At 38.0% G+C, this 288358-nt stretch overlaps 4 protein-coding genes and 1 pseudogene across 5 annotated transcripts; 3 read left to right on the top strand and 2 right to left on the bottom strand.

Moving 5' to 3' along the window:
* Positions 1-30601: 30601 nt before the first annotated feature.
* Acad11 (acyl-CoA dehydrogenase family member 11) lies at positions 30602-112284 on the bottom strand. The gene is made up of 20 exons (XM_026383735.2): positions 111803-112284; positions 100575-100674; positions 99097-99222; positions 97940-98101; positions 94935-95099; positions 88670-88811; positions 88215-88336; positions 86449-86555; positions 84889-85015; positions 79046-79123; positions 78173-78311; positions 73777-73884; positions 72707-72805; positions 52148-52214; positions 51047-51132; positions 49200-49271; positions 48150-48304; positions 34058-34174; positions 33086-33195; positions 30602-31116 (listed from the first exon to the last, which is right to left on the bottom strand). The coding sequence occupies exons 1-20, from the start codon at positions 111949-111951 to the stop codon at positions 31002-31004; spliced, it is 2346 nt and encodes a 781-aa protein (XP_026239520.2). The 5' UTR covers positions 111952-112284; the 3' UTR covers positions 30602-31001.
* Positions 67825-71785, top strand: Ackr4 (atypical chemokine receptor 4). The gene is made up of 2 exons (XM_026383740.1): positions 67825-67868; positions 70285-71785. Exon 2 carries the CDS (start codon positions 70294-70296, stop codon positions 71344-71346), a length of 1053 nt encoding a protein of 350 aa, XP_026239525.1. The 5' UTR covers positions 67825-67868; positions 70285-70293; the 3' UTR covers positions 71347-71785.
* LOC113179258 (tRNA methyltransferase 10 homolog A pseudogene) lies at positions 107270-108249 on the top strand (annotated as a pseudogene).
* A 269-nt stretch (positions 112285-112553) lies between the features above and the next one.
* Positions 112554-124314, top strand: Uba5 (ubiquitin like modifier activating enzyme 5). 2 transcript variants are annotated; one of them, XM_026383736.2, is made up of 12 exons: positions 112554-112868; positions 115822-115867; positions 115977-116066; positions 117390-117499; positions 118222-118308; positions 119063-119147; positions 119725-119829; positions 120010-120137; positions 121637-121772; positions 122029-122104; positions 122245-122351; positions 123920-124314. In XM_026383736.2, the coding sequence occupies exons 1-12, from the start codon at positions 112708-112710 to the stop codon at positions 124001-124003; spliced, it is 1215 nt and encodes a 404-aa protein (XP_026239521.1). In that variant the 5' UTR covers positions 112554-112707; the 3' UTR covers positions 124004-124314. The 2 variants fall into 2 exon arrangements, with proteins under 2 accessions (XP_026239521.1, XP_026239522.1); XM_026383737.2 differs by lacking the exons at positions 112554-112868; positions 115822-115867 and having other exon boundaries at positions 115991-116061.
* A 1326-nt stretch (positions 124315-125640) lies between these two features.
* On the bottom strand, positions 125641-164533 carry Nphp3 (nephrocystin 3). The gene is made up of 27 exons (XM_026384032.2): positions 164133-164533; positions 162325-162450; positions 161643-161793; positions 159359-159511; positions 158257-158390; positions 156259-156419; positions 152066-152222; positions 151311-151385; positions 149322-149495; positions 146961-147064; positions 145659-145773; positions 144931-145074; positions 144356-144453; positions 142713-142815; positions 142067-142149; positions 140550-140688; positions 138589-138753; positions 137415-137509; positions 136686-136808; positions 135284-135473; positions 134873-135114; positions 133288-133363; positions 132452-132579; positions 130694-130934; positions 129581-129706; positions 128925-129040; positions 125641-128396 (listed from the first exon to the last, which is right to left on the bottom strand). Exons 1-27 carry the CDS (start codon positions 164523-164525, stop codon positions 128216-128218), a joined length of 3993 nt encoding a protein of 1330 aa, XP_026239817.1. The 5' UTR covers positions 164526-164533; the 3' UTR covers positions 125641-128215.
* Positions 164534-288358: the final 123825 nt, after the last annotated feature.

The raw sequence follows: 288358 nt of genomic DNA on the forward strand, positions 1-288358 counted from the left end.
AAACAGACAGCATCTCATTTTCCTCACAGGAATGGGCCAGGTGTTAGTACTTTAGTATATATGACATTAATTCTAATATTCTTTTTTTTTATTCTTTTTTTTAATTGTAATATTCTTAGAGGAGAGAAAATTAAGAGAGACAGTAGATATTTCATATAATAGATCTCAGCACATAGATCTTCTAATGTGACAATCTACAAAAAATATATAAACAAATATATACCAACAGTTTCTTTTAGTTTTCTTCTTCTTGGTGCTAGGGGTCAAACCCAGAGCCTTGCACTTGCCTGGCAAGCTAACACTTAGTGAAATGCCTAGTCCCAAATACTTCTTTAAAAATGAGGAATACTCTAGTCTCCAAGTTGCCTTGCAAAGCAGTGACCCAGTTTGTCCTAGTTGCTATGTAAGAACAGCTACAGTGGGGTGTGGCTGAATGGTTGAACACTTGCTTAGTTTGCTTGAGGCCGTGTTTGACCCCAGCACTGCAAAAGAAAAAACAAAAGGAACCCAGCTAGAATGCAAACTTCTTTTGCAAATTGTTAATTTAAAATTTTGCATCAGATTTATCATTTCCCAAATTTAAAATTATGGAGTAATATATTCCTGTAAGTATTTTAATATGTAACTGGATTTTAGTTTCTAGACAACACCTTGTCATAAAAAAATATATGCACAATAAGAGATGATTACAGTTAAATAGGGAGGTATTTAGGAGGAAATAAATCAACACAGCAATATTTTTCCCCTAAATACTAACAGAATATAAATAGCTTGAATATTTATAGTATTTACAGGTCCATTTAAATTAATCTACAAATATTGATATTTAAATGCCAATAAGAGTTAATCTGTGCTAGCATTTGCTGTAATGCCAAGTATTGTCTAACCGCATTTGATCCTAAGAGCAGACCTATGGGCTTGGTACTGATATAATTCCCATCTGTTAAACAACATGGGATTCAGAGAAGTAAGACAACTTCCAAAACCACACAGCTAATAACAGAGTAAGAAATTGAAACTACTTTTTCATGACACTAAAATCTTTTCTGAGCTACTATTAAGACAGCTGAAATCTCAAGTGGTATACGTCTGGAAAAACTGAGTTTCAATCTTTTGGGGTGGAAACTTTATCTGAAACTTAGGATTAAAGCAAACTGCTTCATGCTTGATATATAAAAGTGAAACAACAGGAACAGGGTAACAGGGAAGTAAATAGAGAACCCCGGGATAGGTGAATGAGTGGATGTGTCTAGAATGGTTGGCAGATAAGAATTCAGAGAGGGAACCCAATCTCAGACCCTAGGACAGGTCTGTTGGACAGTGTCTGAGTGCCTGACTGGGCATCAAATCCAGGCCTGATTGTGATTCAGGAGTGTGATCCAGATTTAAAAATAAACAATGGGTTGTGATCAGTTTGGTGTGTGTGTTGCAGGGGAGAGTGATCAGAAGTGGCAAATGTCACAAGTCATACTAGTAGCAGTCCACCTGAAGAGCAGTGCAGAGTAGGGATACTGGAAACAGGAAAAGGACTACTCTGGAACCTCATCTGTGAACCTGAGGATTTTCAACAGATGACCAGCTCACGATACCTTTCAGTTCAGAAATTTGGGGATACCTCTCATGATCCTTAAATTATTCATTATATGATGAAAATTAGTAACTACAAATAACTAAGCTTCATTAGAATTTTGGGAAGAGCACTGTGAAAAAATATTGCACATAAACTTAGTCTGGAATTTAAGTTGCCTACTTGACATTTTGGGAATCCGTGGTCTCTCATTCTTTTTCTTATTAGAGCATTATAATTAAACATAGTGTCACCCTGACAAAATCATATATGCATGGAATCTGACTCACTCCATTTCAGTTCCTGTTCTTCCCTTTTCACATGTTCCTCTGATCCTCTTCTTGCTCACCCATTATCTGTGCTCAGTTGGTACTTTACACACACACAAATGTGAAATTCCTGTGGTATATTCATATATGCATGTTCATGATTTCATTAAATTTATTCTGCATTTCCTCCCTTTTTCTATCCCTCCTGATCTCCTACTCCATGATCTTCCCTATATCTTTATATACATGACATCTTATATGTAGTACCATCTGATCTGTGGTTTCAGTTAACCAAAGTCAACTGTAGTCCAGAAATAATGGAAATTTGCATAAACAGTTCATCTATTTTAAGTTATATGCCATTCTGTGTCTCATGATGAAACGTCACACCCATCTGCTCGGTCCTGTCCTTTAGAATTCATCCCTTGTCCAACATATCCACATTGTATATACTACCCACCCACTAGCTTAGTAGCTATCTGGGTAAATCAAATGACCTGAAGCATCATTTGAATCACTGTGTTTGAGTTTATTTTCCTTAAGTATTTTTCTTAATGAGGACTCCAAAATGCAAGAGACGTGATGCTGGTGATTTGGATGTTAAGTGAAAAGATGAAAAGTACAGTCAGATATTTGAAAGACCACATTCACAGCTTTTATTACAATGTATTACTATATTTTTTCCATTTTATTGCTAGCTGTTGATCTTTTACTGTGCCTAATTTATAAACTATTATAGGTATGTATTTGTAGTATCTGGCACTACCAAGGTTTCAAGCATCTATTGGGGCTCTAGGAATAGATCCCTTGCAGAGGAGGCAAGGTTGAGTTGGTACTATATACATATTTTATGAGAGCCTTTTATTGGCCAGAGAGGGTGTGACCCAAGAATACAAAGACTTCTTTTGAGTTCATTTCCTTATCTGCGACATAAGGTTGGTGATTCTTTTTTTTTTTTTTTTGCAGTTGATCGGATGTATTTAAGACATCATTTGCTTCTATTCAAGCATCAGTGAATGAAATAACTGTTAACTGGACAAACTTTTTTTCTCTTTCTTTCTCCCCGTTCTTTTTTTTTCTTTCTTTTTCAAGGAAAGTTTCCCCCTTGGAGTAGTAGAAGGAAGGTAGATTAAGATCTGAATTTTAGTTCCCAGTCTTCCATCTCTGTGTGATGCTTTCTTAACTTCCCAAGCCTCAGTATTCTCATCCACAATGGAGAAAAGAAAAAAAAACCCTCCTATGTTGATTAGAATATTAAATAAGAGGTGCTATAGCCTTGGACAGACCCCTAATAAATGCAAGTATATTCCCAGTGCCCCTCAGCTGCACAGATGGAGTCTTTTGTTTCTTTCATTTTCCATCACAATAGCAACTTCTCAACAACAACAACAACAAAAATGAAGATAACATTTGGCACCCATCCCATTAAATTGCCAAAAATATTAGAACCTGAGATATATCTCTCTTGGTCAGAGCTGAGCTCGAGAGCCTCTTGCTTCTGATAGGCTAGAAGAGACCACTGCTGAGATTTATGTTGTTTCTTGAGACTTTTAAAGCCTTACTTCTCCTTCCTAGTCCCTTTTAAACCTACCATCCAATAGTAGCTCTAAACACTTCTCAAACCTATGTGTATTTTTAGTCTGGTACTAGTTTTTGGTTTTTTTTTTATTGGTTGTTCAAGTAGCAGAATACAACAGTTACTAGTATGGCATTATGTAAAAATGTGAATGTGTAACCGATGTGATTCTACAATCTGTATTTGGGGTAAAAAAGTTGGTGATTCTTAACTCATTCCTCAAAGGGTTGTGATGAGGACTAAATATGGCTATGGAAGGTCCTTGGAAATTGAGACAGAACAATTGTTAGACTAAGTTATCAATTATGAAAACAGTTTTATTTATTTTTTGGATTAGAGATAAAATAAATTTCAAGGACCTCTCTAGGTCTACATAAAGTTATTTTTTTTGGGGGGGTGTTATATTTAATTGGACACAATACCTTTATTTTTTATATGGTGCTGAGGATCGAATCCAGGACTTGCATGTGTTAGGTGAGCACTCCACCATTGAGCCTCAACCCCAGCCCTACATAAAGTGATTTGTAATTTAAAAAAAAAAAAAAAAAAAAACTGGGTTGGGACTGTAACTCAGCGGTGGAGCATGTGCAAGCACAGGCTCTGGTGCTCCCCAGCACCCCACCCCGAAAAATGACAAATCTTTTCAAGCAATGAAGTTGCTGTGTTACTAAAAATGTAATTCTGGCTCCAGATTCACGGCAGGTATAACCTTTATTCAGAAAACCATCTGTTTCCTACACTAAAACACCTTTTCCCTATAGGTGCTGTGTTATGGTTTGGGTGCGAGATAGCCCCCAAAAGCTCACGTGTGAGAAGTGCAAGAATATTTAGAGGAGAAATGATTAGGTTGTAAGAATCTTAACCCAATCAGTGAATTAATCCCCTGGTAGGGATTAACTGAGTGGTAACTGAAGGGGTAGGGTGTAGCTGGAGGAGGTGGGAATTGGGGTGTGGCTTTGGGTATATATTTGTATCTGACAAGTGGAGTCTCTCTCTGCTTCCTCATCATCATGTGAGCTGGATCCCTCTGCCTCACTCTTCCGCCATGATGTCCTTCCTCACCTTGAGACCTGAGGAATGGAGCCTGCCGTCTATGGATTGAGACCTTTGAAACCATGAGCCCCTAAATAAACTTTTCCTTCTAAAATCATTCTGGTCTTTTAGTCACAGCAGCGAAAAAGCTAACTAAAACATGCTGCCTATTTACCAGCAGATGAGTTTCAAGAGCCAAGACCCAGAGAATGACTTAGTTTCCAGAATGAGAAAGATGCCTGGCAATTGAGTCAAATGAGGAGTTCCCTTCAGAAACTAAAAGACTACTCACACCATTAAACCAATTTATCATCATAGAGAAGATGTTAAGAGTTTGGAGTTAGTTGATACAAAAAAGCTTGAGAATACATAAATCCTTGATTTCCAGCAGGGCTAATTGAACAACAGTGGCCAACTTACCTTTTTGTTATGAGATTAGGGCTGAAAACTTGTCCTCTATGGGCAGGCAGCAGAGGTGAATGGGTGAGGGGAGGGAGAGCTCATCATGCCTGTCAGCTCCTGCTTGGCACCGCAAGTGTCCTCCTGGGTTTGCCAAATGCTGTCATGTTCAAGAGAAGCAGAAGGTTTGGATTTCCCTGTAAAATCAGATTTCTAAATTTGAGCAGCCCATTCAAAGTCTTTCAAGTAGTGAGCCATACAAAATAAACTTGTGAATTAGACTTTGCCTATGGTTTTGCTAAGTTTAGGGGTAGGGGAACAAATCTGAAATTTGGTCCTCTGGAAATTTAGAATGCTATAAGGCATGTTACAAGGTGTTGGATGGATGCTTTTTTTTTTTTTTTTTAAGAGAGAATTTTTTTAATATTTTTTTTTTTTTAGTTTTCGGCAGACACAACATCTTTGTTTGTATGTGGTGCTGAGGATCGAACCCAGGCCACACAAATGCCAGGCGAGTGTGCTACCACTTGAGCCACATCCCCAGCCCCTGGATGGATGCTTTCTATCCAGTGAGTTGCAAAGTCAGTTATTAGCTGAACTCCCTTCACAATATGCAATAATTTCACAATCAGGCATGTTTATGCCACTTCTGTGAGGGGAGAGGGTACAGGACTCCAAGAAAGCTATCTGTCATGGACTGAATGCTGTCAACCTACCCACGTGCACAAAGATCATGTGAGCACATCTGGAAATGGCAGCTGCCCATCAGGCATTCGAGAAAAGGCATCCAAGTGAAAACGACCTTGCCAGTACATCCTCCTCAACTGTAAGAAATAAATCTCTTAGCAAGTCATCCAGTCTCTGGTATTTTGTTGTGGTGGCAAAGCTAATACTCTAGTGTTGACTGGAGGAGTGGGAGCAGAAGGGAAAAAGGAGGTTATTCAGAGATTAGGACAAAGGACTGGTCAAAACCAGAGCTACCTGGGCATTAGACTTGCTATCAGTTCAGCTCAAAGTATCTTCAGAAACTTTAATTGATACCTGTCCTCTTTTTTTTTTTTTTTTTTTTTTTTTTTTTTTGACAGTAGTGAGGATGGAACCAAGGGTCTTACACCTGCTACCACTGAGCTACATCCCTAGCCATGATAGCCTGTCCCAAAGCTAGGGAGGCAATCTCCCAAGGCTGGTCTACAGCACATTCCAAAACTTATAATTGTCACTGGGTAACAGCTAGGTAAGGCTGGCTCTTGGGAGTGTTCCCAGTTCCCTAGTTTATTTTAATGTATATGTTAAATTTGGGGTATCCAGGTTATATCAGAATCACTGCTGGACGTTCAAGATGTGGATTTTAAGTAATCCGTCTTTGTTCACAACAAAGTTGGTGGTTGGTGGATTTGGAGTGCCCAAAGTGTTATCTTGTATCACTCGGTCTAGCTAAATAAGGACAGGAGGAGTGAGTTGTCCTGGAACCAGTATGGGCTGCAGTTCTGGCCTTCACCACATGACCTTGGGCCTCTCTAATGGAGGTTATTAACGCCAGACTCATGGCCCTACCCAGAATGCAGTGAATCACTAAGAGCGTAGAACTGGGCTGGATGAGACTTTGTTGAGACAGAAAATTTGTTCTCTTTAGGATTCTGACCTGGATTATCAGTTTCTTCTACAAAATCCCTGGGTTGGTCTGGACAGAAAATATTTGACGTTAAGAATCTGATGAAACATACATTAAACCCTCCGCAAAATTACACACAAACAGATACTTAATTTTTTTTTTTAATTTCACTCGCACACCTGTTAAAAGCCCCAGACCTAATTCACTTCTCAGAATTATGATATCATTTCCCTCAAATAATTGGGCTTACCAGGAAACAGACTCTCAGTCTCCTTTATGATAGCAGGAACATCCCTGAATCTTCTGTTCCTCACTGCTTTCCGGTTGTTGGTTTTTACTGTTTGTTGTTTAATGTGTTAATTAGCATTTAAAACAAAGAACATCACATCTGTTCAGTCCACTAATTTAAAATTCAGGGAGAAAGGGTGGGCTAGGTCAAGTATGGGCTCCAGGACCCATGAATAGAGGAAGCAGAGAGGCCAGTTTAAAATTATAGTTTTGCCTTTAAGCTCACACACCAAAAAAGATGTTTACCCAGCCATTATAAGTCCTCCCCCTGCCACCCATAGGGAAATAGGGAAGTCACTTTATGAAAGGCCCAGAAATCTTACTGGAAAATTTCAGTAATGTATACAAATAAGAATTGTTTATCCTCATTTTTAACATTGAAAATGTACATGGTTTATATCACAGGGTTATGTAGTTATTGTGTGTAAGAGGAACATTAGCCTCATCCCCTGCCCCTGCCCAATGTCCTTGAGTAGAAAAAGGAACCCTGTGCCCCTAGTCTTTATTTCAGGAAAAAGTTTATGAAAATGTGGCTTGAGTCACTAAAGGAATGAGTCATTTTTCTTCAAAAAGAGAGGACATATGGAAGTAATTCTATAAATATTTGGGTTTGCATCAATTCAGGAAAGTTGCTTCAATTCGAACTTAAACTCAAACCCCAGTCTTCCTTTACATGCCTCAAGACATGGCTTGCATGTGTCTGTCAGGATCCCCCGCATTTCAAGGCAGGAAATGGAATGTACTTTCTGACCCTAAAACCTTTAAAGGGAGTTGGGATTCTCTAAGCAGCTCTAGAGTTGGGAGCATGAAACTTTTTCAGTTGATAACAGAGCTAGATGATACCACACCCTTCCTGTGTTAGGGACTTTCCTGAAGCAGTTTAGCATGATGGAAAGAAAGCTTTTGAAGTCAGATCTTGGTGGGAATGCTGATGGGTGTATTCCTCCAGGCAGGAGGGTAGAAGCCTGATGAAGGCTGAACAGGAAGGAAGAAAAAACAATTTGGAGAAAACAGACAGTGAAGGAAAAAAAGAACATTGAAAAAAAAAACCTATCATTAACACCTCAGAAAAAAACATTGTATCTGCAGAACAACAGGATGCCCCTTTGGAAAATTCTTTTGTTTGGAGAATTTAAAATCACAGCTTACTAAAATTTAAAAATAGAAGTGTCACATGAAAAACAATAGAATGAATTGGAAAAATAAGTGGAGGAAATCTCACTAAGAGATGACAAAATAGGTACAAATATGTTCGTCACAATGGTTCCCACTATTCTGATTAATTATTATGTACCAATACAAAGTTTTTTAAAGATGGCAAAATCAGACGCAAAGGTTAACCACAAACACAAAAGGTAAACAAGCTCAGTGCAGGAGGCCGATTGTCACTCCCCCCCAAAAAAATTAGATCAAAAAGGAGATACTAGGTTTGTAAAAGGGCAGGGAAGGATATGCAAAGTTCAAACGCTTTCCCAGAAAGGAGTGCCTGGCTTGGTGAATGACAGTAAACTGTACCAATGCATAGTCTTGTGAAATTGTACCAAATGGAAACAGATCCTATAAGTTTCCAGGGTGTAGCAGGAGAAGGGAAGAACATTTCTGAGAAATGAAAGAGTCTGATTAGCACAGAATTGCTCTACAACACTGAAAGTTAGAGGACAAGAGGACAAAACTTCAGTTCGGAATTCTATATCCAGCTAAAGTGCCAATTAAATGAGGGGACAGGATTAAGACATTTTTGTAACACAGAGGGTGTCAAATTTATTTCCTGCAAATGCTTTTATACGAAGCTCCAGAAAGATGTCATGCGTCAAATCAGGGTAACCAAGGAAAAAAGTTAAGAGCTCTCTAAATTATTGTGGAAAAAAAAAAAAAACCTTACACAGAGCAACAATCTGCTTCTGATTTAGGAGTGGGCTGTATAGACTGGGCAGACTCTGGAGAGAAAGTCTTGAAGAAAGTGATATTGAGGGGCTGGAGCTGGAGCTCAATGGCAGAGTGCTTCCTGGCACTTGAAGGCACTGGGTTCGGTCCTTAGCACCACATAAAAATAAACAAATAAAATAAAGGCAGCTGTCCATCAACAACTACAAAAGAAAATGAAATTGATAGGCAACCTGTGTGTTTGAATGTACTGAGAGAAAAACGTCTCGTTCACTTTTTCTATAACTTTTCTGAAGAAGTTTTTCAGGATAAAAAAGTTTGGAGGTGACCAACCTTATAATTAATTGTTCGCACAAATGGACTGGACTGGACACAAATTTCACGGATCATCTCAGCCTTTTATTCAGGAACAAAGTTTCCTGCAGGAATGGGGTGACGCCACTGGATCCACTTTCCTGGTTGAAAATGAACCATGGAACAAAGGAGGGCGTTCCGCTTCTGTAGATTATACTGAGAGAGGTGACTTAATTAATGAGCATGTCAGCTTGGGCACTCAGGAATTTGGGGTCTGTTTTACTAGGCAAAATGGAAGGGGTATCTGGGGTCACTGGACAATATCTGGAATTTATCTTACTGGACTGGATGGAGGGCCTGGGGTCAGTGGCTGGTGTCTGGGAAAGGATTTATTTAGGGAAGGATCAATGCTTTAGTCTCTTCCCAGAGACTGTCATTTCAGACTTTATGGCTATCTCCTCCCAGGAGCCTGTCCTGTCACTGAGAATGAATGTATTGGGAAAGGATCCATGCTGTCGATGTAGGGCTTCCTTTTTCACTCCATTTTTCTAGGCCCCACTATTTTGGGGTTTATCATTTTCCATGTCTAATAATAATTGTATGTATTAGAGGCAGGGAAGTAGGTAGCCATGCTTATCGATTAGCTTAATTGTTTTTGTTGTTGTTGTTCTTGTTATTTGAGGTGCTGGGTATTGAACCCAGGGCCTCATGCATGCCAGGAAAGTATTCTACCCCTGAGCTACACCTCCAGCTCAGCTTAAAATCAAAACATTAGCATGTGGGGAAGGCAGGAGGGACATCACTGATGTTTTTCCTCACTAACTTTGGTTGGTGATTTGACAGTTCAACAAACAAATAAAGATTTGATTAAAGATAAAAACTAAAATTTGAAATCATACCAGTTTGCCAGATATGGTGACACACACTTACTATCCTAAGCTAGTAGGGAGGCTGAGGCAGGAGGATGGCAGGAGAAACCCTGGAATTCAAAGTCAATCTGGACCCCATCTCAAAAGGAGGGGAGGGGTGGAACAATGAAACATTCAATGTGATTATATCTTATTATGGTTTTGATTTGTGTTTGTCTATCGATTAGTGAGATTGAGCATTTTTGCATATACTTGCTGGCCAAGTATATGCAAAAGTTCTTTAAATATTCTGGATATTATTTCCTTGTCAGATGAATATCTTCTTGAGAGAAAACACTTTATGATGTCTCTTAACTCTAGATTATTTCTTTTGTTGGGCTGAAGTCTCTTCATGTGATGTAACCTATTTGTCAATTTTATATCCAATTTCACTAGCCCATTATTGAAGAGACTATCCTTTCTCTTCTTTGTATTCTTGGCTCCTACGTCAAAAATCAGTTGGCTGCACACTCTTGTTATCCCAGCTATTTGGGAGACTAAAGAAAGAGGATCACAGTTTCAGGCCATTTTTAGCAACTTAGCAAGACCCTGTTTCAAAAATTGTTTGAATATTTTAAAGGGTTGAGGATATATTTCAGTGGTAGATAGCATATATAAGGGCCTGGGTTAAATTCTGAGTCACACACATGTTGGCTGTATTAACATGGATTAATTTCTGAGTTCTGTATTCTGTTATCTAACCGTCATTTTTTTTAGAGAGAGAGAGAGAGAATTTTTTTAATATTTACTTTTTAGTTTTCAGCGGACACAACATCTTTGTATGTGGTGCTGAGGATCGAACCCGGGCCGCACACATGCCAGGCGAGCGCTCTACCACTTGAGCCACATCCCCAGCCCCAAACTAAATGTCAATTTTTATGCCAGTATTCAGCTGTTCTGGTTACCACGGTTTGTAGTATGTTTTGAAGTCAGTTTTTGTGATGCCTTCAACTTTTTTTTTATTTTTATATCTCTTTGATCAGAATTGCTTTGGCTATTCTTGATCTTCTATGCATGGTTCCATATGACTTTTAGGATTTTATATTTCTGGGAAGAAAGCCATTTTTATTCCATAGATACCACATGGAATGTATAGATTGCTTTGGCTAATATGATCATTTTAATTCTATTAATTCTTTGGATCCATAAACCTAGCATTAACTTGCCAATATTTTTTGTGTGCCCTCTATAATTTCTTTCATCCGTGTTTTATAATTTTCTTTGTAGAGAATTTCACTTCTTTCATTAAATGTATTCCTAAATATTGTATCTTTTCATAAATGGAATTGCTTTCTTCATTTCTTTTTCACCAAGTTCATGATAAAACTGCTACTGATTTTTTTGTAGGTTGATTTTGTATTCTGTAACTTTACTAAATTCATTTTTCAGTTCTAAAAGCTTTTTTGGTGGATTATTTAGGTTTTTTGATGTTGTTTAAAATCATGATGTGGGGCTGGAATGGTGGCTCAGCGGTAGAGTACTTACAATATTCTCTTATAAATCATTGTACTTTTATGGTACCACGTGTAAAGTCTCCTTTTCCATCTCTAATTTATATAGGACTTCTTTCTTTTTCTTGTTAGACTAATTAAAGCTTTGTCAATTTTGCTTATCCTTTTGAAAGACCGACTTTGTTTTATTTATCTCTTGTGTTGTTGTTTTTATTTATTTGTTTCAGTTTTATTTATTTCTCCTCTGATCCTTATTTTTCCTTCCCTTCTACTCATTTTGGGTTTGGTTTATTCTTTTCTAAGTCCTTGAGATACTTGTTAGTTTGTTTAATTGAGATCTTTCTGTTTTTTTTTTAATCATACATTTTTTTGCTATAAACCTCCCTCTCAGTACTGTTTTTGTTTTTATCCCACAGATTTTGATATGTTGTTCTGTCATTTTTATTTATTTCTAGAAATTTTTTTATTTCTCTTATAATTTTTTCAATTACCAATCGGTCACTTAGGAACATGTTATTCTAGGTTCATGTACTTATATAATATTCATTCTTCTTGTTGATTTATAGTTTCATTCTATTGTGGTCTGAAATGATAGATGTATGGTATGATTTCAATTTTTTTAATGTATTGAGACTTAGTTTGTGGCCTAACATTTGATCTACCCTGAAGAATGTCCCATGTGCTCATTAAAAGACAGTATCCTTCTGCTGTTGGATGAAATATTTTGTAAAGGTCTGTTAGGTCTATTTGCTCTATACTATGGTTCATTCAGATGTGTTTTTGTTGATTTTCTGTTTGGATGATCTGTCCATTGAGGAAAGTGGGATGTTGATAATAACAACTATTATTGTTATGGAGTCTATCTCTCCCTTTAGATCTAACAGTATTTACTGTAGACATTTGGATGGCCCGTTGTTAGGTGCATATATCACAATTGTTTTGTGTTCTTACTGAATTGCTCCTTTTATCAATATATAAATAATCTTCTTTGTCTCTATTTACTGTCTTTTTTAAAATTTAATGTTTGCTTTATCATATATGAGTATCACTACTCTTGCCCATTTCTGGTTTTGATTTGTATGATATATCTTTTTCCAACTCTTCACTTTTAGTCTAGGTGTATTTTTATCAAGTTGAGTTTCTTATAGATAGCATGTTGTTGGGTCTTGATTTTTTATATCCATTCAGCCTGACTGTATTTTGATTTATGGATTCACTCCATTTACATTCATGGCTGTTATTTAAAAAAAAAAAATATTTATTTATTTTTTAGTTTTCGGCGGACTCAACATCTTTATTTGTATGGGATGCTGAGGATCGAACCTGGGCCGCACACATGCCAGGCGATTGTGCTACCGCTTGAGCCACATCCCCAGCCCTGTTATTTTTGGTATAAACTCCTCTTGTCATTTTTTTTAAATTGTAGTCTGCTTGTTTCCTATATTCTCTGTTCCTTTTCATCTCAGTGTTTATTCATGTAATCTGGTAGCTTTCTCTCATGTTAAGATCCGGTTCTTTTTCTAGTTGGTATATTTGTTCTCCTAGTTTTGTACATTTGTGCATTTTCACAATGGTGGCTGTCATTCTTTTGTTTCTAGTATAGGATTCCCTCAGGTATTTTTTTATAAGATTGGTCTAGTGGTGATGCTTTTCCTTGGTTTCTCATCTGAGGAAAAACTTTATTTCTCTTCACTTCCGAAGGATAGTTTTACTGAGTATAGTACTCTTGATTGGCACTTTCCCCTTGTCTTCTGGCTTGTAAGGTTTCTGCTGAGAAATCTGCTATAAATGTAACTCAAAAGCCTAGTCTCTGATTTCTTTGGCTTTGATTGATGCTGGTGCTGTCTATGAGTGCCTCAGTAGTCTAAATCACAATAGTCTGTGAAGGTAGCTATACAAATTTGCAGTGAATGTTGGTTTTTCAAACATGAATGTTGCCAGCCTTCACAGAGATGAGCCCTGATGGTAGTAGGGCTTGTGGCAGGAGCTGCTACAGTCACCATGGTGCAGGAAATCGAGAGGACTGTCCCCAGGTCCTGGGGCAAATACAGATGACACCAAGGAGTACAGCCCCAGTATCCATGGCTTCCAAGCCACAGAATGCAAAGGAGACTTTGCCCAGGATTCTCAGAATGAATGTGGGAGGTGACTGGGTCTATGGCACCAGTAGCCACAATTTTGCAGTCACAGGATAGGATGTGACTTTTCTCAGGCCCCATGGATGAGCACAGATAATGCTGAGGTCTGTTGCATTAGTAACCATCAACTCAAGGTATCGAGATACAAATGGGGACCTTTTTTAGGCCCCATGGGACAATTGCAGATAGTACTAGGGTTTGTAGTGCTGGTAGTTGCTTTGTTGGGGAAGTGGAACCCAGATGGTACTATCTCTAGGTCCCATGAGACAAATGCAAGCTATACTGGATTTTTTTGCACCAGAAACTATAGTCCCATGTTCGTGGGCTCTGGAGGAGAACTTTGCTACATCCCCTGGTGCTTATGAAACTGCACTTTTGAGATGAAACTCAATTCACTGATTCTGCTGGCTGCCGAGAAGTGTTACAGTTCTTAATAGTGGGCCATGCCCCTCTGCATTGCCGCAGACCCCAGCATCTCATCTTCAATTTCTTCTTCCAGGGTTCTTGTGAATTCAAAGAATGAAATCCATAAACCAGATGAGTGAGTACAAGAGTAGGATTTATTGAATGGAACTTTTTCAGTGCAAGAGGGGACCCAATTGCAGGTTTTCTCTGCCCAGAGGGTGCTAGTCTAGGGCTTAATATAGCACTTGGTTCACCATTACTGGTCCAAACTTATGCTAATTGGGATTTGGAAGCTCTTAGTCCAATTTTATGCTAATTAGGGCTTGAAAATGTACTAATGCTATTGGTCAATTCTTGAGTTCCAACTTTCATTCAAGTCTACCCCACTTCCATTTTCTCCTGGCGGGTCACAAACTGGGAGACTAAGGTTGATAAATGGGGCTGCAGCACTTCATGGATCAGACTTCTGAAGCCTCCTAACCGTGCCCAGGGCAGGCCACAGAAGGATGACAGGTCTGTGTGCCTTGGCTTTCCTGGGTGCTGGTTCTCTGTGCCTTCATGGTGGGCTTCACACCGCAGCGGGTGGTGCTTACTGCCTGCGCTCCAACCCAGGCTGTTGCTCCATGCTCTGCTATCACTACTGCTGCTGCTGCTTCGTGGCAGTAGGCGGCTGCTGGTGTGGCAGCCAGGGATCCATGTCACATGTAAAGGTAATTTTGGGTTTGTGAAGCTGGAACCCATGCTTCTGAAGACAAAGAACATAAAGAAAGCCCCCCTCCCCCAATTCTACAAGATGGAGTGTGGGTGGCACCAGGGCTTATGGCTTTGGTACTTATGATCCTGGAGCAGGAGGACACAGATGAGACCTCTTGGGCCCAAAGGACAAATTCCGTGATGATGCATGGTTAGTTAGTTAGTTAGTTAGTTTGTTTGTTTGCATTAGCAGCTACAGTTCCAAGGCCATGACTGGAAAGGAGACCTTCCCTGCTTCCTGTGGGGTGAGTGCAGATGGTGCTGGGTTTGGGGTGATGGTAGCCACTATCATGGAATTTGCATGGCAAAGATAGAAACTTCTCCAGGACCCATAGGATAGAAGTAGGTGGTGCCAGGCTCTTGGCAGCAGTAGTGGTAGTGCCAAGGCTGTGAGTTCAGGGGAAGACCTTCTTTAGTTCCCACGAATGAAGTGCAAGTGGTGCTGGGGGATTAGGTCCATCGAGTTCCTGGAAATGCAGGACATAAAACATAGCTGGTACTTTTCCCAACTCCTGATGGACAAGCGTGAGTGAATCTGGGGCTTTGCTCCAGGAGCTGCAGTCCCAAGGCCATGCACTGGGGAGAAGACCGTATCCCAATGTCGGTGGGACTTGAGCTTGTGCTCTCAGTGGTAAAGCATCTCTGTACTAAAGGGGTGGGGGTGGGAGAGACCTTCCTAGATGGACACCTGGATCTGTGAGCATGACTGGTCATGCTTGTCTCTTTGGTTAGAGGAACAAAACCTTCAGTGTATGCTTGTACCAGATCAACTTGAATAAAAACATAACTGACTCAAATTCCACCAGATTTGAATATCTGCCTGTTATGGAATGGATACGTGGTGTCCCTAGAAGCTCATATGTGAGACAATGCAAGAAACTTCAGAGGTGAAAAGATTAGATCATGAGAGTTGTAACCTGATCAGTGGATCAGTCTGCTGATGTGGATTAACTGGGTGTGACTTCCCTTAGAGGTCAGTCTCTAAGGGAAGTGCCTTTGGGGTATATATATTTTGTCCCTGATGAGCAGAGTTCTCTCTCTCTCTGCTTCCTGATTGCCAAGTCCTGAGCTGCTTTCTCCCACCACTCCCTTCCACCATGATTTTCTGCCTCACCTTGGACCCAGAGCTATGGAGTCAGCCATCTATAGACTGAATCTCTGAAAACATGAGCCAAAATAAGCATTTCCTCCTTTAAGTTGTTCTTCTTGGGTCTTTTGGTCACAGCAATGTAAAAGCTGACTGAAATAGTGCCCACAACTGTTTTATGGCTAGACTGCTTAATCAAGAAGAAATATTCTGAACTCTAGATATCAACTGATTGACACGGGACTTGATTTCTTAAAAAGCTTACCTGGGAACCTGTGCTTTTCCTCCGAGGAAAATCATATATGTTGTCAGAGAGCTCAACCCTGGATGTGTTACTCATCTTCTCTGAGAGACAAAGGGTGTACAGAATCTTGCTGACCTTTAATAAATCTGTGCCTTTCCTTGTTTTCGGTGTGTCCTGAATTTTTTTCAGTGGCATTAAGGGGCAATCTCTACTCTCAGCTTCCTTGGAGTCCCCCAGACCAGAGGGGGCAGCCCTCCAGCCTTTACTCTCAGGAGAATCAACACAGGATGCAGGAAAACAAGTTATCTGGAAGCTGCCCTCTATTTCAGAAAGGCCCTTAATTTCGGTCTGTTTGATTTTCTCTGCCATCATTCCAACAATGGTTGGCCTTTCGGTTTCTAGACTTTTCTAACCCTCCACTTTCACATGTATTGGCTCTACTTGGAACATTTCTCTCTACTCATATCCCTCGTTTCTTCAGGAGTGGAAGATTTCCTTGACTCCCTGATATTGTGGACTCTTCTTCTGGAGGCCCAGGGGGAGGAAAAGACCGTCAGCGTAGGCAATAAATAACTGGGTCCCATCCAGAAGATGGGGGCTGGTTGGAAAGGAAAGGAAATGAAATGCTGATATCTGCAGTGACCTTCCCCCTCCTCCTCCACCTGTTGCCAAGGTAACCTGCCTCCAGGGATCCATCCTCCCTGCTGGGAGTTATATGAGTTGTAAATTAGTGCCTCCTGGGCTGCTCCCTTCTTACCCTCTATCACTCCAGTTTGGGTCCACCTTTTGGTCACTTAGGCAGGGTAGGGGGAGGAGAGAGATAGGATAGGGGGAGGAGAGGCCATATGAACAAAGGAACTCTAGAAAGTATAAGAGGGACAGGGTACCCCCACTTTTTCAGACACCCAGCTCTGGGACCCCTTCTCTGTGGAGAAGTCTATCTCTGTTCTATCCTTTAAATAAATCTTGCTTTCTACGCTTGCCTCAGTGTTTCTGAGGTGTTCAGTCTTCACATCTGGGTAAACAGAACTGGGCCCTGATTGATTCTCATCTCAGGTGGTATCATTAATAGTGTTCTTGGTTTAACAGACCATCCCCTGTAGGAAGACTATAAGTTCTGGGCTGGGGATGTGGCTCAAGCGGTAGGGCGCTCGCCTGGCATGCGTGTGGCCCAGGTTCGATCCTCAGCATCACATACAAACAAAGATGTTGTGTCCGCTGAAAACTAAAAAATAAATATTAAAATTTTTTCTCTCTCTCTCTAAAAAAAAAAAAAAGAATATAAGTTCTCCTGGTTCACCTTTAGCTCTCCTGGAACTCAACTAAATATTTTGTGAATTAGTTAAACTGTGCTTGTATAAATCAGTTCTTTGTGGTTAAAAAAGACCTATACTCCAAATTCACACAATAGCAACTGAACTCTAACAGGAAACAGTAACCTTTATCAGTTGACATTAAGAGTCATGGGTTGGGTCTGCGGTAGGCCTGTGTGGGCTAGTTTTGAACAACACAAATTCCTGCCCAGGACAGTTGTCATGCCTGAGCTATGCCATTAACATAGACCAGACATATTTGTGTTTCTCCTCAATGTCAGAATTTATTGAATAGCAATAAACCCACAAGCTACATCACTTCCATTGGCTTTAATTCTTTGAAAACTCATGGTTTGCTTGGTATCAGGATCCTAGCAACCTCAGGTTCTTTTATTCCATTCGAACCTTGATTACTAATGTCTGTAACATTCAAGTCACACAACACATTTTACACAAGGATGCACAGGTTAGAGAACAGCTAAGAGAGGGTTCACAGTGGCCACAGAGTTTAAAAGAGACAGAACTGCAAGCAAAGATTTTGAGTTGATACAAATGCAAAGGAGTCACTGCTGGTGGCCAGATAAGCTACAACCTAGTGGGAAAATCCGAAGGCATGAAACTAGTTCAAGGTGTATAGTTTTTCAGGGAGGGCAGCTGTTCAAGGTGAGGTACAGAGCAGTTCAAGGCGAAGTGAGGGTCTGGATGGCAGGCAGTTTCAAAGTGGGCTGCATGCGGCAGAGAGATGGAGTTGAGCTGAATCCCCTGGGGACAAAGTCTAGTGCTGATCTCCTATTGGCCTCCTGGCCTCCTGGTCTGAGAAGATGATGGCATGATGGCACAATGACTCCATGTGTGCCCCCGCACCCCAGTCTTTCTCCTTTTATGTCTTTTAGGTGAAGAGTTACATCATATAGTGGTTTGTTGTGTTTGATCATCTCACCAGCCTGGTTTCTCTGATCTGGTTTGATATGCCCATGCCTCCATGGGCTTCTGAGTTAATTTGGTAAGTTCACAAGTGACCATTTTTTTTTTTATTAGCATGATTGATTTCTCAGTTTGAGCCTTATGATTGTGCTGTGCAGCTGGGGGTTATTCTTTCTGATGAGTTCTGTATGTCCAACATCTGGTGGTTATCTGTTTGCCCAGACAAGTTACCAGGTCATTCTGCTTTAGCACTTGCACTCAAAATAGAGCAACCCAGGGCAAACTGATGCTTATAAATGGAGTAACTCAGGGCCCGGCCCAGCCTGCTCTCCACACTGGTCTTCTCTGACTTTGAAATGTTTTCAATAATGCCAACTTCTCAGCCATTTGAGGCTGGGATTGGAGTTGTGAAATGTGCAGAAATGCCACCTGTTGTCTTTTTCTGCGTCTCACTTCCTGGATCTTCAGTTTAAATGGCTTGCATACTGTATTCAAGCTTCTACAGTGACACAGGATCTTTGAAGAGAAATTTGAACATGTTTTTGCTTTGTTTTCTAGGGAGAGCCCAAGTATTTTCCCAAGGTTATATGATTGTGGAAAATCCTGTCCTATCTAGTACGGATGGGTAGGGTTATTAGATTAAGGGAGTTGTCAACAGGATGAATTAACTCCTGAGGACAAGTCCAAGGACAATAGGGACTTGGTCATTCCTGTATCCCCCCCTAGCCCATCCCCCCAGGCCTCAGCAAGGGTTTATCAAAATGCCTAGGATCCAGGTCTTCCTTAGTGCACTAAAGTAAATCTCATGTGCTCTGAATTCCACTTAGTTTAGTGTTGTTTAGCTAGAAATAAGAAATTCATCTGTCGTGAGCCGGCAAAGATACCACTGAATAAAGGAAGGAAATATTTCAATCCCCTGGCATTCCTGCTTCACATCTGGCAAAATGCTTAAAGCCTCTGCAAATATTGTCTCTTCTCTTCTGAGAGCTGTCTCAAACTTGGACAGCAAAAGAAAAGTTTAAAAGAGAACAAAGAAAATCATTGCCTTAGCTCATGAAGATCACAATATATTGTGGATTTGCTGGTCAAGTTACTTACTCCTATGGAATTAGAATTCTTGCTGAAAAGTTTCAACTGTGTTACTTACTGTCAGTCAAGCTAGGGAACCTACCTGGATCCCAGGCTGGCTGGATCCAGTCATCTGTCCACAGAACAAATAAGCCAATGATATAAAAAGGAAAAATGAACTTAATACAGTTTGATCAAACTGGGGAGAAATAGCTACACTGTTTTTCTCCATAGGTCCAGTGCAAGTAGTTAAAATTTATAGAAATAAAAGTCAGGAAATAAACACATGTAGATCTAGCTAGGCTGTGCAAACCAGAGACTCTATCAGACAGTTTCAGCTTCCTTGAGCCTGCAGGTAGGTTTTCAGTTTCCATTCTCAGCTTGAGGAAGTTTGGGACTTTTAATTTCAAAGGGGCGACCTTTCAAATGAATTTAGAATTCAAACTCTAGCCTCAACCAAAGGAAGGTAGACTTCCCAGGAGGACAGATCCAGGTTGACCCAGCCTGAGAACTGAAGCCATGCCAAGCAGGAAGTTCGTGTAAAGGGAGCTTGTTCTCCTGCAGGGGGATTACCTTTATGGGATGGGTGGACCACCCTCCAGTCTTATTTCAAGTTTAAACCATTAATAACAGAACATTTTGTTAGCATCTCGGAGACCTAGAAAGGAGTTAGGGTGACCCAAACTGAAAGAAATGCAGCAAGGAAGGCTTTTGAGGATAATTTCCCCTGAAGCCAAAAACCTCATTAAAAGCTATTTTCCAGAAGGTGGATCTGGAGAGAATAATGATCACTCTTTTGACTTTTATTAAAATGTTTTCTCCATTTCCATGACAAGGTCATTATTAATTCCCACTGAGCCAGGAGGACTGTGGCTTGTAAGTCCAGTGGAATCTTAAGATACTGAGTTCATACACTTGAGTTTCTACGTGTTGGAGCCAACGTCTTGTTCCAGCCAGAAATCTTCATCACCAAGAACAAATACTAGTTTTCCTCCAACGATCCGGAGGAATGTCTATACCACAGGACCTTTGGTAAACAAGATGTGCTCAGTGATTCCTGTCCAGCCGAGTTTTGTTTTGTTTTCTTTAATATAGTAGATGGACTGTAGTTATTATTATTTTTTCCTCACCAGACAATATCATAAAAGATAAAATTTGCCAGGAATGGTGGCCTGTAATCCCAGTGGCTCAGGAGGCTGAGGCAGGAGGATCACAAGTTCAAAGCCAGCCTCAGCAAAAGCAACTCAGAGAGCTTATCTCTAAATAAAATAGAAAATAGGGCTGGGAGTGTGGTTTAGTGGTTCAGTGCCCCTGAGTTTAATCCCTGTTACCAAAAAAAGAAAAAGGATGAAATTCACTCTTTTTTCCTTAGTTACACTAGTGGACAATTTTTGTTATGTGGCACTAGATAATTTTACTTTATTTTCTAACTATAGTCCTTACTTATTTCTGCTCAAAAGTTTGTTATTTTTTCCTCCAACCAGTTTTGAATTTGGCTTGTTCTTGTTTTTTGAAGTCCTAGAGATGTATCTTTAAGATGTAGGTTTGGGTATGTTGTGTTGCCATTTTCATTTGTTTAAACACGTTTTTAACTTTCCTTCTGATTTCCTCAGGGACCCACTGTTCATTCAGAATTGTGTTTTTCAGACTTCCTGAATTGGTATTATTTCTAAAATTTCTTTTGCTGTTGACTGCTAGTTGTGTTTTATCATAATCAGAAAACATACAAGATATGATTTCAATTTTTTAAAATTTATTGGCCTAATGTATCTTTAAATTTTGCAGCTTATTATATGGTCTATTCTGGAAAGAGTTCCATGTGCTGATGAAAACATTCATCATCTGTTGGATGGAATGTTCTCTATACATCTGTTAAGTCCCTTTGGGCTATAGCATAATTTAACCCTTGTGTTTCTCTATTGATTTTTTTTTTTGTCTGTATAATCTGTTCCCTGATGAAGTAGGGTCTTGGAGTTATATAGTTACCTTCTTGTTCTTTTCTATTTTGCGGGGGGGTGGGGTACCTGGGATTGAACTCAGGGGCACTCGACCACTGAACCACATCTCCAGCCCTATTTCATATTTTATTTAGAGACGAGGCCTCACTGAGTTGCTTAGTGCCTTGCTTTTGCTGAGGTTGACTTTGAACTTTTGATCCACCCTTTGAGGGTGCAGCCTCCAACGCCCCTGGGATTATAGGCATGCACCACCACACCCAGCTCTCATCTTAGTGTTTATTTTAAAGTTCATTTTTCCAGATGTAAATCCTACTCACTCTAGGTTTTATCATTTTCCCTCCTTTTATTTTTAGTTTGTGTATGTATTTACTGGTGAAGTGAATTTCTTAGAGACAGCATGTTGTTGTTTTTTGTTTGGTTGGGGTTTTTTTATTATTTTTTAATTCATTCAGTCAGTCTGTATCTTTCAGGTGGAGAATTTAGTCTCTGCATCCGGGTTATCATTGATAGGTCAAGACTCATTCCTGTCATTTTGTTGAATTTCTTCTAGTTGTTTTGAATATTCTTTGTTCTTCCTCTCTTGTTCATGTTGGGGGTTGGATGGTTTACCACATTCATATTGGGTTGTTTTTGTCTTTTTGTGTATTTTCTAGTGGGATTTAGACTTCCATGATTTTTTTTTTCACTTCTGCATGTCTGACTTCCTTCAATGTCTCATGTATTTTCCCACTTGGGGCTTATCTTGGAAAGCCTTTATGTTTTCTTCATTTCTGAAGGATAACCTTGCTGGATGTGGAAACCTTGGTTGGTGATTATTTTCTTTCAGGATGTGCCATGACATTCCTTTTCTTCCTGACCTGTGGGGTTTCTACTGAGAAATCTGCTTAATCTAACTAGGATGCCTTTAAATGTGACATGGAACTTTTCTCTTGAAGATTTTAAAATTTTTTCTTTTGTATTACATTTTTGAGAATTTGACTATAATATCCTGTGGTAAATGTGTTTTTGGTTAAGTCTATTTGTGATCCTATTAGCTTTCTGTGCATGGATATCCCTATCTTTCTCAAGGTTAGGGAATTTTGCTGCTATTATTTATTCTGACGGGTTTTCTACATTCTTAACTTTTTTTGTCATTGCTTTTTGGTATTCTGAAAAAGTGACTGTTTGTTTAATCGATGGTGTCCCAAAGGTCTCGAATGTTCTCTTCATTCTTTCTTTCTTTCTTTCTTTTTTTTTTTTTTGGTCTGACTGTGATATTAAAAAATAAATAAATAAAAATAAATAAAAACCTAGGCTTTAAGGTCAGATTCTTGTCAAAGTCTTCAAATATATTTTTTAGTTTACTTATTAGACTTGTTATTTCCAAGATTTTTGTTTGGTTCTGTTTTAGATCTCTCTGTTGAATTTCTCACTCAAGTGCTACATCATCTTCCTGGTTTCAATGAACTGTTTATGTATTCTCTTGGATCTCACTGAACTTTTGAAAATAATCACCCTTTTCAATTCTTTTTTTTTTGGTGGGGGGGGGGTACTGAGGATTGAACCCAGGGGTGCTTAACCACTGAGCCACATCCTCAGCCTTTTTTTTTAAATATATATTTTATTTAGAGACAGAGTCTCAGAGTTGCTAAGTACCTCACTAAATTGCTGAGGCTGGCGTTGAACTCACAATCCTCCTGCCTCAGCCTCCCAAACTGCTGGGATTACAGGCCTGCACCACCATGCCTGGCCCTTTTCAATTCTTTATCAGGTATTCCAGCCATTTCAATTTCTTTGGTAACTGTTGCTAGAGAACTATTGTTTTCGTCTGAGGTGTCATTTTACCTTGTTGTTTTCATATTCCTTGTGCTCCTGCATTAAGATCAGGTATATCTGATTTATCAGATCAAGTAGATCAAGTATATCTATCACTTTTATGAGATGGCCTTCTTAGTAAGCAGTTTTGCCTACAGATGTGTCCTTGGGTGTTGGTTTGTTGTGCAATGTTGACTTTGATTGTATCTGGGCACCATAGTGTATTCTCCCTGTTGATAATTTGGCTTTGATTCTTGACTTTGCCCAGAGTGCACAACATTTTGAAGTCGTCAGAGAGACTCGCTGTGTGGTCTATTCAAGAATGGGTGCGCTATAGCAGTTCAGGCAGATAGGGTACAAATGGCAGTGTGTGTGAGGTGCTCACCGGGTGGCTACTCCTGTAATGGAGGTTCCTGGGGTAACGAGGGTGTCCACAGGCACTGTTGATGTTAGGAAGGGTCTCTGGCACTGGCTACCCCAGTGGTGGTGAGGGTCTGAAGCACTAGTCCTTGACTAGTCAGTGATATTGTCCAGATGCTACACAGAAGAGGCTAGAATCACAGTAACCGTTTGGTTTTGTGGCACTCCACCTAGTCCTGACAGCAGTGTGAGGTTAGGGGGGGGGGGCAGGACTGTGGCAGAAATGGGGTGGGTGGGTCAGCAGCAGGGACCTTGGTGTCTTGGTGTTCGTCTCTCTCCTGTTTCAGCAGCAGTGCCCACCTGAGAGTAAGACTTCTGCCAACGTGGGGCAAAGATCCTCCTGGGGTTCTCTTTGGCTGTATGCACCCATTGGCCGGAAGATGTCTGAAGCCATGGGATTACTGTCGGCCTCCTCATAATGTCCCTTTTGGGGTGCAGCTTTGGGAGCACCCTGTAGCCTCCCTGCCCAGTCAGCAACAAACTCCTAGGGTGGCACTGGAGGCAGAGGCTTCAGCACCTGTGTGGGCATTTGTCTTCAGTCGTTGCCGAGGTGTGAGTCTCCCAGCAGCTGGACACACCCTTGGTCTCAGAGGGCAAGGGCCTCTAGCCTCTAGTTCTCAAGGGCACCAACCTCCACTCTCCTTATTTTGCAACACCCATCCTCTACAGAGCAGGGCAGCTAGTGGACTTTGTCAGTGTCACTCTGCTGCACCAAGAAACTACCTTCTGAGCCAGTGCAGTGGAATGTCCGTAGAGTCCCAGAGTGGGAATGGGTAGGGGTTTCTGAGCCCTAGATGAGTTTGAATTCAGACCATAGCTCCCATCTCAAGATGGCTCCTGGCCATAGCACCCTGTGGGTTCACTAGGATATGACCTGAAACCCTTTTCCAAAGTAAGGCCACTGTGCTGATTTCAGCTTACCTATCTAAGTGGGCTACAAGCCTGTGAGGATATGAGCCTTTCTAGTAGCTAGGATTGCCAGCCTCTCACTGATAGTTTGCTGGGATTCTTTCACCCTGACCCCTGCAAAGATCCTCCTCCCCTGGCTGTGGAGCCAGGTTGGTAGATTCTGAGTATTTTGTTTTTCTGCCTATTCTGTTGTCCCAGGTCTCCAAATCTTCCAAGTGTCCATTCTTTGTCTCTTGCCAATTTCCTATGTTCTCCTATGATCACTCACCTCAAAACGCACCAATTAGCCTGTTGTTTTGGTTCTTTGTGGAGGAGCCAGTGAGTACTGGCCACCTCAATTCAGCCATCTTGGAGTCCCTTGTTTTCTCTGCTCTTCACCCATCTTGTCCTTTCCTAGAGTCTTAAATGACTCATGTGGCTTGCATTGTATTTCTATTCATAGTACTGGAAGAGCTGTTTTTTTTTTTTTTTTTTCTTGGACAACATGGGAAAGACCCATAAACCCAGTTTGGCCAACCACACATTCCTCAGAGTTGAGCAAGTCAGGCAAGGAAGGAAAGAACTGGTGGGCAAGGCCAGATGGAGGTCACCACTGTAGGATGGCTGTCCCATTAGCCTGCTCGGGCTGCTGTCTGGTCCAGCTGCAAAGACCTATGTTCCTGCCTGATCTGGGTGAGACCCTCCAGACTTCCTCAGTCTCCCCCCTCCCCTACTCCCAGTTCCACACAGGCGATTCCTTTGGCTCCCATAGGTCTTTTTCTGATGATTTCAGCCATGCACCTACCTGAAATGAAGATCAAGATTTGTCAGGAAGCAAGTCTCCACCCTCGGCCCCCATATCACTTTGAATCTTGTTATCACTGAAGTCACCATCACGAAAGCTGGGTCAGGAGCAACTGAGCTATATTGACCTCCCCGGGTGATTCTGATGATGAGCCAGGACAAAAACTCTGTTTTAGGACCCAGTACGCTTGCTAGTGTGCCCTACTGCCAGAAGTCTGTATGGCCAGTGAGTAAGCCTGAGGCTGTGTGACCACACATTAGATGTAGAGATTAATCAGCCATCCTGGACCCCGGTCCTCCTGCAGCTGGGTGCATGACTGTGTTCAAGAAATAGAGAGGAACTATTATGTATGTGGCAGGCATCGTTCCAGCTACTAGTGTTGTGATCAAAACAGACAAAATCCCCTTTCTGCTAAAGTATACGTTTTACTAGGAGAAGAGGGAATACTAAGCAAAAGAAAAATACATAGTATGTCACATGGTGGAGAATTTTGAGAAGACAACTAAAGTAGAGGAGGAGGGTTAGAGGTCTATGTGTGGGTGTTAAGAGGGTTTGAAATTTAGCTGGTGGATGGTCACAGAAGGAATCCCTAGAGAGTTACATTGGCAGGAAAGGAGTAAGCCTTAAAGATAGGGAAGGGGGTGCAGAGAGCTTTCTAGGTAAATAAACGCCTCTGCAAAGACCCCAAGGTAACAAATGTGAGAAATAAAAAAGCTGGTGGTCCATTTTTCAGAATATAGTATTTACCTTTCATTGGATCCAATTGTAGCCTTTGCCTTTTGCCCACCCTAATTCTAAAATTAGCCAATTGCATAGATTGTAACCCCAAACTTCTCCAATCAGAGGGAAGGGCAGCGCTGGGTTAGGGTAGAGGTTTAAGCAGGTGGGCTGCCTGCCCAGGTGCGCTTGCTAGTGTGCCCTTCTGCCAGAAGTAAAGGTTTGCTTTGCCCACCCACTTTTTTTAAATATTTATTTTTTAGTTGTAGTTGGACACAATGCCTTTATTTCACTTATTTATTTTTTTTATGTGGTGCTGATGATCGAACCCAGGATCCCGCACTTGCAAGAGGAGTGCTCTACCGCTGAGCCACAACCCCAGCCCCACTTTTTTTTTTCACTTACTTTCTTTTTAAATGTGGTGCTGAGGATCGTACTCAGTGCTTCACACATGCTAGGTGAGTGCTCTGCCACTGAGCCAGCATCACCCAGCCCTTGCCCACCCATGTTCAAGCAGGTGTTTGATTTCTTGTGGCACCTCCTTATTTCCAACAAGAAAAACACCTGGGATATTGGAGGACTAGCTGGACAGTCAGCTGGTGTGGAGTGTAAGGAAAAAGAGCAGCGGAGATTAAAGGCAGAGGGAGAAGGCTGGTGGAGGGAGGAGTGTCTGCAGTCTCCACTTTCACCATTTTTAAAACGTGAAAGAGAATCATCCAGGGTGAGTCATCAACCCAAGGGTGCAGGAGGCTGGGCAGCACTGCCTGCCTGTGTAGCTATTCTCCATTTGGCCAGTGCTTATTTAGGGCGTCCCCCGAGTGAGCACACACACACACACACACACACACACACACACACATACACACACGGTTGTGTGAGAAAGAGGTGCTGAAAAAAAGGAACAAATAAAAATATTATGGTAGGATCATAAATCCTAAATGCTTTTTGTCCACCCTGAATTAAGGGAGGACACTTCCCAGAATTCTGCTTATTAGGAAAATTGGAAAATTCTAACAATCACCAGAAGTGGTTCTGTTTCTCTTAGGTGTCCTGACTTCCCTCTGTGCCTAGAGCAGATCACAGCCCTCTGGCTGATTAGACATCAGGATAAAATATTTAATATTTTAAATATTAAATATTTTTAATATTTTTATATCAAATATTAATTAAATATAATATTTTAATATTTAATATTCAATGAGTATTGAACAATCCATATTCTCCTGGATTGTTAAATACTCATTGAACTTCTATTTTACCGGTAGACTTGTTCAAACTGCTGGGCACCCCCACTCTAGGCACTGATGCTCCTCCTTAGACTTAGTTTTCCTCCAGCGGCTGATCCATTCCAGGTCTGCTGCCCAACCTGTGTTCACATGCCAGGGATCAAGCTTTGGCTCTTTGGGGGTTTATAAATGGATGCTTTGCCTCTCACCATTGCTGTGTTACAAACCAGGGACCAGCAGAGCATGCATGATCACTCTTTCACACGTTCCTTCATTCTTTTTTTAAATGCTTCAGCCAGCTCTGTGAAGCAAACTTTTCTCTGCATATCTTCACCCCCCCAAAATGAGCATGAGTAAAGAGTGAAGATGTCAGGCACGGTTTCAGGGATCAAGGAGACATTAGTGCACAGAAAAGTGACGGAAGTGAAATTTGAAAGGGCCTTACGCTCTGGTGAGAAAAGAGACCATGAGTAGATAGATATGTGCAAGGTAGTGTGTGCTGTGAGAACAGAAAGGCAGGTAAGGAGGCGGAGAATGACAGCATGTGAAATATGATCAGAACAGTGGTCAAGAAAGGACACTCTGAGGTGGCTCTTGAGCAGGCGTCTGGAAACCTTCAGGAGGGGAGAGTCAGAACGAGGCTCCAGGCCTGGCTATGTTTGTGTGCTAGAACAGCAGCCAGGGGACCATGATGAAGTGGGCCATATTGGGGAGATCAAAGAGCTGTCAGGGGATAAGCTCAGATGGAACCAAAGCAAGGACTGTTAATTTATTCTGAGATAAAAGCTGCAGAAACACAAGAGGCTTGTTGCAGCTGGCAGTTCTGCTGTGAAAACAGACCAGAAGTCCAGTTGGGCCTACTGCTATAGTGCAGGCCAAAGACCAAAAAAAAAAAAAAAAAAAAAAAAGAAGAAGAAGAAGGCTGGAGAAATAGGATATTTTTTCATAGTAGACGTTTTCACAAATAATTTCTTTTGATAATATTCTTTAAGAATTCCGTAGGAAGTCTGAGTTAAAAAAAAAGTGTCTTTCCTCTGACTTTTTCAGAGACTGTTAAATCTTGATTCAAGAACAAGGAGAAAAGTGGGTTTTGGCAAGCCTTGTGCCACTTACTGGATTCCATTGGCATGCAGTATCATCCTCCACCCTTCTCCCTTTCAATCTGCATGTGTCATTGCTGGTGAGAGGTGAGTTTACAACTTCTCTGTTCAAAGATCTACCTGCCACTTTGGACTTGGCTGCTTGTCCCCCACTATCATTCTCTTCAACAATGTGTAAGCATCTTTGAAGTGTGGACCACAGCTGTATGGGAACAGCTGGGATGCTGGGGACCCACCCCCAGGAGGCCTTTATAGATAGCCACAGGTGGATGAGGAAACCACTTCCTCCATAGTTGTGCCTTCTCAAAGTTAAAAACTTCAAATATTGGGGATCCCTTGATGGCTACTCCCCTGCACAATCACCCTCACCCTTCGTGCATCCTAACTGTTTTGCAGAAGTAAAGACCATGACCTTTTTGTGTGGTGCCTCTTGTATCTTCCCTGCCTGGCAGTCTGGAGGCTCCTCCTCTCCTGCCACCAGCCACACGGGAAATCTTGGAGGGATCTTGATGGGGGAAGCCCTGACTGGGAAGCCCATTCTCCCTCCTCTCTTCCTGCAAAAACTTCTCATTTTAAAACCATGTGGTTCCTAACATGTGGCAAAGCCAGCACAACAGTCCCTAAGAGGACTGTTGCTCAGTGACTCCTGGCAACAGCCTGCAGAGACAGAGCCCTAGAAATGGACTGAGGCTCACAAGATTCTAGTCAGTACACTCTCCCCACAATGACCAGGGCAAAGGGACCCTTGTTCTCTTCATTTTTATAATTTGGAGACTTTTTTCCCCTTTCAAAAACAAAACAAAACATACTGTTCTTTTAAACATGATTTTATCTAAATAAATAAAGGTAGGGAAAGAGGTAAGTATTGATGACACAAAGTGATCTGCCTTAGATTGTGGTATGTACAAGACAGTCGGTAACTGAAACAAATAACTAATTTAGCCAGCTTTGTTTAAAGAGAGAAAATTACAAGATTACTAGACTTGGGCATAATCTTTAAAGCCAATTATTCAAAAAAATCCTGATTTCTTCTAAATTACAACTTTGCAAATTAGTAATAAGGTTACAGGATTTGCTCCACATCAAATAAGGAGACCGTATAAAGTAGTATTATGTTAACTAATTTCCAGATGTTCTATATGGCTTCAGTGATTCTCACAATAGGCCCTTGGTAGGTGAGGGTCCGCTAGGATTAAAAACTTCATCTCAAAATGGAGAAAGAAAATGAGCTCTGCAGAGGGTAAGAGGGCAGATGTTGCAGAGGACCTCACCACACACAGGGGACCCCAGCCCAGGGCTGGTCAAATTCCTGCACCTCCACACTCACCCAAGGAGAAATTTAAATCATGATGGAAAGCATCTAAGGACATCATTAAATTCATGGGATGTATATGTGTTCTGATAAAACAAACTTAAAAGGTTTTAGGGGAAAAACCTTTTATTTGAAAATTTAAAACTTGATCAGTTACTATTGCAATGATATTCACACAAAAATGTAATGAGAAACAGGTGAAATGATTTTTAATAATATATTTTATTGAACTCAATATTTCCAAGTTATTATTTTGATATGTAATCAATATAAAAAGGTATTGAGATGTTTTTCAAACTAAGTTTTCAAAATCTGATGTACATTTTACACTTACTCTGTTTTCTTATTTGGATGCCAAATTTTGATTCAAAATACTTTCTCTGTATTAATATTTCATTAAATTTACAGTTGAAAAAGTAGATTCACATAATCAAGTCATTCTAAGCACACTTAAAAGTTTTCCCCTAATAACTAAATTTATTTTTTTTTAATTAACAATTCAGTTCCTCAGTTTCTTTTTCCTTTTGGTACCAGGTATTGAACTCAGGGGCACTCAGCCACTGAGCCACATCCCCAGCCCTATTTTGTGTATTATTTAGAGACAGGGTCTCACTGAGTTGCTTGGGGCCTTACCATGGCTGAAGCTGGCTTTGAACTTGCAATCCTCCTGCCTCAGCCTCCTGAGCAGCTGGGATTGTAGGTGTGCACCACTGTGCCTGGGGGTTCCTCAGTTTCATTAGCTACATTTAGGGTGCTCAGAAGTCACACATGGCCGACAACTATACTGTGTGTGACAGCTGACGTAACTGCCACAAGGATGTCTGCACAGGCTGCATTACTTATATTATTACTTATATTAATTCCTAAAATTAATGGGCCACTCAGAGCAGACTGTCTTTAGCCTCTTAACAAAACAGAAGAACTTTCTTACAGCTCAATCTGTCCACTGTTCTCATTAACTTATAAGCAAGTAAAATGGTTCTTAGTTATATTTTCTCAAAATTTGCCGTGTTTTCTTGTAAACTATCAGCTGCATTCAGATGGAAGACAAGTGCTCCAGGCTATATTATGAAGAAGTTAGAATTGCATGGATTCTAAACAACCCATATAGCCATGTGCAAACTTTATGGCACGATTTCAAACTAACCCCTCTAAAAATAGTGTTTAAAAGAGATCCAACTATATGTTTTTAAAAGCAGGATGAAATATTATTGAAGTTATTTACTTATATTAATTCCTAAAATTCAAAACATCAAACCATTTTTATGCCACACAGGAAATGTTTTAGAAATAATTCTCCATTATTTTATGATCTCATTATAAGTTGCACTTAAAAGCAAATACTAAACCACTTAGTTACTAGACCTAAGAACAGCTACAGATTTTCCAACTTATATCTGTGTGACCCTTGAAATTATAAAACCCACTGATCAAAATAGAGGCTAAAATCTTTACCACAAGTGAAAACTAACCCTGTTCTCAATCTGTTACAAAAATGTGAGACTCAATCAAACATTGGAGCTGATTAAGGAATGCGTCTACCCTGGGGATAGAGTGGTGTTGCCTTCCTCACATCTTGGCTCTCAGCGCTTTAGCTTGGTCCTGTAGCTCCATCTTGGCAATTGCTGAGAGGTGCACTTCATCGGGTCCATCTGCTAGGCGCAGAGTTCGTGTTAACGCATACCTGATAAAAACAAAAGAGCAGAGATTTGTGGGAGGTGTCAAAGAGGAACATTATAATTTAATGAAATAATAATTCTAAACCAAGATTAATTCCAATACAGCAGGAATAAGAAAAGGAATGCAATTAAAATGAAGGGAGTAAGCCAAAGGACTTCCAAGATGCTATTTTAAAGTTCCTAACTTGGGAGGATTCAAGATGGCTAAATAGAGGTGGCAGTACTCACTCACTTCTCTACAGAGAACTCTAGCAACAGGTGAACAAGTGCATTTTGAGGCGAGTGATTTTGAGAGACCACTAGAGATTGGCAAAGAGAAAATGGAACCTTAGGAAATGTAGAGACCTGGGATAAAAGCGAAAAACCCCGTATCTACCATCCTGACTCTGCAGGGTCAGGGTGAAAGGAAGAATTCCAGCACACTCTATTAATGAGGACGCTGGCAATCCTAGCTACTAGAAAGGCTCATAACCTCACAGGCTTGAAGCCCACTTAGATAGGTAAGCTGAAATCTGCACAGTGGCCTTGCTTTGGAAAGGATTTCACATCGTCTCCTAGTGAACTCACACGGTGCTGTGGCCAGGAGCCATCTTGAGAAGGGAGCTGTGGTCTGAATTTGGACTGATCTAGGATTCAGAAACCTACACATGCCCACCCTGGGAGCCTACAGACGTTCCACTGCACTGGCTCAGAAGGTAGTTGCTTCATTAACCCCCAGCTTGGTGCAGCAGAGTGACAGTGACAAAGCCTGAGAGCTGCCCTGCTCTGCAGGGGACTGGTGTTGCAAAATGGGGAGAGTGGAGGTTGGTGCCCTTGAGAACTACAGGCTGGAGGCACTTGCCCTCTGAGTCCAAGGGTATGGCCAGCTGCTGGGAGGCTCACACCATTCCAGGACTTAAGGCAGATGCCCATGCAGTTTGCTGATGCCCTCTACCTGGGCCAGTTTCACCTGCTACTGATAGAGCAAGGAGGGAAAACTATAGTTCCTGCGACTGCCCTGACCACAGGGATGAGCTGAGGGGCCTTGGGCAAGAGTGGGTCCAGCCATTGCCTTGCCCTCACATGTGCACTGTAGATAAAGGACTTGTGAAAAAGTCATGGATCCAGCAGCCACCGTAAACCCAGGTGTGCATGGCAAAAAGGGACCAAGAGGAATTTTACCTGACTTCAGCCACCATTGCACCAAAATGGCAAAGAGGAACACTGTGGTTGGTTCCTGTTGCTACCCTGCCATCTGGCTATGCACTGCTGTCAGAACTGGATGTGAAGACCACAGAGAGGGTGCTGTAGTTCCTGCCACCTCCTTTCCCCATGCAGATTGTGGGCTTGAACCAGTGGGGTTAATCTCATTCTTGGTTTGCCACATGTTACCAGAACTTGGAAGAGCTAAGAGGTGTCTTAAGTAAGATACAGGTAGCAAATGGTATTACAGCATATGTTTTGTTCTTTCTTAAGGCTAAAAATCCATGGAAGGTGAGATCCTACTTCCAGTGCGATAGACCAGTTGCACTGTGGCCATGTGTGGGGACAGATAGTGGATGGAGAATGCTTCTTCTAGCCTCCTTGTAATGAGAATCTGGCTATTTCATGGCCACTGGCATTCTCTGCTGCAAGTGCAGCTGCTGGTTCCCTGTGTGGCTGGTGACTTGTCCCATACACATAGAGTTGGCTCTCGGCTGTTTCGCTCTCTCTGGTACTCCCCACCTTCGTATTTCTGGGTAGATCTCCATTCTATGTGTGTATGCCAGGAGTCCTTAGTGGGTCCTCTTGGTGTGAAATTTAACATGTCAGAATGAGCTGATGATTGTAACTATGAGTCAAATATTTCTTGGTGGTGAGGTCTATATTAAAAGTTACAGTATCACTTCATTAAGCCTTCAGTTATGCTTTAAAGTAAGTATCTTTATTTTCTTCCTAAACAATTAGTGTCAAGGTTTTGGTATATTTTTAATTAAATATTCTATATCCACTCACATGTTAGCCAGAGGGAAATCCTGAGAGACGCCTGCACCTCCACACACTTGGATGGCTCGGTCAATGATCCTGCAGACGACCCGTGGGGCAGCCACTTTGATCATTGCAATCTACAATAGCAAGATATGCAAGAATGCTTTTTTAGAACATACACACAGAGCCAGAATTTGATAAAATCTGTATTTTCCTCTGTGAATTGAAATAAGGAAAATTTCCCACAGCAAATCACCACTAAAACAACATCTTTGGTGAAAGCCAACAATGAGATTTGTTATAATGTAGTTAGTGGCCATATTTCAGTCAATGCAGACCTTCTGGAAAGAGCTGTCTCTTTCCAAGTCACGTTTTTTTCATTTATTTATAACTTGCCTCATTTCCAAAAGGATTTCAGGCAGCTCATAAATTATACTCATCATGTTTGGGGTCATAAAAAGAGTTCAAGGGTCATCACTCCACTACTCAGTTTTCTCTTAGTGATTTTATGGGCTTTTAGAAATAAATGACATGTCCTTATCCCATATAAGCCAGAAGGAAGGCAGTGGCAAGAGGTGCCTTTTGTGAAACATTACTATGTGGCAGAATTGTCCTGTGCATTCTATATGTATCATCTTGGTTATTCTCCTCAAGAACCCTGGGCCAAAGCAGAAAGATCAGTTACTTTGCCCATGGTCACAGGCTAGCAGAAAGTGGCATAGTGAGTACTATTAATTCCAGGTCTATATAAAGCCTAGAATTTCCCCATTCCTTGTTACTGCATGTCAAGAAAGCTGAAGATATTCTGCATCCCTCAAAATCATCCCTTAAAGCAGCCCTATGAAAACTAGCAAATAATAGATATTTATAATCTTTAAACCATAATTACTGAAGGCTTCCAATATTTTGAGAGCCACTGAAGTGTCTTAAAACCTGAAATGCACAACGGGTGGGAGAAAATGAAAAAGTCTCTGCAGTTAGTGGTCCAGGGAGCCTCACCTCCTTTCTGGCACCAGTGCTGCCCAGAGTATCTATGCTGTGGGCGGCTTTCAAGGTCAACAAGCGGATCTCCTCGATGGCAATTCGGCTCTCAGCAATCCAGTGAGCCACAACTTCCTGTAGGGGAGCAAAAGGAAGGAGAAGATAAGCTGGTATCTGAAGATCACATGTAACACAGCTTTATAGTTTGAAGAAAACAATTTCTAGGCCAATGATGTTTCTATATATTTCAAAATGAAAGAGTTCATTCGCTTGATATACACCACCTAGCCACTTACCTGTGGACTACTAGTTAAAATTGAAAAATTTAAAATAAACTTTATTGGTTCCGAAAAATCTTTTATTTTGGATATCTTTATGCTTAAGATGGCTGAACTGGGCAGTTTATTTCCAAACTACTCCTGAATGGCCCTCCTGAATGCAGATTACATGTTCTCATGGAAACCTGACTAGATATTTGGTGGTAGAGTTGGCCATGGTCAAAGTAGATAATTCCCAGCAAGGGGATAATTCAGCAGCACTCTTTTTTAAATTTCATAATTTTATTTTATTTATTTATTTTGTATTGTGGATTGTACCCAGGAGAACTTAGCCACTGAACCATATCACCAGATCTTTTTTGAATCTACCAGTTCTGCCTGTCCTCAAAACTCCCAAGCAATCTACAAAAAAATTTTCTAGAATTTATGTTATTTCAAGATCATAGGATACAAGATAGACATACATAAATCAACTGCATATATATAATATATATGTATGTATATGTGTGTATATTAAAAATATAGAGACACAAAAATTAAAAATACAACACCATTTTCAATTGCTCAAAAACCAAAATACTTATGTGTAAATAGAGTTAAGTACTGCTCTATATGTAAGTAAAGTTAGGCATAGTTGTGGCATACATTCTAGGAAATGTGTTCTTAGGTGATTTTTTAATTGTGTAAACATCATAGAGTGTACCTACAAAAACGAAAACAGCTATGACATCACTAGGTGATATGGGACCACCATGTATATGCAATCCATCATTTTTTTTTTTAAGAGAGTGAGAGAGGAGAGAGAGAGAGAGAGAATCTTTAATATTTATTTTTTAGTTCTCGGCAGACACAACATCTTTGTTGGTATGTGGTGCTGAGGATCGAACCTGGGCCGCACGCATGCCAGGCAAGCGCGCTACCGCTTGAGCCACATCCCCAGCCCCTGCAATCCATCATTGACTAAAACATTGTTCTGTGATGTGTGACTTTGTAAAAGGACGTGCATAGGATCTGTATGCTGAAAGCTACACAGAGATGATAAAAGAGACCAAAGAAAAGCTAAATAAATGGAGAGACACACCATGTTCATGGAATAAAAATACAACATAGTAAAGTATCTGATAAGCCCAGTCTAATTCCCTCTTAAGTCAGGAGCCATCTTGTCAAAAGTTATAAAAGATTCATTTCTGTTTTCTGTTTTCTGTAAAATATTAGGATTTCTATTTGGCCTGGCTGTATTTTGATGTTTTAAACTTGTTTGGAATGCCTGCCCATGCCTTGAACTCACCCATGCCTGGCTTTCCCTAACCAGATAACAACCCTCTCTGAAACCTTAGTGGCACCTCATAAATTCTGGCTTTCCCTGACCAGATAACAACCCTCTCTGAAACCCTAATGGTGCCTCACAAATTCTGATGTTGGGATCTAAATTTACTCCCTAAGTACTGAACCATTTAGACCATTAACCTACTACCTACCTGCCTTTGTATTATGCTTGTCAAAATCCTGTTATCTGAAGTTCTCAAGACACCTCCCTTTTTGCAACTTTCTGTGCTATAAAGCTGTACTCCTAGAGAGCTGGAGTACTGTCTTCTATCCCACGGATTTTGGGAGAGGGACAGTCCCAGCTAGTCAGAATTACAAGCTTGCTTTAATTTGATTTAAAATTGGAGTCAGTGGTATTTTCTTTGCATCGTGGTTTAACATATCAATTCTTTCTAAACTGAAGTATACATTTAACATAATTCTTATCAAAATCCCAGAAAGACTCTTTGTACAGATATGAAGACGATTATTCTAAAAATTACATGGAAAGGGAAATGAATGAGAACAGCTAAAACACTTTTGAAGACAAGTCAGTCACTAAATGACTTTTGAGAAGAGTCAGTCTAGTTTATTTCAAGAAAAGTTTTATTACTACAGTACGCAAGATTGTGTGGTGTTTGTTGGCAGAGAGACAAACATAGATAATTAGGATATAAGACAACCAAAAATAGGTCCACATAAATATGCCTGATAGATTTTTGAAAAAGGTACAAAAGCAATTCAGTAGAGGAAAGACATCCTTTACAACAAATTTTGCTGAAGCAATTGGACATCTATAGGGGAAACAACCAACCAACCACCACAACAAAAAACAAACCAAACCAAACAAAAATCAAACTTAAATCTTATATGTTATTAAAAAAATTAACTCATGGGGCTAGGGCTTTACTTCAGTGGCAGAATGCTTGCCTAGCATGTGTGAGGCACAGGGTTTGATCCTCAGCACCACATAAAAAAATACACAAATTTTAAAAAATCAATTCAAAATGTATTGTATATTCAAATTAAAAATTTTAAGGAAAAAAATCATAGGGGAAAATCTTTAGGACATAGAGTGAGACAAAGAGACAAAGAATTCTTAGAGTTGATACCAAAACCATGACCCACAAAAGCAAAAAATGACAAGTTAGGATTCATTAAAATTAAATTTGCTCTGTGAAAGACCTTGTTAAAGATGAAAAGAGGGGGAAATATTTGCCAATTACATATCTGACAAAGAAGATTTTCTGGAATATGTATAGAACTCTCAAAATGCAACCGTAAAAAAATAAACAATTAGAACATGGGCATAATACATGAACTTAAGAGGATATAAGATGGCAAATAAGCACAAAAAGGCTCATTTATGATTAGCTATTTGGGTGATGTAATTAAGGCCACTTGAGATAGCGCCATTAGTCTATCAGAATGACTGAAATTTAGTAAGTTTCACACCATAATATGCTGGTGGGAGTGAGGAAAAACTGGGTCATTTATGCACAGTGAGAATGAAAAACAGAAGATAGTCTGGCAGCTTCTTTAAAAATTAAACATGCTAGGCTGGGGGTGTAGCTCAGCAATAAAGTGCTTACCTAGCATTTGTGAGGCCCTAAGTTTGATCCCTAGTACCTCAAAAAACAATAGAAAATTAAGCATGCAACTGTACATGATCTGTTGTAAGTAGTTAAGCAAACTTGTCATACAACCATACAAGTAAATGCTACCACAAGAAAAGTGATACATGCAATCTAGATGAATCTCTAAAAGATAGTGCTTGAGTAAAGAAACCAATCACAAAGGTTTACATACTGTAAACCTTTCCTGAAACCATTCCTGAAATCACAGAAGTATGAAAATGAACACCTAGTTGGTTGCTAGGAGTTAATTGTAGGCCATGAAAGGGTGGTGTGAAGGACCTGGTAGGGATGGAAATGTTCTATAGCCTAACTTTATCCATAACAACATTGTAGTTCTGATACAAGATGTTACCATTGGGGGATGTAGGGGATCTCTCTGTATTATTTCTTATATCTGTATGTCTATTTATAATTACCTCACAACAAAAAGTTTTTAAAAATTGGTAATTGCTTCTCATTTATCTTAGTGAACATCTCTTGAGATTGTCCCCTTTTGTCAAGCCTCACCATAAACCCCGGGAGCAAATGTATATTTAGAATTCAGCTCAGAAGCTCAGGCAACATACTGAATGTTTCCTGTTAGCTGAAATCCATTCTTGTTTCCCAATTGTAAATATAGAATTGGTTTTTACATTGGAGAACAATGTTTGTTAAGAAAGTTAGACTAGCAGTGCTTTCACCCAAGCCACACTCACCTGCCAGAGCCATGGTTATGCACCATCATGTTTGCTTTGGGAAATTTCTTTAGCCATAGGATGTTTGGTTAGAGATTCTCTGGAGCACTTATGTTCAGAATGACAGCCACTAATCAAATGTGGCTAGTAAGCATTTAAAATATGCTCAGTCTGAATTGAAATGTAATGAAAGTGTAATAGAGATGCCCAATTGTAAAGATCAGTATTTTTGAATAATTTAAAATATCTCCTTAATAATATTTTTATATTGATTTCAAGTTGAAATGATCATGTATTGGGTATCTTGGGAAAAATAAAATATTTTTAAAAATTAATTTCATTTATTTGTTTTTACTGTTTAAAGATGTTGCTAAAGTACTAGGAGATTTAAAATTATATTTGTGCTGGTGGCATATGTCTGTAATAACAGCTTCCTCAGGAGCCGGAGGCAGAAAGACTTATAATTTTAAGGCCAGCCAGGGCATCTCTGTCTCAAAAAATAAAAAAGACTCAAGGAAATACCTTAATGGTAGAGTGCTCTGGGTTTACTCTCCCATACCACAAAAAATAAAATTTGTGGCTCATACTGTATTTCTATTGAATGGCACTATCTTAGAGGTTGAAACATATAATTCTGAATTCATGATTTTAAACAAGCTGCTGGCAGTCAACAGAATTTTTTTTTATGGTTGCAAAACCAAGTAATTGTAACTTCATGAACAGAATCAAAATGCACTTACATTTTTAGCTTCAGAATAAAAGAATGTGTTCTCACCTGGGTCATTACAGACCCTAGATTTGCTAAAAAGCATTAAATAAATAGAACTGAGTGCTCTAGGAAACTGACAAATTTATTTACTAAGACTGAATTTTGCTTTAGAGACTGGAATTGTTTGAAGAGAGCTGGAAGGAGTCTCCAAACAAATTGGGTGGTGGGTGGTGAGTAAGCTGGCCTGAATTTTTGTTTATGACATACATTTCTCTGTTTTTGCCTTAGCTAGATCATCTTATTTGTACCAGATGTGAGAAGTTTCCAATAAAGAAGCATATTTTTAAAAAGCAGAAACTTCTGTCTAGAGTAGCCAGGTACAGTGGCATATGCCTGTGATCCTAGCAACACTGGAAGCTGAGGTAGGAGGATCTCAAGTTCAAGATCAGTTTCAGCAATTTAGCAAGACCTTGTCTCAGAATAAAAAATGCAAATGGCTGGGGATGTAGCATAGGGGTAAAGTGCCCAAGGCACGTTTGAACAATGTATCAATTTTACTCTGTCCTCCCTTCACCCTGCTCAATGGATTGTGTGGCAAAAACTGAAAAGAGAAAAGGGGAAGAGGCCATAGTTGATGCTAGGAGCAACTCTTTCATCCCTAAATAGCAGCAGGAGGGCTGTATCCATGACCCCAAAACCTCCTCCAACAGTGCCCATCAATAGCTGAACACTTCCCCTGCTGTGTACTCTGTTCTCTGAGGTTCACCACAAACTATTCTCAGTTATGATATCATAAAGCGAGCTCTATTTTCTTCATGAGAACAGTGTTGCAACTAAGCCATGTGTATGCTGAATGAGCATAAAGACTACAAGATATTGATCTCAGTGACCATTGCTATTCTTTTTGTGGCTCTCTCCTTCCTGCCCCTCCCCCTCGTACTACTGATGTTATTAATATTAGCATTAGTAATACTGCCATTATTACTAATATTAAACATGTTATACTTCATGGAAAGCAAATACAGTCTAAGAATTTGGATAAAAAATATACTGCAAAAATTTAAAAAAGGATCACAAGTGTACTTTACAAGGGGATTGATGTCCTAAAATATACTTGTCCAGTAAACACAAATACAGTTCTATGAATACAAATTTTACCTAATATTAGCTTGTTAGTAATAGTACATGTTAAATATTTAATAATACTTTTTCTTGATTTCTTAAAAATTAGAAAGGTTTTTTGGGGGATGTTTTCATTATCCCACTTTCTGTAGAAAGTTTTTCAAGGGAGAGCCGCCGCCAGCTCCTGCAAGGTAGGCAGACCTGCGACCGACCGGGAGAACAGGCCTAGCAGCCCGCCGGCAATGGTAGACAGATCACCCCAATTGGAGGAGGGGCAGAGCCGCCTGCCGCCCGCACCTGCAAGGTAGGCAGACCTGCGACAGACCGGGAGAACAGGCCCAGAGGCCCACCTGTGTGGTAGACAGATCACCCCAATTGGAGGAAGGGCCCAGCCGCTGCCCGCAAGGTAGGCAGGCTGCGTGTCCCGGAGAAGGGGCCCAGCGGCCCGCCAGCCTAGTTGAAAGATCACCCCAATTGGAGAAGGGGCACAGCCGTTGCCTGCGCCTGCAAGGTAGGCAGACCTGCAACCTGGAGAACAGGCCCAGTGGCCCGCCAGCGTGGTAGACAGATCACCCCAATTGGAGGAGGAGCACAGCCGCCGCCCGCCCGCGCCTGCAAGGTAGGCAGACCTGTGACCTGGAGAACAGGCCCAGTGGTCACCCCCCCTCCCCTCCCCCAGCATGGTAGACAGATCACCCCTATTGGATGAGGGGCCCAGCCATCGCCTGCAAGGTAGGCAGGCTGTGCGTCCCGGAGAAGGGGCCCAACGGCCGCCGGTGTGGTAGACAGAGCACCCCAATCAGAGGAAGGGCCCAGCCGCCGCCCGCACCTGCACAGTAGGCAGACCTGCAACCTTGAGAATAGGCCCAGCGGCCCGCTGGCGTGGTAGACAGATCACCCCTATTGGAGGAGGGGCCCAGCGATCGCCTGCAAGGTAGGGAGGCTGCGTGTCCCGGAGAAGGGGCCCAGCGGCCGCCGTCGTGGTAGACAGAGCACCCCAATTGGAGGAGGGGCCCAGCCACCGCCTGCGCCTGCACAGGAGGCAGACCTGTGACCTGGAGAACAGGCCCTGCGACTTGCCTGAGTGGTAGACAGACCTCTCTAGTTGGAGGAGCCCAGCCTTCCGCCGGTGAGGTAGACAGACCACTCCAACTGGAGGAGGAGCCCTGCCGCCCACCCATGCGGTCACCTGACTGCGCTCTTGACAAACATAAGGTTTCCCCAACACCCCCACCTCATCAAACACCTTATGAGAAAAACTGATGGAACTCATCTTGGAAAATCCCACCAACCCTTAAAACCCACCAATCGGTTGACTGGCGTGGCTACCAGTGCAGTTCTGCAGCGGATCAGGCACCTGGTTTACATCTCAGAGAATAAGAGTAGAGAGGCCACAGGTGGAAGCTCAAGTCCTCTCACACTGACTACCACCACCATCCTGAACCCAGAGAATAAAGCTAGGAATAGACAACGCCACCAACTGGAAGAAATTAAAACAGAGTTCTGAGAGACATCTTTTTTTTTCTTTTTTTCTTTCTTTTTCTCTCTTCTCTCTCTCTTTTCAGCCATTCACCCAGTCTCCTCTACCCTTCCCCCTCGGGTCTTCGCAACCTCAACATATGTGAAACCAAAAATTGTACACGAAAAAGGTCTTTAACAACTGAATCACCAGAATAATATACTATAGAGGAATTGCATATGCCCCACCTCCCTTCCCCCTTTTTATTCCTTTTCTTTTTTCTCGTATTTTCTTTTTCCTGCTCTCTTTTTTCTCTCCCTTTCCTTGTTATCTGTTTTCCTCCCTCTTACTCCCTCTATCCCACTTTCAACCCCCTAAATTTTACTATTCATAAGTAGGGTAATCTTATAAATACAGATAGGAGTTTGAATCTATACATTCTTCCATAAATTACCCATCTATTGGTTAGAGCTCTCCAAAGTTACTAAGTTAGATTAACCCCTTACCCTCACTCCTTTCCCCATAAACATAACATCCTACACCTGAAATCCAGTTTTCTTCAAGCTACCAGAAATGGTATGCCTTTCATGAAACTAATGACTATATTTGTAAACGATAATCGAAACCAACATTTGTAGACATAGAGTCTATCTATAAATGTAATAATAAGGAAAACGTGTGCTTAGATGATGTACTATTGATATTGAGAACTGTTAACATTGTCTTTCTCCACAAAAGGGAGACTTTGCAACTATACAAGAGCAATATAAATACATAGGGGGAAAATTCAATAACACAACAGTTTCACCAAGCAGAAAGAAACTCGAGCAGTATGAAAAGACAAGGAAAGAAAGGACCACAAGCAATGCAGGTCAACTCAACTTTAGAAGAGGTAATATCTGCAGCAGATGGAATGTCAGATAAAGAATTCAGGATATACATGCTTCAGATGATCTGGAGTCTCAAGGAAGACATTAGACAGCAAAATCAGACAATGAAAGACCACTTGGACAATGAATTACATAAACAAATCCAAGAAGCAAAAGATCAACTATACAGGGAGATAGAGGTTATAAAATACAAACAAACTGAAAATCTAGAAATGCAGGAAGCAATAAACCAAATTAAAAACTCAAATGAGAATACTACCAGCAGAGTAGAACACTTAGAAGATACAACATCAGACAATGAAGACAAAGTATTTCAACTTGAAAAGAACATAGACAGCTCAGCGAGACTGTTAAGAAACCATGAGCAGAACATCCAAGAAATATGGGATAACATAAAGAGACCAAACGTAAGAGTCATTGGGATACAGGAAGGTATAGAGGTCCAAACCCAAGGAATGAGCAATCTGTTCAACGAAATAATACGAGAAAACTTCCCAGACATGAAGAATGAGACAGAATCCCAAATCCTAGAAGTCTACAGGACGCCAAATGTGCAAAATCATAAGAGATCCACACCTAGACACATTATAATGAAGATGCCCAACATACAGAATAAGGAGAGAATTTTAAAAGCTACAAGAGAAAGGAAGCAGATTACATTTAGGGGTAAACCAATCAGGATAACAGCTGATCTTTCAACACAGACTCTGAAAGCTAGAAGATCCTGGAACAACATATTTGAAACCCTGAAAGAAAATGGGTTCCAACCAAGAACTGTGTATCCAGCGAAATTAAGCTTTAGGATGGAAGATGAAATTAAAACCTTCCACAATAAACAAAAGTTAAAAGAATTTGCAGCTAGAAAACCATCTCTTCAAAACATCCTTGGCAAAACATTACAGGAAGAGGAAATGGAAAATAACAATGAAAACCAACAGTGGGAGGTAGTACAGTAAAGGGAAAAAATAACCAAAGAGGAAAAACAAACCATCTTAAGTAACATAAATAAACAAATATGGCTGGAAGAACAATGCATATCTCAATAATAACCCTAAATGTTAATGGCTTAAATTCACCAATTAAGAGACACAGGCTAGTAGAATGGATCAAAAAAAAAAAAAAGATCCAACAATATGCTGCCTACAGGAGATGCATTTGATAGGAAAAGACATACATAGACTGAAGGTGAAAGGTTGGGAAAAATAATATCACTCATATGGACTTCGGAAACAAGCAGGAGTGTCCATACTCATATAAAATAAAATAGATTTCAAGCCAAAGTTAATCAAAAGGGATAAAGAGGGACACTACATACTGCTCAAGGGAACCATACACCAACAAGACATAACAATCATAAATATATATGCCCCAAACAATGGTGCAGCTATGTTCATCAAACAAACTCTTCTCAAGTTCAAGAGTCTAACAGACCACCATACAATAATTATGGGAGACTTCAACACACCTCTCTCACCACTGGACAGATATTCCAAACAAAAGTTGAATAAAGAAACTATAGAACTCAATAATACAATTAATAACCTAGACTTAATTGACATATATAGAATATACCACCCAACATCAAGCAGTTACACTTTTTCTCAGCAGCACATGGATCCTTCTCAAAAATAGATCATATATTATGTCACAGGGCAACTCTTAGACATTATAAAGGAGTAGAGATAATACCATGCATCTTATCTGATCATAATGGAATGAAACTAGAAATCAACAATAAAAGAAGGAAGGAAAAATCATGCATCACTTGGAGAATGAACAATAGGTTACTGAATGATCAATGGGCTATAGAAGACATCAAGGAGGAAATTAAAAAAATTCTTAGAGATAAATGAAAACACAGACACAACATATCGGAATCTATGGGACACAATGAAAGCAGTTCTAAGAAGAAAATTCATTGCTTGGAGTTCATTCCTTAAAAAAAGAAAAAAACAACAAATAAATGATCTCATACTTCATCTCAAAATTCTAGAAAAAGAAGAGCAAAACAACAGCAAAAGAAATAGAAGGCAAGAAATAATTAAAATCAGAGCTGAAATCAATGAAATTGAAACAAAAGAAACAATTGAAAAAATTGACAAAACTAAAAGTTGGTTCTTTGAAAAAATAAATAAGATCAACAGACCATTAGCCATGCTAACGAAGAGAAGAAGAGAGAGAACTCAAATTACTAGCATACGGGATGAAAAAGGCAATATCACAACAGACACTTCAGAAATACAGAAGATAATCAGAAATTATTTTGAATCCTTATACTCCAATAAAATAGAAGCTAATGAATGCATCGATAAATTTCTTAAGTCATATGATCTGCCCAGATTGAGTCAGGAGGATATAGACAACCTAAACAGACCAATATCAATGGAGGAAATAGAAGAAGCCATCAAAAGACGACCAACTAAGAAAAGCCCAGGACCAGATGGGTATACAGCAGAGTTTTACAAAATCTTTAAAGAAGAACTAATACCAATACTTTTCAAGCTATTTCAGGAAATAGAAAAAGAGGGGGAACTTCCAAATTCATTCTACGAGGCCAACATCACCCTGATTCCTAAACCAGACAAAGATACTTCAAAGAAAGAAAACTACAGACCAATATCTCTAATGAACCTAGATGCAAAAATCCTCAATAAAATTCTGGCAAATCGGATTCAAAAACATATCAAAAAAATTGTGCACCATGATCAAGTAGGTTTCATCCCTGGGATGCAAGCCTGGTTCAATATACGGAAATCAATAAATGATATTCACCACATCAATAGACTTAAAGATAAGAAGCATATGATCATCTCGATAGATGCAGAAAAAGCATTCGACAAAGTACAGCATCCCTTTATGTTCAAAACTCTAGAAAAACTAGGGATAACAGGAACATACCTCAATATTGTAAAAGCTATCTATGCTAAGCCTCAGGCTAGCATCATTCTGAACGGAGAAAAATTGAAGGCATTCCCTCTAAAATCTGGAACAAGACAGGGATGCCCTCTCTCACCACTTCTGTTCAACATAGTTCTCGAAACACTGGCCAGAGCAATTAGACAGACAAAAGAAATTAAAGGCATAAAAATAGGAAAAGAAGAACTTAAATTATCACTATTTGCAGATGACATGATTCTATACCTAGCAGACCCAAAAGGGTCTACAAAGAAACTATTAGAGCTAATAAATGAATTCAGAAAAGTGGCAGGATATAAAATCAACATGCATAAATCAAAGGCATTCCTGTATATCAGCGACAAATCCTCTGAAATGGAAATGAGGACAACCACTCCATTCACAATATCCTCAAAAAAATAAAATAAAATACTTAGGAATCAACCTAACAAAAGAGGTGAAAGACTTATACAATGAAAACTACAGAACCCTAAAGACAGAAATAGAAGAAGATCTTAGAAGATGGAAAAATATACCCTGTTCATGGATAGGCAGAAGTAACATCATCAAAATGGCGATATTACCAAAAGTTCTCTATAGGTTTAATGCAATGCCAATCAAAATCCCAATGGCATTTCTTGTAGAAATAGATAAAGCAATCATGAAATTCATATGGAAAAATAAGAGACCCAGAATAGCAAAAACAACTCTAAGCAGGAAGTGTGAATCAGGCAGTATAGCGATACCAGACTTCAAACTATACTACAGAGCAATAGTAACAAAAACAGTATGGTACTGGTACCAAAACAGGCAGGTGGACCAATGGTACAGAACAGTGGACACAGAGACCAATCCACAAAATTACAACTATCTTATATTTGATAAAGGGGCTAAAAGCATGCAATGGAGGAAGGATAGCATCTTCAACAAATGGTACTGGGAAAACTGGAAATCCATATGCAACAAAATGAAACTGAATCCCTTTCTCTCGCTATGCACAAAAGTTAACTCAAAATGGATCAACAAGCTTGATATCAAATCAGAGAAACTGCGTCTGATAGAAGAAAAAGTTGGCTCCGATCTACATACTGTGGGGTTGGGCTCCAAATTCCTCAATAGGACACCCATAGTGCAAGAGTTAATAACTAGAATCAACAAATGGGACTTACTCAAACTAAAAAGTTTTTTCTCAGCAAGAGAAACAATAAGAGAGGTAAATAGGGAGCCTACATCCTGGGAACAAATCTTTACTCCTCACACTTCAGATAGAGCCCTAATATCCAGAGTATACAAAGAATTCAAAAAATTAAACAATAAGAAAACAAATAACCCAATCAACAAATGGGCCAAGGACCTGAACAGACACTTCTCAGAGGAGGACATACAATCAATCAAGAAGTACATGAAAAAATGCTCACCATCTCTAGCAGTCAGAGAAATGCAAATCAAAACCACCCTAAGATACCATCTCACTCCAGTAAGAATGGCAGCCATTATGAAGTCAAACAACAACAAGTGCTGGTGAGGATGTGGGGAAAAGGGTACACTTATACATTGCTGGTGGGACTGCAAATTGGTGCGGCCAATTTGGAAAGCAGTATGGAGATTTCTTGGAAAGCTGGGAATGGAACCACCATTTGACCCTGCTATTCCCCTTCTTGGTCTATTCCCTAAAGACCTAATAAGAGTATGCTACAGGGACACTGCTACATTGATGTTCATAGCAGCACAATTCACAATAGCTAGACTGTGGAACCAACCTAGATGCCCTTCAATAGATGAATGGATAAAAAAAATGTGGCATTTATACACAATGGAGTATTACTTTGCATTAAAAAATGACAAAATCTTGGAATTTGCAGGGAAATGGATGGCATTAGAGCAGATTATGCTAAGTGAAGCTAGCCAATCCCTAAAAAACAAATGCCAAATGTCTTCTTTGATATAAGGAGAGCAACTAAGAACAGAGTATGGAGGAAGAGCATGAGAAGAAGATTAACATTAAACAGGGACGAGAGGTGAGAGGGAAAGGGAGAGAGAAGGGAAACTGCATGGAAATGGAAGGAGACCCTCATGGTTATACAAAATTACATACAAGAGTGAGGGGAAAGTGGAAAAAAAAACAAGGGGGAGAAATGAATTACAGTATATGGGGTAGAGAGAGAAGATGGGAGGGGAGGGGAGGGGAGGGGGGATAGTAGAGGATAGGAAAGGCAGCAGAATACAACAGACACTAGTATGGCAATATGTAAAACAGTGGATGTGTAACCGATGTGATTCTGCAATCTGTATATGGGGTAAAAATGGGAGTTCATAATCCACTTGAATCAAAGTGTGAAATATGATATGTCAAGAACTATGTAATGTTTTGAACAACCAACAATAAATTTAAAAAAAAAGAAAGTTTTTCAAGGAAATCTGCAATGAGGCTTTCTATTCCCTCTCAATACTTTTTGCTGATTTTTATTATATTGCTCACATGTAACTATGTTTATAGTGGTTTGTAAATAAAAGACTCAATAGAATCTAATTTGCAGATGAAAATTCAAAATATCATGAATGGTCCACCCAATATTGGTCCCATTTTTGACATACTTTCTCCAGTGATAGGGAACTCACTTCCTCCTGGGAGTCCATTCACTATTCAATCTATCAGAATATTCTTTTTTTTGGGCTACATCCCCTGCCCTTGCATGCACAAGGCCCTGGTTCAATCCTCAGCACTACACACACATAAAATGAATGTTCCTCTTTTCACTAAGTTTTGGGCTGTTTTCCATCTTTATACTAATCTGTCCTGATTTCTTCCACAAAACCAAAGATCAAGGCAGGTCCCTCTTCCAGTACAACCTCTTCATATCCACAGAAAGCTCTAATGACCAGGTTCTCTAGAGGAGTCTGAGAAATTTGAAGCTATTGTCCACACTATGTGCTGAGGTGATGAAGCACTGAAGGAGCTCAACTTTCAAAAGATAAATATTTTTCATCAAACTATATTTAAATAAAGAATAAATATGCTTTATGGGAAAGAATCACCTTGTTCATATAAAGTAAATTTCTCTAGCCAAGGAATGTTGTTTTTGTTCATGATTAGTATAGTATACTGGGGTACCATAAATTCAGGGATGTAATCATCCTTACATGTTCATACAGTTTCTTCTTAAAGGCTTTCCTTTGTGCTGCCCGTTCACACATGATTTGCAAAGCACGTTCTGCTAAACCTATTGTTCTCATACAATGGTGGATTCTGCCAGGTCCAAGGCGGCCTTGGGAAATTTCGAATCCCCGCCCTTCGCCTACAAGTAAAAAAGGAAAACATGAAAATGTTCCTTTTGTTATTCACAGAAATTCTAGAAAAATGATGAGCTTCCCTCAATAAAAATTACCTCTGGTGGGGAAAAATAAAAAGGAATGTTCATTATGCATTTAAGGGAATTTTGAGATCTGTTTTTTTTTTTAAACCAACATCATTAAAGATTTCAATCAAACTTAAGCTCTGTCTCTTGAGCACTTACTATACATAAGGTAGTTTATTAGTGCTGCAGTAGTTACAAAAGTGGATGAGACAATTCCCTACCCCAGGAATTTAGAATCCAGAAGAACAGGTGAAGATAAGGGCTACAGAGAGGGCCAAAGAAAGGGAAAGGAGGGCGAGATTGTTATCATTGTTACCATAGTAACTTTAGAGCCTGGCAAGGGTTTGTTGAGTAGATGGGGTGAGAAATACAAAAATATTCCTGAAAGGAATAACACTTGAGATATTCTTTGAAGGCTGAGTAGGATTCCAATAAGCAAGAGTCTTTCCGGACATACAGCATACAAAATTGTTTATTCGTCTGTCGTATGTATAAGACGTGAATTCAGAAAATACTAAGGTCTTCTTAGAACAAGGAGAGACCCAGAGATCATGTCTTGGGAAAAAAGGGTGTTGCTTTAAATTGGATATTGAATGATTTTTGTATTTAGCTATGTTTTCAAATCATATGAAATACACAAACACATCTAACATTTAAATAAAACTTTATCATTCTACATAAGTCAAATCACAAAATGGAAAATTTATCTTTGATAAATGGAGTAAATAAGATAGAAAAACACCTAAATAAAGGATGACTGGATGTGTTCTACAGATTTAGGTATGAAAATATTAATATACAATACTGGAGAATAATCTTTCCAAACTTATCTCACCTAGTATTAAATTTGTAGCAGGAACTCGCACTTGGTGGAAATGGATCTCAAAATGTCCTCCGTGTAAGTTATCTGTAAAATAGAAGATAGAAGTTTAAAGAGAAAAATTTTTAAAAAGAAAAAGAGAAAAATGAGTTGACTAAGATAAAGTTATACATAATGAATCTGCTGAAGTATAATTACTCAAAAAAGTAGGGTTTAAAAGATCCATGTGTAATAGACATTCCTAAGTAAAATCATCCCTGAACCCCCAGCACCCAGCAGTTCAGAAAACTCATCATCTGTTCAAGTGAGAAGAGACTTTAGAAATCATTTGATCCAGAGGTTTCTCTGAGCTATGGAAAAAGAAGACTGGGTTCCATGGTGCTGGCAAGACTACATTATTATTATTTTAGTATTGTTTTTTCTTTTAATTTTTCTACATTAGGAATCCTGAAGAAAAGATCTGGTGTTTCAAAAATAGAAAATAAGTAATGTAATTCAAGATTCTATTTTGTCATTGTGGAAACCAATGCCTGAAGATACAAAGGGCCTGCTTGAGAGGACAGAGCAGGCTCAGCATTAGTGATGAAGCAGAGACCTGACCTTTGTTTAGGCATGTCACTCCTAATTTGCACTTGTTCCACTATGTGTTTGCTTCTTGAAAAGGCTGGCATTAGAGTCACTGAGATTGGCAACATAATCACTCCTCCTCCCCATCAAATTATAGAAATTATCTCTAGCTAACTCCACACCCTTTTCCTGTCAGAATAGATATTAAAAAAATCAACATTCTGTACACTGTTTCTTTTGGCCTTGGACACAGGGAATTGGAAAGATGCTAGTGAATATTTCACAGTAAAAATTCAAAAGCAGGCTCTGCAGTTGACTGTCTTTGTACCCAACCTGTATTAAAATTCATTTTTGGTGTCTTCATGCTGTTGCTCTGCAACCCACAACTCTGATGTGCAATTTGCTCCAGTGATCTTGTGTGCCCCATCTTGTACCTAGACTTCACTTGTGGGTAAATCCTATAGCTGCATCTACAGAAGGCTCTGATGTCAAACTTTTGTAAAACCAAGGCTTGTGTCTGCTATTCAAACATATTCGTCAGTCATCTTCAATAACAGAAAGTTAGACTCACCATAAAGCCTGAATTTCAACCAATTTTGCATGGCATTTATCCCCTGCTAACATGCCATATAACATATTTACTTATGTTTGTCATTATCGCCTGCTTCCTTCCACCAGTGTGCATGCTCCAGGGGGCAAGGATCTTAGTCTTTTGTGTTCCTTTGTGTATTATAAGCACTTAGAATGGTACTCAGCACTCAATAAGCACTTGCTCAGTGGATGATCTGAGCAGCATGGACACAATGAACATATGCCCAGGATGGGTGGCAGGAAACAAAAGCAGTCTTGCTTCTTAGAAGTTTGTCCCATGAGCAGAAGGCAAAGCTTTGCACTCAAAGTCAACACTCAACTCACTGCTTATTGACAGTTGTGGTAGGTTGATTGACTAAGAAAAGTAAACTTGGAGGCAAAAAAAAATTAATTTTGGTGTAGATTATCTCAATTTATCTGTTTGTCTGTATCTACTTCATTAATCCATTCTCATGAATGACAGAAAAAAGACTGGTGGTTTAGAGTTGCTTTTCCTTGAACACATTCTGCATTTTCCGAAGCAGTAAATGAAATGTGGCCAAATGTTGCACTGCCTCACCTGCTGCACCTGAATTCCATGTTGCCAGGGCCAAAGGCATTTCCAAGAATACCTGTCATATGTTAAGATGCTCTCTATTTTTGCCAGCGTCACTGCAGATTCAGGTCTGCATTAGCAAGCAGGGACATATGTACTGAGTACTTACCCGAGTACCCAAAAACTGACAAAGGCCTTATTATTTTTATTCCAGGTGTGTTGATAGGAACAAGAATCATGCTGTGCTGTTTGTGCCTAGTTAAAAGAAAAATAATGTTAGGAAAAGCTTGCTAAGAGGAGAAATGAAACAGACATTAGGCAGAGTTGAAACTGTCTTGTTATCACAATCACATAAGCAAGCAATAGTGATTGGAATGGGAACTGTGTAAAAGACACACCAGCACAGTCTGATGCACGCTATGATCTGGAACAACAACTACAAAAAAAGATTAGAAAATAGTGAAATTTGTTTGATTGAGGGTTGTTATGGTTTGGATCTTAAATGTTCCTCAAAATTCATGTATTAAAAGCTTGATCTCCAGATGATGGAGTTATGGGAGCTGATTGAAAATTTCAAAAGGGGGCCTAGTTGGAGGAAGTAGGTCATGGGGGTGTGCCCTTCAAAGATATATTGGGATTCTGGATGTTCCTCTCTTTCTCTTCTTCCTGCCTACCATGAGATGAATGGTTTTGCTCTATTATACATACGTACCACCATGATGTTCTGCCTCACTGCAGCCCAAAGTGTTGAGCCAATGACCTTGGACTGAAACCTTTGAAACTATGAGCTAAAATAAACCTTTCCTCCTTTAAGTTGATTTATCTCAGATATTTTGTTACAGCCATAGAAATCTAATTACTATATGGTTTTTTGTTGTTGTTCAACAATTGTAACTGGGAAACCAATATGAAAAATTAAACATTTCAAGACTACAGCCTTTGATTACAACATCTGATCACTTCAATAATACAGACAGTTCTGAAAAATTCTATCTCTAATCATCTGATCCTAACAGCTTTCATGACTAAGTAACACTCTTGAATGCCAGAAATTCCACAGTGAAGAATGTACAACAACACTCCCCAAAATATTTTTCAAATATGTCTTTTGGCAAAATACTTGTGAAATACAAACAATGACTTTTAATCTCATAAAATATTTTATATTATTATGATTTGTAAGTCCAGTGTTATAGTTTAAGTAAATTAAATGAATAGCAAGATTGACTTTTATTCCTATACATATTTTCAATCAATATTATTTTATTACCTGGACTGTGAAGTAGCTTTACTTCTTCCCAAAAGAATTACAATTTTACACCTGGGATTCCCAGCTCCTAAAACCAGGGAGGAAATGATCAGAACTCTTTATAAAAGAAAATTTCTTATTTGGCGTTTTATCCTAAAGGTTCTAATACTCCTAAAGTTTATTTCTGGCAAAAACAAAAGGGAGAAAATCTTTTATTCATTAAAATAATAATGTTTACACAACCCTGTTTGTCACCCAAAAGAAACAACTGAGCAAGTACTAGACCGGACTCCATCAATGAATGCTGCTGCACTAAAACTAACTGAGAGTCAAAAAAGCAAGCAACAGCTGCCACCCTTGAGGAAGCCCTCCTATTCCCACCACTTCAGACATAAGCATGCTACAAAGGCTGTGAAATGTCATGCCTGATATAACTGTATGTCATATATAATACAAATTTTATATCTAACATAATATTTTATATGTTCATTTATAAGAGACTCTGATCCAAACTTCAGAAAGCCTGGGTTCTCATTTATTAATTTGTTAAGGGTCAAAATTTGACAATGTAAAATTATTCCTATTTTAATACTTAATATTATTTTATCACATATTTTAGGGGGTTTGAGAATTCCCCACTGGTCTTGCAAAAACCATATTTCATGTTTACCAGTAAATCTAAGCACCTGGTTCCTCAGGGAAACTACTGAACTGGCCTTCCAGCTACCATGCCACACACACACACAAAAAAAAAAAAAAAAAAAAAAACCTGGATCCAGACTAAGTTAAACATGTCTATACAAAGTCTCAAACAAATTATCAGATTCTCTTTTCTAATTTTTTATAAAAAGAGGTTTCGACATATTTGAAATCATGGAATTATGTCAAACAATTGAATAACACAGTTTAATTTCAGGAAAGATGCAAGGGTAGCATATTATAGGTTAATAGACTTAAAGGCACTATCAACCAACTGCAATTTTTAGACTTTACAGGGATTCCCAACTGAAACAAATAAAATAAAAAGTATTAATGGCACTCATGAAACAATTAAAAATTTGAACACTTATTGGATATAATAGTATCAAGAAATTTAGGTTAGTAATAGTATTGTTATATTATAAAGGAGCTCTTATTTAAAATATTTGTGAAAGAAATGATGTGATATGTGGGATTTATTTCAAAATAATATGGGGAGAGGAATGAATGGGAGCAAGAATAAAGAAAGACTGGCCATGAGTTGAAATTATTGAATCTCAAAACTGTTCAGAGAATTCCTAGGGAATTTCAACGTGCAGTAGGGACATGAAGGAGAAACACGGGTGGTGTACTGAAATGTCTGGAAATGGCTCACGTACCAGCAGGAGCAGTAAGGAAGGTGGCACCCAGAGGAAAATGCTGCTTTGCCCCTGAAGATCGAGAAGAGGTTGGGAGGAGGACAGAGTGCAGCAAAACAGTACTAAGAGAAAGATAATGAGGCGAGAAACAGACACCAAGGCAAGCAGATGGAAAGAAAGAGTATAAACAGAAGAGTATGGTTAGAGTGAAGACCACTGCAGACTTTAGCATTTACAATAGTCATTTGAAACCTCCTGCAATTTAGTCTCTGGATCTGTGGAAGACAAAGATGAATCCAATTCACAACAATTGCTCATACAGAGTTTTCAGTTCAAGGGATGCTAAATAAACAGAGAAAATTACACAATGGAAGCAATGTAAAATTCCCTGAAGTTCAGAATGGTAACTGAACTGACGGCTTTCTGAAACAAAAAGAGATTTAAGAGAGTAGAAACGTGTTTGCCTCCCACTGTTCCCAAGATCCCATTGAAAGAAAAATACAAAAGTACAATGAAGACATAACTGACAGAAAAGGATGAGGAGTCTGTAAAAGCACACGATTGGAGGTGTTGGTGGCTGATGGATAAAGGATTTATTTCACTCAATGTCTGAGAAATAGGTGGAGGCAAGTGGAAAAATGAAATCTGCAGAGAAGTTAGTGTCTAGAAAATAATAATAAGAGGCTGAATATAGAGAAGTTCTTTCTGGCCTCAGAGTCAGAAAGTGTGACTCAGAAGTGAGGCTACAAAAGAATGATAATGAGGGATTCTTAAGAGAGAAACACAGAGCTGGTGCTTTCATAGGCAGGTATCTGACACTTAGACCGATGGGGAGAAGTATAAATCATGTTACAAGGAAGCTGAATGGAATGATTCTGATTCTGGGTGTTGAGCTCCAAAGCTGGCTTTCCATCAGCTAACCCTGATGGAATCAAGGCCCTACGCAGTAGTTCTTATAGAATTCTTACTCAGGAAAGATGCTCGGCTGGAAAAGAGTTCTCTGTTCGTAACAAATGAAACTTTAACCAATTACTTTTCCACTCCTTCTAAGTATTAATGGAAAATCAAGGATCTGTTGTATATGTAGAGAACCTGTAGCATTCAAGAGAATGACTGGCCAAAATAAGCTGGAAAACTGACCACAAAGGAATGAAATAAAACAAGAAACAGAGAAAACCTAAGGAGCAAACACAAAACAACAAAAATGAGCTAAACCAAACACAAAACTTCTGGTTAAAGTAACATGAGAGAGCCAAATGTTTTATAGCCATAAAACCAGAAAGACATGCTTCCTGAGAAGAATAACACAAAAAATGTTTAAAGATTAGCATATTATTGCTAAACATAAAGTTTCATAGAAGCATTAAAAAAATAAACAAGAAAATTTTCCATAAGTAGAAGAAAAAGCAAGAGACTGAAAATAAGAGAAAAAAGAGATAGCCAAAACATGAAGTACAGCATCAGGGTAAAAATGATGAATGAGAAAGCAAAAACTTTAAAGAGAAAGAACCTTCTGGGAGAAAATTTTCTAAAACTGAAAAAAATAAAGAGTTTTCAAATGGAAAAAGCCATTGATGGACAAGAATAATCTATCAGATATGTGCTAAGGACATTTCAAAACATAAATGATAAACTAAAAGGTTTCAAAAAGACTAAAACAAGTCACTTGGTATCAGACTTTTCATTAGCCACAAAGGATGCTAGATGAAAGTGAATAATTCAATTTAGAATTCTATACTTATCCAAACTATCAATTTTGATGAAGGCAGACTAAAAACACATTTACTCATGCAAGAGCTGAGAATTATTTTTCCCACAGAGTTAAGAACTAACTCAGGAAAAATGAGGGAGTAAATCAAGAAAAAAAGAAGCCCTAATATCCTAACAGTCCAGTAAAGTAATTCATGAAAACCCCAGGATTACTGCCCTAAACTATGTCTAAAGAATAGTCAGTCCAGGATGGAAAAGACTAACTTCTACAAAAGAGAGCTTCCAGAAAAGAAAGTTCAAAGAATTAATGTGGTTCAAACATAAAATGAAATGTAACATGTGAGGAATTTAAGTAATACACAAAATATAAGAAAAGCTAGTCTAATTGTCCTCAATGCTAGAATCACTCCCTAGACTGGCCAGGTAATTTATAATTATCAGTTATGGAAAGACACAAAACTCTAACACAATACTTGCATAGCCTTATAAGTTAAGCATTATGTATTGGTTTTTAAAGTTTAGAGTCATCCTGTGGTCAACCATGATTTGTTACAAGACAGAATATAAATATTAGTCATCTTAACACTGTAAAAGTAGAAGCTGTAGCTGATATACAAAAAGGAAGGAAGGGATAAAATGAAGAGAAAGGGGTAAAAGAATCATATCCTTATATTATAAAGTGGAGCATGAAGAGATTCTGTCAAATGAGAATGCAGAAAGAGATTTAAAGATTAAAATCTAAAAACAATTTAAATCCTAATAAATATCTACATTAGGAAAAGGAAGACAGTTACAATACAAATGACCTAAAACTGTCACTATTCAAATTGAAGTGCCGATTATAATGTTTAAAATGAATATATTAGGAGTGAGAAAAGAGCATTTTACCTAGAATTATAGTGGAAATGAGAAAACTAATATTAATGTTCTCCAGGGCAAAATATAGGTATGTGGAAGCACAGGAAATAGCATGCTCTTAGTCTCATTTGTTACCATTTCTAATTGGATAATAATAATTCTTTAAATATATTAAAGAAAAAAAATAGCCTACTATTTTTGCAATTTAATCAGTAGAACCCAATTAGGAGAAGGAGAGGCTTGCTGAGTGAACTACAACTTTTTCTATTCCTAATTTTCTTTTAATCTGAACATTTCACATACAGGTTAAAGAGGAGTAATTTTCTGCAAACGATGGGGTATTTCCCCACTTCTCTGTGATTAAACACAATTTCAGAAATCCTACGGGCATACTGTGCTTGATAAAACATTTAAATTGATCTAAAAAAATCCACTTAAAATAGATTTCACTTGGGCTGGGACTGGGGCTCAGTGGCAGTGCACTTGCCTGGCATGTGTGAGGCACTGGGTTTGATTCTCAGCACCACATATAAACAAATACAATAAAGGTTTATCAACAACTAAAAAAATATTTTAAAAAAAGAATTTCACTTGGGAAAGGGAGGGAAGGGCAAGAAGGCAGTGTGCCTTAAATGGGTGACTCTGCTCACTCCCAGGCTATTGACAGAATAAGGAGACACCTAAACTGATTTTAAGATTGATTGACAAGATTTGCTTTCCTTACAGGCATAGCCATCAGAATTGTTTGAACATGAAATCATATGTACATATATGTGATTTTTATCTATTACTAGAAAGGGAGAGGTCTTAATTTACTGAAAAAGGAAATATAAAAAATAAAATTAGTCAGGCTGAGGTTGTGGCTCAGAGGTAGAGTGCTCCGCCTAGCACGTGCAAGGCCCTGGGTTCAATCCTCAACACCACATAAAAATAAATGAAGATATTGTGTCCAACTACAACTAAAAAAACAAATAAACATTTAAAAATTAGTCAAAATATGTCACACTGTAATCAGATAACAAATGAGCTAGGCAAATTTGTCTTATTTTTTCATAAATAATGACTTATAGTATAGTTTTGTTCATAGTATACGTGAGAAAGAGGGAAAAAAATTCTACACTTCTGGCCATTTGTGATATAATCTTATTATTAAATCCAATAATTAGTAAATTAAATGAAGTAAAATACAAAATTATCATAATGAAAATGAATATTTTTTATTAAAAGAAATTTGCAAGCATTTTCATAAATACAAGTAAGAAGATTATAATAGTCAAATAGAAGACTTTGCTTCAAAAAGTGTGCAAGTAGGTGCACTGACATTAGACAACAAAGGCCCTTCATTCAGGTTAAACACACTTTATATTAATCAGTATTGTAGTTTGCATGTTGAATGTCCCTGAAAGGCCCATGTGTTATAAGCTTTGTCCCTTGGTGGCACTACTGAGTGGTGATAGACCCTTTAAGAGATAAGGCCGAGGAGAAGGTCCTTATTTCATTGGGAGTGTGTCCTCAAAGAGTCTGTGGTACCAAAGTCCCGTTTTCTTCCTCTTTTGCTCCCTGGCCGTGAGGTAAGCATTGGCTCCATCACACACTTCCCACCATTGCTATTAAGTTCCTGCACCAAGGACTTAAAAGCAATAGGTCCACCTGATCATGGACTGGAACTTCTAAAACCATGAGCAAAAAGAAATCTTTCCTCTTTGTAAGTTAATTATCTCAGGTATTTTGTTATAGTGATAGAAAACTAACCGACAGAGATAATAGGAAATAACAGTTTTAGAATTTCTAGAATTTGTTCTTCTTTATAATGGCAATCTGCCCCTCTCTTTCATTGTTGATTTTAGCTAAGACTCATTATCTAAAAATGCTCAGCTGGGGGAAATTTATTTTACCCATAATTGGCTCTAGTTGCGTAATAATATATAATTAAGCTTTAGTTAGAGAGGAAGAAATCTTTTATAGAGTGGCTTACTTTTAATTTAAATTTATATATAATTTAATATATATAAATTTAAATTTATATAAATAATATAATTATATATAATTACAAAGTTATATATAAATTTAATATATATAATTTTGCAAATATATATAATTTTTTTTTTAACTTGGGGCTGAATTTGAGGTTTTACTTGTAGGAACCCATGGCCAGTGGCTGAAAGGTTGAGTCCCACATACTGCACTGTCTCCTTGCTGGGCATACTTCTGAAAATCAGATTAGGACATGATGACATGACTTTGGGTTAATTTTCATTTGCGATCTTTTCTTTTTCTACTTTTCATCCTGGCAATCAAGGACTTTTTGGATAAATCTTTTAAGGTCTCATTAATTCTAGATAACCAGAAGCTGAAACACAGAAGTAAAATCTCTATAATTCTTTTGAACTCTTGTCCAAAGCCCTCTTTTTCTAATACTCAGAATATATAATTTCCTGATATTTCCTAATGTTATTATTGCCTTGTTCTTTCTATTTTGAAGAACTTGTTGTCACATCTTTGTATAAGCCCAACAGATTTCAAATAGTATGTAAAGTCTGAAGAAACTTAAAAAACAAGGCAAATGATTCTTTAATTGTTGGCTTGCTTAAACATGAAGAATGATTCAGATTCTAAAAAAGTAAACATCCAACCTGGTTCTCTTTTTTGCAAACATTAAGTAGAGGAAGTAAGGATGAATGCATGGTTTATAAAATTAAAAATATTTTTATTTAATTGTGTCAGAATATAAATATATCATCTCTTCTTAGCTACAAGCAGAATTTGGCAGGTGCAGCAACTGAAACATCCTTCTATTGAAGATAATTATTACTTTAGTTAACAAGCAGGATTCAAAAAGTCAGAAACAAAATATATTAGGGGAAATATGAATAATCCAGAGAACATTTCAACATATTTGCTGTTATAGGCCTTCATGAATGAAAACAGATGGCATAGATAAAATATTTTTGTTTTTAATCCAGACTTTCTGGTATTTCAAGACTGTTCAAGTGCCAGGATTAAGTCAAATTGAAAATTATATCTCCCTGATATTTACTGATGATTTTTTTTAACTTCTTAGGCGCTTAAAAATAATTTTCTAACAAAAGGAAAGACGAAAAGTGGAGGGGGAAAAAAACCATGAGTGTCATGTATAGTATGGTCTGAAATAATTACTAAATAATATAAAAATTACATAATATAAAATTAGTCATACACAGTCTCAGGGCTATTTCTTCTACCAACATTGAATTTCTGAGGTTAAAAAAATTGAATTAGGTCTAGGTCTAATAATAAAAATTCACTGTAAAATAAATAAACAAACATTTTTACAATAAAATCACTTGAAAGCAATCCCAAGGTTAAGGAAAAAACAATCTCATTTGTTGGGGAAATACCATTTGACATTCACTGAATCCATCTAAATATTAAGTATTCAATGTTACATGCTGCTGCTCTTACTGCTAAATTACAAATTATGGTTAGAGGAAAAAAATTCCCAAGAGAGTTGAAACTTTAAAAAATTTTAAATAGGGACTGGGGATGTGGTTCAAGCAGTAGTGCGCTTGCCTGGCATTTGTGCAGCCCGGGTTTGATCCTCAGCACCACATACAAACAAAGATGTTGTGTCCACCAAAAACTGAAAAATAAATATTAAAAAATTCCGTCTCTCTCTCTCTCTCTCTCTAAAAAAAATAATAAAAATAAAAATTTTAAATAATTTAAGCCATAAAAATTGGTAGAAAAAATCTAATATTTATATCTCTAGATGGGAAAGAAGTTTAAGCTTTAAAACTATAAATGAAAACAAAAGGAAAAGATCAATTGGTTTGCCTATATAAAACTGTTGTACATTAAAAAACAAGGAGATTCAAGATGGCAGACTAGAGAAGACGACATTCCTAGTTGCTCGGTGGCTCAGGATTCAAGCAGCAGGAATACTACTTCTCTGCAAGGTAGGTGAAAGAGGGGCTCAATTAGTGAAATCAATACTGGACAGTTAGAGTGTCTTAGATGTTAGGTAGGTGGAGGCGACTAGGTGGTGACTTAGTGGCAACTTAGAACAAAGCAGCCCGAGTCGGAAAAGAACATCAATCAGATGCCCGGTGGAAATGCCTGTCAATCAGCCAGATCTCCTGACTAAAGCCTGTCAATCAGCAGGACCCCCTGGTCAATCCTGGAGTTCAGCCAACTCCCCTGATCAACTTCAAGGGGGCAAGGGACCCTAGAAACACCTTTTCCTGTCCCAAGCCCTTCCCTTCCTGCTGTAAGCCCCATAAAAGTCCAGTCCGGTCGAGCTTCCACGAGGTTTCTCCTCAGACCCTTCCCCTGTCCTCTCTGTGGGTCTGATCGAGTTCCGCCCTGGAGTGATATCTCAATAAAGCCTCCCCCGCCTGATCTGACATTAGAGACTCAGAAATTTGGATACTTTGAACAAAGAAGAAAGACTGTGTTGGAGCCAAGCTGGTAGTGGCAGCTGTGGTAGCAGTACTGGTTCAGAACACAACAGACAGATTTTGTATGGAAAAACCTGAGATCAGAAAAGTGGGCTGCCCTTAGCCATCCAGAGGCTGCACTGGTGCTTGAAAAGTGCCTTGGGTTTCCCAACTGGAAACTGTGGAGAGTTGAGGTGGGAGTGGCCACACTGCAGCTACTGCTGTGGGAGCCAGAAGATCTGAGCAAACACAGCTACACTGTCCTGGAAAGCTCCTTCCATGTAGCCTAGGACATACTTAGAAGAACTGGAGTGAAACAGGCACAGAGTATTTTACCCAGGGGGGGTTCAAGTCGGAAAACCAAAGGAGAGCCTAACTCCTTCCTACTTTGAGTCTGGCGGCTCACCTGACCAGCTGAAGTGGGTTGTGAATCTGAACAGTGTGAACACACTTAAGAACTAAGCTGGGGAGCCTGGAAAAAGTGTGTTTATGGGCAGCAGAGGGGTGAAGGATTGGCTTCCCTGCTCCCCAAGTGGAATCCTTGGGAGGCTTCTAGATCTAGATTCTCAGCAGAGATCAGCAACTGCCAGACCCTAGGGGTGTATTGATCTAATCTTTCCAGAGCAGAAGCCACTCAGCAAAGGCCTAATTAGACCTAAGCCTCACCTGCTGGAACTCGACTCATAAAAGTCCAAAGCAGCCCAAACCTGGGAGTGCATCCATCTGAATCTATATAGACAAAACTCCAACTGACAGTACTTCCCATTCCATTCCTTCTCAGAGAAGCTGAGAATAATTTGAACCAGCTTCAGTTTTAGGCATTCCAACTGTCATCTTGGTGAGCAACACTAAAAAAGGAAAGGGTTAACAACCCTCAGCCTTTGATCTTGCTATCAGTACAAAGCCCAAGAAGAAATGGAAAGATAGTCACAAGATCCTGGGTTTGGTCCCTAGCACCGCATGAAAGAAAGAAATGTGGGTGATGACATCCTTTGGGCCTTGGCTGGGCTAAGAGTGCACAGCACATGAAGAACCCTGGATAAATAAAATTTAAAAAAAAAAAAGGAAAGAAAATCTAAACAGACCAATGGCTTGTAATGATATACAAGCAGTAGTAAAAAGCCTTTCAACAAAGAAAAGCCCAGGACCAGATGGATTTTCAGCTGAATTCTACCAAACCTTTAAAAAAGAACAAATGCCAATTCTCCTCAAATTATTCCATGAAGTAGAAAGGAATAGAACACTTCCATTCACTCTATGAAGCCAGTATCACACTCATATCAAAACCAGGACACATCAAGGAAAGAAAACTACAAACCAATATCCCTTATGAACGTAGATGAGAAAGAATACAGTATTAGTAAATTATATTCAAAAACATATGTAAAAGATTATATACCAGGATCAAGTTGGTTTTAGCCCAGAGATGCAAGGATGATTTAATATATAAAGATCAATAAATAAAATTTATCACATTAACAGAATTAAGGACAAAAATCACTCAGTAATCTCAACAGATGTACAGAAGGCCTTTGACAAAATTTAGCACCCATTCATGATAAAAACACTGAAGAAACTAGGGATAGAAGGAACCTCCCTCAACAACATAAAGGCTACATATGAAAAACCCAAAGCCAACCTCATAGCAAATGGGGAAAATCTGAAAGCATTTCCTTTAAAATCTGGCACAAGTCAAGGATGTCCATTCTTATCACTCCTATTTAATTCAGTGCTAGAAAGTCTAGCCAGGGCTATTAGGCAAGAAGGAAATAAAAGAGGTAAAAAAGGAAAGGAAGACAAATTATCACTGTTTGCAGATGATATAATTCTATATCTAGAAGATCCAAGAAAAAAAAAAAAACCTCTACCAAAAGACTGTTAGAGCTAATAATAAACACATTTGGAAAAGTAGAAGGTTATAAAATCAACATATAAAAATCAATAGTTTTCCTATATAACAAAAATTAATTTGCTGAAAAAGAAATCAGGAAAAATAATTCCATACACAATAGCCTCAAACAACAACAAAATACAACCTAGGAATAAATTTAACCAAGGAGGTGAAAGAGCTCTAAAATAAAAATGATTTGATCATTAAGGAAAGAAATTTGAAAGACCCCAGAAGATGGAAAGACCTCCCATGTTCCTGGAAAGGCAGAACTAATACTGTTAAAATGGCCATACTACCAAAAAGGAATATATAATCCCCATCAAAATACAAATGACATTCTTCACAGAACTAGAAAAAACATCTAGAATACATAAAGAGTTCAAAAACTTTTCAACAAATAAAATTAATAAATGGGCAAATGAATTAAACAGACACTTCTCAAAAGAAGAAATACAAATGGCCAACAAATACAAGAAAAAATGTTCAACATCATTAGCAATTAGGGAAGTGCAAATAAAAACTACATTGAGATTTTATCTCATACCAGTCAGAATGGCAGTCATCAAGAATACAAATAATTATAAATGCTGGAAAGGATTATACTGTGGGGAAACAGGAAGCTTTTCCACTGTTGGTGAGACTGTTAATTAGTACAATCACCCTAGAAATCAACATGGAGGCTCTTCAAAAGATGAGGCATGGAACCACCATATGACCCAACTATACCACTTCTCAGTATTTACCCCGAAGAATTAAAGTAATCTTACTGCAGTGATATATGCATATCCATCTTTATAGCAGCACAATTCATAATAATCAAACTATGGAACCAGCTTAGGTGTCTATCAATGGATGAATGGATAAAGAAAATGTAATATATGTACACATATATCAGCCATAAAGAAAAATGAAATTACGTCATTTGGAGGAATATGGATGGAACTAGAGACCATCATGTTTAGAAAAATAAGTCAAACTCAGAAGATTAAGGGTCATATGTTTTTTCTCATATGTAGAAGCTATAGAAGAAAAATGAAAACAAAGTTGGGGGTGGGTCTCCTAAAAATCAAAGGGAAATCAATAGAGGAACTGGATCAAGGAAGATGGAGAGGAAGAGAGGAAGTGCTAGAGAATTATATTGTTATATTGTTATATTGTGTGCATCATGAGTGTGTAACAATAAATTTCATGAGTATGTATAAGTATAATGCATCAATAAAAATGTGAAAAAATAAATTTACCTTTGGTTATAAAAAAATCAAAAAAGGAAAAATATTTCACATTTATGAAAAAATATTTATAATAGCTAATACTATGATATTATATCCTTGGAATATAAATAACAACTGAAAATCAGTGTACAGGTTAACAAAGAATAGATCTTCAAAAGGAGGAAATAAAATGTAAACAGATTATTAATTTATCATTAATTAAATAAATGCAGAAGAATGCACTAATGGAATACTATTTACCTATTAACTGGCAAAGTTAATATTCAACAGCTGTTTACTGTCCAGTGCTTCACACATGGCTGGTAAGGGAATGGTAAAGGGTACTGAATTTGTTGTGAGTTATTTAGAAAGCAGAAGGTAAAATATATTCTGTAGGCCATATTTTAGGGAAATTATTGTTGGGAGACCAAAGTAATAATTCCTATGAAGTACAATTTAGAAATATTCTTCAAAATTTTAGACTGAGTCAATCTTTAGCCCATCATTCCAACTTTTATGATTTATCCTGTAAGCATGTGAAGCAGCAGATTCAGATTATTCATTGCAGTGGTACTGTTAATATTTGCACTGAACTAGGCATTAGACAGTGCCCGCGAGTAGGAGACTGTTGAAATATACTGTGGTATGTCCACATAATGGAACTCTTCTAAGAATAATAAACAAACTTTCTTTGCACAAATATGAAAGAACTCCAGGATTATTATTCAGTGTAAATAGTATGAACACTACCTTGGTACAGGGGGAAAAGAGGATAATTATATGCATTTATTACATTCCTTAAAATTCCAGAGTGAGATTAGGTTTAAATTCTTTCCACACAATATCCACAAATATGCTCTCCACATCATTTAGATTAACAACACACTGGAAACAATCTAGAAGTCCTATAATAGGAAATGGTAAAGCAAATTATAATAATCTATACAATAAAATATTAAGTTACTGATTTGTCATTTATAGTTAATTTGCAATAACACATTTTGCTCAAGCAAAAAATGATGTAAGAAACTCATACAATATAAATTGAATATATAATAGGATACTACAGAGAAATCATAAGGCTATACTTAGTATATCTCCCAATATTAGTGATATTCTCAGTGATAATGTAGTATATTGTTTAGCCAAATGTCTATCACTGAGCAAAATAACACCACAAAAAAAGAGAGCCGAAATAGATGTAGGGAGACATTCTTCAGGGGCAAGGCAGGAGATCATTTTTATATTTCATTCATAGAAAATTGGAATCATAATGACTCAGTTCTTAGGGATATAATAAAACTGTAAGAAAGTTATAGGAAAAAATAACAATTAAGAAACATTAAGTAAGTTCTTTGAAAACCTATCTAAGGTGAATGATGCCTTTCCTTATCTTCTAAGCTACATGAGTACCTTTTACATTTTGTCAAATCTCTCTTCTTCCCACCAACTCTCCTAGTTCTCTCCAAAGAATAGGAAAATACAGGAAAAAGCCAGTGGGTTGGTTTTACTACAATCTACACAACTCACTATATGATACCAGAGTTGCAGCTCAATCCTGACATCCTTTATGCCCCTAGGATTGTGTTTGAGTTCACAAAAATGATGTGCAAATACAAAAGATGTAAAGATTAATAACATTATAACTAATTTACAAGATGGGAATGCAATTTACAAGAAAATGTGGTTGTCTTGGGTGGGGAAAACAAGGGAAAGGAAGAGATACTTTCAAATATCTATAAAATAGTATCAAGAGTTTCTAATAGCATAATGGAATATTAAAAAAAAATTTTGTAGTTGTAGATGGACAGAATGCCTTTGTTTGTTTATTTTTATGTGATGCTAAAGATCAAACCCAGTGCCTCACACATGCTAGGCAAGTGCTCTGTCACTGAGCTACAGCCTCAGCCCAGCATAATGGAATATTAAAAATGTGTTCAGATAGCATGATAAGTGGATAAAACTGAAGATGTGAAATCAAAATTTCAGCTCAAGTGTTAAACTTATACATTTGTGGAGGATACTATTTAAACATTGGTTGATTGATGTACGTATTTATTATTTGGTCAGTGCGTACCATAAGTAAGATACCAAGATAAATGTTGAGAATGCAGCAGGGCACAGAACACCTATAAAAGACATGAAATTTTAATAAGTACTAACAACAGAGTAAGATGGTACTACAGGCATAAGAGCAGCTATATCTGACCTAATCTGGAAGAGTCATGGAAGGCTTCTTGGATTATTTAATGTTGTGGTCAGACTGGAATCTGAATTCTAAATAGAAATTTGAGATCTAAAATGGAGCAGCAGGGAGCTCCTCTAGGCAGGAGCAACAGAATATGCAAAAACCCACAATTCCTGATTGCAAAATCTATAGCTGGGTTGAAGAGACTATATAATTGATACCCAAGGAGGCTGCGGTATTGATCAGTCATTATAGAAGTATAACATCAAGGACAAGTAAAATGGGATAATAATCAAAAGGAACAGTAGGACTGCTATTAACCCAAAATATTTATTGAACACCTATTATGTATCTAGAATATCTCGGTGAATAAAGCAAATAAGAGTTTCTGTTCTGATGAAGCTTATATTCTAACACAGGGTGAGGGATGGTAGGAAGCAAACAATATGAATGATATGGTTCACTAGAACATGATAAATGATATAGGAAGTAGACTGGGAGAAGGGGAAGGGTGTTTTGAGTAGAGTAGTCAGGGACTGCCTCAGTGAGTAGGTGGTGAGTGGACAAAGACTTGCAGGGGACGAGGAAGTGAGCATTGTAAATATTAAGATAAAGCACATTCCAAACTGACAGCAGAGCCAGCACAAAAGCCATGATGAGGACTTACCTGGTATGTTCTAATCAGCAGGGATACTGATGTGGCAGGCAAAGCGGTGAGTGGTAAGAAATGAGGTCAAAGAGGCAACGAGGGGTGGGAAAGGCAGACTTTTGGGATCTTGTAGGTTGCTGTAAGAATTTAGTGGAGGGTTGTTTGTTCATTTCCTCCAGCCAGGGTAAAAGAAGGGAAAGACCAGATAGTCTAGCCAAGGCATAGATAACATTAAGAGCAGTGTCCTTTAGAAGGCAGCAAGAGATTAGAAAATGACCAGTCACAGGAAGAAATGATGCTGCTCTTGGAAAAACTGCTAGAGCCCGCTCAGTGTGCCAATTATGCCCATCTCTTTAGTGACTTTGGTAGTTCGAAACTGACCAAGGTGGGATATTAACACCATGGAAAGTAGCAAATGCCACAAATCTAGGTAGTGAGCCAGTTTAGCTGCATGCAGATATTTCTTCAGGGTGATGCAAAAATAAGAGAAGTTGGCTATCCCCTGTGATGTATATTAAGGGAAGGTGAAGGAAGATGAAGGCAGGCCCCAATGAGCTGGTTTTGTGTGACTCAACAAGCAGGCTAGACTAAAGGCTTGAAGAAAAAAATGACTGGGGTCTAAAATAACTTCTGCAGGTGGTGACTGAGGCTGGCCTTGCATGAGAAAATAAATAAGGCAGCTGCCATGCAAATGTGAGAAGAGTTGAGTTGAAATAGACCAGAAAGGGCCACATCTGCATATACTTTTCTTCTTTCTTTAATTTTCATTTGTTTGAAAGTATGGAAAAATAAGCAGCCTCCTAAGACAGAAGGATTTTGAAGTTTTTTAGTCTTTGAAGGAAAATGTTACAAGCAGGCAGGACAGTTTAAAGTCTGGGGAAAGATGCACTTTGGGGCATGGAGAAAGAAAGAGTAAGGAGAAGCCAGGACTCTTATAGATTAAATAAAATGCTCAATGATGTGGCATAAAAGTACTAAATTCTACTGTAAGTGTATAATGATTACTCATTATTTAGTCTTTGATAATTTAGTCTTCAAAAAGATAATTTTTCTGGGTCAAAATCATTTTTGTTTTCTTTCTTAAACAAAATAACTTCAGAGAGTATTTCTCCAGATGCATCCAAAAGGAGAAGATTGCTGCTTCTGGTGAATCTCCTGCTTTAGCATTCAGTTGCTAAGCTGCAGGCACTTTCTTGTTCTCTTCAGCGAAGTGGAAACTTTAAGAGTCTGTAGTTTTGGAAACAAGATGGAATTCTTCCAAATTTGTATTCTGGGACATTTAAGAACTTGGATTTGACTTTATAGAATGGTTTTACATAAAAGACAAGACCAAGTCCTCATGAGTTTAAAATTTCAGGAAACTTTCGTAGATCCAAGATAAAGGCGGGGTGTAAAAACGAAAACAAAAGTAGCCAGAGTTAAAGAAACCCTGTGATTTTTATCCTCTGCACTGAAGACTGCTCCTCTTTGCTGGCTGAAACAGGTTGGTTCATTCTTTCTTTTCTCATTCTAACTTGGATATAATTTTTTTAAAGTCCAAGGTTTCTGTATTTTTACCTATGTAGAGGAAGGTTAGATAGATGCATAGCAGTTTAATATTTAAATGAACAAAAAGAACTACTTAAAACTGTATACTTTTAACCTTAAAATGAGAATATGAATATAGCAAAAATATTTTCAGTACCAGTAGTTCTATGTAAAACATTGATGATAAAATAGGTTTTGCTGTGCTATTTTCTTTTGCTTTCTTTTACAAGCACTGTTTTTTGTTCTTATAATAGTTACAAAACATTTAAAGACTTTCTATATGTCTGCCATAAGGATAATTTCTACAAATAACTTCTATTCCTATTGCTCACCTTTTTAATAAGATTAATCATTACTTTAAAATGCCCTGCCTGAATATCTTATATTATTTGGATATATTATTCTTTATCATCAGGCTTAAGAACTCTGTGATAAAAGAGAAGAACGAAGTTCATGTTATGTTAATAATTAATTCATTAAAAAAAGACCACAGTGGTCTTCCAGACTGGAACTTTTCAAATAATCTTAGTGATAAAAATAGTAGTTTTAAATTTTGGTTCTTGGTTTTTGCATAATGAAAACAATTCTTCCATGTGGTATCTTTCCCCAGGGGCCAGCTTCACTTTGCTCTACTCATTCAAAAAGGGTTAGCTAGTTTCAGATTGTTCTTTTGAAAATGTACCATGGTTGGCAAAATGCTTTGGAAATATGATCTTTATTATTGTTTCTATATAATTACTTGGGATTCTTCAAAGGATAAAAATAACCAAAAGAAGATAGGAAGCCTAAAGAAAAAGCAAAAGAATGCTAAGCACTATAATAAAAACATTGAAAGTATAAAATGCATTTTTAAAATTTGTGAATACTGTGTGAGCTTATCTTAGTACTATCAAGTATTATTAACTAACATAGTACAACAGCTTCATGTTGAAACAGGAGATTCCTGGCATATCCTCTATCCATTATAGAGTAACAGCTTTAACATGCCGGCAAAGCTTCAGTCTGACAAATACTCACTGAGCAGCTACAGTGTGTGCCAGGCACACTAACAAGGCTTCAATTACAATCACAAATCAAACAAGTCCAACTTTGGGAATCATAGAGCCTAAAGGGATAAGGCAGTCCAGGACATGTTTTCCTTGGGGTGGGATCAGTTCTTTGGGAGGTATGTCTTAGATCAGGAAAGTCTTCTGAGGCGGTAACATCTGATTTGATTGAGTAGGAACTGGCTCTTAAGGGAAGGGCGGGAAATAATGCTGGATAAAGGATTAGAATGAGCAATGATGCAGACGTGAGATGCAGCATGTTGCATGTTCACCAAATGCTGGCAAAGCAGCATATTCCTATTGAAGCATGAGGATGGAGCTGGGAGTGGCACCACATTACAGTGAGAGCTTATCACGCTAGGAAGCTTGGATGTGACTTTGAGGGAAAGCAATGTGTCCTTCAGGAAAGAAGATAGCAGGGAAGTGCAGACTGGCAATTTAGAAATATAGTACTCAAATAACAATCAGAAAAATGTTTTTGACAAGATGATGAGGAGGTATCCAGCAGGATCCCAGCTAGGATGATACTGTAGTAGGCCAGGTGAGAGTCACATTGCTCAGATCATGCAGGTGTGTGGAAAAGTGTGGACTAGATGGAAGAGACAGATTCAAGACAAAATTGGAAGATAAAACCAGAACATGTGGGCTGCTTGGAGATAAAGGATGAAGAGAGAAATCAAGGATTGTTGAGGCTTATAGCCTAAAGGATTAGGGGCTATAGGAGGGATGATAGTGCTAACAAATAATAGTATACCTTAAGCAAGTAGTGACTGGTTTGGGAGGGAAGTTGACTAAAGGAGTCTTGTTTTATAAAAGCCAACTATGAATCTTCAGCACAGATGCTGAGATAATTTATCTATCTTCAATTTATAAATGACATAAAAATGAGAAATGAATTTATTATTTCTTAAAATTTGTCATAGATATACATCACAAGATTGTTATATATGTAAAAATCATAACTTTTTTATTCTCTTATGTTGAAATCTGACTTAAATTTTCATGTTTTAAAAACTGTATTTATATAAAAGTCTTCAATTTTATTTTAAGATTTAATGATTAAGAACATTTCTGAAGGTATTGTTTTTCATCCCAGTGTCAATCCCAGTTCCTGCACACAGACCCATAAATTAAGGATGGGTAACTAATTTGGGGGATATACTCCAATGTGGCTCCCATTAAAGCTTTTTAAAGGGTGGCAGATTCACGCTCACATGTTATAGCAACAATCTATTCTCTAGGAAAGAATAGAATACATGCTGGTCAAAAGCTGTTTCCTTTTAAGCAATATTAAAATTAGTATCTTGTGTTCTTTTTGCCATCTAGATTGCAGTCATGGCTTTGGAGCAGAACCAGTCAACAGATTACTACTATGAGGAAAATGAGATGAATGGCACTTATGACTACAGCCAGTATGAAATGATCTGTGTAAAAGAGGAGGTCAGAAATTTTGCAAAAGTTTTCCTCCCTGCCTTTTTCGCAATAGCTTTCATCCTTGGACTTGCAGGCAATTCCATAGTTGTGGCAATTTATGCCTATTACAAGAAACAGAGAACCAAAACAGATGTATATATCCTGAATTTGGCTGTGGCAGATCTACTCCTCTTATTCACTCTGCCTTTTTGGGCAGTTAATGCAGTTCATGGGTGGATATTAGGGAAAATGATGTGTAAAGCAACATCAGCCTTATACACAGTAAACTTTGTCTCAGGAATGCAATTTCTGGCTTGTATCAGCATAGATAGATATTGGGCAGTAACTAAGGCTCCCAGCCAATCAGGAGTGGGAAAACCTTGCTGGATCATTTGTTTCTGTGTCTGGACAGCTGCCATCTTGCTGAGTATACCCAACCTGGTTTTTTGTACAGTAAATGACAACATGAGGTGCATTACCATCTTTCCCCACCACCTAGGAAAATACATGAAAGCATCAATTCAAATACTGGAAATCTGCATTGGATTTGTCATTCCCTTTCTTATTATGGGAGTATGTTACTCTCTAACAGCAAGGACTCTCATCAAGATGCCAAACATTAAAAAAGCCCGACCCCTCAAAGTTCTGCTCACAGTTGTCTTAGTTTTCATTGTAACTCAGCTGCCCTATAACATTGTCAAGTTATGCCAAGCCATCGACACCATCTTCTTTCTGATCACTGACTGTGACATGAGCAAACGCATGGATGTTGCCATCCAAATCACAGAGAGCATCGCACTCTTTCACAGCTGCCTCAACCCAATCCTATATGTTTTTATGGGAGCCTCTTTTAAAAATTATATTATGAAAGTTGCCAAGAAATATGGATCCTGGAGAAGACAGAGACAAAATGTAGAGGAGATTCCTTTTGATTCTGAGGGTCCTACAGAGCCAACCAGTTCTTTTACCATTTAAATGTAAAACTGTTCTACCTTTTGCTTGGATACATAAGAATGATGCTTTTCCTTTTGATAAAAAAAAAATTGCAGGGAATCTGAAATTCATATCTCAAACACTGTTGCTGCAACTTATAACAAAGAAGGAGTTGGGGTCATGGTGGAGGTAGAAGCCAAAAAGGAGACAATAAATACACAAAATATGAAAATTAAAATTGATGATATAGGAAATAGTAGTAATAGGCATAAATCAAAGCACTAACAAGAAGATCCTTGTGTGATGGAATGGTTTTTATATCTTGATTATACTATTGGTTACACAAATCTATAATGTTATATATTGAAAAAGATTTCTATATGCATTGTAACAATTTCAACTTCCTGATTTTGATTTTCTACTATAATTATTATTATTGGGTTCATCTATGGGTGAAGGCTACCCAAGATCACTCTGTACTATCTTTGTAACTTCTTGTAGATTTCTAATAATTTCAAAATACAAAAGGTTTAAAAAGAAAAACACACTATACTAGAAGTTTGGAAATCTAAAACTGATTAATAAAAAGGCTTATGTTTAAAAGGCATTTGTAATTATTTTTATTTATCTAAATTTTAACACAAGAACAATTTCCTCACATAACTTTAGTACCTAAATAATTGTGTTGCAAAACAATCTTTTTTGTCGTTGTTGTTTCTTAACTTATAAGTAATTTTATAAAATTCCAGCAAGAATAACAATTAATAACTGAAACAAACAAAAACAACCAAAATAACTCATAAGATTGTCTAGCCCTTTCATATACTCCTGGTAAATTCTTAAAAACACATGTTTTGCTTCCATAATGTCAACTTTCTTTAGTAATACCTGGTTATCCTAATAAATGTTGGTTTATTGTGTAGGTTTTAGAAGAATCCTCAAATTATAGTCATCTATCTTCCAATTTTTATAACTTTCTAAAGAATTCATTTGTTTATGTGAGTCTGAGAGTTGAGTAACTATATGCATAAAGTTTCTTTATAATGTATAGTTTCTCATTTTTCATTTAAACACTTGTATTTTTAAGCAATAAAAATATGTACCATAATAAATTTTTATTAGTATTATTGGTTTTTGTGCTAGGGATTGAGCCCAGGGCTTTGTGCATACTACACATGAGTTCTACCACCGAGCTATACTCCCATAATAAATTTTTTTAATAACATGCACAGATTATCTTTTATAAATTACTTTTTCTCTATCTACTATTTCTAAATTTGAAAATGCTTTCAAAGGCAGAACTTAAAGAATTTTGATCATGAAATTAGTATCTGTGAGTCATAGCATTATTATAACACAAAGGACCAATCTTTTGAGTGAAAAAATTATGCGGAACACTCACCACTGCTCCACCATTTCTTGCCATTAATTATATAGCTATCTCCATCTCGCTCGATGCTACAATCAATATTTGTGGCATCACTTGAAGCTACATCAGGCTCTGTAAACAAACAAACATTGGATTTACAGGCAGGCAGATATCATTAGTTTGCAAAAGAGGCTTAGATAAGGGAATGCAAACTCTGAAGAACAGAAGCATCCTTGTGTCTTTCATTTTCCATTCTTCCCCAATTCCACCCTGGTCCTCCCCTCTCCTATACATTGTAGGTACTTAATAAATATGCATTGGAAACCCTGAATGAATGAAGTATTCTATTTCTAAAGCTTGAGACTCAGATTTTTGAGAGAGGGACTGTACATATTCTGTAGCCCCCTGTTAGTGCATTGTAAACACTATATCATTCTGTGGGTGTTAAATAAATGCCTCTTACTCATTTAGGTGAAAATCAGTTTTGTTATTACAAATAGTTATAGAAAACAATAAAATCTGGCCTTTATTGAAAGTACTTAATTATAGACAACTGAAATTCAGTTTAACTCAATCATGAAACAATGTTTTGTCTTTTAAAGTTTTCTTAATTATTGTTTCCTATGTATAAACAGTATAAAAAGTATTTTTATTAACATTTTCCTAGTTTTAGTTTCTTGTATGATTATAATTTGAGTCATATGTCTATTTTTCTAGGTTTACAGGAGAATTGAGTACTTTGTATCAATATAAAATTATCACAAAGACAAATATTTCACACATAAGGACAAAAAAAATCTTAAATTAGAGAGCAATTTTAGAAATGAAAGTTAAAAGGTTATGAGACTAGATTTACTCTGTTACTAATGCTAAAGCAGGATGCCAAAAAATATCATCCAGTGTTCTCCCAAAGGTGAGGATAATTTTATTCTGCATATTAAAAACTGCAAAATTTAAAAGCAAGCTCAAAACAAACATATTCACATTTCTGGCCATTGGTAAATTTGACTGAAACACACAGCCACATTCCATGCTTCTTCAACTCACCCATAACAATTCCAGGATGACTGAGGACACAGGGGAGAGTGGAGATTTGCCTTTACCTGTCATACAGAAGGCAGAGGTAATGTCCCCTCGAAGAAGAGGCTCCAGCCACTGCTGCTTCTGTTCCTCACTTCCATAAAGGTGCAGTACCTCCATGTTCCCTGTGTCTACAAATAGGAATAAAAAGCATTTGTTTTATGTTTAAAATTTTACTAGTATGAAATTCACAACTTTATGTAGAAAATATAGGCATGCACCTTTTAAAAGCTAATATTTTCTTAAAAAAACATTTGGAAACACACAATAAGTACAATTTGCAATGATGGCATGCCACTGTTGTAAGTATGTGGCATTCAGTGCATATTTATTTAATTTCTTCTGAATCAGACTCTTGCCCAGTTCATCCCAGCAACACATGGCTCCAATAAAGTCTAAATCAAGTAAGACTGAAGAAAACAATTCACTGGAATAGATGGTGCCTGCTACAATTGCAAATCATGTATGCCCTGCAGGGAGTAAATGCAATGTTTCAAGAGAACAATTAACATTACATGTCTGACTGAGGTCCCATTTCTTAAGTCTTCATACTATTCTTCAAACATGCCCTGGGCTTTCTATCTTCCACATGTTTGCTTGGACAAGCTCTTTTCTCTGAAAGTCTATCAGTCATCCGTAAATAAATTTCTGCTTATGATCTCTTTTCTCTGCGAGAACCTCCAATTACCCATTCGAAACATCTCTTTCCTCTGAACTCATAGCAATTATTTTTATCTCTAACATCGCTCTACAGAAAAGTACTAAGTCTTCTCTCAAGCATGTGAAAGACAGAATCCCTGCCCTGGTTAAAAAGCAGCAGCAGATAACTTTCCCAACTCTTGTATGATAGTATTTGGTACATGATACACTGTGGTATCTCCCTCAGGCAAAAAAGCAATGCTTCATGTTTTCCATGAATAGAATGCTCTAAGACACCTTTATGGATTTTCACTCCGATCAGATTTCTAAACATACTATGTAAGACATCTCCCTTTTGTGCAAATTACTCAAGATTTTGAAGAACAATTTTTAAGTATCAAGTCTTAGAACAACTTTAAGGATAATTACTTCATTGCCTATGAAAACTAAGTTAAATCTAAGTTAAGTCCTTCTAGATATGTTTGTATTCTGTTCACATATTCTTCATGTAACCAAGACGCACAAAATTCCTAGTAGATTAATTGAAGCTTCACATTAAATGAGAGAGAAAATTAGTCTTGAGTTACATTAGATGAAACTCATTGTTTGCATTCTTTACTTGTTTTAAATTCAGTGTTACTTATTATAATTTAACTAAGATAAATATTGACTAAATATTCCAAAATTATCAGTTATTCTGAGAAGCTGGCAAAATTATCATTTATAAATTGGGAAAGTAAGCTCCATTATTTCTACAAAAAAATGTTTTCCCATTAAAAAATCATCCCAACAGCCCCCAAATCCAGCAGTAGATTTGGGATTAAAACTGCTATTATACAATATACAATATTGTATGATTTATTTAAGGGTAAATATACAAATTGGAAAAACACATGTTATAATCATGGTATCTGGGAAATGATTTAGGTAACTTGGATAGAAACTGATCTTTTGTAGTTAAGAAAGTTCATAACTTTAACAGCATCACTTACATTCCCTTCTTCATCTGCTTTGGAAATGCTCTAAAACACAATGTTCAAGGCTTTCATGAAGATATCTCTACCACAAAAGAAAACACCTAGTTTTCTTTTCTTTTTTTTTTTTATTGGTCGTTCATAACATTACATAGTTCTTAATACATCATATTACACGGTTTGATTCTACTTCCAGTTTTATATATCTTACTTGCTGAGTTGCTAATCATTCCTTGATCAAATAACATATATTTTCCTGCCCAATTTGAAAATTTCAACAGTTTTCTGATATCATTTAAATAATACAAGTGATAGACTTATGAAATTTTAATATGAGGAAAAATCCATGACCTAGATCTAGTAACAAGTGAGCTCGCAGGTCAAATGGAAAATAATGGGAGAGCTGCATCTGCAAGAATGTCTCCTAGAGACTTATTTGTCATATTATGGCCATTTGTGTATCATGGAATCAGTCTGATGAAATATGGCTAGCATGCCTTAAAAAATAAAACAGAATACATTAGATTAGATTTAGTGGGAAATATCTGAATGCACTACATGTAGTAATCGAAAGTACTGTTTTATGAAACTTTTGTTTCTTGTAACATGTAGGAATATTTATCCATCCTCCATCCATCTACCCATGCAAATGCTACATATTTGGTCACAATATAATGTATATTTCTTACCATGAATAGCAATAAAAACGTTTCAAGTTAGAAGATCACTAATTAATTTCCCTTTCTACAAACTCATGCTACCTATTGTAGTATATTGTAATAGCTTTATTCAATTGGTATAACTCTTCAGAAACTTTGCAGAAAGATTCCTTTTCATTTACAATGTATCATTATTAGATTACAATGCAGTAGAGTGATTTTTGGATCAGTATTTTGAAAAGGGAAATCATCTCAGGGCCAAGCTCTGTCATCATCAGACGTCTATGAACTGTCTTAGTAATGCCAAAAAAAAAAAAAAAAAAAAAAAAAAAAAGAGAGAGAGAGAGAGATAAAGTCTGGAATGAAGCCACTTTGCTAAATCCAGGATATGTTTTCTCCCAGAATTCAAATATAGTTGCATATATCTCTTTTTTTTTTTTGGCAGCTTAATACTGCTGTAACTCTTGGGGAAAGCCTTAGCCACAAGGCCATACAATGAGCATGAAACTTGTGTGGGGATACTATCATCCTATTACAAATCAAGTGAAAGTCCTTGACTAATAGCATCAGAATAACCAGAGTAACTGGGGACAGGAGAAGGGGGAGACGTTCCATTCCTACTTTAGATATACTAAATTAGAATCTGTAGAGATGGAGCTTGGGAATATGAATTTCCCCAAAGCTTCTTAAGCAGTTCTACAAATTCAGGTCTGAAAATACCTCCAACAGACTACATTCTAGGTTTACCTCTCCTTCCTTCATTTGATTTTTCACAAATATCCTCAGAGGCATCCTTGACTCCTCCATTAACAACCCATATCTAATCAGGAAATCCTCTTGGTTCCCTCTTCAAAATATCCTTAGAATCTTTCCACTCACCACTCCCTCCACAACTACCCTCGTCATCATCTCTCACCAGGATTACTGAAGTAGACTTCCTGCTTCCCACCTTCCCTCAGTTCTCACATAGCAGCCAAAGTGATTCTTCTAGATCTGAAGTTAATCTTATCATTGCTTTGCTCCAAATTCCCAAAAGTTCCTCTTCTTTCTGAAGGTATAACCCCTTACCTGCCCAATAAGGCCCAACACATGAGGCCCTTTCCTTTCTGAACCCTTCTCCTGCTATTCTTCCTCTATGTTAGAGTCTGTAAACAAGTCAGGATGGTGCCTGGCATTTTGCCAGGGGGAGTGTTTTATGAAGTAACGCCAGCGAACCATTAAGTGTGGAGATTCCTTATTGGTTGATTGCTGTATCTAGTTTATGTTAATTAAGATAAGCTGTGTGGAATGTATAAATACCGCTCCTGTCCTACAATAAAGGGCTCCTACTCCTGCTGTATCAATCTACACAAGTTGCTCGTCACCCCCGGTTATTTTGCTGCAGCCGGACCTCGGCACCTCTAGCCACATTGGCCTCCTTAGTTATATCTGGAATACACCAATAACACTTTTGCTTTTGGGTCTTTGAATTTTCTGTTCCTTCTGCTATGAAAACTTCCCTTCCCCACCAAGTATCAGTAGAGCTGATAAGTCACTCAATCACCTTCTACCTCTTTATTAAATGTCATTTTCTCATAATTGTAACCTACCCCTATCCTGCTATTTATTTTTGCTACAAAGTACTTTTCATCCTCAGATTTACTGCTTAATTTACTTATTTCTTATCATTATTATTTATTTTTGTTTCCCTCTATTAGAATTAGACCCTTAAAGGCAAGGTTCACTATTTTATTCCCTATCATAAAGACTTGTGGTTGGCACATAGTAGATAATCAATAATTGGCAAATGAATGGAGAGATAGGGAGGCTAACCAAAAGATTTGGAATTCTATTCAATCTCATGAGCCGTAGAAATACCAAATCTCCAATTAGGAAATCAGGATCCTCATATAACCAATCCCTTTTGTAGCTACTTTTCTTCACCAATTCCCTTACTGTAATGATGTTTAACAAAAGAGTAGTTCAATGAGAACCTCAAGACATCAAGTCCATTTTTATATTTAAATCAAAGCATATGAAAAATAAAAGTTATATAGAGAAATTTATAAATCAGTGACTATGTAGAAAAACTTTATCCATGAAGGGTAGAAATTTTAAATAATACTCAAAAGTATCCGAGAAAATTCTGTTTTGAATTAATTAGTAACCTGGTGCTTGGCAGTTAAAGACATCTGGAGCAAAAAAGCATTTTCCTGTTTCTTCAGCTATCAAGGCATAGTCCACCTGGCTCAGACCGCTCACAGCTGGCAAAAACAAGTTCCAGAGTCCCTGTGCTTTGGCCATTTCCTGTCAAGGTGAAGAAAAAGCCAAAGTGAACAGAATTCATTAGGACCTAAATGATCTTATTTTAAAAAGATATTGGTGTTTATGCTTTCTGAATTAAAAATATGAAGTTTTTTTTTATAAAACCAAGCAGTTATTAATTCCTTATAAATCAAGAGTTTCTTAACTATTCAAGAAATGTCTTTTCTTCCAGTTTTCCTTAGATTTGGCAAAACAAAAACAAAAACACTAAATTTGCTTACTTTAGAGCTTATTAAATCTCCCATACTTGAGCATAATTATGCCAAATACACTATTTTACGTGTTTGAATTTCTTACACATGTTGCGAGTAAGACTTGAAAATGAGAAAGGTGGATTAAGCCCAGGTGGGACAATGCCCTATTTTATTATTTTCCTTTCAGTTCTGGGGATTGAACCCAGAGTTTTACTCATGCTGAGCAAACTCTCTACAATGAAGCTACACCCTACACTCTAAGCTCCCAAGTGCCTGCTTTGACTTTGATCTTAGTTTAGTGATAGGTGATCATGAAGTTTTAATCTCATTTTTATTTGAATAGCTAAAATCACATACCATATATAGAACAATATATAGCCCAATTTATTGTTTATAGATTCTGCTTTTGAGCTTTCTTCTAAAAATTACTGATGATTATCTTCTAAGTACATAACAACAAAAACTAAGATCTCTAAAAACACTTGCATTTTCTAATATTAAAGATTCTCTCATTTTTCTTACCTTGAGTTTATCAATCACTAAAGGTTGTTTCCACTTCTCTATGGAATTTTCATTTTGAACATAGTATTCAAATACCTCCTTAAGGTAATAAAAAAAATTGGCTTAAGTTAACCAAAGTAGATAATGTTACAAGTGGATAATATCAAAAGTAAACATTTTTGAGTGAAGAAACTTTTTCAGCTTCTATTAAATCAGTAATATTTTTAAAACCAGAAACAGAATAACAAAAATTCTAAAGGTTTGCTGCTCACAAAATTATTCTGCCTCAATATTAGATAGTAAAAATCTAATAACCAAGATTTGAGTGTTTCATTTCCAGCAATATGCTAGATGGGCATAGAAATCCCTCAACTAAAAAGGTTAGGTAAAATATTAAAAACAATTTTGAAATACATTTAGTAATGCAAGGCTGTGCTGGAAGGAAAATAAGAAATCCCTTTGGGCCAAAAAAAAACAGGCCTGATTTTTAAGATGTGAGAGAGTTCTAGAGCCAAGTTTGTCTGGGCCAGAGAGGCTGATCTATGCTTGCTTAGGCCATGGGTGTTAATGGGCCACATAGGCAGGTGTCCAGACAAAAAGCAAGAGGGAGGATCTGAGATCACCTCTTTCTCCACCAAAGCCAGGGTTCTTGATGGATAAAACTTAAAAAAACAAACATTAAAGAATACATTAAAAAAACCACACAATACACACCCCTAGACTGGTGTGGTGGTACACATCTGTAATCTCAGCAACTTGGGAGGTAGAGACAGGAGGACTGCAAGTTTGAAGCCAACCTCAGCAATTTAGCAAGACCCTGTCTCAAGATAAAAAATAAATAAATAAAAAGGGGTACAGGTATAGCTCAGTGGTAGAGCACACATGGATTTAATCTTCAGTACTTAAAAAAAATAAAATCCCACCCCTCTGAGGTAGTCCATAGAAGTAGAGAATCATATGTGGGTCTTAGTTCTGAGTAGAATAGAAAAAAGAGATTCTTCTAACTTAGTCTGCCTTCAACCAAGTTTGGGATCTGAATTCAAGTCCTGTGTGGTTTTAGGGAGAAAACCTCAAACCAAAAAAAAAGTTTACAACATTCCTGGTGACAGTGTCCACGAGCACTTGGCAGAAACAAAAGTAAATCTTCTCTGAAAGAAAGGGCTTTAGAATAAAGGCCTTAAATAATTCCCTCAGATAAAATTACATTCCAAGGAACATGAGTATACCATGAAAAATTACTAATCACTCAAGCAAACAAGCCATCATAAACAAGAACTATCAAAAACAATAATTCAACAAAACAAGCTCATACTTCCCAAAGACTACAGATACAGATAGAGTAACAGTGAGGACATGATAAAAAATATTTGTATGCAATAGATTTCAAAAGCAAAAGCATTAAAATTCTGTCAAAGAACTATCAAAATCAACAAGGCAAATTTAAAAATAATGAATGCAACTCGAGAAAAACATAACCTCAATAATTAATCTTAAGAACTCTGTGGCAGAGCTGGGTGTGTGGTGCACATCCATAATCCAAGTGGCTCAGGAGGCTGAGGCAGGAGGATTGCAAGTTCAAAGTCAGATTTAGCAAGACCCTCAGCAACTTGGCAAGACCCTGACTCAAAAAAAAAAAAAAAAAAGTGTGGGGATGTGCTCAATGGTTAGGTACTCCTGGCTCCTGGGTTCAAACCCTGGTGCAAAAAAAACCCAAAAAACAAAAAACAAAAAAACAAAAAACAAACAAACAAAAAAAAACAAAAAAACCTTCCCCAAACATAAAACCTCTGTGGCAGGGATTCTCAAACTTTGGTGTTATCAGTATCACTTGGTGAACTTGGTGAAAAAACAGGGGCACAGGCCTTAACCTACTTCAATGAGCCTGGGCTTCTGTGTTCTTTAGAGGCCTCTAGGCAATTCTGACATACAACAAAATTAGAGAACTGCTATTATATGGATGAAAAATAGACTACATACAGCTTAAAAAAAATGGAAGAAAGATCTGAAGAAATTACTCAGGATGAAGAAGAGAAATTCAAGAGAAGAAAAATATGAGTGGTTAAGGGATATAATGGATTTAGAGAGAAGTTCTAATATTATTATTATTATTATTATTATTATTATTATTATTATTATTATTTTGGTACCGGGGATTAAACTCAGGGGCGCTCGACCATTCTGCCACATCCTCAGTTCTATTTTGTATTTTATTTAGAGGCAGGCTCTCATTGAGTTGCTTAGTGCCTCACTTTTGCTGAGGCTGGCTTTGAACTTGTGATCCTCCTGCCTCAGCCTCTTGAGCAGCTGGGATTATAGGCGTGCACAATTAAGTCCAGCTCTAACATAAGTTTTACTGGAGTCTTAGATGAAAAGAATGTTTCCATCTTTTTTGTAGTTCCCCAAACTGCAAAAAATTTGGAGAAATTTTTGGAAATTTGGAAAAATTATTCCAAGAAGTTTTCAGAACTGATAAGTCAATTCTCAAATTCAGAAAATAAAATGAAGATAAAGCATAGTAAAACTACAGAACATCAGAGAAAAAGAAAATCTCTTAAAGGGAAAAAGAGATTATTGATAATTAAAAAATTAAAATTGAAAGCTGATATCCATAGTAACACATGAAGCCAAAAATCAGTGGGAAAATATCTTCAATTGCTGAGTGAAAATAACTATCGACCTATAATTCTATATAAAAAATAAAACTACCTTTCAAGAATTAGGGCAAAATAAAGGTATTACCAATAAAAAAGTCATTACCCACTCAGTATCCCCCACCCCGCAAAAAATAGGGAAAGACAAACAAGAGTTTAGCAAGCAGATTCTCCCTAACAAACTTGATTCTAGAAGAAACACTTGAGTTGCAAGAAAGAATAATAAATCAATAAAGTAACACATATGTGAGTAAATCTAAATATAAACCTAGTAAAATAAAACAGTAATAACTTCTAGTGTATGCAACTAAAAGAAGTTAAAACATAACGAAAATATTGGACTACATAAGTATTCTGCAATGTACTGCTATTATTGTATCTCTGTACCTGTTTTTATTTTTTTCCACAGATAAAATTACATTCCAAGAAACATGAGCATACCATAAAAAATTACTAATCACTCAAGCAAACAAGCCACCATAAGCAAGAATTAGCAAAAACAATAATTCAACAAAACAAGCTCATACTTCCCAGGCTAGTAGAATTAACTGGGTTAAAGGCTATAAACATTGTCAAAACTCTTTACTTTATTATCAAATTATTTCTAAAATTGTTCAGACCAAAAGACACTCATATAAGCAATGTATTGAAATGTTCTTTTCATTGAAGGATGGCTACCTTGGAGTCCTGCTTTATTTGGTGATAACTTCAACAAGGCAAAGATCTGTCCTTTCAAAGGTACAAGGATAAATAGCTGTTGTCATTTCTGTCAGGAAATCAGTTAAATTGGAAGATTTCCTGTTTAAGGTTGTTTATTTTTTCTATTCCTCATGTTGCTATAGAAATAGTCAGTGCTATTGTGTTTGGTAATAAACATATTATAATTTCCTTATCTCTGACTACCTCTCTATAATACTAAAGTTCTAAGAAATTAAATCACAGCAATACTAAAGTTCTAAAGAATTAAATTATGCCAGTGTTTACTTGCATTATTTAATACTTTATATTCTAACATCATTTAGGGAACTGAAAAATCTATTTGTGATTCAGAATTAAATAAAATACCTCATTGTCAGGGGGTTGCCCTGAACAGGAGCTATGCACACATCTTTAAGTCCTGAGTAAAGAGGTATTGGACTGGTATTGCACCCTACAATGAAAGTGGACTTTACCTCAGCTTGGATAAGAAAGGTGCAGCTCTGGAAGTGGGTGTCACCTGATGGGGTTGAATTACACCCACTTGTTTGTTGTAATTCTACCCTTCTGCCCTTTTTTGGATAGAATGTTCCATGGATTAGTCCCCTCATTAATAAAACCCGGGTTCAAGGCGTGCTTCCTCTCTTTCTTGCCTGCTTTGCCTCCTTTTGTGGGAACTGGGTCAGAGGAGTCATAGAAACCAAAGAAAGGTATTTTTCTGTCTGGGTGTCTTTAAATAGTGCCAGCCTAGTTCTTCTGGAGTGACCATGACTTAGTTGTGTGTCACAACACCTCATTACCAAAAAAAAAAAGTCCGTCTCAGTTCTTAAAGTATGAAAAATAATTTAATAAGCCAGGTGCTACAGGTGCTGTAATATACCTCTGTTGCCCCAGCTACTTGAGAGGCTAAGACAAGAGGATAGCTTGACCTCAAAGTTTGAGGCCAGCATGACAATAAAGCAAGACTCCAGCTCAAAAGGAAAAAAAAAAAACAAACAAACTGTTGGTGAAAGACAAAAGCAAAAAATATATTTTGAGCCTGGTTAATATTCTCGAAATATCAACCTTAATTTGGTACTTCTTCATCTACTAACTGAGGAATATATTAGTTCAGAATCTTAAATCTTAGCATACAAATAATTTCACAGTATATGATTTTTACTTTAAACTTAAGTCTACTAGAAAGAATCAACAGTTCCATGGTTTATGTTTTACATGCTGTTTTTAGGATTCTTTATCAATTTTAAATGGGAAGAACTGACTTTTACTATTTTCACAGATAATGGATTATGTTCTCAGTTTATTCTATTCAAAGAATATCAAAAGTTCATTGCCATAGTTTTGTGAAGCTTATTTTTTCATATCATAAAAACTTGAAAACTATGTAAAAATATAAAGTCATTGAGAGTCTTAGTAGCTAAAGGTAATGCTAAAATGTTGCTGTTTTATGACACAAACTTAATTTATAAATGTGACTGTTTTAGGTTTTGTAAAACTCAGTTATATACTACTAGATAGATTTTATATAGGATTTCTCCCCTTCCATTTTGAAAAAGCTATTTATTTTTCTCCAATTTCAAATGTGTATGTCTTACCGTCAGGGATTGGCATCATTGAGAATCATTCTACCAAATAAAACATTTTTACAGATGTTAGTACAAGTTTTTAAAAGAAGAAAAAGTGCACATTGTCAGTTATGGCTACATTCCAGATTTCAAAGATTTGTAAAGACAAAATGACTGTGGGTTTCCTTGCCACATAAAACATGGAAAACCTTCTCCTTAAAGATACAGGCTAGGGGCTGGGGATGTGGCTCAAGTGGTAACGCGCTCGCCTGGCATGTGCGGGGCGCTGGGTTCGATCCTCAGCACCACATAAAAATAAAGATGTTGTATCCACCGAAAAATAAATACTAAAAAATTCTCTCTCTCTCTTCTCTCTCTCTCTCTCATTTTAAAAAAAGATACAGGCTGCCTTTTTAAAAAACTTATACAACATTTTATTTTATTGCAGATTCTTTGCAATATTTTAACTGCTGCATGACAATAATGCCAGTGGAGTATCACTGACTCTTCAGTGCTGCAGTGTCCACTGAATGCCTATTCACATTTATAAGTGAAAGAGACAACTCACAGACTGCATTTTAGGGTGAGCAGATAGGAATGAGGGAGGCTGACAGGCACACTAGAGTCTCTATTCAATCTCTACCCGCCCCAACTAAAAGCAACAAAAGCAAAACAGAAAACCAGTACATGGAGGGCCCTGCTTTATCCACTAATCCTCAGTAAAAACCTGACTTCTTTGAAGTCCCTGGGATTACAGACATGCACTCCCATACCCTGCTTCTCCCACTGTCATATTTTAGAAGCTTGGAATTTCTTAGGTTCTGTGTAAGACAGAGGAGGGGAATCTGAGTAAGAATTGACTGCAAATAAAATAACACCATGGTTCTCCTACAAGCAGAAATAACAAAAGTATTCAATAGCCTTTTAGCACATAACATTGTTTATAAAATACCTTTTCAGCAGGAAGAATGTGTTTTTTCATGAAATGCTTCACCTCCATAAGAACTTCCTGGCCTTTCTTAGTCTGTAGGAACAACTTTCCTGTAGTATCAACCTGTGGCAACACAGTACTAAAAGTTCTTGACCAGAAAAGAAAAAAAAAAAAGTTATCAATATGTTCAAAATCAAAATTATCTATTTCTGAAGAAGATAATGTAAAGTCTGCCTTCCAGCTCCCCTGAATATCCCTCAAAGAGAGTTGCCATATTTTAATTTTTGTTGTCTTTCGTATTATGGGGTAAATATAGAATCACCTTACCTTGAACATTAAACTTTAATGCTTAAAGCAGTATTTGGGAAAACATAAGCCTAGCATGACCTCAATCAATGCTAGTTTTGAATCTTTGTTGAAGCCATCTGTCAAAGTCACTAAAAATGAGGAAACTGAACACAAATTTAATACTTATACTAAAAGAAACACAAATATGACTTCAAGGTAATTCTAAAGAAGACCTTTAAAGGTAAACACAAAGAACAACAGTTGGTTATCATGTTGTTACAGATCACAAGTATCCATCTATATGATGAAATGTGGAAAACCAACTATTGTAATGCTATTCTGCAGGTACTTGTGGCTTAGGCAAAAATTTCCAGGGACAACATTATACACGTATTCAGTAACAGGAGTATAACTAGAACAGGGTGTTAGATGCCTCAAAAATCGTTCTAATGATAGAGACATGGATTTCAATACACTTATGAAGGGGAGTTGCACGGAAGATGGAAGGAGACCCTCATTGTTATACAGAATACATGTATGATGTTGTGAGGAGAAAAAGAAAAAAAAGTGTGTCATATTAGATTGGATAGAGAGAAGTGATGGGAGGGGGAGGGGGATAGGAAGAGCAGCAGAATAGAATAGACATTATGATTGCTGTATGTATATAGGGGACTGTATGACCAATGTGATTCTGCAATCTGTACAATCAGAAAAATGAGAAATTATACCCCAATTCATTCAAATGTATGAATTGCCAAGATCATTGTAATGTCATGTGTAGCTAATAAAAAAATACACTTATGAAGTGTATGAATAAAATACTGTGGGAGAAAGTAATAGTTCTATAGTAATAAATAAGCTTATATACTACATAATTTTAAAGAGTTATATTTAAAATATTAGAAGGAACTATTAGTCAAATATTAGAAGGAAACATTTGAGTTGTACCTATATCTTTAAAAGGTTATATATTTAAACTGATAAAAATATGGTAATTTTTTCTAATCATAAATATGGGAATTTTCTTTTCATTTTGGGTCAATTTATTTTTATGCATATAAGATATTTTACCAAAATACTATCATAACTAGCAACAGAAATCCTGGTACCATCAACAAAAATAATGCCTATCTCATTATGTTCATAACCTTCACATACCTAATTATTTCTTAGTGAATGAATAACCTTCACATACCTAATTATATATTTTCCTCCCTACTCTCTGTGAACTTATTCCAAACAGACCTAATTAAGGCTCTAATTTGAATTACTGAAGGACTCTGTTTTCCTTACCTTTTTGAGAGTTGTAATCCAGTTTCTGCCAGAGGTTGCACAATATTGGCAAACCGAAAGCTATCCTCAGATGAATTATTTCCCAAAAGATATCTACTATATACTCCCTATAAATAAATTAACATAGGGCAATTAAAATTTATTGAAAACTGTCCTTCAGCCATCCAATCAGTCTTTCCAAAGTTTCTCAGCTATGTGGGGAATTAAATTCAAAATACAAAGATGTAAATTAGTCTACCAATGCCATAAATTCACATGTAGGAGTAATAATTATACCCCACTAAATTAAAAGGTCATACTGGTATCATGTAGTTAAAACACTCTCATCCAGGGGAAATTGTAACTGATAATCAAAACAAACTTGAAAAGGATCCTAGCAATTACCAAAGACATCAAACCTGCAATTAACATCTCTAACAATCACTGCCTTCTCTTCACAGTGAGGGTAAATCTAAAGAAATCAAAATCTGTAAAGGCAAAGAGAAGGCAATGAGATGACCTCTAATATTTAATCTCATTTGTGGACCCTTAATTTAGTAATTTACTATTTACTATTACAGTAATTTACTATTACAGCTTCCTTTGAACTGTGTTAGTTGAATATTAATCAGTTTTTAAAAATAATTCTCCATTTCTGTACTTCCAATATAATAAACACCCCTTCCCATCCCTCTAAATACAAGTGATTGGATTTTATTACTATTTTCTTTATGTAATTCTTTATGCAATAAACAATGTAAAGATTTTCCTATCTTTCCAATTTTACATTTCCAGTTAGAATGGAATGTTTGTGATCACTTCTAAGGCTATTACTATGTAGTTTACAATGAATATTTTAATTTCAATTATAACTCATGTCAAATTTTTATTTGAAATGAAAATCATTTTAAATTTAAAGTCTATTTGGTATCTGATTTATAGAAACTGACAGATACTGAACACATTTCAAGAAATCCATTCATTCAACATCATCAGCTATTAGAATATAGGATGAGATGTAATATACTATTTCCTGGAGGAGATTTCAGTTGTTCATGGATAGCATAAATTCTGAGGACAAAGAAAATTAAATGTAATTTTCTTTATTCCTTCTTTTCTCATTAAAAAGTTTCTGAAATCTCTTATTTACTGTTCTTTTTCTAAATCCTACTTTTGATGAAGCATCTCAATTTCTTAAAACCCTTAAAATTCAAGGTAGCTGGAAACTGTATAAGAAAAAAGAAGGCATTTGTTTATATTAAAATTGGAGAAAACCTGAATTTATGCTCAATATCCTCTCAAAATTTATTACATTAAATATGACTGTTAGAAAATGCAAAATTTTAGTCATTTATTCACTCAAAAATGTAATAAGCAGCTACCATATATAAGGTACTGGGATTCTTCCCTTATCATCAGTTCTGGTTAGCTAATGACTTTTTAGTCTGAAGCAGGGAGCCTCAAAAGAGTGTAGCTTGTTTTCACATTGGATATTCAGGAAATGGCCAGTTTCTACCTGCTTTTTGCTGTCATTATGTCTTTCTCTCTCTCACCCTCCTTCTCCTACATTTATTATATAAAAAAGTGGCAAAACATTTTTCTACTCAAAATTTCCCTTACTAAAGGTCCTATTCTGTAGATTTACATTTTCTCCATAACTGATAGCTGATCTTTAAGAAAAGCAAAATAGTCTAAGGATTAAAAAATAACAAATCCTGAAGATCAAAAAATACTGTTAACAGTACATTAGTAAATAATGATTAAACATATTCAAAACAAATAATTACCTGTGCTATTCCAGCCAGTTTAAAATATGAAAATGCAAGAAAGAAATTCCAGTTAGGAAGAATAGGATTAATTCCCCTGTAGCGGCAATATATTGAAACCAGTTCTTCCATTGATGGTATTCCTGTACAAATAGTACACAATATAAACTTAAATAAAAAGAGAGGGTGAATATTTCAAAATGTTACAATATGATATATACATGTAAAATAATATAATAACCATTAATCCATACATCAAAACATGCTCTAAATATTGATTCTCAAAAGAACATTATATACAAAGGACTATATTTTATCATAAACTACTAACATGAAATACAATATAAAAATTGATAACTAAAATTAATGAGAAACATTTGGAAGAAACAAAAACTAAAATTACAATATAATTAGTTATGATAATAATAAAGATAATTCTATGTTAATAGCAACTTAGACAACATTATGTTTTGTACCTATGCTTTCTTGAATTTGAGAACTTTGATGCAGCATTGGAATGGTCCTTGGCCAAAAGTAGAACAGAGAAAGATAAGCTAAATCTGACAGAGGATGACCAGTGGTCGAAAGTTCCCAATCCAAAACTGCTATAACTCGAGTCTGTAATTTAAAAATTTAAAAAAGGTCTTTTAACGTATTAAAACTCAAAACAATGAAAATAAGAAAATAGATGAATATACTTAAAATCATGTTTTCCATCAAAAGCCAATATAGAGCCATAGTTTGCCAGTTTTTACCCCCAGTGGCACATCTATCCCATTTATGAAGTAATGAAATGAATTAGCCTTCATTAGGTAGAGCCAAGTCCTCTGGTTTCAGTACTGGCTTCAGTCCTTCTGCATTTTACTTTACTTATTTTACTAATAAGCAACACAAAAGCAAATGAAACTTCTCAACCAGGAGTAGTTGTGATAAAGAAGAAATTCCAATAGTTAATTGTATTTCAAGAATTCATGTATAATTAAGCATTTGCTCTGGTGATTAAATCTAGCTACATAACAAATCTTACACCAGTATGGCAATAATACTTTTTACAGAGGATCATTTCATGTTGTAGATATAAAACTACAATTTCTATAAAAGATGCTTTTTATGAATACAAAATCTATTATTATAAACAACATAATAAAAAGATCATTATGTAATTTGGAGCCTATAAAACAGAAAGTTTTTTTATTCTATTATGTAACATGTATGAAGGGAAAATGTCTTTTAAGAACACAGAACAATGTAAATACAAGGGGAAAAGCAACTTATAGATTATAATATGTGTAATATGATTCTATTTTTGTTTAAAGAAAAAAGTTACAATGAATACTCTAAGTTGAAATGATATGCACCAACTGATTGCAAGGGAATGAGGCAGGAGGGAAGAGGTACAGGGAGGCATAGCAATGTCTGGGCAATGTGAGCTACTAGGCTTCACGGCTCTGTATAACAGTGCATGCTTGCACCCTCTCACTTCTCAGTGGCTCTGGGGGAAACTGTGGGCTTTGCATCAGATCTATTTTCAAATCCTAGTTCTATCATTCACTAACTGGTCAAGTTAACCTTTCAGACCTCAGTTTTCTCTCAGCTATAAAATCTACCTCTTACATGAGGTTAGTATAAAGAGGCTCTAGATAAGGGCAGGTAGCATATCGGTTCTATTTCCCAGTTCCTAACAAAGTACATATGTACCTGGCACTCAGTAGGTGGGCTACATGTATTTATTCAATGAATAAGTACAGAGTCTGACATATGGCAGGCAATCAAAAATTTGTAGTTATTACTACAGGAAACATTGATTATTCCCTTCTCCATGACTACTAGATTTTATAATATTTTTTTATTGTTGTGATTATATTGTATTATAAGAGGATCATTTCATGTTACTATTCTATCTAGTAATTTATAAGTAATTTTAACTGTATTAAAATGATTTGGATTCCAGAGAGATTAACTAAAGCGATTTCCGCAGACCAAAAAGAAGATGACTTGGCTCAAATCCATAACAGCTGATATCCTTACATCTGCGACAGTGATTCTCCCACACCTGGACGCTAATGAATAATGAACACCATTAAGGCCTATTTCAAATGTAAGAAACCTTGGGGCTTACTTGTGGGAATACCTTCAGACTCATATGCAAGTTATAGGAGGAAGGATGGGATATCATAAGAAGAGTCAAGCCCAGGTGGTAACCAGGATGCCTTTTTCAATATCTATTTTATCATTGCCTTTTCCCACATCATGAAGTTTTATTTTATTTTTTGAGCTCATACGGACCTAGGTTAATGTTTTTCTGATCAGTTCTATTTTTAAACATTTCAATGGAGATTTCACCTGTGAAAAGCTACAAGGCCTTTACTATTATGTTATGTGTTGTATGTATTGTGTTATATGTGCACACTTCTGTTTTGTGTTGTATGAATGTATGTGCGTATGTCCATATATCATATATGAGGAGCGCTCATGAAAAAATGGATCCAAATTTTTTTATTCATGTGATTTAAATGGTTTAATTTAAATTGGGTAAACAGCTGTTGAGGATTGTTTTAATATGTGAACAAAAAAGGAGGTTAACAGATCTGTTTGTTTACTTTTACCTTTCCTTTTCATTATATTTAATAATTCTGTTCAGGATAATGTAAATTGTTTAGAAAATTGCTTTCTTTTAGTGCCTGCTGGAATGTTACATAATTATGTAAATTGTTTAGAAAATTGCTTTCTTTTAGTGCCTGCTAGAATGTTACATAATTTTTCTTAGCCATCATTGCCAGAATTCCTATCTTCATCCCAGTGCCGGTGAAGACAAAGATAAAACCAAACTACAGCTTCTGTGATAGCTATCACAACAAACTGTATAAACTGATGCATCAATGAATAATAACTCAGCAAGTGATGCTCAATCAAAGAGTCAATTTACTTTGGGAGGAAATGGACATATTAATAGATTCCTCTGCTTTCAACTGTTTTCAGAACTTGCCTGGACTATGTATCACTTGCATGTATTGTGAACTATCTGTTGGTGCAGCGAATTGTGGTAGTGCTGGGGTATCTTTACTCATGGTGTCATCGGTGGTACAATTTTTTCAAAAAGAGCCGTCATTTGGCTTGGTGCCATGGCATTTTGCATCCTCCTCCCTTCTGCTTGTGATGGTCTAAAATGTGGGGGGCAACAGAGGTGAGGCAAAGAACCTCACCCCCCCCCCATTGGCACCAAGGCCAAATTTGGGGGCCAACAGAGATGAGGCAAAGAACCTCACCCCCCCAATGGTGCAAATGCCTATCCACAAGTATGGCTGTACACTGGACCAGTAGCCAATGATGGGTAAGATCCAATTACAATGGTACCAACCTAAGACAGGAGGCTGACGCCTTGAGGTCAGCTCATCCGATGACAGGTAAGGACCATATGTAGTATTGGACAACGTAAGACAGGCACAGTCCCTAACCCACATGCTTGTTGTTTAAACAGAGAGCGGGAGATGTTGAGAGCCACAGTTTAGTCAGAATGATGCCTGGCATTTTGCTAGAGGGAATGGTTGAAAGGTGACCCTGCTCTGGGAATAGGGCGGCTCCGGGATTAGGGCGCCTGATACTTTGGAGTTCCCATTGAGTTCTCAGTGGGGGTTTAGTGAGAATTGTCAGGCGAGCCTGGTGGAGGGAGTGTGTTCCCGGGAAGTGTGTGTAGAGTGCCAGTGAGAGTTCGGGAATAAAGAGTTGCTGTTTGAACCTACAAGGCTTTGTGGCGGCTTGGTTATTTGGTGCCCAGCCAAACTGTGGCAAGTATGTAATAAGTTTCATTATCTCTGTACAATTTCACTACAAGCAAAACCTGCCACAGCCCAGCTGGCTGGGCAAAACAGCCGGGGGTGGGGGGAGTGACAAGCAACTTGTGAAGGTTGATACAGTGGGAGCCGCTTTATTGTAGAAGAGTAGAGGTATATATACCCTTAACTGATTATACACAGCTTGTTTCAATTAACATCATCCAGATACAGCAATCCTCATCATCTTAACAATTATACACAGCTTAACTCAGTTATCATGTAGCTATAGCAATTAGCCAATAAGGAATCTCTATCATCTTAATGGCTCGCTGGCATTACCTCATCTTAATAATTATACACAGCTTAACTTAATTAACATCATCTTAATGGCTCACTGGCATTACTTCTCAAACCACTCCTCCTAGCATACTGCTAGGAGCCATCTTGACCTGTTTGTGGCTCTCAGCAAAAACCAATTCTTTCAACATAGATTCATTCAGAATCATGTGAGCACCTGCTCTATAAATATAAAAAGACCTATAGGTATATTCATATTCTTTCTCTCTTTCTCTCTGACTCACTCTCTCTTCATCTATTATGTAGATTCCAGAGACAAAGATAAGAAAAAAATAAAGACATAATCCTTAACCTGAATAGAAAAAAAAGCTTTCTATCATATTTCTGTGTATATATATATATATATATATATATATATATATATATATATATATATATATATATAGGGGAGCACATGCATATCCATATCTGTCATGTAATCCAGAGGATGATTTTGCAATTTGTGATCTTATGGGGGAAAAAAGTCTAATTCTCTACTGTGAAAATTTTAAAAAGAAGGAGAAAGATAAACTATTAACTGAAATGACATTTTAAATTTTTAAAGCTCTTAGTGTTAGTCCATAGTGAGTATCTTTTCTTCTTCAATTATTCTCATAGTTTGTCTTGTGTGATGTGTAGGCACATAGGTATATATTGTTCTTTTGCTAATTCCTGGGTATCTTTTCTCTACATCTCTATTTTGAGCTCATTAGGAGCTACATTTCCTTTCCATCCCATGTTTCAGAGCACACAGTTAGTAATGAATAAATGCTAATTGACTTGGTTTCATGGATTACATCCATGAAGAGTTAGCTACAATAGTTATTGGAGGCAGAAGCTGTTTAAGTTTGACTTAACTAGTAATTCTGAGATTGCTGAGTATAAAGTAGAAGATATTTTCCTAACTACTAAAAAATTAAAAGGTGATGATATATATATATTAACAAATTAGAATTGCAGCTAAATAACTAAAATCTATGTCTTTATTGGTTGTTTCCTTTTAAGAAGAAATGACTCTCCCAGCAATTGGATACCTTGCTTATCTGAAAACAGATGATACCTGTTCAGCTACTTTAATCCCATAAAAGATGGATTTAAAATGTGAGATTAAATATAAAAGGGAAAAACAATTGGATATTTATAATGGTTTACCATTATGTTCAGCATATTAAAATTAATCTTTAAATATCTTAGTAAAGAACATATAATCTTTTGGGAGACCTAGGTTTGTATTTTTCCTTTCTTAAGTACAGAATAGAAAACAACTATAGTTACATAACATATTAAGGGCTCTATTAAGAGTAGTCAAAGATAAGCTCCAAGATATTAATGAATCAAGTAATATTGACCAAGACAAGGCAGATCCTGATGTTTTAACGAGTAAGATTTTGTAATTTTCCAGGTTATAAATTGGCACTATTTAATTTTCCTAATCTTAATATAGATAGCTTAGAATCTGGAATTCATCAATGCTATTAAACAAAAGTTTATGCACACACACTTGAAGCAGTCCCCTACTTATGATTGTTAGACTTAGAATTTTCAGTCTTTATGAAATGGTGCAATGACCATATGAATTTCGATCTTTTCCTGGGCTAGCAATGTGAAGGATAGTACCCTTTTATGGTTCTAGACAGTGGCAGTGAACCACAGCTCTCCATCAGCCATGCCATCATAAAGGTAAACAACCAATACTTCCGAGCATACTATGTAGGTAGGTCATGACATTCAGTAGGTTAGGCATGTTAAACACATATTCAATTTTTGATATTTTCAAATTACAATTAGTTTATCAGAATCTAATCCCATTATAAATTGAGAAGCATCTGTATATAATTATATGTACATAATTCTAATATCCGGACTAACTTTCCTATGAAAAATTTCCTGTTCTGCTGGTAAATATGCTCACATATCCTTATAAGGATACTTTGAATAATGAAAACTATGCAATGCAACTTATGTATTTTTTCCCTGTACTCTTTTTGTAAGGAAGGAATATAAAACCCAAAAGTGTAGCATATAAGTTTACAGCAGCTTTTCCTGTTCTAAAAAAAATTTAGCATTGTGAGAAAATTAATGGACCCAGAAAATAAGAAGCAGGATTCAGGGAACTGTAAATCTTTGATTTGTTTGTACCCTTTACAAAGAGTACACTGTGTACATTTACACAGGGCAAGGTTACATTAATCTCATACAATTCTCTGAGGCCTCAAAAGAGGCTTCTGGAATTCTGTCTTCTCTGAGCTTATAATAAACAAATTAAAAATTCTTAATAGCATAGGAAAAAAGAATCCAAAGAAATGTAATGAACCAGAAGAAAGAGCAAGAACATGGATGAGCCAAATATTTTAAATAATAAATGAAAAATGTCTTTGGAAACAGAGATCTACATATAAAAATTCCAAATCCTTTTTAAGTAGTAAATTAGATACCATTTAAGATTAGAACCAGCCTTAAAGGTAGGCATCTCTACCTGTGCTAGAAATAATTTTTTCAAGTTTTAAGTGTGTATACATCCTGAGTTGTAGGGAAGGAGGGGAAAGCAGGGCTCCATGGGGATGTCCAGGGGGCATCTACTTGCTTTTCAATTGAGACCTACTTTAATTATTATAAATATGGCTTACAATACCTCCTTAGGGTGGAAAATGATGTTATCTAGCTTGAAATCTCCATGAATCAAATTGCTCTCATTGTCATTATCTGGCAGGTTTTTCATTAGCCACTCAGACAGCTGTTTCATGGCAGGGATGTCCTGATGAGCTGCAGCTTGATACTGCGATGTCCAGGTTGAAACCTAAAGATATAAATATGAAAAATGATAGAGCTGAAAGTGGAATGGAAGGTTGAGCCATTCTAAAATTAAAACAAATTCATTTATCTCAAATTTTATTTTACTCTGAAAAACTTGAGATAATGCCTATAAATGAAAAATCACATAAGTTAAAACATTCATATCAGCCTCAAATTTTAAACACTTAGGTATCGCCTATCTTGCTTCATTTTACTTTCCTAGCATTTTGTCAAAGACAAAAAAAAAAGAAAGAAAAAAAAAAAACCTGGCCTTTCTGGGCTTGGTGGCTCATGCCTGTAATCACAGCGGCTTGAGAGGCTGAGGCAGGAGGATTGCAAGTTCAAAGCCAGCCTCAGCAAAAGTGAGGCACTACTCGACCCAGTGAGACCTTGTCTCTAAAAAAAATACAAAACATAGTTCTCCAACAAGTGGGACTATGTTAGGTATCTGCATTTATCTTGCCATTTCCAAGTATAAGGTCCTTGCTTAGTATCTGGAAGGCTCGTTGGTCGAGTGCCCCTGAGTTCAATCCTCAGTACCAAAAACAAACAAACAAACAAAAAAAAAAACTGGCCTACGCATCATAGGTGTGATATAGTCTTTATTCAGGAACAACTTTGTGGAAAAAAAAGAATGTACACAAACACACATACAAATAAATAGGCATAGACCATTTCTTAAAAGGGCACAAGAAATAAGTAGCCCCTGAAAAAGGAAATATGGAGGCTAGAAGAAAAAAGGAGATTTTGACTTTCAATTTTAATTGCCTTTCTTAAACTCCCAGAGTCTTCTAAATATACTTCAAGTACGAATAGTGCAAATACTTTCTATCATTCTTAGAATTAAAAACAAATCCACTTTTTCAGACTCCTCCAACAAGTGGGACTATATTATGTATCTGCATTTATCTTTCCATTTCCAAGTAGTCCTTGCTTAGCATCTGGAAGGCCATCTTAAGTGAAAGCCACCATTTTAAGGAAAAAGTTTTACTTTCACGCCCAAGGGCGTTTCTGAGAAAGACTCACCACTCCTTTACACTAACCAAACTCCTCTGATTCCTGAGCTTCCCCCATAAAAGTCCCCAGAACTCAAACCTGTTTGCCTCTCTCTCTCCTATAGAGAAGATACCTTTATTTGTCAGCTCTGACAAATAAATGTGTATCTCTGCCTGGTCTCCGTCTTTTATCTCTTACTTACCCATCTGTGGTTCCTTGCTTTCCCTTCACCAAGTGTATCTCTGCTCAATTTAATGCAATAGAACAGAGATCTTTATCTTTAGAGTTTTACTAATCCAGGTTTAAATTATGTTCATGCCGCTTACTTGTGTATACTTTGTCAGTGTAAGCCTTAGTTTCCTCATCTGCAAAATGGGAGTGAAAATACCTATGTCTTAGGGTTGTCACAAAGATAAGAAAGAGAAGGTCAATAGCTCATCTGGAACAGGACCTGACACAGACTAAGTACTCTCCAAAACCTAGTTCTCCCTCTCTTCAGCTTTCTCGCACCCAAATTGACATGTTTACAAAGGGAAACAGCCTGCTATATATCTGGTCTTGCTTTCCCTTGATTGAAAGGCTCACTATGTCCCCTATCACTCCAAATTTCGTCTTTCTTAAAAAACTTACTGCAAGATATCTTTCCCAGAAAGTTTTTCCCATCTAAGCAATCTCAGTGCTCTGAATGGCAGTGCTCTTGTGATAAGCACCAAACAATTTACTACTAGATTATACACTCTTTTATATAATTTTCTAGTTTCATGTATTTGAGATGTACAGGTTCATGTACAGTTCTCTCAAAAATGAAAAGTTTCTTTAGAAGAACCTATTTCTCTTGTTATTTTTCACAATACTCAGAAAGAATTAAACACACAGTAAAGCTTAACAAATGCCTGCTGGCACAACTTAGAAAGGGGAAACTTGTTTCCCAGTGTGGGGGTGCATACTTGATCCTGTAATGGGTAAACTAACCCAAGCCTGGATGCAAAATAAAACCAAGAACACTGTCCTGAGAATTAGTGCCTGGGAAAGGGAGAGTTCCCCCCTTTCTAGTCAGCTCCTCTTCTGGGAACTTGATTAGCACCCTGCTAGAATATAACTACTTTCCTTTGAAGTGTAAAAGTCCCTGTACCAGTGGAGGCACTGGGCCCAAGGCCTCATAAAAGGAGCCAGTTCTTTCCCTTATCATTCTCTGCTTTGTAAAAAGCTTAAAATCTTGTGCACAACTATGTATTGTTTGAACTAGAAAATTTATGACATTACATAGCCTATAAATGTTGTGACAAACTGGTAATGTATGCTGAGAATTTGGAGTTTGATCTCCTCTGGGCCTGCTGGTTTAAAATAAAGTTTGAGCCTTCCCACTCTTTTAGAGTGCCATTTGCCATTTCTTGCCTGATTCCCACAATAATCCCAGTGATTCAGGAGACAAGACAGAATGATTGCAAGTTCAAGGTCAGCCAGAGGAACTAAGCAAGACCTGTATTCAAATAAAAAATGTTAAAAAGTGGGCTGGGAATTATTAGCTCAGTGATAGAGTGCTTTTGTAGCCTGAGCAAAGTCTTGGGTATAATCCCCAGAGAGAAAAAGAGTAAGGGGGTAGGGGGTGGGGAGAGAGAGGCCGAGAGGGAGAGGGAGGGAGGAGGGACTAGGCAGAAAATATATTGGTAAGTTAAAAGAAGAATCTGAAAACAGTAGCCTAAAAATAAGTCAATCTAAAGAATTATGTAAAAATAACAAATAGCAAAGTTTCAGAAAACCATATAATGATTGTTTTTTATTTTAACAAATGAACAATATTTATTTCGAGGAACTTTAAAAAGTAGGTTTTTTATACTGACACATTACCTGTCTTTTGCAGTACCCAGCACCTGGACCATATCCCTCCAATTGCATTGTCTGTAAATTCAAAGAATGCAGTCGAGCCAGTGTCTCTATCATGGCCACATATATGGCTGAGCGTTCTGCTGGGCTAACTCCGGGAAGTGTGAAGTCACGAAAGATTCGGCCCTATGGATGTGATTATAATGGGTAATTTAAATGCTTGAAACCAAAATTAATACTTTGTAGAATATGTCAGAAATACATTCATTTGTGAAACATTTACTATTGTAATAGTGGTCCACTTCCAACTTATTTTTAAAATGGACATGTTTCTTTCTCTTCCTCTCGCCCACTTCCTAATCTCAGGGGAAACAGTATTACCTTTCTTCCCCCTTTCAGGAAGATTCATCTGTCCTAGAGTACACATCCATTTTAGGAATGAAGTAATCCAGAGTTGGGGGTGGCACCAGAAGATCTCAGAAATGACTATTAACAAGTGAATTACAACTCCAACAGAGAACACAGGGAAAGTAGCTTTGAATCACCTCCTTAAAAGACCCCTGTTCCTGCTGGTGGGCAGAATCACAGCTTCTGGAACAGGGGTCTCCTGTATTTTTCCTTTGCTAGCAAAGTAATAAACTTTCTTTTTTTTTTTTTTCTCAAAATCACATCCTTGTTATTGAATTGGCATCAGGGACAAGGACCGAGCTTTTGGCAACAATATAAGAGTATACATTCAGAGGGAAAATACGAAAATGTGCTAAGATGAACACAAAAGTCAAACTACTCCTAACTTGAATTTTACCAGAAACAAACTAAAAAATAATTTGAATTTATTTTATTAATGGTTTGATCTTTTCTTTGGGAAATGTGCTATCCCCCCATACCTAACAGGACAATTTGCCATTTATAGATAGCTCTTTTCTGACATCTAGAGGAAGACTTAAAAATAAGTCAATATTCTCTAATTATTAAATTAGTTCTTAGTCTATTTCATCTCTCTCTCATTGTATATGCTTAAATTAAAACAAAAATTTAAGCCTTTACAAAGCAAACTGATTAACTGATTAACAGTTGAATAAACTGTCATTTATAAATATCATAATATAATTTCATCTAATAAATCATATTTAACTTCAAAATTAAAAATAAGAACAAATGAAATAGGATTATTAACTTACCTGCACATGTTCCATCACATAAAATTCTGTTCCAATGACAGAAGTATCATTGCAGTACAGTAAAACTTTGGGAACAGGGAAGCCAACGGAAAACAAGGCTTTCTGGACTTTATATTCTCTATCAATCTAAATAGCATGATAGATTATTAAAAATTAGAAACATAGAAATTTAATAACTACTTGTAAGATAACCTTAAGGTAAGAAATCAATTATAAAACAGTGTCAACAAATAATACAGAGGATAACAGTAATAATTTACTTAACAGTAGTCTTCATATAATCATTATAATTATAAACTAAATCAGCTCTAAAAAATTGTAACTTAATTAGGATAAAAGGATGGGCACAGGGTCTAATCCTGGGTCTGTTATTGTGAAGGCAATAGTTTTTCACAGGTTATATCATAAAATATTCCTTTGTTCTCAGCAGTTCCCTGCTCACTGGCTTTCTCATTCTTTCATATCTCCCAAGAGAGCTTAGGCAAATGTCCCTTCTAGTGTACAACCATAGTCTTCTAGTGTGAAGGGACCAAGAAAGTTACAATCTGCAGTTTTTCATTACCCAGCTCACAGTGGTCTTTACCCAGTGAGCTAAGCCTGGAAAGCACCTATTAAACAAGATCATATTAACATCCTAAATATGCATAGTGTTTTCACTCTTCTCCAGTATTGTGATTTATGTCCTGGCTTATTTTCTAAATATCCATAGACAATATGTGTTTATGCAAAAAGGAAAACTTAGTTGTTTTTTAAAAAAATGATTGAACATAATATTTGTACATATTTCTGAGATACAATGTGATGACTCGATTCACATATACATTGAAATGATCAACTCAGGGTAATTAGAAAAACTTAGTTTTTAACAAAAATCTTTTATAATTCTCACTGCTAAGTCTTATATTTAGAGAATACATTAAAATTCTATTCAACTCTTCTTTTTTGTTTTTAGTTGTTGATGGACCTTTATTTAACTTATTTATTTATATGTGGTTCTAAGAATCAAACCCGCATGCTAGGTGCACTCTAATACTGAGCCACAACCCCAGCTCTCAAGTCTTTTTATCACCAAAAGATTAAAGCCTTGTAGCAAGTATACTAAAATAATTCAGCAAATAGTGTTATTAGATATAATATTTAAGTATATAACAAAAACAAAACATCTAAAAAATGAGCAATACTGAAAATATTCATGGGCTCATTATATTTCTTGCCAAGTATACAGGGAGGAACCAAATCCCACAAGATGATTGTTTATCAAGACGAATGGCCTGAGATAGTCTTATATTTCAATACCAAATTCTTTTCTAAAACAAAAAGGGACAAAATTCAAGTAAAATTTAATTAGAAATAAATTCATTTTTCTATTACTTATTAGCCAGAAGATAACTTTTAAAAAGCAATTTAGATTATTTTTGTGTGTATAAAAGGCATTTACTTGTCACCAAAAAATATACCATTACATTTATGTGCCATACCTTATGTGCTTTAGGAAGAAGTGAACCTGGTGGCTTTTTCCTGAGTACATATGCTTGAAAGCCCTTCTTGAGATGAAAGGTTGGATTAGACTGCCCTGATCTAGATAAAAGCAAAGAAAAGGTGAGTTACAGGATATGTTTTCCTTCTTCAAATCCTGTGGAAATGTCAGAAGAGACAGGGAATGAAAAGGAATCCACCTGAATGTTGGAAAGGCAACAGTAGTGCTATCAGCATTTCACAGTATGTAATATACTAGTAGCTGAGAATCTATGACCCACACTAGTAGAAGAGTGGACCTCACCACCTGACTACAAATCATGTTCTGTCAGAAGTAACCCATGGCAATGTATAGATCTAAGTAAATAAAGGCTGGGAGAAGAAATTTCAGGTAATCAGTCAGAAAAGCACTAAAGGATGCTGGAACAGCTGGGTTAGTACCCTTTATTTGCCCTTGGAGAGAGAACCCCATATGTCACCAAGGCTAGCAATTAAATTCAGCTCTCTACAAAAGGAGAGATAAGTGAGATCCCAGAGTGAGCAGCATCTGGGCCAGGAAAGTACAAAAGTGCCGCTGGTAGCTGGTAACTAATGGACACCAGTGCACTGGCTTTCCTCTCCAGGTGTACAGTAATTCTCACATTTACTAAGGATATACACTCCAATTAACAAAACTATCCAATCTACACCTTCATTTATAACATGAGCAGTTAAGCATCACCTAACTTTTGAAGAATTTAATAGTATAAAAGAGAGACCTTGAACCAAATAAGCAAAGGAATAAATCCCAGAGGCATTAGGTAATATGAGAAATGAGGAAAAAAATGTGAAATTTCTCCACCCTCCATCAGGAAAGAACAACAGTGAGCCCAGACTGAATGCAGCAGCAGCTCCATTTCCTATAAGCCAGAAACATTGTTCCCAGACTCATATTAAAGAGTAATGATCTTGGCACCATCTAATTCTATGATTACACTAGTGGCTGCTAATAGATGGGGGAGGAGGGAATTAGGAGGCATGAGGTTTCTTTCTGAGGTGACACAAAAATGTTCTAGATTAGTTAATGGTGATTGTGAATATACTGAATCATATACTTCAAAACTGTTAAAAACTGTGAACTTTATATTATATGAATTTTATCCCCAAAACATCAATTAGAAAACTGAAAACTTTTCTTCTGAGGAAATACTTACTGTGGTTCTAACAAAGGCAAAAAAAAAAATGCAGAAGCTCACTTGCACTGGAGGATTATCACTGACACTGTCAAGATAGCATGGGCTAAGTTTAACCACTGCAACCATCAGGCCTTCAGAGAATCTGGATCAGAGGTAGCCTCAATGTAAGAATGATCATCACTGAGCCAATGTTTAAGACATGGATAAGATATCTATGCTAAAAGAAACATGTTGATCTACAACCTATAAGCACTTTTGGCTTGTCCAATTTCTATTAACAAAAATGCAATCATTACATTTAGATGTGTAGCTAGAGACCTTACTGGGTTGGAGAAGATTTTTGACTAGATATCAAACTAGATTCAAAAGCTCAGAAATTACTGTAGGACTTCTTCAATAGAAGAGCTGGAAAAAAGAAAGAACCAACCCTATAAGTGTTAGTTATGTTTGCAGCTACCTAGGTGGCCATCTTGTCCCATTAAATCTTATCCCTTGTCCAGAAATAAATTTGAAGATATTCAGGATTTGCAGTTTCTCTGTGTTACTCCTTGTCCATTGGCATGGAAACCACTGTTGAACCATGATATTCTGACCAAATACAATACGGCTGTTCACACCAAGCAGCCTCAGACCTTCACCATCTACTCTCCGCAATCAATTGGTTTGTTCAGTTTTATGTGATTGAGCAATGATAAAGAATAAGAACCAACTTGGCAAACTTGAACTCTTAGGCATCCTCCTGTACCCTCTGAATTTCCATGGATTCCAGTAACTTGATACAGTTGCCAACAGCATCTGAGACATGTTTGCTGAAGATAAAAGATCAGGAAACATGAAGATAAAAAGATCACTGACATGGTGTTTGAGAATGGACAACATTAAGTATATATGGTCAATAAGCTTAAAAGTAAAAAATGTATGAATATGAGAAACAAAGAGTCAAAATATTCACCAAGAAGTTGCTCAGATCTTAGATATTTAATAGGCCCCAGTAGAAGATGAATTCAAACAGAAGTTTCTTGACAAGTGCAATGGAATTATCAAATGGCTGGACAAAAATCAGATTACTGAGTAGAAAGAATTTAACATCAGCAGAAAGATCTGGAGAAGGTCCCAAACCCCACCATGTCTCAGTGACCAGAGAGCAGGCACCATGCTAGGTGCTCTATGAGCAATTTCCCTGGGAATGGTTGCTTATTCTTCCAGAGGTGCTTCTTTTGGAACCATGATTGCAGATACAAATTAAGCCAACCAAATCACAATGAAGTTTGAACACAGTCTTGACATTTGAAGAACACTGATTTGTAAATAGTTATTTTGATGGCATTTAAAAATCATATTTAAGGTACTATGTAACATTTCCTTAGACATTTTGAATACCTGAATATACACCATGAAAAAAATTACAGTTGCATTTTATCCTTGTGGTAAATAAAAGGAAAGTGCAATTCATGTTGGAGAACAAAATATTTTTAAATTGGTATCATAAAAACAAAAAAGTAAACCCAGAGCACTTAGCTTTAGACTGCTACTCCCAGGCTCCAACAACCTACAGAAATAGTCACGGAGCACTATGAAAAACAGGACCCCTTAGGATTAAGAGATAAACATCTGGTTGGGGGAAATAAGAGCCAAGCTAGCTCTCTGTCTTATGGGATTAACAGTCATACCAGAAAATTAGGAATTTAAAAGTGCATCCATCTTCAAGGCTATGGGAGTGAGATAACACACCAGGAGATGGGAGGCTGAGGAGTTAGCTCAGCCTTCTGAGATTATGTGGTCAGCAGAAATGTCAAGAAACTGGAGCCAAAGCAAAATCACTGGAAACAGTTCACTGAAACAGTATAATAGTTGGCTTAATTCTGAAAATGCTGTCAGACTTTCCCAGATGATAAGGGGCAAACCAGGGTAAAGGACAAATGCATGCACATGTGGATATCAGTCACTAAAGTAACCCACAGGAAACTTTCAACTCATTAGCATAATAAAACAGAACCCTCAGGTGGAGACCTAAGGAGACATGATGTATGAAGAGGAGTATGGGTGCAACTAAAATCCCAACACTACATGTGATGACATCAAGAGATCAGGTTCCTGTCTACCATGTAGATGCCATAAATGCTGTACATATACCTTTGTCCTTTGCTTGAGCCAGCTTAACACTGTTGGTCAGTGCTGTCTCCCTTCTGTCTTGAGCAGAAGCCCCTAATAAAATCTTGCCTGTGCTTAAATTCTTCTGGGTCCAGTTTTCATTTCAACCAGTTCTGGATACAAGAACCTGAGTGTAGTAATACTACCCTATCCCATTTCTTAACATAGTGCCATGGCATTGAGACCACAATGGTGGTCTTCCTTCCTGTTTTTATTCTGCAGACTTCCCAAGGGACAGATTTTTTTTTCCATATCAGTCATCCCCTGGGTCTGGAGATGTAGTCTGTATCCTTCTTCATTATCACTCCAGACTCTTTGCTCTCTCCAGTTTCATGCCATGAGATTCCGCTCCCACATTGGGCACTAGGACTCTGAAAAGGGGCGGGTCTCCCTACTTCACCCCTTCTCAGCAGGAAGCAGCCAGACTTGGTATTGACACCCCAATTCATTATCCTCTTTCAGAGTCTGGAATGAAGAATATGGAAAACAACCCCCCTCAAGGAGAAAGGAGGAAGATGGGCTCTGGGCTCTGGACTTTCATCCTTTCCCAGCAACAAATGGGTTTTGAACTTTTGCAATTGTTTTCCTGATTTAGGCTTTTAACTTGCACAACTGTTCCCTCTGACTACCCAAATGATGCACTCTGCAAATGATTCAAACCTCACTTGTTATGATCCAAATCTCACTTAAACCCTATCAAAATCAGACCCCTAATGTAATCAATTGCCATTTTCTCTTCTGAAAATGTGACATTCTGCTGCTTAATAAAGAAAGTTTGCTGATCCATTGAGGTCTGTTCCTTGTTTCAGTTATTTTTGCTTTTACCATCTACCCTTCTTTATTTTATTGTAGCCAGCTACCAACTCCCAGATCACTCCCCTTCACTTCTGGAGGATTTTAGCTTGATTCACAATTACTCTCATAAATAATACTTGATCAATGATTTCAAAGTCCACACAGAAGAAGGATCTAATAACAACATGTAACGGACATGGTGTCAAGGAAAATATCAATGGAGGAGGAAAATTCAAGGGACTGACAGATTTTGAGTATTAGATTGGACATCTCTTGAAACACTGCATAATTCTACTTTGTAAGCATTTCTCTGATCTATTTTTCTACTCACTTTGACTAGTACCTCAATCCATTGATCCTACTTCTTTTCACTCACGTACCCCCACCAAATCCTTCCTTAACTAGCCTACATTTAATGGTAAATTACATAGCCATTACCTTGATGCACCTTCAATACACTTGCCCTTTTCTTACTTCATGGTATTTGCGTGTAAAAATTCCCATCCTAATTAAATCCAATTATCAATTATAGAATTGAAAGTAGCTAGAGAAAGAAACATATGGTCATAATTATTGATTTAGTCTAAGCTTGTGAGAAGCAGACCCTGAGTAAAAACATGTGTGACCAAATGACTTAAGGAAGGGCTTGATAAACTAATAAAGAATTGGGAGAAACTGGTCAGGGAAGGGAAGAAAGACAAGCTAGGGTATGCTCTAAGACAAAGTTCCTAAGAGGGTAGCTTCAGTCTTAATTCCTGGGAGTGTAGGCAGGTATTGGGGCAAGGGGAGAACTCTGCAGTGTCTAATAGCCTGAGAGCTGTCTTACCTTTGAAGCAAAGATGATGGAGATTTCAGACTCCTGAATCACTTGTGGTTAAGAGCCATCTTAGGCATTATAACATTCAGGACAAAGGAGGCTCAGATAGCAGAAGGACAGTTCTCCAAAAAAAGAGCCACAGCTGCTAGCTATTAAAAACCCAACAAAGCTGGTGTATACAGAAACAATAATAAAAAGAGTACCTGGGCAAAACAATAATGTCTACCAAAATAACTACTTGGTCCTTCAAATTCATCACCATGAACCTCAAGGTTACCCTAATTGGCAATCATTTTTCCTTAGCTCATTTATTCTCCTATGCTCTTGAATTTCATAATTTCCTCTTCCTCAAACCTCTAGCCCCTTCTCCTCCATCTTCACTCTCAGCTAATTACCTCTGTGCCTAATTCAGTGAGAAACAACAATTGGATCAGAATTTCCACAAATTTACTCTACTATACCTACTGCATACAATTATCCACACTCATATTATTGTCATCTCTCCAGAGTCTATAGAATAATGTTCACACATATGCCTAAGGATAACCCCACCTTTTATGAATTGGATTATTCTGGTTTTCATGGTCCTTGTTCCAGATATCCCTCTTGCACAATTACAAATCTCTGCCATCAGCACACAAACATGCTGTGTGTGTGTGTGTGTGTGTGTATGTGTTTTAAAAAGCCTTTTCTTAAACCTCACTTCTCCCTCCACTTAAAACATTTCTATTCCCCTTTGTGGAAATGCTCCCTGCTCCGGTTTTCTTTCTTTTGTTCTTTCTTAAACCCATTTCAATCAAACTTTCATTTCCGTATTTGCACTAGAACTACTTTTTCAAGGTCACTGATACAAACCATGATTCTCCTCTCCTCTCTGGCCTCCCCCTTCTGAGATTCCTTTGTAGGTTCCTCTTAATTCTCCAACTTCTTCATATTAGGGTGCTGTGGACTCAATTTCTAAACCTTAGCTTTATGACTCATTTTCTCTGTAATTCTTCAATCTCGTGGCTTAATCTTCTCTATGTCAATGACTCCCAAAATTATGTCTAATTCAGACCCAAACCCTGACCTCTAGACTCATATCCAGCTGCTATACATATTCACTTGAATGTCTAAAAGCCATCTTGAAACTTAACATTCCCAAACTGAGTTCCTAACAGTCCTCCTCTAATCCATTTTTTATTACAGTCACCTCTAATTCAGTTCATGATAACCCCATACTTATAGCTACCATGGTAAAATAGAATAATTCTGTCTCTATCTTTTTCTTTCCTATGCCATATCTAATCAGTAAATTCTTCAAGATATACCTTCACCATGACCACTCCACATATTCTACACTCCCATGCTAGTCCACGCCACTAATCTCTCTCTACTGTAACACTGTAATACAGCTGTCTTGTGTTCACCCTTGCCTCAGTCAACTCTCAACACAACAAACAGAAATTCTGTTAAAAAAAATAATCGGGGCTGGAGATGTGGCTTAAGCGGTAGCGTGCTTGCCTGGCATGCGTGCTTGCCTGGCATGCGTGCCGCCCGGGTTCGATCCTCAGCACCACATACAAACAAAGATATTGTGTCTGCCGAAAACTAAAAAAATAAATATTAAAAAGATTCTCTCTCTCTCTCCCCCTTAAAAAAAATAATCACGGAAGCTTCCAAAGGAGGACTTGCCAGCAGTATCAAGAACACACCAGAGGCTTTCTGAATAAACTACCACATTCTCCTTCTCCATCACCTCAGTTTAAAACACCAAATAATGTCATTTAAACTGTCACCAGCGTTTATTGAGACTTTTAATGTTGAAAAGAAGCAAAACTTAAGTGAAAATCAGGAAAGAGAGAAACCAAGATCAGATGAAGGGATTCAATCAGTATCTAAATGACAAAATGAAGAAGCTAATAATACAGAAACAATGGGAAGAACAATGAGAATTTCTCAAACAAAAGTGGAAAGAAACAAAACTCAATACAAAGAAATTAGAGAAACAGTGTCAACTGGCATCAAACTCACATGGAAATGACAGAAAACGTGTTGGAAGACATGCTGTTCATAGTATACTCCGCCTTATCATCAACTGTAGTTCAGAACTACAGTTCTGATTTGATGGCATGAAAGGACATTAAGAAACTTCATGAGCTATCCAACAATGCTATGCAGAAAACCAACGAGCACTGCATCCTGTGAAGTTTTACCTGACAAGCCATGAAGGCCAACTGAAAAAGAACATAGATGTAAATGACAAAGGACAGGACAACTGGAAGGATATTTACATCAACCAGAGCATTATAATGAACTCATAATAAAAAGAACCCAATTTTCAGATTCACCCAATATACTAAAGGAATTAGATGATCAAAGACATAGGTGATTGGAGCATTAGTGGATCACAACCATCATAAGGGATTCACATACAAACAAGCATCAGAATTTGGAAGTGATCAGGTATGGCTCCCCCTTCAAAATTTTGTGAAGAAAAGTTTTGGCAGTTAATCATGCATTTGAGATTATTCTGGGATACCTGGAAACAAGAAACTGGCAAGAAGCATTTTTCACTCTCTTACCCCAAAGGAAAGGAGCTTTTCCTGTAGACAAGCAGTCTGCCATGGTTGAAGGTGAATCAGACAGTGATTCCAGTGAAGGAAATATAGCAAGAATGAACCAGAGTCACCACATAAAGACAAACAGCAGGATAAGGTACATAGCACTGAATGTACAATGCAATCCGCACCACACTAGCATTACCCATAATAGGGAATAATACCACAAACACCAATGTTCTCACTACCTTGAGAAAATTATCACGTCTTTGAAGCCCTCTGTAAATCCTTCCTCTTTAGAATAACTACCATCCTGAATTTTATATTTACCCTTCTTTTGAAGTTTATTTAGTTAAACAATATATGCTAAATGTACTTTTATTTGTCCATGATTTTTATTCAGTGTGGTGTAAAGCTACAGCTGACTCATTTTCACTGCTGTATGGTATTCCATTATATCATTAAAGTACAATGTATCCATCTATTTTACTACCAATAAATTTCTTGGGTCCTGGATTTTTGCTATTACAAACTGTGTAGTGAATGGAGTATAATTTCTCATTCTTTTGGTTGTACATGATGTGGGATCTCACCGGTCATATAGTTTTATATATACATAGGGTAATAAAATCTGATTCATTCTTCTATCCTTCCTATCCTTATGCCCCCTCCCTTCCTTCACTCCCCTCTACCTAATCTAAAGCAACTCTATTTTTCCCTAGCCTCCCCATTTATTGTGAATTAGCCATTCACATATCAGAGAAAACGTTCAATCTTTGTTTTCTTGAGATTGGCTTATTTTGCTTAGTATGATATTTTCCAACTCCATCCATTTACTGCAATAATTTCATTCTTCTTTAAGTTTGAGTAATTTTCCATCATATGTGTGTGTATATATATATATATATATATATATATATATATATATATCACATTTTATTTACCTATTCATCTGTTGAAAGGTACCTAGGTTGGCTCCATAGTTCAGCTGTTGTGTGTTGAGCTGCTATAAACATTGATATGGCTGTATCACTGTAATATGCTGATTTTAAGTCTTTGGGGTACAAATGGAGAAGTGGTATAGCTGGGTCAAATGGTGGTTCCATTCCAAGTTTTCTGAGGAAGCTCCATACTGTTTTCCATAATGGTTACACCAATTTGTAATTCCCACCAGCATTGTATGGGTGTACCTTTTCCCTCATATTCTCGCTCCCCTATGTTTTTTTTTTTAAAGAATTTCTTCTCTAATTCAAAGGTTTAAAAGGTCATGTATTCTAAATATTTAGTTTTGTCTTTAACAACCAAGTACACTGTCCACTTGGAGTGTGTGAAGTAGAATAAGGAGTCTAGTTTTAACTTTTTCATATGGATAATAACTATAACTGTCCCAGTATAATTTCGTTAAAAAGTCTCCCTCCCCACTAGTTCTCAATGCCAGCACTGTCATATATCAAAGTTCTATAAATATTAAGTATTTTTGTAAAATATCAAATTCATTGGTCTGTTTATCCAGCTCCATTAATACCATGCTATCTTATTCAAATTTCTGTTTTGTTGTTCTTTAGAAGTTTTCTGTGATTATTGACCTTATGCTCTTGCACACAAAATTTAGGATCAATCTTTCAACTTAGAGAAAAAAATTAGAATTTTAAAAAAAGAAAAATTTACAATATTATATTTTTCTAATCATGTACAGACATCTCTTAATTTTAAAAATTCTTTTTACACATTAAAAAATCCTAATAAACATTTTCTTAACAAAGGTACTGCACAGTTTTACTAGATGAATATTAATACATTATATAACCCCAACATTAAAATTCATACATTAACACACACACTCAAGATTGAATCCTATGTGGTTTGCCACTTAGTTACAACCCTAGACATTTGTGTGTGTGTGTGTGTGTGTGTGTGTGTGTGTGTGTTGCTGAGGATTGAACCCATGGCAAGGCAAGCACTCCACCAATTGAGCTATATCCCCAACCCTCCCCATTCCTTTTTTATTTTTGAGATAAGGCCTAAATTATTGAGGCTGGCCTTAAACTTATAATCCTCCCGACTTAGCCTTCCAAATAGTAGGGGTTACAGGAGTGTGCCACAATGCCTGGCTGGTAATTTATATTTTTGATGCTCTTATTAATCATAGCTTTTTGAAAATTCCTTTTTAACTGTTGGTAAAGTACAGAAACACAATGCATTTGTTTACAGAACTTTCATAACTATTATCTGTGTAGATTATTACTTCTTTAATCCATTAATATTTCTAAATGTGTATTTGATAGCTTTTTTTTTCCGTTAAAGTTTTGGCACTTATTTTCTAAAAATGTGGGTTTTTTTCAAAAAAAGATACTTCAGAATTATTGAAGTTTCCATTGTGGCTTAATGTGTCTTTAACTGTATTAAAATTTTTCATGTGTTCATCTGGTATGGGATCCAGTTCCATTTGTATGTATAAAATCAAGTTCCAAAGTAATTTCTATACCACAACTAATTTTAGTTAATAAGTATGATTATGGTTTAACATTCAATTTAATTCAGAATTAGTAACTCTACAATCCTAGGTGAATATTATTATTCCTTTTTGTCAAAACAGGACTTGATGTTCAAAGGGCAATTGATTCAAATTCTTGTGACCAACAGTAATTGAACTTTGACCCACTTTAGTTTGTTTACATCATAAGTCTTCTAGGCCAGAGACTACAGCTATTCTTTATTCCACCTCTCCTTTATTTCCCAATGTCTCTTAAGACATGGGGTTTTAAAGTTTTTATACCCCAGACTCTCTCTGATTCATCTCCTTTATTTCCATTTTTACTGAAATCAATAATCAAAGAATATAAACACCAATGATAAAATGCCAGTGTTATTGCAAAGTTTACACCCTTTCACTCACATTACTTCATTTTATTACCAAGGCTAACTAGAACAGGCACAAAAGAAAACTTGTTCTCAAAGTTTACGTAATATATTTAAAATTCCCACGTAATAAGTGGCAGATCAAGTTTTTTTTTTTTGAAGTTAGGAGTCTTTCTATAGTGCCCTATTTATAAAAATACAATTTTATTTATTTTTTTTAGTGGTAGATGAACACAATACCTTTATTTTGTTTAGTTTTTTTAATGTGGTGCTGGGGATCAAACCCAATACCTCATGCATGCTAGGCTAGCACTCTACCACTGAGCCACAACCCCAGCCCTAAAAGTACAATTTTAAAATAAAGTTTTAAAAAGTTTAAAACGGTACTCTCTGGATCAGCTCTTCAAGTTTCATTTCCTGGGTTCAGAAACTGAGGCCCAAAGTGGAGCTATAACTTGCCAAGTGAAGACATTAGTAGCTGTTGTAGCCTCCAGGTGGTACCCCTAACTCTGCCCCCAAGAAATATGGCCAATTAAATGTAATTACACCGGCTTCTCAAAAAAAAAAAAAAAAAAAAAAAGTCTTATGGTTGTGGCACAAAGGCCAGAGAAAGTAACTAAATTTCTCACTGTACTTCCGGCCTCTACTACTTCAGTGAGTAAATCCTTGAGTCACATAATTTCAACCTTGAACAAAATTTCCAGTGGGCAATGTAATGGCAAATGTCATGATGCTTCCGGTACTGCCCTCGAATGGGGACCAGGCCGAATTGGAATTGTGGAACAGACAATAAGCAGTCCCTGCCTGCAGGATGCGTCACTGCAGAAAAAGAAATTGGAAGGGCCAAAGGAAAGAAAGCATAATGCACAGATCTGTTCCTGCTGCATCGATACCTGTACTGAGTAACGGTCAACGTAGCTCCGGGCTGTGCCCCGAAGCCAGGCAAATGACGGCTTAGGTAAGCATCCAAGGACTTGCAGTCTAACTGGTGCTGGGGCAGCACTTCTGCGGTCTCGGGCTCGTGGGCAGCATCCGTCCCCATGACTGTCGCCGAGCTGCAAGCCACAGACTAGACCCGGACAGGTTCTGGAGTGCCAAGGTTCCCCACAGGTTGCAGCAACTACACTTCAGAACTTGGGGGCGAGGCCGGGCGGGGCCTGGCTCTAGCCAATCATACACCTTAGGGCTCCATTAAGGCGTTACGCCGGCCCGCTGAATCTGGCTACTTGAGAAATACCGAAAGCACCCATGTGTGCTCAAATTTTTAAATTTCTGTCAGTGCCAGCGTTGGAGGGGCTCGGTTTTAAAGAAAGTAAAACCATAGTTATAGCTGCGAGCGAACAAAGATGTAGGAGTCGCTCCCAGACGACTTACTGCACCTGCCTGCGGAAGACCTCTAGGGTCCGGTTCAGAAAAGAGACCGTCAGGTCCTCGAGCCCAGAAATAAAAGATCCGGGTGTTTTCTCCTAGCCACTTAGTTAAAAGGCAACGTCGCCGTCCTCTTGCTCCAGGTACTTATAACCCCAGTCCTGTGGCAGCTTGTTATAGCAGATGTAGCGAAGAAAGAACTCAAAAGAGGCGAGTTTTTGCTGAGGGGAGCGATGAGAGCGACGCACCGGAAGCGGTACCTTGGAAGGTCTTCAGGAGCAGCGGAGACGTGTCGGTCTGGGAAGCGCCGGGGGCCCTTCGCTAGGTCTGTGGGCGTGGAAGGTGACGGCTAGTTTCCCAGCCGAGCAGCGTGGGGCGGCGGCGGCGGCGAAAGCCGGGGCTGGGAGGTTTGGCCGCGGGGGTCCCAGCCATGGCCGAGTCCGTGGAGCGGCTGCAGCAGCGGATACTGGAACTGGAGCGGGAACTTGCCCAGGAGAGAAGTCGGCGGGCCCTGGGTGACGGCGACGGAGCGGGCGGCCGGGCCCGCATTGAGAAGATGAGCTCAGAGGTGGTGGATTCCAATCCCTACAGGTGACTGCGTCGCGAGTCGGAGGGGGGCGAGGTCCCGGTCTCGGTGGGGTGAGAAGGGTGCCCCTTCCCGCTAGCTCGGCCTCCCGCCACCCTTTTCCTGGTCTGGGGTCCCGTTCCTAAATGCGCAAGGGCACTGTTTAGGGATGGTGGGAAGACGTTGTTTCTCGGTTTTAAAAACCCAAGCGAGCCTTCCATATGGTACTGCTCCTGCTCTCGCGGCGAACGTGCATTCAGCTTCCTGTAGCTCTTGCCTCTAATTACTCCTCCTCACCTCGCTTAGGATTAAGAACATTCAGAAGACATCAAACGTAAAGCCCGCCTAGCCTAAACTTGGAGATTCATAAAGGCCTTTCAATGTAATTTAGATGGAGAAGGGCGAAGGAGTTCCAAAGGTATCTCAGGCCTTTCTGCTTTACAAGACCTGCTGTTCCTCTCCTTTCCTCGGGAAGCTTGTCAGTTCAGTGCAGTGGTTAAGGGTAAGAACTATACAGCCGCGCTAATGGGTTTTACCCCCATTTTATAGATGAGAGAATCGAGGCTTAGAGGGCTCTCAAGTTGTTCAGTGTAAGGCCTGAACTGGGGCTGGGGCGGTAACCTCAGTGTATAGCACATTCCTGAAGCCCTGCCCCCCACCCAAAATAATAATGCCCAAAGCCTGAACTGGCATTAGGTTTCACTTAATCCAAAATTCACATGAAATTATCTCCCCTGTAAAAGTAAATAAGCCATTAAGTAGTGTGGCTAAAAACTGGGTCGTCTTAACGTGAAATAGAAAAGAGCTCTTTTTATTTTTTTTTTCCTTTAAAGAACATGAGTGTTTTGATGCTTTTTTTTTTTTAAAGGTTTTTGTTGTTTGTGACATTATAAAGCCTCAGTGGCAGTTTTAAGGTGCACTGTTTAACTGTATTGGTAAATATTAAGGGTTAATGTTCCAAAATCTTTAGAGATTGAATGAGCATGAACTGTTATCTCTAATCAGAATGAGTGCAAACTATTCCATTTGTCATATTGTATCTTTTTTTTTTGTGGTGCTGGGGATTGAAGCCAGGGTCTTGTGTATGTGAGGGAGGCCTGCAGTCTACCAACTGAGCTATATCCCCAGCCCTGGGTCATATATTTAAAGTCATTTTTCAGACATTATTTTTATGAAAGGCCCATTTAGTGTGGCCCAAATAATCAAAAATAAAACTTTCAGAACTCAAGTCTAAACATTTAGTACTCTGTATCACATGGATACCATTTGACTTTATTAAAATTGATACAGAGGAGATATCTATTGATATCCAGATTGTTTATTGAAATGAAATTATACATGAAAATTGATCAGTCTTAACTTTTTAAATTGTTCATTCAGCTCAAACATTTACTGAGTCCTCCCTTTTATCTCTAGCCATCTTTGGCATTATTTACATTTTTATGAGCAGTACACTATGGATGCAAAGTGGATATGGTCTTTTCCCTCCAGAATTTACTAGATGAGTGTGAGATACATGGAAAAGTAAATATGCAGATACAGTACAAGTTAAAAAATTATGAAAGGGATAGTACAGGGTAATTGGAAAATATAGGAAATGACTTTGAATATGTTCAACACCATTTTAATTATATCAAATGATACATAATAAATATAAAGTCCTTGACTCTCAAAGTTCTTTTGCTTTAGTTGGGAAACTAAATGGATGTGGAATAATGGTCATACAACACAAGTTGTATGAATTGCATGAATTGAATAAGCATGAACTGTTATCTCTAATCAGAATGAGTGCAAACTGTTCCATTTGTCATATTTCAGTATGTTTGAATTTTACAAATGAACACTTGGAAATTTTCCCTCCAAGATAAAATGCAAAGAAATGTGTCTTTTTTTTTTTTTTTTTTTTTTGTGGTGCTGGGGATTTAATCCAAGGCCTTGTGTATGTGAGGGAGGCGGGCACTCTACCAACTGAGCTCTATCCCCATATGGTATAGAATATGATTATAAGCACATGGAGAAACTGGAGAGGCAAGCAGAAGTGTTAATTAGAACACCTAGTTTCAAACCAAAGTTCAGAAACTCAGCTCTAAATATTGTTTGCCAGTTAGCTGACTGTAGGCAGTAAATTATTCTAATTTTTTTTTGGTCTTAATTATCCTGTTTTTTTTCCTGGTCTGGGGTCCAGCCCAGGGAGGTGCAATGCATTTTTTCTCTGAGGTTATTTGTAAAATTAAAGAGAGCATGAAGATAAAGATGGCAGACCACAGGAACTGACTTTCACTTCTGCCCACTCCCAGTAAACAAACAGTGAAAAAAATTTAAAAAAGGGTAATCCCACATTCAGAAAATAGAAGGTTTCCATTAATAATTGGGGGGAGAGGAGTGGGTTCCTATACTTGAAGATTATAGTGACACAATTTTGGAAACTTTGATGGATGAAGGATGACTGATTTAACAGATTCTAAGAAGTTGAATCTTAAACCTGCATCCCAACTTACACCACACAATTGCCCCAGGAGGCTCAGAAATGGGTACAGGTATTCCTAGAAAGTCTTTTGAAAAAAACAGAACCCAAGGACCCTTACTCCACTGGGGGTAGCTGAGCTAATGCCCCTTCCCACCAGGAGAAGAGATTGGAGATTTATTTATTGAAGAGAGTAAAATAGAGGATTTCTGCTAATAACTGGGCAGGTATTGATCTCAGCTGCACATTAGAACAGAGAAGTAGCTTTTAAATACATATATATTATTTCACAGGCTATACCAGGAGAAGGGTACATGAGTGTCTGTTTTTAAAGCTACTAAGTAATTTAGTTCCATCTGGGAAAAAAAAAAAAACAACTGAAAGATTCCTCTTATTTTAAAAGAGGAGTAATGATTGAATTTCAGTGTTTATTTTATGTAATGATGTATGCCTGTTTATATCACTGTTAACTAATCAATTGTAGCTCTAAAACATTTTCTTTTCTTTGTTTTAAGCCGCCTGATGGCCTTGAAACGAATGGGAATTGTAAGCGACTATGAGGTATGATAACCCTTTCCAAGTTTTTGAAGACAATTTCAGGAAATGAAAATAATTTCTGTGACAAATGAAGAACTAATAACCAGACCATATGTGATTTTGCATTTCACAGAAAATCCGTACCTTTGCTGTAGCAATAGTAGGTGTTGGTGGAGTTGGTAGTGTGACGGCTGAAATGTTGACAAGATGTGGCATTGGTAAGGTAAAAATATTTCTCTTTGCCTGTCTCATAGGGAACTCCTCATTTTTGGAGCAAATCAGGTACAAGTTAGGACTTTTTTTCTTACTACTAATGGTCTACTGATTTGTTGTGTATTTATTCAGATTGTTCTTTCCATCCAAAAGATTGAGATATATCCCTATCCAAACAAAAACTGATATTATTGATAATTAAGCAAGGACTGTTACAGAAACTTTTTTGTTTGGGGTACTACATAAACAATTTGAACTTAGGTGTTTTAGATATAGATATTTAGGAAAGGAGACTATTAAGTTGATAAAGTATGAGTGAAACACTGAAACATATATAAATTATTTTATTAAACACAATTTAAATGACAAATAGGCTCTCTATCCTGTGTATTTCTTACTCTTGAATTTGTACTAGAAAATATTCAGATTTTTTTAATCCATAGTTTAAAAATTTTTTAAAAAATATTTATTTGGATTATGTGTAGGAAAGAAAAGTAAACTTATACCAGAATTCAGTCCATCAGTCTTCGATTTATAAAACCAAGGTCTATGATGTTAGATACATAGTAATTGAATAGATAAGCTTTCCACAGTTATATAATTGTGAAAAACCTTTTAGTTTTTCATTTTGATAAGGCAAATATTTTCCCATATAGTTTACCAGTACTTTGTAATGTGTTGGTGTACCTCAAATTCTTAAAGCGGTTTCAGATTTGGTACTCATTCATCAATACAAAAACACCATCAAAATTTTGATATTTTTTAAGAGGTTTACAAAGGCAGGCCAAAAATTGCTTATAGCTGACTTTAAGTACATGTTTGGTGAAGATATTAGAGATCAGTGGGGGAGATCCATGGTTCACAAGTTTGTTATCAGAAGCACTTGAAAAGCTTATGAAAACACAGACTGCCAGACCCTGTATCAGTGGTTCTGATTCTGTTGGTATGAGGTACATTGTCATTTTAACACCTTCTCAGGTGATCCTAATGATGTTCAAGGGACAAACTAAACTTTGAGAATTGCTGGAGTCTTGCTAGTACTCTAAGTCTGGTCCTAAGTAGTAGCCTCAGCATCACCTGGGAGCTTGTTAGAAATGAAGATTTTCAGCCTTTGGGCAAATGCTCTAGTTGCCTCATCTTTAAGATGAGGATAATAGTACCTGTGTATTTAGCTCACATAAGTGTTCAGTGAATTCACATATGGCACCTAATGTCTTAGTTAACTAATGTCATCATCAGACTCTTAAAGCAATCAAATGTAGGTCCATTAGTTTGCTATTTGTTAATTTTGGTTTTTTGGAATGTTTTTCATTGAAATAAATTTTTATTTTAGTTACTCCTCTTTGACTATGACAAAGTAGAACTGGCCAATATGAACAGACTTTTCTTCCAGCCTCATCAAGCAGGACTGAGTAAAGTTCAAGCAGCAGAACATACTTTAAGGTAAATGGAATTACAGTTAAGGACTATATTCAGTGAAATCTTATTTTATAAATTTGGTATGAGTTAACCTAATACATAGTCCTAAATTTTTTTCTATACAAATGCAGATTTTTACTTACTCTTGGACTTGGGTTGACGAACTTTTTCTGTATGTGGATAGATGGTACATATTTTAGTCTTTGAGGTCCTTATGGTCTCTGCAACTGCTGAACTATAGAGTTGTAGTGTGATAATAGCCACAGATAACACAAAAGTGAATAGGCATATATGTGCTCCAATAAAACTTCATTTTTGGACTCTGGAATTTGAATTTCATCATTTTCATGTCATTAGATATTATTCCTTTGACTTTTTTCTCAAATGTTTAAAAATTGTTCTTAACTTGAAGGCTGTACAAAAACAGGTGGTACACCAGATTTGACCAATGGGCCATAGTGTGTGAACCCCTATACAAAATTGAATATGTGACAAATAAGCTATTTTGTTAGGCTGAGTGTAGCTACCAGAAGTAGTAAAGATGTAATTCCCCGCACATAGATTGATGCAGGTTGGGGTGAGAATTAAAAAAAAAAAAAAAAAAAAAAAAAAGAGGTGGAAGAGGACTTTTGATTTTCTCTGAATAGCTTGAATTCCAAATTCTCTAACTTACTCTTTAGCTCTTTCTGTGTTTTCTTAGTGTAGCTACTAATAGTCTTTATAATCATTCCCTTTTTTCCTCTTAGGAACATTAATCCTGATGTTCTTTTTGAAGTACATAACTATAATATAACCACAATGGAAAACTTTCAACATTTCATGGATAGAATAAGGTAACATTTTATTTATGAGTGTTTTGTAAAAAATACCCAGCCCAGTTAAGCAAGTTTTAGACAAATCCATTGATTAATTTAGAAACTTGGCAGATTAATATGTTTTTGTGTTTATTAAAATAGTAATTTTTATATATTAAACGGCAGGAGGATTGCAAGTTTGAGGCCAGCCTCAGCAATATAGTGTGACCCTAAGCAACTTAGCGAGACCCTGTCTCAAAATAAAAAATAAAATAAAATGTGGTGGGGATGTGGCTCCAGGTTTAAGTACTCCTGGGTTCAATCCCTGGTACCAAAAATAAACAAATAAATAAATAAATAAAATACTTTGATATTTACAATGATTTAGTAAAGGACCCTCAATTTAAATTTTGTGTTGTAGATTATACTTCTCTCTGAAATAGTTTTCTTCAGAGATTGTCAGAATACCTCCAAAATAATTAATTGTATTCAATTAGCTTTCATTACATTGATATTTTAGTGAAGCATGAACAAGATTTTAAAAGCTAATATGGAAACAGTTGTGAACAGATTTCATATTTCCTTCATCCTTTTACCACAATGGTATCATTGATTTTTATATTCAAATAGTTACTTAATGTTTCATATATACAGGATATTTAATATTAAATACTTATTGATGTTATACTCAAAAATATAATGAAAGAAGAAAACTGACTGAACAATAAAGTCTAATTAGAATATATTTTCTATTTTGATATTTTTTCAAATAAAATTTGTTTTCTTTGACTAGTAATGGTGGGTTAGAAGAAGGAAATCCTGTTGATCTAGTTCTTAGCTGTGTGGACAATTTTGAAGCTCGGATGGCAATAAATACAGTGAGTTTTTCTGTTACGTAAGATGTAATACTCATGGATTTAACTATATTCTTTTATGATCCCTAGTGTATGATTAGTATACCATCCCCATCTCAAAAATAATTGTGATTTTGAGCCCTTTTTTGTGCTTATTTGTAATGTTCTCTTGTCTACTTTTAAAATTTATAATAGTTGTGGGAAGTGTCTAGCTTTGTTGGCATGACAGACATTTCAAGCATCCCACTCATGCTTATCAGAAGCAAGGACTTTTAACTTTTCAATTAATATTTTAGATTTTTTATTTTTGAAATTGATATAAATTTTTATATTAACCTGGCAAGATACCTAATAAACTGTGGTTTCATTTCATAAATAGGTATTTACCAATTCTTTAATACTGATAGTTTATTCTTTAAATAAAAATGGTAATTGCCAAGGGATTCAATTATTTGCAGCTTCACTCCTTTTTTTCTTAAAAATTAATTTTTAGAAACCCTTGGTGATTCATTGAGTAAGCTATAACACTTCACAACAAGAATTTATAGTAAACTACTTGCTTTTTTGTTTTCTTCCTTGTTTTCACTTATTTCTATTTAAGGCTTGTAATGAACTTGGACAAACATGGATGGAATCTGGGGTCAGTGAAAATGCAGTTTCGGGGCATATACAGCTTATAATTCCCGGAGAATCTGCTTGTTTTGCGGTATGCATTATTTGTCTTAGATCTTTTTACATTGTTAGGCACTAGAGTCCTTAGGGGAATTGAAAACGTGTTATAATTCAAAGAAAAAACAAACTTGAATATAATGGAATGCTATTTGAAACATTCATATTTTTCCTTCTTTCTTTTAAAATTGTTTGCCTTTTTTCCTTTTTCATGCAGTGTGCACCACCACTTGTAGTTGCTGCAAATATTGATGAAAAGACTCTTAAACGAGAAGGCGTTTGTGCAGCCAGTCTTCCTACCACTATGGGAGTGGTGGCAGGGATCTTGGTACAAAATGTGTTAAAGTAAGTGAGGGCTAATTTTTTTGAATAGTTTTATATGCTTTTGATAAATATATTTTGTTAAGATTTCAAAATTGAAATTATCAGCCAAGTATTTAATTTTTTAAAATTTAGTTTTAAATGTTTTTATTTTATATATGTATATGTGTACTTTTAATCCATGTATATTTACATTAATTTGAATACATTAACATAACATTAATATGTGTGTGTATGAATGTCCATTTCTCTGATAAGCAAAAAATGCATATTTCATTTTAATTTTTATTCATTTGTTTAAAAAAGGGTTAGGCACATACGTTTCTGTGAGTTATCTTTTAATATCCTTTACCCTGTTTTTTGTTTTGTTGTATATTGAAAACATGCATTTGCAAATATTTTTCCTTTTGTTCCTTTTGTTTTATGCATGATTTTTCTCCTATACAGAAGATTTTAAAGGGAATCACATTTGATGGGCAGGGGAACACAAAAGAACTTTATGGGTTATTGGAAATATTCTGTATCTTGATCTGGTAGTATTTACATGAAGATATAAAATATTTTATTTACTATACATTCACAATTGTGTACTTCACAGTAAATTATATACAAATTTTAATTAATTATATTTAATACCATGTCTCAAGATTTTAAAAAACACTTCTCTCACATTTTGATATCTCTGAAATCAGTATGTGTCTTAAAGTTTAAAAACTGTATAAAGTGCCAGCATTTTTGCCGGGTTTCTGTTCTCGTGACTGAAAGGCTCAGGGGTCACTCCAGTTAAACTGGGCTAACTGGGCTGCACAAAATAACCACACAAGAGACACAAATACCTTTCTCTTTGGGGTTGCTGTGACAGTTCCTCTGACCTTAAGGGTCCGCAGAAAGAGAGAGAGAGGAGAAGCTATTCAAATGAGGCAAGGGGTCAGGTTTCAAGGGGCTGAGTCTATCTTCATGATGTCCACTGTCAGCAGGTTGACTGACACCTGGGTAGGCCACACTCAAGGGCACAGTAAGAGAAGGGGACACACACAGGCACTTCCCTGGAAGATTCTATCCAAAACCGGGCAAGGGGTTATATTACAAAGGAACAGGTGAGCATAGCTTCACCCATGGGGCTGTAGCAAGACACACCCATGCATGAGACACCGACCCTCGCACCCAAGAAGGGTGCCACATTTCTGTGACTGAGAGCCTCAGCACCCAGCCGGGGAGTGTAACTCAGTCACATGTAAGGTTGGCCTCCCACACATTTTATTTTTAGTAGAGGTTCAAAAATTAATAATGCATTCTTTAGGTGATGAAATGGAGTAATCTTTTCTTTCCTTCATTAATTCAGCAAATATTCAAGCATCTACTTACGAAGTAGGCTCTGTCAACAAGATAGAAAATTTCTGTTTCTGAGTTGCATATTGGAAAAATCATTACGAACTCCAAAATAATTTCTAAAAAATTCACTTACTTTCTTTTAGTACTTTTTAATGGGTTTTTCTTCCTTTAAGTCTATTTTTTTTTTCTAGGTTTCTATTAAATTTTGGTACTGTTAGTTTTTACCTTGGATACAATGCAATGCAAGATTTTTTTCCTACTATGTCCATGAAGCCAAATCCTCAATGCGATGATAAAAATTGCAGGAAGCAGCAGGAAGAATACAAGGTATATGTCAAATGTGTCAGAATGTCTGAGGGATCTTATTGCATAGAATAGTAACTTTAACAGTCAAACAAAAGGAACAGATTTGGATTCTGGAGTTTTATAGTTTTAATTTTATAATTTTAATTTATTCATCATATTTATTAAAAATAAAGATCCTTTTTTGTTTGTGATACCATAAAACTCTGTCTGAATTCTTGATTAATGCTTCAGAGAACTGATAATGATTGAAAACACTGGTATTATTTGATTTCTACAGAAAAAGGTAGCATTATTGCCCAAACCGGAGACTGTTCAAGAAGAGGAAGAGATAATACATGAGGATAATGAGTGGGGTAAGAATTCTTTTATAAATTGAAGACATACATCCAACAAAATCTTCTGTGATAGAGAATGCAAGGTTACACACATTTTGAATAATTATTGCTCATGAAGTTTCTTCAGAACTCTTACAGAATCTATTTTAATTCAACAGGTATTGAGCTGGTATCTGAGGTTTCAGAAGAGGAATTGAAAAATTCTTCAGGTCCAGTTCCTGACTTACCTGAAGGAATTACAGTGGCATATACAATTCCAAAAAAGGTACTTTTAAAATCTGATTTATCCATAAGTAAATATAAGATAAAATGTATATATATCTTCTTTTATCTTTATTCTAATTAGTAATGCCAATACAATAATTCCTGTTTTGGGTATTTTACACCATAGACATTAAGATGTGAGAAAGAAGTATTCAGTGTTAAAATGGAGTTGTGCACAGTCTATGTTAAACTTTGAAAACACTGACATAAAATGGTTCGTTCACTCATTAATAGGTCATGCATAATAGATTTTGATTAAATGAAAATATGATTTTTGTATATTCAGAGCTTTAGCCACAATACCATTTAAAAATACTTCAGTAGACAGTCTAAGTACATTTCTCTAAAGAAGACATTCAAATGGCCAATATAAATATGAAAAATTGCTCAACATCATTAAACATCAGGGTAATGCAAATCAAAACCACAATGAGGTTATCACCTTTATCAAAAAGATAACACATTCTCAAAAGGATTTGCAGAAAATGGAACCTTTACTATTGGTGGAGATATAAATTAGTAGATGCATATGGAAAATGGCATGAAGTTCCTCAAAAATTAAAAGTAGAACAATTTTAAAAATAGAATGTTTGTGGAACATCGGTTTAACTACTGGGTGTATATCTAAAGAAATGTAATCTTATGTTGAAGAGACATCTATACCTCTGTATTTATTGCAGCACTGTTGACAGCAGTTAAGAAATGAACTCCAGTTAAGTGTTTATTGACTGATTAATGGATAAAGAAAAGTAAGGCGTATATGTACTGTGGAACACTATTCAGTCTTAAAGGATATTTTTGTTATTTGTGACAACATGGATGGAACTAGGGGTCATTATGTTTAGTGAAATAAACCAGGCACAGAATGACAGCTATGTCACTCATGTAGAATCTTAAAAAATTAATCGTGTATATATTGAGAATTAAATTGTGCTTACCAGAGGCTGGGGGAAAAATAGGGGAAGTTGGTTAATAGCTACTGAGTTATTGTTAGAGAGTAGAAATAAGTTCTGGTATCCTGTTTCACAGTAGTATGACTTAGATAATGTACTGAACTCTGTATTTCAGAAAGCTAAAAGAAATGATTTTTTAAATGTTTTTACCACAAAGAAATGATAAGTGTTTGATAAGATAAGCGAACCCTGATTATATAGTATATACATGTATCAAAACATCACATGGTACTCCATAAATACATATAATTTTTAGGTCAATTAAAATATATGCTTGAGATATCAAGAATACGAAAATTACTGCCTCATAAATCAAATGCTGGTGGGGAAAGTAAAGAACTGTCCTAAAAATTGCAAGGCATGGGATGGAGCTATAACTCAGTGACAGAGCGCTTGCCTAGCATGTGTTAGGCACTGGGCTTGATCTTTAGCATCAGATAAAAATAAAAGCATTCTATCTAAACTATAAAAAAAAAAAGATTTTTTAAAATTACAAGCCATATTTATTAGAGTAAATTAATAAACTTGTTGAGCATGGTTAAAGCTTACTGATTCCTAAGCATAAAGAATTCAGTAAGGCTATTTTTTTCACTATATTTTCCTCATTTGTTGACAGCAAGACGACTGTGTACCTGAAGTAACAGTAGAAGATTCTGGAGAAAGCTTGGAAGACCTCATGGCCAAGATGAAGAATATATAGATTATGGACTGGCATATATTTTACTTTTTCTGTGTTTAAGCCTATTCTTTTGAAATTAAAAAAAATTCAAAACTGAAAAAACTTAGGGCAAGATTAACTAATGTATGTAATCTTCACTAAATTGTTATACTTTATTAAAATACTGTAGCTGTTGCTCTTTGCTCCCCTTTCCAACTAAATCTAATAGCTGTCCTAAAAGGTTTGCCTTCAGAGTACTATTGTAGCATATCCACCAAAATATCTTGGCCTTTTGAAGGTTGGGGAAGGATCAATCTGATTCTATAGTCTTTATTTCTTTCTAGTAATCCCTTGTAGTCTGTGAAAAGGACATAGACAATAAAGTAGTACAAACAAAAGGAGGACAGGTGCAGCATATTGATCAGAGCTGGCAAGTGTCTGTCACTGTGTTTGGTTCTACAAGAAAATTGCCCAGAATTACTGTCTTGACCAACAGTGATTTTTAAATACTTAACCCATAAAATGAAATTATCCTCTCCAGTGTTTTTGGATTTAATACAAGCTGCAATGTAATCATTGGAGAAGTTTAAAAGTTGTGAATTATATACTCAAAACAAGACAAAGGCAAGTAAATGGAACCTGTCTTCATGGGTAGGTAGATAAAGGTACTTTCAGGAAAGTCAAATTTTATTTTATTCTGCACTGACCATGGAAAAGAAATCATTGTTATCTGTGGCATATGTATCTTGAGTTTCTGCACCTTATTGGAAAACAAGGCATAAATTTAGACTGATATCCACATTATACCTACCAAATAGGCTACTTCCAAATATTTCATTTAAATTTGATACTTAAGGTAGTGAGATATTGACAAGGGTTGTCCTGGCCAGTAAATATGAAAGAAGAGTTTTAAATTACCTCCACAATGACTAATATATACTGCTTCCTTGGAGGAGGCTCATTTCCTGATTGTGACTACTAAATCGTAAATTGATATAAACTGGTTTTCTCTGGAGTTACATACAAATAGCAAAGTTTTAGCATTGGTTGGAGTAAATTCAAAATGGTTTGGAGACCAATAAACAACATGCAAGTGTAACCATTGCCAGTAGGCTGTTACTATGCTAATATCTTATTTTGATGATTGTTACTTTGAAGATATGAATGTCCAGGTTGAATCAGTTGTATCTACAGGGGGAAAATGTTAGTAAAAAGTTAAAAGTACATTCCCTACTTGTAAAATAAAGTTCTAAAAACTGATTTCAGAAATATATTCAGTATATTAGTTTTGCGATTCTGGAATTACACTGTGATTTTCATTATTATAGTAAAATGAGGAAATAGGAGGATAGTTTTTTAAAAAATATTTTTAGTTATAGATGGATACAGTATCTTATTTCATTTATTCATTTTTTTTAATGTGGTGCTGAGGATGGAACCTAGTGTCTCACATGTGCGAGGCAAGCGCTCTGCCACTGAGCCACAACCCCAGCCCCAGGAGGATGGTTTTTCTAGCCTTAAAACTTCCTTATGTTGCCTTGGTGAGTCTTTTACCATTAAAAAAAAAAAAAAAATAGTGCATTGAATTATAGCATAGCTCTTCTGGTTACTAAAGATGTTTTGGATTTTTAAAATGAAATGTGGTCTTTCTACAATAATTCTGCTTCAGAAACTGGTACATAAATTTGGTAAGGTCTTACTTATAAATTACTAAGTTTGATTTGATAAAATATTTAGATTTCACCATCTGAAGACCTTTATCTGGTCTTATACTGGTACAGCATCACGGCTGATGTCTTAACTACACCAAATTTTACTTATCTTATTTTAATTTGGGGGGGAGGGTTCTAATACCTTTCATAAACTATTGGATTATTTTATCAGAAAAAATATGGTAAACGGTATCTTTTGCAACTTGGAGTGAATGCTTTCTTGACAGTCTGTGTGCCATGAAAACTTGTGTAAGTAGGCAGCCAATTATGAGGAACTGATCATGACAGAATTTTGCATTAAATAAACCCGGAGTATTTGGTTAGACTTGAAGACACTAGAGATTCTAATTCGAAAGAGGGAAAAGAAGTAACAATACTACTGCCTTAGCAGACTCTAACAAATCACTCATTCATTTCTTTATTATCATCATTAATGGAAAGTTAATATATGGTCTGCTCAGATTTTTTTTATGTAGTAGAGAATGTATGTATTATGGTTTTCTTATAAATACTCCCTGGATACTTAGCCCATCCAATACAGAAAAGTCTGTACTTTTTAAGAATATATTTAAGGAAGCTTTGACTCCTCAGATCATGTTTTTTTTCTGTTTTGTTTTTCCTATTTCATTTTCATTGATGGATGAATTATGAATAGCAAAATTTGGTTCCTACCTATTCAGTTTTATGATTGAGTTGTTTGAAAGCTATCTTTTCTACTGTCAAAGTATAAATGTGAATATAATATTCCTATTGGAGAACCTCAAATACACATACACACACACAAGATCTCTGTTATAGCTGTGTTTATCTTAGACATTCTCATGAAAATATATGCTTGTTAGTAATACAATAAATAGATCAAAATAGTTTTTACATTTAAACTTAATTATTTTTTAAATACATAAAGTGATCATTCTCAGCCAAAATTATAATTTTTGCCATCAAGTCACTGTGAATAATAATAGACATTTTTAATATTTTTTGTATGTTTTTCAAGTTCAAATTTTGGAGAAGCAAAGAATAAACAAATATTAAGTTTTTTTTCAAGGTTTTTCCAGAATACTGGTCTCATTATTTCCTAAAGCAATTTTTTTAGGCATGTAACATAATACTTATAATGCATTACTTATATTACTAAATCAGATTTTAAGCTCCAGTAGCTAAATTCTAAAATTAATTTCTGACATTTGTGAATTCAATCATTTGTACCTTTCACAGCAAGGTGAATGATATGTTACAGTCATATTTTCTTTTCCCTCTTGTACCTCTCCCAAAAAGGGAAATAAGGATGCTTATTAAGATCCTGCCTAATTTATTTCAAATGACCACTCTAAGGCCTCAGAGTTTTACCGATGCTTCTCACACTTAAGTGCATATAAATTACCTGGGGATCAAGCTGAAATGCAGATTATGACTTAGAAGGCAGCAGAGTCTAAATATTTAATAGGATCCCAGCGTAAGCAGCAACGCCTTACAGAACATTAACCAAGACCCTTGTAGAGTCACTGAAGTTCTTCAAGTTAACCAAACTACTAAATATTGATTACATTCAAGTCTTTTTATTAGCAAATTTTCAATGTATTTCTTAAGTATACAAAATGTAGCTCTGTTATATAAACTAGAGTGGGAAAGTAAATTGTACTTTTATTTTAAACAGTGAAGTATGGTTTTTACATTTTTCCTTTACAACTAATATATATTAGAATCTCACAAATGTTAACATTGATGAAGATTTTACTGAGTATAAATACATAAGTGGTATAAATAACATCCGAATGTGGCAATATTTACAAAATCTATAAAAATATTTAATTTTTAGTATAAAAATGAATTTGAGTATGAGGTAAATGAGACAGGTTCAGCTGTTCAAGAAAGATGACAGAATGCTAGGTCCACTTTGGGGCAAGATCAAAGAATACTAAAGAATTCTAGCCTGTTATTACTGCACAGAGGACTCCAGACACTACAGATGTATATAACACAGTCATGAAAAATGCATAATGTGGAGAACACAGAAAGGAGGGTGATTGGCCTGTCAAGGTAAATGGCAGAATAAAAAAGAAAAACACAGCAATCAAGAATTCCTATGATTAATTTGAACGCAATTCAAACATTTCATAAACATGATCCCTTTATTGGTTTTCTTTGAGGTAGAAGATTAGGCCAGACCACTGCTGAGAAACAAGGAATGGCTGGAAAGGCTCAGGTGGCTCTTGAGAGACGAAAATAATCTTGGAGTTCTTGATTCCCCACCAGCTCTCCGTGAACAGAGACACATCTACTCACAATCCACTCCTCACGTAGTCTTAGAATGGGAATGTGTCTGTGCCCTTGGATCCCATACATTAGGAAAAGTAATTATTTTAATCAACTTAAACAGATAAAATTACGACTCAAAAATAGTCCAATTCCAGACAAATACCAGTTAAATCATAGAGTAGTAAAAATAAATTTTCTTACCAACATTTTAAAAAAATTTTAAATTCTAATGTTCCAAATGATAATTATTTTATCCTAAGGTATATAACTATAATTGCTGCTGTCACCTTTGTCCTTGAGGAAGAAAAACGTTAGGAGAATGAGTGGTTTTTAAGCTGAACGTGTCTCCACTTGATGAATGTCTTGAAGGAGCTTTCCCCCCCAAAAGTGATGTTTCTGCTTCTTTTATCTCCATGGCCCTTTTGTACAGTTCAGCAGCTTTTTCAAAATCTCCTTCTTCGTAGCTTTGAGAGAGAAAAAAAATGAGAACATAAGCTCCTAACAATTCTAAGTGACCTTGAGATACAGAACAAGCTGTGAACATTTGCTTCTTTCCCCCCTTTTTGCAGTGTTCATGACCAGTATTCTCTCTGTTCTGTGGACTATTTGCTTCCGTGTCTCATTCACACCATTAAGATCATATCCTAGTGCATTCAGTGAAAGTGCTCAAGGAAGTTCCTATATGCATCCTGAGATAACACAATGAGCAAGCAAAACTCAGTGTGCTTAACCGTGAATGGGCTCCAAGGATAGCAAATTGCTTGTTTTTTCCCCATTGCCAGTTAGTAGCAAAAGTAAACCATCCAATTTTCTATGATACACTCTCATTTTTGGATATGACTTTAGTTTCTCTTGGGATAGAACAGCAAAAAATCACCCCTCTTGTCTCCAAGAAAGAACATTCAGCAATAAATATTTTGTGGTGCTCTGTGATGAGTCAAAACTATTCTAAAAGAATGGGTATACCTGAGGAACGTGAAGAAGATTCTTACCTAAGCACAGCTAAGTTTTTTAATGTTTCTCCGACTCGAGGATGCATCCGACCCAGGCTATCTTCATAAATCTTTAACGCTCTTTCATATAATGGCAAAGCTTCAATGTGTTTTTTCTTATTAAAAAAAAAAAGTAACGTACACATAAACACACTGGGTTTCTGAAATTACTATTAATGCTTTTTACACTAAGTTGATCTACTTTGGTAAGCACTTTAAAATGAAATTTATCCTTCAAAAGATATGAGTAAAAAGATTAACTTATTAATATCATAAAAGGAGATGCAGTATAACAGAAAGTCATATATATAAGTTTTCAACCTGGTCTGGTAATCATTTGACCTTAACCTAACAATATAAATGCAAACTTGTTTCTTTATTACCTAGTGGGTAGATACTATAAGCTTAAAGATAATATTCTACAGACAACTGTAGGAATCTCCAGAATTTAAAAAATAAGCCTACACTCAACTTTACACTCAGGGTTTTACACTCCGAAGGGCACCATCTTACAACTCCAACTTCAATAATTTCTCAAGTATTAAAAATGGAAGCATTAAGTAGAAAATATGACCTTAAATTTTCATTAGTTCATGCTTATCTATATTTCAAACCTTGAAGACATTCATTAATAGAGTTGAAATGTAGGAACTTACCATTTGGCAATAAAGAACTGCTAAGTTCACCAAGGCCGTTGCTACGCTAGGGTGCTTTGGGCCAAAGGATTTCTGCCGAATTTCAACAGCCAACTCATACAAAGGTACGGCTTTGTCAAGTTTCCCCTAAAAAACAAAAGTATCATCTAACAAAAATATTAAGGCAATAATACTATCTGATCAGAACTTCCTCCTCAAATACAACTGTGTTTTAAACAGTAATCCTGAGGAAAAAAGTCTCAGAAGAATTTTTCTCTGATTTTAATGGTCAAGTTTGTAGATAAGTGAAAAATCTAATAGAATATGTAAGTAAAGTTATACTGAATATAAAACGATTGACAATTTGGAAAGCCCTTTAGGCTCCTTTATTATTATTCATTGTTTATAGTGAAAGAAAATATTCTAAGTAGACCTTCTTACTGAACTTATTTAGAAATGGTATCAGAATAAAAACTCACTTCTAACCAAATCACTTCCAGATTTTTCTAATTATTTCCTTCTACTGGAAAGTTGGGCAGATAGAGCAACAGTGTACCCTTATTACTAACCATCTATTCAGTGCCACCAGCACCAGCCAGGGTGCCACAAAGTCTTAAGTTTACATAACTCTACCTGTACTCATTAGAAGCAGACTTCTCTGGTGGTGTTTTGGAGAACAGATATAAAAATTTCAAACTTTGCTCCTATGGCAAAGAATGGCTATGGATGTAGGTAAAGTCAAGAAAGAGTGAAACAAAATGTTTATTTAGTCAACTATCAAGATATTTCCTGCATCCTGACAGCTGGGTGATTTGCTATGTTTATGGTGTTTTATACAACAAAGATAGTAATGGTGAGATGAGATTTTAGAACTTCTGAAATGTAATCTAAGCTTCATTTAGAATAATGAATGGATCTGTATTTGGAATATGTTTTCACAAAATCAAATCAGTACCTTAATTAAGTATGAAATAATATTTTTAAATGTATAAAACAGTTCTATAGATTAAAAATTATAATTAAAAAAACTCATATAAAATAGTCTATCCGCCAGAAGACAAAATGATTTGCTGATAGTTATTGTGGCTTCATTGGTGTATTATAAAACATGTAAGAATGGCAAGGATTACTTACTGTTTTCTTATACAAGATTGCAAGGTGCTTCACTGTATACGCCAAAGAAGGGTGATCGGGAGCCAAGGCTCGTTTCCGAATATCTAAAGCTCTTTCATAAAGCTCTTCTGCTTTTTCATACTGTTTCTTTTCATTGCACAGAGCTGCCAGATTATTCAGAGACTGGGCACAGTCTGGGTGATCTGGTCCTAGAACTCGCTCCCTCATTTCTAAGGAACGCTTCAGAAACTGGTCAGCGGTTCTAGGAACAAAATCCCAAAGTGGTTTAAACAGCTTATTCTCTGGAAGTCAGAGTCCTGAGTCCTAGTGAGGTGGAAAATTGGATCATTTTTTTTTTTAATTAGATCCAAGTTAAGGTGGAGGATTCATCTCAAAAATCCTTCCTCTCCACTCTTACTCCCCATCCCCTCCAGTCTTTTGCTTCCTGATAGTTTAAGTTCATAAAATATCTGGATGATTGCCCCATCACTTCTGCTGAAAGACAAACTCACAAATAACTTCCATAACAATTTCTTACATCTTTACAATTATTAGACCTACATCAAATAAAATATTTTGGCATTCATTCTTTCTTTTTGGAGATTATCCAAAATATTTGTTAATAGAAGAAACTTCTATGAGATGGGTTGAATATTTGTTGCATTTTTTGGGCATCCAAAGTTTTATTTATTTATTTATTTTTTATTGGTTGTTCACAACATTACAAAGCTCTTGACATATCATATTTCATACATTAGAATCAAGTGGGTTATGAACTCCCATTTTTACCCCAAATACAGATTGCAGAATCACCTTGGTTACACATCCACATTTTTACATACTGCCATATTAGTGACTGTTGTATTCTGCTACCTTTCCTATCCTCTACTATCCCCCCTCCCCTCCCAGCACTACAAGGGATACCGCCACATCGATGTTCATAGCAGCACAATTCACAATTGCTAGACTGTGGAATCAACCCAGATGCCCTTCAATAGATGAATGGATAAAAAAAATGTGGCATTTATACACCATGGAGTATAACGCACCACTAAAAAATGACAAAATCACGGAATTTGCAGGGAAATGGATGGCACTAGAGCAGAATATGCTAAGTGAAGCTAGCCAATCACTAAAAAACAAATACCAAATGTCTTCTTTGATATAATGAGAGCAACTAAGAACAGAGCAGGGAGGAACAGCAGGAAGAAAAGATTAACATTAAACAGAGACATGAGGTGGGAGGGAAAGGGAGAGAGAAGGGAAATTGCATGGAAATGGAGGGAGACCCTCATTGTTATACAAAATTACATATAAGAGGGGAATGGGATAACAAAGTTTTAAATTTGTTAGATGTCTGTATCATATAAAGAAGTAAAAAAAATCAACAAACTTTTTTTCAAAAATTATAAATATAAATGCCATTCAACTTTTTTATGTCCAAATAAACTAATGAATAAAACTAGCAGCTATCTACCTTCTTTGATTTGTTCTTCATTAGTTCCAAGTTTATTCTGTAAGTTCTGATGACAAATATTATACAAACTCACTTTTCATAAATATATAAAATGCACTAGGGAAACTACAGAATCTTTAGTTTGGAAGCAATGTGACACAGTAAAGAAAATTCAGTTTTAAGTGTGTATATGTTCATAACCTAATATCATAAATGAAATCTGCCATGGTTTTATCAATTTTGCCTAGCTTTGGACTTGACAGTCAAAACAGCTTTGAATCAAAGAGACAAAATATTTTTAATATTAATACCATGGTACTTACTCCAGGTTATTTTGAAGATAGTAGAGAACACCCAGTTCATTGAGGGTCCGGGCATTATCAGGTGTGTCCTTACCTAAGGTAAGCTCTTCTAACTGTAGGGCCCGTCTGCGTAGAAGGGCAAATCCATACTGGGACAAACACAAAAAATTAAGACACAATCACTAAGTGCCATCTTTGATTCTGAAACCACACACTGGGGTCCTAAAAAGTCCTTTCTCCTCCTTTTCTCATTAATCTATCTGGCAATTATTTTAAATAGCACACAGAAGTAGTCTAGTGGTTATTAAGAATACATGTATTTCCACAGGGCATCACGGTCTCAAATTCATTAAAAACTATTTTGTGAAAATTATTATGAGATATTTTGGGAAAGATTATCTTAAAATGCTCCAGAAAAGATCGGAAAACAGAGATAACCTGCAGATATTTACCAACCCCACTGTTAAACACTCGAATATCAAGTTCTTAAAAAGACACATATCGTTTTACAACAAACACACCGTATTTCGATTTTATTAGCAACTCAAAAAATAAATTTTTTTGTGTGCTCTAGGAGAATTCTTTTGCATCTGAATCTAACATAAGATGCTGATTAAATCTGTTTAATCTATCATGCAAAAGAATCAAAGTCTAGCCTTCATTTGAAGCTTCCACTTTAAAATTCTACTAAGCTATAATATTTAAATATAAATAAAAAATTAAAAAAAATATTAAGAGCTTTTCTGGAAATCCCATTAAAATCTAAAACTCTTAAAAAATGTGAGATTTATGCATTTATGATATTCAGAGATCTTTTCCTTTGGTTCAAAATTCAATGTAAAGAAATCTCTCATTACCAAGTTGCCTTTTCTCCTTGTAGCTTTCTGATGAATCTTAAAGGATTTTTTCCTAAAATGTTCAGCTTGTTCATATCTTAAAAAAGAAAAAAGTATGGTAAGTCCAAAGATGTATACTCCACGTATTCTATTTCAGTGAAATGAAAGCACTCCTTAGATAGCATGAGACTTTTTTGGGAGATTAAATATAATAACATTCTAGTGATAGTCATATGCAGTTCAAAATCTTTAATGAAACTTTCATTAGGTCTAAAAAGCAATATAAATCTAATCCTCAGAGTAGTTGATATTTTGTTGTTTTTAACTGATTTAACTCATTCTGAATGTCCAAAGGGCAACTTAACTAAATAAAAGGCTAAAATAACACCTTTCTTCTGCACAGGCTAATTTTTGGTTAAATATTAATAAAATTTCACGTAGATTTGGGTGAATATTACTTGTAGAAGTGAAAAGAAAAACTTCCAATATGTCTCACATATGATGGAGGAACCTAAGTAATTTCTTTTTCTTTCTTTTTTTTTTTTAAAGAGAGAGAGAGAGAGAGAGAGAGAGAGAGAGAGAGAGAGAGAGAGAGAGAGAGAGAGAGAGAGAGAATTTTAATATTTATTTTTTAGTTCTTGGCAGACACAACATCTTTGTTGGTATGTGGTACTGAGGATCGAACCCGGGCCGCACGCATGCCAGGTGAAGGTGAGTGCGCTACCGCTTGAGCCACATCCCCAGCCCCCTAAGTAATTTCTGATAGAGGAAGCAATGTCACTCTGGGTGCCTAATTGATATGACAGTTTTTGTTGTTGTTGTTCTGGGAATTGCACCCTGGGATGCCCTACCACTGAACTACATTCCAGCCCTTTTTATTAATTATTTAAATTTTGAGACAGGGTCTTGCTAATAAGCTGCTGAGGCTGGCCTTGAACTTGCCATCCTCCTGCCTTACCCTTTGGAGTTGCTGAAATAACAAGCTTGTGCCACTGCACCTGCTGGAAAGCTTTTAAAAATCTGTTTTGTTTTCCCAGTGCTGGGGATGGAATGATGGTCCTCACATAGCCTAGGCAAGCACTTTACCACTGAGCTCTACCCTAAGCCCTGAAACCTCTTTATCATATCAGGGATTGCAAACTTTTTCTATAAAGGTGATAGTGTTTTAGGCTTTGTGAGTCCCTGGTCTCTGTTGCAACTAAGGAATTCTGCCACTGAGGAATGAAAAACACAGAGATGATATGTAAATGAAAAATGTGGCTGCATTCCAATTCCAATAAACCTTATTCACAAAACTGGACTTGGGCTGTGGTCAACAGTTTCTGCCCCTGAGTTAGCAATACACTCAAAGAGCGTAAATCCAGGATTTGAACCCAAGATCATACTCCAAAGCCCATGCTTTATCTTTTATACATCTTCAATTAGAGATGAACCTGTAGTTCTAAGCTTCTCTGTCTACCCCATGATGTTCCAGACCAAGAAATATTATTTGACATGACGTACACATGACGTACACAGGGTAAGGAAATGTACACAGCAAAGTGGGCCATGTAAGTACATTAAAACACTGTAGTTCTCTTTATGACATCAGAGAACTAGATCTTACTTGTTTTGCTTCTGGTACAAAGTTGCAAGTGCCTCCAGTTCACGAGCAGTGTGAGGATGATCTGCACCATAAGCATTTTCTGAGATTTCCAAAGCCTGTTTATACAGTTGCTCTGCATTGCCAAACTTCTTCCATTGCACGTACACACTTGCCAGTTGGTGGAGGGACTGGGCTACTCTTGGGTGATCCGGATCTAAAGCTGTCTCTCGAATTTCCAGAGACCTCTGCAAAGGCACCACAGCCTGGGGAGAAAGGTGAGAGGCTCATGTTGGTGAGGGAAAGGCTGCCAGACAGAGCTGTCACCTGATTCAACAGTAAAGAGCTCAGCACCACAGGGAAAACTGCTTCACCTCCTCGGAAGGAGAGAGTGAACATGAAAGCTGCCCGTGTCTGACTTCCTGGGGAGGTTACCTGACTGAGAAGGCCAAGATCCTTGAGAAATCGCCCCAGGGTTTCATAGAGATCTGCGAGGCAAATCATGTTCTCCTCTCCTTCGCAGTTTTTCTCATATTGCTTCAACGAGTCAAAGTATTCTGTTGCCATTGCGCTCTTGTCTTTGCCAACAAACTGCCAGTAACTCAGCAACTCAGCAAAGTGTCCTCTGTTCCAACAAATAACAGGGATTTAATGAAAAAGCAACCTTAAAAGTCCCCTCTAGAGTGAAAATCCCAGAATTCATGCCACACTTCTGACAATTCACAAGCACAGTGTAGTGAGGTCAGATCTGTCTGCAGGTGTGTACTCTTGAGCAGGCTGGCTGACCTCTCAAGTCCCATTCTCTCACTACCTGCCCTGGCTGTTGCCCTAAGGACATGTCTGACACTCTATGGTGTTGGCTGTCATCATGAATTCATCATGGTTACTCACCAAGGGAAATTCATTTGGATTTCTTTTAGACATTGTATGTTATGCAGTCAACTGAATTCACTCCAAAAATTATCTTAAATGATGAAAATTGGAACAGAAGATACTAACAAAACCATTAAGCAAACTGCCACAGAGTATCCACTTTGTATTTCTGTCAAGCTACTGAGTAATAAATATAGTCTTATTCATTTGCAGATATTCAGAAGAATGGGAGAGCTGGAGAGCTAAGGAACGAATCTGATTTCAAGGGAACTAAGTGGGCATGCAGATCAACAAAGCAATTTAAGAGAGCTCACTCAGGAGCAAAACAAATTATGCTATTTTATGAAAATGTTTTACATTTCTAAGTGAAGTAAAAAAACCTTTGTGAGACTTATAAGTCAGAACTCTGGCTCATAAAAAGGTAGTTATGCCACTGACCAACTCAAACATATCAAAAGAAACAAGCAGGATACACTTATGAATAAATTCAACACAAGTTAGATGTGAGTTGGGGCCAGGTCTGGTTTGAAGACCACACCTTTGAGATACCTGAAGGGCCTGAGAAGGACACATCTTGAATGACTTCTCTGGGTGATGTAAATAATATTAAGAATAAGATACAAAATTGTCCCATGATCCTTCCAGATCTGATTTTCCAAAGCAGCCATACTAAAGTGTTTCCCTCCCAAAGAAAGCAGATCTCACAGCAATCTGCAAACTGTCTCAAATTTTCTCCCATGCTATTTGTTTTTCAGGTACCACTGAAACTGGACTGATTTTTATTGACTAATTTGTGGCGCTAGGGATGGAACCTAGAGCCTTGTGCATGCCAGGCAAGCACTGTGGCTCAGTGTGGCCTCCATAGACTGATTTTTAAGTTAAAAATGACTTTTTTTTTTCTTTGTTAAATGGAAGGACTGTTTAAATCTATCCTTCTGGGAGAGATGTTCTAGAAGCTTCTCACCTTTTGTAAAGGTTCTGAGATACAAAGAGGTTGAGGAGGCAACCATGCAGCTTCTGTTTACTTCCCTGCTGCTGCAAAAGCCAAGGGAGCTCATCTGCAATCCTCCAGGTCACTCTGTCCTGGCTGTCGGGAGAGAGGAGACAATGCTGGACAACAGCTTTCACAAGGAGAGTGCTTCAAAAGGCTTTGGGCAAATGTTCAAGGAAGAAAAATACATTAAACATCTATCTCTAAGTATGGCCTAATCCTGAGACTGATCAAATTCAGAAACTTCACCAACATAATTATGCAAACAAACATGAGGTATTCAAGACTATCCATCAAATTCTTCCTTGGACCTCTAGGGGGAAAGAGATAAAACTCATTGAAAGGCATTAAGAGAAGTCAAAACTCCGAGTCTATAAAACCCTTTATTCTAAAGGTATTTTCCTAAAACTGAACTATTTTTAAAAACCTTCAATAGACCCAAATATACACAGAGAGATACATACACATGTATTTTAAATAATGAATGTGAACAAAATTAAATAAAATGACCCTGCACTGATTTTACTTAAGTTGAAACCTTTAGCATGATATTAAAAGATCTCCTTTCAAGATCATCTTTTATTCTTTTTGCAATAACTACATTTTTATACTTGAAGTTATATGCTAAGAAAGAGAAATAAGGACACAAAGAAAGAGTGTGTTGCCAAAGTTACAAAACAACAATATGGACATTCATAATACCTTAGCTGTGAGGTGAAAAAGCTAATTAGCTTTTGCCTATATGAAGAAATGGTAGCAGGACCGTCCATGTACTCCAGTCTCACTGTTTCCCAAGCCTAGGCAGAAAATGCTGCATTTTAAGTTAAGTAACTATATATCTAATAATTAATTTGTAAGAGGAATATACTTTTGTCATTGTATAATAGAAATGGCATTAGAATATTTTTAAATTCAGCATATATTTATGTGACAAATTTAGAGTAAAAATTCCTGTACAACTATTTAAGAGCTCCAAACAATTTAGTTCAAACTTTTAGTTAATATATTAAAAATCCCAAAAAAGTGGAGTGAAAAGTTACTAGAAAGCGTTAAATTATATTCAAGGGATACATAATAAAGGACAAAGGCTCTGAAATTACAAACATTTCACATCTATAAATATAGTACACTCAGAAGAAAGACTTACTTCATTTGCATTTTCACACATATACAAATCAGGCGTGGCACTGCATATTGATAAGAATATGAATCCATAGTTCCTTAAGATTTCCTATGATGTGCTAGACATCAAATCTACCACCTCTCAAGGACCAAGGACCATCTAACTTCTCCTTTTAACCCTATGATAAAGTGGAAGTCTCCCAAGGGCTTAGGACTTGCCCAGAGTCAGACAGCCACTAAGCCTTGAAGAGCTGGGTTAGGAAGGGAGTCTGACTCCGAGCCCCAGCTCATGACACATAACCATACCAGCAACTCAATAAAATATAAAATTGAAAAAAAAAAACTTTTTTCATTTCCAGAAAGAAACCTCCTTTTTGTTTTGTGTTGATTTTTGGTCTTTTGTGACTTGTTTTCTTTCTTTCGAGTTTAAAAATTTTTATTTTTATCATGGTTAAAAACACTTAACATGAGATCTAGCCTCTAAATAAATTTTTAAGTGTACAATACAGTGTCATCAACTTTACGGACAATATTGTACAGGGAATCTCTAGAAATGAATGCATCTTGAGATATGACCCTTCAAAATAAGAGTTGCCTCATAATAGTAGATAATTTTTAACCTAAAGTCATTGCAAAAAATAATTTTATTTTATAACTGAAATATCAAACTAACCAGTATAATATAAAATAGAGCGGCATATTGACATTTATGAATAAAAAAGTCTTATTAAAACATGTTTGAAATAACACTTACTTGGAGATGTTGAAACCTGAGCAAGCCACAACCATATGTCAACAAACACATTTTGTGTAAACTGTGAATAAGGGAGGTCAAGACAGCCCAGGACATCTCAGGATAGAGTTCCATCAATTCTGATTCACTCACGCCATTGTGACTAACATTGACAAGGCAGAGAATCTAGATAGAAAAACAAACAATAATCACAAAGCTCCTTTATAAGTAACTAACAGTCATTACATTTTCTCTAATTCCTGTAAGCTTATTAACATTTCATCCATACTTACAAATGATTTAATAAATCAAGAAGCGGAGTTCTTACTATAAAATATGCTGCCCAAAAGGCATTAATTAAGGACAAGGTAGTATATAAATATAAAGATGTATAAAATCTGGCATCCAAAGATCATACATATGTAGAAAAAAGTTAGTGAAAATTGGAAGTGCATGAAATAGATGATTATTTTAATGACATTATTTTAATGACATTATTATTCTAATGACAGAATTCCAATTTGAGAAGACAGCAGGAAAAATAACCCTGCTCCTACAAATGCCTATGAACATCAGACTATATATATAATGGGAAACCAAATCAGAGGGACAGGTGCTGAGATACTGCCCTGGAGGAAGGGGAGAGAGAAGCAGTCCCAGTGACTTAGAGCTTGGGGGTCACACCACCCTGGGGTATGACAAGGAATGGGAACTAGAATGCCTATCAATTCTAGGACCTACTCTCTGTGTGAAAGGGTACAAGAGGAAAACATGAGACATGGAAAGAATACAAGGAAGCTCAGTGGTAAAATGAGAAGTCAAAAACCCCAGGAGCCACCAGGCTGGGAAATTTACACACAAAAAAAATGGATCCAGTTTTGAATTATAAGAGCTCAGCAAGGTGGTTAGATATAAAATAAATTTCCAAAAAATCAAAATTGAATGTATTAACAAACAGTAAGATACTATTTTAATTATAAAGTATTTATAAACAAATCTTAATAGATTTGTAGGATCTTTAGGCAGAGGAAGATAAAACATTGAAAGGCATTAAAGAAGATGACTAAATAATGGAGAATCATCTTTCCATGCAAGGGAAGACTTTTATAATCATGTTCCCCAGGGTAGTCTCTACATTCAATGCCATTCTAGTTAACATCCCAAAATGAGTTTCCATGGAGTCAATTCTAAAAATATATAACAGCAAATTAGCTAAGACGATTGTAAAGAAGAATAACAAAAAGGGGATTTACCCAACCAAGTATCAAAGCTTAAAGTTCTAATAATTAAGACAGTGCTGTACTGGCAAAGAATAGGCAAATATGGCCCAGAAGAGCCTAGAAACAGATTGACATTTATACATGAGCTTGATTTTTGTCAGGGAGTATTGCAAATCAGCAGAAAAGATGTATTAGTTAGCCATCCCTATGATTAAAGAATAATTCACACAATAAACAAAAATAAATCCACATGAGATAAGGATTTACACAAGAAGAACTATAAAACCTTTTGAAGGAAATTACACACACACACATGCTTTAATAACAGCAAAAGCACTTTAAAAAAAAAAGATACAAAAAGCCTAAATAAACCATAATGGAAACTGTTGGTAAATTTGATTTTATCAAAATAAAACTTTCAATGAATAACATCCTAAAGTTGAAAGACAAAAGACACTAATAGGAAAAAGGCATTTATTTAGAACTCCTACAGACCAATAAGAGAATGACAAAAATAATTAAAACATTGGTAAAGTACAGAAACTGGAAATTCATATAAGAAGGATAATAAATAAATGTGAAAAGATGAGAAACCCCAAAGATAATCGGGGAAATGGAAATTTTGGCAAGCCTGCATGGCTGCCAGCATTGTTGTATATGCTTGAAACATATGTAACTACAAATCAGAAAAGAATTATCTATTTCAGTTTGATTATAAACAAGACCAACTAGCCTTCTTTTTCCAAGCTGACCACACTCTACCTGTTTCATTAGCTCTTTGTCCGTGTCATCTGTCATGGACTCCTTGATGGAGCGCAGAACCAGCCTGTACAATGAAACAGTGTCCTGGCACTGGAGACACTCATGGAGGATCTTATCTACACCACCTGCTCTCCCAGCACTGTTGGAATAGAGAAGAGATTTTATTCCTTACAGACAGCCAACATCTGTGAAAAATCTAGGGTGAAGACAATGGGATCTCTATTTTTTTTGTACTATAACTGATAACAGGAACTGAATAAAATACAATACAGGAAAATGCTAATTTTATGAAGCTACTAGAATCACCAAGTTTGTTTTAGCATACCACTTAATTCAGTCCAGTAGACATAGGCTGAGACTCCCTACATTTCAAGAAATTTCTATGCGCTGTGCAACATAAAACTGAATAAGACATGGTTCTTATTGTCCAGAAGCTACCTACATACAAGATGCAGGGAAGGAAACAAAAGTACTGTTAGTAAGTTAGCCATGCAAATGAAATTTATGTAGATCCAGAATTTTTAAAACATCAGGCTAATAAACTGAGGAAAATCAGTAAAGAGAGGGGTTTGTTTTAAAATACCAATAATTCTTTTTCAAAAATGAAGATGTATGAAGGAAAGAAAAACATGATCCCTAGTTCCTGTTGAAGTATATTCTAATAAATACCATGAGATCTGTGTGAGAAGACTTATACTCTGAACTGCACTCGCTGTACTGCTGATGTTCATGGAAGCAGATTTCCAGCTGCACTTGAACCTTGGGAAGGACGGTGGAAATGTCATGCATGATTTAAAGCTTCAGAAGATTTTTTTTTCATTCAAATTTAGTGCTTAAGATGAGAATGTGGAATTAAGAGACAAGAGTACTAGATTCAATGTTTGAAAATAAGAGTTGTGCTAGAATTATGATATATTGTGATGAATGCCAAAAAAGTTATTTTTTAAAAAATATCTGGCTGAGGACAGATAAGGTAGAGGCTATCCTTAAGAAGAAACAAAAGTAGTAAAATGTTCTAATGGTTACCTACAAGCAGATTCCTAATGGGCACTAGAACAGAAAAACTACTGTATGACAACATGTTTATCAGGATTTGAGAACCAAGACAATAAAAATTCCTGCCTGCATACTGACCTCCTGATATTCCAGGAAACCTGAAACAATTCTTATACCTCAGACGTCTGCACCACTTTCCCAAAGCTAGGGGCCTCTGCAGGTGGCACAGAGCACTGATGGGTGGCTCTAAATGAGGGTGAAGAGGACCTTCTTTTTGCAACCCAGTGGGGAAAGGGTTAGGGTGATAAAAATTAGATAAATCTATCATCAAGTTCCCATAATTCACAGGCTATTCAATCTTCAGCAGTCAGCCACATTGTGTCACAGAGGGTTAGTGTCACCATTAGAATAAGCAGAAATCTGACCCAGGAAATTGTTTAAGGAGCAGCCATCAGTTCACAGGGTGAGGAAATGCTCTGCAGCAAACACAAAACACAGACTGGGACACGGCCACCACTTACCGCGCCATCATTTTGCCAAAAAGGGTGATGTAAAGGGCATTGCAAGTTGTAGCAGAACGACAATGTCGTTCCAGTTTCTTCTCCTGCACCAGTTTCCCCCAAAAAACAAAACAATAAGACAATAATCACTCTGGAATTCATCGGTCATCACTACTGAGCAGGTATCCCAGCAGAAATAGCACTTTTCTGCCATCTCCTTGGGGACATCACTGCAGGCAGCAGAGGAACTCTGGCCACGGTCAGGACGTAGCCAATGTGAAAACATGATTTTGCTTTTCAAATACTTGCTTAATATTATACAGTACTCCTTAAGACCAGAAACTTTTCATCACTTTTTCTCTGTCATTAAAGAATCAATGCATTTACCAAATAATTGCTAGATTTCAATTCTCTATAAAAATGAGCCCCAATATTGAATTTTTTTCTAAATTTTTCTTCTTAGTTATAGATGGACACAATACCTTTGTTTTATTTATTTATTTTTATGTGGTACTGAGGATCAAATCCAGGGCCTCACACTTGCTAGGCAAGCACTGTTCCACTGAGATACAAACCTCTCCCCATATTAAATTTTAAGTCTCATATAAGATATTTTATAGGAAGGCTGACACAGAATGAAAACAGTATCAAAATTAAAAATACATACCTGCTCTTTGCTCAGTTTAATGTCTACAGAGTGGCATTCTGCAATTATAATCGATTTTGCATCTTTTGGATTTAAAGGATCAAGATGAAGTGTAGGCCACAACCTTTGGTTTAAAGAAAAGTAAAATTCAAATCATTCAACAAGAACAGTAACCTTTGGTTTAAAGAAAAGTAAAATTCAAATCATTCAACAAGAACAGTAATCTACCCACAGTACAATTAAAAACCATGAAGGAAATTGATTTTTTTATTCTTCTTTTATAAAATAAGTGAAGTTAATCTCTGTTAATCACATCAAGGAAAACTATTACTTTGTTTTATTCTAACATGTATATCATTACAGCAATTAATCACCACAGAGTGCTATACATGGTATATATATTAGACAACTAAGTGGTAAAACATTTCTAGTTCTATGTTCTATGCCTTTGGTAAAACTAAGCAGAGGCATCAGTACTTTTGGGAGTAGGACAAGACACAGTCTTTTTCCACAAGTACTTATAAAGTGACTGGAATTTAAGTGCTACAATATTCACTTTCAATATGGTAGCAAAAATTGTTTTTTGGGTGTGAGAAAAATCTCATTGTTTTGTACAAAGCACAAATACATACACATATCTGCTTATATATAAAAACTGATAATATATGTGTAATACACAGTATTTTCTTAGGAAGCAGAGATTAGAAAAAAAATTTCTATGAGAATTCTTAGAGGGGGGGAAATAGGTTGAGAAACACTACTCCACACAATTCAATCTCTGTGTCATTTGTTTTTTAGGGCTGCTAAAGCCAGCTTGCTTTTCCAGATAACAGGAGTCTAGACTACTATTGCTGGTCTGCTCCCCAGTTTTTCCTTTCCCATAAATTAAACTGCCTTCTAGACATCATTACTTGGATCTACAAGTGGTAACTCACACTAGCTGTGTCCAACAACTGAATTCAATGCCTTTCCTCCATAAACTTGCCTGTACTTTGTGTTTTCTGTTTTAGTTCATAAAATCGCCATCAATTTTTTTTTTAAAGAGAGAGTGAGAGAGGAGAGAGAGAGAGAGAGAGAGAGAGAGAGAGAGAGAGAGAGAGAGAATTTTTAATATTTATTTTATTTAGTTCTCGGCGGACACAACATCTTTGTTGGTATGTGGTGCTGAGGATCGAACCCAGGCGAGCGAGCTACCGCTTGAGCCACATCCCCAGCCCCAAAATCGCCATCAATTGATGTGTGTGTGTGTGTGTGTGTGTGTGTGTGTGTGTGTAGTGCTGGGGATTAAACCCAGGTGTACCATAAAACTGAGCTTCATCCTCAGCCCTTTTTGATTTTTGAGACAGTCTCTCTAGATTGCTGAGGCTGGCCTTGAACACCTCCTGACTCAGCCTCTGGAGTCATTGGGATCATAATTGAACCACCAGGTTCAGCTGTTTAATTTCTTGAATAAGAAATTCAGAGTCACCAAGTTTTCTCCTTTCCCCTTACATCCCAAATCTCACCTCCCTCCAAACCCTATAAATAGGATCTTTGTCTTTTTCCTGAACTCATCCTGCCATTTACATAAAGATCATGAAAAACACAAATACATATCAAAAATCATTCCTTGTTTGCCCTTAAAACATTTCACTTAATCTGAAAAACGAAAGGTAGCATCATACCTCCATGCTGCAGGGCAAGTTTCCACGTTTACAGAAACTATGACTCTTACGTTCACTGGCAGTGGGTCTATCAGCCATTTCATGTGTTTCTCAACTTGCTTAAAAATACAAAAACAAGATTCAATCTATTAACCAAGAGATTTCCAACAATCCAATAACTCCCCCAATATAGTGAAATTCTCATTAAGTTTCTCTTATTATTATGGACAAAAGTCTTATATTTGGATGATTTAAGATTTTTTTAAAGAACAAGTGGCAGGATACTATTATTACTGATCTGAATTTTGGACACTTAAGGAAATGTCAAGGCCCTGAAAATATGGTAAAACAAACAGTTTTTGCTAATTATTTAAATTCAGTTGGTCCTTCCCAATAAGATAGTAGTGTCTATTGGCACTCATACTTTTATTTATTTATTTTTAAATTCAAGTGCTTTCTTCCTAGAAATGAAGCAGGAATAAAAGGAACAGCATACTTTTCATATCACAAACACAGAATTTAAACACTGACTCGGGCCATCACTGGTATTTTTGTCTTTAAGCTCATATCACTAGGTAACAAAGTGAAAACAGTACCTGAACTTGATCTATGGAATCAATAACGATGATGATGCTTCCCTGATGACGAGCGGAGAGTTTCTCTAGCCAACGTGGAAATTCTTCCAGGAGCTTAGCGGGATCCAAAGTTAGCGCTGACACAGACCAAGAGTGCTGCATCAACTACAGGACGAAGACAGGCACAAACGAGGTGTTCACACCGATCGCAGCTGGTGGAAATGCTCTTGTGCCGTGCCTACTTTTCATATCACAACTGAGTCACCAAGAGGACCTGATTAAATACTATTTTTAACCTTGGACAAAACCAAAACTGGCTCCAGGTTGACTATCCCTTATCAGAAGAACTTGGCATCAGAAGTGCTTCAGATTTCAGTTTTTTTCAGATTTTGGAACATTTACATATGCACAGTGACATTTACATATCTTAGGAATGGGACCCATGTCTAAAGACAAACGTGTTTCTTTTTTATATATACTTTCTACACACAGCCCAAAGGGGGCTCTGTACAAATTTTTAGTGCATCTGTTTTGTGACTGTGACCACTGGTCACATGAGGTCAGGTGTGGAATTTTCCACTGACGGTGTCATGTTGGTGCTCAAAAAGTGTCCAATTTTGGTGTTTCAGATTTCAGATTAGGAATGCTCAAATTGTAATGCTGAAAAGTTATTTATCATCATCTCCTTAGTCCTGATGATTTCTGAATCTAAATAATATTTTGAGAATTCCAAAGGTGGCATGCTATACCTTTAGCGTCAGGCGTTTAATAATCAAGGAGGACTCTGAACTGGTGGACATGGGCCTCCCCACAAAATGAGAAAGGATCAGCATGTTCGGGGAATTCTTCTGCTGCAATTGAATCCTGAAAGAAAAACAGGACTATTACAAAACTGACCAGAGACTCTGCTTCAACAAAAGAAGAATTCACAGCAAACTAGACATTAAATGCTGACTATCAGCAATCACATGATTAGTCACTTGTACATAAACACATAGCATTCTTGATTTTACTTCATTTTTACAAAATTTTAAATATACTTGAAAAAATTATTGATTCATTTTAGTCACAAATTGATATTTACATTAGAGGTTAAGGTATTAGTAAAGGAAGCATTAAAATAGTTTACTTTGAAGGTTAGTAAAGTAACAATTTTTAATTAAAATATGCTATTTGAGGAAAATTTATTAGGTACAAAAATACTATATTTCAAAGATACCTTTAAATAATAGAGCAATAAACAAGAATCAATCATATGCGAACTCTTCAATGTAAATAATTATGAATAAAAGAAAATATTCTTAATACTTGTTTAAAAATAATACAATGAAATTTAGAAGCTTATTAGTGTATATGAACCTTTGTCTATAATTTGAAGACTAAACTGCATTCACAGTAAAGGTTATTCTTAGTTTTGATGCTTTTTTAGAATTCATCTTGCTTTTAATAGTTTGTCTTCAAAAGACTGGATATTTATCCCAGGGGTACTTTACCACTGAGCTCCATTTCCAGCCCTTTTTTAAGAAATTTTGTGATGGGGTTTCACCTAGTTGTGCAGGGCCTTGCTAAGTTGCCAAAGCTGGTCTTGAACTTGAGATCCTCTTGCATTAGCTTCCTGAGCTGCTAGAATTACAGGCATGACCCACTGCACCTGGCTATAGACTTAGTCTTCACTCAAATACTTTCAAGTCCTATGGAACTTTTAAGATGAAGCCAATAACTGAGAAATAAAGATGTATCCCTCTTTAATTTACCTAGTTCCCCGCCATACTGACACACCTTACTCCTGTACTTCTTTATCTCTCACCCATGTAATTTGTGTTCACAATCACGAATGTTCACACTTCTTACTTGTTTTTCATTCTGTATTTTCTCTCTGACATCCAAATTCTCTACACTGCATAAAGCTATCAATTCACTCCTCTGTGCTTTGTTAGTGGTTAGTATCGGCCATGCGGCAAGGCAGACACGCAGTGCGTTCTGTTGAAGGACCTCTGTAATTCAAGTGATGAGGATAAGTAGGATTTAACTTTAGGGAGCAGAGATCATACCACTTTGATAAAAGAAGGGACTTTCCAGAACCTGGTCCTCCAGACACCAGAAGGGGTGGAATCGGGGCTGGTGCTGCCACCAGATCATTGAGGCGTTGGTAATACTAGAAACAATAATAAATTTAAATTGTGAGGAAGTGCATGCCTCTGAGAATTCCAGTCAACTTCTGATTATCAATGAAAATACTGGAACAAGCTGCATCAGAAAACTCCACTGTCAGTTGAGGCACCCTTAGTTTGCTACTTTAAGTGTATTTTATTCCCAAAATACACTTAAAGTAGCAAACTAAGAATGGGCCCCAATTTCTCCTCCCATAATGTTGCTGTTAATTGATGAGTGAAGGACACCACTTCAATCCATGTGGGTTTTGCAATTCAGATGCTTTGCAGAACACTGCAGGGAGGTCACTCTGTTATACTGGATCCCTGAACCACACAAGGTACCACAGAAGGCCTTGAAGGCCCGTCAGGCATGTTGGATCTCTTCATCATCAAAATCAACACCTGCTTTACAGGATAACTATCTCTTATCTTAAATAGTTGGTACCAGCAATGTCCTGGAGACCTTCTTAGTTTCCAGGGACTGGTTGAGAATAGCTCTAAACAAGAGCAGGTTTCTTCTGGGGCCTTTTGAGTCTCCTAATTTGGCCCAGGGAATCAGGTTAGCGTAGGATGCTACAGAGCTTTCTGAAATTGAGTTTCTCTCAGACACTCAAAACTGGTTCAGAGCTTAGAGGATGCACTCAGCAGACCAAATTATTACAGTACTTATCAAAGTTCTTGGGGAGTTTCCAAAGTTATCTTAGGGTTTGGATGTTCATTAAGTGGCCTAAATGATAGCTGATGACAATTTTTAAAAATCTGCAATAAGAGCACATGGCTTTAAGCTACAAAATTTCTCTAGGAACTACAAGAAAGGATTACTTGGAATAGCTTTACAATTAATTTTTCTTGCTTGTCTATCTAGATATAGAATACATTGAATCAAATAATTCTGCTAGTAATGATGCATCTGAAGGAAGAAAGGACTTCATAGATTTACTATCTCATAAATCCTAACCACTTGGCTAAGGTTCCACAGAAAGCTCAATTATAGAGCCATGGTTCTCAAGTTAAGATCCCTTGTTGTACAAGAAAAAACAAAGGATTTGGAGCCAGAAGACCCAGGTTCAAATCCCAGATCTGCAATCTACTCCCTGTGCACTCTTGGTCAAACCATAATCAGAACCTCAGTTTGTATATAATTAACAACAGAGGTACCTGTCTTATAAAATATTAATTTAACATTTGTCTTATGCCTGGTACTATGCTAAATGCTTTATGGGCATCATCTGGCTTAATACATTACAACAGCCCAATGAAGTAGATACTAGTAGTTATTCTCATTGTACAGACAAATCATGTCTAGTGTGGTCACGTGATTGACCAAATAGATTCCAGTTAGGAAATGATGGAATAGGACATAAATACAGATAGTAAAAATTTTAAGAAGATAATGCTAAGTGAAGATAGCCAATCCCCCTAAAACAAATGCCGAATGTTTTCTCTGATATAAGGAGGCTGATTCAGGCTGATTCATCCTGGGGTAGGGAGGGGGAGCATGGGAGGAATAGACGAACTCTAGATAGGGTAGAGGGGTGGGAGGGGAAGGGAGGGAACATGGGGTTAGAAATGATGGTGGAATGTGATGGACATTATTATCCAAAGTACATGTATAAAGACATGAATTGGTGTGAATATACTTTGTATACAACCAGAGATATGAAAAATTGTGCTCTATATGTGTAATAAGAATTGTAATGCATTCCTGTCATATATAAATAAAAAATAATAAAAATACTGATGTTAATGTTAGCTTCCATCATATTCTTTAACATATTATTCTTACATTAATTTTAAATATTAAGTATTTTTTTAACTTAGACACCTTTGTTTGTACACATCAAGTTCTATTAATTTTTTAGATATTTAGGATGCTGATTAGACCACTAAAGGACTGATCTACCTATTGCATGAACAACTGCACTCTGCTTTCTGAATGTTTGATACTCTCATTCCTTTAAATTGGAAGAATAGCCTTACTATTATAATCAAGTTTCCTAGCTATGCTACACCCAGCCCAGGTGAGTTGTAGATGGTGATACTATGAATTCATAAATTCTAATATATAACCAGAATTGCTTGGTGCTTATAAGTTTATCTGAATCTCACACATCTTTCAAATCTCAATATGGAGAATCACGCTATGACAGCAGACTACTAACCAATCACAGACCTTGATTATATTTAGATGAAATACAATTATAACACAGCCTTTTGGTGGTGACTAATCTTTGCTGGAACAATACTCCAAATGCTTACTTTCTCAAATCCTAACTCATGGGCTGAATTAGAAGCCTGCTGAAAGGTTTCCATTTGCTCTTGTTCATCGTGTATGTCCCACAGAACATCCCCAAAATCATCTTCTTCTGGAAGGGAATCATCACTTCCCAAATCCTTAGTCTCCAGGTCTGTGTTCTCAAAGCCTAGTATATCCTGAACACAAGGAACAAGCACACAGAAACAAAGGAGAAAATGAATGAGAGGCAAAGACCTTGCAGCAGGAGTGAGCACACAGGCCCCAAGTGGGCTTAAGCTACCGAGGAGGGATGTCCAAACCTATGGCTTTAATATAATACCTGCCAGCATAAAGTTATAACCATAAATGATAATTTAAAAATAAGGAAGACAAATAAAAATATTAAAATAACAAAAACAAAGATCTCTTCTACCTAAAAATAAAGCTAGAGGGGATATTGGACTCTGATGAAATTTGCTTTCTGAAAAATGCTACATGGGACCTGTGGTTATATCTGCTAGTGAACAATTTTTAAGGTTGTGCTATCATTTAAGAAATATGCCATAAACATTTAATTACTGCCAGCTGCAGTAGTGCACACCTGTAATTTCAGTGGCTTGGGAGGCTGAGGCAGGAGGATTGGGAGATCAAAGCCAGCCTCGGCAAAAGCGAGGTATAAAGCAACTCAGTGAGATCCTGTCTCTAAATAAAATACAATATAGGGCTGGGGATGTGGCTCAGTGGTTGAGTGTCCCTGAGTACCTCTCTCCCCCAAATTTAATTACCTAGTACCTCTCTCCCCCAAATTTAATTACCTAGATGGAGTTTTTTTATATCAAATATCTATGCTGTCATATCTTTATATTAGATCACTGAAAACATATTGTTCTTCAATCATTAAAGATAGTAAATATGGCCAGGTTCATTTTACTCAATTCATTTTTTTCATCTGTCCTAAAATTTGCAAGATTGTTGAAAATATAAAAATTTATAACGACAATCTTTATATTAGATAACATCACTCTTTCTCTGATAATAAATTTTCATATCTGTAAAGCAAATTAATTAGAAAAGGTATTCTAACCCCTTACTTCTCAAATAGACTCTCTAGTTCCCTGGAGGTGTCTAGAGGGATGGGTAACTACATACTAAACATGGTACATCTTCCTCTTGTGTTCATTTTACTTGAAGATGGGGCATCTTTTATTATATAATTATTGGTATTTTGTTAATAAGTAATTTTGACAATATTTTTAATATTAAAAATAAACTGGTATACTATCAAACAGACTATATAAGGTAAATATATTTTTAAGATAATACATGAAATTTCATAAAAACCTTAAGCTCCAGACACCTCTCTGGTCCATGTTCTCGGCTTCCTTAAGGGATACTTGAACCTCTCTCTGCTGATAGGGATAATGTGGTGGGAAAATTTGAGGACTTTTCTAATATGTAAAAATCCAAAGTGCACACAGAATCTAAGGAGCCTCTCTATTGAGTAAAATGCACATTTTACTTCAAACATCTATTTTATTTATTTATTTGGTACTGGGGATCTAACCAAAGGGTGCTTTACCACTGAGCTACATCCCCAGCCCTTTTATTTATTTATTTTTTAAATTTTGAGCCAGGGTCTCAGTAAGTTACTGAGGCTGACTTCGAACTTACAATCTTTCTATTTCAGCCTCCCAAATCTCTGGGATTACAGGTTTGTGCCACTGTGCCCATCTCAAATATCTACTTTTTAACTTGCACTTTTGTAATATGTTTTCTACTTAACAGGTATGAACTGTCAATCATCTGTGAGACCGATGAGTGGTAACAGCATCTATTTGGTCCTAAGTAATGCCATAATTACACTACAGGACGTACTCCCAACAAAACAACAGTGGTTTCCTTGGGGACTGTTCTCAGAAGAACAAACAGGTGGTTTTCTCTGGAAAACTCAACTTTATGGAAAACAGTCTTAAAATATTTTAGATGAAATCTTACAGGGGATGCATATTTACCTGTTTAATGATCTTTTCCACACAAATATAAGTTTTATATACTCCCTCTGCAGGATCTCCTGAGTGATCAATGAACTGGGAAAAAGAAAAAAATCCACAGTAACAACAAACGCAGCAACAGCAGGAAGAGGTGGTGGTGCTGTGTCAGGAAATATTCTAGGCCTTAACATATCTGTCCTCGCTTATCCTCAATAACATTATAAGGGAGAAACTATTATTACCCTCATTTTATAGATGAGGAAACTAAGGCATTTCTTTAAAAAAAAAAAAAAAAAACTTGCCCAAAGTCACACAAAGGATTTAGTGTGACCAGGGGTGTGATAAAACCCAAAGTACACAGGTTTCCCCCCCCTTATCACCTCTCTGGTCTAAGCCACTAGCACCTCTCACCTGGATGGTACCACAGCTCTCAGACTCTGCCCACTACACTCCAAACTGCTGTCTATTTTCCACGAAGTGGCCAAAGAGATTACTTGTCCAGGATCGCATCAGGCCCTGATATTCTTCTTTTTAAAATCTTCCAGTGGCTCCCCGTCTTATTCCAAGGGAACAAAACCAAGCTCTTAAAATGGTGTTCAGGACTCTTGAGGATCAACTGGGCCATCTCTCCTGCTCCCCATCCCCTCACTCTATTCTGGCCTTGCTGGCCTCCTCCCCCTCCTCAGACACTCCAGGCTCATGCCCACTCATGACCTTTAGTCTGGCTCTTCCCTCTGCCAAGCATTTTCTGAAAAAAGAAACCCTGTGACTTTTACCTTGGCTTTGTTGGCCTTGTTGAGGTTAGAAACTTGATCGATCAATCGCTGGACAGAGTCGGAACTGACTTTCCCATCCTCCAGACGGTGATAAACTAACCGTGGTTTTCCTTCAGGGTTTTTCAGAAAGGCTTCTTCACAGTCTTCCAATAAAAGGCTAGATGAGAAATTGGCATTTCTGGTGCTTCACTGCACGGTGGCAGCAAACAGTAAAACAACCTACTCCAGTGACAGGTGGCCAGAGAAGCTGCAGCCCAGTGAAGCTTCTAAAAGCTACTCTAAGTCCTTAATTCTCTGATGAAACTCTGTTATAGCTTGTTCTTAAAATACAATGTGTTCCTTAGCCAACAATTAGAGTCAGTATGATAGATTATGAATTAAATTGTAAAGCTTAAGCAACTTAATTTTTTAAACCTCACAAAATTCTCAAAGATTCTGTTACACATGGCTCAAAATAGTGGAACCAGACTCATGAGACTTTGCAAATACATGGAAAACAAAATTCCATTGTCTGATTTATATTTTCTAAGTTTAAACATTATCAGCCCTAAAGGCTCAAGACAATTTTTTTCTCCAGTCCTTTAGCCTTTTCTCATTTAATAAATGGCCTCAATATGTCCAATACCTACTATGAGAAAGACCTAGGGGTAGATGGGTGAGGTCAAATGAGTAGCAAAAACCTTGACTTTGGTAAAGTTGTTTTTTTTTTAAATAAACTTTGCTACAGGGAACCATAATTACATTGTTTACAAAAGTTACTAAAAAATTCTAGAACTAATAAAAAATTAGTGTTTTATACGCCACAGGAACATTGCAGCCAATTCCCCTTTCTAAAAGTTTTAAAGTTGTCTAGAGAGGCATATTGGTGTGTATGTGTGTGTGCATGTTGGACATGGGAGCTAGTAAAAAGATTCAGAATTTGCAAATGCAGAAACTAGTCTCAAAGATAAAACAGAAAAAAATAATACCCTATTAGATGTTTCTGGGCTAACCCAATGTACCAATCCACAGAAATTTTCATTGTTGAGATCATTCTGGCCATGTTTTACAGAAGTTTGGAATTTAAATGACCCATTTCTTTTTGTTTTGGGTTTAAAAAAAAATCTGTGGCCCAGATGAATGCCAAAGAGTGGGCCTTCTGTTCAGATGCATGTTTGTATTTGAAAAGCAGGCCCTACAAAATTGACACAGGGGTTTAGGTAAAATGCTATGGTCTCTGGGATTTGGTGGCATCTGGTGGAAGGGAAGTAGATGGTACAGATGAAAATAAACAGATCAAGAGTTAATAACTGCTGAAGTCAGAGAGTATGACAGGCCGGCTGACATGCTGATAACCTGCATTGCAGAATCTAGTCGGAAAGTGGGTTGTACAGACAGACTCAGAAGGGAGGAGCTGATAGAGGAGATGCCACTATGTGAGGCCACTGGAATTGGAAATGGGGAAGACAATGAAGAAAGCTCAATCACAAGAGTGGAGCTTCCACTTCACTAAATTCTGTAAGAAAACTCCACAGAGTTACTCCTTGTTACTAAGGACTGAATGAAACCAAGAGTAGGGCCTAAGAAGTCCTGAAAGGTGATTTGATTATCCTTTGGTAATTACCCTGAAGGCTCCCAAGAGGGAGCCCTTCTCCCTGGAGAGATGAATGATGCACTGAAGAAAACCAGGTGCAGTAGTCCCTCTGTGCCACCAGGACCAGAGGATGCCTCCAAAATGAAAAGCGGCCTTCTCTTCCACTTATGATCAAGAATTCTTCATTAGCTTAGCTGCCCAACAAGAGTTTTGCCACAATGACGGAGGACAAAGAATCAAGAGCAAAGAATATCCTAGACCTTTATCTAAAATATTCCTATTGGCCAGTCCCTCCTGGAGTCCCCATTTTTCAGTTCACATCCTTCATGTTAAAAGAGTTCTCCTATGATTCTGCCACAGAGGAAAGCAGGTCAAATTAATTAAAGAAGAAACACATGGATCAGCAGTGTCAGAAGTCTGACCATTTCCCTTCTCTGGAGAGGGACAATGGAAAGGCATGGCTCCTGTGTTCCACACTAGATAGACATTTTTTTTTTTTTATGATGACTGAATTTTGTGAGAAGCCACTGAACAGTATCTTTAAGTAACTCTGTGGGTACCATTTGGACACAAGGTATAATTATTGGTTAGAAAAGCATTTCTCCATCAAGATTCCAAGTGGTTCAGGAGTAGTATTTCTAGATTCACATTTTGGGAAGGAGGAAGGATCCATAGGGAGAGGTGAATGAGCAATATGAGAGAAATGAAGGCCCCAAGAGTCCCTGCTTGTGGTGTGAATCTCATCTTGACTGTCACACCTGGTGACATCCATGGAAGAAACCAATGATGAAATAAAATAATAAACAGAGTAAGAAAAAAAATCTAAGTAAAATAAAGGTGAAGCAGAGGCTAAGAAAAGACTAGGAAATTAAAAATTCTTGTTATTTAACAAGAATAACCTTTTAAAATGCAAATAAATGTAATTTTAGTTAAAGGAGATATATGAATCTGCCAATCAGAAATAATAAAATATGAAAGAAATGGGGGAACATTAAGAAGAGTTTAAGATTAGGAAGATAAAGATAAATGTTAAAAGTATCAAAATAATGTACAATATTCTATTAACAAATTCCTGTAGGTAAAGAAACAACAATATATACAAAGATATGAAATATTGTGCTCTATATGTGTAATAAGAATTGTAATGCATTCTGCTGTCATGTATTTAAAAAAATAAAATAAATTTTTAAAAAAGCTCTAAAAAAAGAAAAGAAAAATAAGATGGTTTCAAGGACTAAAGATAGGAATTAAAGAAAAATAATGTAAAACAAATGACATAGCACCAATAAAATAAAATATTACTCAATATTAAGTAAGGAAACATGATAAAACCTTAGTAAATTTAAAAATGGAAGAAAAGGAAAAAGAGTAGATAGTAATAAAACTCACTGAAGGCAATCAAGTGGAAGGACTCCTAACATACTCCAGGTGAAGGCTCACTGACCAGCCAGCTGCCACCTGCCTGGCCACTAGGCAGGCAGTCTTTTTTTTTTGGGGGGGGGTACTAGGGATTAAATCCAGAAGTGCTCAACCACTGAGCCACATCCCCAGCCCATTTTTTTTTAACTTTATATTTTGAGACAGGGACTGACTAAATTTCTTAGGGCCTTGTTAAGTTGCTGAGGCTGCCCTTGAACTTGTGATCCTCCTGCTTCAGACTCCCAAGTCATTGAGATTACAGGCATGTGCCACCACCCTTGACCCACTTAGCAGAGTCTTAGGATTAATGATGAGTTAGTTATACAGCAGGGAAACTCTTGTCAAACTTTAGGTCCCACATGCTTCTGTACATAGTAAAAAAATGTCAGTTTGTCCTCAGACAAAAAAAGAGAAATCCTTTGAAGGGTTAAATTCAATCAGACAACAAATCTAGAAATAAAAATTATTAATCTCTCTGTAAGCTTATTTGTCTTTTATCTACATATCTAATTGATGTTAAAAAATCTTTATTTACAGGCAAGATTCATTAGCATGCTTACATTCACATTATAAGGAGACTGCTCACTTTGCTGGGTTTATTCAAGTAATAAAGCTCCTCAATGCATTTCAATTATGATTCAACACATACACTATTGTTCAAGGTGTGTGTATCATATAAAACCCATAAACTTCTGAAATTGTATCCAAAGAAAGAAAGGTTAATAATAATTACCGAAATCATGGATCACCAACTTTTTCTGTAAAAGGCCATAAAGTCAATATTTCATGCTTTGTAGGACATAAATTTTCTGTTACAACTACTGAACTTTCCTGCTACAGTAGAAAAGCAGCCACAGAAAGTATATAGTGAAAAAAACATGGCTGTGTTCCAATAAAACTTTATTTTCAAGGGCAGGCACCCAGCTGAATTTGGCCACCAGGATATAACTTACTAAGTCCTGATTAAAATGATCTTTATATTAAAGATGTTGTTCATACAACCTATTAGAAAAGTCTAATAGTCTAAAAATTTTAATTCTTTATTTTAGGTAAGTGTGAAACAGTTTTGGAACTTATTACATTTCATATATTGTTTTTGATTTTAAAGAATGTAATTACAACCTATCTTTGAAGTTCATTTGCAATTTCAATCCTATATACAACTAATGCATATAGTAAATTACAGATTTTTCCATCTTACCTTGGTAAAGTTGAGTGGATGAATAAAATAACTAAGGAACTCTTCTCAATTTCCCATTTTCTTATAGTGAGGTATTGATTTTCAACGTCTATTGGAAAATAAACAGCATGGAAAAAATATCCCATTGTCTCGCACATTCTTTTAAGTTTAGGTGAATAGTCCTAAAAACAAATTATGATATATATATAAAAGCATAATGTATTTAACTTAAAATATAGTAAGAGTCATATGGCTTTAAATATTATGCTCTGTAACAGGTTATGGCAGGTATTTTCTATCACAAAATTCTAGGAGTAATAATGAATCACATTTAAAAACAAATCCTAAAGAGAAAAATCCAATTTATCCCTAAAACATAAATAATAATAGCTTAACCACCAAGCTATTCTCTAGCTTAGAAAATGATTTATTTCATGATCATAACAGGAGAAAGCATTAGGTTATTTTGCTTTGGTGCTTCTTTCTTTTTGTGATTATTATCGTGAACAATTTTGGTTTTATTGTTCTAAAGAATACAAAATATTGATCAACAGATCTATATAACACAAAGGCTCAAGCTTGATATATTAGAACACCAAAGCAAACAGAAATATGCTAGAAACATGTTGGTCTTTAATAAATTAGGTTACTAAGTAAAGATGATTATCATGAAAAAATCAGTAACACCCTCAGAAATGTCCTTGGGAATAACCTATATGCAATTTACTGAATGGAAACTCTGAGCTTTAAAATATTTTTACCAAAATTGAGTAATACTACCAAGGAAAGCTAAATGTATTTATTAACCAACAATCTGGAAGATGTAAATACTGTAGGTTTGGTCTCTGGATTTACTTAAAATTCACTTGGAATAGTGGCAGACAAAACTTTTTCTACAGAGTTATGATGGCAAACAGTTTTTAAAAAATAATTATAGCTTGACACCTTGGCATTTTAGCAGGCATCTTTGCAGCCTATTTGGTTCTTGTTACAATTTGCTCTGCCATTGAAATGTCCTTGTAGTGCAGCTAGAGATGGCATATATATGAATAAGTCTCGTCATGTACAATCAAACTTTATTTATAGACATTAAAATTTGGATTTCATATAACTTTCAAGTCATGAAATATTACTCTTCCTATGATTTTTTTAAAAGCAATTTAAAAATGTGAAAACCAATCTTAGCTCCGGATTATGTGAAAACAGGCAGAAGGCCAGATTTGGCCTACAGGGTACAGTTTGCAGATCCCTGTCTTAGAAAAACTCCAAGGGCTGCCTTGAAAAATTAAAAACGATGACAAGGATTAAATTTGTTACTATCTGCAAGAGATTCAAAAGATAGAGCTGGCAGATGTAACTAAAGTAGGTGTGATCTAGGTCTTAAACATTGTGGAGAATAGCAAGGATGGTGGAATGTGATGGACATCATTGTCCAAAGTACATGTATGAAGACATGAATTGGGTGTCAGTCTACTTTATATACAGAGATATAAAAAATTGTGGTATATATGTGTAATAAGAATTATAATGCAAAAAAGTACATGTATTGGCGTGAACACACTTTATTACAAAGATCTGAAAAATTGTGCTCTATATGTGTAATAAGAATTGTAATGCATTCTGCTGTCGTGTATTTAAAAAAATCAATTTAGTAAAAAAAAAAGAGAGAATACACAATAAAATGTAGAACAACATAAAGCTCCAACACCCTAAAATGGTATTCAAAACTAATTAGAGCTAATTATAACCCTCCTTTCCTGTCTTAGTTCCTTCCCTAAGAAAGTCACTCCCGGAAGGCTAAAAATCAAAACCCTTAATTCAACAGCTATCTTTCTTTGCATCTAATACAGAACAATGTTTTCTCTGCAGAAAAGTCCAAGAGGCTTCCTGTTCTTTAAGACATACTATCTAATATCCAGCAAGGCATATGTGGTTCAGAGGCAACAGTATCCTGAATAGGGTATAATATCAACGTGTGTTTTAAAGCAGTGTATACAGAATTTTTATAGATATCCTCACCTTCAGGAAAAGATCCATTTCAGGCTGGGTTTCTTCTGTGTACATGAGGTAACATCTGACAGTGTTACTCCATAGAGAATGTGAAAACAAGGGAGTCACCTGTAATAAACTAGCTACGGCGACATCCCAGTCATCTGAAAAGAGAATTTCCACAAGTTCAAGCAAAAATTACCAGAAGGCATAACAGGCACATAGAATGGAATCTGATCTCACAAGTTGAGACTGAGATGGCTTGTAGAATGACATAAAAGGCAATTAGTTCTCGAACTTCAAATTCCTTCCTGGGACTTGAAGCAATAAATGTCACTAGTGGTCTTCCCTGGTGTACGGGGATTCTAGTCAAATTTTCCAGAACTTCCTTACAGAGCTGTGTGATTACTCCACTATTTGAGGGAAGCCTGCACTCCCAGGATGACCTATCATTGGACTTTCTTATTCTCATTCTATTGAGTCATAAAGAACATTTAAGAATAATATAAAATGAAAAGAAATTTATGTTATTGAATTAGAATGAAAATTTTGAGACATATTTGGATAATTCAAAAAGCACAATTTAAATAAATGATTTTCATTTTGCAAATAGAGAAAAAAATTTTATAGTTTTAAGAAATAAAAAGAGTAGAGCTACTTACAAACCTTCTGAAGTCTGCTCTGATACTGAAATTGTAAACAGACCTTATAGACTTTTTGGACATTCAATTATATGAAAACAATAAGCACATTCTCCTAAGAATACTATATGACCTAGTAGGGCTTTGTGTATTTTGTTCCAGGCTCTAACCTTCTACATCACTTAAGAAACAGGGAAAGACTAAATCCTATTGTTTCTCAGTTAATAAGCATCAGACTCTTGCTCTTAAACAAATCACCTGAGCATTCAGACCAGAAGCATAGTAACTAGAAGCTGGTTAGCCTGGCTGGCTGCAGCATCATGTGATCCCAATATGAATTATGTAACTTCATCCCCCTGGTTAGGTACAGTGTCAATGGAAGGTACTCAGAACACAAATTTCATGCTCTGCTGGAGGCAGTGGTCTTAGCACAAGATTACAGAATATGAAATCAATTCCACTAGGCAAGAAATTGGCAAGCGGTGTGTTACCTCTGTTGACATTTGCAAAGGGTCCCTCCACATCTATGGAACTGTGGGCGAACTCCGGCCCTCTGAAGGACTGTTGAAGCTGGATCAAGCTCCCTATGGAGGGCTCACTGCCCAAGGCCCCACCACTCCAGTATTCACACTGGGTTCCAGCAGCTGTCATGGCAAGAGATCTTTAGGTTGTGCAGACCAAGTTACCTACTGTTCAAACACTCAGCACATACATTCAACAGGATTTGTAACTTTAAAAACTCTACAAAATCCATATACAATAAATATTCAAATGATTTGGAAAGTACTTTGCCATCAACTTTTGATACAGACCTAAGGTTATCATCTCAAATTCAAGGAGGAGATTAGAAAGGAAAGAAGAAATAAGAATACAATAAACAAAGGAATTTTAATAAAAGGGCAGTTAACTCCATACAAAATTCTATAAACCATTCTTAACTATGCATCATAGATATCAGCTAAAATGTAAAAGAAAGAACTTCAGAGGCAGGCTGCTACTTGTGCACTAATAACTAATCTTTGTGATTTTTTAGGACATAAATTCTAACCTCCAAGAACAACAGAATTAATGTCTGAATCAACAGTTACTTGTGAACATGTGGATGATTTTCTAATAAACTACATGGCCCAGAATATCTACCCTAACCCTAACTCTATATATTAAAAAAACAACAACAACAACAACAACAACAACAAAAAACCACCTAGGCTGGGTGTGGTGGCACACACCAAAATCCCAGTGACTCCTGAGTTTGAGGCAGGAGTATCTCAAGTTTGAAGCCAGCCTCAGCAATTTAGCAGGACCCTGTCTAAAAATAAAAAGGGCTGGGGATGTAGCTCAATGGTAGAGTGCCCCTGGGTTCAACCCCTAGAACCCTGCCCCCACAAAAAAGACCTAAAATAAATATTACATTGTTTTTGTTAACTTCACAAGACAATTATAAGAGTTTTGAAATGCTGTGCATTTGAACATGCTGATACTGAAACAATCACTCAGACTAATGTGACAGCAAAAAGCATTTTCTCAGTTGTTCTTAGACAGTTAGAATCACTTCATCTTTTTCTCAAAAGTTAATAATAAAAGTCCCAGGATGCTGGTCAGATTGGAATTATCAGCCTGGTGCAGTGGTGCAGGCCTGTAATCCTACTGGCTCCGGAGGCTGAGGCAGGAGTTCAAAGCCAGCCTCAGCTAAAGTGAGGCACTAAGCAACTCAGTGAGACCCTACCTCTAAATAAAATACAAAAAATAGAACTGAGGCTATGGCTCAGGTTGAGTGCCCCTGAGTTCAATCCCTGATAGTACCCCCTTCAAAAAAAATAAAAAGGAATTGTTGGTTCCTATATTTTACTCCAAAATGCACCAGTTTGTAAGACTATAATTTAATAGTCCTTTATAAGTGGGAGAGTAACTACATTTAAAATAAAATCTTTCCCTTTTTTCAATATTACTCAGAATTTATTAATATTTTCTTGGGACATGGTACACTCTTTCATTCTGTGATTTTAGGTCTTATTGCCAGAAAAATATATTTTATATGTTTAATTATAAAACAAAAACTTTTTAATAGCTTCCCATCTAGGGACATATAATGCAGGTATTCTAAATGATAATTGTGAAGAATACATCGTCATATGGGGAAATAATGTTTCAGAGAATACTAGTTCCAATAGCCCCTCTCCCCTTCTGCCTACATTTTCCAACCCTCCTAGGTGTAGTTCTGCCCAATGGGACTTGAGCAGAAGTGATGTGTGCATCATTCAGATTGTCTTCAAAAAAATAAGAATGTGTTCTCCCTTTCCTTCATCTCCTTGGCTAAAACACAGATGTGACGGAGGACATGCAGCAGCTATCTCAGACCAGATAGGAAACAGGTATGGGGTAGAGCTGGCAAAGCAGCGTGGCAGAAGGAACCTCAGCCCCTGACTTCATGTATTTCAAGAAAAGGAGAGAGACACAATGATGCAGGAAAAAGTTCAACTCTATTTGTAACAGTGATCTAAGCTAATATAGACAAATAAAAGGAATATAGCAGAATGCAAAGTTTGCTCTATAATACCACTACAGCTATGTTGAAAGCTCAACATATTATTATTTTTTTTAAAGAGAGAGAGAATTTTTTTTAATATTTATTTTTTAGTTTTCAGCAGATACAACATCTTTGTTTGTATGTGGTGCTGAGGATCGAACCAGAGCCGCACGCATGCCAGGCCAGTGCGCTACCGGTTGAGCCACATCCCCAGCCCTCAACATATTATTAACAGGAATTGAATTTACCAGTAATATCTGTACAGTTGTCATCTGAATCAGACTCCCCAGGATCAAATACTTGGATCCCCTGAGCCTGTAGCCTCTGAAGTTTGCTCTCCAGCTCTCGCTTGGCCCTCAATAAGTCCTGAATTTCATTTTCTTTGGTCTCTCTAAAAATCTTTAAAAAGGAGAATTTTAATTTTGAAATTGTTTTCATAATCCAAAGGTTGTACCATCAACTTTTAAGGGGAAAAAAAGGCTTTCATTCATAAAATCAATATTCACTTGGTCCCCCATCTCCTTTTTTAGGGTAAATGCCCCAGGAGCTTCCCATTTCACAACTGGAGCCCACTGAAATTCTGGAAGAATGGATGTGTGTGGTGTGGGCCTTTCATGTACCCTGAATGATGTTCAGCAAATCTGTCTTCCTGCCACTAAATACTGGTAATGTCTTCCTACACAAAACATCCCCCCAATTTTCCTTTCTCCAAAAAGAAATGCTTTCCTTTTTAAAAATCTCTACTACAATGTTCATTTTTATACCTTTTCTTTGTTACACCACGTCCAACTCAAAAATGAAAAAGTGCTCTACACTAGTTCTTATGAAAATTCTACATAATTTATTTATTCATTGCAATATTCTAGAAACTTTTAAAAATACATTGTTTTTATTCTGTGTCATTCTGAGGTAAAAATGTAGGGAATTTACCTTGAATTGCCGCTTAACTTTATCTCTGTCATGTTCAAATGTAGCTGCTCTCTCCATTGCTTGGTATTTTGCTTCTAAAGCACTTTCTTTTTCTCGAAGTATCTTCTGATAAGTTTTCTGGAGTGCCTGGAATAATTTACCTTGTTATTCCTTCTCAAAAATAATCTCTCTCCCAAATTTTACATTTGTGCCTTTACATTACATAGCTTAGGGTTTTAATAATTTACTATTTTTATCAGTTATCAAGAATTTCATGTTGCCATTTTATTAAAATACATAATTAACAAATGCAAATATGCCTGAACTATAATAAGACACTTCAACAATGGAAATTAATACTTTAAAAAATACTGCTCTGGCTCTTAACTTCCCTATGGCTCAGTTTTTCTATCTTTAAAAAGAAAATACACCTTGTAAGGCTTAACTTGAACGACAGTTAATTCTGGGAGTCTATGCACTCCTTGGCACTATATCTTAGTCATTATTATACCCTGAGCGCTTCATAGTGCCTAATATACTGCAGACTCCCAGTAAAAATGTCTGACTACTGACTAAAATAAATATGGAAGAGATTTTCATGCCTACATAGGTGAGAAAGGAACCAAATGGGACACAAGGAATCAGGATTGGTAACAGGAGTAATCTGGAACTGTGACATTTGTCAACCCTCTCCACACTCTGCCCTGTTTAGTTTGGCCTTCTTTTCTACCTGTCAACTCACAGTGATTTTCAACATGCAGTGTTCACTGGGCAGTGGCCTGGACACATGAAATCAGATATCTGAAATACACAAGTTCACTTTATGTACTCAAGTGCATTAAGTCCATCCAGTGGGAAACTGATAACAGACTAATGCCAAATATATCTTCGCAGATAACATGCTAACTCTATAACATATAATGGCTAGTGAAGGGGTGAAATAAGAAAACCCGATTTAGAATGCCCAGACTGGAAAAGGGGCTTCCTTATTTTATATAAATGAATCTGAGGTATTCATTTAATTCCTACTGTGATAAGCCCAGGAACTCTTGAGCTGCCTAGAAGTCTCAATCACAGTAGAGTAAATAAACAACACAATAACCTTCAGAGGAGTCCAAAAGAGATGGCATAATGTCTCAGAATTCTGCTCAGGCAATAATCTTTTGCTTTATATACTATCAATGAATTAAAATGTATCTGTTACAAAGGAGGCTGCAAAAACTGCTCCGAGCAAATTAATAATGATATGGACTAAGGGGCTCTAATTACATTCAGGTAAGATTTGCAACCACAGCAGTTGGATGGTGAAAACCAGGAGGCTTCCAGAATAATTCACATCAAGATCATTAAAACCCAGCAGCTCTGGAACTTCACAAATGGGCCATGAGCCCACCCTGGCGGTATGTAAAACTGGCGGCAGGGTAGCAGGACCAGGAGGAATGTGTAGTTTCTCCAACATATGCCACCAGTCTTGGTGTGCAGGCTTCAGAGCCTACTTCCTGGGGACTGGCATTTGAGGCTTCGGGGCACTCCCTAGCTAATTACTTTAAGGTGTCTGAATGAATGAACCACAAATCGAAACGGGGGAGCACAGCTGAAAAGAAATCAGTTTGGACTCACGAAATGAATGGCCCCTCAAAATGAGGGAAATTTTCTCTTCCACTTTTTATAGTATTTCATTTGGAGAGGGGACACGGTGGACAAGGGACGGGTCAGGCGTCCGGGGTGCAACCTAGCAGTGCCACCAATCTGCTGCACAGTATGGGCAGGTCGTTCTGGGTCTCAGTTTCCCCAGAGTCCCGGCCGCCTCGGGTGCGCGCCCGCGTTACCTGCAGCTCGGCCCGCAGCCGCTTGTTCTCGGTGTCCAGCTTGGCCTCGCGGCGGCCCATGGACAACAACTCCTGGTTCTTGCTGACCCGGAAGATCTCGTACTCTTTCTTGAGCCGCTCGTACTCGGCCGCTGAGTACTCCAGCTCCGGCACCGACGAGCCGGTGGACTTGAAGCTGGCGCCCAGTAGCCCGCCGCTGCCCGCCGCGCGGGGCAGTGACCCGGGCCCGGCCGCCGCCGCCACCCCCGCCCCCCGGCGGAACGAGTTGCGCAGCAGGCGGGCCTTGGGCTTCACCTCTACCGGGATCTCGCAGGCCTCGCCGCCGCCAGCCCCGTAAGTGTCCTCGATCACCTCTCCGCCCGCGGGGCTCACCAGGGACGAGGCTGTCCCCATGGCGCCAGGGTCCACCGCAAAGCGTCTGCTGGGTACCAGGAGGGGGCGGGACAGGAGGAGCGGGGCGGAGCGGGGCGGGGCAGTGGGGCGGGGCTGGACAGCGGGGCGGGGCTGGACAGCAGGGCGGGGCTTGTCAGCAGGGCGGGGCTTGTCAGCAGGGCGGGGCTGGACAGCAGGGCGGGGCGGGGCGGGACTGGAGGTGCAGGGCGGGGCGGGGCTGGACAGCAGGGCGGGGCGGGGCAGCGGGGCGGGGCAGCGGGGCGGGGCTGGACAGCAGGGCGGGGCGGGGCGGGACTGGAGGAGCAGGGCGGGGCGGGGCTGGACAGCGGGGCGGGGCGGGGCAGTGGGGCGGGGCTGGACAGCTGGGCGGGGCTGGACAGCAAGGCGGGGCTGAGCGGGACTGGAGGAGCGGGGCGGGGCGGGGCTGGACAGCGGGGCGGGGCATCCGCAAGGGCGGGGCAGAGGGGCGGGGTCAGCAGGAAACCAGGCTGTTCCGCAAGAGACGCGAGGGGCTAAGGCAGCAGGGCTTGGCAGCAGGATTGCGCCGAGAAGGGAAGGATTTTTCGGAGAGTGGTTGCAGGCGGTGGCGGGACAGGGAGAAGGACAGGGCGAGCAGCGGCGAACAGCTAGCTTCTTGGCTGCCAAATCTGACCAGTACTGTTACAGGGCCCAGCTGGACCGGCCAGCGGGACGTCGGGGCTGCTCTCTGATTCCTGTGCCCAAATTGAGGCTCCGTGGCAGGCAGACCGCACAGTGAGCACCGACCTGGATCTAGCTGCTTCACATCCGATGTTACTATTTCTGTCGCTGCTGTTGTCCCTCCTGACCATGGACTCCTTTCTGCAGGCATTTGGGAAATCTGAGAAATGGATTGAGCACCTATTATGTGCCTCTTGTGATGCCACCCCCCTACACCTTTTTTTTTTTAACTAGGGATTGAACCAGAGGTGCTTTACCACTGAGCCACATCACGATGTGTGTATCTTAGGATGCATGTAGATAGAATGTCCAGGAAGACACAGTACCAGCCAAGAAAGAACTTTTAGGTTTTAAAACCGGAGACCATTAGGGACAACCTTAGAGAAGGCCAGATTTTATAACTGTGGCAATAAGACATTGGGGACCATACATCAAAGGAACTGTGAGGCAACTCACCAATTAAAAATATAAAGAGTATCATAGTATTTGCAGGAAGGGTTGGATTTAAGGAAAGAGAGAGAGAGAGAGAGAGAGAGAGAGAGAGAGAGAGAAACTGCATTAGGTTGCTTAGAGAGAGGTTTGTTCCTATTTTCCTCGTTATTCTGTTTTGTGATTTTGACCCTCTTCCTGCTAAACTCTGCAGATTGGAATTTAGGATACAATGGAAAGGACCAGATGAGGGCAGGAAAGGTGGTATTTGTCACTTGTGAGCTGGATATTGTTGCTTTTTGGACTGGGTAATAAAGCTGGCTCTTTCTTTCTTAGGCAATTTTGTAAATTCTTCAAAATACCAGCCCCCCCTCTCCAGCCTGCCACCTCTCTCCCATTGCTTGAAGTCTTTAATTTTTTATTCTGTTGACCAGGGCTGATGTAATTTTATTCCAGCTATAAGGAATCCAGTAATACTTTAAGCATCCTCTCCATTAATGTCTGATCATTGGTCTTGGGTCCTCCTTGAAAAACTTTTAAGATAATCCATGCTGGTTCAACTATGGTACCCACCTGTGATCCACAGGTGTTGTGGGTCTGGTTTTCTGAAAAGCAGATCCTGAGATGGAGACAATTGTGCAAGAGTTTGTTAAGGTGTGCCCTTGGGATTAATGCTTGTGGAACGGAAAAGAAAGAAGCAAGATTGGTCAGAAGGAAAAGTCGAAGCTGTCCTGTGGTCTCAATGGGGACCTCAGCCAATCCTGTAGAAAGTTTTGAAACTGGGATGGCCATGCATAATTTAGTCCTAATTTGGGGGGGGGAGGTCTGGAACTTTATCTCCAATTAGGCCAGTCTCCACTCTCTGTAGCTGATGGACATTGACAGCTGAGAGCTGTCTGATGGCAGGACTTCCAGTGGCTAGAGGTCAAATCCTTCAGACATCACATCTACCCCAAAGTAAACAACAGCCTTTTCCTCAAAGGACTCTGGGAATGCTGGCCAATTCTAATTCCCAAAGGACTCTGGGAATGCTGACCAATTCTAATTCAATTCTCTCCTTCACTCCCTCCTTCAAAGTAGTTGGTCCTTTCTTTGGCCATTTAGATTTTCTTCAGGCCATTGTGTTCTTCAGAATTCAAGGAAAATATAGTAATTTCTTCAGGTAGTCTCCCGAGAGAAAGGGAAATTTTCCATAGATCCTAAGAACCTTCTACCTTTTCAAATCTTTTCTGATCTCTAACTTCCAATGTCTGTACCCTCAATGTGGATCAGGGATTTAAGGATCATCCTGTAGGTTTCTGACCAATTCCTTTAATTTTTTTTGCATCTTAGTACTGCATCTGCTTTGGAATGTGTCTCAGCTGAAGACTGAGACTCTTGCATAATAAAATAGGCTTCACCTGTTTCCCCTAACCAAAAGGGATAAACTGCACCAACTACCCACAGTTCGTGGGGTAAGTTTAGATTCTGCAGTATGGGACTGAGTGCTCTGAAGCAATCATCTCTTCTTTACTCACCTCTTATCAATCTAGTAACATCTCTCTATGCATGTTTCTTCACCTCTGTCAGGCTAATTTTTTATTTTTTCATACTACTGTGTTTGGTTTCTATTTCAGTTCTCTCTGCCAACCCTCCATTCTTTCTCTAAGAAAGTTTCCTTAATAATCAGACTCTTTGAAAGTTTATCACATCAACAATTGCAATTCAATAACCATTTCATACTCTGTGCTTAGCACTGTACTTGTTTCCTGACTCCGTTTTCCATTCATTGCATCTACCTTCTATGGATTTGGGGTTTGGGGTAGCTACTGTTATTGTTGTTATGCCATTTGTTGCTTTTGAGTATTTCTTGAGTACAAAATGTAGATCAAATGACTGATGTGTCTAAAGAGAGCAGTGTGGCCCCCGTTGTCAAACAAAAAAACAAAAAAGAAAAATGCATATGAACTGGTTGTCACAGATGTCTTTAATTTTTAAATGGCTTGGCAGACGCCCCAAAGCACAAATCTAGGTTTATCAAGAACCTGGAGATGTACCCCTATATAGTGATTACTGGTAGTCTTTCTTATCAGGTACCCTATGTATGATCCTGGATAACCACTTGTCAATGCTGAAGTGATCAAATCTGTGAGTGAGCTCAAAGGTTTTAGCCAACTGAAACTGCCAGCTAGTAAGCTCTTTAATAGGATGGTTGGTTTTCAGTGTGTTTTGTAATCCTGAAACATGACAGAGTTTAGTCTAATTTCCAATCTCATTATCTGTTTTTTTTTTCTTTATGTAAGGAGGTGAATTTAACCTACCTCCTTCACTTAGCTTTTTGAAAGGGTGACTTTGAACACAGAGATACAGTAAGGAATAAAATCTCTGGCAGGTGGTTTGTGACTGATTAAAAATGACTATAATTTTTTTTAACATTCCTCCAATTGAAAGGTGAAGTTTATGACTAGGACAGGCTACAATTTGTGGGACATGGTGCCAGATGAAAATGTAATGGCCCAAGTGTGGGACCCTGTGAGGTTGCATGTGGTGTTCTTCCTAGGGTTACCTGCCCACGAGACCAGTCTGTTTATGACTCCTTCTTGAATCTGAGCTTGTAGTGGATTTGACCATAGACTATGGCAAAAGTGATACTGTTTCTGAGGCCAGGTCCTGAAAGGACGGCAGTTTCATTTCTAGCACCTTGGAACATTGGGAGCCTTGAGCCACCACGTAAAGAAAACTATAATCCTGAGCCTGCAAGATTGGAAGGGTCATGTATGGGCATCCCCTAGTGACAGTCTCAGATGAGCCCAATCTTCCAGCCACACTTACTAAGACACATGAAAGAAAGCCATCTTGGACTCTTTAGACTGGCCCATTCACTAGCTGGATGATGAATGATTTTAGTATACACCACAGGGAACAGAATCATATAGCCAACCTCTACCTGAACATCTGATCCTCAACATCTTGAGATATCATAAAATTTCCATTGGTCTAAGCCACTGAACTTTGGAGTAATATTTTCTCATACCTGGAACAAGAAAAAAAAATTTCCTAAATTTAATCTGGGTAGCTTATAAAATTAATGAACAGTGCTGTTACCTTTTAAAAATGTAACTTGCAGGATAAGTATCACTTGTGTGTTTGGTCCTCAGGCTATGAATATCAAAATTATTTGGGACAATCCTTACAAATTGAGATACAATGAATTTTAATTTCTGAGACTGGAGCTTTCAAATTTGCTTTAAAGTGATATTTATGTATTTTAAGTTCTCAGAGCCACTGGGATTGCATCAAAATTGTGGCCAGGAATGATCTAATTCTTTGCTACTGAAAGTGTGGTCCACAAATGGCACGATTAAGCATCACCTTGGTGCTTGTTAGGTGTCAGATTCTCAGATGCCATACCAGACCTACTCAATTACAACTTGCAGATTAAAATGGTGCCCCCCATCCAGTGATTTGAATAGATATTAAAATTTGAGAGACACTGCTGGAGAATGATTCTTAACCTTGGTTGCACAATACAGTCACCTGGAGGACTTAAAAAAATGAAGACACCCACCTGGGCCTCACCCCAGATCATTTATATCAGAATCTCCAGGGGCTGGGGTCTGGCTATCATTTTTTTGGTTTTGTTTTTGTTTGTTTTAAAGCTCTGCAGAAATTTTTAATCAGTAATCAAGGCTGCAAACCAATGATCTCACCTCTGTCATCTGTCTTCTTACCAACACGTGTGCGGACGGTCCCCTTTGGTAAGTATCTGGGAGTGTTTTTTTTTTTTTTTTGTGCACCCAGATTCCTGTTTAACTTTTTTCATTTCATTATAGTTCACCTTAGGAAAGGTACGTGTGATTTTGACCTTATCAAGAGCATTGCATTTCAACTTTAGAAATAGAAATGGCATCACAAATGATCATCATTTCCACTGAAAATCAAGCACCTTGAAATAAATGATTTAATTGGAAAAGCTATATTGGGTAATAGTCTTCAAAGATAAAGGAGCTCAGCAGAGGGTGTGATTCTAGACCCCTTAAAACTTCTGACCTTCTTACAGGTCATTTAGTCTTTGTTACTTCTATGAATTGAACTTTCACTTCTAGAGTTCCTTACTACAAAGTCCATAAGTATGACTCTAATTTCAAGAGTCAATCAACAATAGAGCACTGTAGATTAGTGGATTAGGACAAATTAGTTTAAGCACCTGTGATTAATACTTCTACCAGTAGGTGTCAGTATAACTCAGGGAAATTTAATTTGACCAGTGATTTATATAAAATGATGGTAGAAATGAATTCAGCACAGGTGTTATTTTCATTAATGATTGTACACATTGTCTTAGTTCCCATCACAAATAATAACAAGACTCTAAAAATTAGTCATAACAGGCAAGAGTAGGGTTCTACAAACTTTCTCTAAGGAAATAAATATTTTAGTCATTGTAGCCCATATGGTCTCTGCCATAATTATTGAACTCTGCCATTATAGCACCAAGTCAGCCCTACATAATACACAATAACATGTCTGAATTCCAAAATACTTTATTTACAAAAATAGGTGGTGAGCCAGATTTGGATTGGGGGCATAGTTTGTTGACCCCTGAACTAGAAGGTTAGTCCTTAAACCTGGGCCATTTTCAGAATTACCTGTGAAGTCTGTTAAATATGTAGAATTTTATAACACACATCAAATCCACTGAATCAAGATATTTGTGAGTGGGGTTCATGAATCTGGATATTTTAAAATCCCCATCTGATTCTGAAGTGATTGCTAATTAAGAATCATTAGGTCAAAATAATGTTAACTGTGCCCTTTAGGGAACCATTAAAAAAGGTCTTCCTTGGCATATTTTCAGTATTTGAATAACTATTCATGGTGTAAAAAATACAAATGTAAGGCACAGGCTCAGATTATCTCTATAGATACTCTCAAAGTTTGTCAATGAAGGGCTCTTTCCTCTACAAATGTTTGTATTAAATCATGTTGTTGGGACTGTTTTGTATTGCAGCACAACCTACCCTATACTGACTGATAGAGGGGCATATTGAATTAGTTTGCTTAGGGAAGGGGAGAACATCAAAGAAAGTTGTAAAGGAGAAGTAAAAGGGAACAGGTACTCTTTTACAGTACCTTCCCCCAAAGCTCTCAAATCTTCAATAAATTTACAAACTCAGAAAAGCTTGCTGTGATTGGATATATATTTGCATAAATTGGAGAAGAAAAGCAGTTTAGTGTCCAGGTGGGTGGGAGGATAAAACAAAGATGTAGTGGGCCAAGAAGTGGAGTGAGAATATTTTTTAATTGGTTCTTTGTAGTTACACATAACAATAGAATTCATTTTGACATAATTATAAAAGCATAGAATATCATTAGCTCTTATTCAGTCCTCAGTAAGTACTTTCCCTTTCCCTCCCTCCTTCTTCTCCCTGTTTTTTCCCTCTACTGATCTTTCTTTCTTTATTCTTCTTCTTTTTTTTAATTAGTGTCTTGTGGGTGTACACAATGATGAGATTCACTGTGCTATATTCACATACATACATAAGAAAGTTAGGTCAGATTCATTCCACTGTCTTTCCCTATCCCATCTCCTCCTTTCCCTTCATTCCCCTTTGTCTACTCCACTGATCTTTCTTCTATCTTTTTTATTCCCCCTGCCTAATTTTGGGTTAGGTTTTGCATATCAGAGAAAACTTTTGACTTTTGACTTTTGGGGACTGGCTTATTTCACTTAGCATGACAGTCTTCAATTCTACTTATTGGCAAATGCCATAATTTCATCCTTTTTTAAAAAAAAGACGGAGTAATATTCCATTGTGTATATATACCACATTTTCTTCATCCATTCATCTGTTGAAGGGCACGTAGGCTGGCTGCACAGCCTGGCTTTTGTGAATTGAGCTGCTACAAACACTGATGTGGCTGTGTCACTGTAGTATGCTGATTTAAAATCCTTTGGATAGGATTGGCATTGGGATAGCTGGGTCATATGGTAGTTCCATTCTTGATTTTCTAAGGAATCTCCATACTGCTTTTTAGAGTGGTTGCACCAATTTGCAGTCCCACCAGCAATGTATGAGTGTACCTTTTCCCTACATCCTCACCAATATTTGTTGTTACTTGCATTCTCGATTATTGCCATTCTGACTGGAGTGAGATGAAATCTCAGTGTAGTTTTGATCTGCATTTCTCTAATTGCTAGAGATGTTGAGCATTTAAAAATATATTGCCTGACCATTTGTATTCCATCTTTTGAGAAGTGTCTGTTTAGTTCCTTTGCCCATTTGTTGATTGGGTTATTTATTTGTTTGTTTGATTTTTGGTGTTTTTTTTTTTTAGTTCTTTGAATATCCTGGATATTAATACCTTATCTGAGAAGCAGGTGGCAAAGATTTTCTCCCATTTTGTAGGTTCTCTCTTCATGCTCTTAATTGTTTCCTTTGCTGTGAAGAACCTTTTTAGTTTGATGCCATCCCATTTATTGCTTTCTGATTTTACTTCTTGCTCTTTAGGAGTCTTGTTAAGGAAGTCAGTTCCTGAGCTGACATGTTGGAGTGCTAGGCTTACATTTTATTCTATAAGTGCAGGGGTTCTGGTCTAACTTCTAGGTCTTTGATCCACTTTCAGTTGACTTTTGTGCAACTGCTCTCTACTACATATGGATTTCTAGTTTTCCCACCACTATTTGTTAAGAAGGCTATCTTTTCTCCAACATTTGTTTTGGCACCTTTGTCTAGTGTCAGATAACTCTATTTATGTGGGTTTGTCTTCTAAAGAGTATTTTAATTATGGAGTGTCCATGCCTCATGAAGTATGTTCCCTAAAGCTAGGATTGTCTTATGCTGTTTCACCTTGAGTTAAGTAAACGTGTAGACTAAGCTTTAAAAAGAGTTTTGTTAAGAATGTGACAGTAAATATATTCACCCATGGTTGCATTATAAAGCATACTGAATATATAGGATATTTGTTTGACAAATGAAGCAATTCTGTCTTTCTGGAGCAGAAGCAGCCCTCGGCTGTAAGAAACGATTTCTTCCTTGTTGAAGAGTTTTCCTTGGTTTCTCAAATTCAGGACTGTTATCTCACCTCCCTCCACCTCCACCCTGTGTTCAGCTATGAAGTTAAATATAAGTTTAATTTCTTCTGTGGAACCACCCATCTTGAATCTGGTAACCAGTACCCACTTCAGGGTTCCATGAGTGACGGTCATTCTTCTTATCTGCACTGAATGCCCATATGCCAGGAAGCAGGTGAGGAGCTGGACTTAACACAGTTCCTACACAGGATGATGAAGTTCTCTTTGCTACTGTAGAGAATCAGCTGACATCTGCAGTTGGGGGCGGGAGGAGCATACCTCCTCACAAGTCATGCATGGGCTAATGTGGTTGGATTTAACTTTAAAAACAGGACAGTTTCTCTTTTAGATCAGATTTATTCATGGCTACAAAATTTAATGATTCTTTTAACATTGATAGGACTTTTTAAAAGATAAGTTTTATCCCCAATTTATGAATGAGTTATGTTCCAGCAGTAGATTTAAGAAACTTTTATTTAGGATTTGAAGCATAGTTTCCCAAGCAACAAGATTAAACCAACTTTGGCTGTTGGTCCAAATTCACAAACGACTGAATACTATTTTATGGTAAGTGCTGAATAAAAACTACTGAAACACCCTTTTATTGTGTATTCTAGGGGGACATACTTCCAGCATATTAACTCAGATTATCCAGCAACACATCCATCCTTGGGTTATGAGATCTTAGCTGTCACCCTTGCCTGGGTCTGTGCCTGCTAGGCCCTGTGAAGAGTAAATCTATAGCCAAATCTACAGGTCAGAGGGGGCATATTCCATTGGTCTAGTACAGCAGGGTGGGGATCTAGAGGATCTAGAGGATCTAGAGGCATTAAGTTGTCATATAGTTTCCATTGCTTGGATTCTAGAAAAATCTTTGTAAGTTCTTTGACAACTTGAACTTTAGTTTCCTCATCTGAAAAGGGAGATAATAGTAGTTCACTTCATAGCAGTTGTGGACAACCAAGTCAGTAAACTGGAATTGATTGATTTGTTCCTTGGGGATTCAAAAGCACACTATTTCAGTTAGCTAAATTCTCTTCTTTAAGGAACCTAGCAGGTTGACTCCAAAGAAAACTTGTCAAACCTCAGAAGTCTGAAAGGTGGTTTGATTGACTATCCAGCAAGATGGCCCTCTCTCACCCTCTCTGTGACATAGAAATCTCTGGGATATCTGCATCCTTAAGTAGATGCCATTGTCCTAAAAATAGCGTCACTTCACCAGTTTTCTGGCTATTCCATTTTGAATCAGAGCCAAACCACTTCACAGAGATGGTAGATGATCTGTTAGATTCTAAGATCAGAGGCAAGAAATGCCAAACTTTTTTTTAAAATAAAAAATTAATTATTTAGCTGACAAATATTGTGTATCTTTATGGTGTACAACACGATGGTTTGATATATGTATGCATTGCACAATGGCTAAGTCAATATAATTAACACATATATTATTTCGTATACTCACATTTGTGTGTGTGTGTGTGTGTGTGTGTTGTATGAACACTTAAAAATCCTTGCAATTTTCTAGACTGTAATTCGTTGTTATTAACTATAGGTACCATGCTCTACAATACATCCCTTGGACTCATTCCTCCTGTTTAACTGAAATTTATGTTCTTTGACCAACATCTCTCCACTTCCCCCACATCCTTGCCTCTAGCCCTAATGACCACTGTTCTACTCTCTGCTTCTGTGACTTCTTTTTTTAGATCCCAATTTAAGTGATATGTTGTGTTTATTTTTCTGCATTTATCTTATTTCACTTAGCATAATGACCTCTAGTTTCATCCATGTTGTCACAAATGACAGAATTTCCCTCTTTTTAAAAACTGAGTAGTGTGTGTGTGTGCGCGCACGCATGTGTGTATATGTGTAAATATAAGTAGTATGTGTGTGTCGATATGTGTGTGTGTATATTATATACACACACATATCACAAAAAGGTGATACATATACACATTTGTATCTGTTCATCGTCGATGGACATTTTGATTCCATTTCATAGCTTTGGTGAAAAAATGCTGTAGATGTCTTAAGATACTGTATCTTATTTCCTTTGGCTGTATACCCTGTAGTGGCATTTCTGGATCATAGGATAGTTCTGTTTTTAATTTTTTGGAGGAACCTCCACACTGCTTTCCCACTGGCTGTACTAATTTACATCCCCATCAATTGTATGCTAGGATTCCCTTTTGTTCACATCCTTACCAATCCCTACCTTTCATCTCTTTAATAACAGCAGTCTAACAGGCGTGAAGTGGTATCTCATTGTGATTTTGACTGGCATTTTCCTGATGAATAGTGACATTGAACTCCCCCAGCCCCATACCTATTGGCTATTTATGTGTCTTCTCTTGAGAAATGTCTATTCAGGTAGGCTGCCCATTTTACAAATCACGTTCTTTGTTATCTTGCTATTGAGTTGTCTGAGTTTCTTATATATTTGGGACATTAACCTCTTTTCAGACACTCATTTGTAAATGTACCCCCTTCTATTAGGTTGTCACTTCACTCTATTGGTTTGTTTCTTTCTCTATTGCAGAAGCTTTGTAGTTTGATGTAATCCCATTTGTCTATTTTTGCTTTTATTGCCCGTGCTTTGGCCTCTACCACCCCAAATCATTACCCAGACCAGTGTTCAGGAGCTACCCCTCTATGTTTCCTTCTCGTAATTCTATAGTTTCAGGTTTTATATTTAAGCATTTAATCCATTTTGAGTTGATTTTTGTATATGGGATGAGATCAGATCCCGTTTTATTCTTTCTGCAGGTGGATACTCAGTTTTCCCAGCACCATTTATTCCCTATCTGTTCTGGGCATCTTTGTGAAAAGCCAGTTGGCTGTAAACTTGTGGATTTATTTCTGGTCTCTCCATTCTTTACCATTGGTCTCTGCTGCTGTTTTTATACAGTGCCATTCTGTCTCGATTACTATAGCTTCGTAACAGATTTTGAAATAGGTTAGTTTTGTCCTTTTTAAGATGACCGTAGCTATTCCGGGTCTTTTGGAGTCCTGTACAGATCTTAATATTGTTTTCTTTTATTTCTGTGAGAAATGTCATTGGAATTTTGATAGGGATTGCACTGTACGTATAGATAGCTTTGGGTAGTACAGATATTTTGACAATATCAATTCCTGTGAACAAAGGAGAGCTTTCCTTTTATTTGTGTCTTCTTCAGTTTATTTTTAGCAGCATCTGATTGTTTCCTACACATCAGTTTATTAGATGAGAACAGACTCACAAACCAAATTGAGTCAAAACAAAAGCCACAAAAATCCCACAACCTCGAAAGTGAAAGGAAGGGTTATTTTTCATGATGGAGGGGGGAAAAAAACACACTAGAGAACTACTGTAGTCTTGACAAAGCGTTAACTGGTAGCACAAAATAACAGGGTGTATCACATAGGGACTAGTTTTCTTAATCACTTTTTATTCCCTATAGTCAATGTTTTCTCCACTCCTGTGGGACTCAGGAGTCACCCCACAAACCACGTCCTCTGCTTTTCTTCCAGTGTTTCTGGGTTTCGAATGATTCTATCCTTAGCCCTGAGGTCTGTGCACAAGTAATATTTGAATTCATTGTCCCATCTTGAACCTCACCCCTCTGCCCATTTTATGTTGCCCTTTGTCCAATGCTACTGGACGTTCTTTTATAGCTCAAATTATACCTAGTGAAAGCCCTTCTTCGTATTTTCCCAGAGGAGGATAGCTGTAGTCTTTTTCCTTATACCCTTTACTCTCCGGGTAAGATAATGAAGTCATCCTGCGACTTGCCAATAGGGTCTCACCAGCGCCACCAAGCCAGCTTATGCAAATTACCCAATTCCCAGTCAGTAGAAAGTTTCCAGAGACTCAAATCCCCTGTCTCTGCCTCACCCTGTGTCTCACACAGGATAATTTTGATCCTTGACAGTTACCCAACATTTCCCTTTAGGGAAGTTTAAAAATATCACCTAGGTAGAAACTTCAGATTCATCTAAAAAATTTTCTCTTCTTGCTCTTTCTCCTATATATGCCATCTATCACTGAGGAAGGTTCACTCTTTCTTTGGGGGATTTTAAGTTTTTATGCCTCCGTTTGGAGCTGTCTCCACCACAGCTATATGGGATGAGATCAGATCCCATTTTATTCTTTCTGCAGGTGGATATTCAGTTTTCACTGAATACCACTGGTTTGACACAGTGGGAGGAAATAAGGAGACACACCAGGGTTTGTCTGCTATTTTTTTGAGTGTGACTTTTGACAAGTTTCTCGAACTTCTTTGCTTTCTCTGGATTTCTCCTGTCAGTCTTCTCCTCCTTAGCTGTAAAGTGGAGTTGACATTGTGCCCCATGGACCAGCTCTGAGAATTAAATGAGGTGGCACAGCAATGACTCCACTTTATCCAGCTGGATCCCCAAGGGCGACTCAGCCAGTGGTTGCTCCTTTCTGCCTCAATCCCCACCGGATCCCAGTTGCATCTGATAATGAAATCGGACTAATATCCTGATAGAGTGGAAGTGTCAGGGTTCTGACAGAAGTAGGTTCTGAGATGGGTGACTTGGTGCAGGCCTGTAATCCCAGCGGCTTGGGAGGCTGAGGCAGGAGGATCTCGAGTTCAAAGCCAGCCTCAGCAATGGCCAGGCCCTAAGCAACTCAGTGAGACCCTGTCTCTAAATAAAATATAAAATAGGGCTGGGGATGTGGCTCAGTGGTCGAGTGCTCCTGAATTCAATCCCTGGTACAAAAAAAAAAAAAAAAAGAAGGAGGAGGAGGAGGAGGAGGAAGAGGTTCTGATATTACATGCATCGGGAATAAAAACCAGCAAGCATGGTTCCACTGCCCTGCAGTTCACTTATAAGGAAACTTCAGCTGTGTTAAGCACCACCCAAAGCCTGTAAGTGGAGGAGAGAAGTGATTTCATGAATAGTCCAAGCACTTTGTGTGGCCAACATTCACCTAAGAGTCAAAGGTCTCCCTGAAGATGCCAGGCACTGTGTATTGCCTGCTGGCTTCTGATTAGAAAAGCCTGGACAGGGCGGAGCACTGGCAGGAGGGACAGTGGCAGCTGTGGCCTGCACCTGAGGGAGGGAACAGGCAAGTTATAAAAATTAGACAGGAAAATTAAATAATAATAATAATAATAATAATAATAATAGTTGTCCTGGAGAACATTCAAGACAGTGTAACAATCCATGTTCACCATACTGATTCCTTAGTTGTCAGCAAATGTAGAAATGATGCTGTCTGTAGTTGGTTTAAGTATATGGAGAACTATACTGGTCTTTAAAAATTTACATCCAAAAATGTTAATATGCTTTCTTTTCTTTTTTTTTTTTAAGAGAGAGAACTTTTAAAATATTTTATTTTTTAGTATTCAGTGGACACTACATCTTTATTTTATTTTCATGTGGTGCTAAGGATCAAACCCAGCGCCCTGCACTTGCCAGGCAAGTGTCCTACCGCCTGAGCCACATGCCCAGCCCTGTATGCTTTCTTAAAAAAAAAATAAGTGGCTCTTGATCAGAGAAATTTCGATGACCTTGAATTTCAATAGGTGAGGCATTTTGTGATTAGCTAGTTACTCCCACTCCTGACTGTGTGTGTGTGTTGTGTGTGTGTGTGTATGTACATACAGACAGCTAAACCTCTTTAAGACATTTTGCTGTAGTTATATTCAGGTACAAACCTGCCTTTGAACTTCCCATGGGCAATTTGGTTAATAAAGGTATCAAAATTCTTGATTCCAGTGTGGTTTTACAGAGTATTGGTAGGTTGAGGCCTGAGAGGATAAAACCACATCTATCAAATACAACTTCCCTGTGTAGGAACAAACATCTTTTGAATACATTAGATCCTTCTTCACCTGGAGACATAAAACTTCAGGCTTCCCATCATCTCCTAAAAAGTAATTTTGTCTTTTTCCCTCTGCTTTAAATTATCCTGAATGTTTCAGCTTCTTACAGCCAATTGGCTTGCCGAGCACTAGCTATGTTTTTGAAATTACTTTTCTTTCCTTAGAAATAATTTCCATATATTATTGAACTCTCTCACTGGGTAATTTTTCCTCTGTGACTTCATGAATTTAAATACAATAGTTACATGAGCTACGTAAGTTCCTTTTTATCAATACTTTTATCTTATAGCCAAACAGATGTTGGAGTTCTGCTTCCATTTAAAAGGAAGATAGAAAAAAAAAAGAAGTATCTGACATTCATTTAGATTAATCAAGAATTTAAAAATATTATTTCACCTCTCCATGTGAGCTTGTTACGCATTTACGTTTTAATCCTTCCATAGTTCCTCTAAGTCATTCCACCTGTGTGCTTGGTTTACTAACGTTTAGCATGAATTAAGACTTTTAGCACTTCTCAGATAATATAAGATATTTAAAACCAATCTTTGTTTACCCTACCTTCAACTTTTGTTACACATTTCAATAAATGTAAGGTCCTTGCTTAGCATCTGGATGGCCATCTTAAGCAACAGCTGTCATTTTAAGAAAAATTTCACTTTCCCACCCAAGGGCCTTTCTGAGAAAGGCTCACCACTCCCTCATACCAACCCCACCCTTAACTGCCTGCATGCTGACTAGCCCAGCTCTAATTCCTGAGCCTGCCCCGTAGAAGTCCCAAACCCCAAGCCTGTATTGCCTCTCTTCATCTATCATTCCTTGCTGGATTTCCCTGGTCCCATGGGGTCATTCTTATTTATCCGAAAATTTCCCTATAGCATTTTCTTTCAATAGAAGTAGACTTGCCCATTTAAAAAAATTGTCTGAATTAAAATATATATATATATATATATATATACACACACACATATGTGTGTGTGTGTGTGTGTGTGTGTGTGTGTGTGTATTCCTGAAAGGTATTTTTGCTGACTGTGGGATTCTGGTCTGGCAGTTTTTTCTTTCAACATTACAAAGTTGCCACGCCATTGATTCCATTGCTTTTATTGCTTCTGTTTAATAGTCAACTATCGGTCCCGTTGACCAGTGCTTGAAGATAATGTTGCACTTGGTCTTTTGGCTGCTGTTTGATTTGCCCTTTATCTTTCACCTTAAAGCAGTTTGACTATGATATTTTGCATCCTTTTTGCTTGAGATTTTAGAATTTCTTCAGCCTAAAGCTTGATGTCTTGGGTGGATCATTTTTGCAAGTTCTTAGCCATCCCCTCTTCAAATATTGTTTTGGCCCAATTTATAAAATCTCTTCCTGATCTGGTTCTTTGATTAAAAGTATGTTTGACATTTTCCCTTTATTATATACGTCTCATCTGTTTTCTGCATTTTCTATTCTTACTGTACTTTAGTATATGAATATTTTATTATGAAATATCTTCACTTTCACTAATACATATTTGAGTTTGCCTTTAGCATCATTTATTGACTCCTCATATTGAATTTGTTCATTTGGTAATATTTGCCTATTTATACTGGAATTTTAATTTAGCCCCTTGAAATACAGCTCTTTCTTTTCATAAAATTTTCTATATTGCCATCTATTTTCTTAAACATGTTAATATTTTAGAAGTCTCAGTAGTCAAAAGACTTTAGTAGAAAATAAATTTGCTGAAAAATGATGCTGCCTGACCTGTTGAACTTTTTCTTTACGAGTAGGGACAACAAATCCCAGATATAGAGGTAAAAAGTCATGACCATTGTATATAGCAAAAGACAAGGTGACTTGTGTTTATGACCTAAAACTGATTATAGAGTTTGCATGATAAATAGGACTTTGGTGATCATGTAAACCAAACTCACCATGGTGCCTAGCATCTTGTACCTGAAGAGCACTTCATATATATGTCTACATAATGAATACATTCCCTAGATGAGTCTGTTTGTCAGTTTTCTGTCACTATGACTAAATACCTGAGAAAAACAACTTAAGGCAGAAAAGATTTACTTTGGCTCATGATTTCAGAGGTTTCAGTGCATGGTTGCCTGGCCCCATCACTGTGGGTTTGTGGTGAGGCAGAGCATCATGGTGGGCAGTACATGTCGAACAAAACTTCTTATCTCCTGGTGGCCAGGAAGCAGAAAGGGGAAAAGGGAGAGGGAGAGAAGAGGGTATGCCCCTAGTGATCTATTTCCTTCTACTGGGCTTTACTTCCTATAATTTCTACCAGTTCCTAGTGGAACCACAGGCTGTGACCCACTCTTTAGCACAAGGTCTTGGAGGGACATTTCAGATCCAGATCGTAACCATGAGTAAATTAAGCCCAGAATGTGACCCACTTAAGACACACAATACAAACAGGTCTGAGACAGGGTTCAATTCTGAAGAATGCCCCACGGACTTTTTATGTGTACAGGTATTGTTCACTGACACATGCCATTTTTCTTTGATTAACAGACATTTCATTATGTAAAAAAACTTTCAAACATTTACAAAGTAAATAGAATGACTTACATACACAAAGGTAGTTAGAATGATGAATCTGCATGTACATATCACCTAAGTTCAAAATCATTCAATACTGTGATGATTATTTCAACTGATTACTAGTTATGCCTCTACCATTCTCTAATCATCAACTTATTATCTTTCAACAGAAATTTCAAGGTAAAATTTATAAACCTTGAAAAGACAAATCTTAACTACACCATGTCAGCGAATGGACCTATTTATATAATCATGTTATTATGGACTAAACTGTGTCTCTCCCAAATTCACATACTGAAACTTTAATTCCCAGCATGACTGTCTTTGGAGACAGAGCCTACAAGGAGGTAATTAAGTCTAAGTGAGGTTGTAAGGACACAGCCTTAATCTGATATTGAATAAGAATAAATAGTAAAAATGTCAGGCAGTCAGGGTAATGGACCCCAATTAAGTTTTTTTTTTTTTTTCTCCAAATGTAAAAACCACTCCATGAGGGCTAACCTATACAAACTTTCCAAATATTTCGGTCAATTCCTTTGTTCCAGAGCTTTGGGAAAATGGAAATGAGTGCAGACTGGAATAGACCAGGGAAGTTCGAACTCAAGGGCTAAAGGGCACAGCAGTTAGAAGGTTGCAGACTATGCCAATAGTGTTGGTTCTTTTTCAATACCTGTTTAACGTAGGGTTGTTTGTTGTTGTTGTTTTTTTTTTTTTTTAGTTTTTCTTTGGAGTTTATTAAAATTGAGCAAAAACTATAGTAATCATCAAAAATCACATAGGAATGGTTTTCTGCATATAGTTTGTCAAATTGTACATAAATTGCCCTTAAAAACAATTTATAGCCATGTATAGTAGTTCCCTGATAGAGCTATGCTAATGAGGATAAGGTCACGAGTTTGCTCCCAGGGAGCCTCCTGTCCCGTTGTGTTCCAAGGCTACTTTTAACCTGTAGCCTTCACATTTTTCCAATACTTGTCCAGCATAGGTTTTGATCAATGCCTCTGCCCAGAAAGCTGTATAAGCCCCTAGACTAGGAAAATTTAAGTGGGAAAGTCTGCTGTCACATCCCTTCTCACATTGCAGGAGTTCTAGCTCTTTTTTTTTCTTACTTAAAGAAATCCCATTCTATTTACTCTTTCATTTCATTATTGTTTGGGGATTTCATTCTTTGAATTTGCTAGACAGAAACTTAGAACTGGGTCCTGCAACTTACACAAACTCCACCCACTAGCAGAAGCAGAAAATCTAGTTCCACCTCAGTTTCTGGTTTCAATATAGTCTGTGTCCTTGTAAGAGGAGGAAAAGAACCAGACTTTTCTCTCTCTCTGTCTGTGCATGCACAAAAAAAAAAAAAAAAAAAAAAAGCATTATGTGTGCACAAATGGCAGCCGCCTATGAGCTAAGAGAAGAGACCTTAGAGTGAAACCTGCCTTCCCAGCATCTTCATCTTGAACGTTTAGCTTCCAACACTATGAGAAATGAATTTCTGTTGCTTAAGCCACCTGGTCTGTGGTATTTTGTTATGGCAGCTCCAGAGTCTAATCCACGCACTCCGTCATGAGAGGGAACATTTTAATCTAATCAGGAAATTCTTGCCTCTTCTCAGTTATCCTAATCCTCTTTTTCCCACCTTTGGGGCAACCACCTATTGTTTTATTTATTTATTTACGTTATGTTAATGTTGTCTGTTTTAGAAACTCATGTAAATGAAAAAATTCAGTCTGTCTGTTTTGTTTCTTTCACTCCACATCATATTTTTGAGTCCTTCGCATATTGTTATGTGGGTAAGTAGTCCCTTCCTTTTCAGTGCTCGGTAGTATTCCAGGGTATGAATAGATCATAATTTGTTCATTCTCATGATGAATTTATTCCAGTTTTTGACTGTTGTGACTCATAGTGCTATGAACATTCTTGTGCAATCTTTTTTTTTGTTGTAGAAATAGTTTTGATTTCTCTTGGGCAAATGTCTAGGAGTGAAGTTGCTGGGTCAAAGAGTTCTTGTATGTTTTAGCCATTCTTGTGGTTGTGTCATATCTCATTTGGAATTTTAGCTGACATTTCTCTGATGACTAATGACATGGATCATTTTTAAAATGTACTTATTAGTCATTTATATATCTTCCTCTTTGAAGGTGTCTGCTGTGTCTTTGTCTATTTTCAATTGATTATTATTTTTATTGTTAGGTTGTAGCAATTTGTTATGTGTGCTGGATATAAGTTCTTTGTCGGATTTATGATTTATGACATTTTCCATATGTCTGTGGCTTGCCTATCCCTTTTCATAATGCTTTCTCTTGATGAGCACAAATTTTATGTTTTGACAATGTCTAATTTATCCAAATTTTCTTCTATGATAATCATTGTCTACGTTCTGCCTATGGAATCTCTGACCATGTAGGTCTCTTGTGAAAACGCTCCCCTATGTCTTCTTTGAAAAGATTTATGGCTTTAGTTTTTATGTTTAGATCTATGATCTCTCTTAATATCGACCTACTGAAGATCAGATTGTGTACACAGCTTTGTAACTTGCTCCCACCTCCAGTACTGTTGCATCAATCTTTTCATGTGTCTTTGAAAACACTTCATAAATAATGTTGGCGACTGGGTGACTTTCAGGGCTAAGGATGTGCCATCATTTATTTATTTAATTATTCTTTTGTTTTTTGGACCTTTAAGCTTCCCCCTACCTCTGCTGCTATAAATCATATTTGTAATGAAAATGTTTGCATATATATATATATACACACACACACACACACACACACACACACACACACACATACATTTTGGATGTATTCCTAAGATGGGAATTACTGGGCCAAAGTATATGAAACATCTTTTAAGACACTTAAGACACATCATATCCCAAAATGCTTTCCAGAAAAGAATTTAATCACTTTAATTCCCTCCAGCCTGGGCTGGGGGTTCAGCTCAGTGGGAGAGTATGTGCTTAGCATATGTAAGGAACTGGGTTCAATCTCTGTTAAAAGAAAGACAGACAGATAGAAAGAGAGAGGAAGAGATAAAGAAGGAGAGTTCCCTCCAGCAGAATATGATGATGACTATCTCATTATGTCCTCTCATTGGGTTCCATCCTTCTTTAAAGTCTTTTCTTCTTTGACATGTTAAGGAAGGTGTCTGTCACAGTGTCAGTTTGTATGTCTTTTACCATTCATGGGCTTGAGCTATTAAAATGGATTTATGAGAGTTGTTTTCCTCATCTTTGAACAGCTCATTAATAAGCTATGTTACTTATCCTTTACGGATCTGTAGGGGTCCTCCCTTTATTTCCTTTGAATTTGTTCCAGAAATGTTATATGAAGGATATTATAATATGCCACATGTCTTATTTTATACCCATGTTATTCTCAGGTTTTGCTTGCAATGTTCGACTATCATATTTTAGTGTTCAGTGTTTCTAGTCAAGATTGTTGTTACTGTTATTGAGGTAGGATAAGAAATGGAAAGAGGATATACAGGAAGCACAGTGGGAAAAAAAAAGGATTTTAATCAAACAATTCTGCATACTTTTCCAGGTCTATTACTCTCTAACCCTTTCTCCTTCCAAGGCCTACTATTTCCAAATGAATGGGAAATCTATAAACCTACCTGTGCACTGTTATCTCCCCAATAAATAGATGAAGAGAGATGTGCTAACTTGAGGAATCTATATTTTCAGGGTCTTTCCTGTACTATCTACTGAGCAGATAATGAAGATGTCAGTCTGAGGATCCTGAGTTTGATTAGATCATCAGAAACTGTTGGGAGTCACCCCGGCTCCAAGGACTAACTTCCCCATCTCCCCAAAAGAGCAGTCCAATGGTGAGCCCTGCTGGCTCACATGATCCTGCCATCCAATCAGACTAGCCCTGCTGGCTCACATGATCCTGCCATCCAATCAGACTAGCCCTGCTGGCTCACCTGATCCTTACCCACCAATCAAAAAGCACCCCATGCCAACTGTCAAACCACCCCCGGCTCTATAAATATGCAGAGCTGTTCCTCAATAAACGGGCATTTTTCTCCGACGGCAAGCCTTGATCGTTCTTTCAGAAACCATCTTGAGATCCTAGGACTGGTATTCCTACATACCTTTCTTTTTTTTTTATTTTTTTTATTTTATTTTTTTTTATTATTATTTTTTTTTATTGGTTGTTCACAACATTACAAAGCTCATGACATATCATATTTCATACATTAGATTGAAGTGGGTTATGAACTCCTAATTTTACCCCAAATGCAGATTGCAGACCTTTCCATTCCTGCCCCTCACCAAGTTTCCTTTCAAATAAGAGTTGGGAATTCTCAAAATGGCATCTCTCACGCCTGCATTCTCCTTTGAGTGCAAGTTCCTTGCTTTACCTACGAAGGTGTCTGTGTCTTGAGTTTGCCCTTATTCTCCCTTGAATATGTATCTACTTTCTTATATAAACCTCTGTTAATGTCTGACTGGCATGTGCCAGAATTCTTTTTGTTACACAAGCCAACAACCCCAAGAACTTGATCCTGAGTCAAGTTCCCACTTCTCTCTGGGAACTCCTCAGACCTTTCTTCTTACACTCCTCTTCCCCTGTGACACTTACAATATTTAGAAGTATAGCATAGTAAAATTTCAAGAGATAGGGAAGATAGTAGTGGTGGGCTTTCACTAAAAAGTAGAGGAAGGAATTTCATCTTTGATCTGCTTATCAATGACTATGTATTCATAAGTTGATCCTTCGGTTATTCTATGCCTGATTCCCCATGCCTAGAAATAAACATTAAAATTTTTGAGACTCCTGAATGATAGTATAATTAAATGCAAAGTATTATGCCTATAAGTGATTTTAGTGTACATATTGGTGGTAGATAGAGACCCATGTTTTTTCATTTCATAAAAGTTTTAGGAGATAAAAATGTAATAAAAATGCAATGAAAATGCAAGTATCATTTTACATTTTTTTTTAGTAAAAGTAACTTTATTGTATTTAAGAAAAAAAAACAATTCGCAAAGAGAAAGGATATATCATTGAAAATAAATTCAATTGCCATTGTATGTAATACCCTGGGGAAATTAAGGAAGAAAGATAAGTCTTAATTAATGAAGACATATTCTAAAGTTGCCCTTTACCGTCAGGTGCAGCTATGCTTTCTTAGACTGTATCCTGAGCAGTTATTCCTCCTGGTGGTTAGTAATAACTCTAGAATATTTCTTATAAATTGAAACCATCTTAGCATATCAGGTTATTTCCTTTGAATTATGAAATCGTAGATTCATTGTAGTCTTAGAAGATTTGAAGACTATCTTATCTAGTTTTATAGTTGTGAGCATTGGGACCAAAAGAGTTTAAATATTTTCTATATTTTCTCAAAAACTAGTTATTTCCTAGAAATTAATGATAGAGTCCGGACCAGAAACTAGTGTCTCTTGATGTTATAGGGCTGGGGTCTTCCAGAAAACTGAGGCAGCATGAAGCCCCTCCCCCCACTTCAAACCCTGATTCTTGGGAAAGATTTTAGATATGTTGCCCAGAGTAACAGCAGGAGTTTTTAGAGGGGATAGGACAAGGGAAGGGGATACTCTCAGGGGAGAGAGTGCATCCTCTCAGAGAGAAGAGGGACCATGCACTTTTCCTTTCCTCCAGTTTTATTAGGGTTGGCAGGGAAGTTTCCAGAGAGTTCCACCCAGGTCCACCTCTTGACTTTTGACTGACAGCAGGATGATATCACTTTGAATCCCCACTGCCTTAGCAACTCTAGTTCACTTTGGCCCATGCTTATGTTCTAAGTGGAATTTGTCTTACAGATTTATTCTTATCTCCCTGAGTTTTGGGATCTGGTCTGTGTCAGGGTCACAAAAATTGTCCCTTTCAGGGTAACCTATGTTCTTTTTTTTTTTTTTGAGGGGGGGAGGGATACCAGGGATTGGACTCAGGGGCACTAAACCACTAAGCCACATTCCCAGCCCTTTTTTTTTTTTTTGTATTTTATTTAGAGTCAGGATCTCACTTGAGTTGCTTAGTGCCTTGCTTTTGCTGAGGCTGGCTTTGAACTTGAGATCATCCTGCCTCAGCCTCCCAAGCAGCTGGGGGATTACAGGTGTGCACTAGCCTGGCTACTTGTGTGCTTCTTATCAGCATTTTGGAGCCTGCATTTCTGCTGCAGATAACAGGAAGTTTGCAGAGGAATGTAACACATCCTAGGAACTTAAGCCAGGCAGGGTTGCAGGTAAATTGCTTTTCCAAAGAGAAAACTTTCGGCGGTCAGCACAGTGGGCCCAGTTTATAGAATTATTCCCTTAACCTCCTGTTCCCACCATTCATGTCTATATGACCCCTACTGCCATCTATTTTGTAGTTCTTCTGGAGTTGGTAAGTAAATTCCAAATACAGGTAAGACACAATTAAAAGTAGGCCACTTCAAAATTAGTACCTTTAGCATAAAATTCATCAGTTCAAAAGCTAACATTCTTTCTAGTTTTAAAACAATGACTTGATTGTTCTTTCAATGGGACAGGAAAGAAGTCCCCAAACCCTAACATTTGAAAAAATATACACTTAGAAAAGGATATAAATTATGACTTTCAGAGAGTTTGTCCGTTGTGTATGGAATAAGATCTGATCTTTCTACTAGATGTCAGAAGGTAAAACTTTGAGGGATATTTTACTTTTGTTACTTAAGAAAAAATATACCAGTAGCTCTGGAGGCTGAGGCAAGAGGATTTCAAGTTCAAAGCCACCCCCAGCAACTTAGTAAGGCCCTCAGCAAATTAATGAGACCCTGTCTCAAACTGAAAAAATGAAAAAGGGCTGGGAATGTGGCTCAGTGGTTATGTGCTCCTGGGTGCCATCCCTGGTACCAAAGAAAAAGTATAACTACACCTCAAACATCTTCTAAATTTACTTCAAAGGAAAAAAAAACATATTTGCTGCAAAGACTCCTCAGCCTATCTATGAAAAATGAATTGTTGTTTCATTTTAGAACAAGGTAAACAAAGCCATAAAAAGCATTGCTCAAAAATTGACAGAGATGCATACAGCTTTTAAATCAGAAGGGAGAGCCAGTGCTGCATTTTAGGCCGGTGCTTTGTTACACCAAACTAAGTAAGTAGTTGAAATGATGGATGAAGAAAGCAACATTCTAGCATTTGCCATGATGAACCCACTATCTACCCTCTTGTTAACTCCTACAGGGCATGACTGATGGAATCCATCCACTGACCTTTTTGGAATAAACTGCTTTCTGTAAACTGCATGCAAAGCTTGTTATTATCTAGATTTATTTTAAATTAGATGAACTGTTGTTTGGATAAAATATAGTTCTAGTAGCTACCAATAAAAAAAATAGGACACAACTAAATGCTATGAATTTAATAACAGCATGTTTCACCCACACAGAAGTACCTGTGTAGACATGTCGGAAGGTAAGGGAGTCTAAAACCTTTTGTTTTTCTTTCTGAAAATGAATCAGAAAGTCAGATATTAAATGAAAGATTTAAAAAAATATAGCCATTATATTTAACTCAGAAAGCCCAGCTTTGCAAAGTCGCCCATTTTTTTCTGTTATGTTTCTCTTACTGAACATTAAAGTATTCCAATTAGATTCTCATGAAATGAACTCTAGAGTCACTACTGAAAGCTGCTTTTTTCCATCTTATTAAATTAAGTGTCTATTTGTTTTTAAACGTGGACCAATGACTATTTGTGCAGATGATATAAACGAGTTGGTCTAGGCTTTCTACTCTGAGCCCATTTGAAAGGTAAATAAGCTCAGAACCAGTTCCATCTACAGAAGCACGAGGCAAGGTGTAAGACTGGATGTTTTCATTTTACCACATTTTTTCTCAATGAAAATGGAAATACAGATGTTGTTAAATAATTAAATTTACCGGAGAGTTCTTTTTTGGGGGAAGTGAATTCATCAGGAAACCTATTATCGTTTTCTCTTTCTGGGTCAAGAGAAAAATATTCCAATAGCACTCAGGGGATTTTTAAAGTACTCGCAGAGGAGAATTATAAAAGCAAGGATATGATTGCTTAACTGATGATTAAAGAAATGCAGACTGCAATCTAGCTTCTAGCACATTAGGAGTCTAGCTTTGATTTCAGCTGCGTCAGTTGGAGTTGATCCTGTTGCCCAGTATACTGCCTGTGCCACCAAGCAGGATTTCTTCTGGGTCCTAATCCTGCTCATCCTTGAGGACAGGATGCTGGAAGGAAGGTCAGAAGTTCCTCTCCAGGTGGATTAACCCAAACTGGTGGGTCTAGGATGGCTACTGACCTTTGGACCACTTCTAACCATATAGGGACCAAAATTCTATACTAAGTGACATATCTATCAGCCCCATGACCAGAAGCACCAGACCACATATAAGAAGTGAAAAGGAGTTGTGCCTGAGTTGGGGAGGCACCTCCAACTATTCCAGGAAAAGACATGAATATTCCTCCCTCTAGTAGCCCACCCCACCCCCTCATTGCCTTTACCCTCTGTCTAAAACCTCCCAACCCCAACAGGATGAGAGGCTGACTTGAGAGCTGGGCTCTCACTTCTCCATTCTTTGGCCATTGAATAAACCTGTCTCTGACAAATACTGAAATCATGCACCCACTCTACGGTAATTACCTTGCAAACTCTGACCCTAAATGGAGAGGCTTGTTAAATTGGGAAAGACAGATATATTTAAACACAAGACCATTTAAGAATTTAATTAAAACTGCAGCAGGGAATAGAAACAACATAGAGGATAACTGGCCATCCAGAATGGAGACTCATGCCCAATGGCCTGATGGTTTACATCTCTACATGTTGAACTTGAGATTTTCATACCTTGAAATTCAGCATCTAGGGAAAAAAAAAACATTCCACTGGAATTCATTCAAGTGTTTCCAGAATTAATATTCAGTGACCAAGTCAGAATTTATTCATAGAAAACTATTAATTAATATTTTCTTTTTTTGAGCTTTTGAATTGTATGGGTGATATAAAATATTATGGTTTGCATCTGGAGTGTCCCCAAAGCTCAAGTATTGAAAGCATGGTCCCCTATACAGCAAGGTTCAGAGTAAGGCTTTTAGGCAATGATTAGATCTTGAGGGCCTCTGACCTCATCGGTTCATTAATCCAAATCCATGTGGATTAATCCATTGTTAGCTCAATGGACTACTGGGAGGTGGGTCCCAGGTGGAGGAAGTAGGTCACTGAGGAAAATGCCCTTGAAGGGTTTATCTTCTCCTTGGCCCCTTCCCTACCCCTCTCTACTTCCCACCTGCCATGGAGTTGAGCAACTTTCCCCACCCATGCCCTTCCCCCGTGACATTCCTGTCTTGGAGCTAGCTGACCACAGACTAAATCCTCTGAAACCATGAGCCAAAATAGATCTTTCCTCCTCTAAGTTGTTTTCGTCAGGTATTTTGGTCTCAGCGACAAAAAGCTGACTAACACATAAATGGAAATCCTTATTTGGGAAGGAAAGGATGATGTGTTAATCAGCATCTTGTTTGTTCTGTGGTTATTTCCTTCTCCCAGTCCTTGGTATTTTAGGTCACCATGCATATGTGTGGATGGTAAAGCCAAGCCCTCAGCAACTCCGCAAAAATCAATTGACAAGCAAGGATTTAGTTTGTTCACGTACTAATTGTCGCATTTCAGACTGTTTTATTTAACCAAGGCTATTAACCTTAGTGAATATGACCTTGAATAATTTAACACTTTTAAGCCTTAATATTTTGTTGGAATTATAAAAAGGATGGTAAGAGGGGAACAGAAATAGAATCTGCTTCACAAAGTTGTAGTTAGTAGTAGGATATTCATGAAGTCACTGTCCAACACAGGCTGGCACATAGTAAGCACTCAATAAATGAGTTCTCTTAGGATGATTAATGATATATTAAAGCTGTGAGGATGAGTGTGTGTTTTCATTATAAAAGCTTGTCTTTTGTGTGCTCCTTCAGAATTTCTAAAAACACCTAGCAAGAGCAGACTGCATTAGTCGGGCACAGTGGCACATGCCTGTAATCACTGTGGCTTGGGAGGCTGAGGCAGGAGGATTGTGAGTTCAAAGCCAGCCTCAGCAAATGTGAGACCCTAATCAACTCAGTGAGACCCTGACTCCAAATAGAATACAAAATAGGGCTGGGGATGTGGCTCAGTGGCCAAGTGCCTCTGAGTTCTATCCCTGGTATCAAAACAACAACAACAACAACAACAAAAACAACAACAAAAAGACCCAGACTGCATTATAACAAACAAATATTGACTTTAGAAGCAAAGTAGTATGAGTGGATATTATAAATATTTATTGTGAATTATTTGAAAATATGTATTAGATCTGAGAACTTTGATAGAATCAGAGGGTTTTAGTCTGAAACATTAGAAGAGAGGTGAATTAGAGCAATCAGACACAATTCCTGACTTTCTCTTTTATGAGTTGTTAATATGGAAACTTTAAAAAGAGAGTTTCTACTCCTGCAGAAAATTAAACATTTTCTTTTTTTAATAATGGCTTGTCTAGATTATCTCATTAAGATCTTTAAAATAATCTTTTTATTTTCCATTTCTAGCCTAAAATGAAAAAAAAATCGTAAGAATTTTTCTCCATTATATTAGATTTCAAAATGTTTGCACTCTCTGTATCTCAAAAATGACCTGTCATTAAAATTGCACTAATATTACAAAGAAGAAAAAAAGTCCTCATTTCATTGATGAGACCTAAGGGTCCTGGACAGCTGGTACCCAAACCTCATTTACTGATTGGCTGATAACCAGGAACCTCACCAATCTTAGGTGATTCACCAAGCAGTTCATAGGCTAGGAAGACAGTTCATGACAAAATAATTCACATTATTTTTTTTTTATTCATTTCTAGTCCTATAGAAGAGAGACCAGAAGCAGGAAGATGGGGGCTCCCTGCCCATCTTTTTGGCTTCTACCTCATTCATTTAGTTTTTAACAGTACCGGATCTGTTTTCTACTTGCCAAGAGCTGGGGGTCCAGCAGTGATGGAAACAGACTCTTGCTCTGTATTCATGAAATGCAGAGAGCCTAGAAGCAATGCCATTAATACAAAGACAAATCATGAGCACCACTGTACAACTGCAATTGTGAGAAGAGGTTCCCAGTGCCCAGCCATGGCCTCCAGAAAACGTTCTCCTGGGGAGAAGATGTCTGAGATGAAGTCTGAAAGGAGGAGACAAATTCCTTGATGAAATTGAGGCCAATTGGAATTTAGTTGAGTAGAAAGGACTTAGAAGACCACAATGTACAGAATAGATTGCTTAAGGGCAGAGTGGAACTAGCAGAGGCTGGAGAAGTGGGCAGCAGCCAGGGCCTTCTGGACTTTGCATGCCATGTTAAGGAGTCTCTCTTTACCCTGAAGGAAGTGGGTGGCCATCAAAAGGTTTCAGCCAGTGGTATGACATGGTCGGACCTACCTTCTGGAAAGATGCCCACTCTGGCTGCAAGGTAGAAAACAGATTGTAGGTTGCAAGAGTGGTTGGGGAGAGATGGAACGAAGGAGGCTACTTCTGAATCCACACAAACCAGCAGATTGGCATGAAGTAGTGTGGAGTGGAGATGGAGAGAAATGACTGGATTTAAGGAAAATTGTATTTGGAGGGCTGGGGAGAGGGGGCGTAGGGATTGTGAGACTGAAGGAAGGAGGATTTACTGATTTAGGGAGTAGTGACGGGTGGAGGATCTGGTCGTCAGGAAAGAATAGAGTTTTTGTTTCAGACATAGTGAATTTGAAGTCCCTAGAAGGGTCCCTGAGAGGAGCTGTTATATCATTAAATATTGGGGTGTGTTGGGGGGGTCTAAGTAGTGCTTCTTTCCTCTCTGGGCCACCAACGTGTCTCGTGTCCTGGAGGACATTTTAATTCTCTTCACAAACTTGAAGTCAGAACCCACTTTGGGTTTAGATCTTAGAGATGAATTCTTTGGCCTCGACCTATGCTAAATTTTCTCTTAGTAATTCCACTGACCCCGTGAGTCTGTTGGAAGAGGACTCTTTACCCCTCTCCACACATAGCTACCTTGAGTCTCAGCCTAGTGGAGTAGAATCTCCTTTACTCTTCTTGGAGCTATAGGTAGAAATAACTCCTAGGAGCTCTGTCCTCACCTCATCTGGTTCATGTTCTCCCATCCTATCCAGCATCTCTGAACCATATTCACCCATAGGCTGTTATGTCTTATTCTATTGTTATTGTCTGTGCCAAGCCGAGGAGCCCTTATTGGTGACCCCTTCCTTCTTCCAACCGTCCTATCAGTCCTTTGCTACTTCTCAGTTCCTTATAGCCCAGACTGCTCATCTCATCCTATTTTAGCGGGAGCTGCTTAATTAACTTCATAGTAAACTCCAGTTACTTGTTAGAAATTTCTTTAGCTCTCAGGCTTATGGCTAAACCTGAGAGTATAGACACGTCTGGAGTTCACTCATATCTCCAAGTTCAGGTTGATGTCTTGTGATTCAGGTCAGTGCCTCAAAGGGAATATCTAGGATCCTGGGCCTTGAATTTTATAATAGAAAAATACTTGATAACTATGGTATTAATTATAAGTCATTCCCTGCCAGAAGAACAGGATCATTTTCATTATATAGATGCCTATTTTTAACCATTTGATTGATTCTTTTACTTACTTTTTCATTTATTTGACATTTTCTAGACCCTTTCTTGTGGGTTGAATTGGATGGAAGGATTCCTTCTGTCTTTCACTTAGGAGTCAACGAAGGAAATGTCTATTATCAAATTATTATAGGAAAAAATGGTGGTTCATATGCTCCTGGGAGCAATAGGGTTAATTAATTTTCACCCAACATTTCAAACACTTAATTCTGAGGAGGAGGAGGAGGAGGAGGAGGAGGAGGAGGAGGAGGAGGAGGAGAAGGAGGAGGCAAGCCCTTATTTAATTGCTGGAAACACTTTACTGATTTATTTCTCAACATCCCACTCCTGGTACATTCAAAATGCTGCCTGAAATGTTTAAAAACCTGTAAGCTTCATTCGCAATTCTGTGTGAATCTACCTTGTCATAAGATTTTTATTTTAGTCTGCCTTATGTTTAGACTGTAAAGATAAGTTGGTTTACTATACCATCTTTTCAGATGTCAGTGTCTATGATGGATAACTTAATGCAAACCCCCTCAAATCTATCTGCAAAAATGAGATATTTCTCACTGTTTTCCGACTATCTATTGCCCCATGAATTACATAAGAAATAAAGTGTGATATTTCCCATTAGATATATGAGGAAACTGAGTCATAGAGCAGTCAAATGTATATCAAAGATCAGCCTAATGGCAGTGGCTACAGAAACTAATAAATTCTTATGGAGGAAATAAAATAGTACAAATGAATGCATCTGCCTCCGATAAAGGTGATTCTATCATTCTTTCTTGTCCTTTTGAGTTTCCTTTACACACTAAAACATAGTCATTCTCATATTGATTATTTTTAGTTCATTTTTTTTTGCAGTACTGGGGATTGAACCTAGGGGTTCAATCACTGAGCTACCGCCCCAGCAACACCTCCCCCCCCCTTTTTTTTTAAGTTTTGAGACAGTCTCGCTAAATTGCTGAAGCTGGCTTTGAACATGGGATCCTCTTGCCTCCGCCTCCCTAGTAGCCAGGATTACAGGCTTGAACCACTATGCCTGGCATACTGTATGATTTACATAAAGTCTTAAAAATGCAAATTAATTTCTAATGGCAGGTAGCACTGCGTGTGGGTGCCTGGGGTCCAGAGTGGAGGGAGTGATAGAACTGTTGTATATATTTTTTTTGTGTCAGTAGTGTGTACATGTGTCCAAATGCATCAAATTGTACCCTTTGAAGGGATTCAGTTTGTTTTTCATAAATGATAGCTCCATGAAGTTGATGAAAATTAATGTGTATATAAATTAAGTATACTCAAGGTCTTGGGCTTGACCAGTAAAGCCTAGAAAGCAAATAGTTAGGTGAACTTCCAGTTCCTTCCTAGGACTTCACACCCCAAATAAAATTCAAAGTTAACCAGAGCAGGCAGGATGTATCAGTGGGAGAGGGGGTCCTACTCTACCTTGGTCTTGGAGGACATGGGCAGGAGCCAAACGGGTGGTACAGGAAGGACATGTGAGACAGGCTCCAAGGACAGACACTACACCAGTTATTTGTGTAGTTGTACAAATAACGTTTTAGTTGTTCCTGACAGTAGAGTATATTTTGACATATTTACAAAAACTTGGAGTATATATTATTCTAATTAGAATCCCGTTCTTGTGGTGGTACATGATGTGAGTTACACTGGTCATATATTCATATATGAACATAGGAAAGTGATGTCCAATTCATTCTACTCTCTTTCCTATTCCTGTACCCCTTCCCTTCCCTTCATTCCCCCTTGTCTAATCCAATGAACTTCTATTCTTCCCTACCCACCATGTGTGTTAGCATCCACATGTCGGAGAGAACATTGGGCCCTTGTACACCATTTAATTGAACTGAGGGAATTCAATGTTAAAAGTTGTCCACTACATACTTGAAAAAACTGAAAAGAGAACAACGAGGTATCAGGGAGGTAGCCATTGCTGATGCAGCTTCCATCCTCAGGGTAGCGGGGAGAGGTGGAAGAGGTTAGAATTCTTAAAATATTCAGTCACTCAAGTCTAATCCTGGGTGCTGGGACCTAGACCTCTGGGGAGAAGGTCCACGTTGGCTGGAGCTGGTGTCTCTGAGTGGGCATGAGGCTAGCTTTACAAATGTTGGAGAAACTGCACACGAATTCCCTAGAGCTGGGTTGAAGAGCCCTTGCTATGGTGAGGCTTACAGGAAGAGGAAGCAAACAGGAAAAAGCAGATATTTTTCCTTCCATCAGCTCCTGATCTTCCTCTAGTGGCCCGGATGGGCAGAGCCCAACAGCTGGAAGAAACAAGGTGTTTTGTGGAGTCTCACTCTAGCCTCATGAAGCATAATATGGAAAGATGTGAGAGGCAGTTTGAAGTCAGGAATTGGACCTCAAACTGTTTTGTGTTTAAATCTGGGTTTGGCTTCTTACTCATTTTCAGAACTCAGGGATGCTTCTTCACTTCTGAGCCTCAGATCCACCACAGTAAAATAAATATAAGCTTGTGTTCATGAGCTTTCAATTAAAGGGCTCTAATGCCCATTGCTTTGCTCAGGTAGCACTAGTTTTCCCCTCATTTGTTTCTCTAAATCACTCCCAGCATCAGGGCCCTTGGGATGGCTCTGCTTAGGGAAGCCCATGAAAAGCCCCTAGTAGCTGGATATTCAGCCCCGCATGGCTGGGTTAGATGGTGGCCCACAGTGAGTTTCAGTTTGGGGAGGTGAGGATGAGCAGCTAGGAGTGATCCATTTCTCCCCTTTCACTGGGAAGACACTCCTGGGGGGGGGGGGAAGAAAACCAGTGTTTTACTGTAATTTCCTTATAAACTTGTGATAATTAATCTCCTGGAAAACAAATTAATGAGATTTTCTAGAGGAGAATCTCCACTTATGGAAAGCTTTTAGCAGGAATAACCCTGAGTTAGGATTGCTTTTGTGAGGCAGGGTCCCCTGGAGAATTTAAGTCCTATAATGACCTGGATAGAAAATGGAGATGAGTCATAATCTAAAATCAGAATCCTGTAACCTAAAATTCTCCAATTCATTTATTTTTAAAATACATTTTTATTGAAGAATTCACTCTATTTTATAAAACCACAGTCTAAATTCATTTGACATATGCATAATAACTGTGCAACCCAAAGGTGTATCAATATCTGTGAAGATAGGGAACACCTCTGTCACCCCAAAAGGATCCATGTGCCACCTTCTAGTCCATCATACCCTTGAGAAATAACCATTTTTTCCAGATTTCTATTGATGCATATTAGTTTGGCCTGTTCTAGAACTTCATATTCTCTTGTGTTTGGCTTCTTTCACTCACTATAACATTTTTGAAATTTAGCCCTATTGCTGTGGATAAATTAATAATTAGCAACTTTTTAAACATTTATGTTTCTTTGGTGCATTGTAATTTTACATAACTGTAGGGCTCAGTAAATAGCACTTTTAGCATTTTTTTCCTCTACAGGATTTCAGTTTGTGACTGTACCACCATACTTGTATGTGTTCACATACATGTATGCTTCTGATGATGGACATTTGGGTCATTTTGAGTTTTTGGCTGTCAAGAAAATGGTTCAGGGTCATCTTATATAAGTCTTTGTATAAACATATGTTTTCATTCTTTTGCATCAATGCCTAGGAGTGAAATCAATGGCTCATAATATAGATGAAGTATGTTTAACTTTTTAAGAAACTAAGCAGTTTCCTAGAGTATATGAAAGTTCTGGGTTTTTTTTTCTATATCCTTGTCAGTATTTGGTATTGTCAATTTTTTTTTTTCATTTTAGCCATGGTATGTCCTGATATATCTGGCTCTTTAAAAAAGTTTCCTTGGATTCTTAACCTGGTATCTATAGAATCCCCTTAGGATATGATCATGAAGTTCTATGCAAGAACTATTTCCTACTTACAATTTTATGAGGATAGAGTCTATAAATTTTTGCTTCTCAAAGCAGTCCCTCATCACTTCAAATATTAAAATTATTCAAAGAGCAGTCTCTAAAGATGTGATTTCTGGTCAATCTCATATGGTAGGCCATAATAAACTAGCAGGAATCAGCTATTTATGTTCTCACTTCTTAAAAATTTGATTTTACTGTAACATGCAGTTAAATATAATACAAATTCTTACTAGCTCTTGATGTCTTAAAATACTATTTGGCCTAGATTTATAGAATGTTCTCATGCATCCACAATCTTTTCTCTAATGAAAATCATATCCTCTGGCCTTGTGCTATTAGGGAAGGAAATTTGCATTTCTGATTTGATTAAGGAAAAATTAGTCATGGGGCCTTTCATAATAAATGTCTTTGGTCTACCTGAAGCTTGAGCAAATAAAACAGGTAGGGATAATTGTTGCAGACATCCGACATGCTCTTTAAGGCCCAATTTATAATTGTAATTAGCCTCATCATTGTAATCTTTTAGAAATTTGCTCCAAGATTATTGTTTATTTTCATGTGTATAATTTAGCAAAAAATTTCAAAGCATTGTGTATATGTGTATATGTGTGTGTGTAATTTTAAAAAACAATGAGCCTCAGAAGAGATGAAGTTTTTTTTTGTTGATTTTCCTTTCTTTATTTATTACTTTTTTTTGCAAAGTTTTATATTCACTTTTAGAATTCATACTGAATAAATTCAAGGATTAAAGAAAGAATTGAAAGATATTTTCTCATTCTGTGCATATACTGTTTATGCTTAATTCATAGGGGACAATTAAATGGAAATGGTCATTTTTTTAGCATAAGCTTTTTAAAAAAAGTCAACTTAGTAATTGTCCTTTGTTAGGAGTTTGGATTTGAATTAAAAAAAAACCAGAATTTTATGTGTTGGCCAATCTACATGGCATCCAAATTGCTTGAGTCATATAATAATGCATGAGATGCAGGAGGATAACTGTATCATCTTAGACAACAGGCAATTCTACAGCCTTTCCAGTCCTAGATAACCATGAGCCTATTTTCTGTCTCTATGAATTTTTATGGATTTACCTATTCTGGACATTTTGTATACATGAGATCATATACTATGTAGTCTTTTCAGACTACATATTAAAGTTAGCATAATAGTTTGGAGGTTCCTCCATATAATAGCATGTGTCTGTATTTCATCCTTTTTATTATTATTTCTTCCTTTTTATTCTTCAATATTCCAATTTTTGGAATATTCCACATACCACATTTTGTTTATTTGAATTGTTTCAACTTTTTGGCTACTGTGAATAATGCTGCTATGAATATTTGTATAGAACCTTTTGTGACATGTTTTTAACACTTTTGGGTAAATGCCCAGGAGAATTGTTGGGTTAAATGGAAAGTTTATACTTAACTGTTAAACAATTTGCCAAACTGTTTTCCAAAGAGCTGGACCATTTTGCATTTCTACCAACTGTATACCGGGGTTCTGATTTCTGTACATCCTTGCCAATCCTTGCTATTGTACAGCTTTTTCTACTTCAGTCATTAGAATGGGTGTGAAGTAGTACTGTGGTTTTGAATTGCTTGATGTCTAAGGCTGTTGAACGTCTTTTATAGGCTTATTGGTCATTAGTATTTCTTTTTTTTGGAGAAATGTTTACTTAGATCCTTTGCTTAATTTTCAATTGCATTGTCTTATTGAATCAAAAGAGATTCTTGTTATGCTTTTGAATAATAGTACAGAATAAAAAAGAAATGTTAATATAAGCACCTCAAAATGGTAACACATATGAATTGACATGCTTGGAATCCTAGAACTTAAGAGGTGGAAGTCATCATAGAAATCACCAAGGCAAAACCTTCCTTTCACAGGAAACAAATGCTCATGAAGATTAAGTGACTTTGCAAGAAGCTGCAGCTGGAAGGTCAAAGAGCAGGCCAAAAGGCAGTATGTTCTTTATGCAGAATTTGCTACTCTGGCTTTGCTACTCTGAGTTGTTTATTGCCTGAAAATTCAGCAAGATGCTCTGTGCTGTTGAGAATTCTTAGATTTTTGACTCTTGTTCTTTAAAGGTAAGTACGGCATTTCCATTTATTGCTATGAATTAGACCAGGTTTCTGTTTTAGAGCAGGACTAATGCAAAATGAATTAGAGCAGTGCTTCTGAAACCTGAGAGTGCTTCAGAATCACCCAATGAGCTTGCGAAAACACAGTTGTGCCCAACATACATAATATGTTATATCATGCAAGTATATTCTTTTAAATGACTATATGTGATGCACAAGTGCCATTGGCAAAGTTTGAATAATGTGCAGCACTTACCACATGACTCTAAGTAAATATTTACTGAATGAAAATTGAAAAAACATAGTTTAGTATGTAATCATGGTGCTGAAACTTGAGCATGCATCAAAATTACCTGGAGGGCTTGCTAACACACATCTTGCTGTGCCCCCGACCTCTGCGTTTCTCAGTAAATCTAGAAAGAGACCCAATAATTTGCATTTCTAACAAGTTCCCAGGTAATGTTGATGCCCGCTAGTGGGGGGACCACAATGTGAGAACCAGAGAACTAGCCGACATTTTAGTGTCTGGGGAAGGAATAATGTGGTGGAGGCCAGACAGAATAATATAATGCCATACACAGTGATAAATTTTTCCAGATGTTCTTAAATAATTTCAGTCTTTTTCAGTGTATACTTAGGAATCTACAACTTGTCTTTTCTTATGATAACTTGAAAAGGAAAAGGTAACAAAAAACAATAATATTTTTTGATTTAAATATAAATCTCTACACATAACTTGCAGAATATTATATCATCCCAAACTTAGATATTAATATTATATACACATAAAAATATTTGACTAGAATACTTGACTTCACAAGTAATGCAGAATGGTTGCTTGCTTATTTTAGAAATAAGGCCGTAAGAGGATTCTATTATAATGCAACTAGAAAGATCACCAAATTTCTCTGCAAGATTTAAGTCGTGGCTGGGTGGTATTTACAATACATAACATGGTCCTTGCACCACACAGGTCGTCTGCAATATTTGCTGACTAGGTAAATACTCTGCCACAGATCTTACTTTGGCTTAGTCATGACAATTTTCCAGTTGAATTACATGGCTGATAGATTTTAGCTTTACTTTTCAAACTTCCATATCAAGATCATATACATTTCACTAAGGCTTTCTGAGTTTAATTCCTGCACTTCTTTTTCTTTTGGGATTCCAAACCAACACCTATCTTTAACCAGTAGGCTGTAGGTGATCAAAAATGTTTAAACATGAGTACCACACCACGTCTGACAAAAGTTACGTTACTCAATCGTTCCTGATTTCTAAAATGAAGCATCTGGAAGCTAGCTAATGAAGCTTAGATAGAATATATTTTAAGTCTCATGATGCTAATCTTTCTGATTTGAATCTAGTTTTAGAAATAAGGATGTTTTTGTGGGTGACCTTATAAAAAGTATATACTATTTTTTTAAAAAAATGGATAATAGATTCAAAGTTGAATTAGCTACATAAAATTGGAAAAGTTTCCTGATGTCAAGATACCAGGCTTGATTTCCAGAATCATCATGCAAACTATTTTTCATTTTTACCATTTTCTAAAATTGTTAAATGTATAGTCACCCAATTTCCTGGTTGCCTCCTGGAGCAAAGTGAGTAGAAATGAACTGTACTTTATCATATATATGGCTATACCTGTTATAATTTCAAGTAGGTTGCATAATGAAGTCCACATGGGTTTTGGTGTCAGGACTGTGTTTATAATCCAAATTAGTTATTCTCCAGCTGGTTGACTATGATCAAGTCATAGTATGTTGCTCTGACCCTTATTCAAGACTGGATAACTTATTTTATCCAGCTCCTGCAACTGCTGTAGACTTCGTCCAACTCATTGACATAAAAGTATAAAATTCTGGCCCCCTCATCCCAACTTGGGACAGCCTTGAATGGCCATGACAGCTCTGGAGCTCCGGGTCAGAGCATCTGAGGCCTTACTGAGACTATAATGAAGGCCAACTTCTCCCTTTGCCCACTCCACTTCCTGACCTTCCCTTCCAGATACTGATCCTTAAGATACTTCCTAAGAAATTTTCTGAACACAGAAACCTGGAGTCTGCATCTAAGAAATCCCAATGTGCAACAGTGATCTTTTATAATTAATTTCACATCTTTGATCCTAAAAAAATTCTATGATAACGTTTTATCTTGCTTAAGGTTATTATCAGAACTAAATTATATAATATCTTTGGCTGGAGCACAATATCAGACACAGAATAGATGCCCAACAATGTTAGAATCCTTTGTAGTTCTCATCTGGAGTCTCTTCCTGTTTCTGAATAAGCCTCTTTTCCCCAGACTACCCACCTCATGCAGACACAAATAACATAGAGAATCTGGAATTTGAGAGACTGTGAATCTTTTCAGTTGGTTTTCCCAATCTCAGACAAAAACAGATCGATTCTGGGACAAGTTATAAAGAAAGATGGATTACAAAATATTACTGCATATCTGGGTAGGCCCAGCTATGGTTCCCAATGGCTGCTTTTGCATAAGATTTCCTCTGGCTGCCAAGGAAATGGATGATAAACATTTTTTTTTAGTTAATGGCCTCATGTTTGATTTAAATTTTAAGCTTGGGAGAACATTACCCTGTGTCGAGAGCTAATTTTTGAAAAGACATTACTCTTTTTTTCTTAAAAAAATATACCACATTAAGAACATGTGGATTTCATTAAGCAACCTACTGGAACTTATAATAGGTATAGCCATAGATATGATAAAGTGTAGTTCATTAAAATATGGAAAGTCTACAATCTGCATATTCCTAAAGGAGTTTAACCCAGCCAAGGGCTCTAGGAGTGACCATAATTGTTCACTTTGACCAACATTTACTAAAAATAATTCTGTTTTAGCTTCTGGAGATTATAGATGAATAAGATATGGTCCTCTGTCCTCAAAGATTTCATCTAGTTCTTGAAGTCGCTGGCTACTTGACTTCTAGGCCTATAGGAAAGGAGATATCAGAAATAAAATGTCAAGTTTTTTTTTTGCAGTAATGGAAATTTATGTAATAGTGAGAGAGTAGCTAATGTAAATTGCTCATTAGTCCCAAATAGTAATTTTCTCTTTCTTTTAGTAATAGACCACTTCTCTTACTATTTTATCTGGTCATTTGGCCATCCATATAGAGACTACATTTCCCAGCCTGCCTTGCTGCTAGATGTTGTGCAACCACATTCTGGCCAATGGGACATAGGCAAGAGTGATTGTGTGGTTTCTGGATCCTGTCTTAAAAAAGGAAGGTCTTTACCCCCACTGTCACTTTCTTCCATGCTGCTGGCTCAAAGACAATCCATCTTCAAATGAAAGCCACAGTTTAGGAATGTACAGGCACCCATCATTCCACAATTGCTGACTGCTTCTAAAATATTACACAAGTAAAAGACTTTTATCTTCCTTAAGCCATTTTTTAGGTTGTTTTTTTTTCTTGATATCGCCATTTTATATGAAGAAACTGATTTAGAGATTAATTTGCCCAATGTCATTAAGCTAGCAAGTGAGAAGCTAGAATAATCTGTATTCAAGTCTAATTCTTTTCTCCAAATGAATTTTTTTTTCCAGGAGAAAACTAAAGTATTTCCAAGTCTATACAGTAAAAGGCTATGGAGACATGACCAAAAGTTTATAAAATCAAAGAAGGATAATTTGAACAATTTTTAAATCAAATCATGACTATTAGAACTGGGGATCTTCTGTGAAAGTCAAAACTGGAATAACAGAAATAGAAAGAAAAATTGTCCTATTGTGTATAGAAAGTCAACTGAGAGAAATCACTGTCCCAAGAAGTGAAGGTGAAGTATAAATTGGCTAATGGTGATTTAGTCTGTTTAATCAATGTAGACTCAGGGAAGTTTTGTGGGTGTTTGGGTACATCCTTTATTTAAAGTTTTAAAGATCTCTGCCATGTCCACAAAGTTCCCCTTGAGACTTCTCCCAGCCAGAAATCTCAGATGGACTGACTGGCACCACATGACATTCCTTAAATTCTCCTGCTATTGCTAACACGGCACACCAAGCTGTGAGCAGCTATGTTGCCAACAATTTCAACGAGGAAGAAGCAGACCATATGCTAAGATGTGACCTCTATAAATGTCCATAAATTCACAGTGAGGAACAGGCCAGTGTTTAATAATCTTATTTTTCAATTATGTCACGGTTTGGGTTTTGGAAGAGCATCAACTCATCTTGTACCCATCACCGGAAGGCTACAGAATTGTGTTTGAGTTGGTTGCTCTTGAAAGTTGCTTTTGGATCCTCAGAATGAAAGGTGACACAAGTCAGGTGACACAAGTCTTTGAGAGGAGCGCTGTCCTCCCTTATGGGTGCTCTCTAGTTGTCTGGCCCCTTGTCGTTTCTTGCAATGAGTGTGTTTTGGTACAATTTACATCACTCCCTTCCAACTCCAGACCTTCCCTCCTTTTCTTTCTTTCCTTGCTTCTTTCTATTTATGCTAGAGCAAGGAAGTTTTATTAAACCAGTGGTTTCTAAACATGAATGAATGCCAGAATCACATGGAGAGTGATTGATTAGGCTCTGCCCACAGTGTTTGACTCAGTTTCTGATTAAGTAAGTGTTGGGTAAGGACTGAGAATTTGCATTTCAAACAAGTTTCCAGCGGATGCTGATGTTATTGGTTTAGGTATCACAACTTTGAGAATATGCACATTCCACACACACACACACAAATTTCATTTTGCTCACTGTAGGAGTTGCTATATAAAATTTTCTCTCTTCTTAGACTATCAATCCTCTTAGGTCTCATACTTTTTATGTGCACAGAGTTTGGCAATGTGCCTAACCAAGTAGACAGCTTGTGTTTGTCAATTCCCTGCTGTTATTGACTGAATATTTATGTCCCCCTAAAATTTATACACTGAAATCCATCCTGTGATGTAATGGTTTTTGGAAGTGGGACTTTTGGAAGGTAATTAGGTCATGAGGGTGGAGCCCTTAAGAGTAGGGATTCTTGCCCTCTTTTTGACATGTGGTGATACAAGGAGAAGTTGGCAGTCTGCAACTTGGAGAAAGGCCGTCCTTACCAGATACCCTGATTTTAGACTTCCAGCTTCCAGAACTGCAAGACGTAAATGTTTGTTGCATAAGCCATCCAGTCTATGGTATTTGATTATAAAATCCCAAACTGATGAAGACACCTGTGTAGTCCTGCCCCACTTCCCTTTTCTTACAGGACTCATCTCCTTTCAGCAAAAAATTCTATTGCACAAAGCTTTCTTTAAGATGCAGAATTGTTCCTAACCTTAGCAAATTTCATTGGCAGAGGAGCAGTTGGATACTATTTCCAATGACTTGCACATAGTACGTTCTCTCCTGTGTCTGGAAGACTAAGCTAATTATGTTTTGGTTGCTGGAAACTTTCCAATAAGAGATCTGTCAAGTGTAATATCACAAGACATTTGGCAACATAAAGAAGAGTAAACTATGTACGCAGAATAAACATTTTCCCCCAGTAGGGTAAGGAAGGGAAGTGAAGAGAAGATTATCATGTTAGTAGTTTAAAGTACTCTTTTCTCATGAGAACATTCCGGAACCACAATATTGGTTTATACTAGATAACATTGGGTTTCTAGAGGTTGTGCAATTCCGTATCTATGCAGCCTCTTCCTGACAACTCAAAGCTTGGCTGAGGCTCAGAACCATTTTCTAGCCCAATGCGATTCCCCCATTGAGCTCTGAAGGGAAGAGCCTTTCAAAGAAGGTTTTGAATCTTTCATGATGTTTTTAGAACTTTTGTGTTAAGGTGTCTAGAGGCTCTCACACACCAGATTCTTTAAATAATATTCTTTCTAGTTAATTAGCCTGAAAAATAGAACCAGTTATTAGAATGTCAATATGATATCTTAGTCTGTTTGGGTTTCTATCACAAAGTACCACAGACTGAGTGGCTTACAAACAAAAATGAATTTCACACAGTTCTGGAAGTGACTCCAATTAAGGCATTAGTTCAAAAGACCTCTTTGAATCCTAATTACCTTCCAAAGTCCCCATGTCTTAATATTGTCACATTGTGGCCAGGGTTCCCACTTGTGAATTTGGGCTATACAGAAACATTTAGCCCATAAAAATATCCTATAAAATTATAAAACACAATTATAAATTCCTTTTTTTCTAAATTTGATGCAATCCATAGCAATTTCTCATTTAAAATAAGGTAGCAGGATTCTAAGGCACTCACTTTACAGTAAGGCACCCTAGTAAGAACACCTACTTTCATTTAAACGGGATCTATATATTTTGGACGCATCCTCTACTGGTACAGAGGTGGCAAGTTTATGACTTGCCAGACTGCACCCAACTTTGCCCAGATGAGGCCAAGTGCCTCTTTAGAATGACTAATTTCTAAGCTTTAGTAAAGAGGGTGATAATCGTACCTATCTCACAGAGCTCTGATAAGCGTGAATGAGAATGCACACCCATTCCTTAGCACAGAGCCTGGCCCAGGCTCTCCATCCTGTTTCCTATTCTTCTTGTTATTATTAACAACTAATAAAAATTGGCCAAGGGTGAAATTATTTGAGCATCACCTCTCTCCCATGGTTCTTAGATCAGGACTGGGGAAGCCCTTATTTGTTAGGTTTCAAAGTTGCTTCACTTATCCTACTCTACTCTCTCTGGCATGACAATGCATTGGTGCGAGCAGTCGTTTATCCATTCGGGTTACACTTTAGTCACCTTTTGAGTCACTGAGGCCAAAATACCCAACAGGAACAACTTAGTGGAGGAAAAGTTTATGTGGGGCTCACAGTTTCAGAGGTCTCAGTCCATAGATGGCTGATTCCACTGCTCTGGGCACAGGATGAGGCAGCACATCATGAGGGAAGAGCCCAGCGGAGGAAAGCAGAGCATGTGTGAAAGAGAGAGACAGAAGAGGAAGAGGAATGTCCGGGGCACACCCCTAATGACCCTCCCCTGTGCCATATCCCCACCTGCCTACATACCCAGTCCTAGTTTGGACAGACTGATTAGGTTACAGCTGTCACAATCCAATCACTTTATGCCGGAATATTCCTGCACTAGTAGGAGCTTTTGGGGGATCCTTCATATGCAAATCGTAAGTCCAGCTTCCCTGCAACCTCTAATCTTCGCCAAACCTTTCTGTTCAAATGGTGATTGTTGTGACCTAAGTGTCGGTGCCATTACTATTATGTGCCACGTCCTTTTAACCTTTAGTGGGCCCAGCCTAGAATAGAGTCCCATACAACTTCTCACTTGCTCCCATCTCTTGGTAGAATTTAAAGAGATGTTGAACATGAGAACTGGGATTCCATTAGACTCTTCAAGCTATCTTAAACCTATCCATTCTTCCCCCGTGTGCTGTTGCCACACCCCTAATTCAATTGGGATGTATTGTGGTATATTCATACATACACCTAGTAATAATGTGGTCACATTCATTCCCCAGTTAGTCTCCTTTCCCTCCCTTCATCCCCCCTCCCACTTGGTCCTTCACTTCTATACTGATATTCCTTTTATTTTCATGAAATCCCCCTTTTATTCTGTTTTTTTTTCTCTGTAGTTTCCATGTATGAAAGAAAATATTCAGCCCTTGGCTTCCTGAGTCTGGCTCATTTCACTTAGAACAATATTCTCCAGTTCTACCCATTTATAAGCAAATAATGTAATTTTATTATTCTTTGTGACTGAGTAGAACTCCGTTGTGTATATATATATCACATTTCCTTTATCCGTTCTTCTGTTGATGGGCATCTAAGCTGGCTTCCTAACTTGGCTGTTGTGGATTGTGCTGCTACAAATATTGGTTTTCATGTATCACTGTATGTTTTAGTCAGCTTTTCCATTGCTGTGAAAAAAAAAACCAACAAGAACAATTGTAGAGGGGGGAAAAGTTTATTTGGCACTCAGTTTCAGAAGTCTTGGTCCATGGACTACCAGCTCCATTGTTCTGGGCCCAAGATAAGGCAGAATGTCATGGCTGAGTAGTGTGGTGGAAGAAAGCAACTCAGGACATGGCCCCCAGGAAGGAGAGAGGGAGAGGGAGGGAGAGAATACCACACACCGAGGAGGACAAAATACATAATGCAAAGGCACACTCCCGGTGACTACCTCCTCCAATCACACTGTACCTTCCTACAGTTACTCCCTAGTCAACCCCTATCAAGGGATCAATGCACAGATTAGGTTAAGATTCTCATAACCCAATCACTTCACCTCTAAATTTTCTTACATTGAAATTTTGGGGGACACCTCATATCTAAACCATAACATTCTACCCCTGGCTTCCAAAAGTTCATGCTCATATCATAATGCAAAATACATTTAGTCCATATTCAAGAGTCTCCATAGTCTTAATATTTCAGCATTATAGCAAAAGTCCAAGTTTAAAATCTCATCTGAGACTCAAGGCAAATTGTGAGCCCCTATAAAAATCAAAAGTAAATTACATGCATCCAATAATATAAAGGCACAGAGTATACATTTCCATTCCCAAAAGAAGGAATAGGGGCATATAAAGAAGGGATTGTACCAAAGCAAGATCAAAATCCAGCTCCATGTATAGCATCTGGGTCACGTGTCACTGTGATGTTCTGTCTAAAGGGTTTATGAAGCTCTGTTCATATGGCCTTGCTGCTTTAGCTCAGAGGTCCTCTCTCTTACCTTTCTTGTGCTCAATTTCTGAAGCTTTCCTTGACAGATGTTCCATAGTACTGGCAGCTTCAGCTTCCTCCTCACATCTCCATGCAGCCCCCTCTCAGGGGCAGCCTTCAGGAACTCCAATCCTACTCTGATCTCCAAGGTCATCCTTTGAAATCTCAGTGGGAGCCTCAATGACCACCTAACTCCAATGTACTGCAGTCCTGCAGTACCAGCACCACGTGGTTGATTCCAAGGTCTCCTTCCTTCTCAAGCCTTCTGGGGACCCTGGTTGTAGCAGCTGCTGAGTGCCTAGGTCATTGAGCAGGGTAAAACAAATTCTTAGGCCTCTTTGCAAGAAGGGTGCTCCACTGTTCTCTGTTCAAAGGAAGTTTTACTTTTACACCATTGAGAACCTGAGATGGGTGTAGTCTGTCCAATTCCTGAGTTGCCTTCGAGCCATCTTTCCTATTGTTTCTGGGTAAAGTATTTAATTTTCCTTTAGTGCCTATTATCTATCCCTTTAAAAACCACATCTTCCTCAGCCCAAGTTGTACTTATAGTTTTCTGGCCAAATTACAAGTTCTTTAAATCTTTCTACTTTGCTTTCTACTCCTGACTATCACGGTAAACTTGGCTAAAAGCCATCAGCAACATCCATGGTACTGCCCGAATTCTATGCTGTCTTGAATTTTTCCATCAGATTAATTAGTCCCTTGCCTTTAAATTCAGCATGACAAAAAGTCTCAGGACTTGGGCAAAATGTAGACAACTTCATAGCCAGAATGCAACATGATGGTGTCTAGTTCAGTTTCTAATGGAATCCTCCTTTTCCTCTGAAACCTCATGAGCCCAGTCTTTGCTGTCTGCAGTCCTTTTACAATTCTGATTTCTGAGATTCCACCGGATTTTCCCATTAGGGCTCTGTTTATAATAATCTAAGGCTTTTCCAGCTTGCATCTCTAAACACCAAAAAATTTCTCCTATGATTCTAAAGAGCTCCAAAAGCTCCTGAACCACATGATCAGATTAATCACATCAATGACCCCACTCCTGGTACCAATTTCTGTTTTTGTCAGCTTTTTTTTTTCACTTCTATGACCAAAAGACCTGACAAAAACAATTTTTAAAAATGAAAAATTATTTGGCACTCATGGTTTCAGAGGTCTCATTGCTGTGAGCCTGAGGTGTGGCAGAACATCATGGTGGAAGAGTATGGTTCAGGAAAGCAGTTCAGGACATGGCCAAGAGGAAGCAGAGAGAGAGTCACTGACCAGGGGAAAAAATGCATACCCCAAAGGCAAACCCCAATGACTTACTTCCTTTAGCCATACCCTACCTAAATATAGTTACCATCCAGTTAATCCCTATCAGAGAATTAATGCACTGATTATGTTAAGGCTTTCATAATCCAATAATTTCACCTCTAAATTTTCTTGCATTGTCTCACATGTGAGTTTTTTGGGGATACCTCATACCTAAATCCTAACACTAAATCCTAACATTAAGCTGATTTTATTCTTTTGGATAAACACCAAGGAATTGGGTAGCTGGGTAATATGGTAGTTTCATTCCTAGGTTTTTTTTTTTTTTTTGAGGGATCTCCGTGCTGTTTTCCAAAGTGGTTGTACTAATTTTCAGTGCCATAAGCAATGCATGAGTGTATCTTTTCCCCCACATCCTTACCAGCAATTATAATTATTTAATTCTTGACAATTGATATTTTAAATGGGCTGAGATCAAATTTCTGTATGTTTGTTGACCATGTATTTCTTCTTTTGAGAAATGTCTCGTTAGATCTTTTGCCCATTTAATGAGTGGTTTATTTGTTTTTTGGTGTTTTTATCAGTTCTTTATATAGGATATTAATTCTCTGTTGGAAGAGCAGCTGGCAAATATTTTATCCCATTCTGTAGGTTATCTCTTTATACTCTTGTTTCCTTTATTGCATAGAAAACTTTTACAATACTTATTGATTCTTGATTTATTTTCTTTCTTTCTTTCTTTCTTTCTTTCTTTCTTTCTTTCTTTCTTTCTTTCGGTGGGGTGTATTGGGGATTGAACTGAGGGGCACTTGACCACTGAGCCACATCCCCAGCCCTATTTTGTATTTTATTTAGAAACAGGGTCTCACTAAATTGCTTAGTGCCTTGCTTTTGCTGAGGCTGGCTTTGAAGTCACGATCCTCCTGTCTCAGCACCCTCACACACACACTCCCAGCTGCTGGGGTTACAGGTGTGCACCACTGTTCCTGGTGATTTTATTTCTTGAGGTTTAGAAATCTTATCAAGGAAGTTGGTGCCTGTGTCAATATGTTGTAGTGTTGCTCCTATTTTTTCTTCTAACAGTTTCACTCTTTCTGGTATAATTCCTAGGTCTTTGATCCACTTTTAGTTGATTTTTTTTGAAGGGTGAGAGGTAAGGATCTAGTTTCATTTTTCTATATATGTATATCCAATTTTTCCAGCAATATTTGTCAAAAAGGATATCTTATCTCCAATATATACTTTGGGCACCTTTCTCAAGGATCAGATGACTGTATTTATGTGCATTTGTCATTGTATCATCTAGTCTATTCTATTGGTATTTTTTATGCCAATACTGTGTAATTTTTGTTACTGTAGTTCTGCAGTATAATTTGAAATCAGGAATTGTGATGGCTCCCAGTCTTGCTCTTATTGCTAAGGATAGTTTGGTTATTCTGTATCTTTTATGCCTCTATATAAATTTCAGGATGTTTTTTCTAGTTCTGTAAGGAATGCCATTGGTGTGTTAATGGGGATTGAATTGAATCTGTAAATTACTTTTGGTAATATGGTCATTTTGATGATATTAATTCTACTCTTTCATGAACATTGTCTTTCATATTCTAAGGTATTCTTCAATTTCTTTCTTCAATGTTTTATAATTTTAGTTATAGAGGTCTTTTACCTCCTTAATAATATTTATTCCTATGGGTCGTTTTTTTAGATTGTTGTCAATGAAATAGTTTTCTTGATTTCTTTCTTGGTAGATTAGTTATTGGAATAAGAAAGGTATTAATTTTGTGTGTTGATCTTGCATCCTGCTACTCTGCTGAAATTTTTAATCTGATGTAGAAATTTTCTGGTTGAGTTTCTTGGGTGCAGTAGGTATAGAATCATGTCATCAGTAAACAGAAATAGTTGGACTTCATCTTTTCCTATTTGTATCCTTTTAATTTCCTTCTCTTGCCTGTTTGCTCTGCCTAGAGTTTCAAGAACTAATTGAATAGGAGTAGCGAGAGTGGATATTCTGATTTTAGAAGGAATTCTTTCAGTTTTTCTCTGCTCAGTATGATGTTGAATTTGGATTTGTTACATATAACTTTTATTATATTGAGGTAAGTTCCTTCCAGCCAGTTTCTCTACTATTTTTAGCATAGATAGCTGCTGAATTTTGTTAAGGGCTTTTTCTGCATATATGGAGGTGATCATGTGATTTTTGTACTTGATTAAATGATGAATTATATCTATTGATTTACATATATTGAACTAACCTTGCATCCCTGGGATGAATTCAACTTGATTATGGCATAAAATCTTCTTAATGTGGATTGTTTGTATTTTATTAAGAAATTTGTTTGCACCTGTATCTATCAGGGTTATTGGTCTTCTGTTTTCTTTCCTTGATATATCTTGATATTTTTTTTCTTTCTTTCTTTTTTTTTGGTCAGGGTGATGCTGGCTTCAGGGTGATAGATACCTGAAAGAGTGTAGGAGTGTTCCCTCCCTTTCAATTTCATGAAATAATTTGAGAAGGATTGGTATTAGTTCTTTAAAGGCTTGGTAGAACTCAGCTGAGAATCCATCTGGTCTTGGGCTTTTCTTTGTTGGAAAACCTTTTATTATTGCTTCAATCTCATTTCTTGATATTGGTCTGTTTAGGTTTTCTATATCTTCTTGGTTCAATTTGGATAGGTCATGGTCTAGTGTTTATTTTTTCTTTTAGTCTACTGAGTGTTCAGCTCTGATACCCTGTCTTTGAGTCCTGATTTTGTTTTCTACATAATCTATTCTGTTGATGATACTCTGAAGTGAATTTTTTATTTGATTTATTGTGTCTTTCATTTCTGGAAGTTCTAATTGGTTTCTTTTCAGAATCTTTATTTCTTTATTGAAATGGTCTTTTACATCTTGTAATTGCACTCTCAGTTCATCTTAGTTCACTCCTTAATTAGTTTCTTAGATTGTCTTTTAGTTGATTAATCATTTTAACGATCAATATTTTAAAACCATTCTCTAGAATTTTACCGCTTTCCATGTCTGTGTATTCCTTTCTTGGGGAATTATAACTTTTGGGGGGAGACATATTTTTTTTCTTCATTTTCAGAGGACTTTTGCATCTGTTGAGATGCATTCCTCTTCCTCTTTGGTGAAATGTCCCTTGGTATATATTTTCCTCTCTTGTAATAAGTCCTGTGTTGATGGTATCTCTTGGCTTCAACATGTAGGCTCAGTGTAATCCAAGCATCAGTTTTTTCAATCACCAATGCCTCTCAGTTTACCACTGCAGAGCTGCTAAATTAATTCACTTGGAGAGCTGCTGTAACACTGTGGATTTTCCTGCACCTTCTTTTGGGAATTGTTCTCTGATTTTGCTGTAGGAGTAGATGTCCAAGAGTGGGACCTGATATCTCTCTCTAGTCATTCCTACTTGGAGTTTGGTTTTTGGTTTGGGGTTTTTTCTCCTGTATTCTAAGTGTAAAATATTGTTGGAGCTTGAGCAGGACTGGTTTGTGGAGGTAGGTTTGCTATTAGTTTGCTGTGTGCGTTGTGGGTGTAGTTCAGCCTTGGAACTCTACCCCATGAATTTGTAGTGTACCAGTCACTTCCTGGCCCCTCTCAGAAAAGGGAGAAACAAGCAATAGCAGCAATCATAGTGATCATTATATAACATTATAATAAATGACTGGTGCCTACAATGCCATGTATACCCTTAATTACCCACAAAATATGAAATATATATCACAACAGCAATAAAAATGTACAACTATGAACAAGATCTAGCATCAAAGAAAATAGCATATTCAACTATGCCCTCCTTAGTACTAATAACCACAACAGCATGAATGATGGGGGAAGTAATTTATAAACTAAATTTTTCTTTAAGGCAGTAAAATTGCCACTCATTAAAAGGAAAGTCAGGCACTGTGGCACACGCCATAATTCCAGAAACTAGGGAGGCTGAGGAAGGATGATTGCAAGTTCAAAGCCAGCCTCAACAACTTAGTAAGGTCCTAAGCAACTCAGCAAGATCCTGTCTCTTAATAAAATATTAAAAAGGGCTGTGGATGTGGCTGGGTGGTTAAGCACCCCTGGGTTCAATCCTTGGTACCCATCCCACCAAAAAGAAAAAAAAATAGAGGAAAGAAAATGGGGTAGGAAGGTTAAAAAAAAAGTAACATATTCAAAAGTCAAACAGAGAGAGGTAGCAAGTGATGTCTATGAAGAAGGAGGAGTAAAAATTAACTAAAAGAAATAAAATTTAAAAAATGAGAGAGTAAACATGTGATGTTAGCTACCGAAGGGGGAAGAGAAGTGAGAAGGAGTAATAAGATGCACAAAAACAGAGGCTCAAACAAAAGTCAAGCCAAAACATAAACAGAGAACTTTGCCCTTCTAAGGTCAAAACAAGGTGAAATAACAAATGGTGGAGGGGAGAAAAAAAAAGAAGAAAACAGAGAGTGATAAAAGTGAAGAGAAAAAGTGAATGTATAATATGTCTCCACAAGTTAGGCAATACCCCTGAACACACCCACATCCACACCCATAAGCCCATTCATACTCCATTGATCAAGGAGAAAAGAAGAAAAATAACCTAAATGAGAAGTGAAGGGTCATCTTTGCTGTGGTTCTTTATATATATAATTTTTTTTGGGGGGGTGTCTCTGTACCCTTAGATAGGGTAACGGGTGCAGGCTGCTAAACCTGTTGTTTGAATCTCTCACTAGGCTGTCAGCTGGAGGGGGAACTGAAGTTGGTTGTATTGACTCTCAGATTTTGTTCTCACCTGTTTAATTGAGTGACAATTGGAGCTTTGTCCATTCAAACTAGGCCAATGGCCTTCCAGGGCTAGGCAGATGCAGAGTTGTATAAATATGAAGTTAAGGAGGCTTGTGTTTAGTTTTGACCGGCCATTCCAGCTTTGTGGTGAGGCGTCTGCTCTAGAGAGAACAGCCCCACCCACCCTATTGCTGGGAAGATGCTGATCTCTGCTGGGCATAGGGTCTGGGAGAGGGTCCCTGAGAGCTCCACTCTTGGTTCAAAGTGACCAACTTTCCCCATTATACACTCCACTGCCCCCAAATATGGTCTTTCTAGGATCAGGGTCCAAATGCAGTTGTACCTGCCTGTCCAGCTTCTGGGATACGTCCAGCTCATCCTACAAGCCCTCAAACTTCAAGGGAGAGCAATAAGCATCCAGCTCCATATCCCTAGCCTGAGTTCCCCTGGGGAAATCCCCTGTGTGTCCCTCAGTCGCAGCCCACCAGGAGGACTCTAGATCTCACACAGGTACATGCAGGGATGGTCCGCTAATGCTTGTTATGAACTACCCGGCTCCTGAAGTAGAAAGCCATGTCAGAAATCTGCTGCGATTCTACCCCTGAGGGTGCCCACCACTCTCCAGCCAAGGAAGGCATAGCAGCTGTCACACACAGGCTCACCACGCCCGCTATGAGCCACTCCAGTTGGGATCACCTCTCTGTTCCATGGCTCCACCTCGCCAAATTTACTTAACAAATCCAGTCTTTCTTTTTTTGCTTGGAGCAAAGCCCCCCACCCCCCACCCCCTCCCACACACAATGGACCAGCGCTGTGGGCTTAACGCCTGGATTCCAGAAGTCTTCTTTTCTGTTCTATGTTCAAAGAGCCTAAGTTTCCGTCTCTGTGATTCTGATGTTGAGATTCAGTGTCACCCACGTTAGTAGGAAGCAGTATCCCCCTGCTTGACTCCACATCACAGAACAGCTGGAAATCACACCCTACCTCTACTCCTGCATCTTTAGACTTACCTTTTGCTGGGATTTTGGATAGACCCCTCCCAAATGGGCTTTCTTCTCCAACTTCTGCCTCTCTCCCCACCAATCTCCTTCTTGGCTGTTTTTGATCTTTTAAAAATGCAATCCTTTAAAAAAATGCAGTCCTGATCAAAATGCTTGCTTAAAAATCTTCAATGATTTCCCAAGTTTTTATAATAAAGTATAAAATCAAGAACAAGGCCTGGCTGGCCTTGTAGGAATATGCCTCTGTCAAGTTTCTTTCATAGCTATCATCTTCTCCTTCTCTGCCTCATAGTTATACTTGCATCTTTCATCCTCAAATGACCCATCTCTTGGCTTTCTCAGGGCCTTTGCACATGCTGATTCATTTTCCTTGAATGCCTTTTCCCCGTCTCTTAACTTGTTTGACTCTGATTCCCCTGTTAGGTTTCAGCTCAACTGTTGCTTCTTCAGAAAATTCTTTACCCACTCCCATTCACTAATATGATTTAGATTCCTCCTGTTTTTAAACTGTTTTTATCTTCCTCCATAGAGCTTAGCATGACTGGCAATTCTATACATAAGCCTATGTTTACTCGTTTAATGTTTCTCTCCCCCTTTTATACTTTTTGATGCTAGTGTGTTTAATCACCCTCTCAGCCTGGAAAAAATTTAAACTGGTTCTGTTTAGTTTCACAAGCATAAAAGCAGGACCTTTCTCTTCCTCATCATCACATAACCATGGTGATTGTGAAGACCCATGTAATGGTTAATTTGAAGTATCAACTTGATTGGATTAAGAGATGCCAAAGGCTTCTGGGTGTGTCAATGAGGTGTGTCTAGGAATGATTGGCATGGTGGATAGCCAACTGAAATGGAGACCCTCCTTAAGCATGGGCAACATCATCCAATAAGCTGGAGGCTTGGATGGAATCAAAGTTGGAAGAACAAGGAAGCGGCAGCAGATGCAAGCTCCATTCTTCTTGAACAGGTTCTTTGCTGCTGTGATCACCTGAGAATGTCACATTCTCGCTCCTTCACTTCCAAAGCACACTCTGCCAGTGGTTCTCCAGGGAGTTTCCAGAATCCTTCAGTCTCAGATTGCAGTAGCATCATTGTTCCCTCTTGTTCTAAGGCATCAGTCTTGGATTAAACAGCTACTGGTTCCTCCAGCTCTCCAGCCTGCAGACAGCCACTGAGGACTCTCCAGCTTCTGTAGAAGCCAATCTAATAAATCTTTTTTTAATAACCATACTTCCTATTGATTCTGTTCCTCTAGAGAGCCATGACCATACACCTCATTTGCCTTTTTGGATTTTTTTTTCTCTTGGTGGGGGCTGCTTACTATGACCTCATATTTTGCAAAATTAGCTTCCTATCCTCATGGGGTAAGTTGTATAAGACATGAAATAAGTAAAGTATAGAGACGAAAAAGTGTTACTTGAGCTTCATGGTTGTTGAGAATATTTGTCAGGGTAAGCTAAGATTTCCATAACAAACTTCAACATTATAGTGGCTTCACACAATACATTTTTTTCCTACTTACATTAGAGTCCAATGCAGATTTTTATGGTCAGAGTAGGTACCTTAAGCCACGTCTTCCAAGCAGGGATTCAGGGACACAGTCTCCTTCCACCTCTTGTTCCTGTCATCACCTAGAGCTTTTGAGCCCACCATTTATACCTGGTAAAACAGAAAAGAGAGAGCAGGGAAGACTGCATGGGATTATGGAACGGAAAGGAAGAAGTGTATATCGCTTTTCCACACATTCCAGTGGCCAAAACTGACTATGATTGCCACAGTCTGGCTGGGCACAATTCAGGAGCCACTTGTCAAAAGAAACTAACTTTATTTTTAGAACTACAAACGCCAAGCAAAACAGCTCCTCAGGAAAAAAAAACCCCTCAGAGCCCAACTGCCACCACCGGCTTCCACAAGCCTCTCACCCACACAAACCTCACCACCTCCCACCATCCTCCTGCTCTTGAGGCCGATTGGCTGGGTTGTGTGGGCGGAGCCAAAGAAGTCCCCCAATGAGCAGCTCCGTGGTCTGAAAGGGCAGGGAAACAGCCCAATGAGCAGCTCCGTGGAGGAGCCAATCAGCTAGATGTTGCTGGGGCTGCTGTGAGCCAATCATCAGCTGGCAGTCTGAAGGGCAGGGAAACAGCCCAATGAACATCACCACAGAGGAGCCAATCAGCTAGATGTTGCTGGGGCCACTGTGAGCCAATCATCAGCCGGCAGCTGGAAGTTTGCTGGCAGCTGGAAGTTTGCTGGGGTCCCTTTGGCTGTGGCTCTCAACATCTCCCCCTCTCGGTTTAAACAACAAGCATGTGGCTTAGGGACCGTGCCTGCCTTAGGTTGTCCAATACTACATATGGTCCTTACCCGTCTTCCGATGAGCTGACCTCAGGGCGTCAGCCTCCTGTCTTAGGTTGGTACCATTGTAATTGGATCTTACCCGTCATTGACTACCAGTCCAGTATACAGCCACACCTGTGGAGAGGTACCAGCGGGGGGGGGGTGAGGTTCTTTGCCTCACCTCTGTTGGCCCCCAAATTTTAGCTGAACAATCATGACAAGCAGAAGGGAGGAATATATACCAAGCCAATTGACGGCTCCTTTTGGGAAAATTGTACCACCGATGACATCATCAGCAAAAATACCCCAACACTACCACAAGTCGCTGCATCAACAGATAGTTCACAATGCATACACGTGAGTTCACAATGCATACAAGTGACACATAGTTTAGGCAAGTTCTGTAAGTGGTTCAGTGATGGCTATTGCAGAAACTGTAGATTAGTTTTATCTTTGTCTTCACCGGCACTGGGATGAAGATAGGAATTCTGGCAATAATGGCTAAAGACAAAATTATGTAACATTCCAGAAGGTACTAAAAGAAAACAATTTTCTTATCAATTTACATTGTCTTCACTGGCACTGGGATGAAGATAGGAATTCTGGCAATAATGGCTAAAGACAAAATTATGTAACATTCCAGAAGGTACTAAAAGAAAACAATTTTCTTATCAATTTACATTGTCTTCACTGGCACTGGGATGAAGATAGGAATTCTGGCAATAATGGCTAAAGAAAAAATTGTGTAACATTCTGGAAGGCACTAAAAGAAAACAATTTTCTTAACAATTTACATTATCTTGAAGAGAATTATTAAATATAATGAAAAGGATAGGTGAAAGTAAACAAACAGATCTGTTAACTTCCTTTTTTGTTTACATATTAAAACAATTCTTAACAGTTATTTACCCAATTTAAATTAAACCATTTAAATCATGTGAATAAAAAAAAATTTGGATCCATTTTTTCATGAGCGCTCATCATATATGATATATGGACATACGTACATTCAAACATATAACACAAAACACAAGTGTGCACACATAATATAATACATACAACACATAACATAATAGTAAAGGCCTTATAACTTTTTACAGGTGAAATCTCCATTGCAATGTTTAAAAACTCTATAGTCAAAAAAAAAAAAAATAGAACTGATCAGCAAAACATTAACCTAGGTCTGTATGAGCTCAAAAAACAAAATAGAACTTCATAATATGGGAAAGGGCAATAATAAAACAGATATTGAAAAAAGCATCCTGGTTCTGTCGCAGATGTGAGGATAGCCAAATTGGAGTTTTGGATATCAGCTGTTATTGATTTGAGCCAAATCATCTTCTTTTTGGTCTGTAGAAATCGCTTTAGTTAATCTCTCTGGAATCCAAATCAGCTGCTGTTCTTCCTGTGGAAACAAACAAACAGGCCCCAGACTCCAGACAATCACTGGGTCAGGACCTTGGTTAATCTCTCTGGAATCCAAATCGGCTGCTGTTCTTCCTGTGGAAACAAACAAACAGACCCCCGACTCCAGACAATTACTGGGTCAGGACCTTTCCATTGTCCTGTTAGAATATCTTTCCAAAGTACCTTGGGCTTATGTACATTTTTTGGACACATATGCCTTTCTGCAGCACTAAGTCCTGATGAATCCAAATTTAAAAAGTTTAGAGTAAAAAGGGTTATTTTAAGTTTATCTTTGGGGACTATATACCCCTTCCCAATTCCATCTTTTTGCTTTAATAAGTACATTTTAATAGTTTGATGAGCTCTTTCAACTATGCCTTGTCCCTGTGGATTGTATGGGATTCCTATTATATGAGTAATGCCAAATGATGAGCAAAATTGTTTAAAAGAGGTAGACGTATAACCAGGGGCATTATCTGTTTTTAACTGTTTTGGAATGCCCACAGTGGCAAAATTTTGTAAGCAATGAGCTATAACATCTTTAGTTTTTTCTCCGGCATGAAGGGAGCCCATCAAAAATCCAGAAGAAGTATCAACTGTAACATGCAAATATTTTAATTTTCCAAATTCTGGCAAGTGTGTGACGTCCATCTGCCAAATATGGTTAGGTATCAATCCTCTAGGATTGACTCCAAGATTAACTTGTGGTAAAAAGGTCACACAATTTTGACATTGTTTTATTATTTGTCTAGCTTGTTCCTTAGTTATTTTAAAATGCTTTTGTAAAGTATTAGCATTGACATGGAACCTTTTATGAAAATTTATAGCTTCTTCTAGTATAGAGAAAATATGTATGTCATGTGTAGTTTTATCTGCTATATCATTGCCCAAACTAAGGGCTCCAGGCAATCCTGTATGTGCCCTGATATGTCCTATAAAGAATGGATCTTTTCTGTCCCAGATTAAACTTTGTATAGTGGAAAACAAAGAGAAAACAGTAGAAGAAGGCGAAATCCTACCAGCATCTTCAAGGGATACTATAGCATTAACTATATACTGACTATCAGAAAATAAATTAAATACAGAATCTTTAAACATCATAAAAGTTTGTAATACTGCATTAAGCTCTACCTTTTGAGCTGATTGTTTGGGTACTAAAAATGTAAAAGTTTGATCAGGTGTAACTATTGCTGCTGTACCATTATTTGACCCATCAGTGAATATATTTGGAGCATTCATGATAGGTGTTTTTCTTGTCATTTTTGGAAAAATTACAGGATGCAATGACCAAAAAGACAATAAAGGATTAGATGGTAAGTGGTTATCAAATGAAACATTAGATTTGCACATGATTATTGCCCAAGTATTTAACTCATTAGCTAATTCATCAATTTGATTCATAGTATATGGAGTAATAATTTTATTAGGAGAAATTCCAAACACTGCCTCTGCTGTTTTTATTCCTTTGAGTATTAATTGTCCTACAACCTCAGGATACCTAGTAAGAATAGTGTTAGGAGAATAAGATAAATGTATTCATAATAATGGACCTTCTTGCCAAAATACTCCTGTAGGAATATTTTTTGTTGGTAGTACAATAAATAATAAAGGCAAACTTATATCAATTCTATCCAAATTCATATTTTCCATATATGTTTCAATAATTTTTAATGCCTTTCTTGCTTCAGGCGTTAACATTCAGGGTGAATTTGGATCTGATGGACCTTTTAGGATGTCAAATAAAGGTCCCAATTCTCCTGTTGGAATACCTAGATAAGGCCTTATCCAATTTATGTCTCCTAATAACTTTTGGAAGTCATTAAGTGATTTGAGTTGATCTACTCGTATTTGAATTTTTGGTGGACGGACCATGGTTGAGGATAATAGAACTCCCAAATAATTAATTGGAAAATTTAATTGTACTTTATCTATTGCTATCTCTAGATTATAATTTTTTAATAAGTTTGTAAGTGTGGCATAACATTCTAGCAATGTGTTTTTAGCTTTGTGTGCTAATAATATGTCATCCATATAGTGAAATATTTGTAGCTCAGGATTTTGATTTCTAAGTGGCTGGATTACTTTGTTAACATAAATTTGACACATAGTTGGGCTGTTGGCAATCCCTTGAGGGAGTACTTTCCATTCATATCTCTGATCAGGGCCTTCATGATTTAGTGCAGGGATAGTAAATGCAAAACGTGGACTATCCTCAGGATGAATTGGAATTGAAAGAAAACAATCTTTAATATCTATAACTAAAACATACCAAGTTTTTGGCAAAGCAGACAATTGAGGAATCCCCAATTGAGCAGGTCCCATAATGACCATTTCATTATTAATGGCTCTTAAATCTTGCAATAATCTCCATTTACCAGATTTCTTTTTGATGACAAAAATGGGAGTATTATGGGGAGATACAGAAGGTTGTATATGTCCTTCCGCTAATTGTTGTTTGACCAGATCATGGGCTACTTGTATCTTTTCTTTAGTCAAGGGCCACTGAGGAACCCATACTGGTCTTTCTGATTTCCAGGTAATTTTTATTGTCTCAGTGGCCCTTTGTGAAAATCCAACCCATGTCTGTCTGTTCCTTGATTTATTTGTATTGGTGCTGCTATACCTTGTTCTTGTTTTTCTAATCTTTTTCCTTTCCTAAAACCTTGTCTAGCCATAATAGTGGGTGCATTTTGATTGATATTATTTGTTAATGTCAAACCTAATTGATCTAAGACATCTCGTCCCCATAAATTTACAGGAAGATGATCCAATACATATGGCTGTATAGTTCCTTCACATCCTTCAGGATCCTTCCAATCTAATACCATTGCACTTCTATTGGGATTAGTTGCCACTCCTAGGCCTCGAAGCGTTTGAGTGGCTTGTTGTAATGGCCAGTGTTTTGGCCATTCTTGACGAGAGATGATGCTAAGGTCTGCACCTGTATCCAGTAGCCCATTAAATTCATGTCCTTGAATATTTAGTTTTAGCATGGGGCGAGAATCTAAATTTAAAGAAAGCATAGCCCAATCTACACCTGTGGAGCCTAATCCCTTGGAACCTCTTTCTACAGCATGACTGGAAAATTTATCATGTAGGCTTGGTATTATTAGTAACTGTGCTATTCTATCTCCTGGTGAAATTACTGATATACCCTTTGGAGAACTGGCTATAATTTTTATTTCACCTTCATAATCGGGATCAATTACCCCAGGACTTATCAAAAGTCCTTTTAGAGTAGAAGAGCTGCGTCCCAATAATAAGCCTACTGTTCCTTTGGGAAGAGGTCCTTTCACCCCTGTGGGAATGATTTGAACTCCCATCTCTGGAGTTAGTACTGATCTGGCGGAGGCGCTCCCTCTGGTTTGTCTGATGAGGGATCTGATGTCCTGGGCACTACCCTGATGGGGTTGCTGGGGTTGCTGGGTTCCTCCAGTGCTCCGTATATTTGTGGTTTGGGGCCCCAGAGCATTGGGGCCCCCTGTTCATTTTTTGGCAACGGAGCCCGATGCCTTTGTCCACGATATTGTGGATAAACACCTTGTCCTTGTTCATTTTTTGATAATGGAGTACCCTCTATGGTGGTTTGAGAATGGCATTCATTAGCCCAATGTAATGGAGTACCCTCTATGGTGGTTTGAGAACGGCATTCATTAGCCCAATGTCTCCCTCTACGGCATCGTGGGCAAATACCCGGTATTCTACTCCTTTGATACCTAGTTTTGTTAAACCCTCCTCCTATGGGGCAATTCCTTTTAAAATGTCCTGCTTGTTGACAATTGTAGCATGTTCTTGGCCTGGCATATAAAGCCTGTTTTACTGCAGCTGCCACAATTTGCCCTTGTTCATTAATGTCTCTGGCATCTAAAGCTTGTTTTACTGCAGCTGCCACAATTTGCTCTTGTTCATTAATGTCTCTACATAATTTAATATATGTGTTTAAATCTTCCTGTTTCCATGGTCTAATGCTATCTCTGCACCAACGATTCGCTTGGTCATAAGCCAGTTGTTTTATTAATGGCATTGCTTGTTCTGTATTCCCAAAAACTCTGGTAGCTGTTTGAATAAGCCTATCTACAAATTCAGCATAAGGTTCATTAGCTCCTTGTATTATCTTAGATAATTGACCTTGTAAACCTCCATGTCCTTGTAAAGTCTTCCATGCCTTAACTGCATCTACAGCAATTTGTAAATATACACCAGGATCATTTGCAATTTGTTGCTGCCGATCCTCATAAGGTCCCTTTCCTAACAACATATCTAGATTTCTCTGAGGATAACCAGCTGCTTCATTTCTCCTAGCCATCTCCTTGCAAAATTCCTCATTGGCAACCTTCCATAACAGGTATTGTCCTCCAGTTAGCACAGCTTTACAAATATTAGCCCAATCTGCTGGCGTCATGTTTAAGTTGGTAATGGATTCGACCAAGCTTACAGTGAAGGGTACTTGAGGACCATAGGTTGTTACAGCCTCTTTTAGCTCCTTCACTGATTTGAAATTTAAACCCTGGTAAATTCGCTGCCCTCCTACCTCAAATACAGGGCATACTTGAGATCCTGTCTCAGGATCCCAACTATCAACTGCGGGGGTTGGGAGTCTCCTAGCATATGGAGGTGGTGCTGTTGATTGGACACTTATGCCCTCTGGTGATAGAATGCTGTTAGTAGCAGTCTCCTGTAGAGGTGGTGCTGTTGGTTGGACACTTACGCTCTCTGATAGAAAGGTGTTATTAGCAGTCTCCTGTTGTAACTTTTCCCCTGATGGCTTTTTCTGCTCTAAACTTCCTTCCTCTGTCTCACTAGCTCAAAAGACCTTCTCTTTTACTTGAATCTTTATGTCTTCTCCTTCCTCTACCTTTGTCTGAACTGAAGGCTTTGGACAAAGCAAACCAGATATGTTCGTCCACAATGGCAATGTGCCAACTGGCAGAGTCCCTGGGTTGTTCTTTTCTATTCTTTTTAAATCTTCACCATGATGGTTCCATTGTGATATATCTAACAACTCCTCCTTAAAAAGCCATGGGCTGCATTTTTGTATTATATCAACGTATGTCCTGACTGCTCTTGATTTTACTGGGAAGCCTCCTTGCTCTAACAATTTACTTAACACTCTTTCGGTTTGTTTTTTACTAATTGCTGATCCCGTATTTCTACTATAATACAACCCAGCAAGATAACACCAAACCAAACGGAGACAGAATGAAATAAAGTTGGAACAATAATTAATTATATCAGCCTTTCTATCCTCCTGACATGTGCATCCGTCCTTTCTCCCTATCTGTTCCTTAGACGCAAATAGTTTTTCCTCAGATGTGAGCGGTTTTCCTTCCGTCTCACTCATCTCCAGGGACAAGCAACTTAAAACAAAAATGAAGCAAAACAAAAGAGGAAACTTATAATGGCTACCCATCCTCTCGCCCTGCCCTCAGGGGCAAGCAGTTTACTTACCCTCAGTCGCTCCCCGTGCGAGCCACCAAATGCCACAGTCTGGCTGGGCACAATTCAGGAGCCACTTGTCAAAAGAAACTAACTTTATTTTTAGAACTACAAACGCCAAGCAAAACAGCTCCTCAGGGAAAAAAAACCCTCAGAGCCCAACTGCCACCACCGGCTTCCACAAGCCTCTCACCCACACAAACCTCACCACCTCCCACAATCCTCCTGCTCTTGAGGCCGATTGGCTGGGTCGCGTGGGCGGAGCCAAAGAAGTCCCCCAATGAGCAGCTCCGTGGTCTGAAAGGGCAGGGAAACAGCCCAATGAGCAGCTCCGTGGAGGAGCCAATCAGCTAGATGTTGCTGGGGCTGCTGTGAGCCAATCATCAGCTGGCAGTCTGAAGGGCAGGGAAACAGCCCAATGAACATCACCGCAGAGGAGCCAATCAGCTAGATGTTGCTGGGGCCACTGTGAGCCAATCATCACCCGGCAGCTGGAAGTTTGCTGGGGCCCCTTTGGCTGTGGCTCTCAACATATGATATTTCTTCATCTAATGGCAAAGGAGATGTAGTCTAACTGTGTGCCTGGGAAGAAGAGGCAATCCTGGATTTTGGATGCTCAGGGAAAGCATGATTGGTGAGGGTGATGGATGCCGCTCACTCCATGTCGGCAAATCTACCCTTGGCCCCCTCTTAGGTTTATGGTGCTCACCAATATTCTGGCAGATACATCTTTTTTAGTCAGCTTTTTTGCTGCTGTGACTAAAGGATCCAACCAGAACAACTATAGAGGAGGAATAGTGTATTTGAGGGCTCACAGTTTCAGAGGTCTTAGACCATAGAAGGTAGCCTCCTCCATTCCTTGGGGCTCAAGATGAGGCTGAACATCATGGCTGGACAGAGTGGCAGAGGGAAGCAGCTCACATCACGGTGGTCAGGAAGCAGAGAGAGAGGGAGATTCTATTTGCCAGATTCAAATATCTACCTATAGCCACATCCCCAATGGACCTCTTCCTCCAGCCTCATTCACATGCCTCCAGTTATCACTCAGTTAATCCCATCAGGAATTACTTCCCTAGTTGGGTTAAGACTCCTACAACCCAATCATGTCTCCTCTGAACCTTCTTGCATTGGCTCAATTGTGAGCTTTTGGGGGACACCTCACATCCAAGCCATAACAATATCTCATACTCGTCCACCGGCTACCTACTCAGGTCTGCATTGCTTCCCTTACCTCACTGGTCTCTCTGAGGCAATTCCCCTGTGTCTGCTGCTCAGCTGAGGGGAGTCTTTCTTATCTAGTGGGGTATCTGGGTGAGGTAAAGCTCTGTTCATGCTGACGTTTTGTTTATGCCTGACGTCATTTCTATTCCCCTAAAGTATCCCTGCTTTCTTCTTATTACACCTCACCCCTCAGGAGGTGTGCACAACCTAGCTGTGTAAGTGCAAACGTGGGTGGGGGTGGGGGGTGAAGCATTAGGAGAAAATAACATAACTGCAAAAACATTGTCCCGCAACAAATGCCCAATGAAGGCACAGGCTATGTCTGTATGTTCACTGCAGTTTCCCTGGGATATAGCAAATGTGCTCGGTAACTATTCATTAAATAAATAAATAAATGCATGAATAAGCACATGAATGTGCTAAAAAGCAGCACTCCTCACAGATACCTCTCACCTCCTGATCATTCCGTACCTTTGCAGACCTACATTTTCACAGGGTGGTGAGCTAGGTCCTTCATGGCTCTGGAGGGAGGCTCTGAAGAGCTGTATTTCTGGTGCCCTTGACTCTGTAGGCTTGACGTATTCTCCTACACATTTGCACATACACAAATTTCCATATGCACTTGGGGAGAGAAATGATCCAAGAAAATAGGACAGGGAACAATAATAGAGGGAAGAGAAATGCCCCTCACCCTGTGTCTGGCACACAGGAATTCTAAAAGTGTTAACTGAATTAGAAAAAACAAGGCATGCCAACTTTCCCCCATCGAGACTGAAATGGGCAATTCACAGACATGCATTGAATTCCAGCATTCATCCTTTAAAAATATATTAAAGAGAGATGCTGTATGCTGATATAATGTGACTCTCATCCTCTAGAAATAGACTAGGTTAATTCTTCTGTTTGATCAACTGTCTTTTAAAGACTGGGGAAGTGCTGCAGAAAGCAGGAGAAGAATTAAGTCTCCCAGAAGGAGGAGGCTGAATCAGTAGGCCCAGAGATGGTTCCCATCCAATGTGGAGAAAGAAAGTGCTGTGGCTTAAGACGGGATCTTTATCACTGGTCCCTCTGCTGATGTTTTTTAGGGAAGGCAAAATTCAATGAAAAGACTTTTTTCTCCCTGTTACCTCTCATAAATAAATCTTTGTGGAGATGCTACCAGTTGGCACTCCTGATTCTCATATCAACCCTCCTTTCTGGCTTAAGTCTATAATACAGGCTGAAAAACAGACTCATTTCCAGCCTCTCTTGCAGCCCAATGAGGTCATTTGATACAATTCTTGATACAGAGACATGGTACCCATCCCTCACTTTTCCTTTTTTGTACCTTGCCTGGATAAGATGGCAGCAGCTATGACTTTCATTTTGTGACCATGAGGGAGACCCACAGAAAAGTTAGCCCTGACGTCACTGAACTACTGAAACAATGCTACAGAAACCCATCTTCAGACCTCTTATGTGAAGAAACACAAACCCCTATTTGTTTAAAGCATTACTTAAACTATTACTTGCAGCCCAAAGTTTGTCTTACCTATGACTGTTATTTTTTTAATTTTCTTTTTTCCAGATAAAAGTAAATGAACCAGCTTTTATGTTTTAGATATGAGGTGTCCCCAAAAAACTCATGTGTGAGACAATTCAAGAAAGTTTAGAGGTGAAACGATTGATGAAAGTCTTAACTTAATTAGGGCATTAATCCCTGGATAGGGATTAATTGGGTGGTAATTGTGGGCAGGTTGGTTGTGGCTGGAGGAGCCGGTTACTGGGGGTGTGCCCTTGGGGGTTTATATTTTGTTCTTTGTGAGGAGAGTCTCTCTATCTCTCTCTCTCTCTCTGCTTCCTGGGTGCATGTCCTGAGCTGTTTTCCTCCGCCATAGCCTTTGCCATGATGTTCTGCCACACCGTGGGCCCAGTGTGATGGAGCCAGTCATTGTGGACTGAGACCTCTGAAACTGTGAGCACCCAATAAACTTTTCCTCCTCGAAAATTGTTCTTGTCAGGTCTTTTGATCAGTAGCTAAGAGCTAACTAAACAACTCCCCAAAGTGGGGTCATTGCTGTGACATCTAACCATGTGGTTTAGAAGCCTTTGGAGCTCTTTAGAATTTGTGGAAGGGATTTTGAAAAGTTTAGAGATGTAAGCTGGAAAAGTTTTAGATTGTTGTAAGTGGAGCTTAATTAGTGACTCTGGTGGGAGCTCAAAAGACCAAAATGCCCATAGGACTGTGGACAGTAAAATTAAGGCTCATGAAGTTTCAGAGGAAAAAGGAGGACTCTATTGGAAATTGGACTACAGGCCATTCATGTTACATTCTGGCTAAGAAGTTGTCTACATTTTGCCTGTGTCCTGAGACTTTATGTGAGGTTGGATTTAAGGGTGACAGACTTGTTAGTCTGGAGGAAGAAATATGTAGGCAGCATAGCATTCAGACAGTGGCGTGAGCTTTGCTGGGGGCTTTTAATCAGATATACTATGATAATCAGGAGCAGAAAACAAAGCAGGAAGATCTGAAAAATTTGCAGTTTGGCCAGAGAAGTTTGAGTAAAAGTGGGGCTAAGAAGGTGTGATTGTTAAAAACTTTACAGCCACCAAAGAGACAATGTTAAGTGCTTTACCTAAAAACAACAGGAAAGGTGGCTTGAGGAAACATCAGGGATTGACAAAACCACACTCATCTCATGCTCAAGGGTGCAAAAGTAAAAAAAGTTGTTTGAGAAGAAACCCTGCATTCTCCCTGATTGCACAGGAGGGCCTAAGAAGTTTTTTCACCATTCTCAACCACTCAGAGGCTGCTGCAGACAGAGCCCCAAGAGGCTTGGCTACTGCTCAAGAAGGTCACAGACCTTGGTGTCAATCACATGGTGCTGGTTGTGCAGGATTGTAGGATGTTGGAGTTAGGGGGTCATGGAAGCTTCTACTTTGGTTTCAAAGGAAAGTCTGGGAGACCAGGCAAAGTGCAGCAGGGTTGGAGGCCCTGCAGGCTGCCCCTGAAAGGGTGATGCATGGGATATGAGGAGGAAGCTGAAGCTACATGGAGACCCCCGAGATTAAGAAATGCCAGTAACATGGGATATCTGCTGAGGAAGGCAGGAGGAATCAAGCAGGCACAAATCAAGAGAGAGACCCTGGAAGCTGCAACCAGCAAAACCACAGGCACAGAGCTACATAGCCCTTTGGGAAGAACATCACGATGTTTGCTCAGCTGGATTTCGGTCTTGCTTTGGTGTCATCCCTTCTTTTTATGCTCATATTTCTTCACATGGAAATGTTTACTCTACTTCTTTGATTTTTACAGTGGTTCACACTAAGAGTTTGCCCTGAGTCTCAGAGGAGACTTTGGACTTGGACTTTTGAGCAATGCTAAAATGTAAGACTATGAAGACTCTTGGAAATGGACTAAATATATTTTGTGTTGTGAGATGGGCATGAGATTTTTGGGGGGCTAGGGGTGAAATGTTATCATTGAAATATTAAGTGTTCTCCTCCAAACTCATGTGTGAGACAATTCAAGAAAGTTTAGAGGTGACATGATTGGGTTATGAGAATCTTAACCTAATTAGGGCATTAATTCGGATAGAGATTAATTGGGTAGTAACTATGGACAGGTAGGGCAGCCTGGAGGAGCTAGGTCAATGGGGGCATGCCCTTGGGTTTGTATTTTGTCCTTGGTGAGGACAATCTCTACCTCTCTGCTTCCTGGTTCCAAGTCCTGAGCCACATTCCTCCACCACACTCTTCTACCATGATGTCCTGCCTTACCTTTGGCCTGGAGAATGGAGCCAGCCATGTATGTATTAAGACTTCTGAAAACATGAGTGCCAAATAAACTTTTCCTCCTCTAAAATTGTTCTTGTCTGGTCTTCCAGTTACAGTATCCAAAAAGCTGACTAAAAGTAAGTATTTTTAAAATTTCATAAAATACTAAAATAAGACTTAGAGGATAGAGATTTGTAAAATGTATGACTTGTAGGATAGAGAAAACAATTTTGAAAAAGAACAAAATTGGAAGACATGCACTGCCTGATTTAGAAACTTATTTATAAAGTCTTAATAAGTCAAGAGAGCATTATTGGGCTGGGGTTGTGTCTCAGTGGTAGAGCACTTGCTTGGCATGTGTGAGGCACTGGATTCAATCCTCAACACCACATAAAAAGAAAAAAAATAAATAAAGGTATTATGTCCATCTACAATTAAAAAAGAGAGAGAGAGAGAGAGAGAGAGAGAGAGCACATTATTGGCAAAAGGATAAACATATAGGTGAATGGAACTCAATACAGAGCCTAGAATAGATGGAATTGGAAAGCAGTCATTGCTCCGGAGCATTTCTGCAAGGAGGAAATCTCTAGCAACCAATATGCCTCTTCCACTAACAGAGTTAAGTCAATTTCCTTCCTCGGGAGCTTTACTTGGCAAAAGATAAATTTTAATCATAATGACTATATTTAACAGTAAATTCTATAGTAGCTTCTCCTTGACTAGACTACATTTCTCTAATTTCAGCTCATTCTTCCCTTTGATCTCCCTGGCTCACGTGAGCAGATCCTGGCAATCATTGTCCACTCTTGGGACCACCTCTACCCCCTCTACCCTGGAGCAAGTCCAAGGATCCTTCTTTCCAGGGTGTCTACTTCCCTTTTCCTGCCTTTACTAATATGTTCCCTCTAAGACACATCATCCCTCTGTCTTCCTTAATTGACTTTAGCTCCATAGTCTCCTTTCTTCTGATTCCTCTTCTTAAACTGCAAATTAGATCATATCATCCCCTTGCTTAAAATCTCCAATGGATTCATCCTTTCACGGGTCTGTTTCTTCAATACAGCAAAGACTCGATGACCTCTTCCTTACTGATCCTCTATCAGGACCATTCTGTTTCCATAGCTTGGTGTCCCTGAGGACGCTGAAGTCTCCAGCCAAATGTCATCTCCTCAGGCAGGGCTTCAGGACTGCTCTTCCCCAACATCCTGCATCATTTCACCCAGTTTTTACATTATCCTTAAAAATTCTCGGTCTTTAATTTCATGTCCATGAATTTGTTCACTTTCTTACTTTTTATCACTAATTGTCATCATCTGCCAAAAGAGGACATTTGTCTTGACCTAAGAGAAAATGAGTTCACTGGAAGTGAATGATTCATAAATAGGATACCTTTTTTTCCCCCAAGAATGATCCAGGTTGTTTCATGAAGTTATTAACAGCATTCATTTTCATTCCCAAAGGTGTGTCAGGAGAATGATGATGAATTACATGGTCACCCCACCTATGAGGCAGAGAACACTATGCATGACTTAAAACCTGGCCAGGTGAGAGACTGGTACCAGTCAAGAGATGCTGAAGAGTCCTTTTGGGTGAAACAGTGGGCATCCTGGGGTGGTGAAATCAGAAAGCCTGACTTGGGCTAACTTACTAAAGGTCTTGTGTGTGCTGTCATGCAGAATTATGATTTTGATGAAGTGTTCTCCTTGCATGCTTCTGAAAGAACTGTTTATGGTGCTTTGCTTTTTAAAGAGATTTGGGGATGAGAATTTCTCAGCCCGCAATATTTTCTTTTTGCATGTTAAAACAGTAAGGCTATTTAAGTTTACATTAAAGTTAACTACCACAATTTGAAATTTCAGTTTCCCTATTGCACTAACCACATCTAAAGTTGTAGTTAGTGCAATAGGGAAAGTCCACATTCCAGTTCTGCTACAGCCATGGGATAGGTTGCTGAGAGACCAAAGAAGGCACTTGGGAGATGGAATGTGAGACATAAGATTCAGAGAAAAATGCTTATGGGGAAGGTCTGGTAGCAACAGGCTGGACTAGTAGTACCTCTGTTTCTTGTGCACCTCCAGTGCTGTATCAGAAAATCCATGGTGACAGACTGGACAAGTAGCACGTCTGTGTCTCACTATGCCTCTGGTGCTTCAGTAGGAAGTCACTCCTCCAACCCTCATGCTTGTCCAGTGGCACTGGCTGGATGAGCGCTTATCCTCTCCATGATGCTCTGCTGTACACTGGTTACCACAGGGAGGGGGCTTTTATAGGACAGGACAGCTTTGTCCTATTGTATGACCAGTATTTCAGGGAACCTGTGTACATGCAGCAAAGCAGTTTCTCCAGCTAACACTGATTTCCAGTGTATGTTGAGAGGGTCAGCGTTCTTCAAGATGCTGCTCATCAGGTTGCTCTCGACCAGATCTGGTTTCATTGTCGCCTTTACTTGGCTAAGTTCTTGGGAATGGAGAGGGGCATTTCAGGGACATGGTGTTTGATTGTCCTTTTTTTTTTTCCCAGTGATGACACACAAGAGTTCAATATCCATGTGTGGTTGGTGTCTACTGCATTGGACAGTGCAGTTTAAAAATATTTCCACCATCACAGGAAGTTCTATTGCACCACACTGCTCTAGATTGCTTTAAATTAACAGAGACTAAGTTGGCATGAAAGCTAAAGGAAACATGTGGTCCTGGGTTTGGTCTTGGACCAAACAAACACACACAAAAGGAACATCAGTAGAGGGGCTGGGATTGTGGCTCAGCGGTAGAACACTCGCCAACAAATGTGCAGAGTCCTGGGTTCAATTCTCAGCACTACTGAGCTATATTAAAAATAAATGAATGGAATAAAGGTATTGTGTCCAACTACAACTAATAAATAAATAAATATTTTTTTAAAAAGGACATCAATAGAACATTTTGTGAAATTCAAATAAGGTCTATAATATTAGTATTGAATCAATTCTGATTTGGAGAATTCTAATATGGCTATATATGATGTAAGTATCTTTGGTCAAACTTTATATTATCTTTCTTTTTTTATTTTTTTTAATTTTTTTTATTTATTTTTATTTATTTTATTTTTTTATTTTTTTTATTGGTCGTTCATAACATTACATAGTTCTTAATACATCATATTACACGGTTTGATTCACGTGGATTATGAACTCCCCCTTTTACCCCATATACAAATTGCTGTATCACATCAGTTTCCCTTCCATTGATTGACATATTGCCTTTCTAGTGTCTGATGTATTCTGATGTCTGTCCTATTCTCTACTATCCCCCCTCCCCTCCCCTCCCCTCCCCTCCCCTCCCCTTTTCTCTCTCTACCCCTTCTACTGTAAATCATTTCTTCCATTTGTATTATCTTGTCTTACCCCTCCTTTCCTCTTGTATGACATTTTGTATAACCCTGAGGATCGCCTTCCATTTCCATGCAATTTCCCTTCTCACTCCCTTTCCCTCCCACCTCTCATCCCTGTTTAATGTAAATCTTCTTCTCAAGCTTTTCGTCCCTACCCTGTCCTTACTCCCCTTATATCAAAGGAGTCATTTGGTATTTGTTTTTTAAATATTGACTAGCTTCACTTAGCATAATCTGCTCTAATGCCATCCATTTCCCTCCAAATTCTATGATTTTGTCATTTTTTAATGCAGAATAATACTCCATAGTATATAAATGCCACATTTTTTTTTTTATCCATTCATCTATTGAAGGGCATCTAGGCTGGTTCCACAGTCTTGCTATCGTGAATTGAGCTGCTATGAACATCGATGTAGCAGTGTCCCTGTAGCATGCTCTTGTTAGGGCTTTAGGGAATAGACCGAGAAGGGGAATAGCTGGGTCGAATGGTGGTTCCATTCCCAGCTTTCCGAGAAATCTCCATACTGCTTTCCAAATTGGCTGCACCAATTTGCAGTCCCACCAGCAATGAACAAGAGTGCCCTTTTCCCCGCATCCTCTCCAGCACTTATTGTTGTTTGACTTCCTAATGGCTGCCAGTCTTACTGGAGTGAGATGGTATCTTAGGGTAGTTTTGATTTGCATTTCTCTGACTGCTAGCGATGGTGAGCATTTTTTCATGTACGTGTTGATTGATTGTATGTCCTCCTCTGAGAAGTGTCTGTTCAGGTCCTTGGCCCATTTATTGATTGGGTTATTTGTTATCTTATTGTCTAATTTTTTGAGTTCTTTGTATATTCTGGTTATTAGGGCTCTATCTGAAGTGTGTGGAGTAAAGATTTGTTCCCAGGATGTAGGCTCCCTGTTTATCTCTCTTATTGTTTCTTTTGCTGAGAAAAAACTTTTTAGTTTGAGTAAGTCCCATTTGTTGATTCTATTTGTTAACTCTAGCGCTATGGGTGTCCTATTGAGGAATTTGGAGCCCGATCCCACAGCGTGTAGATCATAACCAACTTTTTCTTCTATCAGATGCCATGTCTCTGATTTAATATCAAGCTCCTTGATCCATTTTGAGTTAACTTTTGTGCACGGCGAGAGATAGGGATTCAGATTCATTTTGGTGCAAATGGATTTCCAGTTTTCCCAGCACCATTTGTTGAAGATGCTATCCTTCCTCCATTGCATGCTTTTAGCCCCTTTATCAAAAATAAGATAGTTGTAGTTTTGTGGATTGGTTACTGTGTCCTCTATTCTGTACCATTGGTCCACCCGCCTGTTTTGGTACCAGTACCATGCTGTTTTTGTTACTATTGCTCTGTAGTATAGTTTGAAGTCTGGTATCGCTATACGGCCTGATTCACACTTCCTGCTTAGTATTGTTTTTGCTATTCTGGGTCTTTTATTATTCCATATGAATTTCATGATTCTTTTATCGATTTCTACAAGATATGCTGTTGGGATTTTGATTGGCATTGCATTGAACTTATATAGGACTTTTGGTAATATCGCCATTTTGATGATGTTAGTTCTGCCTATCCATGAGCAGGGTATATTTTTCCATCTTCTAAGGTCTTCTTCTATGTCTTTCTTTAGGGTTCTGTAATTTTCATTGTATAAATCTTTCACCTCTTTTGTTAGGTTGATTCCCAAGTATTTTATTTTTTGGGGGGATATTGTGAATGGAGTAGTTGTCCTCATTTCCGTTTCAGAGGATTTGTCGCTCATATACAGGAATGCCTTTGATTTATGCGTGTTGATCTTATATCCTGCCACTTTGCTGAATTCATTTATTAGCTCTAATAGTTTCTTTGTGGACCCTTTTGGGTCTGCTAGGTATAGAATCATATCATCTGCAAATAGTGATAATTTAAGTTCTTCTTTTCCTATTTTTATGCCTTTAATTTCTTTCGTCTGCCTAATTGCTCTGGCCAGTGTTTCGAGGACTATGTTGAACAGAAGTGGTGAGAGAGGGCATCCCTGTCTTGTTCCAGATCTTAGAGGGAATGCCTTCAATTTTTCTCCATTCAGAATGATGCTGGCCTGTGGCTTATCATAGATCACTTTTACAATGTTGAGGTATGATCCAGTTATCCCTAATTTTTCTAGAGTTTTGAACATAAAGGGATGCTGTACTTTGTCGAAAGCTTTTTCTGCATCTATCGAGATGATCATATGGTTCTTGTTTTTAAGTCTATTGATGTGGTGGATAACATTTATTGATTTCCGTATATTGAACCAACCTTGCATACCAGGGATGAATCCTACTTGATCATGGTGTATAATTTTTTTGATATGTATTTGAATCCGATTCGCCAGAATTTTATTGAGGATTTTTGCATCAAGGTTCATTAGAGATATTGGTCTGTAGTTTTCTTTCTTTGAAGTGTCTTTGTCTGGTTTCGGAATCAGGGTGATGTTGGCCTCATAGAATGAATTTGGAAGTTCTCCCTCTTTTTCTATTTCCTAAAATAGCTTGAAAAGTATTGGTGTTAGTTCCTCTTTAAAGGTTTTGTAAAACTCTGCTGTATACCCATCCGGTCCTGGGCTTTTCTTAGTTGGTAGTCTTTTGATAGTTTCTTCTATTTCCTCTATTGTTATTGGTCTGTTTAGGTTGTCTATATCCTCCTGGCTCAATCTGGGCAGATCATAAGACTCAAGGAATTTATCTATGCCTTCACTATCTTCTATTTTATTGGAGTATAAGGATTCAAAGTACTTTCTTATTATCTTCTGTATTTCTGAAGTGTCTGTTGTGATATTGCCTTTTTCATCCCGTATGCTAGTAATTTGGGTTCTCTCTCTTCTTCTCTTCGTTAGCATGGCTAAAGGTCTGTCAATTTTATTTATTTTTTCAAAGAACCAGCTTTTAGTTTTGTCAATTTTTTCAATTGTTTCTTTTGTTTCAATTTCATTAATTTCAGCTCTGATTTTAATTATTTCTTGCCTTCTACTTCTTTTGCTATTGTTTTGCTCTTCTTTTTCTAGGATTTTGAGATGAAGTATGAGATCATTTATTTGTTGGTTTTTTCTTTTTTTGAGGAATGAACTCCAAGCAATGAATTTTCCTCTTAGAACTGCTTTCAATGTGTCCCATAGATTCCGATATGTTGTGTCTGTGTTTTCATTTAACTCTAGGAATTTTTTAATTTCCTCCTTGATGTCTTCTAAAACCCATTGATCACTCAGCAACCTATTGTTCATTCTCCAGGTGATGCTTGATTTTTCCTTTCTTCTTTTATCATTGATTTTCAGTTTCATTCCATTATGATCAGACAAGATGCATGGTATTATCTCTACCTCTTTGTATTGTCTAAGAGTTGCCCTGTGACATAGTATATGGTCTATTTTTGAGAAGGTTCCATGTGCTGCTGAGAAAAAAGTGTAGCTACTTGATGTTGGGTGGTATAGTCTATATATGTCAATTAAGTCTAGGTTGTTAATTGTGTTATTGAGTTCTATAGTTTCCTTATTTAACTTTTGTTTGGAAGATCTGTCCAGTGGTGAGAGAGGTGTGTTGAAGTCTCCCATGATTATTGTATGGTGGTCTATTAGACTCTTGAACTTGAGAAGAGTTTGCTTGATAAACACGGCTGCACCATTATTTGGGGCATATATATTTATGATTGTTATGTCTTGTTGGTGTATGGTTCCCTTGAGCAGTATGAAGTGTCCTTCTTTATCCCTTTTGATTAGCTTTGGCTTGAAATCTATTTTATTAGATATGAGTATGGACACTCCTGCTTGTTTCCGTGGTCCATATGAGTGATATGATTTTTCCCAACCTTTCACCTTCAGTCTATGTACATCTTTTCCTATCAAATGCGTCTCCTGTAGACAGCATATTGTTGGGTCTTGTTTTGTGATCCATTCTACTAGCCTGTGTCTCTTAATTGGTGAGTTTAAGCCATTAACATTTGGGGTTATTATTGAGATATGGTTTGTTCTTCTATCCATATTTGTTTATTGATGTTACTAAACCTGATTTGTTATCCTCTTTGACTACTTTCCCCCCTTTACTGTCCTACCTCCCATTGTTGGTTATCAATGTTATTTTCCATTTCCTCTTCCTGTAATGTTTTGCCAAGGATTTTTTGAAGAGATGGTTTTCTAGCTGCGAATTCTTTTAACTTTTGTTTATCGTGGAAGGTTTTAATTTCATCTTCTAATCTGAAGCTTAATTTCGCCGGATACACGATTCTTGGTTGGAATCCATTTTCTTTAAGCGTTTGAAATATGTTATTCCAGGATCTTCTAGCTTTTAGAGTCTGTGTTGAGAGATCAGCTGTTATCCTGATTGGTTTACCCCTAAATGTAATCTGCTTCCTTTCCCTTGTAGCTTTTAAAATTCTCTCCTTATTCTGTATGTTGGACATCTTCATTATAATGTGTCTAGGTGTGGATCTCTTATGATTTTGCACATTCGGCGTCCTGTAGGCTTCTAGGATTTGGGATTCTGTCTCATTCTTCAAGTCTGGGAAGTTTTCTTGTATTATTTCACTGAATAGATTGCTTAATCCTTTGGTTTGGAGCTCTGTGCCTTCCTGTATCCCAATGACTCTTAAGTTTGGTCTTTTGATATTATCCCATAGCTCTTGAATGTTCTGCTCATGGTTTCTTAGTAGACTTGCTGAGCTGTCTATGTTCTTTTCAAGTTGAAATACTCTGTCTTCATTGTCTGATGTTCTATCTTCTAAGTGATCAACTCTGCTGGTAGTATTCTCAATTGAGTTTTTAAGTTGGTTTATTGTTTCCTGCATCTCTAGTATTTCTATTTGTTTGTTTTTTATTACCTCTATCTCCCTGTGAAATTGATCTTTTACTTCCTGGATTTGTTTGTCAATATGATCTTTCATTGTCTGATTTTGCTGTCTCATGTCTTCCTTGAGACTCCAGATCATCTGAAGCATGTATGTCCTGAGCTCTCTATCTGACATTCCATCTGTTGCAGCTATTACCTCTTCTAAAGTTGAGTTGACCTGCATTGCCTGTGGTCCTTTCTTTCCTTGTCGTTTCATACTGCTGGCGTTTCTTTCTGCTTGGTGAAATTGTTGTGTCTTTGATATTTTCCCCCTCTATTTAATTATATTGCTCTTGTATAGTTGAAAAATCACCCTTTCAGGGCAGGTAGTGGCTGTGATCCTCCTCCAATTAGTGTGATACAGCCAGATGAACTTGTGTTTGTTACTTGATCTCTCCGTGCCTCAGTTCTGCCATCCAAGTGTATCAGACTTGGACACTTGATACACGGTTTTTATTCCGGAGCCTGTTAAAAATGTAGACTCTTAGGCTCTGCTCCAGACCTGAGAAATCCGAATCTGCATTTTAACAAGCTCTTCAAATGATTTCCAAGCACATTAAAGTCTGAGCACCACTGCCCAAACTTTATATTATCTTATACCTTTTGCATAAGTCTGAAGATGTTTCAAAATGAAAAGTTAAAAATTTGTATGTGCCTGCACGCGCACACACACACACTTCTCTAAAAGCAGGGCTATGACCTATTAGGTAGGACAATGAGAATAGTTAAACCAGTGCTTCTCAGATTTCAGTGACCCCACAAATTAAATCTTTGTAAGTGCCTCCTTCCATAGGTCTGAGGTTGTTCCTGAGATTCTACATTTCTAATAAACATTCTGCAGAGTCCCAAAGAACATTCCTTGAGTAGTAAGGACTTGAAGAACTGTGAAAATTGTGGCTCCTCTCTATATAAACCTAGCAGTCGGGCTGTTGACGTTGGAATGTTAGTCATAAAGGTGGCCATTGACCTCCTTGGGTCATGTTCCAGGAATAGAGTAGAGATGTGATTGCTGATGTTCTGAAATATCTCCACCTTAACCATCAGATCCTAGTGACCATGTTTTTTTTTTCTGTTTAGTTTTGTTTTTGTGAACTCATAAGAGAAGCAAAAAGTCAAGAAACCTCATGCTTCATTTTCAGAACTGATTTTTTTTTACTTATGAAAATTCAACTCTAATATAAAACATTTCAATGTACATAGGTGTTGAAGATTTTGAGTAGCTTTCGTATATATGTTGGGTCTAACTCTTCTTGTAAAAGGGGAGACAAGTGGGAGACTTGTTAATGAATATATATTATGTAAACCCTTATGTGCTTTCAGTTATTCATGTATTTTTTTTTTCTCCTTGGGGGATTCAACCATGAACGAGGACAGGGTAAATATGATCCTCCTCAGAGCAGTGTCAGATCTGCTTTTTCTCTCCTCATATCTTCAAATCTTTCTTTTGTCCTTGAAATATATTTTTAAACTTAGATAATGATTCTAACTTTGCAAGTTTTAAATGGACTTCATTTTTTGCTACAGGTTAAAACCAGTAGCAAAATAAATTTTTGCTCTCTCATGTGGTGCCTTGTTCCCTTGTATGTCCTCTTTTGTTTAACTCTGACTTATTCATCTTCCTTGAAACTCAGTATAAGGAAAAAGTTGAAAACTAGGACAAAGAGGAATTCCTCCAGGATGAGTGTTTATTGGTACCCATTAGATCTCTTGGCCATAACTACTCCTCTGAGACTACTGTGAATCATCAGCTTGCAATTTTTGGAATTTGATTTCAAATTCCTGTGAGGTTTGATTCTTGATGATGAACTCTCATGTCAGACATCTTTCTCCTTCCTCTCATCCTCAAGGTTTGAGAAATTTTCTTTAATGTCTCTTTAGAAAAGAACTGAGGGCTGGGGATGTGGCTCAAGCGGTAGCGCGCTTGCCTGGCATGCGTGCGGCCCGGGTTCAATCCTCAGCACCACATACCAACAAAGATGTTGTGTCTGCCGAGAACTAAAATAAATAAATATTTAAAAGAAAAAGAAAAGAACTGAGGATGGTATTATTTCTATTTTACCCTTGTATTAAGAGCAAAGCCCTTCAGAGGTCCAGGTCCATGTAGAAATGGGATGGGGTGGGGGTAAAAGAGGGTTTTGTTAGACTTCCTCCCCTGGGAAGACCTAGGCTTTGTCATCTATCTGTAGACACGAGAGGTGTGATGTTCAAGCTTTTAGTACAGCCATTATCTTCAGGGCAAAATCACTTTTCAGTAGTCTCATTACTCTCTATGATCACTTATTTAAATTTTTGCCCAAGTAAGATCATGGGTTAATCAAATATAATGACTTTACCTTTATCACTCAGACTTCCAAAGTCTATTCTTTTGGGCCTAATAAAGATTAGGTCTTTTGGTTTTCCAAGCTGGGAAAACCAAAAGATGAAGAGTGGCTTTATTTGGGTGTCTTCTTGTTATACTTTGGGTCTGAAATGTTCCCCAGTGGCTCTTGTGTTGAAGCCTTGGTTCTCAATGCAGCAATGTTCAGAAGTAGGCCTTCAGGGAAGTGATTGGATCATGAGGGCTCTGACCTCGTCAGTGGGTTAATTCATTGAGAAAATAGTACCTGTACAGACTATTGGGAGGTGGTGGAAATTGTAGAAGGAGGGACCTAGTTGAAGGTAGTGGGTCTTTAGGAGTGTGCCTTTGGGGATTCAATCTTGTCCCTAGACACTTACACTCTCTCCCCAGTCACATCCACTCTGTTTTCTGGCCACTAAGAGGTGAGCAGCTTCTGTTCCACCCTACCCGCTCTGCCATGATACTCTGCCTTACCACACTCTCATATACCAATGGAGCCACCAACCATGGACTGAAACCTCAAACCATGAGTCAAAAATATATCCTCCTTTAAACTGTTTTTCTCAGTTATTTTGTTACAGTGACCAAAATCCAACTAACGCATCTATTCTCAATTTCTTAATGCAAAATGCTAATAATGTTTTTTAAATCAGTGCTTTTGAAACAAAAAAGTACCTTTATGAAACAAGGAAGAAGACCTTGGCTTCAATATACATTTGACTTAAGGCAGGTAGTAGATATGAAGTAAACAAACAAATTGTGAATAACAGCTGTAACACTTAATGGCTATCCAAATTTGGCTAGGTTCTAGATAGCAATATTTTCTCATGCTGCTCATTCTCATCTATAAAGATATATTTGACTGTTTTTAGTAATTGTAGAGAATTCCATGATATTGATGATTGATAATTTATTTAATCTCTTATCAATGAGTATTTCAGTTGTTTCCAATTCCCCCCTGCTATCCATGTTATAACAATGAACATTCTTACACTTTTACTTTTGTATAAAAGTATTGTACAAATTTTGTAAGGGCAAAATTTCACCAGAATAAATTTCCACATACAAGTTTGGTTGCTCAAGTAGTATATCCATTTATAATGCTGAAGATTGTTGTTTAGGACAATTTTAAACCGAAAATTAATATAATGGTCATCTGTCACAAAAGCAAGCGTGTAGTTTCAGTTTCAATTTCAGAGTATTTGACTTTTACACGTATATACAAATATGCCTTCTATAAGGAAGGCTTTTCAGATCCAAACTATATAATTATCTTTTGCCATCTCCAGCTTTTGCTTTAATGATCTCTTACAGATGCATATGAAATGAATCTATGGGTCATTAGCAGTGGCATGCTTTCTGTATTAATTTTTAAGTAATTTATTTAATGGTCACAGAAGGATCCCTAGTTTACATATTTCTCTCCTGGCCCTTTCTTTCCTTAGACAGGAGTCCCCGGATCTATAAAATTAAGGATAGAGTTTTGTGCTCAACTCTGAAGCAAGGTCAGTCTTTGTGTTTTGTTTTGAATTGGTACCCTCAAATCACAACACATTAGAACTCTAAGGGATCTTAGAGTTCTAATTTATCGCCTGGGACTTAAGAGCAGGTGGAGACCAAAGTTGAACATGTGAACATTCTCATGCCTATGGTAGGAAATAATATTCTTTTTCAGGGCTTCTTCCCCTGATATGCCCAGGGCCAGTCCTTGTCACTTTCGTTTCAACTCTTGGAATCTCAGTTCAGATGTGCTCCCTCAACACCAGGAGACTCTTGCTGTCCTGCAAAAGGGTAGGAGCTCCCGATGCTGCTGGTATAGACCCTGGCTTGGGCCTCTGCTCTTTTAGAAGGGCCCAGAGGGAAGACTTCCCAGACCTCAGGGGTAATTTCAGCCAGAGGTGAGCTTTGGGAAAACCTAGCTTAGACTCCCATCATTGTAGCTCTTCATATTCACTCACCCCGTCCCTTCTCCAGAACTCAGATCTGCTCCCCAGTTCCTGGGTTGGCTTTAATCCTGGTGTGCACTGCCTTTCAGCCCCCCAAATACATTCCATTTAAATTGTGCAGAGGCTGGCTGGTGGTTCTGTCTTTTTGCTTTGGTGTGGGAGCTTATATGAGGGGTCTCATGGTCCTTTCTTGACTCCAGGCTTTGTTCAGGTCTGACCTCAATCCACCCTGATTAGGTTTAATTTTTGTGGTCATGTGTGATGGTCTTAATCTCTTACCATAGAGTGGTCTTGGGCTCCAAATGAAAATTGGGCTATCCAAATTTGCCTAGGTTCTAGATAGCAATATTTTCTCTTTTGTTCCCAGAAGACATTGTATTTCATTTTACTCATCTGTCATACTGCAAATTATTTAACTCAACTCCCCTGATTTTAAAAGTGAAGAAATTGAGGCAGAGGCAAGTTGTAGGCACAGGGTAACACACTTGGTCTTGAAAAATCAGAGATAAGAATTCTTGCCTGGACACCTTTACTATTTACATAGTAGTAACTTCCAGAATCAAGCCAATCAGCCATTGTTTTGGAAAAAGCACTTCATTGTTCCACTTATGTAAGACCATCATCAAGGGCCAGAGCTGAGCACAGGTGTTGTCCTACAACTTACTTTGCTGTCTCTCTGGGGCCCAATGACTTTAAAAAATACTTACTTTGCAGCCCAGAGTTTGCTGCATGCTTCATTTTCAACACTTCCTCTGGACTCTCCATTGGGTCTAATCTTTTCTAAGTGCTTCTGATTCTATTTCTTCTTAAATATTTGTCGTTTGATCATCCACATTTCAATATCTGTGAGTGGTGTAAGACAATCTCTTTCTAGAATCCAAAAAGGAAGTGAGTAGAATCCTTTCTTTCACTTGTCTTAGCCCCTGCCTTACCATCTCTCATCCACCTTCCACAATTCAGAGGACGAGCAGTGGAAAGATTCAGATGCTCCATCTCTTAGTTACCAATGTTCTTTCTCTCCCCACTGGACATAAAGTAATGTTTTATGTTCTCATCTTCCAAGCCAGCTTCTTATGTTTAAGAAGATTAAAAGGAATCTAGAAAACCCTTTTCTATTTTAAATATTTATTTATTTATTTGTTATAATTTGACATATATGACAGCAGAATGCATTTCAATTTATAGTACGCACATGGAGCACAATTTTTCATTTCTCTGGTTGTACACAAAGCAGTGTCACAGCATTAGTGTCTTCATAAATGTACCTAGGGTAATGATGTCCATCTCATTCCATCATCTTTCCTACCCCCAGGCCCCCTCCCTTCCCCTCCCTCCCCTTTGCCCTATCCAAAGTTCTCAATTCCTCCCATGCTCCTGCAACCCCCATTATGGATCAGCATCCACTTATTAGAGAAAACATTTGGCACTTTCTTCAACTGTTTTTTGACTCCATGAGTCAGAGTATAGATTACAGAGGTCAACCTACACCTAAGAGAGGCTGAGCTGGAGGCTGTCAGATCCTGGGAAGCCTTGTAAATTGTGTTGTGAAATTAAAACTTCACCCAAATGTCAAAGAGAAGCCCCTGAAAATTCACACTGAGCTACCCTCAATTAACATGGCTATGGAAGAAAGAGAAAAATTGCATGTAGGGAGAAATTATGGAGACCAATTGATGTTGATGTTGCAAAAACATCAATAAGCAGACAGAGAGTGAATAAAGACCATGCCTTTAACTTTGCTATCATTGAAACTCATTCCATTGATTATAACTCATAACTAATATCACTATACTAAAAATCAACATTTTATGGGGAATTTAATTAAAAAATGACAACAAGTTCTGTTAATATCCTTGCAATAATTATTTTGCATTATAACAAAATCAATATCTTAAAAAATTCTAAATTACCTTTTGAGCAACTCTTGTAGAGCATAAATAGATTTAGAATGAACATATCACTACCAAACACTATTCCACTCAGTTATTTAAATGTGAGAATCAGGGTTTTTCATTTTGAGAATATAAATTTAGAGACTCTAACTGATTTTAGAAATGATCCTTTCCTTGCAGGAAAAAATATTTTTAGTAAAAAATTTCTTGATGCTTTAATGATTAATTTTGGAAGTTAGGGCATCTAGGTGGATTCCATAGCTTAACTATTGTGAATTGTGCTGCTATAAATATTGATGTGGCTGTGTCACTATAGTATGCTAATTTAACTTTGTATATATACTGAGGAGTGGGACAACTAGGTCAAAGAGTGGTTCTAGTGGTTTCTAGTTTTTTGAGGAATCTCCATACTGCTTTCCATAGTGGTTGCACCAATTTGCAGTCCCACCAGCAATGTATGAGTGTGCCTTTCCCCTACACCCTTGCCAACACTTATTGTTGCTTGTATTCTTAATAACTGACAATCTGACTGGGGTGAAATGAAATCTTACCATAGTTTTTGATTTGCATTTCTCTAATTGCTAGAGATACTGAACATTTTTTTATCTATTTGTTGATCAATTGTGTATCTTCTTCTGAGAAATATCTGGTCAGCTCCTTAGCCCATCTATTGATTGGGTTGTTTGTTTTTCTGGTGTTAAGATTTTTGAGTTCTTTATATAGCCTGATGATTAGAAAACCCTTTTCTTTTTAAAAAAATAAGCTTATTTTCAAGATTTAGTTCCTGTGCATGCTCAAAAACATTCTAATTTAGCTGCCAGAATCTGATTATTAATTGCTTTTGTTATGGTTTAGGTATGAGGTGTCCCCTGAAAGCTCATGAGTGAGATAGTGAAGAATGTTGAGAGGTGAAATAATTAGATCATGAGATTTAACTTTATTGTTGGATGATCTCAGTGGAATGGGTTATCTGGGTGGTAATAGTAGGCAGGTAGGTTTTGTCTAGAGGAAGTAGGTCACTAGAGGCATGTCTTTGGGGGTTTATATTCTGTCCCTGGTGAGCGGAGCATCCTCTCTGCTTCTCGGTTATCATGTCCTGAGTTACTTCTCTGCAACACATTCTTCTACCATGATGCTCTGCTTTTCCACAGGCCCAAAGCTGTGGAGTTGGCCAACTGAGAACTGAACCTCTGAAACCTTGAGCCAAAATAAACTTTTCCTCCTCCAAGTTGTTCTTGTCAGGTCTTTTAGCACAGCAATAAAAAAGCGGAATAAAACAGTATTTCTTTATGTTCCTGCAAACAATGCTTCTAATTATTTTCCCTTCCCACTACATCTCTCTCTATCTACCCTCCCCCGGATTAATGTTCTATATTGGCTTAGGAGATACTTCATATGAAAATACAAAGAAATGCACATTTATAAGATTTAATGTATTTTCCTGGCTATACTTGTAGTTACTCAGAGTGGGCTCAGGCCATGGCTGAGTACTTCCTACATATTGTTTCATTTAATTTTCATAAAACTTATCTTACAGATGAAGAAGCTGAAACATAAAACAGTTGAAGAAAGTGCCACAGAAATCATTCCTAGTTAGCTGGTCATGGTTGCTCATGCCTGTCATCCCAGCAGCCCTGGAGGCTGAGGCACAGGGGTCACAGGTTCAAAGTCAACCTCTGCAATTTAGCAAGGCCCTAAGCAACTTAATAAGACTATGTCTCAAAATTAAAAATAAATAGATATAAAGGTCTGGAAAGGTGGCTTGGTGGTTAAGTACTCCCTAGGTTCAATCCCTGGTAACAACAACAAAACAAACAAACAAACAAACAAAAATTCTTAGGATCAGAGTTTGAACTTAGTGATGCCTAATGTCACCACTCCGCTTCAACCCTTGCGCTTTCTGTTTCCCTGTATGATCATCATATGGAAGTTTCCCTTTATAGAGTTCTAAAATTCCTTGGTGCTACCCTATTTATTTGAATCCCATTTGCTACTCTAAAAGATATATGAGTGCAAAGTCCAGGGATACAACTTAAAAAGAAGGCAGAAAAAATAAGAACAAAACCCACTAAGAGCAATTGTAACAGCAAAAAACAAAACAAAACAAAAAAAATTGTAGAAGAATAATAGGATAATCTCCACACAGAAGGCTTTTTCTAACCCAGAGAAGCAACCATGACATTACATTATAAGGAACAATGTGGCAAGAATGGACCACCAGTTTGAACTATATTTTGACTGTTTTATCTTCATGTTGGGCACATAAGCAAGAGTACATATACATGCATTATTATTTTTTTCTGTGGTTAGGGCATGCCATAGTAAATTTCTCTTGGTGTATAGTATTCTAGTTAAACTTCTCCCAAAACAGGGTCCTAGGAGCTCTAAATTTAACATCATTTAAACAGATGCTTTTTCATAGCTACTATTGCTTGTTCTTAATCCTAAACTATTAATAGTTTTAATTTATTCTAAAACCTTATTTTACTACTTTATAATTATTTAGAGGAAGATTTGAGTGATAAAAATAACATTTTTTTACACTATGCTATTAAAAAATAAAGATAAATGTATTATACTCCTTAGACCAGCAGCCTGGACATTACCTGAGAAACTTTTTCAAAATTCAAGTTCTTGGGTCCAACCTCAGACCAGATGTGGTCTCCCAGAAGTGGTTGCATTTGGGTTTAGAATTCATCTAATGTCAATTATTTGTCCATATACTTATTCAGCTATACCACTTTGAATTACCTTGGCTCCTTGGTCCAAAATCAATTAAATGTAAATATGTGTTCTATTTCTGGACTTCTCTGTCTGTTCCATTAATCTAGTTCTTTACCCACTAATACCACATTGTATGGATCACCCTTATAATAAGTTTTGAAATCAGGCAGGATATTCTTCAGCATTGTTTTATTTTGTTTATTCCTCCATTTATTTAGGTCTTTTTCAATTTTAGCAAAATTTTATAGATTTTGATATATATGTCTTCGATACATTTATTTCTAAAATTTATAGATTTTATTATCTTTGTGTGTGTGTGTGTGTGTGTGTATTACACATACTCACATATATACATACATACATACACACGTTTTAGTGCTACTATAAATGGTATTTTTTCTTTGTGGTAAACTATAGTTAGCATAACATTTACCATTTTAACCATTTTTAAGGGTACAGTTCAATGAGCTAAGGACATGCACACTCTTGTTCGTCTCTTACTCTAGGCAAAGGCCCTTACTCAAGCATATGGCACTTACTCCTAAATTATCAGGGATTTTGATGAGCTCCCTGAAGTCCCTCCATTCCAGCTGAACTGCTACTCTGTTTGACAACATTGCCTAACCTTAACTGTCTGCCTCCAACCACAGCCATGCAGTAGCCCGCTGTTACACCTCCTGGGATCTTTTCCTGAGCACGTGTAGCCTGGTTTTCAGGTAACACCCCAGGGGAGACCCCCATAGACTTTTGCCCTCCTTCTTCACAAGCAGGCCATTTTATCCTCTCTGATGGCCTGCCCTGCAAATCCAGCTCCCTCAGCAACCCTAAAATCTGGTTTGTGTCTTCCCAGTGTAAGAAGACACTGCCTCCGTTCACATTTCATGTCTTTGCCTTGTGGTCAGGAAAATGCTACCAAGCAAAGAGCCATAGCAAATATGGGTCAACGCTATATGTTCCCTTTCTCTTGAGGATTATGATCTTGTGCTGCGTGTGACAAATGTCTGAAAACTGTCGCCTCGTAAGTTTTTCCTAGTTTAATACCTTTTTATTGTAGAAAGATAAATCCAATAGCTCTCCTTACAGAAATGTTTTGAATCTTTCTCTATGTGTATACATACACACATGTACATATATACTTAAAAAAATTTTTTTTTTTAGTTTTGATGGGCCTTTTTTTTTTTATTTCCTTATTTATATGTAGTGCTGGGAATCAAACCCAGTGCCTCACATGTACAAGGCAAGCACTTTACCACTGAGCTACAACTCCAGCCTCTGTACATATATACTTTATATACATATTCACACACATTTATTCCAGAGCATACATATGTGTATGTGAAACATTTCACTTAGAAAGCTTAGAACATTGCAACATTGTTGCAACATTGCTGTAACATTAATGTAACATGGCAACAGCTTAATCTTTACAAACATTTAATCATGTCATACAATAGTAACCTCATAAGTTACTATGTTATTAAGGAGATATTTTATAACAGGAATTTTACCCAGGGGTGCTCTACCACTGAGCTACATCCCCAGTCTTTTTAATTTTTTTATTTTAATTTTTTATTTTGAGACAGGTCTTGCTAAATTGCTGAGGGCCTCACTAAGTTGCTGAGACTGGCCTTGAACTTGAGATCCTCCTGCCTCAGCATCTCGAGTTGCTGGGATTATAGGTGTGTGCCACCATACCCTGTCAGGGACCTATATTTTTGCTCTTTTCCCCCCTCTACCACTTACTTATTTTTTTTCAATCTTTTTTGTCATCTCATGTTTGTAGGATAGCTGCCTCTGCTCCAGGTTAACCATCTTCACATTGCTATTTTCTGGGTAATAATATATGTGCCATATGAATATATGCATTTTTTTTCCTTCAGTGCTGGGGATAGGCCATATATGTTTTTATTTGGGGGGAAAACACTTAAAATACCCCAAATTTTCCCAACAGACTTCATATTTCTTTGGCCAGAACTGGGACATACCCAAATAAATCATAATGAAAGGCAGTGAATTTTATGGGCGAATAATGAATCAACCAGCGAGGTAAGGGAAAAGGCCTGGCTTCCTTGTTCATTTTGCTGCCTGAACAATATCAATATTTTAAAAACTAATGTAGAGAAAATGGTTGTTGGGATAACAACCAATAGCAATGACAATCGTAAGGCCTCCCAATTCAATTTTGGGAACTTGTAAAATTCACATTACAAATAATAGAACAACCTGTTACATTTGACATCTTGTTTCACTTACTTATCCTACTCATGGTGATCAAAATTATCTACCAGAAATAGAGATCTAATTTTGTTACTACTTTGCTCAATTTTTTTTTTTTTTTTTTTGCTGGCTACCTATTGCTACAAAACAGATTCCAAAACATGGCACCCATGCTTTGAATACCCAATTCGCTCCAACTGTCTTCCCCCACATCCCCACGCCCCACCCCCGTTCCCCCCCCCACCAGGAAGCAGGGCTTTATTCTGCAACATGGAGGAAACATGCTTTGCCCACCTGCTCCAGATGTAAATAGTTACCACTCAGAAACTGGCCAGCAATGCTCCTTGTGGACCCCTTGCAGCATTCTAAAGACAAAACAGAGCCACAAAATTCATTCTTCCCTTAAACACACTCAGCAAGTATTATCTTTTCATGTCCTTATTTCTGTGTTTGTCATTGTAGCATTGGTGGTAAAACCTTTGTCCTCCCTGTTTGCTCTCCAGTTCACTCATTTTTGAAGACCTGCTTACTTGCCACCTCTTCTATGGTACCATCCACAACATCTACAGTTGCAATTGATTCTATCATCTTTATACTCCTATTGTAGCTATCATGCTCCCTTGTAGGATATTTAAGTGCAAATGTGTTTGCATTATATTTTACTCAGTTGTTTAACCTTGTGTTGCCTCGGTTGTTTATACTTGGGTAGCGTTGGCACATACCGTGCACTGAAGCCACAAATCCCCATTCGTGAGCTCGAGGAGCACATTACTAAATTATTACGACATGGTTTTCCACTTCAAGTCATCTCAGGACATTATTAATTTATTATTAATAACTGCTCCAGGCAGTTATCACCAGTCAACTAAGTGAAATCTGCATTCATTTTCTAGCTAAATGTATGACCTTATTCATAAACCAAAGCTCAATACTTTGATGGACTGAAGTGAATTTCATTGTATAGATTCCAAAGGTGGTTTCTAAATTTATTCAGGAGAGGGTAGACAGATTATAGAGGATTATAAAGCTAGGACATTTTAGCATAGGTAGAGACTGCCCACATTGGAGAAATCTGTTAGTAAGAGCAGCAAGCTCTTGCCAAAGGGAGGCCAGCCTGTCAAACCTGTTTTATTTTCTATTCAAGAAACCCACCAGGAAACCTTGTTATTTCTGTGGTTTAGAATCTAAGAATCAGATAAAGGTCTGTATCAACTATGTGTAAGGCCATGCTCTGGGGATCTCTTGGGTCAGAGGAAGGAGTGAGAGTGTTTCCAAATGTCACAATCCATTTCATTACTGTGGAACAAATCTCATCTGACATGGCTTTAAGTCCCCTCCTGGGAACAGCAGGTGTCTATAAGAAATAGGAATCTTTAAACCATATAGACATAAGTCTCATGCTCAAAATTCCATTTGGGAAATGACAGAGACATCCAGGGTTTCTTTGAAGATGAGGTCAGTTTTGAATGTTGATTTCTTGGCAACCATTCTAAGGCTGCACCATCTAATACAATAGCCATTAGTCCTATGCAGTTATTTAAATTAAAATGAATTAAAATTAAATAAAGTTTAAAATCCAGTCCTTCAATCACACCAGTCCCATTCCAAGTGCTCAGTTAGTCACACGTGTGGTTAGTGGGTACTATGTTGGACAGAGCTGACATAGAACACTTCCATCATTGCAGAAAGCTCTGATGGACAGCTCTGTTCTAAGGCCTTCTGGAAGACTTGGGTGTCTCAGCATTCTAGTTAATTTTTTTTTTTTTTTGCAGAAGATTTGGCTTCTGTGCACCAATTACATTCTTAGGTATTATCATCATTTATATCACACAACTTTTATTTATGTTTCTTTTGCCTAAATAAATGCTTTTTCTCTTTAGAGGCCTTTCGGCTTAATGACCCATTCAAAAATATATATATAAAGGCAGTATTTATCTGTTATAGTTAGAGGTCTGTATGGTAAGCAAAATTCTATTATTTATATCCTATTGTTTCCTTATAGCAGTTAATATCTTGTCTGATCCATATGAGTTCCATTTTGCACCTCACTGCAAGCTAAGTCTGCTAAGTTCCGCATGGTTGTGTGAATTTAAATTGCCTAGCTTTTTGCCTCACTAAGGAAGATGTAGAGAATTCAATCATCAAAATGAGGGACTATCGGGAAATAATGCCCCATAAGGCTCCTCACCATTCTGTGACATTTTTATTCTCCCTTCTTCTCCCACCATAAATAAAAGCTACGGTGTATAGAGAGATACATGAAAATCAGGCCCCACGATACAATATGAGAAAAGCTCCCACACTAGTTTTAAATGGGGTTCATTTGAAACATCTTAATCCAGGTTATGTTGGCTGCTCCATGTAAAGTTCACCCTTTGTAACAATTCAAAGCCACGGGTTTACTTCATTTATGCCATATATTTACTTCATTTATTCCAATGAAGATGTGATTAAATTTTTTTAATATTAAGGAAAATATGAATAAACAGAATAAAGTGCATTATGTCATAGAAGAGCAAAACCTCATTATTTTTTCCTATCCTGGTGGTTCCATAGATTATTTTCTGTCTTGTAATATCCTACTAAAGCATCCTTTTGAATAAAGTGTGGACTGACTACTTAGCATTCACATTATCTCTTTATCCACATGATCCTGAGGCTAAAAACCTGGTATATATTTGGAACAAATGAACCCAAATCTTCCCTTTCATCCTTGTTACCACCCCAAGCTCTCTTCAGAGACAGCTGTAGAGGGGCAGTTACTCACAGGGCTGGGATTCAAAGCCAGGTTGTGTGGACCCCAAAGTTGCTTAGCATTGTATCCTGCAGCTTCTTCATCTCAAAGATGAGTTTGACTCCCAAACCTACACCATCGGATTTTTCTGAGGTTTAGTAAACACCTTCAAAACAGTGCTTTTATATTTCAGTTGAGTTTGAGACTAAAATTCACTTTTCCCTGACTTTAAACATTTTGATGTATGTGTGGTACTGGGGATTGAACCCAGGGGTGGTCTATTACTGAGCCACATCCCCAGCCCTTTTAATTTTTAATTTTGAGACAGGATCTTGCTAAATTGACAAGACTGGTCTTGAACTTGGGATCTTCTTGCTTCAGCCTCCCAAGTGGCTGGGATTATAGGCCTATAGGCCTTACAGATTATGACTTTAAACATTTAAAATGGAAATGTTCACATCACAAACTTTCTGACCCTCACTCGTCGCTTTAAAATGAATAACTGTTTTAGTATTTACCTGACAAAATTTTTATTATAGAACAAAATAAAATAATGCATAGAAAGTAATCACTAATGTAGTGTGAAATGCAGATTTTCAGTATATATTTGGATGAATTTTAACAAATGCATACATGATGTCACTTTTTCTGAAGATGTAGGAGATTTCTACTTTTTTTAGTAATATTTAGTAATATATTCTTTTTTTTAGTAATTTTTAGTAATATTTAGTAATATATTCTTCTCAACCCACCCTTGCTCCCCAAAACAAGACTATCACTATTTTTTAAAGAGAGAGAGAGAGAGAGAGAGAGAGAGAGAGAGAGAGAGAGAGAGAGAGAGAGAATTTTTTAATATTTATTTTTTAGTTTTCAGGGGACACAACATCTTTGTTTGTATGTGGTGCTGAGGATCGAACCCCGGTCGCATGCATGCCAAGTGAGGGCACTAGCTCTTGAGCCACATCCCCAGCCCAAGACTATCACTATTTTGATTTTATCACTATAGCTGTTTTTTGTTTTGCCTGTTCAAGAATTGCAAATAAATATAATCACACCACATATATTGTTTGAATCGGGCTGTTGTCATTTTTCTATGAATTTTAATTTAATGTTTCATTTTTTACTGCAATGTCCCTTCCATCCACATTTTATAAGGAAAACTTATCTTTAAAACATTGAAAAATCATGGGTAGAGAGGTTAATTTAAAAAGTCTAAGAAAATGGCTTGGTGTTTGGGAAATGGTTTTCTAATTTCTAGTCACAAGACATTGTATGTTTTAGCAAGTTTTTTAAACTCTCTGACCCTCATTCATCACTTTAAAATGACTGTTGTATTATTTACCTCACAAGAACTTTCATTAGGATAAAATAAAATAAGGCATGTAAAGTAACAACCCTCTGTGGGTACTAAAAAATGATCAATGCCCTCCCTTTTTAGGTCTCTAAGTTTTGCAGGAGTTACCAACCTGTCATTTTGACATTTTTGTGACCAATCACATATCCATTAATTGTCATGAATACCTGATTCTGTCAATTGTTAAGAAGGCTCAAACCAAGGGTTGTTCTCCTGAAAAATCACAACTTAAACATTTTACCTCTTGTTTTTGTATGTTAGCAAGTCAGTATTTATTGTGTCTCTCATGAAAAATAGCTGACATTATTTCATAGATAAGGAAATTTACACTGGATGTGGACTTGAAAATAAGACTCCTGGCATGAAAGTTTGCACCTCTACTGGGCAATGGTGTGTCCCCTGAGGTGGAGATGAGGGTGACCCAAGACTCTCAGGTCTTTCTGTCATTGCTTTGCAGCCAGGAGTTTCCAGCACAATTGGGGGAGCTGGGCTAACAGATGTGTCTATTCACCAAAGTTCTCCATATGTCTTCTGCCTCATGTTCAGGTGATACTTGGCTGTGAAAGAACCATGGTCCAGTGGCTCCTTTGTTCGTTCATTCATTCATGAACAGGTGTATGCTATTCTGGCCATTTATGTAACTGTGCCAGAAGTTATTCTGGGCCCTGGAAATTCAGCAATATGTAAAATAGAACAAGAAAAATAATCCCGACCAAAGGAACTTATATTCCAGATAGGGAATCTGGACAGCAAGTTCATTTACTTATTTATTTATTGGTGGTGGCATTAAGTCCTTTGGAGAAAAAATAAAATGAAGAAGAGGAATCTTATAGGGTGAAGGATTTACCGCCATATTAATTTGGGGAATTGATAAAATGAAGGAGGTGAGGAAGGAAACACAGATATGAGACAGGTCGAGGGAGTGGTTCCAGGCAGAGAGAAGAGCAAGTTCAAAAGCATCAGGACAGCAGGGTGCTTGGTATCTTCCAGAATAGTCAGGAAGCTAGGGGAGCAGGATAGAGAGGAGTCACAGTGGGTAAATCAGGGAGGGCCTTATTTACCATTTTAGGGATTTTTGGCTTTTATTGTGTATGTGTGTTACAAAGCCAGTAGAGGATTCTGAGCAGAGAAAGCAACATGTTCTGTCTCATGCTCTTTTTTTTTTAAGTTTTATAAACTGCTTTATATAGGTAAATATTTAAGATGATTGTCTCATGTTCTTAAGGGATTATTGTGACTTTCAGGATGAGCACAGACCATAGGAGAGCAAGGGTGGAAAGAGGGAAGAGTTGATGTTGGCTTGATGGAGTCAGTAGTGGTGCAGGTTATGAGAAGTGTTTGGATTTTGCATATGATCTGGGGCTAGAGTTGTAGGATTTGCTGATGGGTGGGTTGTGGTTTGTGAAAGAGAAGTCAAGAAGATGTCAGGGTTTCCTCCTGAGCCAGTGGAAGGATAGAATCACCATCAGCTGAAACAGAGAAGGCAGGGAGAGGAAAAAGGTTGGGAAAACAAACTTTAGGAGTTCACTTTTAGGCAGCTGAGTTTGAGATGCCTGTAGGACATTAAGTGGGGTTGTTGGGTAGACAGAGGGATATGAGTCTGAAGTTTAGGGACAGGTCTGAGCTAAAGATGCAAATTTAGGAGTTGTCAAGAAAGAGGACAATTTTAAAACAAAGGCTAGATGAGCACACCCAGTTGTGTAGACAGAAGAGGGGAGCCCAGGGAGAACCCCTGGAATTGATGAAATGGAAGTTAAATTTCATTTTCATACTGCCTCACTATTACAGAAAGGCTATGGAGAGCTTTTCTTCTCATTACTATTTAGCATTTCCATGACACCTCTAGCTCACTCTTTCTACCACCTCCCCCCTTTTTCTTTACTAAGGAGGCTCTTGCTGGCTTTATCTTAGGATGAAAACCAGCCCTGTAGGCCACTTGCTCTGGACCCCATACAGGTTAGTGGGTACTAAAGTTACAACTGGCCTCTTTTTGAAACTGTTCTCTGTTCCTTTCAACCCTTTAGAAGTTAAGAGGAAGTCAAGGAGACATAAAAACAAATGCACCTTTTGTGAGTTCTAGGACTTTGTCAATGTGAGGAACAGAGTTTTATTTCAAAGAAGTTCTGCTCTCCTGTGAGAAGTAGAGATAAGAAACACCCCAACTGCTTTGTTTTAATTGTGACCTTGAGAACTGCCTTCATTTCACAATCAGAGACAAAATCCTACTTTGTTGAAACGTGAGCAGACAGAAATGATCCCCCCCCATTGCCCTAGAGGCAATCATATAATCTTCAGGTTGCTTGAAAAAGTCACATTTGTGAGTTATATAAATAAAAAGTAAGGGATAACATGCTTGGAAATATTTTATTACCATTATGATGGGTGCCTAACAAATCACCCTAAAATTTAGTGGAATACAATGGATGTTTATTATGCTCTCGAATCCTGTGGAGAGTGAATTGGGTTAGACACAGCAGGTATGGCTTTTTTTTCCCCCCTCCATGATGTCTGGGGCATCAGATAGAAGACAAGCATGTTGGGAGTAGGAATCATGTAAATGGTTCATCACTCACTCTAAATGGTTTGTCAATCAACTAGTGGGTGCTTCTAGGCAACCAATTGGGGCCACAGTTGCTCTCTGCATGGGCTTTTCTATGTAGTCTTTCTATGTGGGCTAGTTTGGGCTCACTTGCAGCATGGTAGCTGGGTTCCAAGGACGACTGTCCTGAAAGAGAAAGCCAGGTGGGTATTGTACCCTTTGTGTGATCTAACCTCAGAAGTCTCACTGATCACTTTGGTCAGACTGCATTGGCAGGGACAGTCTCAAACTCACCCAGATTCAGTGGAGGGAATATAGGTGCCATATTTCAGTGGCAGGAGGGTTAACCACATTCTCAGGGCAACATGTGGGATGGCATATATAAATTGGTGTGGCCATCGTTGGAAAAATACAATCTGCTAAAGATGTAGTAACCATAAGGAGCATAAGCTATTAGATTTGTGGAGTATTTGGCGTAGGAAGTGAGAGGAGATAAATGATAAAAACATCTGGGAAGAGATAGAGGGTAATCATCACTGATTTTAGAAATATTGCCCCCATCACCTTTTTTTTTTTTTTCTTATTTTGTTTCTACTCTGCAGACCATGGAAATACTATTCTGGTAGAAGATCTGTCTGTATCTTAGGATCACTGTCTCATTAGGACAGCACTTGTATAGAGTGCTGTTGGATGACAAGATTCTCAGAAAGGCTCAGGGAAGTGACATATGGTGGAGTTTTAAATAATCGCTGAAGGTAATTACAGAAAGTTTGCAGGCACCACCCATGGGAGAGAAGTTTTCCTATGAAGCTGTCCCCAAACCTGACCAGAGACCTGTGAATTCCCCTATGCCATCTTATGCTTAACTTCAACCAGTTTCCCTCCAGACACGTACAGAGACACAGGCTAAGTGATACCCTTTCCCCTCTGTGGGTTTGGATATGGGGAATCAAGAGTATCTCTCTCCACATATAGAGTTAGTACTGTGGACTCATTTTTAAAAGTGATTGGTGGCAAGACCCAGGTTAGAAGACAAATTAAGAAGATTTAGAAACTCTAGACAAAGTGAACTCAAATATATGGACCAAATTTGACATGATTTCAAATTCTTTATGGGAATTCTATGGGGATATGGGTATGGGGATGTTTTAGTCAGTTTGTTTTTGTTGCTGGGACTAAAAGACCTGACAAGAACAATTTTAGAAGAGGAAAAGTTTATATGGGTCTCGCAGTTTCAGAGGTTCCAGTTCATAGACAGTGGGCTCCATTCTTCAGGGATTGGGGTGGGGCAGAACATCATGGCAGAAGAGAGTGGCAGAGGAAAGTGGCTCACATGATGATCAGGAAGCAGAGAGAAAGATTGCACTGGCCAGATATAAAATACAAACCCCAAAGGAATGCCCCCAGAGTTCCACCTCCTCCAGCCATACCCTACCTGCCTTCAATTACCACTCAGTTAAACCCAGGCTCTCATAACCCAATCATTTCACCTCTAAGTCTTCTTGCATTGTCTCACACATGAATTTTTGGGGAGCACCTCCCGTCTAAGCCATCACAGGGAGCAGACATGAGGGTGATGTTTTCTGACTTTGTTTCATCAGAAGTTCTAGGCTCCCTATCTACCCTCCTAAGCAATGTGTCACAAAGCAGAAGGAAAGATTTTTTTTTAAAATAAAGAGTGCTGGGTCATAATATAGTGATATTCATCTCACCTCTTAATGGAATTTGAATGGGCCAGATTTTTGCAATTTTCAAAATATAACACAGCTAAGGTTAAACTTTATTAATCAACTTTTTAAAAATCAGCCTTTGAATATTAGAACCTTAGAACTTGACTATCAAGTTCCCACAGTGTTGGGGTTTGGCTCTATGGGTGGCTGCAGAAGCATAGGCAACCAGGGAATGGTGGGAGCTAAGAGAGCATTGTGGGTCCAGGCTGACTTGGCAAACACTGGGAAGTAGGTTTTGGTCAAGGGAAAAGTGAAGGAGCCAAGGATAGAGAAGTTAGTTTTCCTAGGAATGGGTAACCTTATGGAAGTGAGGATATGGATATAAGATGGCAATGGGAGTCTGGGTTAGGGATAAAGTCCAAACCATTTCTGATAGAAGTTTAGGAACAAAACAATGGCCTGTCTATGTGAAGGACTTGCACTTTGTGTTCTGACAGATAATGCAAAATTTCAGTAATTCAAGCTTTCAAACAGAATGATAATAGTTTATAGATTTGAGTAAGTGTATGCCTCATGGGGTAGAGAATTCTAATGTTCACTGAATCCTCTTCACCTCTCTTCCTGGTTCATACAAGGTTACCGTTATCCCTACATCTTCTGTCTGGATGGGACCACGGAACTAGTCTGTAATGTGGGCTGTGGGCAGAACTGACATGTGGACCAAAGTATTTAATTACTCCTGTGTAATGCTCTGATTCCTTTTCCTCTACTGTCAGGACCTGAGATGTTTTGCCAGTAGAGAAACCTGCTTAGTGGAACCTCCAATTGTCTGGGTGCTGGAGTGAGGACTACGTGCAGCAGAGAGTCTTCACCCATACTCCTGCTAGTGTGAAATGGACATGTTTGGTGGGCAGGAAATAACTGATTTATTAAGCTATGGAGATTTTAGGTTAGTTCATTTTCATCAGCATAACACAACACCCTGAAGGACCCTACTCAGATGTGCAGATACTATACTATGTTTTTATAAAACTTATTTCATTTTTCTGTCAAGTCTGCACTTTGTTGGAGGCTGATGAGGGAAATTAAAATGTGCCAACCAATGGCAACAGTCTCTATCTCTCCTCACACCTAGCTCTTGGTTTTTTTTTTTTTTTTTACCAGTCAATGTGGTATCTAGGTGTAGAGGGTAGATCATTTGTCCTAGTGGCAGAAGGGAGAAGGGGACCTACGCCCCTTCTGATCCCTGGATGTCCTGTGGACTTTAAATGCAGTACTTTGGGAGAAGACGGCTGCTGAGTCTAACCCTCTCCAAGATCCTCTAGGTCCTCAGGTCTCAGGTCTTGGCTAAGTCCCATCCACCATCCTTGCCTGGCATGCCCACCCTGTGGTCTCAACTCTGCTGTGGAGATACCTTTCCATGGCAACCTCACACAGGCTTGCTAGCCTTGCAACCTCAGCCATGATTTTTGTCTCCATCCCCACCACTGGCCTATATATTTGTGTCTGAACCACCTTTTCATTGTGTCCTCTCTGTTTTCATCTTTTTACTGTCTATTCCCACAGTTTGACCTGAGGATCAGAGAAGGGGGAGTGCTGGGCTCCTATGCCATCAACCAAACCCTTTCTCTTACATTCTTTCCTTCTCAATCCCTCCCCACTCCATCCATTAGGGGATGGCCTCCATTTCTGCTGATGGGGATCTCCTCTAAGTCACTCCCTTCCTTTTTTTTAAAAAAAAGAGAGAGAGAGAGAGAGAGAGGGAGAAATTTTTAATATTTATTTTTAGTTTTCGGTGGACACAACATCTTTATTTTATTTTTATGTGGTGCTGAGGATCGAACCCAGCGCCCGGTGCATGCCAGGCGAGCATGCTACTGCTTGAGCCATATCCCCAGCCTTCACTCTCTTCTTTTTAACCGTCGCTAGACATCTTTGTTCTAGGTGGCCCTGCTTCCTTTTTTTCAGGCATTAAGCCTCAGGGCTTAAACTGAATGAATGGTGGACATGATTAATGGAGAGAATGAATTTTTTAAAAACTCAGGTTAACATTTTCAAGATAATTACATTAGCATGTATAAAGTATTTTCTTCCTGGAAATTCTGTCTACTAGCCTGACATTATTGACATTTTCTGGCCCCCTCGGAGAATCTAGTGGCTTCTAGTGTGTGGTAAGGCCACTGGGGAATGAGGATACCCTGGCATAGACCCTCTTAATTCAAGTGGATGAGTCAACTGGGAGAGCTCCTTCCAGTCTGTGGATCACTATTTATAAAGTATTCATCTGTAGCCATCTGAATTCAGTATTTGACTTCAAATTTCCAGGGAAACCCTATGGGAAATATAATTCTTTCTTTTGGGTTCATTAGCTGCCTTATTTCCCAAATACCATAGCCTAATATCCTCTGGAGTCTCACTTACATAAGCATTTTAAGACTAGCAAGGATCAAATAAATAAATGCTAGAACCTTACTTTTTTTATTACCTCTTTGGTCTATATCGAGGCTTCTATTTTGTCTTGGTTGTATTTTGTCTTATTAAAAGAAATTCTCTGCTTTCATATAGAGTACATTGTCTGATTCTTCACCTCTCTTATGGGCTATCCACATTAATATGATATCCACAAATCATTTTAAGCCAAATCCCAGGGAGTCTTTGCTTTTTAAGCCTTGAGAATGGTTTCACCTGGAGATTCTTAGTCGCTCTTTATGAAAAATAATGATTACTTCAGTTCTTTTTAATTCTTCTTTTAGTTTGATGCTGATATTTTTAGCTATGTATGATCTTATATTTGTTGAACCCAAGATACTGTCTTTAAACTCCTCACCGAACAATCAAATCATACCTCAGGAATATGCCATCTGTCTTCTTTACTCTCAGATACTGAAAGTTTGTGCTAGAAGAAAATTGCTACAATTTTTTCTGATGGCAGAAACAAGGCATAGGAAGCTTTCTACTCCTTTTTATAAAGTTAGCACCGGGATGATGGAAACATGTTTGTGGGCGCATGTACAGCATCTTAAACAAAGGAGGTGTTTCTGAAAGTTGCTTTGAAAGCAAATCTCTTTATTGATTTTGGACAAGTTTGTGTATGACTTCAAAAATTTCTCAGACTCACCTCTTATTCAAGGTACTCTTGTGGCCACTAGTTCTTGCAGACATTAATAAGCTTTATTGCAGATGCAATAAGACTGAAACTTGCTATGGACTCAGGCCATGGACATATACCTCTAGTTTTGTATCTTATGGCTTCTCTGATGTCACAGCCTTGGATTTAACTCTATAATTATGGATATCTAATTTCTGGAAATTCAGGGGCATAAATCTCCACATGAGCCATCCTTGACCAATGAAAGAAGCAGATGGATAACTGCTTCCCTAGCTTGTTCCCAGGACAGATACTTTCTGAAGCACAGTTTATAATACTCCTTGGAATAGCCTGGTAGATAAAGCGATGGTTGCTCATAGGAGTGATCAACTCAGTAACACCTTTATATTGCTTTGCCTTCTCCCTGATCCTGTACTCTTGCTCCCTGGGAACCATATTTTAAAATAAATACAAAGTTTTTGCCTCAGTTTCTGCTTTGGAGACAACACAGGCTAAGATATAACTTCTCCTATATAAAATAGAAGCTAGCATTTTCTCGTTTCTTACCCTTTCCCATGGAAGTGTACCAAATATAAAGACAAGCATTTATGATGATGATGGTGTGTGTGTGTGTGTATGTATATGTTTGAGGGTGTTTATAAGTGTATAAGAAAACCAGTGTTATGGTTTGGATATGAAGCATCTCCCAAGACTTATATGATTATTCCCCATTGCAGCAGGGTTCAGAGGTGGGGCTTTTGGGAAATGGTTGGATCATGAGGGCATTAGTCTCATCAAAGGGTTAATCCATCATGGCTGAATGGACCAAGGGGAGGTGGTGGAAACTGTAGAAAGTGGTGCCTGGTTGGAGCAAAGTAGATCACCGGGGGCATGCCCTAGGAAGGGTTTATCTTGTTTCTGGTCACTTTGTCTCCTCTCCTCCTCTTTTCTCTCTTCAACCCTCCCTCCACCTCTGCTTGCTGGTTTCCATAAGCTGAGCAGCTTTCCTGTGCCACTCCCTCACACCATGATATTCTGCCTCGCCTCTGGCCCAAAGCAATGGACCGTGGACTGAAACTTATGAAATTATGAGTGAAAATAAACTCTTCCTCCTTTAAGTTGTTTATGTTAGATATTTTGGTCACAGTGATGAGGAGTTGACTAATACAACTAGTTTTAACTATTATTTGGTTACCTACAAAGTCAAATTATAAAAAAATCATTTATATTTGATATCAAGGTATACCAGTTCTCACATTTATTGGCAGTTAAAACTCATCTTTCTTTTTCTAATGCTAGCTCAAGTTCCTTCCAACTTTTATAACCTAGACTCCTGTGTATGATGGTGGAGAAGCCATCTTGCAGAATCTACAAAGCAAACAAACTGGTTTAACTCTAAAAGTTAAGTTGAAATTATGTGCTTCTTGGGATAATTTTTATTTTATTCCCATCAGTTAATACAAATAATTTAGAATTGATTATTAATGATAATTTAATATGACTTTTTAAAATTTAAAATGGGGAAACCTGTCCAATTAGCAGTTCCTTATAGACACATTGTCAAAATGGCCATCCGGATGGTGGTGTGCATAACTTAGGGGATTAAAAGGGATGGGGTTTTGAAGACCACTTTCTTAGGTGACACTGGTTCCCCCTCCAAACCTAGAACTTCACAGTTGTGAAGGGAGAATCCTGATGAACATTTCCATAATCAGTTCTTGAAAAGGAACTTATTTTCCTGCCTAGGAAGATAAATCCCATCAAAATCTCAAAGGTTACAGAAAGCTTTGGAGGAAGGGGTTCCTAAAATTATGCCATCTACTAGGGATTCTAATATTGGGTTTCTACTCATTCAATGGCATGCTTCAAATGATTTTTATCCTATTATTGCTCATTTCTGAGTAACCAGCAGCTGCCATATGGATTCTGATTTCTTTATGCTTTTGCCAATACAGGCAAAAATTAGACAAAACCCTGAATTACCTCTTTTCTTCTGGTTGTATTATGTGGGTGATAATCCATCATGGAATTCCTTCAAGCTTCTGTTCAATTTTGATCACTTTATTTCCTTTGGTGAGTCATAAGGGCTGTGATTGCACACATGTTCCTTTTTGAAATCTTTCAATAATGTACCATTTGGATAAAGAATTTTACAAGTTGGTTGTGTTAATCACAGAGATTTTGGTTGCAGTGATTCAAAGCCAACTCACAGTGAATGAAACAATGATGTTAAGTCTTTCACAGATCTCAAGGGCAGGAGAGGAGGTGGGCCATGTCCTATAGGCTTGTCCCCCCACCATTTATCTCTCTGTGTCTTTATTTTTCTACTTAATTTCTTTCTTACTCTGTCAATTGACTTGCTCTGCTTATCTGAGATAAAAACATGGCTATTGATAATATCTACATGGATATTTCATTTATAGTTTCAGTCACCTGGATAAAGGTGGAGCCACCTTGCTTTCAGATACCAAATCCCTGTTGGAAAGACTCTACGCAGCCATCTTGGATCAGATACTCATTCTGGAATAATCTCTGGTTAGGAAAAGGTGATTGGCCCAAATACCTTCCCTAAACCAACGGACTGAAATCAGGCACATTTTGTGCAAGATGATTGGTCTAGATGTTAGGAATGGGGCAGAGGATAGGAAGAGGTGATTTCCAAAAGGAAGTAGGGGAGAGTTGGAAGTGAAACTATGTAATTAGAACAATAATTAATTGTTCATTTTATTGATCTGATGGAACCAGACCCCTATTGTAAATATGGTAAATTTCACATAAAATATCCAAATACACTGGGTGTTGGGAATATCTAGTAGTTCCTTTAGGAAAATTGGACAATCTTTCTGTACCTCAGATTACTTATCTGTAAAGTGGGAGTAATAACTGTTGCTTGTTGTTGTGATTACAAAATTGATTCATACAAGCAAAGTGCTTAGAACAGCGTCTGACCTGTAGTCAGCATTTAATAAGTGTTAGCTATTATTATCATGATTCTTTGGCCATTATGACTTTCTTCAAGATTATGAATAAATGGTAAAAAGTGGACTCTCTTGCTTAACTTTTCATTTAATTTCATTGCAGTGATCACTTAAAATGAAGCAGGATTATGGGAAAAGATGACAGAGCAGAGGAAGGGTATAATTTCTAGATGCTCTGTGACTGGGGATTCAAGCTGTGGGAAATATTGCTTGCTAGGGAGGTGGGTGATTCACCAAATCTCAGTATCATAGAGACAGAAATTTGGGCACTTGGTACATAGAACAGGAAATCCAGCTGATAATTCTGTGGTGCTGGTCCACCTCCGAGCAGAAAGAAAGACTGAATTTGTGAAGAAAATTTGGCACAAGGCACCTGAGGAACAAAGGGCCATCTGGTGTTTGAGGGGTGTGTCATTCTTCTCTGTTGGAGAGTGGACAGCTGATGCAGGACACCATCTTGTGGCAGCTGAATGGCAGTTTTCTGTGGCAGAGTCACGGAATTTATATCAAGTATGAGCCAACTGTCCTTGCGTGCACCACCATGAAATCTAGAGTTCTCCTGGGGAAAGGATGCAACTTAATTGAACAAAGAGGGGATTGCATGTAGGGGCACCCAGACTGGGAATAGAGCAAAGTGCTTCTTTCTCTCCCTTTGGATTTGACAGCTTGCAGGATTAGCCAGAGAAACCCCAGGAAACGGACAAGCAGGCACATTTGTGCTTGGGGTCTGATCCTGAGAAGACCAAATCTATCAGCAGTGGAGTGTATAGTTTGGAAAGTTGGTCTCTTTGCTCCAAGTGTGGAGCTCTCAAGAGCCCTACTAGATCCAAGTGCACATCAGAGATAAGTATCTTCCCAGCAATAGGGTGGGCAGGGCTGTTGTCTCTAGAGCAGAAACCTCACCACGAACCTTGAAAGGTCGGTCAGAACCCATCACAAGCAGCTGGAACTTCATATTTAGAACTCTGGTCTGGATCAGCCCTGCCCTGGGAGTGCCTCTGCCTAGTTTGAAAAAAAAAACCTCCAATTGTCACTACTTTTCATTCTGTTCTAACTTAAATTGGTGAGAAAAGAAGCTGAGAGTCAATAACTAGCTGGGTTCCAAGGCCACTCCAGGTGACAGCTTAGTGATCAATTTAAACAAGAGAGGTTTAACAATTCCCACCCCTTGCTCCTTAGATAAAGGAGCCACAACCCATGAAAAATAGAAAGAAAAAAGACAACCCCTTCATTGTTCATTAGGTTCTTTTTCTTTTTCTCTCTTCTCATTTTTCCATTGAATGTGGATGTGAATATGTATATGTGTATATGTTGGGGGGTGTTCTAGCTGTATTGATGGGTTCATGACTTTTTGTTTTAGCTCCTGTTTTTGTTTATCTTGTTACCCCTTCTCATCCTTCTTTCCCCTTCAATGGCCAAATTCACGTGTTCACTTTCTCATTATTTATTTTATTATTTAATATTTACTCCTCCTTCTTCATAGCCCTCTCTTGCTACCTCTTTCCTGCTGTATCTGTTTGCTTTTTGAGTATTTTAAACTTTCTTTTACCTTCCTACCCTGTTTCCTCCTCATGAGTGCCAATTTTCTCTATCTTTAAGAACAATTTAGTTTATACAATTACTTCCCCACTATCCATGTTGTTATGGTTATTAGTACTGGGGAGAGCATAGTTGACACATGCTCTTTACTTTGATGCTAGGTCTAGATCATGGCTATATATTATTGTTGTTGTTGTCAAATTCTGACCATACCATTCATCTTTTTGTGGTAATTAAGGGTGTGCATGCCATACTAGGCATGAGACATTTATTCTTATGCTGTATATTGATCACTATGATTGTTGCTATTGCTTGTTCCCTCCTTTCTGATAGGGTACACTACAAATTTATGGGATAGAGTTACAAGGCTGAACTATACCTATGTCTCATAAATAGCAAATCTACATCCACACACAAACCAGTCCTGCTCAAGCTTCAATAATACTTTAACACTAAGAATATGGGAGAGAAAAAACCCCAAACCAACAATGAGGCCCCCAAGTACAAATGACTAGAGGGAGACTAAAGGAAGATCTAAGAAACTCATTAAGGAATGAAGTAAGAGTGCAATTACAGGATGTGAAAGACCATTTCAATAAAGAAATAGAGTTCTGAAAAGAAACCAATTAGAACTCCCAGAAATGAAAGACACAATAAATCAAATAAAAAATTCACTTAAGAGTATCATCAACAGTCTAGATTATGTGTAAAACAGAACATCAGGCTTCAAAGACAGGGTAAATGAGCTGGAACACCAGTAGATATAAAGGAAAAATAAACAACAGACCAAGATCAGAATATGCAAGAACTCTGTGACAGTGTTAAGAGAACCAACATAATAGTCATTGGGATAGTTAAGGGACATAGAAATACAGCTAATGGCATTAAGAAACTTTTCAGTGAAATAAATAATAGCAGAAAATTTTCTAAACCTTGGGAATAAGGGATTGGATTTACACTTAGGGGTATGAGTACAGAAGTATCTGTCTGATTGGGTCCCCCACTTATGTACATAAGCACTTTCATCAAGCAGGAGATTGACCTCATCAGAAGACTATTTCCATGCTCTTTTGTTGTGGCCCCCCTGCCCCTGACCTCCTCACTTGCCATCTTGACCTGGCTGCCTAAGCCCTTCTATGTCTCCCTCAACTGGGAATAATGAACATCTCCATAATATGTCTGAATGTAAATGGTCTTGACTCTTTAATTAAAAGACGAAGACTGGCAGAATGGATTTTTTTAAAAAGACCCAACCATAGGCTATTTGCAAAATAATAATAATAATAACAACAATAATAATCATCTTATAGGCAAAGATATACACAGACTAAAAGTAAAAGGATGGAAATTTCATGCAAATGGAGTCTGAAAATGATCAGGAGTAGCCACTCTCATATCTGATAATGCAGATTTCAAGCAAAAATTAATCAGAAGAGGCAAGGAAGTGCACTATGTATAGTGTTGGAGGGAACAATATAACAGAAAGATATAAAAAATTTTATGTCTCAAATGTTGGTGCCCTTAGTTACACAAAACAAACCCTTCTTGACTCTAAGTCTCAGATAGACCCTCAATACAATAACTGATGTAATCTAAGCTGAGGTGTACTAGATCTTTAAAGAAAAGCTAACACCAATCCTCCTCAAATTGTTCCATGAAATACAAAGGGAGGAAACACTCTCAAATTTATTCTGTGAAGCCAGTATTACCCTGAGGTCAAAGCCAGATAAGACACATCAAGAAAGGAAACTACAGGCCAATATCCCTAATGAACATAGATACAAAAATCCTCAATAACATATTAGCAAACTACATTCAAAAACACATTAAGAAGATTATATACCATAAACAAATTGGATTTATCCCAGGGATGAAAGGTTGGTTCAACATATGTAAATGAGTAAATGTCATTCATCACATGAATAGAATCAAGGACAAAACTCACATGGTCATCTCCATAGATTAGAAAAAGCTTTGACAAAATTCAGCAACCATTTATACTAAAAACAGTGAAGAACATCATAAAAGCTATATATGACAAACCAAAAGTCAACATCATGCTGTACAAAGAAAAACTGAAAGCATTTTCTCTAAAATTGGGAACTAGATAAGGATGTCCACTCTAACCACTCCTATTCAATATAGTTCTTGAAACTCTAAGCAGAACAATCAGGCAAGAGAAGGAAATTAAAGGGATATGAATAGAAAAAAAAAGTCAAAATATTTCTGCTTATTGATGACATGATTCTATACCTAGAGCACCCAGGAAACTCCATGAGAAAACTTCTGATTAAAAATTTCAGCAAAGCAGCAGGATATAAGATCAACATACAAAATCAGTACCTTTATTACATTCCAATAACAAATCTACCAAGAAAGAAATCAAGAAAACTACTCCATTCACAATAACCTCAAAAAAAGATCCTTTAGGAATAATTGTTACTAAAGAGGTGAAAGACCTCTACAATGAAAATTATAAAACAGTGAAGAAAGAAATTGAAGAAGCCCTTAGAAGATTTTCCATTTTCTTTCCGACTTGCCAATGTTCATGGATAGGCAGAATTAATATCACAAAAATGGCCATATTACCAAAAGCAATTTATAGATTCAATGCAATCTCTATCAAAATACTAGTGAAAATTTTCACAGAAGGAGAAAAAAATAGTCCCAAAATTTATATGAAATAATAAAAGACCCAGAATAACCAAAACAATTGGGCAATAAGATCAAGGCTGGAGATATTACTTTACCTGATCTGAAATTGTACTACAAAGCTGTAGTAACAGAAACAGCATGGTTTTTGGTTTAAAAACAGAAATGAAGACTAGTGGAACAGATTAGAAGACACAGCAGCAAATCCACATCAATATAGTCATCTGATTCTTGATAAAGGTGCCAAAAGCATAGGTTGAAGAAAAGATAGGCTGTTTAATAAACGGTGCTGGGAAAACTGTTGTCTACATGTAGAAGAAGGAAACCAGATACTCATCTCCTATTCTGAAAAAAAAAAAAATTAACTCAAGGTGGAACAAAGACCTGAAAATTAGGCCAGAAACAGTGAAACTGTTAGAAGAAAGCATGGGGTCAACACTTCAACACATTGGCATAGGCACTGATTGCCTTTGTAAGAGTCCTAAACCTCCAGAAATAAAACCAAGAATTAACAGGCCTTATAGTATTCAACTAAAAAGCCTCTACACGGGAAAGGAAATAAGAGTATGACTATAATGCACCAATTTAAAAAATAAATAGAAGGAAGACCAGTAGAGTAGAGAAAAGGGATTAGGAGAAGAGAGGAGGAGAGGGAAGGTGGTAGTAGTTGGGATTGAAATGGAGAAAACTTTGTTGCATACGTAGGTTTATATGCATAAAACTACATTATACGGCAAAATGAACCCCACTGTTGTGTGTAACTGTAGTGCACTAAAAAGAGTTTATGAGCTGCATATCATTTACAGACATAAAGTAGAGATTACTGATTAGGCACTGGAAATCTCAGATCAACGACTTTCTATCTTCTTGGATAGAAACTGTAAGAATCAGGATAGGTTTTTAACACATTCTTTTTCCCTCCATCATGACAACTGGCAACTTGAAGTCTTCTCCAGTGGCCTAGATCCCTACTGACAGTTCACAATGGATACATAGCATGAACAACAAAGAAGTTTTGTCATTTTAATTACTGAGAGTTTGCTTTTTAATTCCAGTGGAAGTTTTTTAAATAAGCCCTCTGGAAAGGAGGGTATCTTCAAACACTGGATGTGGCTGAATTGGTATTTCTTTGGCTACAGTTCATCCAGGAATGAACATCTGCGTAATTAGGATATATCAATTTTAGAGAACATTACTAAGAGTAAACGTACTCTGGCATCAGTAAAAAGTTTACATTCAATCAGTACATTTCTAACTCAGCCCCACAAAAACAAAGAGCTCATTTTTAAGGTTGTCATCTCTGTTGGCTTGGAAAGACTCATATACTCATCCTTCCAACACTTCTAAAGGCTGATATTAATGAACTTTCTTTCATTGTTATGTCTAGTATTTACTATCCATCTCTTTCTTCACTCTAATTCATGAGCGCTTTCTGAGCTACAACCCCAGCCCTTTCAAGTTTTCATTTTGAGACAGGGTTTCACTAAGTTGCTTAGGTTGGCCTCAAACTTGCTGTCTTCCTGCCTCAGCCTCTCCCCAGTCTCAGACTATAGGCATATTGCCAGTATGCTCAGCTTGTTGGGTAGAGTTTAAATACATCTTGAAACTTCAGCACAGTTTCTGAGGTTTTTAAACAGCATTTCTGTCATTTCTGGGCAAGGAATAGGTATACAGTTAAGTTGGGGAGCATATTCAAACGCGGGATGGGTTTTATTGCAGACACAGATTTTGGTTCTACGATTTCCTCCACATCCAATGGGTCAATAAAATCCTTTTAATTGTTTTCCCCTAAGAAATGTCTTTTCAATTCATTCACTCTTTGTATCCCTTGGGTAATACCATAACATGGTCCACATTCGCCTTATCTCTTGCTTGTAAATTTCAAGCTGTTCTCTCACTTACCATTAGATTCACCATTCAAGAAACCAAATTTTAGGAGTTCATTCTCTGCCCAGGGAATAAAATGAACGTTTTAGCATTTACAGTTCCTCTTCATCTTAACTTTTCTTCCCCCTGCCTCATAACTTCCAATTCTCCAGTGACACATCTTCATTCACTATTTGCTACAAAAGTAATAACTTCTCATGTCCCCTGAGGCTTTGGCCATGTTGATTTCCCTGATCCAAAAATGTCATCCTGTTCTACCCTGTATTAGTCTACCAGGGCTCCAATAACAAATCCACAGGCAGAAGAAAGTTAAACAATAGAGATTTAGTTTCTCACAGGTCTGGAGGCTGAAAGTCTAATATCAAGAAGCCAGCAGGGTTGGTTTTCTCTGATCCTGCTTTTGGCTTGCAGGTGACCACCTTCTGGCTGCCTATTCACGTGGTTGTCCCAGTAAGCATGTACATCTCTGGTGTCTCTCTGGGTGTCCCATTCTCCTGTTCTTATAATGATACCCCATTAGCCTTATTTAACTTAATCTCTTCCCTATTGGTCCTCTCTCCAAACACAGTCATTTTGAAGTCTAGGGGTTAGAGCTTCAACATAGGAATATGGCAAGGGCATACAATTCTGCCTATAACCTACCTTTATCTCCAACTATTTATTTGTCAATACCTATTTTTTTTCTGAGAAACTTTGCTTAGCTTCTAGTTACTAACTCTTTGATGCTGGAGTTCTTGGTGCTTACCTCAACTGTCTGTTGCAGTGATGGATGTCACAGATTATGAACTTAAAGGGCCCATTAGTAAATATTTTAGATTCTGCAAGCCAAAGGGTCACTGTCACTTCACTCAACTCTTTAATTGTAGCAAAGGGGATGTAGGAAGCTCTATGTCCAGATTCCAGTCAATGGAGCATCACAAGCTTTCAGTAGGAAATTTTTTTCTTTAAATTTTATCCTGAGCTTAAGAACATCTTTTTTATTCATTCACTTCTTAAAAAATCCAATGATTAAGAAGCAAATGCACTTTGCCTTTAACTGTATTTGGCTTCCTATGCTATGGTCCAGGGAATTGCGTTTTAGTAGCAATTCTGCTAGCTATGGGATCCAGCATGGATCTACAAATCTCCTGGGAAAGATTCCTAATTTTTAGAATAAACAGCTGAACAAATTGTATTGTCTATGGAGGAATAATTTGCATGGAGATAGGATAATTCCTCCATGTATGAGATAATCCTATATACTGCAGGACATTTAAAATGTCTGGCCTCTAACCAGTAATGCCTCCTGGCCTTTATGACAACCTAAAATATCTCCAGATAGTTCTGAACAATCAGAGTTTAGTGTACCCTGCATAACCTCTAAATTCTCTTCAATTCTAGAATTGTATAATTCATGTAGTTTGTTTGAAAGTTAAGTATATGGAAAATTCCTTTTTATCTGAAGTTTAAGGTAATCAGAAAGCTTAGATAACTAATTTTGTCTTGTATATGCCGGAGACATGGATGTTACATAATCTGACTTCACCTTTCTATTTTGAAAATACAACCAATAAATTACATAAGTCTTGATTCTAAAATGTTGCATGCAAGGGACCATGGGGTTACCTCATTTTTAAGCCAATCTTGGATCCTTCAGCAACTTACCAAATGGTAGCCACTAGCCAGCTATGACTACTTAAATTTAAATGCAGAGTAAATGAACTTAAATAAATTTTTGAATTTAGCATCTCCGTCATACTAGCCATATTTTGCTATACCCATGGCTGGTGGCTACCATATTGAATTGAGAAGATGCAGGATATCATCTTAGACACAGAAAGTTCTAACAGCATGGTTCCTACCCTCCTAGTTCAAGCAGTTTTAACTGATTCAAGCTATGTCAAGCAACATTTTGTTTTTCTATGTTCATTTTTAATACTGGGAATGTTGTTACATTCTAATTATCTAACACCCCAACCTCTCTATCTTGTTTTTCCCTCCTAGATCTTCACCCCTCTACATCCTCCCCGGGAGGCAGTACTAGAGCTTGCAATCTCAGAGTGGATGAGGAAAGTGTAAGATCCCAGGTGGGTTCATCGGTCCCTCATGACCACATGTGCTATGTTTTAATTAGTAGAGTTTTTTTCTTATCTCCGTGGCTGCATTTTAATTACCCAGGGGGCAGAAGCTAGATGAAGCCTAACACAGCCCACCCGAGGTCCAACAATGATTTATTGCTGTTTATCCAAATCTTCCGAGTGGTTTTCTGCTTCTCCAGCTTTAACTCAGCTCACAGTTATAGGGAAGAAGCCCAAGCAAAGAGACAATCTGATTGTCAGACCCTTTTTCCAGCCTCTGATTGTGCAAATCCATTTCTCTCTAGAGAACAGTTGAAGTGGTTAAATGATCTCTTGGAATTGTGCAGTCATGATAGCTAGCACTGATCATTGCATCAGGCACTGGGCTTAGATTTTTTACATATATGTTTTACTTACTCCTCCCAACTTGATGGGGAGACTACTTTATTACAGCCTTGGGCTCAGAGATATTAAGCATCCTACTAAAAGCCACACAGTAAGTAAAGTACAGGGCTGAGATTTGAAACCAGGCATTCTGGACTCCACAGCATGAGTTTTTGTCAGTGACATATGACATACTTTTCTACTTCATCTTCTCTACAGTCTATGATGTAGAAAAGGCCCCACTCATCTACTGAAGGGCATCTAGGTTGGTTCCACAGTTTAGCTATTGTGAATTGTGCTGCTATAAACATTGATTCGATCCTGATCCTCAGCACCACATAAAAATAAAGGCATTGTGTTGTGTCCATCTACACCTAAAAAATGAATATTAAAAAAACATTAATGTAGCTGTGTCCCTATAGTATGCTGTTTTTGACTCCTTTGGGTACAGTCTGAGGAGAGGGATAGCTGGGTCAAATGGTGGTTCCATTCCCAGTTTTCCAAGGAATCTCCATACTGCTTTCCATATTGGCTGCACCAATTTGCAGTCCCACCAGCAATGTATGAGTGTGCCTTTTTCCCCACATCCTCACCTACACTTATTATTGTTTGTCTTCATAATAGCTGCCATTCTGACTGGACTGAGATGAAATCAGAGTGGTTTTGATTTGCATTTCTCTAATTGCTAGTGATGATTAACATTTTTTCATGTGTTTGTTGATTGATTGTATATCATCTTCTGAGAGGTGTCTCTTCAGGTTCTTGGCCCATTTATTGATTGGGTTATTTGTTGTTTTGGCATCTAGCTTTTTGAATCCTTTATATACCCTAGTGATAGTGCTCTTTCTGATGTGTGAGGGGTAAATCTGTGGCATATATACACAATGGAATATTACTCAGCAATAAAAGAGAATAAAATTATGGCATTTGCAGGTGAATGGATAGAGTTAGAGAAGATAATGCTAAGTGAAATTATCCAATCCAAAAAACCCAATGTTTTCTTTGATATAAAGAGGCTGATTCATAGTGAGATGGGGGGAGGGAGCATGGGAGGAACAGATGAACTCTAGATAGGGCAGAGGGGTGGGAAGGGAAGGGAGGGGGCATGGGGTATTTAATAATGGTTGAATGTGATGATTATTACTACCCAAAGTACATGTATGAAGACATGAATTCATGTGAATATACTATGTATATAAGCAGAGATATGAAGAATTGAGCTCTATATATGTAATAAGAATTGTAATGTATTCTGCTGTCATATATATATATATATATATATATATATATATATGGCCCCACCATAAGGCTAAAGAGGCAACTACCTCCAACATTAGACAAGTTAAATTTCAAAACTCCTCAACAAATTGACATTCTAGTCCTCAGAAAAGATCATGCCCATGACATCACATGATATGACAGCTCCACAAATGTAGGAGAAGACAGAACTGGAAGGAAATCAAGAATCTGACAGTATGACAGATGCCTGCCAATTAGCCAACTCTTTTGGTCAAGAGTGTCAGAGATTTGGGTAACTTCAGAAGAGGGATGCTTATTCTAAAGAAGGCAAAGAAGGGTGAGGAATTTCATGGAAATTCAACCAGGGGGTTTGGACCTTCCAAACCCAGAAGGTGGAGACCAGTAGGGTTGGGAGTAGTTCAAGATGTTTCAAGAATCCACCTTCTGAGTTCCTACATGGTCAGAACCAGATTATTATGCATCCCCTTGTTTGCAGTATATCCACATCGGCTCCACACCACCAATTACCTTATTCTTCTCCAATTTCCAGTTCCAACAATGAAAGAGATCTGATTGGCTCAGCAGACAGCCACCATCTCTGTAGGCACGATCCCCAGCCCAAACTTCCTCTCTACCACAGGCAGATGACTGTCTTTGGGTCAGGTGTGTGCCCCAGGGCCCATCACCTGGAGCTGGAGGGTCAGAACAGGGTAAGAACGGATGGGAGCATATTAAATAAAAAAAAAATTCTTGGCTTTCTTGACAGAACCATCTGCAGAGCTATTTCCTGTAGAATGGGTCAGGGGTTACAGGTTATATCATTTCCAGAGGGAAACTGTAATTTTATGGAAATAAGATTGGAATTCACTGCTCTCTAGTGGGTGTTTACATCTTGGAAGGTAATTTCTCATTTTTCTCTCCATTACGCAATTCTACAGTGAATCAACCCAAAGTACTGTTAAGCAATACTTTGTGGGAGGTGGTGGAGTTGGATTGGGTATGTGTAGTGGGCCCAACAGACTAACTCAAGGTAGAGTTTAATCACAGTCACTGAGCTTTGTTTGGTTGCCAAGTAACTGATTAAGCTCTGAACAACAAGGTAAGCTGTAACCAATTGACTGGTTGACTGGGGTAGAGCCAGTTAAATTGTTTCCTAGGCTTACCTTCAATTTTCTATAAATGCTGTCGGATCACCAGTGTTGGCTGTAGTTCTCAGAAGCTTCCCCGGCTCTGGGAGATTTTCCAATTCTCAAATCAGTTTTTGTTTTTTTGTTTGGCTTTACTAAAATTTTACTTTTAATCATACTCTTTGCTTTCCCTTGAAAACCAGATTTAGGTAAAATTTTTTTTTCCTATTCTACATGCTAAAAATGTTTTCCTGGAACCTTTAGGGACTCAAAGTTACCTCAAAATATGACACTATTTTGGAAATCCCTATGTGGGATTTTGGTTGAGGCTGTTTGGAAGAACTTGGTCCTAGTAAATGAGGACCTGTCCCCAAGTTGCCATGAGACTAAAGAAAGAGAGGTCTGGGTTGTATAGAGTGCGAGTTACTAGGGGGCTACAGAAGCATGGTTCAAGGGAGCGGCAGACCAGCTAGATCCTCACAATTCGGGTCAGAAAGAGGGGCATATATGTGGGTTAGGGCAAAGGTGACTTCATCCTGGTTGGAAAGTACCTGATTTATCTTCAGATAATATCAGAGCCAGGCACATCTCTGGCACCAGGGTCCAGTTGTAAAGATCCAAGTACACACTAATGGTTTGGTCCATTTTTGTTGACTGGAAACTGTGCAGAAATTAAGCGAGGGCTATTCTAGAGAATCCTGGAGGTTATGACTCAAGATGGCTGCAGTCCTGTCAAACTGAATCCATACAAGGCTTTTGGAACTTAAGTTCTATTCTTCTTCTTTTACATGTAAATTCTATTGTTTCTTATTGTCTCCACCACATGGTCAGTTTTACTTGAATTCTGAGCATTGCTGCTGTTTTTTTGCTGACATATACTCTTATCTAGTGGTTCCCATTCTAACTACCCAGTAGAATCATCCAGGGATTGTTTAGAAAGCACCACCACCCATGACACAGCTCCAGAAATTTCGATTTAATGGTTCTAGGGAGGTCTGAGTATTTTTACAAAAGCTTCTCAGGTGAGGGTCATGTAAATCCAGGGTCCACAACTATAGCTCTCAAAGTATGGTTCCTGACCAGCAGCATCAGAATTCTATGAAAATTACTAGAAATGTAAGTTTGGGGGCCTCACCCCAGACCTGCTGATTTAGAGGCTTTGTGGGTGGACCCTGCAATCTGTGTGGGATTCTGATTCTCATTTAAAACTCAGAACCTCTGGTCCACATTGAGCTGTTTAATGTATTATAACTCTTCACGAAGCAGTACCTCAAACTTTGAACTAAGCCCTTTGGAGGTGGCCTCCCGAGTCACATTTGTCACATTGCTTGACTCATTTCCTAAGAGTTACAATGGCTGTCTTATCGCTTGGCAGAAGGTTAACTGTTTTGATAATGTTGGCATCTTCAGCTCATTTGTTTATGATTATTAATTTCCAGAATAAAACAGAATCTCCTCCCACTTGGCAGGCTCCCTTTATTATTTCTTGTTTGTTTTTTTTTAAAAAAACATGATTGTTTTACTAATTGTTTCAGACAATAATTTTTCTCTCCACACCTGTTCCGTGACATGATAAATTGGTTGGGTATTAAGTGGCTGGTAATTCTATCTTCAACTGCCAGCAAATTGAGGGGTTTGTTGTTTTTTTTTTGAAGACCCCCAATTTTTTAAAATCAATACTTCTGATAACAAATATTGTTACAAGCACATACATAAAGGATAATGTGCTTGCCATGAAAGAAAATGCATATCCTAATCTATTTCAGTAGAAGCTCAGTACCTGGTATTAGATGGGATCTAAAATTCAGGATGCAATGCAGTCATCATTCCTGTATTATATTTATGAGTCAATTCCTTATGAATGCTGAGCTTTTGGGATGGTGGGGTGGCTCATGTTCTTTTCTGGCTGCCAGAGTGCCTAGTATTCAGCTAACACTGATGATGTTTGATAAATGAATGAATGAATGAATGACATCATCGTGCAACACTAGCCAGTCACATCGGGCATCGGGTTTATTTGGTCTGGGCTCACCGTATTGGTGACCCAAACCAAAGGTAAAAGTCAGAACTGGGACATTAGGATCCTTTGGGTAACATCTGGGGATCTAGGAGAAGAAAGGGGAATATTGACTGGGCTTGGAGTCGCTCTTGTGGAGATGGAGCAAGATCTCCTCCTCCCCCGTGGAAGATCTGGAAGGCTCAATACTCTGCAGTGAGGGAGGTGGAGAGCAGAGCTTGGTACTTCAGGCAAGTGCAATTTTATAGCAATTAAGAAGGAATTTTTAAAAAAATCACTGGTGGGAAGGCAAAGTCCTTACATCCCTGGGGACTGAGATCTTCATGGTGGGAACAGTGGGGAGAGTGTGGTATTGGTCACCCATTTAAAGCATATTCCCCAAAGAAGCATCGTGACAATAGATTTTTTGTGAAGCTGTCTGTTTAAGACTTTTTGACAGGTGAACTACAAAGGAATTCTCAAAAGTGGCACCATGTCAGCCCCTCACGTGAGCCCCTGACCTCAGGTGACTAAAAGGAAGCTAGGAGGAAGGTTCAGAAAGGAAGCTGTCTGAAAACAAAGTCACCTCTGGAGGCAGGATGTCCCCCACTACAGGTCAAGCTAAACTGGGGAAGGGGCTGGGGTGCAGCTTCTGATTGTGGATGCACATGGCTGCCCTTCTGAATGCTCTCCACCCTCCCAGAAGGTGGGAGAGTCTAGGAAGCAGTGTGTGTTACCAAGGAGCATTAAGCTTACGAAGGTCTTAGAGCAGGGCTTCCTCTGTACCCAGCCCTGGGCACCACTGGGCAAGGTGGTATGTGAAAGGCAGGGGGCCTGAGCTGAGGGAACCATTTCTGCCCTTTTCTAGGAGAGCAATAGCCCTTTTTCTATGATGACTGATTTGGGTTTGGGGGTCCCCTGATCACAGTAGTCAATTTTCCATCATTTTTTCCTCCATTACTTCCTCTACCTATAGCAGCCTCCAAACCATTTCCTTCTGCTTCAATTTCTCCTCACTGTCCAAATTCTACGGTGATGGATGTTTTCCATTTTTGGTCCACTTGCACTTGGATGGACCTGGTATCTACAATGAAAATATGGTTTTGTTATCTACCCACACCAGGCCTCCCAGTGCACGCAGACACTCTGTTCAGAGGTTCTGGTTATTATGAACCCACCCAGGACAAATGGCCATTAGAAGCCTCCCTCCAGCTCCATCTGTGGGCCATGGCAGCTCTTGCCTCAGAGTCTTGGCTATTCCCCTATCTAGAATATTCTTCTCCTCCCTTTTACCAAGCTTATGCCTATTCATCCTCCGGTTTTCAGTTAAATGCTGTAATTACACTATTAGATCAAAATAACAATGCAGATATTTCAGTGCTTATTTCAAGTTTCAACACCGCTATTTTATTTTTCAAAAGCACCATGGGCTCTGCAGCCAGGGAGCCTAGCTTTTCATCTTAGCCCTGCCATTTACTGATGCATGACTTTGGGACCCTTTCTTAAACTCTCTGAGCTTCTCCCCACCTCTAACTGGGGACAATACTAGTGCCTTGCCTTTGCTGTGAGCATCAAATGAGTGATGGTTACTTTAATCATTCATTCGATTAAGAAATAGAAATGATATTTAGTACACTTAAAATGCAAACATATGTAAGCCTATCACTAAAATGAAATGAAAAATACAAAAAGTCATTCAGCATTTTTTTATTCTTCTATAAATCACTTGAGGCTACAATAAATAGGAAAAAGCATCATAACAATAAATTGATGTTAGATAAAAATGACTAAAGCTGGGTTAAAAATAACAAGTTGAATGTGAGAAATATTTTTTTGATCTCTTAAAAAAAGCCATGGTCTTAAGTAAAAAATGACAACGGTGTTATTACTGAAACTCCAGAGTACTTTTTTGCAGAAATATCCAGCTGTTAGCAGCTTTTGTCCATGGCAACCAGGGATCTAAAACTAATACCGCATCTTTCTTTCTGATTTTTCAAACTTGAAATAATCCCATCTTCTTGATTGATCACATTGAGAAGATAGTTTGCACATCTTCTCCCACAGGAGCTACAGAATTCCAAACCCCAACAAAAAATTTAAAAACATGATATCTAGAGGTTAGGGGTGTAGCTCGTTGGTAGGATGTTTGTGTGGCGTGTGCACAAAGTGCTGGGTTCAATTACCAGCACTGCAAAAAGAAAAAAAATTCCCAAAGACAACAGCTGAAGCTTCAGTTTGAGTCTTTATGGCTCACTGCCATTGTTATTAGGTTTCTCAACTATAGGTGAAGATTCTAGTGCAGTTATCCCAAATTGTAGTATCTGCTGTCTTCTTCTTTTCGAATTTTTAGTCATAACTGGAAAAACTTTATTTTATTTATTTATTTTTATGTGGTGCTGAGGATTGAACCCAGTACCTCATACATGCTAGGCAAGTGCTCTAGCACTGAGCCACAACCCCAGCCCTCTTCTGCCTTCTTATTCCACTCTTTTCAGATGGTGTTTGTTCATTGACATTTCTATGGGTCAAATCCAGCCCGTTGCCTGTTTCTCTGGATAAAGTTTTATTGGAACCCAGCTGTATCTATTTATTTATGTACAGCCTATGACTGCTTTTGCAAATTTGGTCCACTTATATTAGCATGAAGCTGGCAGTAGCAACAACCAACAGAGACTATATTATATGGCCCACAAGGCTTTGTGTAAAAATATTGACTCTTTGACCCTTTACCGAAGAAATTTGCCAATTATTAGCTCTTTATACTATTTTTCTTCAAAATACTAATGTAATCTATAATGATCTATCATGTGATTGTTTTATTAATATTAATCTCTCATATCATTAAGTTCCATGAAGGCAAAAACCACATCTACTATTCTATTCCCAGAACCTGGAACAATACTGTAACATATTAGGTGCTCACTAAATGATTGTTAATTGGATAATGAGATCATCTATAATGATAATGGGGGAGCAAATGGTGCCCCTGGGGTAAATCCCCTTTTCTGTTTGAATGTTTGGGATATAATAGGGAAGTCTAGATGAAATAAAACACAAAGTGCTGAGTATTTGTCTAGAACCTGGAATGATGAATAAATGGCAGATATTATTATGTGAACTCTTCAAATCTCCTTTTAAAAATCCTACAGAGTCATTCCATAAAGGAACAGCCCTGTAAATGCACAAAATTGGTAGGAAGTATGCTCATTCTAGCACATGTTTAGTAAGTGCCTACCTCATGCTAGTGAAGATACTTTCCTTATTTCACGGCATCTCCATCTCACCTAATTTAGTACACCTTGTCAACCTTGCGTGTTCCAGACAGAGGATGAATAGAGAGGTCAGCAGTATTACCAGAGAATTTGTTCATTTTTCATTGGTTTGCTCGATAATCAGGACTGTGCCTTGGAATTGCCTGGAAAATTGTTAAAAACAATGAGCTCTGTGATCTGTCCCCAGAGATTCTGATTTAATTGGTTCAGGGTGGTGCTTTTAAAGCACCCCAGGTGATTTTCACAAGCAGCCTGGGTGAGACTGTTCATTTTATTGGTTAGAAGGTACTCAATGAAGATGTGTTCTGAGAGACTAAACCTACAAACTGGATAATGGCCAGACCATGTGTGACAATAGAACTCTGAACCCACAATCTTGGCAGCAATCAGCTGAGGAGTGTCAGACTCCTCACTGGACATGACCAAGGGACATTGACTGTCACTGGGTGTAACCAATCACCAACATACACCACCAACTTGGAACTGCATTTAGATTGCTGGTCCTGCCACATTGAAGAGTTTTGCTCCAAGGACATCAGTGAGATGGGCCACCTTGCTGTCCATCCTTGGACTGACTCCACCCTTCCCTGACATTCTCCCAGCTGGAGAGAGAACCATCAGACGAGGACAATGTCTGCTCTTTGGCTAAGAGACATCACGTGGCATCAGAGGTATTTTGGGGCTTGTGGTTACCCTAGGATTGCATAATGTGCTCATAGTGTTCAATTAGTGTGCATTGAATGCTAGTTGGGGTGCTCCTGCACACCCAACACTTTATGCAGTCATTGTTTATATTTGATGGTTGGTGTGATGGAATATACTCTTGCATTTAAAGACAATCCGCCTCTGAGTAATTATTAATAGCACTGCTCACGACACCAATAAAGATCTCCTTGGCAAATATTAGGGAGTTTCTTTTCCTACTGCCCCAGTGCCACCAAATGGGTTTCTGGGAGGTCAGTTCCCACAGGTGACAGGAAGGGTGGCTGAGGAACCCACTTTTACAAAACTTTAGTAAAACTCTAATTTAAAAAAGGAGCTTAATTTAAATTCTAAACCTGTACCTAGTTAGCCATTTTCTGCTCTCTGGCTTTATTGTTTTTCCCTGGTAAAGCATCCGTTGTCTAACTTATACCTGTTGCTCCCCTTTCAGGCATCTTCAGGTCATTTTAGTGTTTTAGGGGACCCTTAGATGTACCCTGGTGCCTCAGGGGACCCTTAGATGCACCTCTCCTCTCTACCTTATCCGATTAACTCATAGACATTCACCAGCCATGTCCACGCCCCATTACTTCCCAGAGTCTTTTACAACACTCCACTCATTACCTGATGAGGTGCACAGAAGGTTCCTGCTCTCATTTTAAGCAGGCTTGTTGCCCAGCACAGTTAGGGTTGGGGTGGCTGTTCAAACCTCTCACTGCGCTTCTCCCCACTCATCCAGAGAGAAGCTATTTTCCCTCACTGGCCCTTCGCTCCCCCAATCCACAGGGTCACAGAGATAGCAGGGAGGTACTAGAGATAGATTCATGGAGTGAGTTTAGAGCCACTCTCTCCTAATAAACTCAGACACTAAATTCTGGGTAAAGCAGGAGGCAATTAAGCATAAGTGTATGCCATTTTGTGTGTGTGTGTGTGTGTGTGTGTGTGTGTGTGTGTGTGTGCCTATAAGTTGCAGAGACAGGGTTTTGGGACTGCTGTGCCTTAACCCAAATTAGGGCATACTGTGCTTCTCCCAGCAATCCCATGCCGTAAGTACAGAGGAGCCCACAGGATTAAGTCCGGAATTGATACTTTCAAAGGAAGCTGGGAGAAAAACACTGCTTCCAATGTTCTAGCCACTATAACCATGGAGCCCTCTGCTGAGTCTTGATACCAAAGATTTACTGGAGACATGGAACATCTCCCGTTATGCAAATAGCATATTCTTACTTTTTTTTTCCAACTGTGAAGTTCGATTAATGTTTTATTATGTGAAGTCAAACAGCCGCCTACTCCTTAAACTTCTAGCTTTAAACAAGTAGCGATACCGTCAGTCTGCTTTGATGTCTGCTTATCTCTGAGCAGAGAGAGCCTGAACACAGCTCTCTGGGAGTTTTGCGTGGGTTATGTAACTGCAGAGTTCATAGCCTCTTTGTCCTTTTCAAGGTCTTCTGGACTATCTGATCTGACATTTCCAGCTTCTGAAAGACTGTTGCTCCCTTTCATGTTTTTCCCCCTCCTGGAACATTTCAGTGCCCCTGATGTTTCAGTGGGAAGGATTCATTAAGTCCTTATGCATCCAGGAGGACAGAGGGACAGAGGGCACCTGATTTCCCTGGGAGAGACTTTTTCTCATGCTTACTCATCATAGAGTGTTAAAGTTAGATCTGGAATGTCCCCCAAAGCCTCAGGTGTTGAAGACATGATCCCCAATGAAGCAATGTTCAGAGGTGGAGCTATGGGGACGTGGAGTCCTGAGGGCTTTGACCTCATCAATGGATTGATTCACTGATGAATTCATAATCTGAATGGACCATTGGGAGGTGGTGGCAACTGTGGGAGGTGAAACCTAGTTGGAGGGAGTGGAACCTTGTGTGTGTGTAGGGGGGTGTGCCCTTGGGGATTGCATGTTGTCACCAGATCCTTCCTTTTTCAGATTTCTGGCTGCCATGAGCTAACAACAGCTTTGCTTCACCTTGCCCTTCCACCCTGACATTCTGCCCCATCTCAGCCCCACAGAAATGGAGCCGCCAACCATGAACTGAAACTTCTGATACCATGAGCCAAGATAAATCTTTCCTCCTTTCAGCTGCTTTTTCAGGGTATTTTGTCATAGCATTGAAAAACTGACACATACAGGTTGTAGCAAGATACAGGTAATTTTCATCATCTGTCCAATGGAAGTGATGAGGAAAGTAATCAATGTTCTGCCTACCTCATGGTGAGTCAAATGATAATCAATAGAGATTCCAATATGAAATCCCTGATTATTGAGCACCTACTATATATCCCCATATACTCATCCAGGGCTTGAGGATGCAATGATAGAGTAAAGACATCATTTCTTTTCATATGGGTTCATTTGAATGTATTGGGAAAATTAGACATAAAGTTTTAAAAGTCATATAGCCAAAGTAAACTTTAGGTAGGCCAATGTCCCAAGGCAGAGGTATGTGGTGCTCTGAGAGGCCATATTCAGGGATCTGTTCTAGGTTGTAGGTCAGCGAAGGCTTCCCTGCTGCAGTGAACTATAATCCGAAGGGGAAATTAAAGTTGACTAGGGGACAAGAGAGCAGGGAGCTTGTCAGGAGCAGTGGCACACACCTGTAATCCCAGGGCTTAGGAGGCTGAGGCAGGAGGATTGTGAGTTCAAAGCCAATCTCAGCAACTTAGGGAGGCCCTAAGCAACTTAGCAAGACCCTATTTCTAATATAAAACGTAAAAACAATGGCTGGGGTGGGTTCAGTGGTTAAGTGCCCCTGAGTTCAATTCCTGGCCCCAATAAATAAATAAATAAGAGCAGGGAGCATTCCATATATGGGAATGAGATGTACAAGAACCTGTGTCAAGAAAAGACACAGAATGAATACAAGGGCCACAGAGACAATAGGAAAGGAGCACTAACTCCTTATCCTGCACCATTATAACTAAGTGTGCCCAGAGTATACCTAGAGGGGAAAATAAGAGTAACTTTGTATCTTGAGATAACTAGAAAAATCAGAAATACCCTTTCTACTCCTTGTCCCCCCAATTGGATAAAGCCTGGAGCTCTTTCCTGAAGATTACAAACTTAGTCTGACTTTCGTGACTTTTGATGTCTTCAGGTATATGAAGATCCTTGCATATAGATGTGTCAATCAACCGAGGAACTTCTTTGCTGAGCATGAAAATAACAACTGCAGCTGTTATAAAACTGTGGTTTTTTTCTTTAAGTACATGCATTATCCCTTTTGCAGGGTGCCCTATTCTTCTGAAGGAGGGACTCTCTTGCAAACACAGCAAGGGACATCTCTCACTGTGGAGATCCCCCTCTGAGGGCTGGTGCGGCTGGAATTGTCTGAAGTGAGCCTAGCAGCGTGTAGTGGGGTTTACTCATAGAAAGAGCTTCAGGCCATGTTCAAGAAATCTTGGCTTTGTTTTAAGAGCATGGGGGAACACATCGGGGGTGATAGGGACATGATCTCTTACCTTTTGAGACTTCACTGTCTGCAGAGGGAAAGTGCCTTCCAGAGGGACAAGTAAGCACAGGTCAGCTAGTTAGGAGGCCACTGCAGTAACCCAGTTAGAAGGAGCTGGAGACCAATGCTGGGGTGGTGGTGGTGGTGGTGGCAGAACAGAGAGGAAAAAGCAAAATTGAGACATATTGAGGCAGTAAAATGAAGAAGACCTGATTCTGGCCTGGGAACAAGTTGGATGGTGAAGCCATGCCCTGGCCTGGAAAGCGCTGGAAGAAGGTGGGTTGGGGATCTTGTCAAATTCTGGATCCATCTAAACATTGGTGCTCCTTCCCCAGGGATTGAGGAAGCCTCATGGCTGCCGGTACTCTCTTAACTCCATTCCAAACCTTATGGAACCTGCCCAACAGGGTCACCTCTCCAGGTGTCCTGCATTAAGCACTCAGGTGAAATGAAGAGAATTCATCCCACTATGAAAGCCATTGTGACCTCTCCCCGGAGAACTTATTTAAATGTACATATCCCAGGGACAGAGAGGCATTGGACCACAATCCTCCTCTATTAGTAACCCTTTGTTTTGCACTGCACTGTAAATTCTCAAGGTTCTTTCTCAGAACACTTCTCAAATTGTGGTGTCCAAAGAAGATCAGCATCACCCGGGAGCTCATCAGGAATGCAGATGCCCAGGCCTCCCTGCAGACCTAATGAGTCAGAAACTCGGTGTTCTGGGGGCAGGATGCATCTGAAATCTGTGTGGTGACAAACTCACCGGTGATGCTTATGCACCCTGCAGCATGAGAAGCATTGCTCTGGGTCATATCTTCTCGACGCTTACCAACAGTTCGATGGGTAGACGTTATCATCATTCCTATTTCACTAAGAACTGAGGTTCTGAGAGGTTAAGTCATTTGCTTAGTTACTTGGTAGTGGTGTCATAGGAGATGTCTCTGAAGACGGGTCTGAGGAGTTTCCAGAGAGAAGGGCGAACTTAACTCGGGACAAGCAGGTTTCTTGGTCTAATGGAAAAGAATTTCAGCATGTGCCAAAGGCAAAGACAGAGGTGTCTTTAGGAAAGGGGATACATATTCAAGTGAGAATGGGGACCATCTCGAGAGAAATGTCTTTGAGGAGAGCAAGGAATACAAGGAAGAATGTGGGCCATCTCCAGATGGAGAGGCAGCTACCTGTTGACGTGGTGTGCTAATATTTAAGGGGGGATGGTTGGTAGAGACTGGACTAGAATGGAGCCAGGGTAGATCTACGCAGTTTGGTCCCAGTTTTCCCTGCCCTTGTGTGTTGCCCTCAGGTCACTTTTGCAGAAAGGGTCCTGTCATTCAGGAGTTGCAGCTGTCCATGGATGCTTTCGGCATTCCAGTGGTTCACGGGCACTTCCTCTGAGACTCAGCATCTCTCCCTTCATTCCCCAAATCCTGTCTCAGTGGCAGAAGTGTAAATCCAATCCCAGAACCCAAGACCTCAGGGATCTTGAGTGCCCATCACAGTCTTCTCAGTTTTAATGAATGCAAGGACACAGGTGTGCATGTTTTGATGGGGACCCAGGGTAAGATGATGGGTTTGGAAGATGGAAGAAAATCCTCACTTAAACCAAATAATAAGAGGACAGATTATATTCTTCTGCCTGGGTGGAACTCACAGGTGGGAATGGTGGTATCCTAGTGTGTGTGGTAATGACTCATGAGAGCCAATAAGATAAGAAAGATGGAGAGGAGGGGTAGGACACAATCAAGATGAAGTGATGCTGATTATAATTATGAACTAGATGTTTCTTCCATGGACTAAGATAACTGGCTCAAATCAGTCTTAAATTGCATCCTTCTAGCTGAGTTAACCAAGTCAAGATGGAAACATTACTAAATACAGTTCAGTTTGAAACAAAAATTTTTTAAAGTTTTAAAACAGAAGTTTCTAGTTTACTCTAAATATAAAGAGCAACATGGATAGGATTTTTTTTGTAATAAAAAGCATATCTGTAGCCCTTTTCCTGGGCTTGGAGTTGCTCTTAAGAACTCTTGAATAAAATGGTAACAGGGGCCATCAGGACCACCTAAGGACTTAAGAAAGAAATGAACTTTACCAAGATCAAGTTTTGTGTTGTACTTCAGTGAAGAGTTCAAGTTGGATAAAATTCTGTGGATTTTTCTAAAAACCCAAGAAAGAGAAAGTAATTGTATTGAAACGTGGATATATCCTGGGAGGCTGGCTTAAAATAGAATATATCTGATCTAAAATTTGAATATATTTTGTTTTTAGAAACCAGGAATAAAGACTCAGACCTCTGGCGTGTTTTGCACTTGACATCACAGACCTTAACTACTGGAATAATTCTGGGAATCACTTGGGGTACCCCTAACCTAGTTCTTCTCAACCTTTGCTACCTGTAAAACCATCTGGGGAGCTTTTAAAAATCCTGATACCTAGGCTGGATCCTCCACCAGTTAAATCAAATTCTCTGGGAATGGGAGGCATGCCAGGTGATTCCAATGTATGTGATTCCAATTCCAGCTAAGGTCAAGAACCCCAGTTCAGGAGTAATTATAGAAATCCTACTGTTTGTTTTGCACATGAGGACCTTAAAACCCAAAGAGCCTTGATTGCTGGCCCAGAACCACTCAGCTAGTTGCTGGCTGTATTATCATCAATCAGTTAACAATTATAGAGCACTTACTGTTTGCCCAGTACTGGGTTTGGGTGCATACTCAGTGCTCTTACCTAGGCTTTTCCCATTCTTCTCCTTAGCATTATTTTAACAGTACTATGTAACTTGCTTTCACAGCCTGCATCACAGTTTGTAGTTGTATATTTATGAAATTATTAATCCCTCTGGTCTGTAAACTCCATGAGAACATGGATTGTGTCTGGGTTTTTGCTCAGTATCCACTCCTGTCCTCAATTCATGGGAATACCCACCCTGCCTCAGGTTCTAGGGACTGGTATAGTGTCTGGCACATAGTAACCACTGAATATCACTGTCAGTCACAAAACAGCAGCAAGAGAAGGGGTATAAGGAAAGATGAAGCAGACCTTTTCCATGGGGCTATAGCTTGCTTGCTTTCTCATCCCCTTTTTTCCCCCCTTTCTTTTATCTTTTTGCACTACTGCTGATTGAATCTACATCCACAGCCCATTTATTTTTTATTTGTAACAGGGGCCTCACTAAGTTGTCCAGGCTGGCCCGGAACTTGCCATCCTCCTGCCTCAGCCTCCTGAGTAGCTGGGATTATAGGTGTGAACCACTGTGCCCACCCCACAAGGACTACGGTTTGCAAAGTTGTCCCTGAGGAGCAACACCAGCTTCAGGTGGGAACGTGTTAGAAATGCAAATGCTCGGTCCCAACCCCTAACCTACTGAATTGGGATCTCTTGGGGTGGGGTCACCCCTGGTGACTCTGATGAATGCACACTTTTCAGCAGGCCTGCAGTGAGGGTGCAGGGATGGAGAGCTGATTACATGCTTCAGATGTTGTTCGGGCATCAGGTAACAAATGCCACCTTTGATCTTTCCACCAGCTGCCTCTGCCTAGCCCTCTTCGGAGGTCCCCTTACTTGCCCCCAGAAAGCCAAATGGCTTGAAGTGACCGCTCAGATCTTGATCTCCAAGGATAGCTCTTGCATCAAGCTGCGGTTTGAACCTTCAAGGAAGAGGAGAATGCCAGGTACATACTGCTGAAACAGACGGCTTCCCTTGGCACTATTTGATAAAACTTGGGAGAACATCCTTTCTAAACGAGCGGGCTGCGTGAGGCGTCCAACACTGACAGCTGATAAATCAGGGATGGAGTGTTGGCAGATCATGAAGTCTCGTGCGTTGGGTCCTGCTGTACGCACCTTGCCAGCTCCAGTCCTCAGCAACTCCCATTTATTTTTGTTTGTCTCTCACTGAAACCGCCAAGAATTTCTGAAGGAAGTCCCGAAGTCTCACTGGTTTGGTCCACCCCCCAAGTCGCACTGTCCATCTTGGCTGGGGCCTTCCCTGGGACTGTAGCTCATCACCCTTTTCACTGTTCCTCACTCCTGACCAGCCCTGTTCCCCCTTCCTCGCCGTGATCCCCACTCTGACCTCATGCTCAGCAGTGACCTTGACATTCCTTAGAGGCGCAAGGAGTCCAACGCACTACCCTTCGGCTTCTTTGTCTCCATCTTATTTTTTTGACATCTCCGTTTTCCTTCTTTCCTCTTTTCCCATTTCATTTGCAAGTGATTTGCTAAGAACCTTTCATGGGCCAGCCACATTGTAGTCCAGAACCTGCCTTCAGGGTCCATTTGGGAAAGGCTGATAGTAAACATGAAAGCCAGCACATACAGAACAAATAGACCATGGAACAGGGTAATTATAAACGGCATCAAGAGCCACAAATAACACTAAGAAGAGAGAGAGAGGCGGGGGTGGGGGTGGGGTGGGGGGAGAGGGGGAAGGTAGGGGGCTTTGTTTCTTCCTGGGTTTTCCTCCTCCTTTGTGCACATTTTCCTCCACTGATTTAATTATTACCATTTCTCTCTTTCTCACTCCAAATCTTTTCCTTCTGCCTATAAGTAGAATTGACTCTTCTCCATTGTAAAATGTGTATGTAAGTTTCTGAGATTGGTTTTCTGGTTTTTTTTTTTAATTTGTTTGTTTCCACCTCTATATTGAAACTGTACCTTCCATTAAATTGGTCACTAAAGTCCAAATCCAGGGGCCTGGTACTCATCATTCTTGACCTGTTTGCAGGATTGTCTGGGTGGCTTTGAATTTAAATCTATTCCTTCCCTGGCTTCTGTGAGGTGAAGCCAATTCGTTCTTGAAACTTTCCAAGTGTTTCTCTCTTCTACATCAATATGCCCACCTCCTTTGTGAAATCATTTTTTATTTTCCCAGCTAGGAGTGACCAGGCTCTCCTCACATCTCACAGCTCTTCTCCTTAACA

Source organism: Urocitellus parryii, chromosome 2 (genome assembly GCF_045843805.1).
Source record: "Urocitellus parryii isolate mUroPar1 chromosome 2, mUroPar1.hap1, whole genome shotgun sequence".
NCBI lineage: Eukaryota > Metazoa > Chordata > Mammalia > Rodentia > Sciuridae > Urocitellus > Urocitellus parryii.

What these genes read in the sequence shown, in the direction of transcription:
- Ackr4 (XM_026383740.1), top strand. Translation starts at nt 70,294, where the DNA reads ATGGCTTTGGAGCAGAACCAGTCAACAGATTACTACTATGAGGAAAAT.
- Nphp3 (XM_026384032.2), bottom strand. Translation starts at nt 164,525, where the DNA reads ATGGGGACAGCCTCGTCCCTGGTGAGCCCCGCGGGCGGAGAGGTGATC. An exon ending in ACAAGGCCAACAAAGCCAAG is followed by an intron (nt 151,386 to 152,065) that starts GTAAAAGTCACA and finishes TCTTTTTCCCAG; the next exon opens with TTCATTGATCACTCAGGAGA. An exon ending in TTTGGCAAAATGATGGCGCG is followed by an intron (nt 140,689 to 142,066) that starts GTAAGTGGTGGC and finishes CTATTCCAACAG; the next exon opens with TGCTGGGAGAGCAGGTGGTG.
- Acad11 (XM_026383735.2), bottom strand. Translation starts at nt 111,951, where the DNA reads ATGGGGACGGATGCTGCCCACGAGCCCGAGACCGCAGAAGTGCTGCCC. An exon ending in ATGTGATGGAACATGTGCAG is followed by an intron (nt 98,102 to 99,096) that starts GTAAGTTAATAA and finishes TCACATCCATAG; the next exon opens with GGCCGAATCTTTCGTGACTT. An exon ending in GGATTACAACTCTCAAAAAG is followed by an intron (nt 85,016 to 86,448) that starts GTAAGGAAAACA and finishes TTTCTGGTCAAG; the next exon opens with AACTTTTAGTACTGTGTTGC.
- Uba5 (XM_026383736.2), top strand. Translation starts at nt 112,708, where the DNA reads ATGGCCGAGTCCGTGGAGCGGCTGCAGCAGCGGATACTGGAACTGGAG. An exon ending in CATTTCATGGATAGAATAAG is followed by an intron (nt 118,309 to 119,062) that starts GTAACATTTTAT and finishes TTCTTTGACTAG; the next exon opens with TAATGGTGGGTTAGAAGAAG. An exon ending in ACATGAGGATAATGAGTGGG is followed by an intron (nt 122,105 to 122,244) that starts GTAAGAATTCTT and finishes TTAATTCAACAG; the next exon opens with GTATTGAGCTGGTATCTGAG.